We start from the raw sequence: 263,062 nt of genomic DNA on the forward strand, positions 1-263,062 counted from the left end.
TATTTGTTTACCTTTTTAACACCTTTTTTCTCAAATTTGGCAATGTTTTGATTTTTTTGTCAAAGCCTCTGTTGCGCTCTCTCTCTGTAATTAAACCTCTCTTTTAAAACCTGAACCAGTTTTGAACGAAGGTCTTGTTTGCCAAAACGTCACTTATGCAAAATTGTAAAACTAACAAAAACACAATATGGACAACTTTAAGCCAGACCCTAGGTGATATTTTCTCTCTATGTTCGTAGGTATGTGTGTGTGTGTGTGATTCGTGTGGGATCTTGTCTTATTAAAACAAAGGCAAACATCCACAATCTCTGTGAGATTAAGCAAAATAATGAAGTGATACCCTCTAAGCAGTTGATAATTGCTGCTGCTCTTCAGTCTTTCTTCAACATTTGCCGCTTTAACATCGAATATTTCGGGAGTTTCTTGTGTGTCTGCGATCGTAGCCAATAGTTGGCTTTAGCCGTGATTTTGTTGTTTTTGTTTTTTCTTAAATAACATTGACGTTATTGTTGTTAAAAAATAACACACGTACCTACCTATATAATAATGTTATTGAAACGCCTGAAATTAACAACAACCATATTTTTGTTTGTTTGCTGTGTGATTCAGTTCGAGTTTGCAGGTAACAACATTTTTGGGATTAAGATTATTGTTTAAATTGTTACTGAGAAATTCAGAAGGTAAGAAAGGCTATCTCATTGCCGCCAGGTAGCTGTTAGCAGAGATAACCTCATGACAAAGAAGATCTGGGAAATTCGGTAATTAAATCAATAAATAGGTGAGATTTGTAGGTGATCCACAGAGAGATTTAGCGACAAATGGATAAGTAGAAATCATTAAAGACAACATGTTGGAATATTTGAAAACAGCCAATGGACAAATTTTAAAACATAGACGTTTAAGAGGAACCAACATAAAGATTAGATCCTATATTAGCAACAGATTTGGGTTCTTATGATCAACATCACTGTTATTATCTCCACCGATATTTCGACATGCAATAGCATCTCCAAACAAGAGTCCACTGTAATCTCCCTCTTTAAAGAACAGCAAATGACCTGCGAGTCATTCTTATCGGTAGACAAGTTCTAATGAATTGAATATTTTAACAAGAAAGTATTTCAAATACTTTTTTCGTATAAAAAAAATAAATTGAGCTCTACTCTGTTTTTGCGAAAGTTGGTACAGTTCATTTTTCTAGAAGCCGGAAGGTTAGATGAGCTCGGTTATCATCTAGGGTATAAGAGATGAGTTCAGTAGTCATTGAGGGTAGAGAGGTGTTCTGTATGTATGTTGAACGCCTTCCAAATGAGTCTTCATATGTAAAAACCTCGAAAAGGGATCTTCTATGCGTAGAAGGCATTCTAAAGGTGTTCTCTAAAAGAAGAAGACTCCCAAAAGGGGTCTGCTTTGCTTATAAGACTTCCTTAAGTTATTTTTTATAATAGACCTCTTTGAGATGTCTTCTATACTTAGAAGACCTTCTTTACCCATAAGGGTTCTTCTAACCGGAGAATACCTCCTATGGTAGAATGCCCTCCTAAAGGGCCTTCTATACATAGAAGACCTGCTAAACGAGATTTTACGTAAAAGACCTCCTAAAAGTGTCTTTTATACGTAGAAGACTTCCTAACTGATTCTTCTATATGTAGATTACTTTCTAAAGGGTTCTTCTATAAGTAACAGACTTCCTAAAGGGTTCTTCCATGCGATGAATACTTTCTGAAAGTGTATTCTTTCAGTAGAAGACTCCTTAAAAGGGTATTTTATACGAAATAGACTTCCTAGAGGCGTCTTACATACGTAGAGGACTTCCTAAAAGAGTCTTCTATATGTACACTTTCTAAAGAGGTCTTCTATAATTAAGAGACTTCCTAAATGGATCTTCTATACGCAACAGGAATCTTCCATGCGTAGAAGACTTTCTAAAGATGTCTTCTATAAGTAGAAGACCTGTTAAATGGGTCTCCTATACGTAGAATATATCCTAAAGTGGTATTCTGTATGCATTCCTTTTATACATAGAAGACATCCGTTAGAAGACGTAGAAGACCTCCCCTATCCACAGAATACCTCCTTATGAGTTCTTCTATCCGAAAAATACCTCCTAAATTGGTCTTCTATTTACACGCAGAAGGCCTTCTAAAGAGGTTTCTATCCGTAGAGGACCTTCTAAACGAGTCTTCTATACGTTAAAGACGTCCTTAAAGGGTCTTCTATACGTTATAGACCTCCTAAAAGTTTATTTTATACGTAGAAAACTTCCTAAAGGGGTCTTCTATATATAGAGTACTTCTTAAAGGGGTATTCTATGCGTAGACTACTTTCTAAAGGTGCTTTCTATCAGTAGAAAACTCCCTAAACGGGTCTTCTATTCGTAGAAGACCCGTTTAAGGGTCTTCTATATGTTATGGACTCCCTAAAGGGGTCTTCTAATACGTAGAATACTTCTTTAAGGGGTATTCTATATATGTAAGAGACTTCCTTGTATACGTAGAAGACCTCCCCTGTCCATAGAATACCTTCTTAAGAGTTCTTCTATCCGAAGAATACCTCCTGAATTGGTGTTCTACCTAAACGCAGAGGGTCTTTTAAAGGGTTTCTACACGTAAAAACCCCCTCAAGACTTTCTAAAGGGGACATCTATTTGAATAATACTTCCTAAAGGCGTTTTCTATAAATAAGAGCCTGCCTAGAAGACCTCCCCTGTCCATAGAATACCTTTTAAAGAGTTCTTCTATCCGAAGAATGCCTCTTGAATTAGTGTTCTACCTATAAGGTCCTTTAAATTGGTTTCTACACTTAAAAACCCTCCTAAAGTGGTCTTCTATACGTAGAAGACTTCCTAAAGGGGGCTTATATTTGAAGAATACTTCTTAAAGGGATCTTCTATAAATAAGAGCCTTCCCAAATAGATCATCTATACGCAACAGACTTCCTAAAGGGGTCTTCTATGTATAGAATACTTTCTAAATGTGTCTGCTATAAGAAGAAAATTCCCCAAAAAGGGTCTCCTTTGGGTAGGAGACTTCATAAAGTTGTCTTCTATAAGTAGGACTCTTTAAAATGTCTTCTATACGTAGAAAATCTCCTCTATAAATAGAAGACCTCTTTAAGGATTCTTCTATCCGGAGAATACCTCCTAAGGTGGTCTTCTACGTATACCCAAAATATCTTCTAAAGGGTCTTCTATACCCATAAGACCTGCTAGACGAGTCTTCTATACATAAAAGACCTCCTAAAAGGGTATTTTATACGTAGAAGACTTCCCAAAGGGATCTTCTATATCTAGAGTACTTCCTAAAGGGGTCTTCTATGCGTGGAAGACTTTCTTTTATAAGTAGAATCCTCCCTGAAATGGTATTCTCTGCATAGAAGTCTTCCTAAAGGAGTCTTTTATAAGTAGAACACTTCGTAAATAGGTCTTCTATACGTAGACCGCTAAAGTAGATGAACTCAGTGTTCTTAGATTATCAAACCAACTACCTATGAAACCCACTTCACATTTGCATTTCCTTTATTCATTCCTCTTCTTCTTGATTATTTTCTTCTTCCCCTTCCAGCATCCTATAAAAGTGAGGTTGCCATAACACCAGCACCTCCCGAGGAAACCACAACAGCGAAGAGTGGAGGATTCTTTGGTTGGTTCCGTCGTGGCACCACAACCACTACCACTACACCTTTGCCAGTTTTAGAGGTCACCACAGCAAAAACCCCACAAACTGTACCAGGACCCAACAATGCTTACGCGGGACAATCTTCGGGTCCTGCCAATAGGCCACCACCATTGACCATAAACCCAGCTCCCATGGTACCGTTAGGTCCAAGGCCAGATACACCCTCAACATCACCATGGGGTGGTAATCCGCAACAACCACCTCAATTCCCAGCACCTTCAGGTCCAACAAATAGCATCAGTGGTGGTGGTGGAACCTATGTACCTGGTGGCGCCCACATGCCCGGTAGTCCAATTTTGCCAACATCAACCACAGTAAAACCTACTCAGCCTCAAAGTCCCCACAATGCAGGCAGTAATGTACCCAAACCCAGTGGCCCCACACAAAGTGGTGGTGCTTTCAATTTCCCCGCCGCACCCACGGCTCAAAGCAATCAAAACAATCTACCCAAGCCCAGTGGAGGAGTTCAAACATCAAATGTCCCCACATCACAGTCTACAACTTCCCAAAATAATTTACCCAGACCTGGAGGACAACCCAACGTCATGCCAGGATTTGGATACGGAGGACAACCCAACATTATGCCTGGATTTGGACCCTATCAACCAACCAAGAAGTCTCAACCTTCTGGTTTTGATTTAAGCTATGGCGGTGGTTCCGGTGTTAGACCAGCTCAACCAAGTGCCAGACCTGGATTTGGTCCAGTGCCCGGAACATCAAGCACCGGAGGTTTTGCAGCACAATCCACTACCACAACTACAAGCACAACCACCACCACAACTACGGCAAAACCCAAACAAATGGACTTTGATTTACGTGGAGGTGGCATGGCCGATCCCAAGAAACCCTCTACACCAACCAAAGAAGATTTCCCTGCCTTACCAGGTCCCAGAAGGCCCTCTAGTGGCGGTGTTAAAGAAGATTTCCCCGCCTTGCCAGTACCCAAATCACCTACACCAACACCAAGCTCTCCTCACAGCCCCTCATCACCATCGGCCTGGAATAAGCCATTGCCCACACCAGCAGCCGCAGCAACTAGCACGACCACAGTCAAAACTCCCACACCCAAACTGCCATCTGCACCGGGTAGTCCTGGTGGTAATGGTGTTTCTTTTGTTCCACACACAGGTGGACGTACCACAACTGTGCGTCCTGGTTTCCAAACCAGTACCGACAACAATCCCACAGCCAGTGATGCTGAAATTCAAACCCTTACCGAAACTCTCTACACCAAGGAGACTAATAGTCAGCTAAGTTTGGTGACTGTTAATCCTCAGGGTAAAACACGATCCATTGATAGCACCGATGAGGCACCACAACCGTAAGCTATGATAAATAAATATTTATTGTAAAAGTCTTAACAAAAATTGTCTATTTTAGTTTATTGGATGTCAATGCCAAGGCCTTAGAAAATCCCACTGTTGCCAAAATGCGTTTACTGTTCAATAACTATGAACAGGATACCCTGACCAATGAACATGTCACACCCAATGAACGCAAAGAGGAAAATGATTTTGTGGATGCAGTTATGGCCACCAGTGTAATGCGCCAGGCCATGTTGTTCTTGCAAAACAAAGGTAAGTCAGGCAAAGAGAAAAAGAGAGAATAAAGGCCTCGGTACATAAGCAGCATAGCATTCTTGCTAAAGTCATTTTTTGATAAAATAGTAAATAAATAAGGCAAAGGGCAACGTAGTTCGAATTTGGCTAGACCGTTCTTTATTCATTTACCAGAAATAACTTAAGCAAAAGCTAGACGATTATGTACCGAGGTCTTAAAGTCGTAAACACATGCAACGTTTCAGTAAAGTTGGACATCATTTCTGATAATAGATGAAAGAAAAATTCGATCTATGCAGAAATGTCGCCCAACTTTATTGAAACTTTGGATGTGTGTACGTACGGCTTAAGCCCACGCAGGACAAATTTACGATATTCATGCTCTACAAAATGAAATATCGGGCTTAGATTTCAAAAGACTTAACTTTTCATCCTTTGTTTTTTTCAACAGGTATTGTGGGTCCTGATCCCAAAACCCATCGCGATTTGGTCAAGGAATTGTGGTTTACTCAATATTCTCGAGGCAGTGGCAGAATTGGCAGCTCTGGTTTTGAACATGTCTTTGTCAATGAGGTTAAAAATGGTACCATTATTGGTCTCCACAATTGGGTATACTTTGCCGATGAAGAAAAGGCTGGACGTTTGGATTATAAGGGTTATCTGAATCAAATAGATTTGGGAAATGTAAGTCATACCTTCCAACGGATTAAACATTTGTGATTAATTTGCCTCTTTCACTTACAGAAAGCCAAGGTGTTGAAGGTCCGTTTCACCCATAACGGTCTGAACAAACCGGTTAATACTTTGTTTGTGGGCACATCACCCGAATTGGAATTAGCTTTGTATACTGTCTGCTTCAAGCTGCGCCCCGACAGAACCTGTCCTGTTTCCCTGGGTAATAGTAAATTTGGCATCGTTACCTATTCATGGCGTTATCGTGGAAAGAGTTTGATTGGTAGTGCATATCCTGAGATTTAAATATTTTGTAGATTTTAACTTTCGAGTTTTTTCTTATGTAATTTTCTGTAGTAGAAATAAAAAATATATTTAAAAATTATTTTTAGACTTTATTAATTGGTACTTTGAATCCTGAAATATAGTCAACTAATTCTTATGTATTTTCCATATAATTGTTCTCTTTTTACCCCCTGAAATTGTAAGAAAACGTTGCCTCCTATTGAGACCAAGAAAATGTTTTCGACAAAACTGACATCTTACGAACAAATTGTATACTAAATTCGTCAGACGGTTGTTGGACCTACTATTCATATTTGTAATAGAGTAAGAGTAAATTCACCACCCATATACATACATCATACTATCCACCACACTACAATATTTACCCAGCAAAATGTTCGATGCCAGAGATGGTTTTCAAGAATGTGTGCAAGTGATTTAGCATGTCATTTTCACATATTCTGTTTACAAGAGCTTGATCCCCAAAAGATCCAAATAATTTTCAGATCCTAAACTAGGCATATTTAGGCTGCCGATATTTGCTTAAATATCGGTTTTTTGCCAGTGTGGCCGTTTATTTACTCTCTTGAAATTTTGAATTGATCTGCGGAAATTTCACCTTCAATTGTCGCCCAAACGTACACCTGGCAATTCTATTCACATAATTTCATCGTTAGCTGTCATGAGGAGACATCCTATTACAGTTCACAGTGCGAAGGATTGACTAAATTGATTATCAATTCGTGCCTAAACTTCTCTATGAGAGGAAAGCATATGCGCGGCGGCACAGAAAATCGCAGATGGCCTAATGTCATTCCAGCTGGTCTTCATGCTTCATCTGTTCAGAAGTTAAACAACTATGGAGATATTACAGCACTTAGGGCAAGTCCTGATTTTACTCATTTGGAATTGCCTTCTATTGGCGCCCAATCTAACACCTGATGAATGTTATATATATTCTATGTTATTGTAACACAATCAAACAATGTTCTGTGAAACTGCCCAGCTTATTTAAGTCCTTGATTTATAAATACTAAATAATAGCTCCGTTCCAGTACTTTTTTAATGGTAAAATATGCAAAAGAGAGAACTGTCGAAAATGAGTCCAACATACACATATTTCAAAAATGTACGGGAACGGAAAAATTACAGAAACGTCAAAAAATCTGGAACAAATGTCAAGTCGGCGTATCCGCCAATTAGAACCCGGCAAACATGTTACACATTTTGCTCGCCCAAATTTGTCGTGTAAAAAGTTTCTAAAGAGAAAGCTATTTGGCGCCATTTCTGTTCAAAGAGAAGTGAACATTTTACAAGTTTTTTGGTGTACGGGAACGCATTTTGGGAAAAATGTGCAAAATGTTTTAAATGTGTAAAATCTTTTTAGTTCTGGAACGAAGCTAATCTCACCCGATCAGCAAATGTAACCATAATATTTGCTGCAATCTCACGGCAGCGAGTTCTTTGTACCGGATTGACCCGAAACCAAAAGGGTTTCGGCCAGCAGCTACCAAACTGCATCAAACCTATGCTGTTAAAACTACAACAACAATATATTCTGATGTAGCCAAAAGAAGCTAAAATCCACTGTGTCACGGCTTACAATATCAAACTGATTTGATAAACAATTTCCACCCAATACAGTTTTACCGAACAGCCTGTGCTGGTTAAGACCTTGCTTAACAGGTGTTGTGACAGAGGTTGAGGTACCGTCGTTAGTTTAAACAAATACATAAAAGTCTGACCTTCAGTTATAACACAAAAATCAATACTTTGCAGACTTCGAACTGAGATGAGATTGGGAATACTACACTCAGCATAACTATTCCGTTAAGACCTAACGCATAGGATAAATTGGTGTTTACTTTTTGAGAGTTTAGAGGATAGAAAATTAACCTAAGAACATTTAATACAGGTTGATTTGAGGTCTTCTATAGGAAAAAGAATAGCAATTGAAGTCTTCTACGCACCAAAAATTAAAACTTGAGGTCTTTTATTGGCAACAGAAAATATTTTAAAGTATTCTATAGGCAACAGAAGACCTCTGGATGTTTTCGACGGACAACATAAGACCTCTTCAGGGTTTCTATAGGCAAAGAACCCTTGAGGTCTACTAGAGGCAACAAAAGACCTCTTGTGGTTTTCTAGAGTTGATAAAAGAGATCTTGTATAGAAAACAGATGATCACTTGAGGTCTTCTACGCACAACAGATGACCTCTTGAGGTTTTTTATAGGCAACAGATGACCTCTTGAGGTTTTCTATAGGCAACATAAGACCTCTTGAGGTCTTCTATAGGCAACGGAAGACCTCTTCAAGGAGACCACTTGAATTCTTCTATACACAACATAAGACTTCCTGAGGTCTTCTACGCACAACCGAAGGCAACAGAAGAACTCTTGAGGCCTAGTAGTCTACAGAACACTTCTTAAGGTCTTCTACGTACAACAAAAGACGTCTTAAAGCCATGTATATACAACAATAGACTTCTGAGGTCTTCTATAGACAACAGAAAAACTCTTGAGGTCTTATATAGAAAACAGGAGACAACTTGAAGTCTTCTATACACAACATAAGACTTCCTGAGATCTTCTACACACAACCGAAGGCCCTCTTGTGGTCTTGTACAGACAACAAAAAGGCATCTTATGGCTGCTATAGAAGACCTCTTGCGGTTCTACGGACAACAGAAAACGTGTGTTATCTTTATGAACAACAGAAGACATGTTGAGGTCTCCTATAGGGAACAGAATACCCCTTGAGGTCTTCTACAGGCTACAGAAGACCTCTTGAGTTTTTCTACAGTCTACAGAAGACATATTGAGGTCTTCCGTAGGCAACAGAAGACCTATTGAGGTCTTCCGTAGGCAACAGAAGACCTCTTGAGGTCTTCCGTAGGCAACAGAAGACCTCTTGAGGTCTTCTATAGGCAACAGAAGACCTCTTGAGGTCGTCTATAGGCAACAGAAGACCTCTTTAAGTCTTCTGTAGGCAACAGAAGATCTCTTCAGTTCTTCTATAGGCAGAGCTTTTGAAGACTTCTATAGGCAACAGAAGAACTCTTGAGACTTTCTTTAGTCTACAGAACACCTCTTAAGGCCTTCTACGCCCTCTTGAAGCTTTATATACACAACAATAGACTTCTTGAGGTCTTCTAAAGCAACAGAAGACTTCCTGAAGTCTTCTACGCACAACCGAAGTCCCTCTTGTGGTCTTTGGCTTTTGCAGATAACAGAAGACCTTTTGCGGTCTTCTATAAACAACAGAAGTTCTTTTTGGTCTTCTATGGACCACTGAAGACCAGGTGAGGTCTCATATAGACAATAGAAGTTCTTGTATAGTATTCTATAGACAACAGAATACTTCTTGAGGTATTCTGAAGGCAACAGAAGACCTCTTGAGGTCTTCTATAAGCTACATAAGACCTCTTGAGGTCTTCTATAAGCTACAGAAGACGTCTTGAGGTCTTCTATAAGCTACAGAAGACCTCTTGAGGTCTTCTATAAGGTACAAGAAACCTATTGAGGTTTTCTATATGCTACAGAAGACTTCTTCTTGGGTGCCACCGTGGTGCAATGGTATGCACACCCGCCTTGCACGCTAAAGGTCTGCGGTTCGATTCCCAGGCCAGGCAACATAAATTTTTCAACGGTGGCAAAATACACTTCAGTACTGTTGGCGACATTTCCTGAGTATTTAAGCCATAAAAAACTCCTCTACAAGTGGTGTCTTAAGACACGCCGTTCGGAGTCGGCAATAAAAAGTAGGTCCCATATCATTGAGCCAATATGAATCGGGGTGCACTCATTGATGTGAGAGAAGTCTCCCTCGTCCCTTCAGGGATGTTTGTGGAACAATTATTATTACAGAAGACTTCTTGAGGTCTTCTATAAGCAACATAAGACATCTTCAGATCTTCTACGGAAATCAGAAGACCTCATAAGGTCATATATAGACAACATAAGACATCTTGAGGTTTATATAGGCAACAGAACCAATCTTGCGGTCTTCTACCGACAACAGAAGACTGTTATGGTCTTATATGGACAATAGAAGACATGTTAAGATCTCCTATAGGCAACATAATACACCTTGAGATCTCATATAGAAAACAGAATACCCCTTGAGGAGGTCTTCTACAGGCCACAGAAGACCTTTTGAGATTTTCTACAGGCTACAGAAGACGTCTTGAGGTCTTCCATAGGAAATAGACGACCTCTTGAGATATTCTATAGCAAACAGAAGACCGCTTGAGATCTCCTACGGACAACGGAAGACCTAATAAGGTTTTCTACAGACAACATAAAATATCTTAAGGTATTCTGAAGGCAACAGAAGACCTCTTGAGATCTTCTATAAGGTACAGAAGACCTATTGAGATCTTCTATAAGCTACAGAAGACCTTTTGAGGTCTTCTATAGGCAACATAAGACATCTTCAGAGCTTCTACGGACAACAGAAGACCTCACAAGGTCATAGACAACATAAGACATCTTGAGGTTTATATACGCAAAAGAACCAATCTTGCGGTCTTCTACGGACAACAGAAGACTGTTATGGTCTTCTATGGACAACAGAAGACATGTTGAGGTCTCCTATAGGCAACATTATGAGAGAAGTCTCCCTCGTCCCTTCAGGTATATTTGTGGAACAATTATTATTACAGAAGACGTCTTGAGGTCTTCCATAGGCAATAGACGACATCTTGAGGTCTTCTGTAAATAACAGAAGACCTCTTTAGGGGTTCAATAGCCAACAGCAGAAACCTTGATTTTTTGTATAGAAAACGGAAGAGCTTTTGAATGACCATTTGAGGGTTTTTATTGGCAACAGAAGACATCTTAAGGTCTTCTATAGGCAACAGAAGATCTCTTGGGGTCTTCTACGCACAACAGATGACCCCTTGTGATCTTCGATAGGCTACATAAGGCATATTGATGTCTTTTACAGGCAACAGAAGACCTCTATAGACAACATAATAACACTTGAGGTCTACTATAGTCGACAGAACACCTCTTAAGGTCTTCTACGTCCAACACATGACCCTTTTAGATATCCTACGGACAATAGAAGACCTCTTTAAGCCTTCTATGGACAACAATAGATCTATTGAGGTGTTCTATAGCCACCCAGCAAAATTTGAAGGAAGGGGTTCCATGCAAAGACGTGATTTCATGGCATCTTTTGCACTGGTTTAAACGAAGTCGTGAAAGATCCGATCTTTTCATTAGCATTTGAACCAATGCAAAGGAAGTCATGAAAAACCCGATCTTTTCATCAGCATTTGAACCCATTCCATCGATCCAATAGATATGAATTTTGTGTTTTTATTTATACACATTTTTCTAAATATATAAGATTAATTATTTACAATAGGCTTGATGTTGTCGGAGACTCGAAATCACAACCAACGTTGTTAAAACTCTCGTCGTAATGGATAATGTCTTTGCAAAGGTTTGGTGAAAATTACATGCCAAAGCATTGGTGAAAATGACATGTCAAAACATTGGTGTAAATAATAAGCTTTGGATCCAAAAATGAATAGCATCTTTTGGTGTCCAGGCTCATATAAAATTCATCGATGAAGATCCTAAAAAGATGGCATGCCAGATCACTTGCACCCATGATTGAATGGCATCTTTGGCATCGAACTTTTTGATTTCATCGAGTGGATTTCGTAAATGTAAACCCTGTCTAATTTTGACAATTTTTAATTGAGTTGGAAACGGAAACCCCACTTCTTAACAACTACTTTTACTAATAAGCTAAAAAATGACTAAACCTAGATCTATTTCCTACAAACTGCAGATTTAACTTTTTTAATTCAAACTTAACGTTTTTAAACTAATATCCACCACAAAGTACTCTATTCATGATTTAATCGATTGACTAATAATTGGTAACACTTCTCCACTACACTGAGCAACGCGTTGCCAACATATTAGTCTTCAAATGTTTTATTTGCTCTACGTTACGTTACGTTGCCCAGTGATTGGTACTGAGTCTGATACAGAGAACAATTCAGTACAATTTCAACAATTGCCGGAGACGGAGATACAGATACATGAAAACGACGGATGAACGAAACGAACGGCTTTAATTTCCTGTTCTCGGTTTACTCTTCTCCACAATACAACAAACAATAGATGGATGTGTGTATTTAACAAATAAAGTTTGTGAAAAAAACATAGCAAAAATTAATAACATAACTAAAATTGAGAGTGAATATATCAAAACAAATGAATTTAAATAGATAACTTATTAGAAATAAACAAACGAAACGAGTGGGAGTTTTAATAAAGAAAATAATAAACTAAAATTCAAGCTGTTTTTCTAAAGCAAATTAGATACGAAAAGTGAGTGAGTAATTGAAGGAAGTAGTGAATGGTGTGAGATTTGTACGAAGGAAGATGTTTTTTTTTTTTTTTGCTTTGACTTCTTGTCTTGCTTGTCCAATTCAAAAAAGAGAGTATCTCCTAACGAGTTGTGTATGCGGGTAGTAAAGGTGGTTTCTTTGTGTATCGCGGCGTGTCGTGTAAATGTAATTCGTAATGTTTTCATTCACATTAAAGGAGAGAGGAGAACACATATTCTATAGTAGAGTGGAGTATGTCTCAGATTGTGAAGTTACAACGGAGAGAAGATACAAAACAAACAACAAAAGCATAAACAGCAACAACAACTCCATACAAAACATATGCCTTGCATAGAAATAAAAAAAAAAACAACACAAAAGAAAACTGCCTGCATTCTAAAACGAATGGCCCAAAGGAAAAGGCAACAACAACAACAACAACGAGAAAAAGAAACCAAACGTAAAAGCCGACAATATTTCCAACTACATCCATACATATCCACAACAGCAATAAGACATAGCCAGAGTAAATCAACAAAGAGGGCTTACACATTCAACCAACCATTCATCCAACCCACCCACATGCAAATTAGAATGGAAAGATTCGGTTGTACCTCTTTCTAAGAAAGAAAGGAAAAAACGCCAGACAAGTTTCCGTTTTGGAGGCTTAGTAGACAATATCACAACGGTGGCATCGGTTTTGTTTGATGCTAACAAAACGTATGCTTGTCTCCATAGAAATTGTACCTATGGTGCTAATATAAAATCTAAATACTATGCTGCAAGCTGCATTTATTCGGTGGTACCCTTTTTGTTTTCCATTGAATCCTTTTACTGGAGATAAGCTATGGCTACGTCCCAAAATGGAAAATATGGATTTTTTTAATACAATAAATGAAGTCAGGCGAATTTAAATGAGGAGAATGGGCCCATTAAAGCTATTGAGGTCTTCTAAAGGATTCTAACAGAATAATTCCCTTGAGGCACTCTATAAGCAAAGGCGGGTCTTGGGTCTTCTCTAGACAGAAAAAGAACTCTTGCGGCACTAAAAGCAGACCTTAAGGTCTTCTATGACAGCAGAAGAACTGTTCAGGTCTTATATAGATAACAGAAGACCACTTGAGGTATTCAATAGACACGAGAGGACTTCTTGAGATCTTATATAGGCAACAGAAGGCCTCTTGAGGCATTTTATAGACAGCAGAAGCCAATACCTTTCGAGGTCTTCTAGAGACAACAAAAGGCGATTTGAGATCTTCTAGAGACAACAGAAGACATCTTGAGATATTCTACAGACAACAGAACACCTCTTGCGACCTTCTATAGGCAACAGAAGACCTGAGATCTTCTATAGACAACAAATATCTCTTGATGTCTTCTAGAAACAAAAAAAAAACTCTTTTGAGATCTTTTAGAAATAACAAAAGACATATTTTTTGAGCTCTTCCAGAGACAATAGAAGACATCTTGAGATCTTCTATAGACAACAGAACATCTCTTGAGGTCTTATATAGGAAACAGAAGACCTGTTGATGTTTTCTATTGAAACAAAAGACCTTCTGAGGTCTTCTAAACACAACAGAAGACTTGTTGAGATACTCTATAGACAAAAGAACAACTCTTGAGGTCTTATATAGGAAACAGAAAACCTCTTGAAGTCTTCTGGAAACAACTGAAGACATCTTGAGATCTTCTGTAGACAAAAGAAAATCTCTTGAGGTTTTCTGCAGACAACCAAAGACCTTTTGAGTCTTTTAAAGACAACCAGATCCCTTTTGAACTCTTCAATGACAACAGAAGACCTCCTGAGATATCCAATAGATAACAAAACATTTCATGAGGTCTTCTGTAGACAACAGAAGAACTCTTGAGGTCTTTTAGGGACTACGAAAGCCATTTTGAGCTCTTCTAGAGCCAAAAGAAAACCTCCTGAGATCTTCGGTAGACAACAACACATCTCTTCTGGTCTTTTAAAGACAACAGAAGACTTCTTGAAGTTTCCTAGAGACAACAAATGCCCTTTCGAGCTCTTCTAGAGACAACAGAAGATCACTTGAGGTCTTCTATTGACAACAAAAGACTTCATGAGCTTCTAAAACCAACAAAAGACATCTTGAGATCTTCCACAGACAGAGGAACATCTCCTTAGGCCTTCTTTAGCCGACAGAAAACTTCTTGAGGTCTTCTGTAGAGAACCAAGGGCCTCATGAAGTCTCCTAGAGGAAACAAAAAACGAAAACATAAAGCTTTCTGAGGACTTGTAGCGACAACAGAAGACATCTTGAGGTCTCCTATAGAGAAAAGAACAACTGTTGAAGTCTTCTACATGCAACAGAAGACCTCTTGAGGTCTTCTATAGACAACAAAGGGCCTTTTGAGGTCTTCTAGAGACAACAAGGGCACTTTTGAGCTCTTTTATAGACAACTTTCTTGAGGTCTTCTTTTGACAAAAGAAAATCTCTTGAGGTCTTCTAATAACTACGAAAGTTTTTTGAACTCTTCTAGAGACTACAGAAAACCTCCTGAGATCTTCTGTAGACAACAAAACATCTCTTGAGGTCTTTTATAGACAACAAAAGACCTCTTGAGGTTCTTAGAGGCGACAAAGGTGCTTTCGAGCTCTTCTGGAGACAACAGAAGACCTCTTGAGGTCTTCTTAAGTCTTCCATAGGCAACAGAAGACCTCTTGAGGCCTTCTACAGACAACAATAGACATCTTGAGATACTCTATAGGCAAAAGAACAACACTTGAGGTCTTATATAGGAAACAGAAAATCTCTTGAGGTCTTCTGGAAACCACAGAAGACATCTTGAGTTCCTCTATAGACAAAATAACATCTTTTGAGGTCTTCTGAAAACAACAAAAGACTTTTTGAGTCTTCTAGAGACAACCAGAGCCCTTTTGAGCTCTTCAATGACAACAGAAGACCTCCTGAGATATCCAATAGATAACAAAACATTTCATGAGGTCTTCTGTAGACAACAGAAAAACTATTGAGGTGTTTTAGGGACTACGAAAGCCTTTTTGAGCTCTTCTAGAGACAACAGAAAGCCTCCTGAGATCTTCTGTAGACAACAAAACATCTCTTGAGGTCTTTTATAGACAAGAGAAGACTTCTTGAAGTTTTCTAGAGACAACAAAAGCCATCATGAGCTTCTAAAACCAACAAAAGACATCCTGAGATTTTCCACAGACAACGGAACATATATTTAGGCCTTCTATAGGCGACAGAATACTTCTTGACGTCTTCTATAGAAAACCAAAGGCCTCCTTAGGTCTCCTAGAGAAAACAAAATGCCTCTTGAGGGTCTTTTATTGACAACAAAATACCTATAGGGGTCTTCTATTGACACCAAAAGGCCTTCTGAGGTCTTGTAGAGGCAACAGAAGACATCTTGAGATGTCCTTTAGACAAAAGAACAACCCTTGAAGTCTTCTACATGCAACAGAAGACCTTTTGAGGTCTTCTAGAGACAACAGAAGGCCTTTTGAGGTCTTCTAGACACAACAACTTTTATGCCCCTTAAAGTCTTCTGCAGACTACAAAAGGCTTTTTGAGCTCTTCAATGACAACAGAAGACATCCTGAGATCTCCAAAAGACAACAAAAAATTTCTTGAGGTCTTTTGTAGACAAAAGAAAATCTCTTGAGGTCTTCTTATAACTACGAAAGTCCTTTTGAGCTCTTCCAGAGAAAACAGAAAACCTACTGAGATTTTCTGTAGACAAAAAACATCTCTAGAGGTCTTTTATAGACAACAGAAGACCTCTTGAGGTTTTTAAGAGGCAACGAAGGTGCTTTCGAGCTCTTCTAGGGACAACAGAAGAGGTTTTAAGTCTTCCTAAGGCAACAGAAGACCTCTTGAGGTCTTCTAGAGATAACAAAAGTTCATATGAGCTTCTAAAAGCAACAAAAGACATTTTGAAAACTTCCACAGACAACGGAACATCTTTTTAGGTTTGGTATAGGCAAAAGACAAAAGAAAATATCTTTAGGTCTTCTTATAACTAGAAAGTCCTTTTGAGCTCTTCCACTACAAATGGCTTTTTGAGCTCTTCAATGACAACAGAAGACCTCCTGAGATCTCCAAAAGACAACAAAAAATTTCTTGAGGTCTTTTGTAGACAAAAGAAAATCTCTTGAGGTCTTCTAATAACTACGAAAGTCCTTTTGAGCTCTTCCAGAGAAAACAGAAAACCTCCTGAGATTTTCTGTAGACAAAAAAACATCTCTAGAGGTATTTTATAGACATTTAAGAGGCAACGAAGGTGCTTTCGAGCTCTTTTAGGGACAACAGAAGAGGTCTTAAGTCTTCCTAAGGCAACAGAAGACCTCTTGAGGTCTTCTAGAGATAACAAAATTCATATGAACTTCTAAAAGTAACAAAAGGCATTTGAAAACTTCCACAGACAACGGAACATCTCTTTAGGTTTTCTATAGGCAACCAAAGGCCTTCTGAGGTCTCCTAGAGTCAACAAAAACAACAAAATACCTCTTGAGGTCTTCTATAGGCAACAAAAGCCCTTTTGAGCTCTTTTAGAAACAACAGAAGACATGGAGATCTTCTATACACAACAGACCATATTTTGGAGCCTTCTTAAGGGAACATAAGACCTCTTTATGTCATCTGTAGACAACAAAAGCGCCTTGAGGTCTTCTAAAGACAAAAGAGCCCTTCTGAGCTCTTCTAAAGACAGTAAAAGACATCTTGAGATCTTCCATCGAAAACGGAATATAGCTTGATGTCTTTTATAGACAGCAGAAGACCTACTGAAGTCTTCTAAAGACAAAAAAGCCATTTTAGCTCTTCTGGAGACGATAGAAGGCTTCCCTAGGTCTTGTATAAACAACAGAAGACCTCTTAAGTCTTCTATGGGCAACAGAATACCTCTTGAGGTCCTCTAGAGACAAAAAAGCCTTTTTGGGTTTAATAGACAACAGAAAACTTCTTGGGGACATCTATGTACAACAGAATAGACAACAAAAGACCTCTTTAAGTCTTCTATATACAACAGAAGACCCCTTTAACACTTCTATAGACAACAGATCTGTTTTGAAGCCTTCTTATCCCAGTCTTGAAGTCTTCTATTTTAAAGCCAAATCTAAGCGATTGTGAAATCCATGTCGCTCATTTACACAAAAAGTGGCATAACTCAAAAAATGGGGTTTGGATTTGGTAATTTCTATTTTTTCTACGACTTCTACTTTATCTTGTGCCAAATTTTCAAGTTGATATCTCTAAAACTCAACGAGTTAGAGATTATTTTCTAGGAGTTTGGCATAAAGTATCAAAAAAGTTTTTCGAATTTATGAAGCACAAAAACACTTCAAATCATGATTGATCTTGAAAGTACTGATATCTGGCTAGTTCTTTACAAAAGATGGTCCAAGTAGTTATTTTATTTTTTGTGTAATAACTTTTTTAAATTGGGAAGTCAAATTTCAAACGGCAACATAAAACGAGTTTTTCTCGAAACTTTATTTTTTGAAATGTGTCACTCTTTGAGTAAATGAGTATACTTGTTCAGTCTTTTATAGAGGTACATTTTCCAAAACAAATTTAGACCCCCTCGATTCCCTCTAATGTAACTATTTGGCGCCCAATCTAAAAAAAAATATTTTCTGAAAATCTTCCATCACAGCTATCAAGATATTGTCTTTGAAAACCGATAAGATTGCCAGACAAATACACATGCCACCAATCTTTTCAATATTTACCACAGATCCTCTGATTGAACGCACATGGCAAACGTGTGCCCTTTTTGTAAAAATTGCCAATTCATTGAAAAAATGTGGATATGCGGCTTTTTTCTTTTCTGTTTTGTTTTTCGATTTTAATCAGGGCTTTGTTTTGCTCACTTTTTGAAATTTGAGTGGCACTTTGGTTCGCTTGTGATTTGCTACGGTCATCATCATTTTCTTCGTTGACGTTTGCTGAGTTGCTGCTTTGTTGCTCTTGATTTGGTTTCATATTTCTAGCCCGGGTGAAAACAAATAAATTATGGCTATGAACATAATTATTACATTTCAAAGCTTGATTATCATTCGGCAAAGTTTTATTTAACATCGATTTGTATTTTTTGCTTCTTCATAACCCAGAATTACAGTTTGCATTGGCTAATCCAGTTCGACTTTAGCTCTGTTATTTGTTTATTTGGTTTTCGATATTGAAGTGTTTGCTTGAAAACAAAACTTGTTTTGAAATACTTTTATCAATAAAAACTGAGCAGTTCTTTGTTGTTGTTGTTGTTGCTTCGTTTGTTTGTCACAGCTAGAAATTTACACACAAAAAACAAAAGCCAAACTTGGAATGCAATCTCCTCTCTATTGACAGTTGCCAGACAAAATGTGTCTATAAAATATGCAAGGCTAAGTTATGTTTTTGAAATTAGTAACGAAATTAAATACAATTTGTAGAGAGAGAGAGAGAGATGATTAAAGGGGGGAGTGGGGTCTTAACATCCATTAACTTTTGATCTTTAAATTAAGTTGGAGAATACTTAAAATTTCCAAAAAACATTGGGCGCCACATGATCAATTTGTATGAATACCGGGTGAAATCTTTAATTATCTTGAAAAATTTGGTTATTTGAATAATTGCTTAGTGGAGTAAAAATGGGAGTTGTAATTTGTACAGCTAGTAATGTGTGACTCCCAGGTCCCGTGCAACAAATCATCGTATGTCCCAGCAAAATATTCGATGTCATAGATGTTATTTCAACACGGGTGCAATTGATTTGTCGTCCTTTTAGCATCTTCACTCATTTTTTACAAGAACGTAAACCCCAAATAATTCAAATCATTTTCATATCCTATTAGTGTCATCTTCGCATCTCGTATAATATTTTCCAGCAGAATGTTGAATAGGTCATACGAAAGGCTGTTTCCTTGTCTGAAACCTGTTTTTGCACTAAACTCTTCGGAGAGGTTATTTCCCATTTTAACTGAGGACCGGGTATCATCTTACAAAGCCGAATGAGCTTTGTGGAAATAGCAAATTCAGAAATTGCTTGGAATACCATTGAGCTGGGGGCTCTACTTTATAATCGACAAAAATATTGTAAGTGTCGATCTGTATCCCTTGGATCCAAGATTTACCGCAAGGTAAATATCTGGGCAACGGTGGAGCTGTCAGTTTAAAAGCCGCATTGGTATGGTCCCATTATTTCGTTATAGGCAATACGGAGAAGACTTATACCCCCATAGTGCGAGCACACAGTTTTATATCCTTTCTTGTGGACGGGCCACAGTATGCTCAGAGTCCAATCGTTGGATACCGTTCCTCCTGCCAGTAACCAGATCGACCTTGACCTTCCCAAATTCGAATGCAAAAGCATCCGACAACTGGGTCGTCAACACGCTGCTATCTAAAAGATATATTTAACGAAAGAGTTGATGTACAATGGATGTTTTATCTATTTTGGACCTTCGTATATTTTCTTTTCATCTTATTAAATTGAAAAATTTTATTAACTGCATACCTCTTCGCATTAATTAGGCGCCGTTTTGATGGTTTCTCCTTAAAATGTCCATATTACTTTCTAGATGGTCTTCTATTTAGAATGAAGCGAACCTTGTGATCTTTTCAGATCTTACAAAAGTACTTTTTCAAAAAAGTTGGAAAATAGATTTTTAATTGGGCGCCATTTGTATATCAAACCTATACTACTAATGAATTCCTAAGATTTTTCCTCATTTCAGTAGTGTTGATATTCCCCAATCTAAAGGAATGGTGAAGTCTAAGAAAAATGTCTGCATTCATGTTCTATGAAATTTTTAAATATAAAATATTTTTAATTGGGCGCCATATTTGTACAGTTGGGGAATCCCTGAGATTTTTTATCATTTCACTAGTGTTGATATTCTCCGAGGTATAGTAGTGGCGAAAACTATGATGTATAAGACTTGTCTGCATATGTCCGGATTCCAGTTCAATGCAATTTTAAAATATTTTTTTTTTTAATTGAACGCCATTTTTGTACCAACCTAGAGGAAATTCGGCCGCTTTTTCCCCATTTTACTAGTGTTGATGTTCTTATATTTTTAGAAGGCGTGGATTTTTGTGAAAACAATTTTTAGAAGGTGTGGATTTTTGAAAAATATTTTTAGAAGGCGTGGTGTTTTAAAATATTTTTAGCAGGCGTTGACTTTTTTTTTTTTTTGAAAAATATTATTAGGACGCGTGGATTTTTTGAAAAATATTTTTAGGAGGAGTGGATTTTTTAAAAATGTTTTAAGAGGCTTGGATTTTATTAAAAAAATCAATACAACTTAGGAGGCGTGGATTTTATGCAAAAATATTTTAGGAGGCGTGGATTTTATGAAAAAATATTTTAGGAGGCGTGGGTTTTATGAAAAAAATATTTTAGGAGGCGTGGATTTTTGAAAAAAATATTTTAGGAGGAGTGGATTTTATGAAAAATATTTTAGGAGGCGTGGATTTGATGAAAAAAAATATTTTAGGCGGCGTGGATTTTTGAAAAAATATTTTAGGAGGCGTGGATTTTATGAAAAAATATTTTAGGAGGCGTGGATTTTATGAAAAATATTTTAGGAGGCGTGGATTTTATGAAAAAAATATTTTAGGAGGCGTGGGTTTTATGAAAAAAATATTTTAGGAGGTGTGGATTTTTGAAAAAAATATTTTAGGAGGCGTGGATTTTATGAAAAATATTTTAGGAGGCGTGGATTTTATGAAAAAAATATTTTAGGAGGCGTGGATTTTATGAAAAAAATATTTTAGGAGGCGTGGGTTTTATGAAAAAAATATTTTAGGAGGCGTGGATTTTTGAAAAAATATTTTAGGAGGCGTGGATTTTATGAAAAAATATTTTAGGAGGCGTGGATTTTATGAAAAAATATATTAGGAGTCGTGGATTTTTGAAAAAATATTTTAGGAGGCGTGGATTTTATGAAAAAATATTTTAGGGGGTGTGGATTTTATGAAAAAATATTTTAGGAGGCGTGGATTTTATGAAAAACTTTTTTAGGAGGCGTGGATTTTATGAAAAAATATTTTAGGAGGCGAGGATTTATGAAAAAATAGTTTTAGGAGGCGTGAATTTTATGAAAAATATTTTAGGAGGCGTGGATTTTATGAAAAAATTTTTTAGGAGGCGTGGATTTTATGAAAAAATATTTTAGGAGGCGAGGATTTATGAAAAAATAGTTTTAGGAGGCGTGGATTTTATGAAAAATATTTTAGGAGGCGTGGATTTTATGAAAAAATTTTTTAGGAGGCGTGGATTTTATGAAAAAATATTTTAGGAGGCGAGGATTTATGAAAAAATAGTTTTAGGAGGCGTGGATTTTATGAAAAATATTTTAGGAGGCGTGGATTTTATGAAAAAAATTTTTAGGAGGCGTGGATTTTATGAAAAAATATTTTAGGAGGCGAGGATTTATGAAAAAATAGTTTTAGGAGGCGTGGATTTTATGAAAAAATATTTTAGGAGGCGTGGATTTTATGAAAAAATATTTTAGGAGGCGTGGATTTTATGAAAAATATTTTAGGAGGCGTGGATTTTATGAAAAAATATTTTAGGAGGCGAGGATTTATGAAAAAATAGTTTTAGGAGGCGTGGATTTTATGAAAAAATATTTTAGGAGGCGTGGATTTTATGAAAAATATTTTAGGAGGCGTGGATTTTATGAAAAATATTTTAGGAGGCGTGGATTTTATGAAAAAAATTTTTAGGAGGCGTGGATTTTACGAAAAGATATTTTAGGAGGCGAGGATTTATGAAAAAATATTTTAGGAGGCGTGGATTTTATGAAAAAATAGTTTTAGGAGGCGTGGATTTTATGAAAAAATATTTTAGGAGGCGTGGATTTTATGAACAAATATTTTAGGAGGCGTGGATTTTATGAAAAATATTTTAGGAGGCGTGGATTTTATGAAAAAATAGTTTTAGGAGGCGTGGATTTTATGAAAAAATATTTTAGGAGGCGTGGATTTTATGAACAAATATTTTAGGAGGCGTGGATTTTATGAAAAATATTTTAGGAGGCGTGGATTTTATGAAAAAATATTTTAGGAGGCGAGGATTAATGAAAAAATAGTTTTAGGAGGCGTGGATTTTATGAAAAAATAGTTTTAGGAGGCGTGGATTTTATGAAAAAAATTTTTTAGGAGGCGTGGATTTTATGAAAAAATATTTTAGGAGGCGTGGATTTTATGAAAAAATATTTTAGGAGGCTTGGATTTTTGAAAGAATATTTTAGGAGGCGTGGATTTTATGAAAAAATATTTTAGGAGGCGTGAATTTTATGAAAAAATATTTTAGGAGGCGTGGATTTTATGAAAAAATATTTTGGGAGGCGTGGATTTTATGAAAAATTATTTTAGGAGGCGTGGATTTTATGAAAAAAGATATTTTGGGAGGCGTGGGTTTTTGAAAAAATATTTTAGGAGGCGTGGATTTTTTGAAAAAATATTTTAGGAGGCGTGGATTTTTGAAAAAATATTTTAGGAGGCGTGGATTTTATGAAAAAATATTTTAGGAGGCTTGGATTTTTGAAAAAATATTTTAGGAGGCGTGGATTTTATGAAAAAATATTTTAGGAGGCGTGGATTTTTGAAAAAATATTTTAGGAGGCGTGGATTTTATGAAAAAATATTTTAGGAGGCGTGGATTTTTGAAAAAATATTTTAGGAGGCGTGGATTTTATGAAAAAATATTTTAGGAGGCTTGGATTTTTGAAAAAATATTTTAGGAGGCGTGGATTTTATGAAAAAATATTTTAGGAGGCATGGATTTTTGAAAAAATATTTTAGGAGGCGTGGATTTTATGAAAAAATATTTTAGGAGGCGTGGATTTTATGAAAAAATATTTTAGGAGGCTTGGATTTTATGAAAAAATATTTTAGGAGGCTTGGATTTTTGAAAAAATATTTTAGGAGGCTTGGATTTTTGAAAAAATATTTTAGGAGGCTTGGATTTTATGAAAAAATATCTTAGGAGGCGTGGATTTTTGAAAAAAGATATTTTAGGAGGCGTGGGTTTTTAAAAAAAAAAAATTTAAGGAGGGGTTGATTTTATGAAAAAATATTTTAAGAGGCGTAGATTTTGTGAAAAAATATTTGAGGAGGCGTGGATCTTATGAAAAAATATTTTAGGAAGCGTGGATTTTATGAAAAAATATTTTAGGAAGCGTGGATTTTATGAAAAAAATATTTTAGGAGGTGTGGATTTTTTGAAAAATATTTTTAGGAGGCGTGGATTTTTGAAAATATTTTAAAAGGCGTGGATTTTTGAAAATATTTTAAAAGGCGTGGATATTTTGAAAAATATTTTTAAGAGGCGTGGATTTTTAAAATATATATTTTGGGAGGCGTGAATTTTTGAAAATATTTTAAAAGGCGTGGATTTTTGAAAATATTTTAAAAGGCGTGGATTTTTGAAAATATTTTAAAAGGCGTGGATTTTTAAAAATATTTTAAAAGGCGTGGATTTTTGAAAATATTTTAAAAGGCGTGGATTTTTAAAAATATTTTAAAAGGCGTGGATTTTTGAAAATATTTTAAAAGGCCTGGATTTTTGAAAATATTTTAAAAGGCGTGGATTTTTGAAACTATTTTAAAAGGCGTGGATTTTTGAAAATATATTAAAAGGCGTGGATTTTTGAAAATATTTTAAAAGGCGTGGATTTTTGAAAATATTTTAAAAGGCGTGGATTTTTGAAAATATTTTAAAAGGCGTGGATTTTTGAAAATATTTTAAAAGGCGTGGATTTTTGAAAATATTTTAAAAGGCGTGGATTTTTGAAAATATTTTAAAAGGCGTGGATTTTTGAAAATATTTTAAAAGGCGTGGATTTTTGAAAATATTTTAAAAGGCGTGGATTTTTGAAAATATTTTAAAAGGCGTGGATTTTTGAAAATATTTTAAAAGGCGTGGATTTTTGAAAATATTTTAAAAGGCGTGGATTTTTGAAAATATTTTAAAAGGCGTGGATTTTTGAAAATATTTTAAAAGGCGTGGATTTTTGAAAATATTTTAAAAGGCGTGGATTTTTGAAAATATTTTAAAAGGCGTGGATTTTTGAAAATATTTTAAAAGGCGTGGATTTTTGAAAATATTTTAAAAGGCGTGGATTTTTGAAAATATTTTTCGGAAAAATATTTTTAGGAGGCGTGGATTTTTTTAAAAATATTTTTAGGAGGCGTGGATTTTTTAAACACTTTCAGGAGGCGTGGATTTTTTAAACACTTTCAGGAGGCGTGGACTACTTAAAAATTTTTTGAGAAACGTGGAATTTTTAAATTTTAAAAATATTTTTAGGAGGCGTGGATTTTTTAAACACTTTCAGGAGGCGTGGACTACTTAAAAATTTTTTGAGAAACGTGGAATTTTTAAATTTTAAAAATATTTTAAGGAGGCTTTGTTTTTTTTTAAATATTTTTAGAAGTTGTTGATTTTTTGAAAAATATTTTTAGAAGGCGTGGACTTTTTGAAAAATATTTTTAGAAGCCGTGGATTTTTTGAGAAATATTTTTAGAAGTCGAGGCTTGGAGTTTTTGAAAAATATTGTTAAAAGGCTTGGAGTTTCTGAAAAATATTTATAGGAGGCTTGGAGTTTTTAAAAAAATATTTATAGGAGCCTTGGAGTTTTCGAGGAATACTTTTATTATATATATGACTTTCATTGGGCTCTTTCATGAAATCTAAATACCCTCAATCCACTTTGTCAAATACAGTTAATATGCATAATAACCTATAATGCAAAACATGGAAAAAGTATCTGGCGGAAATTTTATAGAGCCTCGGTTATTATTTTGTCACAAATTCCCGTGCCATAACATTTTTTATTTCCACTATTTTACATTAATCCTTTATTTCACCGTTTCTAATTGGGCGCCATTTCTCAAGTGTCGCCCTCATAAAATCTAATCTTGAGGTTTTTCATCTTTTGTCAAAACCATGAAACTAATGTGAAAAGAGGAGGGTAATTTTATTATTTAATCAGCTGTTGAGGAATTTCCCAAATTTTCCATATCGCCGGCAATACACTTATTATTAAACCTACATACAACAATAACAACAACGACTACAAAAATGTGTTTACAATTAAATTTAATGTGGGTTTTATTTTTTCTTCTATTTTTTCAGATAAGTATTTGGCAACCCAAATACTATCAATTCGCTTCAAAAAGAAAACACACACGCATTCACATCTAAAATAACATGAATTATAATTATCCTGCAAAGAGAGTGTGAAAGCAAAATACACCATGAGATGAAGGAGAGAGCAAAGTGAGTTGCTCTGTGGTGCAGAGGAAGAAAGAGGCAAGTGTGGTGAGAATAAAATGAACAGCAACCAACAACCACTCTGAAGGCAGACAGAGAGCAAGTGGGTCTTGCCCTGGTGGATTTTCAAGACTCTCTGAGAGAGAGTCCAAGTTAGGTTTCATTGTTTGGCTGCCTGTATTAATTTAGCCTGCCTGCCTGTTTAACGGTGACTAGTATCTCTGAAGTGAGAAATGTAAGCAAAACGCACGGATACGTGAAGCTAAGCACAACGTACGTTTGGTACGCTCCTCGCCAGGAATATTTAGAAAAAGGAAAAAATACAAATTTTTAAAGTGTAACCTGAATCACAAAACAAAAGTGGAAGAAGAAGCAAAAATAAAAAATTCTTTGTTTTAAATTGAAAGAAAAAGAGCAAAAAATAATTGAAAATTTATTTTAACGGAAGAATGATTGATTGATTGAAAAAATAATTGTTCCAAAAAAATAGTAAAACAAATTGTGTGTGTTCGTTCTTCATACGTGTGTGTGTGCAAAAGAAAATATAAAATATCCAAATAGTGCGTGATAAGTGTAATTTGTATAAAAATCGCCAAAGAGGGGGGACCCAGTACTCCAATTTCCTCGCCTGAGTTTTTAGGTTGTGGGATTTGTTGTTGTTGCTGCTCTTGTTGGGTGGTTTATGTTGATGTTATTCCTGCTGCTGCTACTGTATTTTGCCATAGTTGTTCTCGTCTTTGCTGTTGTTGTTGTATAAGTACATATTTTTGGGTGTGAAAACGAAAGTGAAAATTTTTGGGTGTGAAAACGAAAGTGAAAATCTAGCACAGCAGCCCAGAGTACAACGACGACAACGACAACAACGAGGCCCAACACAAAACAAACAACCTACCAACCAGCCAACATACCAACCAAGCCAGCAACCTAACGAAGGACCATTTGGTCCAACAAGGCAGTGAGCGGCGGGCATAATCCAACATCATAAGCCACTGGCATTGTTGTGTGACAATTATTCCAAAAACAGGGGGCGGCCAACAACTCCCCCTTTCATGTGCTGATTTTGTTGTTGTTGTTGCTGTTACGTTTGTTACTTAAAACGTAACGTACGTAACAACAACGTACTCCAGTTTACTCTACAACAATGATTTTTGGCACATGTTAGCAATGTTCTCGTTTTCATTTTTACAGAGGACACAGGATTGCGCCCTGATCTAATGATATCTGCTGCTACAGCTGCTGCGACAACGAATGCTGCTTCTTCTTGTTTTTACTTCAACAACATTCTTGGGTGGATTATTGTTACATAAAAAACCAAGCAAGAAGAAACAAATGAAACCTTAGTCAAAAGAAAAAGTGTAACGAAAAAGAAGAGAAACGCCATAACAATGCATAAAAAAAGAAAAGTGAAGTGAAATCCCGTTTAAACAACATAATAATAACAACAACAACAAAAATTATACAAATCCAAACGAAAAAATAAACAACCCAAAAAAAAACATCCTTGCAAAGCAGATGTGTTGGCGGTGACAACTGGACAGCAAACAGCATCCTCAACAAAATCTCGCTTGGAGAGTACATTGCCAGTGATTGACAGTTTGACTGACTGACTGCCTAGCTGTCAGCAGGCTTGGCTGACTGCATAGTAAAAGAGCGAGCAAGCGAACGGTCGTGAGTGTGTGTGACGTCAAAAAATCAAAATTCATTTGTTGTTATACATAGATATTTAAAATTTATTGTTGTTGCCAATTTACCATCTAAACAACAACAACTACATATCCTTACGGGCTTAGCTCCAAAAAAGGAAGAAGAAGGAAAACCAAAAAATAGCAAAAAAAAACTCCAAAGAGTTTAGCAAAACACAAGTGAGAGCCAGCCCGAACAGCACCGTAAGTGCGTGTGTGGTGGATTTTATTTCTTTTTTACCTCCCAACCACCCTCACATCGCAATTTTTTGTACACCTTAGCCAACCATCTGTGCATCAGTTTCACCGCCGCCATCTTCATCATCATCATGGAGCAGCCCAGCATACTTGTTAGAATTCTACACTCAATACCGCATGTGAACTATACATTTCAGCGGGTTAATGACACCTTCAATCCGGATAGCGATGTTTATCTTGAGGTGAGTTTTTATTTTTATAACATTAAAATATAATACACATACATAGATATCTATCTACATGTACGTATATAAAAGGATAATAATATCCCATTTTTGCTCTCTCTTTTTTTGTTGCTTCTACTATCTCAATTAGAAGTTTTGTTCTCAAAAGTTTAAAACTTTCTTCTTGTTGGATGGTTTGTTTGTTGAAAACCATGAAACAAAAAACCATAGTTTTGCAACATTTATCCTAACTACATAGGATTTTTTTCATGGTAAAGTATTCCCTTGAGGCTCTTGGCAATTGTCCACACTTTTGGATGACCATTTTCCTTACATTCTTTCCCGTTTTTCCTGTGATAAGAAATTTTTCAAACTTTGTTTAAGAACAACAAAAGAAAAAAAACAGAAATAGAGAAATTAAAAACATTAAGTTTTTCTGCAAGTGTTTGTATTCCCATAGACAAACAAATTTTACACACTCACACACATCTCGGTGACGATCTAAAATACTGCAAAACAAACGTTTCCAGCAGCAGCAGCATTTCTTCCACTTCAGATAAGAGCATCTACATCCACAAACAGTAACTATTTTTTTTTTTTGCTGTTTGTTGTTTTTCTTTGTTGACAATTTGATAAACAAAGAACTTTGAAGCAAAAGTTTTTTTTTCTCTACTTCTTAGAATCAAAGTGAACTTTTTGCATTTACAACAACAACAATAGCAGCTAGTATGTTGTGTTTTATGTCATGTGTAAAAATATTATCGAAATCTGCATAGTTCACTTATCTCGTAATGGGGTGAGAAGATAACAGTAAATATGTCCAAATATTAAATTATGAAATTTAAATTTCAACGTTTTTTTTTAATTCCTGAGATCAAAAATTCAAGGCAGATGATTTTTGGTATAGAAAAGTTTTTTGAAGATGAATATTCCTTTAGAAAAATTATCGAAAATGAATTTTCCTATAGAAAAGTTTATCAAAGACGAATTTTCCTATAGAAAAGTTCATCGAAGATGAATTTTCCTATAGAAAAGTTTATCGAAAAGGAATTTTCCTATAGAAAAGTTTATTGAAGATGGATTTTCCTATAGAAAAGTTCATCGAAGATGAATTTTCCTATAGAAAAGTTCATCGAAGATGAATTTTCCTATAGAAAAGTTCATCGAAGATGAATTTTCCTATAGAAAAGTTCATCGAAGTTGAATTTTCCTATAGAAAAGTTCATCGAAGATGAATTATCCTATAGAAAAGTTCAACGAAGATGAATTTTCCTATAGAAAAGTACATCGAATATGAATTTTCCTATAGAAAAGTTCATCGAATATGAATTTTCCTATAGAAAAGTTCATCGAAGATGAATTTTCCTACAGAAAAGTTCAACGAAGAAGAATTTTCCTATAGTAAAATTCATCAAAGATGAATTTTCCTATAGAAAAGTTCATCGAAGATGAATTTTCCTATAGAAAAGTTCATCGAAGATCAATTTTCCCATAGAAAAGATCATCGAAGATGAATTTTCCTATAGAAGGGTTCATCGAAGATGAATTTTCCTATAGAAAAGTTCATCGAAGATGAATTTTCCCATAGAAAAATTTATCGAAAAGGAATTTTCCTTTAGAATAGTCTATCGAAGATGAATTTTCCTATAGAAAAGTTCATCGAAGAAGAATTTTCCTATAGAAAAGTTCATCGAAGATGAGTTCATTGGCTATGACTTTCGTATAGAAAAGTTCATCGGCGATGACGTTTCGTATAGAAAAGTTCATCGGAGATTACTTTTCGTATAGAAAAGTTCATCGGAGTTGACTTTTCGGAGATGACTTTTCGTATAGAAAAGTTCATCGCAGATGACTTTTCGTATAGAAAAGTTCATCGGAGATCACTTTTCGTATAGAAAAGTTCATCGGAGATGACTTTTCGTATAGAAAAGTTCATCGGAGATGACTTTTCGTATAGAAAAGTTCATCGGAGATGACTTTTCGTATAGAAAAGTTCATCGGAGATGACTTTTCGTATAGAAATGTTCATCGGAGATGACTTTTCGTATAGAAAAGTTCATCGGAGATGACTTTTCGTATAGAAAAGTTCATCGGAGATGACTTTTCGTATAGAAAAGTTCATCGGAGATGACTTTTCGTATAGAAAAGTTCATCGGAGATGACTTTTCCTATAGAAAAGTTCATCGGAGATGACTTTTCGTATAGAAAAGTTCATCGGAGATGACTTTTCCTATAGAAAAGTTCATCGGAGATGACTTTTCCTATAGAAAAGTTCATCGGAGATGACTTTTCCTATAGAAAAGTTCATCGGAGATGACTTTTCCTATAGAAAAGTTCATCGGAGATGACTTTTCCTATAGAAAAGTTCATCGGAGATGACTTTTCCTATAGAAAAGTTCATCGGAGATGACTTTTCCTATAGAAAAGTTCATCGGAGATGACTTTTCCTATAGAAAAGTTCATCGGAGATGACTTTTCCTATAGAAAAGTTCATCGGAGATGACTTTTCCTATAGAAAAGTTCATCGGAGATGACTTTTCCTATAGAAAAGTTCATCGGAGATGACTTTTCCTATAGAAAAGTTCATCGGAGATGACTTTTCCTATAGAAAAGTTCATCGGAGATGACTTTTCCTATAGAAAAGTTCATCGGAGATGACTTTTCCTATAGAAAAGTTCATCGGATATGACTTTTCCTATAGAAAAGTTCATCGGAGATGACTTTTCCTATAGAAAAGTTCATCGGAGATGACTTTTCGTATAGAAAAATATATGTTAGAAATATGTTTGGATCCACACATATATTTATTTGGGACTCGTTGCAAACAAATATATGTTTGGATCCGAACATAATTTGTTTTGTGTCCAAACAAATATATGTTTGCAACATTTTGTAACATATCTCAATTTTATTTGTTTGGGTACCAACATATTTTTTTATGTTAGAACATATTTGTTATGGGTGGAGAGAGGATTTTTGTCAAAGAGCGTAACAACAGGGCTCTCGCTTATTTTATAATAAAGAGCGGTGAGTGTGGTGCAATAGATGACACAGAAGCGACGAGGGGAGGGTAAACTGTTTTTGCTTTGCTTTCATTTTTAAATCAGTTCAAGAAATTTTTTCTGTGTTTTTGGAAGAATAAAACTCATAGATAAGATTAGTTGAAAACTGCTTTGTCGTTATATGGCCTTCTAGTGCCTACGAGCTATTTAAAAGTTCGGACTCCAGAGTAAATCTCGGTGTCGTTATCTGGGTTTCTTCTTAAAAAGTTGGTCCTTCGAGATAAATAAAATCTCATATCTAAGAATGATTTGGGTCAGCCTTCAAATTCGGGCTCCTTCTTAAGTTAGAAAATTATCCTTAGACCTAGTTCAGGATTCGTAATGTAGATAGAATACAAATTGGACTTTTAATCAGAAATATCGGTTCTTCGACATGAGTATGAGTATAAACGTACTAACAGTTTCGGACTACATTGCCATTCGGCGACCATCTAATGCTGCAAAACGTAGTCCTTGATCCATTTAACGATTATGACTGCTGATAGAACAAAATAAAGAACAACAAGTAACAAGTCTTTAAGTTTGGCGTGCCGGAAACGTTGTTTTTTTAATTACGAACCAATGTAGCTAAGACCCTCAAAATACCGAAGATCTGGAGGTATCGTTATATGGGGTCTATACCAAAACATTGACATACATATGTGTGTTGACGATTTTTGGTGGAGAACTTTCGTGGTCACTAAGAACCTCAAATGTCAAATTACAGCTAGTTCGGTTAAAAATTTTAGTTAAAATAATCAAAATACCGAAAATCGGGAGGTAACGTTATATGGGGGCTATACAAAAACATGAACCTATGTTGACGATTTTTGGTGGAAAACTTTCGTGGCCACTAAGAACCTCAAATGTCAAATTACAGCTAGTTCGGTTAAAAATTGTAGCTAAAATCCTTAAAATACCGAAAATCGGGAGGTACCGTTATATGGGGGCTATACCAAACCATGGACATATGTTGACGATTTTCAGTGAAGGAGTTTTGTGTCCATTGCGAACCTCAATTGTCAAATTATAGCTAGTTCAGTTAAAAATAGTAGCTAAAATCCTCAATATACCGAAAATCGGAAGGTACCTTTATATGGGGGATATACCAAAACATGGGCCCATGTTGACGATTTTCGGTGAAGAAGTTTTGTGAGCACTGAGAACCTCAAATGTCAAATTACAGCTAATTCAGTTTAAAATTGCAGCTGAAATCCTCGAAAATACCGAAAATTGGGAGGTACCGTTATATGGGGGTTGTACCTAAACGTGGACATATGTCCTTAATTTTGTGGAATAAACATTTTTTGGTCGCTAAGAACCCTAAACGTCATGTTATAGCTAATTGGGTCTGAAAATGTGACTAAAAACGTCAAAATACCTGAAATCGGGCGGTACCTCCATAAGGGACTATACCAAAACGTGGTCCGATATAGCCTACATGCAAACAAAACACCCATCTTTCCAAAATTGCAGGTCCTAACTCCGTTTTTTAGTGGATACTAGAGTGATAACAACAGACGGACGGAATTTGACCCTGGTCGGTTAAAAATGAAATAAAAATCGACCTGATCGGTTAAAACTGTAGCTAAAATCCTCAAAATACTGAAAATCGGGAGGTATTGTTATATGGGGGTTATACCCAAACATGGACCTATGCCCGTAATTTTTGGAATATAAGTTTTTTGTTCACTAGGAACCCTGAATGTCATATTATAGCTAAATCGGTCTGAAAATGTGACAAAAAACGTCAAAATATCTGAAATCGGGCGGTACTGTTATACAAGGGCTATACAAAAACGTGGATCAATATAGCCCATCATCGAACTTGACCTGCCTGCAAACAAAAGGCGCGTCTTTCCAAAATTTCAGAGTCATATTTCAATTTTATTGTGGATGCTAGAGTGATTACAACAGACGGACGGACGGACATGCATAGATCGAATCAGAATTTTACCCTGATCGGTTAAAAGTCAGATAAAAAATTGACCTGATCGGTTAAAAGTCTGATAAAAAATTGACCTGATCGGTTAAAAACTGTAGCTTAAATCCTCAGAATACCGAAAATCGGGAGGTATCGTTATATGGGGGTTATACCAAAACATTAACCTAGGTCTGCAATTTTTGGAATATAAGTTAAATTGTTAATTGTTAAATTACAGCTAATTTGGTCTGAAAATGTGACTAAAAACGTCAAAATACCTGAAATCAGGCGGTACTGCTATATGGGGGATATACAAAAACGAGGACCGATATAGCCCATCATCGAATTTGACCTGCCTGCAAACAAAAGACGCGTCTTTCCAAAATTTCAGAGTCCTATTTCAATTTTATTGTGGATGCTGGAGTGATTACAACAGACGGACGGACATGCATAGATCGAATCAGAATTTTACCCTGATCGGTTAAAAATCAGATAAAAATCGACCTGATCGGTTAAAAACTGTAGCTAAAATCCTCAAAATACTGAAAATCGGGAGGTACCGTTATATGGGGGTTATACCAAAACATGGACCTATGTCCGTAATTTTTGGAATATAAGTTTTTTGGTCACTAGGAACCCTAAATGTCAAATTATAGCTAAATCGGTCTGAAAATGTGACTAAAAACTTCAAAATACCTGCAATCGGGCGGTACTTTTATATGAGGGCTATAGAAAAACGTGGACCGATATAGCCCATCATCGAACTTGACCTGCCTGCAAACAAAAGACGCATATTTCCAATTTCCCATTCCAATTTCAGCGTCCTATCTCGATTTTGTATGGATGCTAGATGGATTACAACAGACAGACGGACATGCATTGAATTTTTTTAATGCGTTACAAACGGGGAAAAACTTAATGTATCCTCCATACTGCGGTAAAGGGTATAAAAATAGGACTTTGAGCCGTAAATGACGTCCTTGGAGTTGAGGACATAAGTATCAAGAGTTTATGACTGCATTGCATTCGTCAAATTGTCGCCAAGATTAGCTTAGGACTGTATTGCCTTTCGGCGGTCTTCTAAGGCTGCAAAATATGGATAGGATAAAATGTGGGTCTCAGAATTTTTTAAAATAGAACAAAAACTGACTCTTCGAACTACTTAATGATTCTGAAAGAAGGCAAATCAATTTCATGGTACTTCGAGATGAATAGATACACCATCTACATAGAATCAACATTGGCCTGGGAATCAAACATTTTGGTCCTTCGAGCTGAATAAAAACATTTGCTTATTAGAGACAGTCTAGAGCTGTATTGCCTTTTGGTGACATTCTTCTCTGAGACTTATTAATTATTCTCATTCCAGAAAGAGTAAATAAAACTGTACAACAAAATTGAACTTTTTTAAAATTACAAGAAACCCCGTGCAGATTATGAAAGAGGACCAAAAAAAGAAGACACGTGTATCGGCGTTTTGAAAGTTTACGTCGAGAAGTAACCTAAATAGGCGTGGCAAGTTTCGCCCATTTCTACAGGTTTTGAAATATTCGTCATCAGATTCCTTGGAATCCTTGCATTTTAGGTATAAAGTGTCTTTGGCAATATTACTGGCAAGATTGCGGGGTATCTTTTTATGAAAAAATTAACCCTCATACGAGTCACTAAAGGGGTCTTTTTGGTCCCTTTTTTCAAAAACGTTTAAAAAGTCCTTTAAAATGAGATCGTATCAGATCAAAATATTCTACAAAATTATTTGTCATAAAATTTTACTATAGGTCCCCGAATACACCAAAACTCTAAATCGTACCTAAACGCCAGGAATCTGCCAAAAGTAAAATCACGTTTTAGGGTTAATGTTGTGCTTTATCTGAGTTTATTAAGTTTTGTCCCACAAAACTTCATTCTAGATAGAAGACGTCAAAAACAAAAATAATCTCCACCAAATTTCAATATAAGTCGCCGAATAAATGAAATATGTATTTACAATATATATCAAGAAAATATATACATCAAGTTTGCCAACAAAATACCCAAATATTTTTTGAATAAATTAGTTTTGTTCTTTTTCGTGTTGATGCATGAAAGTAACATGAAATTTAGTTTTAGACGAAAGTTGTTAAAAGAAGAAATATTCTACACAAAATTTCACTATAAGTCCCAAAACAAACTATATATCTGAGTAAAACACTTTGTTAAGAAAATGACGTTACAAAATTAGATATTATAGGTAGAAATTATTTGTTAAACTTTTAGACTTTTTTATAGTATTATTAGGTTACTTCTCGACGTAAACTTTCAAAACGCCGATACACGTGTCTTCTTTTTTTCGGCCCTCTTTCATAATCTGGCCGAATTATCTTGGTCCTTCGACCTGAGTTTAAATAAGCACAAAAATAAAAGTAGAAGTAGGACTTTACTTATTTATTTTATTATTCTTTTTAAGAAACAATGAACCCAGATATTTTAGTAAGTGACTGGAACTTATCTAACCCATTAGTTAAACCCTTAAAATATCAGACTACAAAGCAAAATATGTTAGCAAGTAAATAAAACAGGCAGGGTACCATAAATCCTATGAAATATTCCGAGGAAAAATAAATGTAAAGATAACATTAAAGGATCATATTTGCTATTCATCCTGTTTTCATAGCACTTAGTTCAAGTAAGTTGATATAACAATATTTTAAATCCACTTATTTGAACTAACTTCTTCTTTACTTTTATCTCCATAATAAAGATTAAACCAAAGATCTCAGGTAGTAACTAAATATAATCTCATAAAATTACGGTGTGTTTAGGTAAATATGCCAATACCTCAAGTATCTACATACATCTATATTTTCACACCTTAATACCCTCTCAACGGGATTACTTGTTATTGATCTGATAAAGAAACCAAACAAGGATCCATGTGAATATCACATGGGCTAATCCCTTGTGTATGCTCCTTAGCGCAGGGGTTTCCGTTATCACTAATATTATTAAGTCATAAATTAAAAAATATTTTTGAAAGGTTTTATGACAACCTAACCTCAAATAGGATTATGACAGCGATAACAGGTAACAAGAAATAAAAATGCAATATTATACCCTCAAGACAACACCGTGCATGTGGTGGTAGACACTCACACAACTACTTGGTGATCACTCAAGTGGATTACCGTTTCCCAACAAAAATAGACATGGATTTTGTGTTAAAAATATTCCATAAATATTGAAATCGGATGCCTCCAATGAGTCTTCATCAGAAGTTACCTCTTCCAGAAGACTAATGCATTTTTTCCTTTATGTTGTCGGAAAAAATAGTAAAAATTAGTAGATTATTGCAGTACTGGAACAGACCATAAGTTTCACTTATTTAAATTATTTTGTTTTTTTTTAAATATTATTAATTTCCTGGCATGGCAACCCAAACTCTGACATTATTTGCATTACAAAGAACCCCCAAAACAACTCCCCAAGTGGTAATTTAGCCTTGAATTTCTCAGCATATCTTGAAAGATTTGTGTATTTTACAATACATCTTAGAAAGTGTGTGTGTTGGTGTATGTTAGCATATTTATTTATTAATAATGCATTCTTTCACACTACACTGCTCTCTACAAGTATGTGTGTATTTATCTAGGCGACACCGCGCTGCAGCTTATGTTTAGTTCAACTATTTACTTGATTTTCTTATCTCTGCCAACCCCTGTGCCACCGCCGCCACCTCTAACACGGCTCATCACCATGAATGTCATAATACCTGCTGGGTTTATGAGTTTTTCTTATTTTTTTGGGAATTTGTTGTTGTTTTCAACGTCATCAGGAAGACACTTTTCCATCATGCATGCCATGCTTAATGTCGGAATGTTGAACATCTTTATTATTCTTTTATTTTTTCTTGTGTTTCTTTCTTTGTTGCTGTGTTTTAATACCAGCGGTTTTCCTGACATTTTACAGCTGCTGTCACTACTATCTACATACAACTATAAGTTTGACTTTTTTCGTACAAAAAAAGAAATATTAAATGTCATTGTTTGTCAGCCAGTGTGTGTGTGTGTGAGAGAGAGCGTGTTATTTTTATATTTACAACTAAACCACTGGGTAGCTACTCTACATGTTATGCGGCCATAGATCCGTTCGTACGTCCGTCCGTTCATTTTTTCTATTTTCTACTGTTGTCTGTTTCAAGTACATGCGATTAAGTACTCCTCAAGTACCAGATTTCCTTTTTTCTACTAGTTTTGTAGACATGTCCTCGACGTCATCATCATCAACATCAGTGTTGTTATTTGTCGTCGTCGTCGTTGTCGTGTATGTTTGTGTGTATGTATGTTGCTGGGAATAAAGACAAACGATGTTACAACACAATGACACTATGACAATTGTTTGTCATTTAAAATGTCCTTGAATTGTGTTATAAATCACACCTTAATGATGGTACCAGCACACAGACAGACACACCCACCCATTTGTACATCCGCAAATTTTTTGTATTTATTGTTTTTTTCTACCACTGCTGCTGTTGTTGCTGCAGTGCTGTTTGTCGTTCCCCGCCCCATTGTAAACAATTTACATAAAAGGACAATGTAAGGACTTTAAGGCAATATTTTAACTATATTTTATGTTGAACTGTTATCGTTGGCTGATGGTTTGTTGCGTTGGTATTTTTGGTTAGTTTGGCTATTTTATTGGCTTTAGATAAAAAAACAATGTGCGGAAATGCCATAAATTTAGCAACAAAATTGGTGGATTGGGTTTCATTAGTTATTCCCCTTGGCTTGTGGTGTGTTTGAAATATATTTTTAAATTTTAATTGGATTTTTGAAATTTTTTTGAGATTTTTCTAGAGAAAAATTGGAAATTTCTTAAATTAAATTAAAAATGAGAAAAAATAGTTATATTCTAAGCGAATTTATGAAACGAAGGACTATATCTAACGCCTTAACTTAGACTTAGTAGACTGCCTAAGCTTCATTTTTCTAGTTATGAAAATTCCTCTAAATTGCAAGGGTTGCCAAATATTTTGGTTATATAGGTCTGTCTGGTTATTTTCCGAGCAAGAATTGTCCAGCAAGATCTTTCTCGGAGAGTAAGGAGTTTTTATTCTCTTTAGCAAGAAAAATGTAAAAAGTAAACAGACACCTTTCCTGCAAACACCAGCAAGGAATCAGCTGAGTTGCCAAAACAGAACAATTTGTCCGCCATTAAAAGAACCAACGCAGCAAAATTTTTGTATTTTATTAAAAATAAAAAAAGAAAATTACCCTAATTTTTTTTCATTTTGCAACTTTGTTCTCCTAAAAAACAAATGACTTGCTTTTTTCCACAATAAAATTGTTTTCAAGTTGCACAAACATAAATTGTTTACAGGAAGAAGAAGAGTTGCAACTGCTTGCTAGAACAAATTTGCACAGCAAGAATTGCAAACTCTCAGTAAAACAACTGTCAAAATGCCTCTCTCGATTAGCTCTCTTTTGCTGAACTTTTGTGTTTACAGCGTTGGTGCTCAAAATATTTTGTGCATTAGTCTCTCTGAGCGAGCTTTTCCTTTGCTAAACCACGACAAAAGAGAACTTAGAGAACATATGTTGTTGTTGCAGTCACTTTAACGTATATGGGTGATCTTGGCTGGTTTACAGACGACTTCCAGCAACAATTGGTACAAATTGTTACAAATTTTAGAGTAACCAGACAAAGCTAATATTGTTAAAAATGAAATTATTTAATATAGATGTATGGATTTCCTTAAAGTTTTAGTCACTTTCCAAAAATACGCCTGTAGATTTTAAAACTGTATAGACTTTTTGCGGAAATTTGCGGTTTTGGCAGTTATGACTAAAAGTTAACCTCCTTTTTTATTTGCTGTATTCATATTTTATACATTTTTAAAATTATTTTTATTATCCTTTCTTATGTTTATTTTAACATGGTAACTTGGAGCCGCTCTGAAAACTCGCGATTGAAAAATAAAAGGTTTTGGGGATACGCCAGAGAAAACAGGATACAACACCCATTTGCTTTGCTATTTTGACCATTAAGAACCGTTTATACAGAGTTCGTATGCTCTAGAAAGTTGTTTATCGAGATCTAAGAAACATTTTTTTCGTTGTTTTTTTTTTTTTGCTTCAAATTTGATCGGTTTAATATCTGTAGACCAAAACCCGAGAAAAATGTAAAAATAGATTACACCTTGACGATTATGACCTAAAATATGAAGTTTGATGGAGTTTATGTGTTCACAAGTTTTGTTCTTTTTGAGATGTGCTACAACTTTGCCTCTGAGATGTATTCATATTTCCTAACGGTTTGACAGATATAGTCCTTACAAAACGACCCCTTCTGACATCAAAGCCTCAAACCTTTGGAGACCTATAACCGCAAAAGTTTATGAGGTAGGAAAAAACGACCAGACACGTGTCTTCTCATTTTTGGTCTTTTATCACGCTGCTGTGTCAGAATAGGGTTAATAATTTTTGTGTTGCATAGTGTATATTTATAGTCGTTTTATTTTCTATGATCCAATATGGTGATACAAATGGTTTCCTCTAATAAGTGAAACCGAAGGACCACTAAGTATAAAAATATTGCATTTAATCAAATATCATTAGTTCGAAGGGCCAACAATTCAATAAAAAAGTAATTTATTTTCAACCAAACTTCTGTTTTTTGAAAAAAAAATCGATTCATTTTTTTAATTAAACAGTAATTGTGTACAATAACATCACTTTGATAGTAATTCGAACGAATTTGAATTCGAATCATCTTAAAGAAACATGCCTTTAATTCGATTTTTATACCCTCCACCATATGGAGGGTATAATTAAATTTGGCATTCCGTTTGTAACACATCGAAATATTCGTCGGAGACCTATAAAGTATATATATTATTGATCAGCATAAAATTCTATGTCGATTTAACCATGTCCGTCTGTCTGTTGAAATCAAGATACAGCTTGCAATTTTAAAGATAGAGAGTCAATATTTTATACAGAAGTTTTTATTACTTGCAGGAGGTTGGTATTGAAAATGGGATATATCTGTCCACGTTTTGATATAGCCCCCATAGAACGGTACCTCCCGATTTTCGTTATTTTTAAGGATTTAGCTTCATTATCCTACCAAAATTGCTGAAATTTGGTACGTAGTCTTCTTTAGGGGTATAAAACTTTCCCCCAGAATTTTGTCGGTATCGGTCCACGCCTTCATATAGCCCCCATAGAACGGTACCTCCCGATTTTCGGAATTTTGAAGGTTTTACGTTGTGGCCTCAATATTCCACCGAAATGGCTGATATTTGGTATTTAGACTTCGTTGGGGGTGCTCAAACTTCCCCTTTAAATTTGTTGGTATAGGTTCACGCCTTAACATAGCCCCCATGGAAAGGTACCTCCCGATTTTCCGTATTTTGTTGTGGCTTCAATATTCCACCAAAATGGCTGAAATTTGGTATTTAGTCTTCAATGTGATATAAAACTGTTCGCCAGAAATTTGTCTGTACAGTTCCACGCTTTCATATTGCCCCATTTCCGACTAAAATTCGTCGGTATAGGTCCACGTTTCGATATAGGCCCCTTAGAACGGTACCTCCCGATTTTCGTAATACTGAAGATTGTGACGTCAATATACCACCGAAATGGCTGAAATTCGTTATTTAGTCTTCCAAGAGTTATAAAATATTCCAGAAGAATATTATCAGTATAGGTCCACGTCTTCCTATATCCCCATAGAAGCGTACTTCTTGATTTTCGGTATTTTTTAAGTTTTAGCCACATTCTCTTACCGAAATATAGGATATTTGGTATTTAGACTTCTTTGAGTCTAAAAACTTTCCGTAAGAAATTTGTCGGTATAGATCGGCGTTTTGAAATAGCCCCCATAGAACGGTGCCTCACATTGTTTTACCGAAATTGCTGAAATTTAGTATTAAGTCTCCTTCATACACGAAAGGAAACTAATTATTCCATTTTACTGCAATACAACTTGTGGTGGAGGGTATAACAAGCTCGGCCCGGCTGAACTTAATGCCGTTCTTACTTTTTTTTTTTGCTTTGGAAACCTCCTCGAGTGTGAAATGTAAGAAAATATTACAAATACTTTGGAATACTCTCTGAAAAATGAAATTAAACCTTCTTCATGGTACTTCAAAATGTTGGGATGCATTTTCAATAGATAAATCGGTTGAACATCAACTTTCTTGACCACCTATTACTTTTGATTCACGAAGGACCAGGACTTCAATACAAATTAAATTTTTGGTAGTTCCTTAAGATTTTTAAAATGGTATTTTTCAAAGGTCGAAGAACCATTTCCCAATACATACATACATACATATGTTCCCACAACATCCCCGAAGGGACAAGGGAGACTTCTCTCATATCAATGAGTGCACGCCGATTCATATTGCCTCAATGATATGGGACCTACTTTTTATTGCCGAGTCCGAACGGCGTGTCTTATGACACCACTTGTAGAGAAGTTTTTCATGGCTTAAATACTCAGGAAATGTCGCCAGCATTACTGAGGGGGAATTTGCCACCGTTGAAAATTTGATGTTGCTTGGCCTGGGATTCGAACCGCAGACCTTCTGAGTGCAAGGCGGACATGCTAACCATTGCACCAGGGTGGCCCCCACCATTTCCCAATAAGGATGGAAAATATAAACATCTACTTCACTTAGAGTGTGGCATTTGCAATCGCCTTTCATAGGACCAATATTACAATGAGCACCATCGAACCACACTTACTTAAATATTGCGAGCCCATGGAATCAAACTATATAACTTCATTTGCGTCCTGATAGTTTTAGCACATCACATCCAGATTGTCCTTATTTACACTAAGAATCATTCAATGTTTCTGTGTATGATCTTTCCCTGACTGACTGAATGACCTATATCAAAGGCAAGATTATATTTATTATGAGACCATAAAAATACATATGTACAGTTAGTCAACTATATTATTGCAAACGATGCATTTTTAAGAATTTAGACGTTTAATTAGGAATTACTACAAGAAATTCTTTCAATAATGTTGGGCTTTTTGTAAATATCTGTTGATTAACCTGTTAATGACAACATCAAGCCAATAAATCCAGAAATCAGTTGGACATAACAAAAACAACGGGCAAAAAGGATAGGTACCTGGTTTTTGTGGTGTCAACTAAATAATTGCAAAATTAATAAATGTGCAATAAAATCGAGGAGTTTCCCCCGCGATTTTTTGCATTTAAGGATTTTTAAGATTTTTATGGTATGTGGACATGTAGATCCATAATTTTTGATCATAAATTAATTTTTGTGTGTGTAACATAGACGGTATATTCAGAAAAAGAGAAAGTCAGGTTATCGGTTTCGGAAAATATGCTACATTTGGTCTATTCCAATTATAATAATGGTAAATCCGAAAGTTAAATCCCTAAAATCACCTCTCGTAAGCTAAGATCATATACCGCACCGAGAAAGAAGCCAGGTTCAAACTGAGGGCGATACAGGGCAGGTCCAAAATAGTAACCTCACGAAATAACAGTAGAATGATTAAAGAAATTAACGAAATAGCCCAAAGCAGCACCAGAAAATAGCTTTTTCTAATTAAAAATGCTTTTGGAGTAAGTGTGTCACATGGGAAAAGTCAGAAAAGTGGTACATAATAATAAACACTCATCACGAGAGACTAGGTAAAAACCATTGCCCTCCTATCACAATATACAGAAACTATTCCGACTTGTTATAGACAATTTTTCACGCCATCTTTAGTATTGGGATGGTTTTATATTTTCTGATGAGACTAAAATTATGTTGTCCCATCACAATGGACTTCAAAAAGTATTGGAAAAACCCTTGAAAGCCGTGGAAAACATAAATTTAGTACATACCGTAAAGTTCGGAAAACTGTCACTTATGGTATGGGGTTGTATACCAAGCAGTAAAATCCTGATTTTGGAAGAAACAATGACATAGGAGGTTTATTTAGATGCTTTAAGAAAATATTTAATCAAAAGCGTCAAGAAATTTGGGCCTGCTGACCCTGAAAATTTAAACAAATTGCAATATAAGTACTACCAAGGCAACGACCCTAAGCATAAATCTAATTTATGTAAGACTTGGTTGTTATACAACTGTACCAAAGTCATTTACATCCCGTTTCAGTGTCTAGATATTAACCCCATCGAAAATTCATAGGTACACCTGATGAAAAAGTCGGGAATAGGTCGCACACTTACCTGGGGGACTAAATAAAATTCAATAAAGAAGAATGACTTAAAAATGCCATTGGAATATGACATTCCAAAACTTATTTATTATATCCAGATACGTTTACAAGCTGTTTTTGATGCCAAATGAGGGAATACGAAATATTAGAACCAACTTTTCGAAAAATACCGTGAAAGACCGAAAAGTTGTGAATTTTGCAATTCTTTATTTGACAGTGCAAATAATGAGTTGTACTCATTTTTGTTAATTTTAAGAAAATGTTTAGTGAAATTTAGCCTATTTTTAATTTTATTATATTAATAAACATGTGTAAGAATTGCATTGTTAACAAAAATATTAATAATGATATTTATTATACCAATAAAATTATGTTTTATTTAAAATTTTGTAATAATTTTGGTTTTGCAATAATTAAGTTGACTAACTGTATATCCAGGCTATTTTGGGGACCTCAAATGTCTCTTGCTTAGAAATCAATGTCAATATATCAATCTATTTTAAAAACGATGGCTAGACAAAAAGCAGCTGAAACTGAAATAAATCTTAGTAATTGTTTGGTCCTTTGACCTTATAAAATTTTTTGTCTGAAATTATTTTAAATACATAAAAATTTGTAAATAAAAATGCTAGGTCTTTAAAAAACTATTTTTTGAAAAGTTCAGCTTTAAGCGTGGATTTAATTTTTTTTTTTTTCAAAATAACTCCACACACTTCGCCATTATTTTAAGAAGATTAAAATTTTGCACATCCACTTCCAAGGAATGTGTGCATGACCTTACGTTAGCGATACTTAAGCCAAACCACGAATAATTATGAATCTAGAAAATTAAAAATAAATATATAGCGTTCATATTATTTTGGGGACATCAAAAAGTCCCCTAATTAATCGCACAATCATGCCCCTAATCATCATCACAGTATGTGTGTGACCTTACACTACTACGAACACAGTCAGTCATATCTAAGATGCTGACCGGCCACACCTTGCCTTAAACAAATCATTCATTCATGATTTAACATTGAATACTGCAGCATAATAACAAAATTCAGAGGGTGTGTGTCCGGTTGTGCTTGATTTTCCGTTTCATTGTTGTAACACACGCTTTCCTTGATTATGACGTAAACTACGAAAAGAGTTACAGCGTCACAAAACTATGTACTAACTACAAATTTTTGTTTCAATGCCGCTGCCCTCACTTAAAGCATCAGCACTCGCGCCTTCTCTCTCTCCCTTTTCCGCCCGCACTCTGTATACCCAATTCAGTTTAAACGTCGTTGCATTAAAACGTCAGAGACATCCTTGCCATTGATTGTCCTAGTTTTTGCATTCTTCTTCGTTAATGCACGTCATTGGTTTTCACAAGTATTTCAACAACTGCCACTCTTCCCCTCTTCACTAGCAAGGAGTACTCAATTGCACCCACTCATCTACGTTGTTGCACAAAAAACTTTACAATGCCAAACTGCAACTAAATTTGCAAGTTTGCAAAAAATAACCATAGGCTACTGACCAATCTCCACAAAAAGGCACAAAAAACTCAAGCCATAGACCCATTCACTGAACTACTACTACAACTGGGCCTGTGACTAAGCTTTGTGGTTTGTTTTTTTTTTTTTTTTGCTGTTTGGAGACTTAATTCTCTCTGTAGATCCCAAATCAACTGAATTGTGTATTAAAACAAGAATCTATTATTGGCCATTGCAAAGTAATGCTTATGGTTTTGACTAATGCCGCACATATTCCTGCCTGCCTGACTGTATGCCTCAATTCAACCCTGCCACTCACTTTTGTTGTTTTGCGGTTTTAATACTTTTTTGTTTGTGTTTTTGCTGCTCTCTCTTTGCCATGTGTCCTCGGGATTGCTAGCTGGCTGCTCGTTAACTGTGTGCTCTGGTGTTTCTGTGGTCCCCCAGCGCCCCTATGTTGCTGATGCAAAAATCTACTATTTGCTGTCACTGTTAATACTGGTGCTGGTGCTCGTTTGACCTACTTACATGACCTGAATGTACCACAGCAGTAGTTTTTTTTTTGTTGTTGTTGCTGCTGTTTGTGCAACAGCAAAAACAAAAAACGCTACAAACAGAACAGAAAATAAGTTCAGTTCAGCAAAAAACCATTTATAAAGCCAACGACAATAATAACAACGACAACAACAACAGTAGCAGCAGCAACAATATTGACGAGGACAATGACAACAACTATAACTGTAATCAGGCTAGAGAGATATGCGAAAAATCTTTTCAATATGCTTCATTTTCTATTATGTCAATTTACATAATTGAAACTAAGGGATTTACAAGCACCCGATAATCGGATTTTTTTCCCCCCACCACATATTAATGCTGAGATAGAGTAAATAAAAAAACTATTTTTTTTTTTTGTTTGTGTGTATATGCTAACCAGGCCAATATCGTAGAATATTCATCACTTGTTGTCACCAAAGGCAGAGTTATTGGGAAAATAATGTACGAGGTTTAGATTTGCTAAGGACGGGGATATTAATCTGTATTAAAAAACGATGACCAGACAAAAATCAGTTGAGACAGAAATAAATCCTAGTAAATTTTTGGTCCTTCGACCTTACAAAATTGTCTGTATGAATTTATTTTAAATGAAAATTGGTAAATAATATCGCTTGGATTTTTAACAACTATTTTTCTCAAAAGGTCAGCCTAAGGAGTGGTAGTTGTGTATTTAAACAAAAAAATTCAACATATGTATAATCTGTCCAAAATTCGAAGTGTTTGTTATTGAGATTTTACTACTGTATTTGGTCCTTCGAGAAGCTCAAAATTGGCTGATTTGTATATACAATTTTCTTTTCCAAAAATTGGTCTTTGGTTTTTTCTAATCGATCGGGCGGCATAGAAGGTTTATTGTGGGTCCACGTGGCAAATGTTTATATAACTCCATATACGTTCTGATTATTTTAGGGACTTAAACATTTTCCGTACGATCTTCCAAAATTTGTTATTTCGAAGTAAATGAGAAGCGGTAATGATCACCGTCAGTTACTCAACATCTATTTTGTGCCGAAATGCTCAAGTTCTTCTTTCCTACGTAGAAAAGGTGTTAAATAAATTTTTTTTGGTCCTTCGACTATGCCAAAATTTTTTGTTTGGCTCATTTCAGGTTCTTTCTGCAAGTTAGTCCCTGTAGATCTCTTAAATCGATCGGAAGGCTTATACGATTTATTATGGGCCCATATAACAAAGGTGTACAAAATTCTATATACGCTTATGTTAATTTAGGGACATTTGCCTTATGATCTTCCCAAATTGGTTATTTCGGGTTGACTGAAAATTTACTGAAAGCTTTTTTTTCTAAAAATTGGTTTTTGGAGATTTTCAAGTTGATCGGGCGGCATATAAGGTTTGTTGTGGGGCCACGTAACATATATGTTTTGATTATTTTAGGCACTTAAACATTTTATGATCTTATAATCTTCCAAAATTGGTTATTTCGAAATAAATGAGAAGCGATAAAGATCACCATCAGTTACTCGACATCTATTTTATCTCGAAATTGTCAAATTATTGTTTCCTGCGTAGAAAAGGTGTTAAATGAAACTTTTATTTGGTCCTTCGACCATGCCAAAATTGATTGTTTCGCACATATCAGGTTTTTCTTTCCGAAAATTAGTCCCTGGAAATCTATTACATCGATCGGAAGTCATATAAGATTTATTATGGGCCGACGTAACAAAGGTGTATATAATTCTATATACGTTTTGGTTATTTCAGGGACATTTTCCATATGATCTTCTTGGTTATTTCGAACCCTCTATTGTAAATGGAAAGTGGTAAAGGTCAAACTCTGTTACTCGACATGTGTTTCCCGATAAGTGAAACCTTTATTTGGTCCTTCGAGTATACCAAATTAACTGTATATTTCACTTTTTTCTTTTTAAAAATTATCTTTGCTTGATTACATTTGAGACCTTAAAATTTCATGGATCGAATATGGAATAGGTCAAGAGTTATTTGCTTTGATTACATAAAAATTGACTTCCCTAAAGACCCTAGCGAGCCCATCAAATAGAAGTTTATATAACTCCATATAATTTCTGATTATTTTAGGGATTATTTATTGATTCTGTATTGTATTTAGGAAGTATATCGACGTCTATTTTGACCTGGAATATGTCACTTCGGGTTTCGTAGATCGAAAGTGGATAGGTCCAGTCTTTATTTGGTCCTTCGAACATTTTGCAACAAAATGGAGATGGAAGTCTGGGGCATGGAAAATTCCTCTTGGGGAAGAAAGGCCTTCGTGAGTATATTAAGACAGATCCGCTGTGAGTCGAACGTCCGCGTTATGGCGTGATGAAATTTTTTGCTAGAGACCCCTGTAAGCCATCAGGAATTAGCGTTATGCCTTTGTTCCCTGTTGCTTTAGCTTATTTTTAACCCAAGCACTCTAGCATCCACAAAAATGGAGATAGGACGCTGAAATTTTGGGAAGATGCGTCTTTTGTTTGCAGTGCTATATCGGTTCACGTTTTGGTATAGCCCCCATATAACGGTACAGCCCGATATCAGGTATTTTGACGTTTTTAGTCACATTTTCAAACCGAATTAGCTATACTTTGACATTTAGGGTTCCTAGTGATCAACAAATTTATATTCCAAAGGATAGGGACATAGGTCCATGTTTTGGTATAACCCCCATATAACGGTACCTCCCGATTTTCGGTATTTCGAGTATTTTAGCTAAAATTTTTAACCGAACTAGCTGTAATTTGACGTGTGAGGTTCCCAATGGTCATGAAACTTTTCCACCAAACATCGTCAGCATAGGTCTATGTTTGGGTGTAGTCCCCATATAACAGTACCTCCCGATTTTCGGTATTTTGGGAGTTTTAGCTACAATTTTTAACCGAACTAGCTGTAATTTGATATTTGTGGTTCTCAGTGGTCACGAAACTTCTCCACCAAACATCGTCGACATAGGTCCATATTTTGGTATAGCCCCCATATATCGGTACCTCCCGATTTTCGGTGTTTTGAGAATTTTAGCTACAAATTTTAACCGAACTAGCTGTAATTTAAAATTTGAGGTTCTCAATGGTCATGAAACTTCTCCGCCAAACATCGTCAACATAGGTCCATGTTTGGGTGTAGTCCCCATATAACGGTACCTCCCGATTTTCGGTGTTTTGAGAATTTTAGCTAAAAATTTTAACCGAACTAGCTGTAATTTAAAATTTGAGTTTCTCAATGGTCATGAAACTTCTCCACCAAACATCGTCAAAATAGGTCCATGTTTGGGTGTAGTCCCCATATAACGGTACCTCCCGATTTTCGGTATTTTGAGAATTTTAGCTACAGTTTTTGACCGAAATAGCTGCAATTTGACATTTGAGGTTCCATTTTAATTAAGACTATTTTATGGTGGAGGGTATAAAAAGTTCGGCCCGTCCGAACTTAACGACTTTTTACTTGTTTTTTTTCTATAAACTGGTCCTTACAGAGCCCTGTGAGCTAATGAATTCGAAGCGTATATAACTCTATATACGTTCTGATTATTTTAGGGATCTCAAAATATCCCTTACGAGCTTCCAATACCTGAATTTTTAAAAAGAATATGGTATATATCGTCTGATCCTCTTAAAAAAAGGTCGTTTTATCTTATATGAGAAAATTCATTTATCTTCTATCAGAAGATCCTCCGGTGTTCTATTAGAAGATCGGCCAATTGTTCAGAAAGAATAACCTGATCTTTTATGAAAATGTCGTTTATCAGAAGATCGAAGGTCTTCCATAAGAAGATCGTTGGATCTTTTATCAGAAGATCGAAGGTCTTCCATAAGAATGTCGTTTGATCTTCCATAAGAAGATCGTTTGATCTTCTATGAGAAGATCGTCTGATTTCCAATAAAAAATTCGTCTGATCTGATATTCTATATGAAGATCGTTTGGTCTTCTATGAAAAGTCAATTTGACCTTATAGCAGAAGAATGTCTGATGAAAGATCCTCTATCCTTCCATAAGAAGTTCGTTTTCACTTCTATCATTTGACCTTCTATCTGAAGATTTTCTGATTTTCTGTGAAAAGATCATCTGATTTTCTATGAAAGAGCGTGTGATTTTCTGTGAGAAGGTCGGCTGCTATTCCAAAAGAAGATCAGCTGATTTTTCTAAGGCAACAAAGTTTGATCTTTTATTAGAATAACGCTCAATCTTTTTACAATAAATCGTCTGATCTTCAATGAAAAGATCATATGATCGTCTACTTGAAGATCGTCTGATCATCTATAGGAGTATCTTCTGATCTTCTATTAAAAGGTCGTCTGGTCTTCTATAAAAAGTTTGTTTGATTCTATGAGAATACCATATGATCTTCGTCATTGAGGAAACCGTATGATCTTCGCCCTTGAAAAGATCGTCTGATCTTCTATGAGATGCTCGTTTTAGAATATATTTTGTTATTCAATCAGAAACATTTACATCGAAATTGAAATGTTACTGTTTATCAGACGAAAGATGAAATGACACGGCATAATTTGGTCCTTCGAGTATTCCAACATTGGTAATTTTAGTCCAAATGTTACTCAAAAAATACCATTTTATCTATTTTGTCCATATTTATATTAGGCAATTTTCCTTGCGGCAATTGTCAGTTTGATGGAGAGAGAGGTGAGGCATAAGGTAACCCTTTGCCTCTCAACACCCTCTCTCACCTACAAACTGACAATTGCCGCAAGGAAAATCGCCTAATGTAAATATGGACTTTTATTCGAATGGTGCCACCGTGGTGCATAAAAATTTCAACGGTTGCAAAATATTCCTCAGTGTAATGTTGTCGAAATATCCTAAATGAGGTGGACTCATTGGTATGAGGGAAGTCTCCCTTGTCCCTTCTGGGATGGTTTTTGACCCATCATAGATCCCATAAAGAAAACTCAACGTGATCGTGTTTCCATGTTTATTTTATTTGGTCCTTCGAGTATCTGAAAATTGACTGATCCAGTTTTTTGAACTGAAAGTGTTGTACGGTAAATTCCCTATAATCCTGGAATAAGTGTGAAAAGTGGAATTTTGATAAGCGTTAACATTTTTGGTCCTTCGAGTATCTAAAAGGTGGCTGTTTTAGTTCCATAAATGAATAAGATACACTAAATTGAATGTCCACATTTCCAAGTTAATATGTTAAGCGTTTATTTGGTCCTTCGAGCATCTCAAAATTGACTGTTTCAGTGTTTTAAGTGAAAATAATGTACGGTAAAGTTTACTACAAGTTAATCATTATTCACTTTAATATAGAATTCAATGTGACAGATCGAATTTAGTATCCAAAATTTGACTTTTTTAAGGTAAAGTTCACTACGAGTTTATCACTATTCACTTTAATACTGCATTTGGTGTGACAGATCGAATTTAGATTTACTTGTTTGGTCTTTAGAGTATCCCAAAATTTACGCTTTTAGTTTCTGAAGGGAAAAAGCCGCACTTTAATGTACGTTACCAATTTATCAATATTTGTCATATTTCTAAATTCGTGTCCACATTTTTAATTTCTAAAAATTATAAACGAAAACATTTTTGGTCCTTCGAGCTTACCAAATTAATGTTTTGAACTCTTACATGAAACATAGAAGGCTATGAAGACAATAAGAAAATCCAATAAAAATCCTAATGATCAAATATGTGATAGAAAAAAACTGATCTAGACTTATACTGATTGGCTAGGGTTCACTAGATAGTAGGTAGGTACAGTAGGAATCTCATTATTATTTTAATCATTTAAAGCTGTTTTTCCTTCGAGCTTACAAAGTTAATGTTTTGAGCTCTTCAATCAAGCACTGATGGCTATGAAGTCAATAAGTTAATGAAATAAAAATGGCTTATGATCAAATATGTACCACAAGCAGTGATCTTATTTTCCCTCATGATTTTGTCTTCGCTAGATAGTAGATAGGGACAGTAGGAATCTCATTAATTATTTTTTCAAATCATTCCTCGTACAAATTTCAATCATACTCACGCAATGACAGCGCCTTATTTGGTTCCAATTCTCCACATACCTGCTGTCACTTCAAATTCATATTTTGTTTTTATTTCCACTTTGACTATTGACCTCGTTAATTGAACTGTAGTTACTTGTGTAATAACTTTCAAGCATGATTTCATATCGATGATGATGATATAGTAATACTTTGTTGTTTTTGTTGTTTGGGAATCTATGTATGTCATCATAAGAATCAGCACCAACTATGGAAACAATTATTTCTTCTACTGATGCTGCTACCAGTTTACCTCCTCTATGACAATGCAATCAGATGCGAATCTCACGAAGGTTAAGTAGATGCAACGAGGCATATTGTGTGCTGATATAACAGCAACAACAACAACAGTAATACTGCTGAATAATAACTCGCTGACTATGTCACATATCTAACTTAAACTGTGCAATGTTAGTTAGTATACAAACCGACAGACAGACAGACATCTTGGCCTTTAGTGGAGCATTGTAACTAATCCTTACAAACAACACTTGAAAGCGAAGAGGGCGGCTCTAAGTGTCACATTAGCATTGTAGTTTAAAACGCTGGGCATGGTAACTTTCACTTCTCCGCCTTCCATAATGGATGCTTTAGATTACCCCACATATTGTATTGGAAACGGGAAGATTGTCGGATGTGGGGGAAAGGGCATACCACCCACTTGTTTTACCATTCATCGAACCAACCAACAATCTATCCATCCAGCCATTAATATTGATAAACACTTATGTACGCACCCCAGTAAAACCGGTATCATAATAGCTTAATGGCCCTTAACTATGCTTAACAAAATTTGTTTTTCAAATGAATACTTTGGTTGTTGTTATTTGGAAATTTTTCATAGAATCACTAGAAGACCAAGCAGCTCACTCTTCCATATGGTTTATGTGATGATGCATTTTCAAGTGGCTGTCTTAAATGTTTGCTTTCAATATTCCGCTGCTTTATGAGCGCAAGTCAGTGAGTTTTCATCTTCACACAAAAGCCGCCAGCCGCCACCACCACTATCACTGGCATCGACACTTGCCGTGGTTGGTCGGCCTGCCAATGTTCGCTGGTGTGATGCTGGTACTTTTTACGCTGCAATTTAGTTAAAGATGAGCTGTTTAGCTGGCCATCGGTCCCTTCTTAGCAAAATGATTCAATATTTCTTTTTTGTTCCGTTCTTTTTTGTGCATTTATAGTTGTTGTTTGTGGTTGAATGACTTTTATGCTGGTCACACAAGTTCAGTTCTGGAAACCGCATACCGTCATAAAGATATGTTGGCATTTTAGAAAGAACTGTTTCTCAATGGATATTCTTTGAAACAAAACTACTGGGAAACTACAAAATTCAGCATAATATGTAACGGTTAAATAAAAAATAATTTATTTGTTCGATTATTTGGAATGCCAAACTGACTCACAATTTGACTGGGTCACCACTTAGTCATTACGATTGGCATAATATGATGGAAAATATGAAATAATATGCAGTTCAAAACAATCAGAATGTGTTGAAAGTTCTTAGGAACTTGTAAAAATGAGATTAACACTTTAGAGAAATGTATGAGTTTGGTCCTTCGACCGAACAAGTCGTTTTTAAATCAAGTCGATATCTGAACTTTAGCGTAAATTACTTCGATTATTTGTTTAAGGTCATCCAGAGCAGGAAAAAAGGAGGTGGTTTAAAAATATTTGCGAAGCCTTAATAAATAATAATTAATGCGCGTAATTTCCTAATATCACAATTTAGAGGTCGAAAGACCAAATTAATTGGTCCTTCGAGCTTTTAAATTTGGCTATTTTAGTTGTGGGGTTATGCATCGTAAGCAGTGATGTTCACTGCCATTCCAGCAGCATCTTTTGCTTTATACCGAAATTAAAAATTTTGAATTTTTTATATACTTTTCGAACGAATTGTGATGCCAGTTTTTGGTCCTTCGAGCCGCCAAAAATTGTCAATTGTAGTCCCTTGTTGCGTGGTGGATGTTTGATGGAAGGTTATGCATCGGAAGCAGCGAAGTTCACTGCCATTCCAGCATCGTTTGCTTTAGAGCGAAATCAAAAATGTTGAATTTTTTATATGTTTTCCGATCGAATTGTGATGCCATTTTTGGTCCTTCGAGCCGCCAAAATTGTCAATTGTAGTCCCTTGTTGGGTGATGGATGTTTGACGGAAGAAATAAAACCCATCACCAGGGGGATTAACGTTAACCAAATTCCTGAATAGAAAGAAATACCGAATTGTCACTCCAGTTATTGGTTCTTCGATCGACTGAAATTAAATATTAGCTTTGTTGCCTTACATTTTTAATGGTAAAAGAGAAAACTGTCAAAATTACTCTCTCATGAACAGTTTTACCAGAAAAGTAAAGGAATGAAAAAATGGTAGATCTGGTAGCAATGTCAAAATGGAAACATAAAAATTCAATTTTCTTCTTTTATTACACACCGTTTTTAATTTTGATTTGTCAGCGTTCGCCTTTTTCTTCTGTTTTTGTTCATTTTTTTTCTTCACTGCCACAGTTCTACCATTTTTTACCTGAAGAAATTAGTCTGGTAACCTGTGCCTGTACTCTTTAGAGTCGAGCTTAAAAAAGGAAAGCCAAAGAATCGTTCATTTTTTTAACGGGAAATATCAAGTTTGGATCTCAGAAAGTGGTACTTAAATGGTAGTGGCATATCTGCCCATCAATTTATAATCTAGAAATTAAATATTAAATTTTTAATTAATTTTTCATTAGAGTCTAGCTCAATGACCGATGATTTTTTGCAAGTGAAATAGGAACCCACTTAACCACCATTATGTGAAATGTTTCGCTGTTGGTAGCAGCTCATCAGACATATTGGCAGTGGAGTGGCTTCCCTAATAGGCAACATTTCAAATAAAAAAAGATTTTCACTGAAAATAAACAACTTGAGAATGTTCGATGACAGAGAAGCCACTCCACAACCGATATGTTTGATGAGCTGCTACCAACAGCGAAACATGTCACATAATGGTGGTTGTGTGAGTTCCTTTTTCACTTGCAAAAAATCATCGCTCATTAAATATTTAATTTCTAATAAATTATGGGACTCTGAGATCCAATATTTTCCCGTCAAAAAAACGAACACCCAAATTGCCACTGCATCTTTGGTCCTTCGAGCTTTTGATATTGACTAATTTACTCCCTAGATTATAAATTAAAGATGATACTGAACGAAAAAATTAAAACAAAAATTAAATTGATTATTTAGTTTCCGTTGATCGGGGCAAAGTTCGTTACCATTTAAATAGCGGTTTCTGAGATCCAGTTTTTATCCATTTGTAACACATCGAAATATTCGTCGGAGACCCTATAAAGTATATATTATTGATCAGCATAAAATTCTATGTCGATTTGACCATGTCCGTCTGTCCGTCCGTCCGTCTGTCTGTTGAAATCAAGATACAGCTCGCAATTTTAAAGGTAGAGAGTCAATATTTGGTACAGAAATTTTTATTACTTGCAGGATGGTTGGTATTGAAAATGGGCTATATCGGTCCATGTTTTGATATAGCCCCATAGAACGGTACGACCCGATTTTCGGTATTTTGAAGGTACTAGCTTCATTATTACACCGAAATGGCTGAAATTTGGCACTTAGTCTTCTTTAAGGGTATAAAACTTTCCCCCAGAATTTTGTCGGTACCGGTCCACGTCTTCATATAGCCCCCATAGAACGGTACCTCCCGATTTTCGGTATTTTGAAGGTTTTAGTTTCATTATCACACCGATATGGCTGAAATTTGGTACTTAGTCTACGTTGGGGATAAAAACCTTCCCCCTGAATTTTGTCGGTATGGGTCCATGCCTTCATATAGCCCCCATAGAACGGTACCTCCCGATTTTCGGTATTTTGAAGGTTTTAGCTTCATTATCCTACCGAAATGGCTGAAATTTGGTACGTAGTCTTCTTTAAGGGTATACAACTTTCCCCAAAATGTTGTCGGTATCGGTCCACACCTTCATATAGCCCCCATAGAACGGTACCTCCCGATTTTCGGTATTTTGAAGGTTTTAGCTTCATTATCACACCGAAATGGCTGAAATTTGGTACTTAGTCTACGTTGGTGGTATAAAACTTTCCCCCAGAATTTTGTCGGTATCGGTCCACACCTTCATATAGCCCCCATAGAACGGTACCTCCCGATTTTCGGTATTTTGAAGATTTTAGCTTCATTATCACACCGAAATGGCTGAAATTTGGTACTTAGTCTACGTTTGTTGGTATAAAACTTTCCCCCAGAACTTTGTCGGTATCGGTCCGTGCCTTCATATAGCCCCCATGGAAAGGTACCTCCCGATTTTTCGTATTTTGAAGGTTGTGTCTTCAATATTCCACCAAAATGGCTGAAATTTTGTATTTAGTCTTTAATGTGATATAAAACTGTTCGCCAGAAATTTGTCTGTACAGGTCCACGCTTTCATATTGCCCCATTTCCGACTAAAATTCGCCGGTATAGGTCCACGTTTCGATACAGCCCCCTTAGAACGGTACCTCCCGGTTTTCGTAATACTGAAGATTATGACGTCAATATTCCACCGAAATGGCTGAAATTCTTTATTTAGTCTTTCAAGAGTTATAAAATATTCCAGAAGAGTATTATCTGTATATGTCCACGTCTTCCTATATCCCCATAGAAGCGTACTGTTTTTCTTTATTTTTAAAGTTTTAGCCACATTCTCTTACCGAAATATAGAAAATTTGGTATTTAGTCTTCTTTGAGTCTAAATACTTTCCATCAGAAATTTGTCGGTATAGATCGATGTTTTGAAATAGCCCCCATAGAACGGCGCCTCACATTGTTTTACCGAACGAAAAAATTAGAACACTATTATTTGGTCTTTCGATCGTCTGAAATTGACTTTTTAAGATCATGTATTATAAATTGTTGGCGGAAAACTTTTCTACAATATAAATAGTTTTTTTTCTGAGATCCGGACTTTGTATCATCCTTAAACAGATTGAAAGACCAACTTGCCAATACATTTTTGGTCCTTCAAGCATTCGAAATTGCCTGTTTTACTCCCTTGATTAAAAATTGCGGGCGACAAAGTTCAAAACCAAAAAACATTGTTGACTGACATTCAATATTAAACCGTTCTGGTTTCATTGGTAAAATATAGTAAAAAAAATTATTTGGTCCTTCGAGCTACCCAAATTGGTCGCTTTTGTTCTAGAAGTTTTACAAGTTTTCCTTTTTATTAATTTTCTCGTTTAGAGTTAAGCTTGATGATCGGAAATTATTTGCAAGTGAAAAAGGAAAGCCAAGGACTCGAACCCACATAGTCACCAAATTACGTTGATGGTAAAGCAAATCTTCGGACGTATCGACTATGTAATGGCTTCTCTGTCCTAGAACTTATCGATTTTCAAATGCAAATGTGTTTTGTACATTTACGCGGATACTTGGCCACAGAAATGTATTTTCTTCACGACAAACGTTTTTTTTTTGCGCTGCCTTTGAAGTTATGAGTTTTGGCTTTGAACGCTAACACGCCATGACAACATTTTTTTGATATGTTTTCAAGGACGTGGGTTCAAATCCCAGCCGGGCTCAGCCTGTTTTTTTTTTATTTTTTGAAATTTTGCCTGTTAGGGCGAAGATCATTTTAATGATTTTTTTATTAATTTTCTCGTTTAGAGTTAAGCTTGATGATCGGAAATTCTTCTTCCATATTTTCAAGGTTGAAAGAACAATATTTGATGCTTTTGAAGCATCCAAAATTTCCAATTTTGGTCCCAGTATTAGAAATGGAATGAATTTCAACATTCTTCTGTAGTTCTTCGAGTTCCCGATATTGGCTATTTATTGCCAATTATTTGATACTTCGACCTAGAGTGCAGTTGATGTTTTACTACTTCCTGACTTTCTAAGTTCACTACCACATTTCCACCTCTTTAGTTGGTCTTTCGAGCACCCGGTTGAAGCTGCTTCAGTTTTAGATTTAAACATTCAGATTTTTTTAAACCCTCTGTTTTGGCCCTTCACCCTTCGGTTGTTTGATTTTAGTATTATTTGATTATGTAAATACTATACCATTCGAGTTACCCAAATTAGCCGCTTCTGTTCTGGAAGTTTACATTTCCATATTTTCAAGATTGAAAGACCAAAATTAGCTCCTCTTGAAGCATTTGAAATTTTCAATTTTGGCCCCAATATTCGAAATGGAATGCAAGTGTGACGTTCAACCCACATTTCAACTTCTTTGTGTGGTTCTTCGAGCTCCCGATATTGGCTTTTTTCAATTATTTGATACTTCGACCTAGAGTTGATTTTTACTTCTTCCTGACTTCCTAAGTTCACTACCACATTTCCACATTTTTACTCTTCCAGCACTGGATTAAAACTATTTTTTTAGATGTAAACATTCCGAAAAGTTTTTCACCACTCTGTTTTGGCTCTTCAAGCATCGCCTGTTTAATGTTGGTATTATTTAATTTACCCATTTATTGGTCCTTCGATCTACCACAGGCGATATACATACATATGTATATGTTATTTATTCACGGTATTATTATTTATTTTTTTTTATTTTCTTCCCTCTATTTAATTTTCCCATACTGTCAAAAAACAAATTCTCATTCTATGTTCTTGAAATTTAAATCGCCAGCAATTTGTCCGCTTAGTTACTTAGTGATATCAATTTCACATGTCATCACCTTAAGCGACAAGTCGGCGAAAAATGACAACATTTCATTTATTTCAAATCGACAAAACAAAAAAATTGTCATTTTGCAAATTGGTTTCAAATTTCAACAGCCATCAGCTACCACATTCTAAGAAGCTAATAGAAGACAGCAAAAAGAAAAGAAAGAAACAAGTGGACAAACTAAGCCGATTAGCTTAAATGTGAACTTTTATGAGCAAAGTATGTGTAATTTACCAAAGGCAAGGAGCATGTAAAACTCGGGCTAAGTTGACACCCTAACGCCTTGGCATTTGCAAGGTTTCCCTGCCATTTAATGTTGTTGCGATTTAAATTATGTTTAAGGATTTTCGTATAAAGTAAAAAAATTACTCACGAAATGGAGAAATTCAATATTTCAACAATTTCCAGAAAGGTATAATTGTTATTGAATTTCTCTTTTGTTTTCGATTTTCATCAGACAATTGTCATGTGTTATTTGTTTCGGTGTCTGTTCCAAAAATAAACTAAACTACCTACCTTTTTGCAGTAATTACTGTACAGGACAGCCAGCTGCAACTGATCTTGGGCGCCTGCGCACAGCATGCCACAATGACAGATGCTATTTCTTCTCTCGCCCATGAAACATATGCTTCCTCGGCTTAGTTTTTTTCTTTTATTTTTAAAAACCAGAAACAATTAGAGCTACAAAAGATAGTCATCCAAATTTCCCTTTGGATTCCGTCACATTTTTTATTTGACGCCGACTCATATCTATTGATTCTCTTAGCTGTTGTTTTTTTTTTCAATATTTCTTTGAGATATGACGCCCTGCCATGCCATAAGTGTTACATGTATTTCCTATTATCATCAAATAACAATTATTACAATTATTATTTAACTGCATTTTCTACGATATGGTGATATCTTTTCATTCTTGTATTTATTCTTCGTTTTGAATGTTGCTGGTGCTGGTGTGACCCACTACTACAACGACTTTGCTTGTTGAGGTTCGTCGTCATTAATTGATAAACTCTTTTTGCTTTGTTTTTTTTTTTTTTTTTTTTTTTGTTTTACCCGGCCTTTGTTTGACTTATGTTTGACTGATTACATGTAACGCTTTTTGAGCATGCAACAAAAGAAGCAATAACAGCAGCAACAACCATAAATAATTTTTAGAAGCGGGGTTAAAAATGTTATGAGTATTTTAAAATTTTACTGTTAAATTGAATAGACTTTTGAAAGATTAAACATTGCATAGAAATTAAAAGTTGACTCATAATTTAAAGAAAATGATAATAACAATTAAATTTAAATTAAATTTGAAATTGTTGGTCCTCCGAACGTTTGCTAAACATAACCTTAAATACCAAACATAACCCTTTAATACCACTTATTGTATATTTTTCGAACAGATTAGATGGTTGAAAAATAACTTCATTTTTTTAGAAAAGGATAGAGTCAGCGTTCCTTTATGGGTCCGGTATATCTAACAGTCTAACCGAGAAAGACGACTGAAGGAATCTTAAATTGGGCGCCACAAATTAATTCCATCAGAATCATATCGAGAAAGAAAGCAATAAAAGTTTCCTCCGCAGAGAAGTCTTAAATTGAAATGTTAATTCAAATTGGGCGCCACTGAATTGACGAATGACTAGTGTCAGGACCAGATTAAACAAGAGAGCAAGTAAGCTATAAAAATAGCTTATTTTTTGGTTAGAATATTTATATTCAGGACTCACAAAACAGTTACATATTAAGTGGCGCCCAATGTTGGCAGTACATTTAGTATGGATCTTCTTCAATGAAGAAGGCAATGCCTAATTCTAGACGGAAATTTAAATCTAGCCCAAGCTGAGCTAATGTATCAGGTCCTTCGACCCAGCGTGTTCATAGCTATTTTTTTAAATTTTCCGACTTTTTTGGATTTTTAAATAAAAAGAGTTTTGCTTTGACGGATATTTTAAGCCGTAAAGTAGCACAGCCTTATTTTAGCCAAGGAAAAATGAAGAAGTTTATAATAGCCCATCATAAAAGACTGAAAGCTAAAAGGCATCCTAGTTCGAATTAGACTTGCCCGCTCTTTACCATTTAAATATCGATTTCTGACATTCAATATTTTTATTTTGCCCGTCAAATAGATCAAAAGACCAATTTAAAATCGCCTATTTGGTCCTTCGAACTTTCGCAATTGTTTTTTTTTTACTCCCCGGATTATACATTTATTGCGTCTAGTTTTTATTACCATAATTCGGTATTAAATTATTTAGTCCATCGACCGTCTGAAATTAACTACTTTAGTCCATGTGTTATACAGTGGTGCTGGCAAACTTGTCTAGCATTTAAATAACATTTTGTGAGATCCAAATTGCCACAACATTTATGGTCCTTCGAGGTCATAACGACGCGTTAGCGTTATTTTTCAATTTGTGACATCTCCGCGGAGGATAACTTGAATTGCTCTCGTATTCAATCTGATCCTTATACAATTCATTCGTCAACACAGTGGCGCCCAATTAAAAAAGCCTTGAGTCACATTTCTACGTTCAGACCGTTAGATATTCGGGTCACATAAAGACGCCTTGGCGGTATTTTTTCAATTTGGGACCACTCTGAGAAGAAAAACTTGAATTCTGTTTAATATGATGCTGATAGAATTCATTTGTAAAATCAGTAATACCTAGTATCCATTTGAGTTGTTGGACCGTACGTAAGGTAATCGGATTTCATAAAGGCGCGTTGGCACTACGTTTCAATTTCAGACTTCTCGGCGATGGAACGCTTAAATTGCTCTCTTGTTTAATCTGGTCCTGACACTAGTCATTATTCGTCAACTCAGTGGCGCCCAATTTAAGATGCCTACGCCACTTTTCTCTTTGAATTAACATTTTCATTTCAGACTTCACTGCGGAGGAAACTTTAATTGCTTTCTTTCTAGATATGATTCTGATAAAATTAATTTGTGGCGCCCAATTTAAGATTCTTTCAGTCGCCTTTCTCGGTTAGACTGTTAGATATACCGGACCCATAAAGGAACGTTGACTCTATTTTTCAATTTCAGACTTTTCTGATATGATTTCTTTTTCAATTTGATCCCAAAGGAATTCCTTTCTGAAATTAGCGGCGCCCAATTCAATGCCCTTAGTCTCTTTTTTCATTTAGGCCGTTAGATATTCGGTTCCCATAAATCCGCGTTGTTTAAATTTAAGGTTAAATTGTTGTTGTTTTAATCTGATCCTGACAAAATCAATATCCATTCGAAAAATTAATGGCGCCCAATGTCAGATGTCTTATATATCAGTTATTAAGCAAGGCCTAAAGGCCTGCGTACATAAGCTGCTCTGCCTGATTGCCTTGTTTTTCTGCTTCATTTTTGACATAATAAACATAAAAGAATAAAAAAGGCCGAGGAAATTTCGAACTGGGTTGCCCTTTTCTTTTTTATTCTTTTATCAGAAGTAAGCAAGGTAAGCAGGCAAGGCAGCTTATGTACGCAGGCCTTAACTTTGGCAGTACTTTAAAATTAGGGAATTGTAGTCTCTTTCTATACCCCTAGCTTTTAGGCTTTGATACGATGAAAATGTGGCTCATCGTAATAATGGCCAAGTATGTTTGGACAAACTTCGTTTCAGACAATTTGGAGTCGATTTAGCCATGGCAATGGCTGGCTGGAGCGCACTATAACTCACGAACGGATTAACTGATTTGGTCCAAAATTTAGTCCTCGGAATATCTTGTACATATTTAGATCAAGTTCGAAGATGGGCCATATCGGCCAAGTACTTTGGGTACCACCCCCACAAAAGTTAAAATTTTTCACTAAAATGGTGCTCAAGATAACTCTCGAAGGGATCATTTGGTCCAACATTTGTTTATCGTAATATTACATCGAACCATAGGACAGCTTCGAATATGTTGCACTCGAAAAGCTGTGTAAAGTAGTGAAACACCCAACGTAAAATATTCTAACCATATAATGAAATGGCGCCCAACGTGGAATTTCCTTCTCCATACGTTCTTTGCAACAAATGGCGCCCAATGTTCGTTTTCAGATTTTTACAAAGCAATGATGTTTCAAGTTGCTTTCTGAGACAGTTTTCCTGAAATGGGGACCAGCATCTGTATTTGAACCTGATGGGAATGCTGCATATCGGTCCCATCTTTCGGGTAGATCTCACACAAATTTCAACATTTTTGACACAAGTACATTTAAAGGACACATCTCCGATCGTCCGATTTCTAAGACAGTATTTTTGAAATGGGGACCAGCATCTGCATTTGAACCTGATGGGAATACTGCATATCGGTCCCATCTTTCGGGTAGATCTCACACAAATTTCAACATTTTTGACACATGTGCAGTTAAAGGACACATCTCGGATCGTCATGAAATTTTTGCAGCAGATTGTGCTCACGGCCCCTCTTCCTACGGTTCAAATCCATACTACATGAGATAATGTCCCAAAAGCGCTAAATAACTCTAAATCAAATGACTGCTGAGTACGAAAACGTACGAATTCTTTCCGATTTTGCCGAAACATTGCACATCTTAACATTTCTTCCTAACGCACATCGAGTTCTAAGAAGATACATATTGAAAAAACATACTCAGGTGTTTTCTTCACGGCCACCAACTATAGGTCTTAAAGGCAGTCCTCAATTCTGTCCAATCTTTGCACATCGTAGTAATTGACCTTCGACATTTTATTTTCTCAAAGCAAAAATTTATCTTCTGTTCTCTTCTCATCGCACCTCATGGGTGCCACCGTGGTGCAATGGTATGCACGACCGCCTTGCACGCAGAAGGTCGGTGGTTCGATTCCCCGGCCAGGCAACATCAAACATTTTTCAACGGTGGCAAAATACCCCTCAGTAATGTTGGCGACATTTCCTGAGTATTTTAGCCTTGAAAAACTTCTCCACAAGTGGTGTCTTAAGACAAGCCGTTCGGACTCGGCAATAGACAGTAGGTCCCATATCATTGAGCTAAATATGAATCGGGGTGCACTGACTGATATGAGAGAAGTCTCCCTTGTCCCGTATGGGATGTTGTGGAACAATGTTTTTTTTTTGTTTGTTTTTAAACGGGGCCTAACTTTGGCAGTACTTTAAAATTAGGGAATTGTAGTTTCTTTCTATACCCTAAGCCTTTAAGCTTTGATGCGATGAAAATGAGGCTCATCGAAATAATGGCCAAGTATGTTTGGACGAAATCCGTTTCGGACAATTTGGAGTCGATTTAGCTATGGCCGTCTCTCTGTCTGGCTGGCTGGAGCGCACTATAACTCACGAACGGATTAACTGATTTGGTCCAAAATTTCGTTTTCGGAATATCTTATACATATTTAGATCAAGTTCGAAGATGGGCCATATCGGTCCACTCCTCTGGTTACCTCCCCCACAAAAGTTCAAAAGTGTTCACTAAAATGGTGCTCAAGATAACTACCGAAGTGATCATTTGGTCCAACATTTGATTATCGTAATATTACGTCGAACCATAGGACAGCTTCAAATATGTTGCACTCGAAAAGCTGTGTAAAGTAATGAAACACCCAACGTAAAATATTCTAACCATGTAATGAAATGGCGCCCAACGTGGGATTTGCTTCTTCATACGTTCTTTGCAACAAATGGCGCCAAATGTTCGTTTTCAGATTTTTACAAAGCAATGATGTTTGAAGTAGATTTCTAAGACAGTATTTCTGAAATGGGGACCAGCATCTACATTTGAACCTGATGGGAATGCTGCATATCGGTCCCATCTTTCGGGTAGATCTCACACAAATTTCAACATTTTTGACACATGTGCAGTTAAATGACACATCTCATCGTCATAAAATTTTTGCGGCAGATTGTGCTCACGGTCCCTCTTCCTACGGTTCAAATCCATACTACATGAAATAATGTCCCAAAAGCACTAAATAACTCTAAATCAAATGACTGCTGAGCACGCAAACGTACGAATTCTTTCCGATTTTGCCGAAATTTTGAACATCGTAACATTTCTTCCTAACGCACATCGAGTTCTAAGAAAGTCCATGTTGGAAAAACATACTCAGGTGCATTCTTCACGGCCACCAACTATAGGTTTTAAAGGCAGTCCTCAATTCGGTCCATTATTTCCACATCGTAGTACGAGTAATTGACCTTCGACATTTTTTTCTAAAAGCAAAAATTCATCTTCTGTTCTCTTCTCATCGCTGTACGTTTTCTAGTTTGCATTTTTAGATAAGAAAAATTAGTAAATGTTGAACTCGAAAGACTGTATAAAGTAATAAAACATCCAACGTAAAATATTCTACCCTTATAAAAAAGTGGCGCCCGTTTTCAGATTTTTACAAAGCAATGATGTCGAAAGTCGATTTCTGTGACAGTATTTCTGAAATGGGGACCAGCATCTGTAACTGAACTTGGTGGGAAATGCTAAATATAGTATTCACTTTTTATTTTCCAGCATATTGGTTTAGAGATGCTTAGTATGGGCGCCCAAATTTAAGGAGCTGTGTAAAGTAATAAAACATCCAAGGTAAAATATTCTACCCTTATAATAAAGTGGCGCCCAACGTGGGATTTCCTTGATCCTGGGAAAATCTTCATACGTTCTTTGCAGCAAATGGCGCCCAATGTTCGTTTCAGATTTGTACAAAGCAATGATGTCTGAAGTTGATTCTGGGACAGTATTTCTGAAATGGGGACCAGCATCTGTAACTAAACTTGATGGGAATGCTAAATATAGTCGTCACTTTTTATTTTCCAGCATATTGGTTTAGAGACGCTTAGTATTGGCGCCCAAATTGAGTCACCGTTTTATTTATTTTTATTATTCACTTTCACATAGAAGATCTTCTATTCAAAACTCCGACAGGACCACATCACATTATCATTGTTTGTTAGACCTCTCAGAGTAATGTTAACTACACTTCCTGAGTACAACAGTTATTCAATCATTATTCTTTGATATGACAAAAGTCTTTCCTTGTCCCTTCTCAAAAGGCCATGTGGAATTTTGGACTTTATTTTTGTTTGCACAAATGGCGCCCAACGTAGAGAACCCATCAAACAACGATGCTGCTTGGTATAACAGTTATTATTTCTGAGTATAACAGTTATTCGATCATTATTCTTTGATATGGCAAAAGTCTTTCCTTGTCCCTTATGGAAAGGCCATGTGGAATTTTGGCTTTCCTTTTTTTGTTTGCACAAATGGCGCCCAACGTAGAGAACGCATCAAACAACGATGCTGCTTAGAATTTTATTTTGCTAAATTGCTGTTTATCTACAATTGTAATATCCTCTCTCAATTTCTGTCCTTCTCCCTTCCTCCCTCCCTTTTACCCACATGTAAATTGTTACCTGAAATTTAGGCTAAACCTAAACTAGGTCCCCCTAAGTGTGTGTGCGAAATTAAATCTCTGCAGAATAGTGTAATGAATTTCCGCTGGCAGCTGGATTGAGGCAACCTACACCATGGCAATTGAATGTCAGTAGCAGCAGAAAAACCAACGCACATTTTAGATGTGCCCGTGTGTGTGTGAGTTTTTCTATTTAGATTTGCAATTAAACACACACAAAATACCCTTACATGAAAAATTTTCATGTAGGGTTTTTGCGTGGTCACCTAAAACAGCCACACTGCAATGGTTATAATTTTCATAATTGTTGCTGTACTTTAGCCTGAAGTGCGTAACAAGCGGCTTATATGGATTGTTGTTTTTTTGTTTTTCGCCAGGCAGTCAGCCAATCAAGCCAAACCAACGGATGAACACTGTCTGTATGGACGGACGTACGTACATTTATGGCAAATATTTCACAATTATGAATGAGTAAATGGATACATGTGTGGCTGACTGGCCGGTTGGGAGGTTGTTTGTTGGCTTGTCTAACCCGCATTACTTGAATTTGAATATCTAAATTGGCTAGAACTGAAATAGATGAGCATTAGAGAAGAAGAGCAGCCAGTAATGACCTGTGGCCGCTTAGTAATCTAATTAAATTTGATTTAACTTGTCATGACAGAGTGAGTGCTGGGGAAATCATAAAACAAATCTCTCGCTGGCCATTTAAATTAATTCGATCAAAAATAATAGAATAATTGAGAACAAATTTATGACCAACCAAACGAAAAAAAAACTTGGTTGTTGACATTTATTCAGCCACTAAATGGAAATACGTATGGATGTGTTTATTTAATTCCAGCAAAATCTGTTATACACAAAACCTGCCACTCACTCAATTTTGAGTGGCGAAATTAAATAACGATTGTTAATCAATTCATGGTGAATTTATACCAAATTGTTTAAACAAATACTAAATAAATAAATAGTTCTATGGCCAAATTTAGCACATTTACCCCAAATGTGTGTAAACATCTACGCCCACCAACAAAAAACACAATTTTGGCCAGAAACCATAAATCTTACAAAAGAAAAAAAAATACCGTTTTATGAACTTGAATATTTTGCTTTAAAATAAAAAATATAAAGAACACGTGGTGCGTCGTTCGCTTCTTGCCTCATTTGTCACAAGTCACACAAAAGATTGTTTTTTTGTTTTTTTTTTTTTTTTTGGGTATCTTCTCTTTTGGAAGGTGTCAAGGAACTAAAAACACCAAACAACCACCTAAATATAGTTGAACACCGTCTCATAAATAATGTCCAAAATCACTTAACAGCATTATTGGAATCCATATGGAAGGGAAGAACCTAGTATTATGGTAGGGAATGACAGCAAACGAATGCCCAAACATGTCATTAGGAGTTCTAATTTTTGATTCCATAGTTTTGAGATTATATTTTATGGAATGTAAACTAAGAAATTTGTAGTTAATTGGGATCAAAAGTCATAAATAAAATTACGAATTATTTTAAATTATTACACAATTCATTTGAAAAGGAAAAAAATAGAAAAGAAATCACTTCAAGCGACATAAATAAGATAACAAAATAATTTAAAATTATTAGACAAATGCTTTCCTGGAAGATATCATTATTGGAATTTACTAAATTTAGATTTCTTAATATAAATTGTTAAGGATTTTTTTATTAGTAATAGTAATAATGATGGCATGGAAGCTGGGGTTTATACAGACGGCATGTTTTTGACATTTGACCTCAACCGTGTGAGGCAAATACACATCTTTCAGTCTAATAGTGCTAGGGAAAATATTTATACTACTAAAGAGATACATATTTATCTTATTGACCTTTGCCTGCTTTTTGTCAAAGGTTAAACAACTAATTTAGAAAAGATTGTCCTGCTGGGCAAATTTGCCTGAAAGATAAGTCAACCAATTGATAACTATATGAATTCCACTTACTCAGAACCTAAAAAACGTAAATATTCTAACCATATAATGAAATGGCGCCCAACGTGGGATTTCTTTCTTCATACGTTCTTTGCAACAAATGGCGCCCAATGTTCGTTTGCAGATTTTTACAAAGCAATGATGTTTCAAGTTTATTTCTGAGACAGTATTTCTGAAATGGAGACCAGCATCTGTATTTGAACCTGATGGGAATGCTACATACCGGTCCCATCTTTCGGGTAGATCTCACACAAATTTCAACATTTTAGACACATGTGCAGTTAAAGGACACATCTCGGGTTGTCGTGAAATTTTTGAGCAGATTGTGCTTACGGACCCTCTTCCTACGGTTCAAATCCATACTACATGAGATAATGTCCCAAAAGCACTAAATAACACTAAATCAAATGACTGCTGAGTACGAAAACTTACGAATTCTTTCCGATTTTGCCGAAACTTTGCACATCGTAACATTTCTTCCTAACGCACATTGAGTTCTAAGAAGGTCCATATTCGAAAAACATACTCAGGTGCATTCTTCACGGCCACCAACTATAGATTTTAAAGGCAGTCCTCAATTCGGTCCAATCTTTGCACATCGTAGTAATTGACCTTCGACATTTTTTTCTCAAAGCAAAAAATCATCTTCTGTTCTACTACGTTTTCTAGTTTGCATTTTTAGATAAGAAAAGTTAGTAAATGTTTCACTCGAAAGACTGTATAAAGTAATCAAACATCCAAAGAAAAATATTCTACCCTTATAAAAAAGTGGCGCCCAATGTGAGATTTCCTTGATCCTGGGAAAGTCTTCATATGTTCTGTGCAACATATGACACCCAATTTTCGCTTTCAGATTTCTACAAAGCAGTGATGTCTTAAGTTGATTTCTGAAATGGGGACCAGCATCTGTAACTGAACTTGGTGGGAATGCCAAATATAGTTTTTACTTTTTATTTTCAAGCATATTGGTTTAGAGACGCCTAGTATTGGCGCCCAAATTTAAGGAGCTGTGTAAAGTAATAAAACATCCAAGGTAAAATATTCTACCCTTATAATAAAGTGGCGCCCTACGTGGAATTTCCTTGACCCTGGGAAAATCTTCATACGTTCTTTGCAGCAAATGGCGCCCAATGTTCGTTTCAGATTTTTACAAAGCAATGATGTCTGAAGTTGATTTCTGGGACAGTTTTCTGAAATGGGGACCAGCATCTGTAACTGAACTTGAACCTAAAAAAATGTAATATAAATTTGTCGATCGTTCTTTGCAAAAAGTGGCGCCCAACATTAGATCAGTTTTAAATGACGTCCAAAGCTATCAGAAGTTTTCATTTTGAGACTTATCTGTGAAGGCTTGTATTCCTCCTGAAAATTTATTAAAATTTAACTCGGAATTTCAATAAATAAATTTGTCTATTGCCCTTTGTATAAATCAGTTTTAAATTACGGCCAAAGTTGAAACATCTCTGTGAAAACTTGTATTCCCTTTGAAAGTTGAGTGAACTGTACACTCGGAATTTCTAAAAATAAATTTGTCAGTCATCCTTTGCAAAAAATGTTACCCTACCTTATATATTCTGTGCTTCTAAATCGATTTTAAACTACGTCCAAAGTAGCCAGAAATTTACATTTTGGGACTACTCTGTGAAAACTTGTATTCCCTCAGAAAATTGAGTAAAATTTACACTCGGAATTTCTATAAATATATTTGTCAAAATATGGCGCCCAACGTTGGATGTTCGGTGCTTATAAATCAGTTTTACAATACGGCCAATGTTAGCAGAAATTAGCATTTTGTCGTTCGCCCTTTGTAAAAAGTGGCGCCCAACATAACATGTTTGGTGCTTTTAAATCAGTTTTAAATTACGTCCATAGTAAGCTGAAATTTATATTTTGAGGCCTGTATTTCCTGTGAAAGTTCAGTAAAATTTACACTCGAATTTTCTATAAATACACTTTTTCAATTGTCCTTTGCAAAAAGTGGTGCCCAACGTTGGATGTTCGGTGCTTATAAATCAGTCTTAAATTACGTACAAAGTTAGCAGAAATTTTCTCTCTGTGCAGACTTGTATTCCCTCCAAAAGTTGAATAAAATTTATGCACAGAATTGTTCAGCAAAGTTTTCACAATAATACCGTTAAGTTAGATCCCTGAGATTTGATTCAAAGATACTTCAAAATTTGTCATAAAAAAATCCAACGTTGGGCGCCATATTTTACAAAATCATTCCTTAACCCTTCTTCGCAAAACGCGTGTCTCTTTTGATAAGAGATTTGGATGTCATAATTACCACAACGAATCATCGGCTGTCTTGATGTGGTCCTGACAGACCTTTTTTCTTCTATATTTTTAAGAATGTCGATGACTTACGTGAAAAAGTGATCCTAGGTGGCTTAAACTTTATGTCCAAATAAATGTTTCTTTTTTGAACGTTGGGCGCCATAGTCTCGTAATTTGTTGTTTAAATTGTGTTCCGGATGTTGGGCCATGCGATTTTTTTCTTAGGATCAGGGCAAAATCTATTCTAAGGAAGAAAACTTCGACGATTGGGCGCCATATTTTGCAAAATTGTTACTTGCCCCTTTATGATTAGAGTAACTGGAACACTATCTCGCGGAAGTCTTCGCCTGGCTCAAGTCTCAGCCTTAAATTGAAGGCCGCATCACTTTGTTATGCTGAAAACATAATCTTAAAAGAACCATAAATTCGAAATTTATTAATTCTATGTCCAGATTAAGATCAGAGAAAAACCTATACTATGGAAGAAAGATTCGAACGTTGGGCGCCACTTAGAAACACTTTCTCACTGATGTCATTGGCTGGCTCAAGTCTCAGCCTTAAATCCCTTTCTTGTACGGAAAAAATATTCCTTTGGGTACTACAGACACGGAAGTTTTTTAATTCGATGTTCAGGAAAAGAAAAAGATGCAACAGTTTCTAAATAAATTACTGACCCGTTCATGTTTCAGCCTTTAGATCCATAGACAAATCTCTCCCTTTTCTCCCATGAAATGTTTCTTTTTAGAACATTGGGCGCCATAGATTCATTTAATTTTGTCTTGAACCGCAGGATTCTTTCCTTAGGATTATGGCAAAATCTATACTCAGGAAGAAAAATTCGACCATTGGGCGCCATATTTTACAAAATAGTTACTAAAAAGCCTTTAAGATAAGAAAATATGCAAAAAGTTCTCTTTAAATTATCGGCCCTTGCAAATCTCAGCCTTTAGATCCATAGACAAATCTCTCACTTTTCTCCCAAGAAATGTTATTTTTTTGAACGTTGGGCGCCATATATTCAGATTTTTTTTTTAATTTTTTGTTCTGGATGTTGAACCACAGGATTTCTTCCTTAGGATCAAGCAAAATCTATACTAAGAACGAAAAATTTAACCATTGGGCGCCATATTTTACAAAATTGTTACTTAACCCTTTTTTATTAGAGTAGCTGGAGCAATTTTTCGCTGATATAATCGAAGGCTACATCACTTTCTTGTGCTGAAAAAAATCTTTTAAGAGCCATAAATTCGGAAATGTTGAATTCAATGTACAGTAAAAGATGTCTACCTTAAGATCAGGGCAAAACCTATGCTAGGAAAAAATATTCGAAGTTGGGCGCCATATTTTACAAAATTGTTACTAAACGCTTTATGGTCAGAAGAGATGCAACAGTTTCTCGCTAAATTATCAGCCAGTGGAAGCCTAGAATCCTAGAAGTGACAAAAGAGATTTCTTAATCAATTCGTTAAAAAGATAAATCAATTATAGAGATGTTCGTTATAGAGTAGTTCGACTGTAATGCCAAAAATTAAAAGCCAACATAAAGAACCGACCGACACATCTGCTTCCAAAAAAAAATTAATGCTTTTATTGCTTATTGACCAAAAATCATTTTCAAACTCCCTCCCTACCTACCTCAAACCAAACCACATCACATCCAAACATATACGAAGTTTTATTTTATTAACAATTTAATAATTAATGAAATTGTGTGTACATTCTTAATCAACACGCCGGCTAAAATGATAACATCAGAGAGCTCCGCATATAAATGTGAATTGTTTGTCACTACCATTCACCATTCTCACGCAGACACACCTTGCCTTGTCGACCAAAAAAGGAAATCATCCATAAAAATGCATCGAATTTAAATTGAACAGGAAATGTGAAACATAAAAATCCATGTATTCTTTTTTTTAACACGTGAACTTTGTGAGCAAATATCGAAAACAGAAATTACATTTAGTAGTATTTTTTTCGTTTTTAATATTTTATTCAATTTTATATACATAAAAAAATAAATAAAAAATAATACCTGACCATAGAAGAAGAATGAATGGTCGTAAAATAATTGAAAAGCTATGATTATTTCAAGGACAAAGCAACAAATTTCGTATTCTTAGTGGCTGTGTTTCCCTCTGGGACTGGAAAATTTGCCAAGATAATAGTCATTGATAAAAAAACATTTGTCCATTCTTTAGACGTGACCATTTAAGCGTAAATAAATATATTAATTCAAGAGGACCTACGTTGGGCGCCAATTTGTAAAATAATGTTCGGGAAAAGGTATGGATTTCCAACGAATATTTTTCGAGCCTTCAAACGACCTTTAGGCGTTGATTTCCAAAGAATATTTTTCAAGCCTTTAAAAGGCCTATAGGCGTGGACTTACAACAAATATTTTTCGACCCTTCCAAAGATCTCTAGGCGTGGATTTACAAAAAATATTTTCGAGCCTTCCAAAGACCTCTAGGCGTGTATTTTCAAAAAATATTTTTGAACCTTCTCAAGACCCCTAGGTGTAGACTTCCAAAAAATATTTTTCGAGCCTTCAATATACCTATAGGCGTGAGTTTCCAAGGAATATTTTTCGCGCCTTCAAAACACCTATAGGGAAGATTTGCAAAGAATATTTTTCAAGCCTTCAAAAGATCTTTAGGGGTGAATTTTCAAAGAATAATTTTTAAGCCTTCAAAACACCTCTAGGCGTGGATTTCCAAAAAATATTTGTCGAGCCTTCCAAAGACCTCTAGGCTTGGATTTCCCAAAAATATTTTTCGATTTTCCAAAGACCTTTAGGCGTGGATTTCCAAAGAATATTTTTCAAGCCTCCAAAAGACCTCTAAGCGTAGATTTCCAAAGAATATTTTTCAAGCCTTCAAAAGACCTCTAGGCTTGGATTTTCAAAGAATATTTTTCGAGCATTCAAAAGAGTTTTAGGCTTGGATATCCAAAGAATATTTTTGGAGCCATCAAAAGTCCTTTAGGCAGGGATTTCCAACGAATATTTTTAGAGCCCTCAGAAGACCTTTAGGCTTGGATTTCCATAGAATAATTTTCAAGCCTTCAAAAGACTTTTAGGCGTGGATTTAGAAAGAATATTTTTCGAGCCTTCGAAACATCTTTAGTGGAAATTTTCCCTTAAGACGGAGATTCATATGCTGCATGGCATATTTCTAACATAACGCATGGCTCAACGCTGTTTTTCCATTTTAAGAATATTTCCCTTTCAACTTTGGTAGGTTTTTTATTTTAATTTTTGACTTCGTGATGAATATTTTTGTAGATTACTGTACACACTCATACGTATGTATGTTCTCCGCTTTGTTTACACAAACAAATTCACAATTCTTTGGCTTGTCTTTACTTTACTTTTATATTATTTTCATTAAAAAGGCAAATATTCCAGAAAATGGGACACAAAAGGATTGTTGTCGATTGTTGCTCATTGTTACAACCAAACAAAAGGGAGGGAGGTAGTTATGATATAATGGGGTGGAATGGTATATATAATTTTGATATACTATTAATGATCATTTAGTTAAAAATATATGAATTATATTTCGCAATTATATAAAGTTCAATAACACAGAAGCTACTCCACAGCCGATATGTCTAATGATCCGCTACCAATGGCGAAACCGGTCACATAATGGTGGTTGTGTGAGTTCGAATATTTGGCTTTCCTTTTTCACTTGTAAAAATCATCGGTCTTTGAGCTGAACTCCAACGAAAACTTAATTAATATATAAATTATATTTTTAGAAAATATGGCGCCCAACGTTAAGGTTTAAATAAGAGGTAGAGATTTTTTTGTTTAAAGGAAAAGCTTTCCATTGCCTTTCTTTAAAAAGAAAATTTGCCCTATTCATTCTGTAAGTTGAAATTTAGTTTCATAACCTAAGATAAAGAAATTTCGAATTTTTGGCGCCCAAATTTCCACAAACATGCGTTTCATTCGTAACAAGATATATTTATAATTGTATATTCGATACTGGTACCACCGTGATGCAATGCTAAGTATACCCACAATGCACACTGAATAACCAGGCCAGACAACGTCACGTATGTATAATTCCAATTAACGTTATTTTTGCTTTTTGTTGCAAATGGCGCCCAACGTTGAAACTTCAATTAGAGACAGTGACGTTTACTCTTAACAGGGATCTTTCATTTGTCTTTCTCTATGAAGGCATTTTGTACTGAAGTTGGTGATTTTTAAATTCCGGATTTCCGGCGTCCAAAGATTTTTATTGATTCCTTCCAAGCGATATTCTTAACATATTTTTCATATATGCCCAATTTATGCCCTAAAAATTGTCTTGGTATATGGCGCCCAACGTCAAAGCCTTAATTAGAGACAAGAATGTTTTCTCTTTAAACGATGACCATTCTCAAAGTAGAAATATTTTCCTGAACCATAATATTCTCGACAATCTATCTTTAAGTATGACAATCACACCCCTAAAATTTGCTTTTTTTCTTAATTCTGTTTGCTTTATTTTAATAAAATATGGCGCCCAACGTTTCAATTAGAGACCACATGCAGTCCTATTTTTTGATGAGCAAATATGCCCTCAATTTTGTCTTTATCATTCCCTAAAAGGGATTTTGTGAGTGAATCTTCCGATTCTAAATTTTTAAATTTGTGGCGCCCAATGTTCTATTATCAACCCTTCGTAACTTTAAGTGACATCCATTCAAATATTTTAGATTTTTTGTCCTTAGCACAATGTAGAATCGCCTCCCCTAAGATTTTGTATCAAATGTCAAAAGATTATTGCCCAATTGGCATAGGAAATGGCGCCCAACGTTTCAGCTTCCATTGATGTCGTCCTCCATACAGGCCCCTTTTTACTATGAGCGGAAATTAATCCTCAATCCTAGATATATCATTCAATAACAAGTGTTTTAAGAAAACTCGAATCTCGGACACTCACATTTCTTGTAAGGAAGGGGTTTCTTCCTTACAAGAAATATTTACAAAATATTTTAGATTCTTATTTGTTCAAATTAGTCTTGCACTTAAAGGCTCAGACTTCAACCGGCCGATGATTTTAACGAGAAAGTATTGCATCTCCTCTTTTCAAAAGGGTTTAGTAAGAATATTTTAAAATATGGCGCCCAACGGTCGAGACTTGCTTTCGTATAGGTTTGGCCCTTATCTTAAGGAACACATCGTTTGCTGAACACAGAACTAAAAATTTCCGAATCTACCAAGGGCACCCAAAAAATATGTTTCTTACATATGAAAGTGATCTAGTCTTGGGTCCAAGGCGGCTGAGACGTGATCCAACTAGAAATTGTTCCAGCTACTCTAACAAAAAGGGGTTAAGTAAATATTTTGTAAAATATTTATCTTCCTTAGTAGATATTTTACCCTGATCATAAATAAGAAATCCTGTGGCGTCCAACGTTCAAAAAAGAAACATTTTTTTGGGAGAAAGGAGATAAATTTTTCTATGGATCTAAAGGCTGAGACTTGATCGGGCCGATAATTTAGCGAGAAACTGTTGCTTCTCTTCCATACTATAGGTTTCGTCTTGGTCTTAAGGGAGAGATCTTTCCTTGGACACAAAATTAAACATTTACGAATCTATGGATACCAAAGCAACCTATGGCGCCCAACGTTCAAAAAAGAAACATTTCTTGGGAGAAAGGAGAGAAATGTTTCTATGGATCTAAAGGCTAAGACTTTAACGGGCCAATAATATAGCGAGAAACTATTGCATCTCTTCTTAAAAGGTTTAGTAACAATTTTATAAAACATGGCGCCCAACATTCGAATCTTTCTCCCATATTATAGGTTTTGCGCTGATCTTAAGAGAGATCTTTTCTTAATTAATTAAAAATTTACTAATCTATGGCTCCCAAAAAATATGTTTTCCGCACAAGAAAGTGATTTAGTTTAGCTCAGAGGCTGAGACTTGAGCCAACCGATGAGATCAGCGAGAAATTGTTCCAGCTACTTTAATAAAAAATAATTAAGTAAATAATTTGTAAAATATGGTGTCCAATGGTCGAATTTCTCTTCCTAAGTAACGGCTTTGGCCTGCTCTTAAATAAGAAATCCTGTGGCTCCATTCCAAATCTATGGCGCCCAACGTTCAAAAAAGAAACATTTCTTGGGAGAAAGGAGAGAAATGGTTCTATAGATCTAAAGGCTGAGACTTGAACGGGCCAATAATTTAGAGAGAAACTGTTGCATCTCTTCTTAAAAGGTTAAGTAACAATTTTGTAAAATATGGCGCCCAACATTCGAATCATTCTTCCACACTATAGGTTTTGTCCTGACCTTAAGGGAGAGATCTTTTCTTAAACACAGAATTAAACATTTACGAATCTATGGCTCCCAAAAAATATTTTTTTCCGCACAAGAAAGTGATGTAGCCTTCGATCTAAGGCTTAGACTTGAGCCAACCGATGATATCAGCGAGAAATTGTTCCAGCTACTTTAATAAAAAAAAGAGTTAAGTAAATATTTTGTAAAATATGGTGTCCAATTTTCGAATTTCTCTTCCTTAATAACGGGTATGGCCTGCTCTTAAATAAGAAATCCTGTGTCTCCACATCCTCAACACAAAATTAAACCAAATACCTAATCTATGGCGCCCAACGTTAAAAAAGAAACATTTCTTGGTAGAAAGGAGAGACATTTTTCTATGGATCTAAAGGCTGAGACTTGATCGGACCGATAATTTAGCGAGGAACTGTTGTTTCTCTTCTTAAAAGGTTTAGTAACAATTTTGTAAAATATGGCGCCCAACATTCGAATCTTTCTTCCACACTATAAGTTTTGCCCTGATCTTAAGGGAGAGATCTTTTCTTAAACACAGAATTGTTTTTTTGGCTCCCAAAAAAATTTTTTTTTTTGCGCACAAGAAAGGCTGAGACTTGAGCCAACCGATGATATCAGCGAGAAATTGTTCCAGCTACACTAAAGGGGTTTAAATGGTTAAGTAAATATGTTTTAAAATATGGTCGAATTTATCTTCCTTATTAAATATTTTGGCCTGCTCTTAGATAAGAAATCCTGTGGCTCTACATCCTTGCCACACAATTAAAAAATCCCAACGTTCCAAACAGAAACATTTCTTGGGAGAAGGGAGAGAAACGTTTCTATGGATCTAAAGGCTGAGACTGGAACGGACCAATAATTTAGAGAGAAACTGTTGCATCTCTTCTTAAAAGGTTTAGTAACAATTTTATAAAACATGGCGCCCAATAGTCAAATTATTCTTCCATAGTATAGATTTTTCCCTGATTCTAAGGAAGAAATCGATTTGGCGCCCAACGTTAAAAAAATAAACATTTCTTGGGAGAAAAGAGGGAGATTTTTCTATGGGTCTAAAGGCAGAGACTTAAACGGGCCGATAATTCAACGAGAAACTGTTGAATCTCTTCTTATCTTAAAGGATTTAGTAACAATTTTGTAAAATATTGCGCCCAACGTTGAAACGGTTCTTCCATAGTATCAGTTTGGCTTGATATTAAGGTAGAGATCTTTTGCTGAACATATAAAGACAAATGTCCGAAAATTTTTCCGCACAAGAAAACGGACTTCAGCAAGAAAGTGTTCCAGCTACTCTAATATAAAAGAGTTAAGTAACAGTTTTGTCAAGTATGGCGCCCAATGGTTTAATTTTTCGATCTTAGTTTAGATTTTGCCCTGATCCTAAGGAAGAAATCTTGGGGCTCAACATCCTGAACATAAAATTAAAAATTTGCATATTTATGGTACCCGAACTTTAAGTCTATTTTTCATAGATGAGATTTTTGACCTCATCCTAAAGATTGGTGATTCCGAATCTTCGAAAAGAATTTATTATAAAACATTTATATAATCTGAGGACCAATATTCGTATTGGCGCCCAACGTTGATGTGTGGACCAACATCAAAATTTGCCACTATGCCACGATGTATGTTCAAAAATGTACCATTTGGTAGATACATGTTGGTCCCCAATATTAGGACCTCATATATGGACAAAATTAACATTAATTGTACGGGGGTATTGGCCACCAAGATGAAAATAAGTCACCTAGCATTTTTTTTTAATAATTTAATTTTTTATTTTTTATTATTATTATATAAAAATTATTCATCCGCTCCACCCCAAGATCATGACGCATAATAATTCTCCCCCTGTTCATTTGCATTATTTTATATTTACAATAAGCAAATGTGAAAAAATAAAACAAAAAAAATATTTATCTCAATAAAAATAACTGAAGGGAAACAAGAAAACCACTTCAGTGGAAGCATGATTGCAATTCTTTGATGAATTGCCCGGTTGGTTCTGCTGTTGTTTTCTTTTCTTAGGGAAACATTGTGAAATTCTCGTACGCACGCACATATGGTATGCACGTGTGTGCCTGCCATAAACCAAATTATAGACGCCAAATAGGCTCAATCAGACGTCCAGACCACAGCCGACCATTTTATGGGCAACATGGACACATGATGCTATTTGACTTGAAATGTTGAATGATATGGAAAATAAACACACACACACATACGCCAAACAAAAAACATAATTCAATGGCCATTGTTTGATTGAAAGCGGATGAAGTATGGCCAGCATAAAGACCAACTATTACAACATGAAATTTTCAATTACAACAAAATGTTTCAATATTCGGGATTTTAATTAATGCTATGGATTTCAAAATTTCTTACAAATTCCGCCCCAAAACTCCAGGTATCCCATGAAATTCTTTTTCAAGTGGAATTCCATTAGAAAACAAATGAAATCGGAAGCAAACATAAAAAATTGCACATTACCTTAATGAAGTGAAGTGCGTGGTGCGTGTCTGTGCGCCTGACCAATGGTCATAACAGATTAAGTAAATTGCATCATTCGGCAACATTTCATTAATTAATTTTATGGCGCACACGGTAAATTTTTTATGTGCAATCTTTTTAAGAATTTATTATTAAAATACAAAATTATAATGCAAATCACGTAAACAAAAATTAAAAACAAAAAACAAACTCAACAACAAATGATATGAAAATTGTAAATTGAAATGAAAATCTATAACAGCAGCGTAGCTAGAAGTGGGGGTAAAAATTAGACAAATTAAATAATTACAAGGGAAGCTTGGTTGTATAAGCTTCGTCTTTTTTCTACGTCCCTGCTTTTGGAGTGTGACTAAGCCATTGTCAAACAAAGCCTTCAATACTATATATAAAATTGTTATTACTAATATGGTCAAGTTAAACGCACCCATGTCATTAGCATAAATGCATTTTTAGTTATTTTGTGTATCAGTTTGTGTGTTTTGAAGTTCCATGTAATTTATTTTCTATGATATCATATTTATAAACACTATTTTAGAATATAAATTATGTCCCAGGGGAGGAATGAACGTGTAAGCAGGAGAATAAAAACTAATTTTGTTTATGGCATTTACCAAAATGCAGTATAAACAAATTACAAAATGACAACTTAGCTTAAAAAGGGGGACTGTAATTGGCATGTCAGTAATGCCGTATCCTACTTTTGTAATGGGTCCAAGAGAAATGAGATTTTAGTTTTGAGGTTAATCAGTAAGTGTGCACCAGGCACATTATTGGGTCCATGATACAATAGAGTTCATAGAAATTTGAAACCCAATGGCTCAATTCGAACTTGTCAAAAACGAAAGTCCCAATAACTAATAATTACCTATAAAGGATTGGATTATGGACTAAAAATTAGAATTTGAAACCAAATAGTTTGTTTCAACGAAGTTGATGTGACTGACAAATCAAAGTTGGATCATTGCATAGGTTATAGCATATGGCGCCCAATGTTTAAGCTTCCAAATTCAACGTTTATGATATCTGAAGCCTCATATTTACTTTAAAATATGGCGCCCAAGGTCGAGTCCTTCTTCCGTATTGGTTTTGCCCTTATCTTAAGGAAGACATCTTATCCTGAACATAGAATTAAACATTCACAAATATATGGCTCGCAAAGAAATATTTTTCTCACACAAGAAAGAGATTTAACCTTAGATCTAAGGCTGAGACTTGAGCCTGCCGATGATATTAGCGAGAATTTATCTTCCTTAGTAAATATTTTGGCCTGCTCTGCTAGATAAGAAATCCTGTGGTTTCACATCCTTGCCACAAAATTAAAAAATTTCTAATCTATGGCGCCCAACTTTCAAAAAAATAACTATTTCTTAAGAGAAAGGAGAGAAATGTTTCTATGGATCTAAAGGCTGAGACTTGAACGGGCCAATAATTTAGAGAGAAACTGTTGCATCTCTTCTTAAAAGGTTTAGTAACAATTTTATAAAACATGGCGCCCAACATTGGAATCTTTTTTCCACACTATGGGTTTTCCAGATCTTAAGAGAGATCTTTTCTTAAACACAAAATTAAACATTTACGAATCTATTGCTCCCAAATCAAAGTTGGACAGTTGCATTGGTTATAGCATGTGGCGCCCAATGTTTAAGCTTCCAAATTCAACGTTTATGATATCTGAAGCCTCATATTTATTTTGAGGCGAACTAAAATCTCAAATATTTCATAAATTCTGAACATCTGGAGGATAAAGTTTGAAAATTATTATTTTTTTTCTTTTCTAAACCTACTTAGCCTAGAAATCGATGATTTTGGAAACTTTGGTAATAAAAGGTTAATAACCCTTTTGGAAAATTAATCCTCATAGATTTCTTATGAGGACTTGCCATCAATTTCGAATTAATAAAATTATAGTATGTGGTCCCAGAAGGAAATCTCCTCGGATACTCTTCACTTTTGTATTGGTGCCCAAAATTTGTTAATAATATTTTAATATGCTATTGAAAAATATGGCGCCCAACGTTCAATGTATTTTTTTAATATTAATCAACTAGCCATTTTGTATGCCCTTCCGTTAACCTTTCTGCGGTTTATTAATTCCATATTCTATCAAACTGGTTGACATCTCCAGCCAGGATGAGTTAATTGGCAAGAGTTTTCATAAGAGCTCCGAAGTTGATCCTTATGGGTTTCTTATGAGGCACTCGACTATTATTTCATAAAAAAATTAAAAGTGTATGTTCGGAGAATAAACACTTCTCCGATACTCTTCATTTTTGTATTGGCGCCCAAAATGTTTTAAAAAAATGTTAATAGCCTTTTGAAAAATATGGCGCCCAACGTTCAAAATTTTCTTATTATTAATCAACAGGCCTTGTTGTCTTACGGTGTCCAACGTGTACGTTTTTTTATTTAAATTTTATTCAACTTGACTCTAACCTTCTGAACCCAACCTTTTGAACACAATGGACCATAAGGTCTCCGAGTGGAGTGGCTGTCCAACACGACAGCTGCGCGTCCCTTAACCTAACCTAACTTTCTGATAACCTTACTGCGTTTCGCTAGTTCCATATTCCATCAAACTGGTATTTTAATGAACAAGACTGTACATAATTACACCGATGTTGATCCTTTTAGGTTTCTCTTGAAACACTTGGCTATTATCCCAAAAAGAATTTTTGGAAATATGCAGCGATCTGAGAACGACACTACATCGATACTCTTCGTTTCCCTATTGGCTCAAAAAATTGGATAATTTTGGATAAAAAAAGATTTTCAATTGTTAATTGGCGGACATTATGGTAAAGTCCATAAAACAACCGCCCTATATATAACGCATTGAGTCGAAATTAAATCTGCATTCCGATTTTGCTCCGAACCTTTAGATTCGTAAACTACGAATCCAAGTCACTAAATGAAGAAGTTGTTAAGGAAAAATTTGTTTTAAGAAGTGAAATATTTTGTTCTGAGCCAGTACCACAAAGAGTAAATTTCTAAAGGTCCTCGAAGAGCCCTTAAAGTGCACTTAAACAAAGATATTGAACTTATGTGAAGAAGACACCCTAAGGAGTGGACCGATATGGTTTATTTTCGAACTCAATCTTAGTTTGGACAAAATATTACAAGATCCAATGTTTAGATCAAATCGGTTGCCCCCATTCAATAGTAAAGGCCTGCGTACATAAGCTGCCTTGCCTGATTGCCTTGCTTTCCTGCTTCATTTCTGACATAATAAAAATAAAAGAATAAAGAAGGCCGAGCAAATTTCGAACTGGGTTGCCCTTTTCTTTTTTATTGTTTTATCAGAAGCAAGCAAGGTAAGCAGGCAAGGCCGCTTATGTACTCACCCCTTTATTCCGCATACACATTTAATGACATTTCTTTATCTTCTGGGAGTGTCATCTTCGAACTTTATCTAAGATTCGCTGAAATATAGCAATCTCCAAAGTTTGGACCAACGCATTATCCGATTTGAAAGTAGTCGAGCGCAACAGCCGCTACACATGGTGGTCGTACTAGCTTTTTCACAGCCTTCGGGTCATTTTCTGAGGAAGTAGGGACTTGCCCCTGAAAAAAAAGCTTGAATCGTCATAATAAGAGCTCCTAGTACAGCCATTTGCTGGTAGGAGGTACACAGAGGAGTGGACTGATATCGACTATATTCGAACCTGATCTATGTCTGGAAGAAATAAAGTATGGTCCTAATGGGTCAATCCCTCTAGAGTTATCGTGCGCATGTTAAACTTTTGCGGGGGATATACCAGTGGCTATGGAACTTGATCTAAGTTTCCACAATATATTACGAAGACCAAATTTTAGACCGAATCGATTAATCTGTTCATGCGCACCAGCCAGTCGGACAGGCAGACGGACGGATATGGCTAAATGGATTCCAAATTTTCAAACATACTTTGGGTCTAAAACCATTATTTCGATGAGGCACATTTTTGCCATATGAAATTGTATACTGCCTCTTTAGCCTAAAGGCTGAGGGTATGATTAGGTAAAAATATGGCTCCTAACTTTAGATTTCTTTTATTTTAAAGGCAATAATATCTTTGGACAAAAAAATATTCCAATGGTGGTTATTCTGAGTTTTTACCACCAAAAAGTCCTATAAAGAAGACTGTTTTAAGAGATTTCCTAATTCCTGAGGCTTTATAACTGTTGGTAGAAAAATATGGCGCCCAATGAGGAATGAAAAAGAAACACTAATCAATACTTGGTGTTAGCGTCTACCAAACTTGCATGTTCCCTAAAAAATTATGGAAAATATTACTTACTTACTTAGTTGGCCCATTACAGAACATTTGTTCCATAGACCGAACTAAGAAAAGATCTCCATTCCTCTCTGTTTTTCGCTTGACTTTTTGGAATACCGCGCCTTTCCATTTCTTCATCCACTTGTGTGCTCCATCGAAGCTTAGGCCTGCCGATTCTGCGTGCACCGCCATGTGACATGTATTCATAAGCCTTTTTAGCGGGTTCATCATCGCTCATTCTCATGATATGGCCTAGCCAACGCAATCGTTGCATCTCGATACGTTTAGCTATATTCATGTCTTTGTATAGCTGATATAGCTCGTGGTTCATACGACGTCGATATTCACCGTCAACGCAAATCGGCCCGAAAATCTTTCGAAGAATTTTCCTCTCAAACACACCAAGCACTGCCTTATCTGCTTGCGCAAGTACCCATGCTTCGGAGCCATACATTAGCACGGGTAGTATCAGCGTTTTGTATAGTGTTATTTTTGTTTGATGAGATGTGGCTTTGTTTTTAAATTGCTTACTTAGACCATAGTAGCATCTGTTGGCCAATACAATTCTTCTTCTTATTTCACAACTGATGTTGTTTGTTGTGTTTATGGCAGTGCCGAGGTAGACGAAGTCTTTTACTACCTCAAAATTATAGGAACCAACTTCAACAGTTGGTCTGATCTCAATGGACGCATTGCGCGTCGACACCATCAACTTGGTCTTCTCGCCGTTTACCGCCAGACCCACTTTAGCAGATTCTCCTTCGACCTTCATAAAGGTATCGGTTACTTCTTTTACTGATCGTCCCATCATGTCTATATTATCAGCATAAGCAAGTAACATGTGGCTATTTTTGTAGATTGTGCCGCTTCTTTTGACGTTTGCCTCTCGTATAACCTTTTCTAGCGGGATGTTGAGAAGATCACACGAAAGGCTGTCTCCTTGCCTGAAACCTCTTTTGGTACAAAACTCTTCGGAGAGGTTCTTTCCTATTTTAACTGAAGATCTTGTGTCAGTTAGAGTAATTTTACAAAGCCGAATTCAGACATTGCTTGGAATACCTTTGAACGTAGCGGGCTGTCGAAGGCTGCTTTATAATGGACAAAAAGGTGGTAGTTGTCGATCTGCATCTCTTGGGTCTTCTCCAGGATTTGCCGCAGGGTAAATATGTGGTCAATGGTGGACTTGCCAGGTCTAAAGCCGCATTGGTATGGTCCAATTATCTCGTTGACCATAGGCTTTAGTCGTTCGCACAATATCCCTGACACGATCTTGTAGGCAATAGGGAGTAGACTTATGCCCCTATAGTTAGAGCATACAGTCTTATCTCCCTTCTTGTGGACGGGGCACAGGATACTCAGGTTCCAATCGTCGGGTACTCGTTCTTCCTGCCAGATGGTGCTAACTAGCTGATGAATACACCTTATCAGCGTGTCGCCTCCGGTTTTGAACAGCTCGGCTGGTAAGCCATCGGCCCCTGCTGCCTTATTATTCTTCAGCCGATTTATTGCTGTCTTTACCTCATCTTGGCTGGGCGGTATACATTCAATAACATCTTCTGGGATTGGGACTGTGGTATCTTCGTCGTCTTCGCTGCTATTGGATACCAACAGTTTTGAAAAATGTTCTTTCCATATCCTGAGTACACTATCTGTATCAGTTCCCAAATTACCTTGCTGGTCTCTACGGGAGGATGCGCCTGTACCAAAGCCATCAGTTTGATGCCTGACTCTTTTGTAGAATTTTCGGACTTCATTCTGGCTCCTGTACATCTCGATTTGTTCACACTCCCGCTTTTCCATCTCTCTCTTTTTCCTACGGAAAAGACGTTTCTCCTCTCTCCTTTTCTCCCGATACCTCTCTCGTGAGCTACGCGTTGCTACTGATTGTAAAGTAGCTCTATATGCCGCATTCTTCTCTTCGGTAGCAGCACGACACTCCTGTCATACCATAGATTTCTTGGTGGAGGTCTCTGGTATCCAAGTATGGATTTTGCTGCTGTTTGCATGGAGTGGGCAATGCTTTGGCATTGCGCTGATATGTTATCGGGATGAGGAGTGCTTTGATTAACCAATTGGGCTAGTTGAGTGGAATATGCTGTGGCTATCTGTTGTGATTGCAGCTTACCGATGTCTAACTTTCGTGTTGTGTCTGTTCGTACTTTGTTTGCTACGTTTAAGCCGGTGCGAACCTTTGCCGCAACAAGGTAGTGGTTCGAATCACTGTTTGCACCTCGGAACGATCGTACATCCAACACGCTTGATGCATGTCTTCCATCTATCACAACGTGATCAATTTGATTTCTTGTTTTCTGATCTGGAGACAGCCATGTGCCCTTATGAATATCGAGATGATTAAATCTGGTACTGCTAACTACCATGTTTTTTGCTGCTGCAAAGTCTATCAGCCTCATTCCATTGTCAGATGTTTCACTGTGGAGACTGAATTTCCCGACTGTTGGGCCAAAGATATTCTCCTTTCCAATTTTGGCATTAAAATCGCCTAGAATGATTTTAATGTCATGGGCAGGACAACGGTCATATGTTTCTTCTAAGCGCTCGTAAAATATATCTTTGGTCTGTTCGTCCTTTTCTTCAGTGGGAGCATGAGCGCAAATAAAGCTGATGTTGAAGAATTTAGCTTTTATTCGATGCAGCAAGTCTTTCATTCACTGGGGTGAAGCTGGATACCAGATGTTTTAGTCTCCGACTAACCACGAATCCGCAACCAGCATGAGTTTGGTTGCGGATTCGTGGTTAGTCGTCATGGCAGCTATAATACAGTGCGTCACCTTTAGGTGTTGTTGTGACGCCTTTCCCAATCCATCGTATTTCCTGTATGGCAGTAATATCGGCCTTGTACTTTTCAAGTACGTCTGCCAATGCGAAGACTGCACCTTCTCTATAAAGAGTGCGAACATTCCAGGTGCAGATTCGCAAATCATGGTCTTTATAACGTTTGCGGGGTTCGTCAACTTTAGAGGGTTTTGTTTTTCTTTTCTTTCGCTTTTTCATAGTAGGCAGTTTTTTCTAGAGGAGGGTTACTAACCCGATGCCCAAAGCCAAGTTTTTAACGTTCTTATGGGTGAACGCGCGGCACATTTTAGCTCACTACCTTTAACGGGTGTTAAAGGCAGTTCCCCAGGTGACACCACGGGGAGGTCAGTGTCCACTTGGGATGAAAGAGGGGCCAAGATAAATCCTGGGCTTTGTCATGTTAAAACCGGTCAGGACCGTTGCTTGGTATCTTCCATTCCCTACGTCACCCTTAATTTGGCTTTCCTTTATATTGAACTATGTTCATGCTGTTGTTCTTGTTGCAGCGAATGTGAGGAAATTTTCATTTCTGTCTAAATCAGGTTCTTGTTTGAGGTTAGCTACTCTAAGGATGGATCCCTCACTTTCTCCCTAATATATCATGAATATGCTACCTTTCCAGAGCATGTTTTTTTTTTTTTTTGCTGACATAGGGAAAGATCCTTCAGCTTGTCATATTGATAGATCCATGTCAATGGATCAGCTTTTTATCTCTCTTATTTGACACAGCAAGTTTTCGAGATGATCCTTTGTATTCACATATGTAAATTTATCTGGCCCCCAAAGCTAGTTACTGTCTGTGGTTTATTTAAATTTTCTCGGTTAGTTAGGCAACTGTAATACAACACAAGGACTTCCGGTGGTACAGATGATGATAATAGTAAGGATGTTTTCAAACAAAACATTTCGGTTTTATCTCTTATTTCTCCTTTCTCTTTCTCTCTCTATCTCTACATGTTGGGGCTGCTGTGTGGTTTTCTTTTTTTTATTTCTATTGTCTTCGCTTTTTGGTTTTGTAATCTTTTGGGTTTATTTGAATTTTATTCCTGTTTCCGGTTTCCCATGATATACCACTAACAGAGAAAGAAGACCTCAAACCTTTAGTTTTTTGTTTTATGAGGTCAAAAAGGAAAAGAAGAACATTCGATGACTATGATGATGACGACGATGTTGGTAGCTTGTGGAAACATGTCATTCACATAAAGGTACAAATGTATGTATGTATGTATGTAGGTCTGTCTGTATGTTTGTGTGTTCTTAAATGAATCAGGCCCCAAAGCCATGCCAACCAACAAACCCACCAGGTAGCTACCGTTCACAATTTTGAATAGTTTTATTCGTTTGACATGTGAATCTCCTCACCACAATGTACCGAAAGAAGTTGACAGTTCGTATATTTGTGTGGCTGTGTGAATGTGTTTCCCATATGTAGTATATTTAATACAATTTTAATGTTGTCGTTTAACAACGTCTTATTTTTCTCTCTCTCCTTCGTCGTCTCTGTCATGTCAGTCATATAAAACGACAAAACCAAAAAAACAATTTCTGTTTCAAATTATATGACAGACGTTTCAAGAAGCATAGCTAATGGCTTATCCATCATAAATTTCTGTTGTTGGAAGGTGTGAGCTTATTGCTTGCTCACCAGCACAAATCATCTGGTCTAAGTTGCTGCTAGCAAAAAAAAAAAACGGTAAAAAGCTGAGATTTTTCTTGTTCGAGTTGTTTTTATAATCCAAGTAACAAAAAACAGCACACAAAAAAATTTTTGGTAACACTATAAGTCTTTGCATCAAAGTTTGGCCCAACTGGGAGAACTTGCCAAACAAGTCTGCATAGATTTTTGTCGTTTTCCTGTTTTTCATTCTTCTACGGCGCATAACCCTACACATAGTTTGTTGAGTGTAACAACAAGCTGACTAGCTGGCTCAAATGTAAACAACGAGCAAAGATATAATCGTGTTTTACACTACAACCAGCTAAGCTTGTGGTAATGCCATTGTAAAAGTTTGGAAGCGTTCGGTAATTGGTGTGGGGAATTTTTCTTTATTAGAAAATCAGGAAATAGGATTTAAATTAACCGGTTAATAGTTGTTTTTGTTCTATCCAGAAGAACATAATATTTTCGGAGAAGAAACGTTATCCGTTTGAAAATCTATATCCGGACTCGCTTATTTTATAGGTTATTTTATAGCTACAGTTATACGGATAGGGTTTTCTTATAGAAAATGTTAGCCGGCTAATTTTTTCTTATAGAAAAAGTTAACGGATAAGTTTTTCTCATCAAATACGTTATCCGAAGAAAGTTTTCTTCTGGTAAATTTTATCCCGATAAGGCTTTCTTATAGAAAATGTTATCCGGATAAGTGTTTCTTATAGAAAATTTTATCCGGATAATGTTTTCCTATAGAAAATCTTATCCGAGTAAGGTTTTCTTATAGAAAATGTTATCCGGATAATGCTTTCTTATAGAAAATGTTATCCGGATAAGCTTTTCTTATAGAAAATGTTATCCGGATAGTGCTTTCTTATAGAAAATGTTATCCGGATAAGGTTTTTTATAGAAAATGTTATCCGGATAAGGTTTTCTTATAAAAAAAGTTATCCGGATAAGGTTTTCTTATAGAAAATGTTATCAAAATAATGTTTTCTTATAGAAAATGTTATCCGGATAAGGTGTTCTTATAGAAAATGTTATCCGGATAAGGATTTCGTATAGAAAATGTTATCCGGATAAGGTTTTCTTATAGAAAATGTTATCCGGATAAGGTTTTCTTATAGAAAATGTTATCCGGATAAGGTTTTCTTATAGAAAATGTTATCCGGATAAGGTTTTCTTATAGAAAATGTTATCCGGATAAGGTTTTCTTATAGAAAATGTTATCCGGATAAGGTCTTCTTATAGAAAATGTTATCCGGATAAGGTCTTCTTATAGAAAATGTTATCCGGATAAGGTTTTCTTATAGAAAATTTTATCAGGATAAGGTTTTCTTATAGAAAAAGTTAACGGATAAGTTTTTCTCATCAAATACGTTATCCGGATAAGGTCTTCTTATAGAAAATGTTATCCGGATAAGGTTTTCTTATAGAAAATGTTATCCAGATAAGGTTTTCTTATAGAAAATGTTATCCGGATAAGGTGTTCTTATAGAAAATGTTATCCGGATAAGGTTTACTTATAAAAAATGTTATCCGCATAATGTTTTCTTATAGAAAATGTTATCCGGATAATGTTTTCTTATGGAAAATGTTATCCGGATAATGTTTTCTTATAGAAAATGTTATCCGTAGAAGGTTTTCTTATAGAAAATGTTATCCGTATAAGGTTTTCTATAGCAAATGTTGTCCGGGTAAGGGTTTCTTATAGAGAATGTTATCCGGATAAGGGTTTCTTATAGAAAATGTTATTCGAATAAGGCTTTATTATAGGGAATGTTATCCGGATAAGGCTTTCTTATAGAAAATGTTATCCGGATATTGTTTTCTTATAGAAAATTTTATCTGGATAAAGTTTTCTTATAGCAAATATAATTGGATAACGTTTTCTAATAGGGATAAGGGTTTCTTATAGAAAACGTTATCCGGATAATGTTTTCTTGTCGGAAAGGTTATCTTATAGAAAATATTATCCGGATAAGGTTTTCTAATAGAAAATATTATCCGGATAAGGTTTTCTAATAGAAAATATTATCCGGATAAGGTTTTCCTTTAGAAAATACTTTCCGGATAAGGTTTTCTTATAGAAAATATTCTCCGGATAAGGTTTTCTTAACAAAATATTCTCCGGATAAGTTTTTCTTAACATAATATTCTCCGGATAAGGTTTCCTTAAAGAAAATGTTATCCTGATAAGGTTTTCTTATAGAAAAGGTTATCCGGATAAGGTTTTCTTATAGAAATGTTATCGGGATAAAGGTTTCTTATAGAAACTGTTATCCGGATAGGGTTTTCTTATAGAATATGTTATCCTGATGAGGTTTTCCTCTGGTAAATTTTATCCCGATAAGGCTTTCTTATAGAAAATGTTATCCGGATAAGTGTTTCTTATAGAAAATTTTATCCGGATAATGTTTTCCTGTAGAAAATGTTTTCCGAGTAAGGTTTTCTTATAGAAAATGTAATCCGGATAAGGTTTTCTTATAGAAAATGTTATCCGGATAAGGTTTTCTTATAGAAAATGTTATCAAAATAATGTTTTCTTATAGAAAACGTTATCCGGATAATGTTTTCTTATAGAAAATGTTATCCGTAGAAGGTTTTCTTATAGAAAATGTTATCCGGATAAGGTTTTCTTATAGAAAATGTTGTCCGGATAAGGGTTTCTTATAGAGAATGTTATCCGGATAAGGGTTTCTTATAGAAAATGTTATCCGGATAAGGTTTTCTTACAGAAAATGTTATCCGGATAAGGTTTTATAGAAAATGTTCTACGGATAAGGCTTTCTTATAGAAAATGTTATCCGAAGAAGGTTTTCTTATAGAAAATGTTATCCGGATAAGGTTTTCTTATAGAAAATGTTGTCCGGATAAGGTTTTCTTATAGAAAATGTTGTCCGGATAAGGGTTTCTTATAGAGAATGTTATCCGGATAAGGGTTTCTTATAGAAAATGTTATCCGGATAAGGTTTTATAGAAAATGTTCTACGGATAAGGCTTTCTTATAGAAAATGTTATCCGGATAAGGTTTTCTTATAGAAAATTTTATCCGTATAAGGTTTTCTTATAAAAATATTAACTGGATAATGTTTTCTTATCGAAAATGTTATCCGGATACGGGTTTCTTATAGAAAATGTTATCCGAATAAGGTTTTCTTATAGGAAATGTTATCCATATAAGATTTTCTTATAGAAAATGTTAGCCGCATAAGGTGTTTTTTATATAAAATGTTATCCGGATAAGGTTTTCTTATAGAACATTTTATCCGCATAAGGGTTTGTCATAGAAAAAATTATCCGGATAAGGTTTTCTTATAGAAAATGTTATCCGGATAAGGTTTTCTTATATAAAATGTTATCCCGAAAAGGTTTTCTTATAGAAAATGTTATCCGGATAAGGTTTTCTTATAGAAAATGTTATCCCGATAAGGTTTTCTTATAGAAAACGTTATCCGGATAAGGTTTTTTACAGAAAATGTTAACCGGATAAGATTTTCTTATAGAAGATGTTATCCGGATAAGGTTTTCTTATATAAAATATTATCCGGATAAGGTTTTCTTATAGAAAATGTTAGCCGGATAAGGTTTTCATATAGAAAACGTTATCCGGATAAGGTTTTTTACAGAAAATGTTAACCGGATAAGATTTTCTTATAGAAGATGTTATCCGGATAAGGTTTTCTTATATAAAATATTATCCGGATAAGGTTTTCTTATAGAAAATGTTAGCCGGATAAGATTTTCTTATAGAAAATGTTATCCGGATAAGGTTTTCTTATAGAAAATGTTATCCGGATGAATTTTGCTTATGAAAAATGTTACCCACATACGCCTTTCTTATAGAAAATGCTATCCACATAAAGATTTTTACCGAAAATGTTGTCTGGATAACGGTTACTCATACACAATGCTATCATATTAATGCATTTTATTATCCGGTTGATGTTTTCCTTTTTCCAATGTGTTTCAAAGTGCCTTTAATAGAAATAGGAATGCGGAAAAAGTTGCACTGATGCCGTAAATTTGGCATTTGACATCGTCATTGATTCTCTCAACCCAAAATCACCGTATAAATGAAATTAGGAGCACTTCGCTTTTCATGCTGCATCATGATAGAGTGTATTGCAAACAAAATTTCAATTCACTTTCAAGTACAGAGTAAATTTTTTCGGAGCATTTTTGCCCCAGAATTCACTGGGATTTGAAGTGACCCAATAGTTCTTTCTTTGTAAATGCAATGCAAACCAAGTGTTGGCATGAGTGTTTGTTGTATGCGGTTTTTTTTACTTCCCGTTCTTTTTTGTTACGAATCTGAACACACAAAAAAATGGGGAATGGGAAAATGGAAAATCATGATGCTGCTGCTGATGGAGGTTAAGTAGGTTTATGTTTGCCATACCACTTTCTAGAGTATCGAGTCTATTACAACATACATACCAACAACAACAACAATAATAAAAAATAACTAAGTGTTGCTTTGGCTGGGAATAACTCGAGTAGCTCTAGCTAACTATTGGCCTGTATGTTCATTGGCCCCCAAACCCCAAAACAGCAGAAAACCAACACACCGCCGAACAAACTTCATTGCATCTAATCCAATTTGAGGCTTTGAACTGCTTACAAAAGCAGATTGTGGTGCTAAATGCGAATAAAGCTAAAATTTCAACTCAGCATTTACTGACCAAAGGAGAGGAAGAACTTAAACTGGGTGTTAGACTCGTAGTAGGAAACAAACACACAAAAACGGAATGCCAATAAAAGAGATGCAAAAAACGAACTTAACACAATCTAAAAAGCATTGTTAAAAAATTAGCTGAACATATTGAAAGGATAAAAATCTAGGTAGCAACAAAGCAAACTGGCACAAATATTCATTCTCTCATTCTTTGTTAGCCTGAATTTTGCTGCAAACTGTTTTCTAATTGAATTTTCATTGCATTCCAGTTAACTCAACCTGACTAAATGAATCAAACTCCAAAGCCTAACAGGTCTTTTCAATTTAATTATCAATGGATTGTCTCCTTTCTCTTCATTCAAAAACGGCCACTGTGTATGTGTCAGTCTACCCGTCTGGTCTGTCCATGTATCTGTCCATCTATCCACCTGTCAATAACAATTTATTACTTGTTTGCTCTATAAATGAAATGACAAAAGAAACAAAAACAAAAGAGAAAGAATTAATTTAAATATTTTTAGCAACATATCGTCCAACTCAACAACAAAATATTATCTATGCTCTAAAACCGCTTTAATGTCATTCCGTAGAGTGAGAGAGAAGGAAAGGGATGCATGCAGATGAGAGAAGGGGAAATCACGCTTTATGGAGAAATTTAATCTCAGTCATTTATTTGTGACATGTTTTTATAGTTGATGGTTCATTTCTACTTTCCCTCCATGTTCTCCCCTCTCTTTCGCCACGCTGTCTCTTAATAATTGTTGTTGGCTGCCGTTCATTACTCTCGTTTTTCGCCTATCATGAAAAAGTTGTAGTTTTTCACAAATACAAAAAAGAATGTTAAGGTAGGTCGCAAGAGCACAATTTTTAATTAGAAAACAAAGTATACCTATAGAAAATTATGACATACGTCATCCGGATAATGGTTTCTTAAAGAAACTGTTATCCGGATAAGGTTTCTTATAGAAAATGTTATCCGGATAAGGTTTTCTTATAGAAAATGTTACCCGGACAAGGATTTGATATAAAAAATTTTGTGCTGATAAGGTTTTCTTATAGAAAATGTTATCCGAATAAGATTTTCTTATAGCAAATGTTATCCGGATAAGGTTTTCTCACAGCAAGTTTTATCCGGATAAGGTTTGTTTATAGCAAATGTTATCCGGATAAGGTTTTCTTATAGAAAATATTATCCGTATAAAGTATTTTTATAGAAAATTTTATCTGGATAAGGCTTTCTTATAGAAAATGTTATTCGGCTTTCTTATAGAAAATTTTATCCGGATAATGTTTTCTTATAGAAAATGTCATCTGGATAAGGTTTTCTTATAGAAAATGTTATCCGGATAAGGTTTCCTTATAGAAAATTTTATCCGGATAAGGTTTTGTTATATAAAATGTTATCCGGAAAAGGTTTTCTTATAGAAAGGATTTGATATAAAAAATTTTGTGTCGATAAGGTTTTCTTATAGAAAATGTTATCCGGATAAGGTTTTCTTATAGAAAATGTTATATCCGGTTTTCTTAGAAAATATGATATCCCGATAAGTTTTACTTATAGAAAATGTTATCTGGATAAGGTTTTTTTATAGAAAATATTATCCGATAAAGTTTTTTTCCCAAATGTTATCCGGATAAGGTTTTCTTATAGAAAATATTAACCGTATAAAGTTTTGTTATAGAAAATGTTATCCGAACAAGGTTTTGTTATAGAAAATATTATCCGTATAAAGTTTTCTTATAGAAAATATTATTCGCATAAGGGTTTTTTTATAGTAACTGTTATCCGGATAATATTTTCTTATTGAAAATGGTATCCGTATAAAGTTTTCTTATAGAACATGTTATCCGGACAAGGTGATTTTATAGAACATGTTACCGGGATAAGGATTTCTTATGGAAAATGTTTTCTGGATAATGTTTTTTTTATAGAAAATGTTATCCGAATAAGATCTTCTTTTGGAATATGTTATCTGGATAAGGCTTTTTATAGAAGATGTCATCCGGATAAGGGTTTCTTATAGAAAATGTTATCCGGATAAGGTTTTCTTATAGAAAATGTTATCCGGATATGGTTTTCTTATGGATTATGTTATCCGGATAAGATTTTCTTATGGAATATGTTACCCGGATAAGGGTTTCTTATAGAAAATGTTCTACGGATAAGGTTTTCTTATGGGAAATATTGTCCGGATAAAGTTTTCTTATAGAACATGTTATCCGTGTTAGGTTTTCTTATAGAAAATGTTATCCGTATAATGTTTTCTTATAAAAAATGTTATCCGGATAATGTTTTCTTATAGAAAATGTTATCCGGATAATGTTTTCTTATAGAAAATGTTATCCGGATAATGTTTTCTTATAGAAAATGTTATCCGGATAATGTTTTCTTATAGAAAATGTTATCCGGATAATGTTTTCTTATAGAAAATGTTATCCGGATAATGTTTTCTTATAGAAAATGTTATCCGGATAATATTTTCTTAATGAAAATGTTATCCGTATAAAGTTTTCTTATAGAACATGTTATCCGGACAAGGTGTTTTTATAGAACATGTTACCGAGATAAAGTTTTCTTATGGAAAATGTTATCCGGATAATGTTTTCTTATAGAAAATGTTACCCGAATAAGGTTTTCTTATGGAATAGGTTATCCGGATAAGGTTTTTTATAGAAAATGTTATCCGAATAAGGTTTCTTATGGAATATGTTATCCGGATAAGGGTTTCTTATAGAAAATGTTATCGGGATAAGGCTTTCTTATAGAAAATGTTATCTGGATAAGGTTTTCTTATAGAAAATGTTATCCTGGTAAGTTTTTCTTATAGAACATGTTATCCGAATAAGGTTTTCTTATGGAATATGTTATCCGGACAAGGGTTTCTTATAGAAAATGTTCTACGGATAAGGTTTTCTTATAGAAAATGTTATCCAGATAAGGTTTTCTTATAGAATAATATTTTCTATATGTTCTACTGATAAGTATAAAGTATTCGCATAGAAATGTTATCTGGATAAGGCTTTCTTATAGAAAATGTATTCGGATAAGGCTTTATTGTAGATAATGTTATCCGGACAAGGATTTGATATAAAAAATTTTTGTGAGGATAAGGTTTTCTTAAAGAAAATGTTATCCGTATAAGATTTGCTTATAGCAAATGTTATCCGGATAAGGTTTTCTTATAGCAAATGTTATCCGGATAAGGTTTTATTATATCAAATGTTATCCGAATAAGGTGTTCTTATAGCAAATATTATCCGTATAAAGTATTCTTATAGAAAATTTTATCCGGGTAAGGTTCTTTTTATAGAAAATGCTATCCGGATAAGGTTTTGTTATAGAATATGTTATTCGGGTATAGTTTTCTTATAGAAAATGTTGTCCGGATAAGGGTTTCTTAAAGAAAATGTTGTGCGGATAAGGTTTTCTTATAGAAAATGTTGTCCGGATAAGGTTTTCTTATAGAAAATGTTATCCGGATAATTTTTCTTATAGAGATGTTTTTTCTTATGAAAAATGTTATCCGGTTAAGGTTTTCATATAGAAAATGTTATCCGGATAAAGTTTTTTTTTATAGAAAATGTTATGCGGATACGGTTTTCTCAAAGAAAATGTTATCCGGATAAGTTTTTGTTATAGAAAATGTTATCCGGTTAAGGTTTTATTAAAGAAAATTTATCCGGATAATGTTTTCTTATAAAAATTTTATCCGTATAAGGTTTTCTTATAGAAAATGTTATCCGGATAAGGTTTTCTTATAGATAATGTTATCCGGATAGGGTTTTCTTATAGCAAATGTTATCCGGATACGGTTATTTTATATAAAATGTTATCCGGATAAGATTTCCTTATAGAAAATGTTATTCGGATAAGGTTTTTTATAGAAAATGTTATCCGGATAAGGTTTTCTTATAGAAAATGTTACACGGATGATGTTTTCTTATAGCGATCGTAATGCGGATAATGTTATCTTATAGAAAATTTTATCCGGACAATGTTTTCTTATTGAAAATGTTATGCGGATAAGGTTTTTTGATAGAAAATACTATCTGAATAAGGGTTTTCTTATAGAAGGTGTTATCCGGATAAGGTTTTCTTATAGAAAATCTTATTCGGATAAGGGTTTCTTATAGATAATATTAAGCGGCTAACATTTTCCTATAGAAAAATTTATCCGGCTAAGAAAAATATTATCTTAAAAAAAATTTCCGCCAAATATTTTCCATGAAAAAATTTTCCCATCACCATTTTCCATTTTTTACAATTCCAACCTAATATTTAGCCATTAAATATTCATAAAAAATAAAAGCTACATTTGCGTATGTACAGTACAGAGAGTATGTTTAAACATGTTTTGTTTAGTTAAATTAAAGTGGTATATATATAGTATGTGGACATTATCCTACACAGAAAACATTTTTAAAAACATTTACACAAATATATGTATGTATATACATAAATAAGTATGTAAATATTATATATAGGCTCATATCACATTCGTACATACTCGTATATATACATTTATTCAATAATACATACTATTTTGATGACATACATTTCAATATATGTACATATATGTTCGCTCGAATTAAAGTTAGTTTTCCACATACGCACACTCTTTTGAATATATACATATGTATATAATTTTCACACACACACACAAACTCAGAATAGTGATGACGACGTTTTTGGGTGATGATGCTTTTGCCTAGAGTTCAAGGCACGAACCAGGCACAAAACCCAAGAGGTAATCAATTTGTATAAATATTTTAGTAGAGAGAACACACAAACACACACACTCAAACATAGTCGTTATGCAAAAATATCCTTCGACAATGAGCAATGCTTGCTCGCTGCTACTACTTCCAGTTAGGCATTTCAGTTTTTTTGGGGCACAAAAGGAAACACTAGACTAACTAAATATGAATGACTCTAATGAGATGTTTGACATCAATTAGGGAGGGAGAACAAATTTTTCATCAACTGCAAGGCAAGGAACAAAAAGGAGGAAACGAGAGGAAAATAAATGAAACATTTACTTGTTGACTTGACTTGTAAATAGATTTCCCATTTTTCTGCGGGGTTCTAATGTGCATGTTGACCTTTAGAGAGAGAGTTAGGCTTTTGGATTTAATTTTTAATTGAAAATGAAGTGAAATTTGTTAAATATTTAAATTGCATTTCGCTGGGGAGCCTTTAAGATTTACATAAATGATGTAATGTGTTCCGAAGTGCTATAAGGTCAGAGCTGTTGTTACCCTATAAAACGTTTCGTCATGGGCCTTGCTGGTTGTCTAAAAAGATTTCGCTTAGTTTTAAATAGATCCATATTGGGCGCCATGGTTATCTTTAACATCCCCTGATGTGTATTTTAGGTTCTATTGCTGATCTTTGGATTCTTTGCAATATTTATTCCATAGTTTTTATACTATACTTTACTACCCACCCTATTATACCCACAACCATAGCTCGATGCTGATGATGGTATAAATGCTAATTAAATCTAATAAATTATTTTGGTTTTCAATATTCAAAGTCAATTGATAGATAAGTCAATTAAACTGACATTCCTAGACGAGACCTCAAAGCCATTTGCATTTCCCCAAAGATGTGAGACGTTGTTGTAAATCAGACAAGACAATCTGTTATCAGCTCAGCATTTCTAATGTTTGAAATGACTGCTTGGACGACGTCACACAATTAGACAAAGTACGCAATTATCGATGGCAGAGCTTAGCTGTGACTTAAGTGGATTCTTACACTTAAACCACAAATGAAAAATTCCCACACTGGGATTTGGTTGAAAGGAATTTTTCTTTCTTTTGAAATGTGGCAAAATAATCAATCGATATTTAAAGAAAGCGGCCAATGACCTTTTAGTTGAAATTCTAGTATATTTGGTAATTGAATCCATGATTCTATAGTTAGTCCCATGAAGTAAAACCCAACAACATGCCACCCACATATTGTGTGTATTTGCTTTCGTTTTGTGTTTTGATTTTATGCTAGCCGAACCGAAACGTAACGAAGAACCTCTCATTCCTTAACCACCACCAACAACAACATCAACATAATTGGATGAGACGATATGGCATGGTATTGAGTTGCAGTATAATGAATGTTTTGTTGGCTGACTAACTGGCTGCTTTTGTGCCAGCACCATTCCAATCCTCACCATCCATCCCCATGCCAACCATCATCATTTATGGCTCTTTAAGACATTTTCACAATTTTTACATTGTTTCCAAAGTAAACGTCATAAATTCAGACATGTCAGATGTCTGCTCCGGTTACACATATTGAAAAGCCATTGCAACAAATTTTTGACATTTGATAAATGACTGCACACACAGGGCAAAAAATAAAACTTCAATTGTGTTGTTGCCGGCCAGAGCCTAATGGCTGAAGTGTAAGTGTTGTTGATGTCTTCAATATGACTTGGCCGATGGGCGACCACCTAGTTTTTCTTTTTCTGCCTTACAATTGCAACAATTTTTATCCTTTTTTTGCAAAACAAACTATATATTATTACAGACCAATAACAAGCTTGGCAAACTTTAACAAATGTTTGGAATAAAGCCATGCCGAAAAGAGGGGGCCATAAGTCGTCTACTGCCCTGCAATAACTTACATTTTAAGAATGGAGAAAAACTTGTGGATGTTACATACATACATATGTACATGAAAACATACGGGTTAGTAGTGTAAAGAATTGAATTTTGAAGACGAATTTTGTGAAGCGGCACGTTGGATAATATAAAGAATTGCAAGAGTTTTCAAATGTTAAGGCCACATTGGGCGCCACTATTAAAATGGAAATTTAAAGAAGAGTAAATGGTTTGCATTTTTAAGACAAATTTTGTGGAGCCCCGTATTGGATTAAAACGAACTGAGAGACTTTAAAAATGTTAGCCCTACATTGGGCGCCATTATCAAAAAGTGAACCTTAAAGAAGAGTAAATGGTTTTGTGGCCCCACATTGGGCGCCATTATCAAATGGAACTTAAAAGAAGAGTAAATGCTTTGCATTTTTAAGACAAATTTTGTGGAGCCTCGTATTGGGTTATAACGAATTGAGAGACTTTAAAAATTTTAGGCCCTACTTTGGGCGCCATTATCAAAAAGTGAACTTTAAAGAAGAGTATATGGTTTGAAATTTAAAGATACATTTTGTGTAGCCTCACATAGGGTGTTATAAAGAATTGAGAGATTTTAAAAATGTTATGCCTCACATTGGGGGCCAATACAATAATATAATTTTAAAAAAGAGTAGTTTGAATTTTTAAAACGAATTTTGTGAAGCCACACATTGGGTGTAATAAACAATTGAACGAGTTTTAATGTCATAGGGCCACATTGGGTCTTTATATGTATGACACATCATGGAACTCCCTGAAATTTGTTTTAAAATTCAAACCATTTACTGTTCTTTAAAACTCAATTTAAATTTAATTGAATTGAAGAAATTTAAAAAAATCTCAGGCCCCATATTTCGCGCCATTACTAATGGAATTGTAAAGAAGAGTATATGGTTTGAATTTTTAAACAAATTTTATGGAGCTCTACGTTGGGTGTTATAAAGAATACAAAAAATTTTAAAATCGTAGACTCCACATTGGGCGCCAATATGAAAATAGAATTTTAAAGAGGAGTAAAAGGAAAAGTAAATGGCGCCATTGCCATCACGTTCAGTATCATTTTATTATGGAGATCCACATTGGGCGCCATTTTCATCACTTGCAGTATTTTCTACGCATTGCATTGTGGAGGTCCACGTTGGGCGCCACTGTTGTCGCCATTTGTATTACATACATGTTTTGTCGATCTCCATGTGGATAAGTTGGCTTTGTTATAACCTCCATAATTAAATTTGTCATACCGTTTGTAACACATCGAAATATTCGTCGGAGACCCTTATAGAGTATATATATTATTGATCAGCATAAAATTCTATGTCGATTTGACCATGTCCGTCTGTCCGTCCGTCCGTCCGTCTGTTGAAATCAAGATACATCTCGCAATTTTAAAGATAGAGAGTCAAAATTTGGTACAGAAGTTTTGGTTACTTGCAGGATGGTTGGTATTGAAAATGGGATATATCGGTCCACGTTTTGATATAGCCCCCATAGGACGGTACCTCCCGATTTTCGGCATTTTTAAGGTTTTAGCTTCATTATCCTACCAAAATGGCTGAAATTTGGTACGTAGTCTTCTTTAGGGTTATAAAACTTTCCCCAAGAATTTTGACGGTATCGGTCCACAACTTCATATATCCCCCATAGAACGGCACCTCCCGATTTCCGGTATTTTGAAGGTTTTAGCTTCATTATCCTACCAAAATGGCTGAAATTTGGTACGTAGTCTTCTTTAGGGGTGTAAAACTTTCCCCCAGAATTTTGTCGGTATCGGTCCACACCTTCATATAGTCCCCATAGAACGGTACCTCCCGATTTTTGGTATTTTGAAGGTTTTAGCTTCATTATCCTACCAAAATGGCTGAAATTTGGTACTTAGTCTACGTTGGTGGTATAAAACTTTCCCCCAGAACTTTGTCGCTATCGGTCCATGCCTTCATATAGCCCCCATAGAACGGTACCCCGATTTTCGGTATTTTGAACGTTGTGGCCTCAATTTTCCACCGAAATGGCTGAAATTTGGTATTTAGACTTCGTTTGGGGGTACTCAAACTTCCCCTTTAAATTTGTCGGTATAGGTCCACGCCTTCATATAGCCCCCATGGAAAGGTACCTCCCGTTTTTTCGTATTTTGAAGGTTGTGTCTTCAATATTCCACCAAAATAGCTGAAATTTGGTATTTAGTCTTCAATGTGATATAAAACTGTCCGCCAGAAATATGTCTGTACAGGTCCACGCTTTCATATTGTCCCATTTCTGACTAAAATTCGTCGGTATAGGTCCACGTTTCGATATAGCCACCATAGAACGGTACCTCCCGATTTTCGTAATACTGAAGATTGTGACGTCAATATCCAACCGAAATGGATGAAATTCGTTGTTTCGTCTTCCAAGAGTTATAAAATATTCCAGAAGAGTATTATCAGTATAGGTCCACGTCTTCCTATATCCCCATAGAAGCGTACTTCTTGATTTTCGGTATTTTTTTAAGTTTTAGCCACATTTTCTTACCGAAATATAGGGAATTTGGTATTTAGTCTTCTTTGAGCCTAAAAACTATCCGTCAGAAATTTGTCGGTATAGATCGACGTTTTGAAATAGCTCCCATAGAATGGTGTCTCACATTGTTTTACCGAAATTGCTGAAATTTAGTATTAAGTCTTCTTCTTCGGCCCGGCCGAACTTAACGCTGTTCTTACTTGTTTTTAACTTCACATTGAATCCCAAAGAGCTCAAAGAACTCAAAGAGTTGTTTTATGATCAAGTTGGACAGTGTCTTTGAAGGCGACCTGTGGGAATTCTTAATAAAGAAGCTTAAAGAAGTCGTTATAGGCGATCTGTAGGGAGTCTTTATAGACGAGATGAAGGTCGTCTATATAGACGTGTCAGAAGCTCGTCTTTATAGACGAAACTGAAGTCCTTCGTCGTTCGAAGTAAGAAGGAAGTTTGCTTCGTCTTACAGACAGAGTTGAGGGAAGTTGAAAGAAGTCTTACAGATTTGTCGATAGGAGTCTTACACATCGTCTTTATGGACGTGCCTGAATGTCGTCTTTATAGACGTAGACGAGCTGAAGGGAGTTATTATAGATGAGCAAACCAAATGTTGGATGTCCGACACATCTGAACAACTTCGGAAGCAAAATCGTTCAGATTTCGTTCCGATTTCTATACGATTTTTCGTAGGGGATTTCGTTCAGATTTCGCTCCGATTGCGGAGAAAATGTCGGAAATAAATTTCCCTTCGAATATACCAATGTTTTTCTTTCGATTTCAGTACGAATTCGGATCGATATGTCGGAAACAAATTTAACTTCGCGCAACAACCACCTTTTGTATATATCTAACATCAAGGAGGTGGTTGGTTTCATTTTAGTTTGTTGTCGAAAAACAAAATGGTTGGTTATAAAATTCGCATATACAATTTTGAAATATTTTAAATATAAATGCAACATATAATAATTGAAGCTAAAACCGAAATCATTCATCTGTACGAGAATTCGGTAGAAAATATTCGCCTTCCGAATTACCCTAGGATTTTCTTCCGATTTCGTGCCGAATTCTGACCGAAATCTATGCGATTTCGATCCGACATTTCGTTGGGAATTATGTCAACCACTTCATACAACTTTTGTTAAGATATCGGATCCGACATCGATCGTAGCATTCGAATTTTGTTCCGATTTCGTTACGATGTCGGTAAGATTGGTTTGCTGGGGAAGGTCGACTTTATAGACGAGCTGAAGGTCATCTTTATAGGCGAGCTGAAGGTCGTCTTTTTTTGTCATTGAAAATCTGAAAAGGCCCTCAGGAATTACGAAACTAATTTTATTTCTGACCAGTTTACTTCAGTTGTCTTGTTTTTGTCTGTCATTCAGGAAGTGTTTTCCTGTTTCGGTAAGATCAAAGGCAGTCTTTTCAAGAAACCTATCAAATGGTTTGCCATAATATTTTTTCATTATAATTTCAGAATTTAAAACTCATTTGGAATAACAATTTCATTCTAAACTCTTTAATTTTTCATATGCTGAAATGGGGAGGGGGAAGAAAAGTGAAATTATTGTTTTTGTTGTTTTTGGAGGGCCTCACTTTAAACACTTTCGACTTTTGGCTCGTGTTGTTCCTCTGAACTGAACAGCGAACACCGACTGAACACTAACGATTATAGATCATTAACAACTTCATTTAACGAAATCATTAGGGACAAATTACAGACATTCATAATGACAATAATAGTCGCTGTTTGCTGGCTGGCTGGTTGGTTGGTTGGTATTGTTGTAGTTCATGCCCATGCCACGTTTATGTGCGTTGCTAGCTCACTGTAATAGGAATCATTATTCTGTGCTATTTCCGTTGCATGTCACTTTGAAAATGCACCATGCCACCACCAGCACCGCCATCAGTCTGTCTTTTTTTTTTACAAATGATTTGACATTTTAAGCATACATTTCCTTTACCACTACTTCAACACCATCATTCGTATAGAAGTTTTCCCGGTAAAAGATGGTCGTTTTTGGGTTCTAACAAAGTGTGGACTAAACTAACCGGCATTTGCTTGCTTAATATGGTCACTTAAGGTACATAGATTCATGAAAAAAAATACAAATCTATGTATCATAAACTTTTCCATTCCAGAAGAGAACAAAGTGAAAAAATCTTTGGGTATCATAAACAGAGTTATACATAGTCTATGGGGGCGTTAGGGACTATATTATACTACTCTGCTTTTTTTTTGCTTTTGCCATAGAATTTTACACAATTGAACTAAATGCCATTTTTTGCTGCTACTCTTTTGCTTTCATTTCACATTTTTTTATTTCTGTGTTAAGTAAACAAAATGCAGACGAGTTTTTTTCTCATCCATTTTTTCTTTGTGTTGGGAATATTTGAATTGTGAATCTATGCTGTGGCTATGACTATATCATGCTGCATACATATGTCTCACTTGATTATGTTTGCAGATACTGTGATTGTAAATGCCCCCCACCACACACACACACACATCAGTATGGAATACCACCAGCAACTTGAAATTTACATTTAAACTTTTGCACTCCATCTAGATGAGAATACATAAATTTCCTAGTACGTGATTAGGTTCCTGGTCGTCGACTGTGGCTGGTTGGTCATCATGCCAACAAGCATTCATAATAGTCACACAAACGGATATGCAGACCTAGCTATGCCACCTTCATGCTGATCATCATCAACATGGGAAGTTGTGTTTAGAGTTAATACTGAAGTAAAAGTTCCCTTTTAGTTATTGTTTCTTTTTCTATGGGATATTAAAGAGGTTTTTTGGATTGGAAATTCACATTGGGCGCCACAAAGGGTATTGTTTACAATTAAAATATTATTGAAGACCTCTAATACCTTTACATAGACGAGAGGAAGGCGTTATCAATAAAAATGGTAGCAAAGTGTAGTAAAATCATAGTTTCTCAGGTCCCACATTGGGCGCCATAGTAGTTAGTTGTTATAACTAAATATTATATAGATCCCCCTTTAACTAAATGGGGTACAATTTATCGCTGAAATTGGAAGAAAAATCGCAGTATGATAAAATCATATTTTCAGAGCCCTACATTGGGCGCCACTGTTTTTTTTTTGTGATAATTAAAATATTATATACTCAGATTGACTTTACTAACCGTAGTGTATAAAATATTATTCTTTAATAAGACTAAATGCGGAAGAATTTATCGCTAAAATTGGTTGAAGAATTGCAGTATGACAAAATCATATTTTCAGAATTCTACATTGAAACTTTATATGGTTCCGTTTAAATACTCAAAAAAATTAAAACGATTTTTAATATTAAACGTGGGCCTGTACTGACAAAAGACGAAATACTAAATTTCAGCCATTTCCGTAGAATAGTGCGGCTAAAACCCTGAAAAACCCTAAAACCGGCAGGTACCGAGGTACGGATGCTATGTAAAACGTGGACCTGCACTGACAAATTTCTGGACCCAAAGAAGACTAAATATGTATCAAAACCCCGATAATCGTGCGGTGCCGTTCTATGGGGAGTAATCCAAAACGTGGACCAGTGCTGACACATTTCGGGGAAAAGTTTTGTAGGCCCAAAGAAGACTCAATACCACTCTTTAATTATTTTTCATACAAAAATTATTAAATAAATGAAGTAGCAAATAAATCAAATTTTTTACTTCTGTGTTCAAAATTTCGAACACTATTTTCCGGGAAAACTAAAAATCGGAAATTTTTTTGAGTAGGTTTTTGACATTACTTACTTACTTAGCTGGTCCATTACAGAACATTTGTTCCATAGACCGAACTAAAAAAAGATCTCCAATCCTCTCTGCTTTTTCGCTTCGCTTTTTGGAATACCGCGCCTTTTCATTTCTTCATCCACTTGTATGCTCCATCGAAGCTTAGGCCTGCCGATTCTGCGTGCACCGCCATGTGGCATGTATTCATACGCCTTTTAAGCGGGTTCATCATCGCTCATTCTTATGAAATGGCCTAGCCAACGCAATTGTTGCATCTCGATACGTTTACCTATATTCATGTCTTTGTATAGCTGATATAGCTCGTGGTTCATACGTACGGTGACCAATATATTTGGATGAAAATAGAGTACACATACGAGGGCTACAACATAAGTTTCTGGGCTAGGCAACAATGCTAGGCGCCACTTCCATTGAAAAGCTTAACATTTTCATTTCTTAACATAAGAGTACTCAGTACGGTTTGACGTACCACGTATTGCGTTTCTACTGGGCTTGAAGAATTAATTTCCAAAAAAATATGGAATTTACTTGTAAACGTTTTCGTCCGACCATTTTTCACAATATTCTATGTGATGACGACGCGATGAAACAACATCCTATAGTCAGTAGTCACCAGTGGGCCTATTCTTTAACTTTTTAACGACAGTCTTTGTTGTTATTTTTTCGAGAAACTCATTTTAGCAACATAGTTAACAACCTTGATATTCTGTAAACAAATTTTAACAACTTTAGTTAAAAATGTCGTTATAGAAACAACACCAAAATTGTTGTAGTTTAAAAATCGACAAAAATGTTCAATATTGGATTTGCCTTTGGTTTGTTTATATGTTTTGTTTTGGAATACATTCAAAATTGAAAGCTTTTGAAAGTTTATCGTCAACTTGTCTACATTTTTACAGAATAACACAATCGTTACTGCAAACAACTTTTAGTGTCGACAACGTTGTCGATTGTCGGATTGTTAAAAATTTACAGAATAGGCTTACAGGTTTTCGTAGTCTGAGTTGGAGTCGAGCAATTAAGCTGTAGTCGGAGACTGAGTCGAAAAAATTACTTGGCTCCAACTCTGGCAAATTTGTTTTTCTACATTTATCAAAAATTAAATTTCAAGAACTTTTTGAGTTTCAACTTTAGCGAGAATTTGGTATCTGGGTCGATTTCTTAATATACGATAAGAAATGTATAATATTTTAGAATATTTTTTAGATCCCACACATCCTTGATCTCGAATATGATAAATGATATTACAAGAAGATAATGATCTCAAATTGCTCATATTCCTTTGCGAAAGCCTGCCCACTTCAGAACCTCTTAAACAGAGTTTCAAATTTCGGTGATCTTATATTTTTATTAGAATTGAAGAAGTTTTAAACAAAGAAGTTTTGTAGTTGTGTATTATATTCGACAAATGTTCTTTTCAAAGAACACCTCAGAAAAAGGCCAATATATAGGGAACAAGTGAGCCAAGGCTACAGTCGGGTCGGGGCCGACTATGTGATACCCTACACCACTACCCCTGTTCATAAGCTTTTGACTAATAAAATTCAAAATATTAAAATTGGGATAGCCAAGCGCCTTTGCTCTGAATTTCTTCATTAACACAGGTCAATTTTTTTGAAACGCATTTAAGTGCATCGACAGTACAACCCAAATAAAAAATGGAAAAGTGGGATGTATGCCAACCATCAATAGGCTTCTTTCTGTGTTAGACCCCCATCAACCCCCAAAATTTCGTGAGGATCCGATCAACATTTCGTAGTGTGATTGCACAAAAATGGAAAAAGGGATGCATTACCGACTATTGCGATATCTCTGTTGTTTGACCACCTATGACATCCTACTTCACATCGTTGCAAAGGTGATATTTTCTACTTTCATCAGCAGGTTTTGCTTTTGATATACCCCTTTTAGAAGCAGAGATATTCGCTTTGAAATAAAACGTTGACTTTTTCTCCAAATAAGTTTTTTGCCCATTCCAACCTCTGAATATTTTCCGACCATCACCAAAATCAATAGGCTTCTTTCTCTGTAGGATCCCCATTAGCCCCCAAAATTTCGTGATGATCCGATTAAAATTGCGACCTGTAGCGTGATTACAAAAAAAAATGAAAAAATGGGATGTATTGCCGACTATTGTGATATCTCCGTTATTTGGTCACCTACGCCGACCTAGTTTACATCATTGTAAAGATGGGATCTTCTACTTTCGCAGCCAGGCTTTGCTTTTGGAAAGTCCCAACCAAAGCTATGATATTCGTCATTATAATTAAAATTGCAAAAATGAAAATTTGGGTTTTATTTGCGACTATTGTGATATCTTCGTTGTTTGATCACCTACGAGAACCTACTTTACATCATTAGAAAGGCGATATTTTCTACTTTTATTGTCAGGTTTTGCTTTTGGTATACCCCGTATAGAAGCTGAGATATTCGCTTTGGAAAAAACGTTGTCTTTTTATCCACATAAGTTTTTTGCCCATTCCGACCCCTAAATATTACCCGACCATCACCAAAATTAATAGGCTTCTTCCCCTCCGGGACCCCCACCAACATCCAAAATTTCGTGACGATCCGATCAAAATTGCGACCTGTAGCGTGATTACAAGGTTTAGATGGACAGACGGACGGACGGACACGCATATCCAGATCGACTCAGCTCGTCGAGACATTAATTTTGGTATATATAAGTATGGGTCTACGACCATCATTTCGATGCGTTACAAACTTTTTGGCCAAAACCAACTTATAATACCCTCCCCACATAGTGGTGTAGGGTATAAAAATGGAAACTTGTGTATATTTTATTCATATTGAGTGCTATTAGGAATTACCCTCGAAGTCGACTCCGGAGTCGGCTCGATTCTGAAACCTTGGTAGTCGCACATAAAAAGTAATTTGAGTTTATGTGAAATTGATTGTAGAGGATCTCTATTCTTTCCACTCTCTACCAAACACTCAATATATTTTAGCAAACTTTGTACGTCCAAGAGAAACGACATCATTTGGCCTACCAGGTGACACGGTGGTTATGTCTGTTACACTTGCCGCTAATTCTGGTAGAGGCGTCCTCATTGACCGAGCTCTATCCCAAAATTTGCTTTACCGAAAAATTTGTACGTGTGACTACGGACATATGTAGCTCTGTGAAAAACTGGTTTAATGAATTCAATCATAGTGTGTGACAGAAAATATTGATTCCGTGAGTAAAATGATAAGGCAAGATCACCTTGATAGAGGCATCCTTGGACATTTCTTTCACCGGTTTCAATTCCATACTGCATGAAAACCTGTCCGTAAAAAAGGTTTCCTATCGATAGATTCCGTACCGATTGGTAGAAGAAATTCCAAAAAATACGATCGCTATATAAGCCTTATACGATGCGTATAAGCCCGACACAAAACAGCAATCGACAGAACATGCTGTTGACACATTCAAAAACAACGTTTTGGAGGTGTTCAATAGGAGTGGAAAAAGTGCTTCAACAATTGGTTTGAGCGCGTGCAGAAGTGTTTAAATCAGTGATTTGGAACAACTGATTTCATTTAAGCAACGACAATATTTGGTTAAATGTCTGATTTCATTGTATTACCTTACTAGCTAAACCCGGTGCGCTTCGCTACCCCGACAAAGAAAAAATATAGTGGAATGCTATAATTATATTAACTTTTTTATATTTTAGCATATAAATATAGGAGAGCCCATTCATGGCTGTCATGGAGCTACTATGGTATTTTTATATGTTTCAGTGGGTAACACTCCTTCTAAAGCCTTATAATCTTACACTATTAATTTCTCTTTATTTCTACTGATTGGATTTAGATCTACCTGACTGAATTAATTTAAGAATAGAACCAGGTTTGAAAATAGTTTTAGTTTCTTTTATATGTACAGGGGACTTATTTTATCCAGGTCATATACATATTAACATATTGTGATATCTTAAATTACACTTAGGATAAATCCCACTTTTATTTATAATTTTTACTCAAATAATGATTTAGATATATCATAGTAAAAAATTATTCTTAAGAAGTATCTCAAATATATGATATTTAATAGCTGTAGATTTGGTCTATTCCTTCCCAGCTATATGTACTTCTGTATATAATGATGACTTCTGAGTTTCTTCAAAATTTCGCTGAAATTGGACATACGTATAAAAACATGAAATCGACCGAAAATGTACACTCCGGTTCATCTGAATAGAACCAACCAATATCTGCCTACAAATACCGTTATATTTGACGATAGGAGAGGGATTGTAAATTATATTTTTGTGGACATGAAGAGTATATAGTATCCGATATTTTCAATACCTAACATGATTCACATATGCGTTATAACGGTACGTTTTACTCTCTTTGTTAAAAATATCAAAATATTAGCATTTTAATGGTTCGCCAGGATAGAACCACCCTAAGAATTTACACAAATCCTTTGTCAGATGTGGTAAACTTTTACAAAAAACTATTAATAATTATAAATAAAAGCCGTGAGTGTTGATTGCCAACAAATATTGCCCAATTTATAAAGTAAAAACTTTATACTGAATTATGTTCAAAAATGTTAAGACTACAATAAAATTATAAAAAATCACATTTGATAGGTTTATAAGTCCGATAACTCAAATGCCTACCTTTCCAATCCAAGAATTGACATTGCTGTGGACATCTACATGTCCAAAAAATAAAGAAATTCCCACCACCGAACGCTCCATAAAAGCGTGAATACAGGAAATTGACCGAACATATATATGGGAGCTATATCCAAATCACATTTATTTCTAGACCAAGTTCTGTAGCACATTCCAATTTTCAGTGAATTTGGACATATATAGTGTGTTTGGTGCACCAAATACATGAAATCGGCAGAAAATATATATAGGAGCTTTATCCAAATCTGAACCGATTTCGATATAACTCGGCACATTTATGTCTAGACCAAATTCCGTTACACATTCCAAATTTCAGTGAAATTGGACATATGTAGCGTGTTTGGTGCATCATATGTGGAAAATCGGCAGAAAATATATATTGGAGCTATATCCAAATCTGAACCGATTTCGATATAACTCGGCACATTTATGTCTCGACCAAATTCTGTAGCACACTCCAATTTTCAGCGAATTTGGACATATATAGCGTGTTTGGTGTATCAAATGCGGAAAATCGGCCGAAAATATATATGGGAGCTCTATCTAAATCTGAACCGATTTCGATATAATTTGGCACATTTATTTCTAGACCAAGTTCTGTAGCACATTTCAATTTTCAGCGAATTTGGACATATATAGTGTGTTTGGTGCATGAAATATATGAAATCGGCAGAAAATATATATAGGAGCTATATCCAAATCTGAACCGATTTCAAAATAAATTGGCACATATATTTCTAGGCCAATATCCATCACACATTCTAAATTTCAGCGAAATTGGACATATATAGCGTGCTTGGTGCATAGAATAAGGAAATCGGCCGAAAATATATGTAGATGGGAGCTATATCCAAATCTGAACCAAACTCGATATAATTTGGCACATTTATTTCTAAAACAAATTCCGCCACACATTCCAAATTTCATTGAAAATGGGCATAATTAGCATGTTTGGTACATAAAATAAAGAAATCGGCCGAAAATATATGTATGTGGGAGCTATATCCAAATCTGAACCGATTTGAATATAATGTAGTAAATTTATTTCTACGTCAAATTCCGTCACACATACAAAATTTGGAGATTGTATCTGTAATAGTTCTACAGATATTTGCATACAAAATCTAAATTTTTTGGAGGTACCTCCGGTTTTGATGCTATATCTCCAGATCAACGCGAAATTTTAAAAAATTATATAGCCCATTTTCATTCCAGGCCATGTAGCAATGTACCCTAAACATTTCAGTAAGATCTGTTCAGCGGTTTTCGAGTCTATAAGGCACAAACAAACAAACCAACAGACAAACAAATTTCAATTTTATATATAGATTCACATGTATTTGTAAAATAAATCAAAAATAGATTACATAGAGTACACGTGATGAAAATAGAGGACAAATAGAGTACGCTGAAAAAATAGAGTACGGACACCTAAAATAGAGTACTGTCCTCTATAATAGAGTACGGTTGGTCACCGTATTCATACGACGTCGATATTCACCGTCAACGCAAATCGGCCCGTAAATCTTTCGAAGAATTTTCCTTTCAAACACACCAAGCACTGCCTTATCTGCTTGCGCAAGTGCCCATGTTTCGGAGCCATACATTAGCACGGGTAGTATCAGCGGTTTGTATAGTGTTATTTTTGTTTGACGAGATGTGGCTTTGTTTTTAAATTGCTTACTTAAACCATAGTAGCATCTGTTGGCCAATACAATTCTTCGTTTTATTTCACAACTGATTTTGTTTGTTGTGTTTATGACGGTGCTGAGGTACACAAAGTCGGTTACTACCTCAAAATTATAGGTACCAACTTCCACAGTTGGATCGAGCTCTATGGACGCTTTGCGCGTCGACACCATCAATTTGGTCTTTTCGCCGTTTACCGCCTGACCCATATTCGCTGATTCTGCTCCGATCTTCCTAAAGGTATCAGTTACTTCCTTTACTGATCGCCCCATGATGTCTATGTCATCAGCATAAGCAAGTAACATGTGGGTATTGGTGTAAATTGTGCCATTTCTTTTGACATTTGCATCTCGTATTACCTTTTCCAGCAAAATGTTGAATAGGTCACACGAAAGGCTGTACCCTTGTCTGAAACCTCTTTTGGTACTGAATTGTTCGGAGAGGTTTTTTTCCAATTTTAACTGAGGACCTAGTATCAGTTAAAGTCGTCTTACAAAGCCGGATGAGCTTTGCGGGTATATCAAATTCAGACATGGCTTGGAATACCTTTGAACGTAGCGGGCTGTCGAAGGCTGCTTTATAATGTACAAAACGGTGGCAGGAGCCGATCTGCATATCATGGGTTTTCTCCAGGATTTGCCCCAGGGTAAATATCTGGTCAATGGTGGACTTGCCAGGTCTAAAGTCACATTGGTATGGCCCAATTATTTCGTTGACCATTGGCTTTAGTCGTTCGCACAATATCCCTGACAATATCTTATACGCACTAGGGAGGAGCATACAGTCTTATCTCCTTTCTTGTGGACGGGACACAGGATGCTCATGTTCCAATCGTCGGGTACGCGTTTTTCCTGCCAGATGGTGCTAACTAGCTGATGCATACACCTTATCAGCGCGTCGCCTCCGGTTTTAAACAGCTCGGCTGGTAAGCCATCGGCTCCTGCTGCTTTATTATTCTTCAGCCGGTTGATTGCTGTTTTTACCTCATCTTGGCCGGGCGGTATACATTATGTACTATCTTCTGGGATTGGATCTGTGGTATCATCGTCTTCGCTACTATTGGATACCAGCAGATTGGAGAAATGTTCCTTCCATATCCTGAGCACGCTATCTGTATCTGTTACCAGATTACCTTGCTGGTCTCTACAGGAGGATGTGCCTGTACCAAAGCCATCTGTTTGATGTTTCACCCTTTGGTAGAATTTTCGGACTTCGTTCTGGCTCCTGTACATCTCGATTTTTTCACACTCCCGCTTTTCCATTTCTCTCTTTTTCTTGCGGAAAAGACGTTTCTCTTCTCTCCTTTTCTCCCGATATCTCTCTCGTGCGCTACGCGTTGCTACTGTTTGTAAAGTAGCCATATATGCCGCATTTTTCTCTTCGGTAGCAGCACGACACTCCTGGTCATACCATAAATTCCTTTGTGGAGATCTCTAGAATCCAAGTATAGATTTTGCGGCTGTTTTCATGGAGTGGGCAATATTTTGCCATTGTGTTGTTATGTTATCGGGACAAGGAGTGCTCGCATTAAGCAATTGGGCTAGTTGAGTGGAATATGATGTGGCTATCTGTTGTGTTTGCAGCCTATTGATGTCCAACTTCTGCGTTGTGTCTGTTCGTGCTTTATTTGCAAAGTTTAGACGGGTACGTACCTTTGCTGCAACTAGGTAGTGGTCCGAATCAATGTTTGCGTCTCGGAACGATCGTACATCCAACACGCTCGATGAATGTCTTTCATCTATCACAACATGATCAATTTGATTACTTGTTCTTTGATCTGGAGACAGCCAGGTGACCTTATGAATATCAAGATGATTAAATCTGGTACTGCTAACTACCATGTTTCTTGCAGCTGCTGTTTCTATCAGCCTCATACCATTGTCAGATGTTTCACTGTGGAGACTGAATTTCCCGACTGTTGGGCCAAAGATATTCTCCTTTCCAATTTTGGCATTAAAATCGCCTAGAATGATTTTAATGTCATGGACAGGGCAACGGTCATATGTTTCTTCTAAGCGCTCGTAAAATATATCTTTGGTCTCGTCGTCCTTTTCTTCAGTGGGAGCATGAGCGCAAATAAAGCTGATGTTGAAGAATTTAGCTTTTATTCGAATTGCAGCAAGTCTTTTATTCACTGGGGTGAAGTTGGATACCAGATGTTTTAGTCTCCGACTAACTACGAATCCGCAACCAAACTCATGCTTTACGTCATGGCAGCTACAATACAGTGCGTCACCTTTAGGTGTTGTGGTGACGCCTTTCCCAATCCATCGTATTTCCTGTATGGCAGTAATATCGGCCTTGTACTTTTCAAGTACGTCTGCCAATGCGAAGATTGCACCTTCTCTATAGAGAGTGCGAACATTCCCGGTGCAGATCATGGTCCTTAAAACGTTTGCGGGGTTCGTCAACTTTAAAGGGGTTTGTTTTTTCTTTTCTTTCGTTTTTTCATAGTAGGCTGTTTTTTCTAGGGCACTGTTACAAACCCGACGCCCAAACCCAAATTTTTAAAGTTCTTATGGGTGAACGCGCGGCACATGTTAGCTCACTAACTTTAACGGGTGTTAAAGGCAGTTCCCCAAGTGACACCACGGGGAGGTCAGTGTCCACTTGAGATGAAAGAGGGGCGAAGATAAATCCTGGGCTTTGCCATGTTAAAACCGGTCAAGACCGTTCCTTGGTATCTTCCATCCCCTACGTCAACCGTAATTACCATAAAAAGGTATTTTTTTTTCTTAAAAAAATAAAAATTGGCCCACCTCGGGCGCCATTTTACAAAAAATCTCAATTCTATTTCCACAAATTTAACTTCATATCCTTTCCAACGATATACCGATTTTTCGCAATGGAACGAACTTTTGTATCAATTGACGATGCCAAAATGGAAATTAAAGTGTTTTAAGGTAGCCTAATTATGTATCGACTTATTTGGTGCTCTTGAATTATCAGAGTACGAATTATAAAAATTCTAGGCAACTCGCATTGCTTGGTGTGTGTGGCCCTGAACTATAAAATCAATTAATAAGTGCATTCTTAGCACATATTTTTATGGGTCCACTTGGGCGCCACTTAATTACAAATCCCATAATTAAATTCACCTCAAATACTCGATTGCATACTTTAGGGAGTTGTTATTTTGTGAATGCATGGTTGAGTCAATTAGTTGAATTGTGTGTATGTGGAAATTGAAACTTTCTTATCGCTGCTCTAAAGGAACCTCTAATTGTATGTTATATATACGACTGAATCATCAAATTGAACCCCTTATTATGTTTTCTATTTCTTCCCCTCATTTCCGCTCAAAATTTTGGAATTTTTCAACAATGCTCAGGCTTACATATACAACTACAAATCGCTATTTATCACATCTAGACACAAGTATGTTTGTTTGACAATTGCTATTGTACTCCAACAATACCTCCCTTTAATCTTTCTCTATTTTCCAAATCACTTTAAATGCGGGTAATTTTCAAATTAAATGTCCGCCGCATATGCATGTAGGATGGTGATATTACTGCTGTTTGTTGTTGCCTACACGTTCATGCTTTAAGAGTTGGTCATATCGGCGAGCATGTTTACAGTTTGCCAATTATGTGGGCAATGCTAGACGACGCAACGACAACACGACGTCAACATAATGATGAATTCCACATAATTATGGGAAATCACGAACGTAAACTATGCAACCAGTTAGCGGAAGTAATGATTTGTGACATTTTTAATTAAAAGAAAATAATATTTTAGAAAGGAAGTTGAAGGTCTTTGTTGAAGGTTCTTTGAACTTTTCAGAGGTTGATTTTGAAAAAAGTGGATATAGTGGCGTTCAACAAATAGCCCGTATAGCGGGACCCTGCTATATGTAATTTGTTGTAAAAAGTACATTCAGTAACATTGGCGCATAATTTCGTACCAATTTTACACTTATCTAATGAATTTTAAAAAAGTCGCCTAATGATATGCTACAAATATTATAGCTTATTCAAAAATTGACCAAATCTGTCAAGTATAGGTGGCGTTAGTATATTATCAAAGATATTTTTAAATTTTTCTAACATTTTAGGATGAATTTTCAAAAAGACCATCGTATCTCGTATCCTCATAAAAATTGAGAACATTCAGACAAAGTTCTTCAACCTTTTAGACTGGACATTGAGAATCATCCAGTGACTCATATCAAAACTTGTAAAGCGCTAAAGGAAACCTTGTAGCCTCCCGCCATTCTTTTTTGGTGAACAAAAATAAAAACAATATCCAAGGGAGAGCCAAGGATATTTAAAGGTCGATAGGCTACTAGAAGTTAGATAAACTAGACTAACAATAGGGAACTATTATGTTTGAACTTGCACGACAGGAAAATTTCATAGCTCAGTAAAATTGAGTCCTGATAAACAACAAAAAAATGCTCTTTACAAAAGAGCGGAAGGCATCTCCTACCCCCTATAAATGAGCTGAAGGGAGGCATTTTAACAACTGGTATGAAGTCGAGGGAAATTTAGTATTCATAGACGACACCTATAGGATCTTGATAGATAACTAATAGATAATCTTCATACACGAACATTGACTGACTTACCTGCTAGTTGGTCATTAAGAACAAGGGGAAACATCAGGATATAGAATTTTTGTGAAAGGTCCATTGAGGATACCAAGTAACAGAAGATGAGTCTCGGTTTTTCATCTCCCTTTTTGGATTTTAAGAACTTCAACCAAATACGATTTCCGAAAAATTCCAAATGATTTTGTGTAGATAAGGATTGAAGAAGCAGGCAAAAAAACCATTAAAATAGTAAAGACCATTTCCGTCAGATGTAACCACAATCGTTATCCTATACATCCACCGCATACTGTATGTTAATTAACATAGTTACCAAATAACAATCGACTGCCGGTGTCTAGGATTAAGGAACAGCATTATCGACGATCGTGTCTAGGATAATGAGAACAGTCATCATAGATTACGATATAGTACCCTAGACAGACGGTAGAATTAATTTGCATTAAGATCTGCATTTAATTTTACCCTGACAGACGACATTAAAATAGTAAAAACCATTAAAATAGTAAAGACCATTTCCGTCAGATGTAACCGCAATCGTTATCCTGTACATCCACCGCATACTGTATGTTAATTCACATATTTACCAACTAACAATCAACGACCGGTGTCTAGGATTAAGGAACAGCATTATCGACGTTCGTGTCTAGGATAATAAGAACAGTCATCGTAGGTATGCGATATAGTACCCTAGCCAAACGGCAGAGTTAATTTGCATTAAGATCTGCATTTAATTTTACCCTGACAGACGACAGTTTCTGCATTTATGAATCAGCTGATTGTCGGTTAACATGTATTTTGTTGTTGTTTGCAATGCAAATTTTTGTTTACACTGCTTTATCTTTTTGCACTGCATTATCCTTTCCTTGTTACTCAGTGCAAATCAATAGAATGTGGCTACAGTATTGCCATATTAAAATTAGTAAATGCAGTTTAAATTCAGTTCGATTTTGTGAATTAAGAATGTAGATAATGCACACATTAATTTGAATCAAGGCAGTTAATGCAAATTAACGCTGCCGTCTGTCTAAGTTATAAGCTTGTTATACTAGCATATTGTCAGAATCTACCCTCAATGGAAGGAACTTTCACTAGGTGGTGAGGAAGACTAGTCGCAAGGAAATACTCCCATCTAGGAATCCCAACGAAAGTGTTTTTGTTAATAACTCATTTTTTTTACATAACAATTCAAAATTCAAAAGAATTATTACCCTGTTCAATTTATGTTCGAGTATCTAATTTCTACTTACTTCAGATTAAGCAGACTAAGAAAATAAGTATTCAACATGTTAATAAATTTTTCAATTTTTCTTGTTTTTTCTTTACAGAGTCTGGGCATATTAGCTTCAATACCCGCCGGCCTGCTGATATTATCACTTTTTGGTTTACTACTATATCTGCTGACACGTTGCTGTGATCGCAAACCACGAAAACCCAGTGCTCAACGCTGTCAAAGTTGTACACTGGTGATAATTACATTAATGACATGCGCTTCAATAGGTTTAGGTAAGTAGCCTTATTCTGTTTCTGTTTTTTTATATTTGCAAAACAATAAATAAGGATAAAGGAAGTACATTTTTTATCTGCAGTTATTGTTGTTCTTGACAACTAAAGTGAGCGTAGAAGTTGTAGAAAAAACTATGCCCTTTTGTAAAACCTTATCCATGGCTATTATTTTACCTTCTCTCTTTCCATCTCTTTTCCTTGTCTATTGAAGTTTGTTTTACAACACTAATTAGATAAATTGTCCGTATTTGCTCATCCTACAATGTGTGTGTCTGTCTCGCTTTGTGTACCTCAAAGTTCAAGAGTTCATAAAAGTCGATGACATGCATTGAACAATGAAAAAAGAATATATTTTTTGCTGCCAATGTTATCCTTCCTGTTTGTCACAAGACTTATTATAACCTGCGGCATATAGAAAGACATCCATTGTCTTGGTTGTATTTTTTGTTCCCTTGTTCCTCTTTATCAGTTATCTTTAAGTTATTTTTGGGATTTGTTTTTTCCCTTTTGTCTTTCTTTCCTATTTGGGGTAATTTTATTATTTGTAAAATACAATTATTTTTAAGGATTAAGGGCTGTTTGGCATTTCATTTCTTGCTGGCTCTAAAGCAAGCAATGTAAGTAAGTAAAAAAAGCAAATGCCAAACGTTTAGTTAGGCAAATCTGGTCACCAAAAATTCCTTTCCCATTTCTCTCTCCGAACATAAATCGTAAAAGAAAAAAATACAATTCTAAGGAGCTTCTTGTTGGCAGTTTAACAGACAGCCTGGCTGTCTACCATCACTAGTCGTGGTGAAGTGATGTTTGTTTGGTTGTGCTTGGGTTTCTTGCCTTTAGTTCGGTTCAACAATCGCAGTTATATGGCCAAAATAATTCAATTTCAAGTTTTTTTTAGTTTTATTCTTCATCTTTTCGCTTCATTTCAATTTGTATTAATTTTTTCATTTTTGTTTTGTAATAATGCTGCCAGTAAAATAAAATGAGAGCGCGAACAAGATGAACTGAACATTCATAGGAAAAAGATATGACCTGTTTTAGGCTGGTTTGTTTCATACATATCTACCATTCGATTGAAGAAAATAGCTATGCTGTTCGGAAGGACTTTAAGGCCCCTTTTTCAATGAATTTTGAGAAATAATTCTGATTTTCAAAAACATGTCATTTCTCAGAAATTCTAATCGATTTTAAGTAGGTAGTGTCTGAAGCAGCAAGCAAAAACCCATTAAAATAGTAATAACTCTATCCGTTAATTGTCGCTGAAGTATATCCACTACCTGTTGTCTGTTTATGAACATAGCGGCAAAATCACAAACAAAGGTTGGTGTCTAGGATTATGAGCAGCATTATCGACATTCGTGTGTAGGATAATATGAACAGCCATCACTGAAGAACAATGTTATGTTGATTTTGAGTAGGTATTGAATGAAGGAGCAGGCAAAACCCCATTTAAATATTAAATTTAATTTCCATCAGATGTCACCTTTATCGTTATCAAATAAGTACACCGCATACTGCATGTTTATGAACATAGTTTCTAACCAACAATCAACGTCAGGTGTCTAGGATATATGAACAGCATTTTCGATGTTTGTGGCTAGAGTAAGAAGAACATCCGTCATTCATGTACATTATTAGCCTTTTTATTAGGGTATTGCCGAAAGCCACTAGCAACGGAAAGTCAAAGTGTTGTTACTACATCATAACTGTGGCTTTACTCACTTTAAAGAAATTTATTTTCCCTTTCTTTCCCCATGGGAAGCGGTATTGTTTCTAATTTGTCTTTGGATGGTTTTTCGGAAATACTTTGAGGCATAGTAATGACTCTCCCAACGTCCCTTAGTTTCTTTTTGGGTCGTGGGTTATATTCCTTGCTTACACCTGCCTATGCTGTTAAACTCTCCGTGATAACATTTTTATCAAGAAGCTCCTAGGAGAACAGTTGCGGCATTCTGTTTATATTCAGGTTTGCTGCTGGAGTTACTATCATGGGTTCTCGAACAAGCGGGTTTCTTGGGTCTCGCATATTGACTTGTCTCTTTCTTGTGTGTTGCTCGGAGGTTTAGTCTCCTGGCTGTTCTTTTCCATCGTCTTCCTCACCGATCCTCGGCCTTCCATTTAAGAAGTGGGCTGCGTTTAAGACATATTGCGCCATGCTCTTTGTCTTTAGCCAGCGAGTATCATCAAATTCCGCCACAAGGAGAGCACCATCCTCTTTCTCCCCCATGTGGAAGGCATTCAAATTTATTAATTTCCAAAGTCTCATTTAGTTTTCCAAAGACCTCGAGCATGCGTTCCGTCTCGAGCTTGCCGACGTTTACCGCCGCTTTGGTCAGGTGAGAGATTTAATCCTACCTCACCAGCTTCAATTTTCTATCTTGCCAAGGATTTGCTGACTACCTTCCCGAGAGCTGCAGAGTTTGCGTGTTGGAAAGCTGCAATTTTTAATCTTCCCAAGAAGTTGCTATGTTGCTGACTACCTCCATGAAAACTGCAGAGTTTGCGTGAGGCTTCAAGCATCGTGAGGATTCAATTGGTACATTAGAAGGGCCACATTAAGCTCATTGATTATTATTTTTATTGGTCCCCACCAAAAATTTGTTGTTTACCATCTTCTTAATGGCATCCTAAGGATCTTTGTGAAGCCTAGCAGACCCTCTATTGGAGTCGATCACATTATAAAACAGCTGTAATATTTTTTTTTTGCTACCTTGGGGTAAGTAGATGGCGGCTCCGTTCCTTTCCCACGGGAATTTTTCTCTTCTGGAAGATCCAGGATTTCCTTTCGGGGTCTCCAATAAATTCATAAGATCGAGCTTACTTCCTTCGTGTCCGAGCTCACTTTGTCGCCCTCCGCCAAAGGGTACTCTGGACAGTCTCCTCTGTTTGGGTATTTTTCTCGAGTCATTTCAAAATGCGAAGCTCTTTTTCTTCTTGAAAGGACGTGTCATAGGAGGAGATACTCCGGACAGTCTCCTCATCGCCGCTTCTTAAGAAGTGTAAGGATTATTATTGATCTCCTTTGGATCATCCGCAATTTTTATTTAGTTGCGCCTGATTTTTCTTAACCTTTCGTCGTTGAGCCCCTGACCACGGCACCCTTTTACCATCTTGTGGACATCCTCTTTTGTTTGGTTTTCGTTTCATGCATCGTGAGGATTCAATTGGTACATTAGAAGGTCCACGTTAAGCTCACTGATTATTATTTTTATTGGTCCACACCACAAATTTGTTGTTTACAATCTTCTTAATGGCTTTCTAAGGATATTTGTGAAGCCTAGCAGACCCTCTACTGGAGTCGATCACATCATAACACAGCTGTAATATTTGTTTGCTACCTTAAGTAGATGGCGGCTCCGTTCCTTTCCCACGGCCATCTTTCTCTTTTGGAAGATCCGGGATTTCCTTTCGGAGTCTCCAGTAAATTCATAAGATCGAGCTTACCTCCTTCGTGTCCGAGCTCACTTTGTCGCCCTCTGCCACAGGGTTCTCTGGACAATCACCTCTGCTTGGGTCTTGACGAGATTTACTCGAGCCATTTTAAAATGCGAAGGTCTTTTTCTTCTTGAAAGGACGTGTCAGAGGATACTCTGGACAGTGTCCTCATCATTTATTTGTCTTTTATTGATCTTTTTTGGATCATACCGCTATTTTTATTTAGTTGCTCCTGATTTTACTTAACCTTCCGTCGTTGAGCCCCTGACCACTGCACCCATTTACCATATTGTGGACATCCTCTTTTCTGATTTTCGGCAACTGTGGTGTTTATTTTTCTGCTGTTATCCTATTTGGAGTCATTGTTGCTCCCAGTCTCTGATGGTTGGGTCAAGTTTAGTCTCTTCCTAAAGTTACCACTATCCTCCACCCTTTTCCTTTAGATTGTGTACTTGTAACAGTTCCCTTCGACCACAGATGCAAAGGCACTCACATCTGTGGGAGATAGAGGTCTTCTATTCTACGGAAGACCCATATAGAGGTCTTTTATTCTACGGAAGACCCATATAGAGGTTTTCTATTCCATAAGAAAACCTCTGTAAGAGGTTTCGTATTCTAAAGAAGACCGCTAATAAAGACTTCTATTCTATAAAAGACCCATAAAACGGTCGTTTGGGGACATATATTCTACACGAGTTTCGTATGCTAAAGATGGCCCCTAATAAAGGCTTCTATTGTATAAAGGACCCATAAAATGGTCGTTTGAGGGCTTATATAGTACAGAAGACCCCTATAGAGGGATTCTATTCCATAATAAACCCTTAAAGAGGTTTTGTATTCTACATGAAGGCTTCTGTTCTATAAAAGGTGTTTAAAAAAGGTATCTTGTTCTACATAAGACCATACAGAAGACCCATATAGAGGCCTTCTATTCCATAAAAAACCTCTTTAAGGGGTTTCGTATTCTAAAGAACACCCCTAATAAAGACTTATATTCTATAAAAGACCCATAAAACGGTAGTTGAGGTCTTATATTCTACAAAAGACCCCTATAGAGGGCTTCTTTTCCATAATAGGACCTTGAAGAGGCCTTTAAAAAGGTCTTTTGTTCTAAATAAGACCCTTTTAGAGGTCTTTTGTTCAATAAGAGACCTTCAAAGAGGTTTTGCATTCCACAAAAGACCCCTAATTAAGACTTCTATTCTATAAAGGACCGCTATTATGTTGATGTTGATGACCCCTATTGAGGTCTTCTATTCCATAAGAGGCCCTTAAGGAGGTTTTGTTTTTGCATTTGTTGAAGACTTCTATAAAAGACCCCCAAAGTGGTATTTTATTCTACAGAAGACCCCTATAGAAGTCTTCTATTTTACAGAAGACCGCTATAAAGGTCATTTATTCTATAAGATAAGAAGGTTTTGTATTCTAAAACAGATTTCTGGTCTTCGCCGGTACTGGGTACTTATTATTTCAATATTCCGCCTAAAAGTATGCTCATAAATTTATTTTTATTTTGAAGTAGAGATGGCATTATATTTCTTATTAATTTTAACTTGAAACTGACAAACACCCTCCGGTCCGTAACTCGGAACTTTTCATTTATATATTCCGCCTAAAAGTATACTTATCAATTGGTTTATCTCTTTATCAATTTATTTTTATTTCGAAGTAGAGATGGCGTTATATTTCAAAATGTCCCATTGCATTAAGTATTCAATAATTAGCCTCCAAACTTAATTTTTTTTAAATTAAAACATAAATACTTCCTAGTAAAGCTCTTGCTCTGCTCTTTAACATTTTAATCCACTTAGTTAAGAGCTCAACTTCACAACCAGCAATGCATAACTAACGGGTTAGAAATAGTAGAGCTGCCATATTTTTTTTTTCGCCCGCTCTCTGTCTTCTTGTTGGGAATTGATGTTATCTGCTAAAATCCATAAATCAAAATATGTACCTAGGATTTCGAACATATTTTGTGGATGAAACAACAATATTTTCATTCGGCTTTCACTTCTTAATGCTGATGCAGGAAGTTGTCGAATTTTTGTTGTTGGCATTTTTTTAAATGCCCGCTTTGATTATGATTTCCGTTTTTTTCTTTGCCAGATGCAATGGCGGCAATGCCGAAAAAGAACACCCACCACATATTCGCTGTGCTATGGTCAACCATAACCTAACCAATTATTCGAAAACAAAACATAATGGAAAAAAAGAACAGAGGTAGAGATAACCAGTAAAGTCAGAAAAGTGGCAATTGGTCGCTTATTTGGTTGCACCCATGGCCCAAGAGCTGAATGGCTGGTGGCTAGGCTGACTGGTTGCAGCATCAGCTGAATTGTGAGCATAATTTCCAATTTAAATATTGATTGCATTCGCTACAGAATTTTTAAGATCATTGACTTTTTCCCCAAACGAATTCAATTAATAATGGGGTCAATTGATATTGCCATGGCGGTATTATGACAGCGCAGTACTTTGTAGTTATTGAATGTGCCAGGCATGGCTGGCTTGCTTGCTTTATGAATATGCTGGATTTAATGCAAAGATCTGAGGGTGTGGGTGTGTTTTGTTCGATTCTGTTCCTTCCATCATAACATGTCCCAGTGATTATTTTATTTCCATTTTTTGTTAATTCTTCCCTGTCTCTCTCTCTCCTTTCATTACAGGTCTCTATGGTAATGATGATTTTCACAACGGTTTGCTACAAGCATTCAGTTCCGGCAAGCAAGTGGAAGGACTTGTATTAAGTTTGAAACGACAGGTAAGTTAAATATAAAAAAAAATGGTGTGAGTTTACCATGGAAATCTTCATATACATATGATGGCTATGGATAACCGAAAACTATTCATTTCAACTCTCTATACGCTACTTATTTCCCTTTCATAATCATTAAACGGTAGACTTGCTAACTAATGCAATATTTATGGCAAAACAAAAAAAGTGACAAACAAATGAAGCCTCCCTCTCGTTTAGTCTATGAGGATAAACAGCAGGATGTGTGTATTAACACTCACTTTTCTTTACATAGATAAACATCCTAAGTTTACTATTTCCGCAAAAATTTTCTGGGTTATATGAGTTTCTTCTTCCTCTATTTGGATACCGACAATGATGATGATGATGCTGCTGCTGCTGAAGATGAAGAAAAAGAAGGAAAAGGAAAAGAAGTTTCTCCTATAATGAATTCTAAACTTTAGTAGAAAAGGATGTTTGGTTATTATGGTGATTACTAAAAATAAAACGACAACTGTTTGTTTACAGTGGAGTACAGAAGTTCGTAGCACATGGTCATAACGATTATCTGGGGAACCAAAATAAGAAGTTGAACAAGTTTTTGTTTTAGAAAAAAATCCCCATGAGAAGTTTAAAATTCGAACATAAGGTAGTGTTTACCTAGAGTTGCTAAACTATCGATAATTTGATAGATGCCGTCGAAAAGCTTTGCGATATAAATAAGTCACGGCAGATAACCTACAAAACCTGTTTAGGTGGTAGACAACAATTAAATTACTATCAAATATATGTTCCCACAACATCCCCCGAAGGGACAATGGAAACTTCTCTCATGAGTGCACGCCGCTTCATATCGGCTCAATTATATGGGAACTACTTTCCATCGCCGATCCCGAAAGGCGTGTCTTACGACACCACTTTTAGAGAAGTTTTTCATGGCTGAAATACTCAGGAAATGTAAGCCAACATTACACTGAGGGATTTGTCACCGACGAAAATATTGATGTTTCGTTCAGTGATTCAACCGTAGACCTTCTGAAAGGAAGGCAGACATCCCAGCCAGCAATTGGGAGTGAGTGAGTCACTTCCTCTATCAGAAGTAATCGCATTCTGAACTTCTATTCTAGAAAATAGCGATCCTTTATCATTTTACAATAACAATTGCATTGCTGTCCCTTTTTGAACTTCTTGAATAACTACCTAGTGTCAGAAAAGGAGATCGAAATTCTATTATTGCTTTTTTACACTAACAATGCTACTACTTACGACTATCGCATGGGCAGACACTTTATCTGGTCAATGCAGACACTTCGATTGTTTACGTTCATTTGAGGCGTGTACAACCTTAAACTAATATAAGACTTTAGCCTATCTGGTGTTTATAAGGTACGGTGGTGCAGTGGTAAGCATGTTCGCTTTGCATACTTAAGGTCAGGGGTTTGATTCCCAGGCCAGGCAACATAACATTTTTAGAAGTACAAAAATTAATGAAGATGGCAATTTCATCTAAGGATAGTTCTTTAAAAACGTATGTAATTTGGAACATTAATTAGAATAGTAAAAAATAAAAATTAAACGAATAACAACAGATAAAATGAAAAACGAAAAAAAATGTTTTTTTTTCGTCACAACCAATTTTATCGCTAAAAGTACTTCTAGGAAGTCTCGAAAGCGGCATTCACAAGTAGTGTCGTGGACGTGGTTCATTTCTTCCCGAACGGTGTGCCTACTTCAATTAGAATGCGAGATCGCGGATGTGTATTTCTATCGCCTGGGAGTGACTGCTTCGGGTAATGGGCGATAAAAAATGCTTGCTGGGATGCATAACATAATAACATATGTATGATATTTTCGGAAGTTTGATAGGGAGCTGACACTGGAAGTTAACTGGTTGGTCGGTAATCAATAAGCGGAACAAGTGGCTTAGTGGATCCGGAATTAGTTAATTGTGGGCAACGGTGAGGTAACTTTCGAACCCTGGTTATTTTAAGCGACAATTTGTCAAACACCGCGGATGTAACAGGGCGAAGAGAGGAACCACCTTAATTTACAATAGATGAGCATCTTACCAAAGTTCTCAACCTGTCGCAAGCCACCCACATTGTGTCCGAAGTTTGGTAAAACAAGGTAAGAATGCCAGCAAAAATTAATCGTACAAACCGATTTTGCTTTTGCAAATACTCTTGTGGCTCCAGTTAGCGATCATCAGCATGGTTTCCATAAGCAGCACAGCACTACAACAGTCCTGTACGCCCTGTCCACACATATTAGCCGAGGACTCAACCAGAATAAAACGTTCGATAGGACAGCGTTGGTGGCGCTCGACTTATTTGATACTGCCAAGCACACCACGCTGTTTGGGAACATCGAGCAGGCTATCTTCCGGCCAAGTTTGAAACGTTGAATAACAAATTATATGTGTGGACGCCACTTGTACGTGAAATACAAAAACAAGAAGTCGAAGCCTCGCAAAGTGAAACAGGAAGTTCCCCAAGGTAGGTTTATATCTCTGAAACTGTTTTACATCTGGCTTTCCTGTATTCCACGCCCTTTAAGATGGCATGAGATCATTACATATGCCGATGATTGCCGTTTGTGAAAGGCTGAACTCTTATTTCATCGATCTTACCACATTTTTCCGCACGAGGAGGAAACTTCTCTATAGAAGACACCCAAAGAAGTGTTCCTAGGTATCGAATAAATATTTTATTCTACAAAGACCTCCAAAGAGTTCCTCTATTATATAGAAGGCACCTGGAGAGGCACTATGGTCTACAAAGTCCCCTAAAAAGAGAGAGAGAGAGATCTTTTTAATATATAAGGCACCTAAAGAGGTGTTTTGTCCTACAGAAGACCCTTGAAGAAGAATTCAATTCTAAAAGGGACTCTTAAAGAGGTTTTAAATTCTATAAAATAATCCTAAAGTGGTATTTTAATCTATTGAAGGCCCCCTATAGAGGTCTTCTAATCTACAGAAGATCCCTATAGATACCTCTATTCTATAAGAGGCCCTTCAAAAGGTTTTGTATTCTATAGAAAACCCCTAAAGAAGACTTTTACTGTAGAAGCGACCCCTAAAAAGATATTTTTGTTCTACAGAAGACCACTATAGAGGTCTCATATTCCACAGAAGACCACTATCGAGGTCTTCTATTCCATAAGGGTCCTTTAAAGAGGTTTTGTATTCTATAGAAGACCACTGCGAAAGATCCATAGAAAGGTATATTGTTCTGCAGAAGTATCCTATAGAGGTCTCCTATTCTACCGAAGACCCTTGAAGAAGACTTCTGTTCTAAAAGAGACTCCTAAAGGGGTTTTGTATTCTATAGACGTCCCCTATACAAGACTTCTATTCTATAAAAGGTTTTGTGTTCTATAGAAGACGACCAAAGAAAACTTATATTCTGCGAAAGACCCATAGAAAGGTATTTTGTTCTGCAGAAGGATCCTATAGAGGTCTCCTATTCTACAGAAGACCCTTGAAGAAGACTTCTGTTCTAACAGAGACTCTTAAAGGGGTTTTGTATTCTTAGAAGTCCCCTATACAAGACTTCTATTCTATAAAAGACGAGTAAAGTTGTATTTTGTTCTACAGAAGACCCTCTATAGAGGTCTTCTATTCTATAAGAGACTCTTCAAGAGGCTTTGTTTATTCTATAGAAATCCCCTAAAGAAGACTTCAATTCTATAAAAGACCCTTAAAGTGGTATTTAGTTCTAAAGAAGACCCCTATAGGGGTCACCTATTCTACATAAGACTTTTGAAAATGACTTCTATTCTAAAATGTTTTGAGAGAGATTTTGTATCCAATAGAAGTCCCCTAAAGAAGACTTCAATTCTAAAAAAACCCCTACAGAGGTATTTATTTCTCCAGAAGACCCCCCAATGGAGGTCTTCTATTCTACAAAAGACCCCTATAGAGTTCGTCTATTCTATAGAGACCCTTTGGTATTCTACCTAAGACCCCTATCTTCTGTTCCATTCCTATATGCTATTCCATAAGAGATCCCTAATGAAGACTTTTATTGTATATGCCCTCCGCCTCTAAGTCTACCGCCACCGTGACCGTGGTGCAATGGTATGCGCACTAGCCTTGCACGAAAGTCGTGGGTTTTATTCCCCGGCCAGGCAACATCAAAAATTTCAACGGTGGCAAAATACCCCTCAGCATTGTTGGCGACATTTCCTGAGTATTTCAGCCATGTAAAACTTCTCTACAAGTGGTGTGTTCAGACATGCCGTTCGGACTCGGCGATAAACTGTAGGTCCCATATCATTGCCCTAATAAGAATTGGGGTGTACTCATTGATATGAGAGAAGTCTCCCTTGTCCCCTGTGGGATGTTTGGGGAACTATTATTATTATTTTAAGCCTATCGCCACTCTGTCCGACTACTAATTACCCCCAATCCCACGGCAGCGGGTTCTTTCGTACCGGTTGGACCCGGAACCATAGTGTTTCGGCCATCGGCTGCCAACCCAGCATTAAACTTATGCTTCTACGTAGGTTTAAATATTGCTACAACAACAACAACTAATTATGCCAAGATTCTAGGGATCACATTCAACAGCATGTTCACGTCATCTGCGCATATCACAGATATCTGCGACAAGCTGAAATGTAGAAGTAGGGTCCTCAAGTCCTTAACATTGGGTGCAGACAAAGAAATCTTGAATATAAGTTGAACTCAATGGAAAAATATTCAAACCTGTCAACATGCCGCACTGAGAACTGCAAATAGGGTGCCTCGTTATGTCTTCAGTGGACCATCTGCATGAGGAGACGAAGATTTTTTCAGTACAGCAACACAATGCCATGCCCTCGTTGCAGGACTTTCTCAGATGTTACCGTCAGAGTCATCAGCATTATCGTACAGTGGTTGAAAGTCCTCCTCCCTGGCATGTCAAAGGGGATCATAATCGGAAATGTCAAGTTGGTGGTTTCCCGCTATCTGTGGCGATGTTTGACGAACAAAAAACACTGTTTAAGCAGGAATGTCAACTGTTTTAGGGTAAAAATCGCTAAAGACCTATGGTGCGTATGTGGCTGTAGCGATTTTTACTTGGGAACAGTTGGCATCCCTGATCATAATGATCTGGAGGGAGAGAGGTCCAACGATATATGAGATATCCTATAGAATGCTGTCTTCGGAGAGCATCCCATATCTATCGCAGCTGAGTGGCGCTATCTGCCACTACGAACCAGAGTAGTTTTGACTGAACTCGGGACAGTGCAGCTGGCTTAATTCTTACATAGCAAGGATTGATGACGCCATGCAAAACATTTGCCCAGCATGAGGCACAGGCCCACGCTAGACACGGCACCTTTTCTACTGCCCGGCAAACATACTCAATTAACTCCAGTAGCTTTGTGGCTACAACTCATCGAAGCAGTCACATTCCTAGAACTGGAGATAGACCCAGAGCCAGAGTAAGCAGAAAAATTGACTTACAAACATTACAACAACAACCGATTGTGTACGTGAGGCGATTGAATTAGTTCAGTACCATAGTTCATTTGCGTGGTGTCCGTGACTGATATATGTATATGCTCTGCAACGGCTGCGTCGGTATTCAGGCCTGAGATCTCCTCTTGTATTATTGGCAGATCAGGTGAATGAATTGATAGGTACCATTTTTCTATATAGAACATGGTAAACATGATTGTTCTTTTGATCTGATGGATGTTGGGTAATGCCAATAAAGCTCTTTTTCGACAATCTTATCTCCAGACTTTTCCTCCTTACTGTTCGAAGGTGTAAATCATTCGCTTCTTACATTTACATTCATTCATATTTGTGTGAGGCGAACTTTTTTACATGCACAATGCCAAAATGGAGGATTTATGGTACTAGCGCGATTCAAGGCATATGCAAGGCAAACAACTTTACACACATACACAAATTTACATCACCTACACATATGCTCACAGTAAACAACGAAAATGTAACACATAATAGAATGGGGAGTAGAAGGAGGAGATGGTGAAAACAAAAATCTATATCCTATGTCTTTTCATAACGATGTTCATACATGCACACATACCTAACTACATATGTTTCAATGTAACAGGACCCTTTGGTATGGAGGAGCCTTTCTTTCATTTGCTGTTGTTGTTGTTGTACCCCTTTCACAGTCTTTATGTGTGGCACATATTTTGCTTTTAGCTTTCAATTTTCATGTTGACGCTTTGCCATTCTTAAGCGAACACAAGGCGAGGAGGTGTCTGACTATTCACTGTTCGAATTCGTGCATAAACAAGACATGGCAATTTTTACTAAGCTGAGAAAAAGGGCGGGTATTGGGCCAGGGATGGTCATAAAGGTGGAATTCGAAACTTTGGACAAAAAATATGGAAGAAAAAAGGAAACAAAATATCCCACAAAATGATGCCGGTATAGTGTGTGTTAAACTCAATGAAAATGAATGCTCCATAAAGTCCTGAAGTAACACAAACACACACACACCTGTACATATGTATATAGCCACATAGCGAAACATAAAACGGCATTGCAACTCTTACAAATGCCTTACGAAATCAGGCAACGGCAGCAGCCTTCTGGGCCATATTCTTAATCTGGACCTACATACATGCATGTGTGTAGCATAGTGTGTGTGTGTTTGTAGTGAAGAAATAAAAAAACCAAGAAAAAGCAAAAGTCCTGGAAAAAAACTTTGAAGAGAGGATTAAAAAAAACTCTGGAAAAATTTGTGCCAACGACCAGTAGTAACACGAAATATGCAATAAATGTAAATATTAAAATCGCATACACACGTTCACACTCACACACATACACAGGGAAAACTCAAAGAAAACAACAAGAAGCTACATAAGCTGTAATCACAAAAAATGAAAAGTGCAACTAGGAAGTTTAATTTTTTGTTTTATGACATCATAAATACATTGCCAGCCTTTCAAGCCGGCCGGCCGACTGGCAGTCAGTCATTTAGTCACAGAGTCAACCATTCAGCATTTCTGACAACTTAAGACACACTGACAGGATGAAAGCAACGAAGAAGAAGAAAATGAAAAGAAAAACTATTCCAAAGAAAGAGAAAATCTTATGTTTATTTAACAAAGTAGAGCTACTCTCTTTTCTTTCCCTACTTCCTTCTGTGTAAAGGATAAGGGGGAATGAATGAATGATTGCAAGTTATAAGCCTGTCCTATATTTCTGCATCTTCCTTTTTGTTTCATTTGATGAACTTTATAAGCTTTATGATTTTGAATTAACGTATTTCCTATGATGTTTTTGTTGTTGTTTTTTCTTGTTTCTTTATATTCACTTCACCTACATCCTTTGAGGATGTTTAAGATTTTTGTGTTTGTTTGGGTGTGTGCATAAGAGTCCTGTGGGAAAAATTGCATGCAGGTTGTACAGTGGTGAAGACCAGGTGGCAGGAAGAAACTTGAAGGCTAGGGCAATAAAAAAATAAATAAATAAAAAAATATTTTAGGTTGTAGGGGATTTCTTCTGAAATTTCTAGGACCTTTCTAAGTAAATACTAAACCAAACCTGTTTGCTAGGCTTGCTGATCTAGGGGTTCTCTCTTATATCGTTGGACCTCTCTCTCTCTACTTCTTTCTTTACCATGAAGATCCCTCCTAACCACGGTACTCCAAGTCGAGCAGGCCATTATGTTGCCGTACTGCAAGATCCGTCGTATCCTTACGTAGATGGTCCACTGATGACACGAGATGACGCCCTGTTGCCGTTCTCAGAGCGGCGTTCTGACTGGTTTAAACACTAAGCCATCGCCTTGATCTTATGTTCGCGGACCACATTGGCGCCGCATCGCTTACCACAGACTGACCTATAGCGTCGTAAGTGGTCAACAAGATTTCTTTCCCGGCACCCCAAGTGTTGCCGTTTAGGGAATTGAAAACTTTGCCCCTACATATCAGCTTGTCGCAAAAAGCTGTGGCATGCGCGGACGATGTGAACATGCTGTCGAATGTGAACATGGTGAATCACGGGGAAGTTGGGGTCGACATTTTGTTACTCTTCGTTGGCGGATATTTGCATATTCCCATAGAATAAGTCTTCCATTAGGGGTTTTCTATAGAACACAAAACCTCTTTAAATGTTTCGTATAGGAAAGAATTCCTCAATACAGATCTTCTAAAGAAAAGCAGATTTCTATAGGGGTCTTTTATAGAATAGAAGTCTCTTTTAGAAAAGAAGTCTTTTTCTTTTTTAAGGATCTCTTATAGAATAGAAGACCTCTATAGTTGCCATTCGCAGAACGAACGACCTTTTAACGGGTCTTCTATAAAATAGAAGTCATCTTAATGGGATTTCCTTTAGAATATATATAGAATAGAATATATGGAAAAGAAGTACCCTTTTAGAAGACTTTTATACAATATAAGTCTTCTTTGGAAGTCCTCTATAGGGGCCTATAGGGGTCTTCTGTAGTATAAAAGACCTGTACTTTAAGGTATTTCATAGAAAAGAAGGCTTCTTTAGAGGTCTTCTGTATAACAACAGACCTCTATCTAGGTTTCTGTAGACCAAAGTATCTTTTTAGGGTCTTTTATAGAAAAGAAATCTTCTTTAGAGTGTTCTATAGAATACAAAACCTCTTTAAGGTTCTTTTATAGAATAGAAGACCTCTATAGGGGTCTTCTGTAAAGTCAAAGACTTCCATATAGATCTTCAGTAGAATAGAAAACCTTTTTAGGGGACTTCTGTAGAATAGAAGCCCTATTTGCGGCCTTCTGTATACCCTATATAGTGGTTCTCTGTAGAATAGAAAACTTCTAAAGGGGCCTTCTGTAGAATAGAAGACCTCTATAGGGGTTTTAAGTAAAGTCAAAGACTTGCATAGATATTTTCTGCAGAATAGAAGACCTTTTTAGGGGCCTTCTGTAGAATAGAAGCCCTTTTTGCGGTCTTCTGTATACCCTATATAGAGGTTTTCTGTAGAATAGAAAACTTATAAAGGAGCCTTCTGTAGAATAGAAGACCTCTATAGGGGTTTTCTGTAGAACAGAAGAACAAAATACCACAAAGGTATTTTATATAAAGGTCTTCTATAGAATACAAAACCTTTTTAAATGCTTGTGATAGAACAGAAGTCTTCTATAGGACAAAAGAAGTATTTAGGTGTCTTCTATAAAATAGAAAACATCTTGAGGGGTCTTTTGTAGAATAGAAGTCCTCATTAGGGGTCTTCTATAGAATACAATCCTCTTTAAGGGTTTAGTATGGAATAGAAGACCTCTATAGAGGTTTTCTGTAAAGTAGACGATTTCTATAGAGATCTTCTATATAACAGAAGACCTTTTTATGGACCTTCTGTAGAATAGAAGATCTGTAAGACCTCTATAGAGGTCTTCTGTAAAGTAGAAGACTTATATAGAGATCTTCTGTAGAATAGAAGACTTCTATAGGTGTCTTCAGCAGAACAGAATGCCTCTATAGGGATCATCTGTAGAACAAAGTACCACTTTAAGGTATTTTATATAAAGGGAGGCCTGTTTAAAAGTCTTCAATATAATACAGAGGCCCTTAAAAAGTGTTTGTTAGAATAAAAGTTGTCTATCAAACAAAAGTCGTGCTTACGGACGGATAGAAGAACTCTTTACAGGTCTTTGTACACTAAAATTCCTTTTTAGACGTATTCGATGCCTTGGAACACTTTTTCAGGTGTCTTCTATAGAACAAAAGGCCTCTTTAGGAGTCTTCTATAGAATACAAAACCTCTTTAAGGGTCTCTTATAGAATAGAAGACCTCTATAGAGTAAAGTAGGAGACTTCTATAGAAATCTTGTGTAGAATAGAAGAACTTTTTAAAGGGCCTTCTATAGAATAGAAGAAATTTTTAAAGGGCCTTCTGTAGAATAGAAGACCTACATAGGGGTCTTCTGTAGAATAAAAAACCTCTTTAAGGGTCTCTTTTGGAATAGAAGACCTCCATAGAGGTCTTTTATAGAGATCATCTGTGGAATAGAAGACCTTTTTAGGGTCTTCTGTTGAATAGAAGACCTGTATAATTGGTTTATGTAGAATAGAAGACCTCTATAGGAGCCTTCTGTAGAAAAGAAGACCTCTACAGTGGTTTTCTGCAGAATAGAATACTTCTATAGAGGTCTTCTGTAGAACAAAATACACTTTAAGGTATTTTATAGAAAGGAAGGCTTCTTTAGAGGTTTTCTATAAAATACAAAACATTTTTAAGGGTCTCTGATAGAATCGAAGTCTTCTATAGAACAAAAGACGTATCCTATTCTATAGAATGGAAGACATCTTTAGATGTCTTTGTAGAATAAATACCTCTTTAGACGTATCCGATACTTTGGAACATTAAGGTGTCTTCTATTGAACAAAAGACCTCTATAGGAGTGTTCTATAGAACAGAAAACCTCTTTAGGGGTCTTTTATATAATAGAAGTATTATTTAGAAGCCTTCTATGGAATACAAAACCTGTTTAAGGGAGGGTCTCTTATGGAATATAATATACATAGAGAGGTCTTCTGTAAAATAGAAGAATTTTTAGTGGTCCTCTGTAGAATAGAATACCTCTATTGGGGACCTCTGTTAAATAGAAGACTTCTATAGAGGTCTTATGAATAATAGAAGACCTTTATAGGAGTCTTATATAGAATAGAAGATCTTTTTAGGGGTCTTTGTAGAATAAAATACCTCTTTAGACGTGTTAGATACCTTGGAACACTTCTTTAGGTGTTTTCTATAGACTAGGTATCTTCGTTAGGGGTTTCGGTATTATTCCAAATTATTCCTGTACGTCCTCCCCCAAATGGCAATCATCGGTATACGAAACGTTGTGAAGGTCGTTTGTATGTGTTGAAGTACAGAAAAGGTAGAGGTTAAACAGTTTCGAAGACATCACCCCACCTTCGGAAACTCCCTGTTTTACTCCACAGGGCTTGGATTTCTTGTTGCGGAATTCCATGTACAACTGGCGTTCACACAGCTCATTGATTATAGGTTAGTCTGCTCGATGGTCCTCAAACAGCGTGGAGTGCTTGACAGTATCAAACAGCATGGAGTGCTTGATAAGTCGAGCGCCATTAATCATACGGCTAGTTCTGGTTGAGTCCTCCGCTAATATGTGTGGAGATGGCGTGCAGCGCTGTTGTAGTGCTGTGCTGCCTACGAAACCGGTACCTATGATTTACAATGATATGCTGGGGTGGAATAAAGCCCCTAGAGTTTTTGCTACAGGCGACAAAAGCGAAATTGGCCGATACGATTCACCTTTGATGGCATCCTTGCTTGGCTTCAGTGCCTGGATGACCCGGCCTATTTTCCTGACTTCGAGCTCAATGTGATTGGTTTGCTACAGGTAAAGAACTTTCGTAAGATACTCAACTTCCAGCTCATCCAACTGTTTCAGCATTACTGTATCTTCAGGTACCGTCAGGGCCTAACGCTTTGTCTGATTTAGCGTTTCGAAGATATCCCGCACCTTCGGGACCTCCCTGTTTCATTCCAAGTACGACTGACTTTCAGTATCACTTATAATTGATTATCCAACGAGGCCTGAGGATAGTCTGTTCGATGTACTCCAACAGCAAAGTTTTTTTATAAGTCGAGCGCCACAAACACTGTCTGGTTGAGCCCTCGGCTAATATGTGTGGACATGGATGGCGGGCAGCGCTGTTGTAGAGCTATGCTGCTTACGAAACCGGTACTAATGTTTGGCAACTGATATGCTGGGGAGGAATAAAGCCCCTAGAGTTTTTGCTACTGGCGACAAAAGCGAAATTGGCCGGTACTCTTCACCTTTGATGGCATCTTTGCTTGGCTTCAATGCCTGAATCACACGGCCTATTTTCCAGACCTCGAGCTCAATGTGATAGGTTTGCTACATGTTGAGAACTTTCGTAAGATACTCAACTTTCAGCTCATCCAACTGTTTCAGCATTACTGTATCTTCAGGTACCGTCAGGGCCTAACGCTTTGTATGATTTATTGTTCCTACAGAACTAATGCTGATGATCGGCAACTACTATTTCTGATGATCGGAAAGAGTAAAGTCTCAAGAGCCTTTACAATGGGCTTAAAAGGCGAAATTGGTCAGTACGATTTACCTTTGCTGACATCCTTGGTTGGCTTCAGGGCTATCCTGCCAGATTTCGGCCACGATGTTGGTGGCTAGCAAAACAGGTTGAGATCTTTGGTAAGATACTAAACTTCCGGCTCATTCAGCTATTTCAGCAATATCATGGAGATAGGCTTTGGATGACTTAGCGTTCCTAATGGCATTCACAACATCATCCATTGTCAACTGGGGGAATTCCTATTTTCCTGACTTCGAGCTCTATGTGTGTGATTAGTCACAGGTTGAGAACTTTCGTTAGATACTCAACTTCCAGCTCATCCAACTGTTTCAGCATTACTGTATCTTCAGGTATCGTCAGGGGCTAACGCTTTGTATGATTTGGCGTTTCTACTAAACCCATGCTGATGATCGGCAACTGATATTTTTTATGCTCGAAAAGAGTAAAGTGTAGACTAAAATAACTTGCGCACCTATTCGTATCAGTCAGCGTGACGTTGCCAAACGTGACTGGGGTCCAATTTTCCTTTTTTCCGAGGTTCGGGAGAGACTTAACTCTTGCCTACAATTCAATAATTCCGGCTGCAATGTTGCAACTCTTTCGATGATCTAGCCACTTGCTCCGCTTGTTCTCAGCGACCAACCTATTAACTTCCAGTGTCTGCTCCCAAACTCTGGAGTCACTATGATTGGCTGGACGAAGCTTATCACACTCATTTACTAGTCCCACCGCCTCTGCTGGAAAATTTGAACTCACTTCAGGTATTCGACCAGCATTTATATACCGGGTGGCTGCAGCTGTGTTGATGTCTTGGAACATACTTTCTGCTAGCCGAATATCAGAATGGTTAGACAGTTCTCTGAAGCATTGATTGGTGAACTCTCTGAAACTATGTAGAAGACCTCTATAGAGATCATCTGTGGAATAGAAGACCTTTTTAGGGTCTTCTGTTGAATAGAAGACCTGTATAAGGGGTTTATGTAGAATAGAAGACCTCTATAGGAGCCTTCTGTAGAAAAGAAGATCTCTACAGTGGTTTTCTGCAGAATAGAAGACTTCTATAGAGGTCTTCTGTAGAACAAAATACCACTTTAAGGTATTTTATAGAAAGGAAGGCTTCTTTAGAGGTTTTCTATAAAATACGAAACATTTTTAAGGGTCTCTGATAGAATAGAAGTCTTCTATAGAACAAAAGACGTATCCTATTCTATAGAATGGAAGACATCTTTAGATGTCTTTGTAGAATAAATACCTCTTTAGACGTATCCGATACTTTGGAACATTAAGGTGTCTTCTATTGAACAAAAGACCTCTATAGGAGTGTTCTATAGAACAGAAAACCTCTTTAGGGGTCTTTTATATAATAGAAGTATTATTTAGAAGCCTTCTATGGAATACAAAACCACGATTGATTAAAGTGCGGCGTTGAGAGGTACTGAAGTCTGATGGGATCAATTATAGGGAGATTGTATGGCCCAAGAAAAACGATGGGTTACCTGGTGACGTCATTTGCCAGTCCAGATGAAGCGATTGTTATGTCTGGTGAACTGTGAACTGTGTGTTGGGTGCCACCGTGGTGCAATGGTATGCACGCCCGCCTTGCACGCAGAAGGTCGGGGGTTCGATTCCCCGGCCAAGCAACATCAAACATTTTTCAACGGTGGCAAAATACCCCTCAGTAATGTTGGCGACATTTCCTGAGTATTTCAGCCTTGAAAAACTTCTCCATAAGTGGTGTCTTAAGACACGCCGTTCGGACTCAGCGATAAACAGTAGGTCCCATATCATTGAGCTAAATATGAATCGGGGTGCACTCATGGATATGAGAGAAGTCTCCCTTGTCCCGTATAGGATGTTGTGGAACAATGTTTTTTGTTTGAACTGTGGCAACCTCCGATCATTTTGCTAGGGATGTCCTCATTGACTGTGCGAAACCTAGAGCTATTAAAACGGCGCAGCCAACGCTATGCCCGTTTAATCATTACCTACGACAAATGCCACAGTTCATGAGTGGGCCTTCCAAAAGTGGGCTAAATGCCTCGGAACATGCTATAGTTCTGGCAGCCTTGCTTACGTCGCTTCTGGCAAAAGAATAAAAAACGACTGAGCCAAATTCGAACTATGTTGCCTTTACTTTCTAGTCTTATACCAGAAATGACTTAAGTCCATATGAACATCCCCTAAGACCGGCCGGTTTTGACCTTCCAAAAGTGGGCTAAATGCCTCGAAACATGCCATGGTTCTGGCAGCCTTGCTTAAGTCGCTTCTGGCAAAAGAATAAAAAACGGCCGATCCAAATTCGAACTATGTTGCCTTTACTTTCTAGTCTTATACCAGAAATGACTTAAGTCTATATGTCCATATTTATATTAGACAATTTTCCTTGCGACAATTGTCAGTTTGATGGGGGAGAGAGGTGAGGCATTTGGTAACCCTTTGCCTCTCAACATCCTTTCTCACCAACAAACTGACAATTGCCTCAAGGAAAATTGCCTAATGTAGATATGGACTAATAGTACGTTTATTTATAACCGGATTTAAAAATTCACTGTTTTTCAAATGTCAATTCCATTGGTTATATTTAAAATAAATCCTCATAAACAAGGTTAACCCTGCAAAAGGCAATAATATAAACATGTTGAACCTATAACCTGGAAATAACCTAAGTGTAACTAATTTTGACGTTTGTTTGAATTTGAGCATTGTTGTCAATAGCGGGCGTCATTTAAAGATGTCTTCTGTGAAAAATCGTTGCTAGGAAAATCGAAAATACCATCTTCGAAAATTTGCCATGAATCAAGCTTTTTTCTAATCGAAGGATGATCTTCAAGAGATCCAAGTTTTTCCAAATCCTCTATAATAGCATATACTGCAGGATGGTATTATCCTTCAACTTGAAGAAGCTCCTTCGACTCTCCATTCCTATGACAAAAATTATTTCTACTTTTCAATTTCTTTGTAGTACCTCTTCTAAGCTACTATCCTGGCAAACTATGCTGGATTGGCGGATGTTCTAGTAAAGGAAAAATTTTTTTTTTATCTTTTGTACAATTTTCACTGCATATGGACATATGAATGTATGTATGTTTGTGTGTATTTTGGAGTAGGTGAATAGAATATGCAAAAAAATGTTTGTTTCGTAATGTATGTATGTATGTGTGAATGTGTGTTTTGTGAATTTCTGGATTTCTTTTGGAATACTTTATTCAGTATTCATGGAGAGTGTTTGCTCACAGCATACTTTTGGGCTTGGTTGTCACACTTTTTTACACATGCCCGCGATTATTTTTTTTTCTTTTGCATAGAAACGTTTCTAAGAATCCCCGGGGAAAAGGTGAGCAAGCCAGCACATACCATGCATTCATAGATGTGTCACGACGTGTGCAATTGCAAAAGTTGTGATTGTGGCTTGAAGCATCACCAACCAACAACTGAATGCATGTGCGTGTGTGTGTATTCCCTACACTCCTTTCGTGCTTTATGTGGAATTTTGATGCATTTAGTTTTGAATTATCCTTTTCTTCTTCGTCAGGATGAAAGTTGTTAGCAAAGAAAATGACAGCAGCTCACAATTTGTCCTTTGCTTAAATATTTCAAAATTGCTTTGAAAAGGTAAAACGATAAAACTACAATTTAAACATGAAAGAAGAAGAAGAAGCAACGTACAATGACAAGGAAGACGATTGACGATGATGAATATGTTGACAGCAAATAGTTTGCAAATTGATTGGCTCTCAAGGGTATTAGGGTTCCGAAGGGAACAGAAATGTTGTAGCTGCTTAAGGATTTTTTTAGGGGACCCCAAAGGGGCAAAAGTCGGAACTTTTTTAAAGGATTTTAGGAGGCCTTAGGTATTATTAGGAGACCTCTTTAACACCCTACAAAAATTTGGGAGCTTAAACTGAATATTTCAAAGATTTTTAAGAGATCCCAAAAACCTCAACAAATCTGGATTTTTAAACATTTTGGGTAACTAAAGCAGTACAAGAACTGAGTATTTTGTTTGCAGATTTTCATCGAAGGACTTTAGGGTCTTCAGGACTCTCCATTAATGTTTTAACTCTAAAGGAAAAACTCAAACCTCTCCTTCCACAATTAATGCTTTACGAAACCTTCTTGAAGAAAGCTTTTAGTCTAACCTTCTTTTGTAACTTCTAAAGAAATTGTAGGATTTTGGGTATTACATATGTATGTATTGCAATATTGGCTTAACGTATATACATTCACATACATACATATATACTCGTTTGCGGGTCTCTTGATCCCAGCAGATGGCAACACCCCGGCAAGCAAGTAAATTCGTAAACAGTTTTTTTTGTTTGTGAATGAACCATTGAATGGCTATGGCAATGATGCTGATGAAGATGAAGAAGCACCAGTAGAATAATAATCCAACGAAGTCTTTCTTATATGGCTCAGAGGAGTAATCACTGGCAGTCGTCAGTCTATCTTGTATTCTGGTGAAGTGTAAATCTTTAGAGTAGAAATGAAATATATTTTGATCACACACTGGTGGTGGTGGCGCGGTGCCGCTGCAATGCAAGGAGCCAACCAGGTTGCATGCAAAGAACAGGATTCAGGGAGCAGATAAAATATTTAATGGTGAACAAAAACTAAAAAAAAAATGCAACAATCATTCACTCTTTCATATACACCATTTAAAGAAGCAGCAAACAGAGAAATAAATGAAAAACGAATGCGAATGAAGGGAATCACTTAAATTTGAACGTTCAACACTTGAGATTTTTAACGAGGTGTGGCAAAGGTTTTGTGAAGGGAAGAGCTTTGTTTTGTGTGGTATCTTTTTGTTGTTGCAACATTACAAGTCAATCATTGTGTCAGCAAGAAACCATGCAAAAGAGGGTTGTCAGGACATGGATAACAAATGATGAACATGGCCAAAATTGCTCGATATTCGCTTCTTCTTCTTTTTTTCGTGTGGAAAAGTGATTATATAAAAGCACACAATCAGCCAAGGAAGAGAGTTATACAATGAGAAACTAATGTTTGTTCACTCAGCATCGTCATAAGCAGCCCTTTTTTTTGATTTGGCCACAGTATCCTTGGCATAAATGACAAAGCCTACATAACATGTTACTTATGATGATTACAGAAAGAGTGGCTTCTATTGGTAGGTTAGATAAGCGTTTATAGTGGAGATGGACTTTGGGAAGAGTTTGTGGGTTTACACCACGAAGTGTGATCAATGTCGTAAAGGTTATGATATAATTCGTATCAGAAGTAATTCGTATCAAATTTTAGGCAACGATTCTATGCAGAATCTAAAGCATAGGTGACGAAGAAGAGAACGAATAAAATGAGAATGTATTGTAGATAAGGCAACTATTGCAAATGTATTAGTAAATTGGTAAGTCAAACAAGCTCTTTAACAACAACAACAAATCAAAACATTTGTTCTCTTTGTTACGCTCCTTCTTGGCAATCGTGTCGTATGTAAATTGCCGAAAAACATCGCCAACGCCATGCCAAGCGTGGACGCAATAGATCTAAATCCTCTATTTAGAGATCAGAGGAAGCCACACTTTGGGGAATAACTAAAGGTCATCTTTATAGAGGGTCCAAAGGCCTCTTTATAGAGAAGCATAAGTCTAACTTTTATGAGGAGGGCAGTTCCTCTTTACAGATCAGCTGAATCCCCTCTTTATAGAGGAGCTAAAGCCTCTCGTTACAGAGGAGCTGAAACCCCTCTTTATAGCAGAGTCCAACCCATCTTTGTATGGGAACTGAAGCCCGTCTTAAGGCATAAGCTGAAGCCCCTCTTACTAAGGAGCTGAAAACCATCCTTATAGAGCAACTAAATCCCCTCTTAACGGAGTAGATGGGCAAAGAGAGGCTTCAGGCTATTTACGGAGGAGCTGAAATCCCTCTTTACAATGGAGTAAAAGAGCCTCTTTATAGAGAAGCATAAGCCTCTATGTATGGATGAGCCGAACCTCTTCTTTAAAGAGGAGCCGAAGTCTGCCTTATAAATTTGTAAAAATGGCGCCCAACGTTACTGGGATTAGAAGACCTCAAAAGAAGACATACTTATAGAGGTCTTTTGTTGTAAATACAAGACCTAAGACGGTCTTCTGTTGTAGATAAAAAATTCTCAACAGATGTTCTCTAGTCTATTGAAAATCTCACGATATCTTTTGTTGTCCCTAGAAGAGTTCAAAAGGATGGAAGTTGGCTCTTTTGTCTATAAAGAAAAGTAGGTCTTTGTTGCCCATAGAAAAGCGCATCGAGAGGTCTTCGTTTGCCTGTAGAAGATCTCAAGTGGCCTTTTGTTGTCTATAGACGATTTCAATAGGTCGTCTGTTGCCGATATAAGACCTTAAAAAGTTTTGTGTTGTTTATCGTAGGAATCTCAAGAGGATTTCTGTAGACTAAAAAAGACCTCAAGAGGTCTTCGGTCGACCATAGAAGATACCAAGAGATGTTCTGTTGTCTCCAGATGAGCTCAAAAAGTCTTCTGTAGCCTATAAAAAACTTAAAGAGATTTTCTGTTGCTTGTAAAAGTTCTCAAGAGGTATTTTGTTGAAGGCCACAGGAGGTCTCCTATTGTTCATAAAATACCTCAAGAGATTTTCTGATGTGCCTCTAAGACCTTAAAAAGTTTTCTGTAGTCTAAAGAAGACATCAACAGTACTACTTTCTTAGCGTTTGTTTATAGGGTCTTCTGACTCTAGAGAGCATAGAGAAAACTTCTGTTGTCTATTGAAGTCCTCAACAGATTTGTTTGGTGTTTAATAGAGGGTCTTCTGCCTTTCGAGGCCATCAAAAGTACTTCTTTCTTTGCGTCTATAGGGTCTTCTGACGCTAGGGAGCATAAAGAATACTTCTATTCTCTATAGAAGTTCTCAACAGTTTTTGTTTTGTGTTAAATAGAGGATCTTCTGCCTTTCGAGGCCTGGTGTTTATGGAAGACGCCAAAAAGGTATTCTGTTGTCTAGAGAAGATCTCAGCAAGTCTTCTATAGAAGACCTTCAAATGTTTTGTGTCGTTTATCGAAGGCCTCAAGATGATTTATGTAGCCTAAAGAAGACCTCAACAGGACTTCAGAGGTCTCCTGTTGTTCACAAACAGCCTGTAGAGATTTTCTGAAGAGTGTAGAAGATCTTAAGAAATTTTTTGTAGTTTAAAGAAGACCTCAGGAGTACTTATTTCTTTGAGTCTGTAGGGTCTTCTGACTCTAGAGAGCATAAAGAAAACTTCTGTTGTCCATAGAAGACCTCAAGAGATTTTTTTTTCGTATCTATAGATTAACTCAAAAGTCTTCTATTGTCTTTATAAGATCTGAAGAGGTCTTCCCTTGCCTTTAAAATACCTGTTGTCTTTAAAATATATTACTTCTGTTGACTATGAAAAACTTCACGAAGTCCTCTTTTGTCTATAAATGCCCTCAATAGTAGTTCTTCTGTATTAATAGAGGGTCTTCTGCTTTCGGAGCCTGCAATACATCGAAGACATCAAAAGATCTTCTGTTGTCTATAAAAGATTTATCGAAGACTTCAAGAGGACTTCTGTAGTCTAAAGAAGGCATCAAAAAGTTGTCTGTTGTCCATAGAAGATCTGAAGAGATCTTCTGTTGTCTACAGAAGATCTAAATAGACCGTATTTTGCCTATGGAAGGCCTTAATAAGTTTTGTGTTGTTTTTCGAAGACTACAAGAGGATTTCTGCAGTCTCAAGAAGACATCAAGAGGTCTTCTGTTACTTCTTCTTCTGTTAGATGTTATTTTATGTATAGAAGATCTCAAGAATCTTCTGTTGTCTCTAGAAGAGCTCAAAAGGTTTTTTTTGTGTGTCTATAGAAGAAGTCAAGTGGTCTTCTGTTGCCTATAGTAGACCTCAAGAGGACTTATGTTGTATATAGAAGACCTTAGGAGGTTTTCTGATATTCGTAGAAGTCCTCAATAGCTGTAGTCTATAATTTTATATAGAAGACCTGAAGGGGTCTTCTGTTGTCTATAAAGGCCCCCAAGATTACTTTTCCCTTTTGCGTCTATTGGGCCTTCTGTCTTCAGAGAGCATAAAGAAGTATCCTGTTTTCTATAGAAGACCTCATGATGTCTTATTTTCTTAATATGATACCTCAAGAGATGTCCTGTTGTCTATAAAAGGCCTCAAAGTTCTGTTGTGTACGGAAATCCTCAAGATGTCTTATTGTGACTATAAAGATCCTCAAGAGTGGTTCCTGAACTCCTCTATATGGAGCAGTTGAAGTTCCTATTTACGGAGGAGCAGAAGACTCTGAACTGAACTGAAGCCCATCTCCTCTCTTCACGGTGGATATGAAGTTAATTTTTTGGAGTGGAGAAGCTCCTCTTTATAGCAGAGATTAAGCCCCTCTTATGAAGCCCTACTTATAGAGGAACTGAAGCCCCTCTTTATAGAGGAGCCGAAGATGAGCCGAATCCCATTATATAGGGGAACCCCCCTTTTTAATGGATGGGCTAAAGCCCCTCTTTATAGGTGTGCTGAAGCACCTCTCTACAGCAGTGGAGAAGCTCCTCTTTATAGCAGAGATGAAGCCCCTCTTTATAGAGGCGCTGAAAACCCTTTTTATAGAGGAGCTGAAGCCCCTAATTATAGAGGAAATGAAGCCCCTCTTTATAGGGGAGCTGAAGAGGAGCCAAATCCCATTATATAGGGGAACCCCCTTTTTAATGGAGGGGCTAAAGCCCCTCTTTGTAGGTGTGCTGAAAATCTTTATAGAGGAGCTGAAGAGGAGCCGAATCCCATTATATGGGGAAACCCCTTTTTAATGGAGGGGCTAAAGCCCCTCTTTATAGGTGTGCTGAAGCCCCTCTTTATAGTGGTGCTGAAGGCAACCTTTACAGAGGAGCTGAATCCACTCTTTATAAATGAGTTGAAGACCCTCTATTTAGAGGAGTTGAAGCCTCTCTTTATAGAGGAGCTGAAGACTTTTCTCATAGAGCAGCTAAAGAGGAGCCGAAACCCATTATATAGAAGAGCTGAAGACCCTCTTTATAGAAGAGCAACCGAAGTGGACACCGTCATTATTGATGAGCTACAAATTCTGAATCCACCTTTAACTGAATGCGACCTCAGAAAACGTTCTGATGACCGTTTTTAGTGAAAGACGACCTCTAAAGCCCGTGTAAAGATGAAGTGCCAGCTCTGCAACCAATTTTTGGCTGAAGACGAACTCTTAAGCCCGCCATCGGTTGAAAAATTAAATCTATACTTAGACAGTCCTTAGAACAAGTCCCAAATTCCGTATTTAATCAAAGATGAGCTTTGATATCCCTCTCTAGTTGAAGACTGGCATGCTGAGACCTTGTCTTAATTCCCGAGAGAAAGATCCTGCCTTTATAAATGGGCTGCGAACGGTGTACCCAATCTTTACCTAAATGCGAGCTCTGAGGGTCGTCTATAATTGAAACCACTCTTTATAAAGCAGCTGAAGCCCCTCTTTATAGAGAAGCTGAAGCCAATCTTTATGGAGGAGCTGAAGCCAATCTATATAGAGGAGCTTTACTCTCTGTTTAGAGGAGCTGAAGTCACTCTTTATAGTGGAGCTGAAGCCACTCTTTACAGAGGAGCTGAAGCCACTCTTTATTAGAGGAGCTGAAGGCCATCTTTATAGAGAATCTAAAGCCACTCATTATAGAGGAGCTGAAGACCTTTCTCATAGAGAAGCTAAAGAGAAGCTGAATCTCATTATATAAAGGAGAAGCCGAACTGGACACCGTCATTATTGATGAGCTGCGAATTCTGAATCCACCTTTAACTGAATGCCACCTCAGAAAACGTTCTGATTTCCGTCTTTAGTGAAAGACGACCTGTAAAGCCCGTGTAAAGATGAAGTGAGAGCTCTGCAACCCATTTTGGTTGAAGACGAACTCTTAAGCCCGCCATCGGTTGAAAAATTAAATCTATACTTAGCCAGTCCTTAGAACAAGTCCCGAATTCCGTATTTAATCAAAGATGAGCTTTGATATCCCTCTCTAGTTGAAGACTGGCATGCTGAGACCTTGTCTTAGTTCCCGAGAGAAAGAGCCTGCCTTTATAAATGAACTGCAAACTGTGTACCCCAACTTTAACTAAATGCGAGCTCCGAAGGTCGTCTTTAACTGAATCCACTTTTTAGAAAGGAGCTGAAGCCCCTCTTTATGAAGATGATGCAGAGGCTGACACCGTCTTTATTGATGAGCTGCAAGATCTAAACCTGCATTTAACTAAATTCGACCTCAGAAACCCGTCTTTGACTGAAGACAAGCTCTGGGACAGGCATTTAACTGAAGTCTAATTCCGATACCTTCTTTAGCCGAAGATGAGCTTTTTAAAAGCTACAGCCCTGTCTTTGCATATGAGTGGAGGAGTCCGGCATGGTAGATGGACTATTAGCTCTAAAACAGTATTCAGCGGAAGATGTTCTGATGCCCATTTTTAGTCAAAGGCGATCTGTAAAGCCCATGTAGAGATGAATTGCGAGTTCTGCAATCCATTTTGGCTGAAGACGGGCTCTTAAGCCAGCCCTCGGTTGAAAATGAAATCTATACTTAGCGAGTCCTTAGAAGAAGTCCCGAATTCCCTATTTAATCAAAGATGAGCAAGTTGAGACATTGTCTTAGTTCACAAGTGGAAGGTGACCCTTTAATTGATGAGCTGTGAACTCTGTAACCCATTTTTACATGAAGGCGGCTTCCAGGCCATATTTAAGTAAATATGAACTTTGAAGCCAACAGCTATAGGCAAGCTGAGACCCTGTCTTAATAAACGAGTGGAATAGTCCGTCTTTGTAGATAATCCTTGAGCTGTGAAGTCCGCCTTATAGACGATTTTTTAAATAAATTTTTCCAAGGACCTCTTGCAATATACGTTTTATACGTTATATACGTCATATATTTCAGGCAGCTATGCCAACTCTGCTCCCCAGTACAAGAGTGAAAGAGGTCTCCTTTATAGATGAACTGTGAACTCTTACCCGTTTTTACCTGAAGGCGGACTCCAAGCCATCTTTAACTGAATATGAACTCTGAAGCCAACAGCTATAGGCAAGCTGAGACCCTGTCATAATAAATGGGAGAAGTGCCGGCCTTTATAGATGAACCGTGAGCTGTGAAGTCCGCCTTGTAGACGATTTTTTAAAAATATTTTTCCAGGAACTTTTTGCAACATACGTTTTTGCCGCCATGTATTACACGTCATATACTTAAGGCAGCTATGCCAACTCTGCTCCCCCATTAACAGTTCTCTGTGACACACTTATGTTTGATGCAGTGTTGCTGGCTTCGTAATTTTTTTGGCCCAGAAGAGATAATTTCCATTTCTGCGATACTCCAAAGGGTCAAGCAGCAGCAGGCTGGCTGACCAAGCAAACCTCAGCAGCAAATTAAAATATACCCTCAAATTCGTGACGAACATGCCAAAAAGAGTCAATGGCCTCTGGATGTGCCTGCCGCCATTGTAGTTGGTGTCATTTCTGTTGACTCTTGTTTTTTGTGTGTGATGATGTTTCCAGATGGGTTCATTTTTTGAAATTGTAACCGCACAACACCAACAAAAAAGAACTACAACACACACACACGTTTATGTTGAACTACAAAAGTGTAACCAGGTTAGCTGGGAAAAAGGCAACAATAACAGCAAACGGCAAATGCTATCATGTTTTAACTCTGTACAAACATTCTAATTCTTTTTTTTTGTGTTCAGAGATGAGTCTCAATGTGGTGGGTTGACTTTTTTCGGGTGGGACAAATGAGATGCACACACACACAGAAAAGATCAGAGTTGGCTTACAATTTACATACACTTGTAAAGGCGTTTTTGTCCCTATGTCCGTCCGTCCGCATGTCACTAGATCCTTGCTAACATTTGTATAACTTTTTTGTTTAGCTTGTAACCATCATCCGGGAGTGCGGGAATGCTGATGTGTATGCGTGTGCATTTTGACACCATTACCCTTTGAGCCAGTAGCTTTGTTTTGTTAGTTTTTTCCGATTTTTTTGGGGACATCTCTTGATGTTGCAAAACCAAATCCAACAAAAATGTGCTGCTTTTTTGTTTGCTGTTGTGTATTCAAGATAAATTCCAATTGGAACATTAAATGTTTTACACACACATACCCCTTTCGTCGGTGGCATTCATTGCCGCTCTTGGCTCTAAATAGGAAGCTCTTCAATTCAATTAACAAAAACAGTGGCATTGTGTTTAGGTCTCATCAAATTACTTGCCATGGCGTATGAGATTTGAATTTTGGTTCTTCGGTGTTTTTTTATGTGCTCATGTTAACAACAATTTTGTGGGTGTTTATGAGTTGAAAGTGATATTTGCTGGGATATAAGGACTCAAGGGATTAAATAAAGTTTAAATAAAAATTGAAGATGAAAAAAATCGGGCAGAATTTTTTAAAATATTACATTTTTAATGATTGACAATGTCACATTTTAGAAACTTCAAAATTTTCACATTAAGTGGTTGACCCCCACTTGTAAATATCAGAAAATCGAGAAATTTTTTACTGGCTTATTTGAAAGTAGAAGCAGCATTGAATATGTGGTGAAATTTTCAAGTCGATCACAACAATATTAGCTGAGATATGAGCTTTGGAAAGGAAAAATTAAAGAAAAGAAAAGTTATAAGTTATAAAACAGTGTTCTTTTCTATAGAAAATTTGTCAATAGTAATATTTTTCAAGAGAAAAATTATAAGCAGTGATATTTTTCTATAGAAAAATTACAGCAGTAATATTTTTCTATAGAAAAATTATAAGCAGTGAGTTGCAATCAGTGATATTTTTCTATAGGCCGATTACCACTGAGATTTTTCTATAGAAAAATGTCACTGATGACAACTTTTCTATAGAAAAATGTCACTGATGACAACTTTTCTATAGAAAAATGTCACTGATGACAACTTTTCTATAGAAAAATGTCACTGATGACAACTTTTCTATAGAAAAATGTCACTGATGACAACTTTTCTATAGAAAAATGTCACTGATGACAACTTTTCTATAGAAAAATGTCACTGATGACAACTTTTCTATAGAAAAATGTCACTGATGACAACTTTTCTATAGAAAAATGTCACTGATGACAACTTTTCTATAGAAAAATGTCACTGATGACAACTTTTCTATAGAAAAATGTCACTGATGACAACTTTTCTATAGAAAAACGGCCTTGATGACAACTTTTCTATAGAAAAACGTCATTGATGACAACTTTTCTATGGAAAAATGTCACTGATGACAACTTTTCTATGGAAAAATGTCACTGATGACAACTTTTCTATGGAAAAATGTCACTGATGACAACTTTTCTATACAAAAATGTCACTGATGACAACTTTTCTATACAAAAATGTCACTGATGACAACTTTTCTATGGAAAAATGTCACTGATGACAACTTTTCTATACAAAAATGTCACTGATGACAACTTTTCTATGGAAAAATGTCACTGATGACAATTTTTCTATAGGAAAATGTCACTGAAGACAATTTTTCTATAGAAAAATGTCACTGATGACAATTTTTCTATAGAAAAATGTCACTGATGACAATTTTTCTATAGAAAAATGTCACTGATGACAATTTTTCTATAGAAAAATGTCACTGATGACAATTTTTCTATAGAAAAATGTCACTGATGACAACTTTTCTATACAAAAATGTCACTGATGACAACTTTTCTATACAAAAATGTCACTGATGACAACTTTTCTATGGAAAAATGTCACTGATGACAACTTTTCTATACAAAAATGTCACTGATGACAACTTTTCTATGGAAAAATGTCACTGATGACAATTTTTCTATAGGAAAATGTCACTGAAGACAATTTTTCTATAGAAAAATGTCACTGATGACAATTTTTCTATAGAAAAATGTCACTGATGACAATTTTTCTATAGAAAAATGTCACTGATGACAATTTTTCTATAGAAAAATGTCACTGATGACAATTTTTCTATAGAAAAATGTCACTGATGACAATTTTTCTATAGAAAAATGTCACTGATGACAATTTTTCTATAGAAAAATGTCACTGATGACAATTTTTCTATAGAAAAATGTCACTGATGACAATTTTTCTATAGAAAAATGTCACTGATGACAATTTTTCTATAGAAAAATGTCACTGATGACAATTTTTCTATAGAAAAATGTCACTGATGACAATTTTTCTATAGAAAAATGTCACTGATGACAATTTTTCTATAGAAAAATGTCACTGATGACAATTTTTCTATAGAAAAATGTCACTGATGACAATTTTTCTATAGAAAAATGTCACTGATGACAATTTTTCTATAGAAAAATGTCACTGATGACAATTTTTCTATAGAAAAATGTCACTGATGACAATTTTTCTATAGAAAAATGTCACTGATGACAATTTTTCTATAGAAAAATGTCACTGATGACAATTTTTCTATAGAAAAATTTCACTGATGACAATTTTTCTATAGAAAAATGTCACTGATGACAATTTTTCTATAGAAAAATTTCACTGCTGACAATTTTTCTATAGAAAAATTTCACTGCTGACAATTTTTCTGAAGAAAAATATCAATGATGACAAAATATTTGGCGATCGGTTAAATAGTTTTCGAGCTATAGTTGGCACCGCAAAACGCTTTTACGAAAAAGCGTTTCGTGGACGGTTATTTGCCACAAAACCACCTAATATTTTTCAACACTAGACTAGGATGTGCACTTTCAGATGAAAAAAAAAAAATACTATAAAAGTTTGGTAGTTTTCTTGGAAAAAATCATGAAAAATGTCTTTTTAGGCTTTACAAGTGACGGTCATCACTTAAAGCTAACGTTCTTAAAGTCTTTTCGGACATTTTCCATTTAGCAGCATGTCCTTCAAATTAATTAAATTGTTAATTACCATTCAATACCGCATAAATATCTAAATAGCCTCGTTGTATTAATAAAATAAACTTTTTGTCTTTCGGTGACCTCCTAAAAAGGAACTTCCTACCTCAATGGAAACTTCAACTTTCTACATTAAAGTTTCTTTTTATTGTATCAAATAAAAATATCCTTATTACAGGGATTATACTTGGCAATTTTTATTATCTAAACTTTGCAAAGATATCCAATTCCTGTGGATTGGTGGTTATGGTGGTGGTGGTCTGTTTGTTTGGCTGGTTGGATTTCGTTTCCCCAATAACTTTATATTACTGTTACTTTAATGACTTTTAAGCAGAGTTTTAGTTTTCTTTGGTGGCTCCCTACGTTCTCACAGGGTACTTAATCTCCCCCAATCTTTAATTAACAAAGGCGCTGTCACAATGCCGCGCTATTTAAGAACATGAGCAGGCAACATTATAACAAATATGATGAGTATGACAACAACAAAAAAACAAACACACATACATACATACATTGTGGGGATACCAAAAGAACACTTGCAGAGAAAAGTATGCATGCATCGTAAGGGGATAAGTGGAAGACAAGAACCCTACTTAAGAAAACTTAAATTTTTTTAAAAAAGGGGGAGATTATTTTAAATCTATTCCTAAGTTTCCACATTGTGTTTCAAAAACTATTCTCCTCTCCTCTTTGTCACACACTTCTATTATAAACTGTATGTACTCTTAATATTATGTATCCTACCTATATGAAACAACATTTAATAATGCCTTAACTGTTGTGCTATTAAAACTTTGGATAATTATTTGGGCACACACACTCACACCCACACTTATGCTCGGCGGAAACAATTCATTCTCACATGAATATCAAAAAATTTTAATATTAAAGTTGTTTGTTTATGAAACTTTCCGCCAACTACTACAACGACAATATTTATTAAAACTAATTAAACTAAGGCAAAAGCATGTTAATGAATTTCTTGGCATAATCTTCTATCTCCCTCTTCTTCTCTTTTTCTGTTGCAGACTGAAGCCATTAAAAATGATCTCGAAACGAAAATGCTTCAACATCGTCTTGAGGCACAAATCGAAAAAGTCCAATACAATCAAACAGCCGTAATGTTGTTGATTGAAACATGCGGTCTGGTACGTGAGAATACCTCACGTGCGGTTACCAGCCTCGATAATATGGTGCTGTATTTTATGAAAACCAAAGGCAGTGAAAATGATACATCACTAATGGGTCTATTACATGTAAGTATGAGGAATTTACAATTGCAATTGAATTTGAATTTAATTTCCAATTATTTTTTTTTTTTATCTTTTTTGTAGTTGGGTGAACTTTATGAATCGATACGATGGCCCGCCACACTGGGTTTCCTCACAATTTTACTATTGTTGTGTACAGTTTTGGTTATTGGCGTGGCCCGACGTTCCCGCTGTGCTTTAATATTCTTTAGTGTAGCTGGTTTATTCTGCATTATTTTGTGTTGGCTATTGGCGGGAGTTTATTTGGCCTCATCGGTGGCAGCTGGTGATTTCTGTATGCGACCCCATGAGTACATGTGTCGGCAGGTTGGAATGGTAAGCAAAAACAATGTTTGATATTTTTAAATACAAAATTGTCTTATGGGAAATTATTATGAGTGATATGTTCTACAGAAAACTTATTTTTTCTATAGAAAAATTGTCAAAAGTGATATTTTTCTATAGAAAAATTGTCAAAAGTGATATTTTTCTATAGAAAAATTGTCAACAGTGATATTTTTCTATAGAAAATTTGTCAACAGTGATATTTTTCTATAGAAAATTTCTCAACAGTGATATTTTTCTATAGAAAAATTGTCGACAGGGACGTTTTTCTATAGAAAAATTGTCGACAGTGACGTTTTTCTATAGAAAAATTGTCGACAGTGACGTTTTTCTATAGAAAAATTGTCGACAGTGACGTTTTTCTATAGAAAAATTTTCGACAGTGACGTTTTTCTATAGAAAAATTGTCGACAGTGACGTTTTTCTATAGAAAAATTGTCAACAGTAACGTTTTTCTATAGAAAAATTGCCATCAGTGACGTTTTTCTATAGAAAAATTGTCAACAGTGACGTTTTTCTATAGAAATATTGTCAACAGTGACGTTTTTCTATAGAAATATTGTCAACAGTAACGTTTTTCTATAGAAAAATTGTCAACAGTGACGTTTTTCTATAGAAAAATTGTCAACAGTGACGTTTTTCTATAGAAAAATTGTCAACAGTGACGTTTTTCTATAGAAAAATTGTCAACAGTGACGTTTTTCTATAGAAAAATTGTCAACAGTGACGTTTTTCTATAGAAAAATTGTCAACAGTGACGTTTTTCTATAGAAAAATTGTCAACAGTGACGTTTTTCTATAGAAAAATTGTCAACAGTGACGTTTTTCTATAGAAAAATTGTCAACAGTGACGTTTTTCTATAGAAAAATTGTCAACAGTGACGTTTTTCTATAGAAAAATTGTCAACAGTGACGTTTTTCTATAGAAAAAAACTGTGATCAGTGACATTTTTCTGTAGAAAAACTGTGATCAGTGACATTTTTCTGTAGAAAAACTGTGATCAGTGACATTTTTCTATAGAAAAACTGTGATCAGTGACATTTTTCTATAGAAAAATTGTCATCAGTGACGTTTTTCTATAGAAATATTGTCAACAGTGACGTTTTTCTATAGAAATATTGTCAACAGTGACGTTTTTCTATAGAAATATTGTCAACAGTGACGTTTTTCTATAGAAAAATTGTCAACAGTGACGTTTTTCTATAGAAAAATTGTCAACAGTGACGTTTTTCTATAGAAAAATTGTCAACAGTGACGTTTTTCTATAGAAAAATTGTCAACAGTGACGTTTTTCTATAGAAAAATTGTCAACAGTGACGTTTTTCTATAGAAAAATTGTCAACAGTGACGTTTTTCTATAGAAAAATTGTCAACAGTGACGTTTTTCTATAGAAAAATTGTCAACAGTGACGTTTTTCTATAGAAAAAAACTGTGATCAGTGACATTTTTCTGTAGAAAAACTGTGATCAGTGACATTTTTCTGTAGAAAAACTGTGATCAGTGACATTTTTCTTTAGAAAAACTGTGATCAGTGACATTTTTCTATAGAAAAACTGTGATCAGTGACATTTTTCTATAGAAAAACTGTGATCAGTGGCATTTTTCTATAGAAAAACTGTGAACAGTGACATTTTTCTAAAGAAAAACTGTGATCAGTGACATTTTTCTATAGAAAAATTGTCATCAGTGACGTTTTTTCTATAGAAAAATTGTCTTCAGTGACGTTTTTCTATAGAAAAATTGTCATCAGTGACGTTTTTCTTTAGAAAAATTGTCATCAGTGACGTTTATCTATAGAAAAATTGTCATCAGTGACGTTTTTCTATAGAAAAACTGTGATCAGTGACATTTTTCTATAGAAAAACAGTGATCAGTGACATTTTTCTATAGAAAAATTGTCATCAGTGACGTTTTTCTATAGAAAAATTGTCATCAGTGACGTTTTTCTATAGAAAAATTGTCATCAGTGACGTTTTTCTATAGAAAAATTGTCATCAGTGACGTTTTTCTATAGAAAAATTGTCATCAGTGACGTTTTTCTATAGAAAAATTGTCATCAGTGACGTTTTTCTATAGAAAAATTGTCATCAGTGACGTTTTTCTATAGAAAAATTGTCATCAGTGACGTTTTTCTATAGAAAAATTGTCATCAGTGACGTTTTTCTATAGAAAAATTGTCATCAGTGACGTTTTTCTATAGAAAAATTGTCATCAGTGACGTTTTTCTATAGAAAAATTGTCATCAGTGACGTTTTTCTATAGAAAAATTGTCATCAGTGACGTTTTTCTATAGAAAAATTGTCATCAGTGACGTTTTTCTATAGAAAAATTGTCATCAGTGACGTTTTTCTATAGAAAAATTGTCATCAGTGACGTTTTTCTATAGAAAAATTGTCATCAGTGACGTTTTTCTATAGAAAAATTGTCATCAGTGACGTTTTTCTATAGAAAAATTGTCATCAGTGACGTTTTTCTATAGAAAAATTGTCATCAGTGACGTTTTTCTATAGAAAAATTGTCATCAGTGACGTTTTTCTATAGAAAAATTGTCATCAGTGACGTTTTTCTATAGAAAAATTGTCATCAGTGACGTTTTTCTATAGAAAAATTGTCATCAGTGACGTTTTTCTATAGAAAAATTGTCATCAGTGACGTTTTTCTATAGAAAAATTGTCATCAGTGACGTTTTTCTATAGAAAAATTGTCATCAGTGACGTTTTTCTATAGAAAAACTGTCATCAGTGACATTTTTCTATAGAAAAACTGTCATCAGTGACATTTTTCTATAGAAAAACTGTCATCAGTGACATTTTTCTATAGAAAAATTATCATTAGCAATATTTTTCTCTCTCATAAAATTACTTCCCGGTGTTGTTTTTTTTTTCATCTAGAAAAGCTTAATTTAATCTCCATGATCTCTCGGGCTTTCTTATTAACAAAAACTTTTCAATTTTCAAAAACTCGCAACACAACTCCTTCTTGACCATTTTAAACCCACCACCGGAGTGGGGTTTCCCTCATTTCCCTAATGGAATCAACCAAAACATCGACGTTAAAAAGAACAATCAACCACACAATTTTTTGGTTAGGTTATGTTTCAAATGGAATTTGTCGTCCTCCTAGATGCTCTGCATCTCACCGACTAGTTAGTTGGCCAGCTAGCTTGCCGGCTGCCTGGCTGGCTTATGGCCAATAAACATAACCAACATGCTGTAAATTGCACAAAACTTTGGCGTTAGGGGTTTACAATTTTGTTTGAAACAAAACTGTGAAACTCCCATCCATTTGTCCAAGTGTGTGCAGTGGAGAACGACTGCAAGTTATTTGTGTGTGACCATTTCATAGACAAGTTAGTTGGTTGGTTGGTGATAATGTGCATTTTGTCCCTTTGCAGTTTAATATGCCAGTGGCTGGCCAGCAAACCAGCCTTACCAAAAAAAAGAAACATTTGGCAAATGGTTGTTAAAACTTTTTGCAAACAAATCTTCTAAGACTTAAACGAAATATTGAATTTTTTATTATTTTTTTGTTTTCTTTTTGTTTCTATTTTACAGCGAAGTCCTTATGTCTATTTCCTGAACTGTGGAACTTTGCGTAATCGTTTTATTTTACGCTTAAATGAATCTCGAGATTTAGTGGAAAGGGCCAGGGAATCTGTCTCTTTAATACAAAGGTAAGCAAAGAAGATTTTCTTTGTCTTCGTCTTTTTAAAATTTGATATACCATTTTATAGAATGAGCCAAGAAACCTATCCCCGCATCGATATACACAAAACCCTGCAAGCCATGGACAATGATTTGGAAGAAACAAAACGTAATCTCACCGTGTTATCAGCCACCTTGGATAGGCGTGCCATTGATCGCCATTACTCAGAGGCCCTAAAGGGATTGTGTGGTGGTGGCCTATTAGGCCTTAGCCTGATGATGGTGGCCGGTCTGCTTACCTCATTTTTATTCACCATATTGGTGTATGCCGATTCACATGCTTGGATTTATTTAAGCAAGAGGAGGTATGTCAAACATTTGCACCTTTCTTGACATTTGTTGTTAATTTGTTTTGTTTTTTTTTTCTCTCCCTTTCAGGCCCTCTTTGGATGCTGATAAATCAGAAACCGCTCCCCTATTCCCCTCAAATGCACCAAGTGCCAATATTTCACCCACTGCACCAGCCCATCACACAGGAACTCTCAACCGTACCCTGCTACATCATCAACAAGCCCATGGCCTGGGTGTGGGTTCCAGTGGTACACTGGGTGTGGGTCCACGCAGCAATGGCACCGCCAATGGATTGAGATCAGGGTTCGCATCATACAACAATCATCATCCTCATCATAAAACTAACACTATACAGGGTGGCGGAGTGGGCAGTGGTGGCAAATCATCGCCCTCACCGCCGCCACACTATGATGTTGTGGTGCATGGCACAAGGCATGGCTTTTATTAAGTTTTTTTTATTTCATTTAATTTTAATTTTTTAGTTTTTATTTTTTCGCCACTTTGTATGGATTATATCAAGAGAGAGAGAGAGAGAATTGTTGTTTAATAGCTCATAGGCAGGCAATGAGTACTTATGGGGTAGGAGACTACCAGTAAAAATATTATTATATAATCCTTTAGTTATAATAGACAGGCTTATGGACTTATTGGTTATGTAGAGGGTTTTTATAGGTGCATTACAGAGCTTTTTATAGATGCATTACAAAATGAGGTTATTTTAAGTCTTCCAAATGCAATTAATGTTTGTCGGGGTGGCTAAGTAGTAAATTATATAGGAGGACAGGTTTTAACATAGAACCCTGTGAGGAATGGTCAAAATAGGTCTGTTCGAACAGAATTTTGTAAAAGTTTGTACGAATCTGTCCAAATTGTTGGGTTATCGAACAGACCTTATATCTATACATACCAAGTAAATTCAAGATTCCAACCCATTTCTAACCGATTTTTTTAGCTACTGTTGTTGTTTAGAGCTCCATTTTGCCTGATGAATTCTAGTGAAAGCAGATGTAGGTCATTTCTTCCTTTGGAAGCAACTCTCTAATATGAAAATATGTTGAATAAATTTGTATCCCTTTGAAAAGCGCATAAAAATTATAACCTCAAATTTTATATTTGGAGATACAATTTTAGGGCGATATTTTGGTTACTTGTATGATGCCTAAAGGTTTCTTTTGTTAGGAAACACTTAATAAAATTTAATCTAGAAGACTTCTTTCTTTGATACTAATTCTCTACTGCAAAGTTTTGTAAGGGAAAAGAAAAACGTACTCTGTTTGTAGATCCAATTTATTTGTTTCCATGGTATATATGATACCTAGACGTTAGCTCTGTTCAGAGATCTCTGGTGAAATATAATGTAGAATATCTTTTCCTTTAGAACCATCTTGGTAGCATGAGGTTGTGTAGGATAAATTAACACAGAATTGAAAAGAGATGGGAAATTATAAGCCTGTAAATATTATATTTGGGGACCCAAATTAATGTCGATATTTGGGATATTTATATGATGCCTAGAGCTTTCTTTTCTTGGTAAACCATTGAAATTTGATGTAGAGGACTTATTCCTTTAGAACTATTTACTTATAACAACGTTTTTGTGTGCAAAAATGCCAAATAGAAAGAGGTGCTCACATTGTCTCAAGAAAAAATACTCTGTTTGTAGATCCAATTTGTTTGTGGTTATTTCCATGATTATTGTCGTACTTGGATAGTTAATTTGTTCAGAGACCCCTAGTTAAATTTTATGTACAATATTTTTTCCTTTGGGATCAAGTCTATAATAGGAAAATTTGTGGGTAAAAATGCCAAATAGAAAAAGGTGCTCACAATGTCTCAACAAAAATATTATGTTTGTAGGTCCAATTTGTTTGTGGTTATTTCCATGATTCTTATCATACCTGGAGAGTTAATTTGTTCAGAGACTCCTAGTTAAAATGAAAAAATGCCAAATAGAACAAGGTGCTCACATTATCTCAAGAAAAAATATTCTGTTTGTAGATCCAATTTGTTTGTTGTTATTTCCATGATTCTTATCATACTTGGAGGGTTAATTTGTTCAGAGACCCCTAGTTAAATTTGATGTAGAATATTTTTTCCTTTGGGATCAAGTCTCTAACAGGAAAATTTGTGAAAGAAAATGCCAAATAAAACAAAGTGCTCACATTATCTGAAGAAAAAATGTTCTGTTTGTAGATCCAATTTGTTTGTGGTTATTTCCGTGATTCTTTTCATACTTGGAGAGTTAATTTGTTTAGAGACCCCTAGTTAAATTTGTCATAGAATATTTTTTCCTTTGGGATCAAGGCTCTAACAGGAAAATTTGTCGGGGAAAAATGCCAAATAGAACGAAGTGCTCACATTATCTCAAGAAAAAATTTTCTTGTGGTTATTTCCACGATTCTTATCATACTTGGAGAGTTAATTTGTTCAGAGACCCCTAGTTAAATTTTATGTAGAATATTTTTTCCTTAAGGATCAAGTCTCTAACAGGACATTTTGTGGGTAAAAATGCAAAATAGAACGAAGTGCTCACATTATCTTAAGAAAAAATATTCTGCTTGTAGATCCAATTTGTTTGTGGTTATTTCCATGATTCTTATCATACTTGGAGAGTTAATTTGTTTAGAGACCCCTAGTTAAATCTAATGTAGAATATTTTTTCCTTTGGGATCAAGTCTCTAACAGGACATTTTGTGGGGAAAATGCCAAATAGAACGAGGTCCTCACATTATCTCAAGAAAAAATATTCTGTTTGTAGGTCCAATTTGTTTGTGGTTATTTCCATGATTCTTGTCATACTTGGAGAGTTAATTTGTTTAGAGACCCCTAGTTAAATTTGATGTAGAATATGTTTTCCTTTGGGATCAAGTCTCCAACAGGAAAGTTTGTGGGAAAAATGCCAAATAGAACAAGGTGCTCACATTATCTCAAGAAAAAATATTCTGTTTGTAGATCCAATTTGTTTGTGGTTATTTCCATGATTCTTGTCATACTTAGAGAGTTAATTTGTTGAGAGACCCCTAGTTAAATTCGATGTAGAATATTTTTTCCTTTGGAATCAAGTCTCTAACAGGAAAAATGTGGGGAAAAATGCCAAATAGAACGAAGTGCTCACATTATCTCAAGAAAAATATTCTGTTTGTAGATCCAATTTGTTTGTGGTTATTTCCATGATTCTTATCATACCTGGAGAGTTAATTTGTTCAGAGACCCCTAGTTAAATTTGATGTAGAATATTTTTTCCTTTGGGATCAAGTCTCAAACAGGACATTTTGTGGCCAAAAATGCCAAATAGAACAAGGTGCTCACGTTATCTCAAGAAAAAATATTCTGTTTGTAGATTCAATTTCTATGTGGTTATTTCCATGATTCTCACCATACCTGGAGAGTTAATTTGTTTAGAGACCCCTAGTTAAATCTGATGTAGAATATTTTTTCCTTTGAGATCAAGTCTTTAACAAGAAGATTTGTGGGCAAAAATGCCAAATAGAACGAGGTGCTCACATTATCTCAAGAAAAATATTCTGTTTGTAGATTCAATTTGTATGTGGTTATTTTCATGATTCTTATCATACCTGGAGGGTATGGCAGCCGCTGGCCGAAACACTTTTAGTTTCGGGTCAATCCGGTACGTAGGAACCCGCTGCCGTGGAAGACCTCTAATGAAATGTGGTGAAGATTATTTTTGCCTTGGGGACCAAGTCTTTAACATTAAGTTTTCTAGGATATACTGGTACCAAACAAAAAGTATTGCTAAAATGCATTTAGCATTTTATGTATTTTGAGGATTTTAGCTAAATTTTTTCAGCGAGCCCAGTGGTCAAAAGACTTCTTCACAAACAATTTTAAACGTTTTGACAGGACCCCCATATAACAGTGTCTCCCGTTTTTAGGTATTTTGAGGATTTCAGCTATATGTTGTAACGAACTAGTTCTCAATGGTGACAAAAAATCTTTCCTAGAAATTATAAACATAGGTCCATATTTTGGCGTAGCCCCCAAATAATCATACCTCCCAATTTTAGGTATTTTAAGAATGTTTTGCTACTTTTTTACCGAACTACCTATGATTTGGCATTTGAAGTTCCCAGTGGTCACAAAACTCGTCCACATAAAATTATTAACATAGGTCGATGTTTTGGGTATAGCCCCCAAAGAATGGTACTTCCCGATAATAGGTATTTTGAGGATTCTACCTATTTTTTATACCCTCCACCTTATGGAGGGTATAATTAAATTTGTCATTCCGTTTGTAACACATCGAAATATTCGTCGGAGACCCTATAAAGTATATATATTATTGATCAGCATAAAATTCTATGCCAAGTCCGTCTGTCCATCCGTCCGTCTGTCTGCTGAAATCAGCTCGCAATTTTAAAGATAGAGAGTCAATATTTGCTACAGAAGTTTTTATTACTTGCAGAATGGTTGGTATTGAAAATGGGCTATATCGGTCTATGTTTTGATATAGCCCCCATAGAACGGTACCACCCGATTTTCGGTATTTTGAAAGTACTAGCTTCATTATTACACCGAAATTGCTGAAATTTGGTACTTAGTCTACGTTAGAGGTATAAAACCTTCCCCCCTGTATTTTGTCGGTATGGGTCCATGCCTTCATATAGCCCCCATAGAACGGTACCTCCCGATTTTCGGTATTTTGAAGGTTTTAGTTTCATTATCACACCGATATGGCTGAAATTTGGTACTTAGTCTACGTTGGGGGTATAAAACCTTCTCTCTGAATTTTTTCGGTATCGGTCCACGCCTTCATATAGCTCCCATGGAAAGGTACCTCCCGATTTTCGGTATTTTGAAGATTGCGGCCTAAATTTTTATCCGAAATGGCTGAAATTTGGTATTTAGACTTGGTTGGGGATATTCAAACTTTCCCTTTAAATTTGCCGGTATAGGTCCACGCCTTCATATAGCCCCCATGGAAAGGTACCTCCCGATTTTCGGTATTTTGAAGATTGTGGCTTCAATATTCCACCAAAATGGCTGAAATTTGGTACTGAATTTTCTTTGAGTCTAAAAACTTTCCATCGGATATTTGTCGGTATAGATCGACGTTTTCAAATACTCCCGATAGAACGGTGCCTCACATTGTTTTCCCGAAATTGCTGAAATTTTGTATTAAGTCCTCTTCATACACGAATTGAAACTATTTTTTCCATTTTACTTCAATACAACTCATGGTGGAGGGTATAACAAGTTCGGCCCGGCCGATCTTAACGCCGTTCTTACTTGTTTTTTTTTTTTTTTTTTTTTTGAGGAAGCTAAGATTTGGTCGCAACACTTCTCCCCCTAAAAATTGTTAAATCGAAATATTGGTTTTATATCCTAAGTATGTTTGGACGAAATCCGTTTCAGATAATTTAAAGTCGATTTAGCCATGTCCGTACGTCTGTCTGGCTGACTGGAGCCCACGATAACTCTGGAAAAGATCAACCTATTTGGTCCAAAATTTGGTTCTCAATGGACCATATTGGCCCTCCCCACAAAAGTTTAAAATTTTTCAGTATTAGGTTGCGCTTATAAGTCTAGAAGGAAAAATCCGATTTCTCATCCGGTTCTCTCCTTCGGGTACCTTCCACCCAAAATTTCAATATTATTGGCACAAGTGCAGTTTAGGAAATCTTCTCAGAACGTCATGATTTTTTGCAGCAGTTTGTGCTCGCGGCCCCTTTTACGACGATACATTTTTTGTCGGGTGCAAGTCCATATTTCCTGTGATAATGTCCCAAAAGCATTAAGTAACCCTGCACCATAACTGGTGAGCACGAATATTTACGAATTTGGTATTGGATTTAGCCGAAACTTTGCACATCGTAAAATTTCTTCCAACCGTACATCAAGCTCCAAGATTGTCTATATTGGAAAACATCTTCGGGTACATCACTCAAAAATGTTTGCTTAAGTACAGTTTAAGGTCTGTTCGAGGATCCTTTGGAAACTTTTACCGAGGGTACTCCTTATTGTAATGTTTACAGCGATATTATGTTTCTCGTGGACAAGTCCATGCTACTTGGCATAATTGTCCAGAAGCTGTAAGTCCTATCCGTGGGCATGATTTCTATCGAAAGAAATTACTCTCAAAATAAAGCATGAAATTACTCAAAATGTATTATGTCCATTCATTCATTCTTGTACCTCTTTCGCAAAATTGTTGCGCTTTAATACCAATCAAATTTATTGGAAAACCCGGATCTGTCTCGTAAAGATAAGTACCCGAAATGTTCGACATTTTTGGCCGACAAGTTCATATGTCCAAAAAATTCTAGAAACCCCCTAAATAAATATTTTTTTGGAAAAGGGATTTCGGTTGTGTACCCGGTATTCGATCTGTTCATAGATGAAAGTTTCAAATCACACAAATGAGGGTATATCTCTGTCGACAAAGCCGTCTGATACTTTTTTACTTCTGAATTTTGAGAATTTTATAATTTTTTTTTTCGAAGTCTATGCTGATTATGCTAACGATTTACATCCTTTCTTCTAAATATTTCCCTAAGAAAACTTTCATAAAAACAGATTTCCACAGAAAATATTAAATAATTTCAATAAATCATCCTTTAAACGTTAGCCTTTAGAGATAAATATCCAAAAAACTTTTTTGTTTCAATACTTGTTATTAATGCTCAATTAATTCTGTTTTTATTTCTTGATTATTTATACAAAAAATTATATATTTCATTTTACAATAAAACTGCAGTCCTCTTACACACATACACATGTATGGCTATATGTGTATGTATGCGATTCCTTTTGTACAATAACAAAATATTGCTATGCAAATACACAACTTTTTTGTTCAAGTTGATAAATATTTATTTAACCACCAGTAGGCACACTTTCATTTGTAACCTCATACCCCCAAAGCAACAGCAGTAGTAGCATCAGCCAAAAAGCCCACCGCCATTCATTCAGTCATTCATTATTCACACGCACACAAAACACCTTCTACACCAACACCATAACCTCCATTACCGCCACCTCTTATAATGAATAAAAAAAGAATAAAAAGTGCAAAAAATAAAAAAAACAATATTGAGGTGGCAACAAATACATATTGCATTACAAATGTTTATACACACATACATATGTATGTATACTTTTTTTATAATGAAGATAAACCTGAAATCCAATCCATTCAACCAAACACCCACCCGCCCTGTCACAGGCCATCACATGATTCATAAGCACCATTTAATCCAGGCCCTTTACGCACAAGTTTACATACACTCGTGACCCATAAAAATACATACATATTTGCACCTAGTGATGTTTTTTTTTTAAGAAAAACGTTAACATTTTAATTGTTCATTTATGGTTTTTTCATATTTTTTTGTTTTACACATAACCTCAAATACTTATATAGAGAGAATAAACACTGCTTTTTGTGGTACTTAACTTTATCATTTTGTTTTTATTTTGGTTTTTAGTTCATTTTGCTTTATATCACATACATAGTAGTAGGGATTGAGCTACATATCTTCATATTTTAGCATTAATTGTTAAGTTACTCCAAAGTCACATACTATAGGTCTGAGTTTAAGAGGGCTTAATGGCCAGAAAATATTTTTCTTTGTCTCTCCTCACAAAGAAAAACTCAAACTCTCTAAAACCGCAGGGTTCTATGTCGCCGTTTTTCGTGATAACAAACCACGGCATTATCTATTCCTTCATGTGAACCGTTGTTTGCAAAGAAAAGTGACTCTCCCAAACATTCAATCAACAATTTTATTGACATACATAATTGGAAGAGACTGTTTAGCTCCTCAAAAAAACTGTCAATAAAATAAAAAGAGAAAGAAATCTACGATTTCCTATCACCAAACCAGCCATGGGCGCCACATTTACAACAGACAACTTCTAGTATCTGACTTTGGAGTTAGCAAACAATCCATAACCAAAGGCATATCTCCATTATACAAAATTTCTTCTCAAGTCATGTTTACATCTAACGGGTTTTAATAAACCACGACTTTTCAATTCCATTGAGGGGTTTTATTAAAACCAGCTTCATGTAAACATGCCCTTAGTAAAATAAAAAATAAAAATCTAACTCTCTTTTTCTCTTCTTCCCCCCCTACAGATCATCATCAGGACATCACACACTGGGTCGTTTACCCTCCCACCAGCAATCCAATTATCTTGCGGGGCCAAACAATGGCAAATACGCCACCCTTAGCAAACAATGTAAGACTTTGGAAGCCAACGATTTTTACTGAGATTCGCTTGCCTGCAATTCAAATGCAGGCAGTAGCAGTATTCGACTTAACAGCATCACCACATCCACCATTAATGGGTTGGGAAGAAATTCCATCAAGAGTATGTTTGCCTCAGCCACTTTACCACGGTCGGCAGGCTCTTCGTTGCGTTCGGTGTTATCGGCCCAGACCACAAACACCGTGTGTCGTTCGACTGGCAATGGTCTCGATTTGGACGATGACAAAGACCCTCGGGATGTTACGAATAATAGTTTTAATCGTTTCGATCCCAAGTATATAAGTATTGGTCCCAAGGCGGTCAGGGGCAATAATAATTTGAATGTTTTGGCAGCGGCCACAGCAAATAAGTGTGCCACGTTGGGTAGGCCACATGGGGTGCGTTATGGTGGTTCCCTAAGGGGTACCAGTCCATCGCCAAATTTGCGCAGTGCCAAGACCCCATCGATTGCTACGGTCTCAAAAGATTATTGTCCCCAACCGGATTGTATACCCCAGACTTATAATGTCAATGCCACAGATTGCATTGTGCCTCCATCACAAACCGCACAACCACCACCACCGCCGTTGCCTCCTCCAAAGCCGAAGAATACGTTTACGGAAATACCAGGTACAACCGGGGTGGGTAGTATTTATGCCAAAGAACAACAGCTACAACAGCAACAACAGATGCAAATGCAACAGCAACAACAACAGCAGCAATATCAATTGCAGGAAATCCAACCAGTACCGGCAACACCCACAGTCCAACAAAGACCATTGCCAGTGCAACACCATCCACCGACAACACACATTTTGCCACCGTCTGCGGTTTACAGCATCGAAAGCTCTACTTATCAACAGCAACAACAACAACAACAGCAGCAGCAACAACAACAGCAACTTCAGCAACAACAACAACAACTCCAGCAACAACAACAACTTCAGCAGCAGCAACAAAAGCAATTACAACAGCAGTTACAATTACAACAAGAAGCTGCACCACCTCCTCCTCCTCCCACACAAACCATACCCTCCCGGCCTCTGCCACCCCAACCAAGTTCAGCAACAAGCAATTCAGCATCCACACCTATTTTACCCTTACCCAGATCACTTAATCCCAATTCCATTGTAAATCAACCTCTACCCGATATACCCACTCAGACACCCCAACCTCCCTCAAAAATTTCTCCCCAGCCATTATGTGCAGCCAATCTAAATCAATATCGCTCCCTGCAAAGGCCCCAACAAAACAAGCTACAACTACAACCACCCTCTCAACAACAGCAACAGCAGCAACTTCAACCGCCTAGTTTGCCACCCAAAAATCGCCATAAATCCCGTGAACACTCCACCAACACCAATCAAATGCAAACCTTGCCTCCCAAATCGAGTAGCCTAAGGCAGCAACAAAGTGCCCCCATTATTTCTTATGAAGCCGAACGGGATCGAGATCGCGAGCGAGAACGTCGCGATCGTGAGAGGGAGAAGCACGAACGCATTAGACGTTCAGAAACTTTAGACAATGCCCGCACAAATGCAGGCTACATGGATTCCCATGGCAAAAAGCAACATTCTTATGATAGTGGCCAAGCTCCACCCAGCTATAGGCACACGACGGCGACGGCAGCCACCACACCCAATAATAATTTCCATCACAGTGGTCTAACCTCTAAGCAACAACAACAACTGCAACAGCAACAATTACTTGTTGAGGCCCAACACCAACAACAGCTGTATTATCGCTCCCTTAAACGTGGTGGCTCCCAGGCCAACAATGACATGTATTCCGTTACCGAATTGTAGGAATGCGCCTGCTGCGGCGGAGGTGTAGATGTTGTGAGGCGCTCAAAGTGCACCACAACATCCAACACCTCTGCCGTAGCGTTGGCAAATAGTCCCTGTGCAGCCCCCATACCCTTACCGCCCAAAAAGCATCAACGTTCCTCTTCAAGTGGGCGAGAGCCCCGTGAATCAACGGTAACGGCGCTTGCCTATAATGCCAATAAATGTGATGATCATGAATACGATGAGTATTGTCCGGGTGCCTATGAGCCACAACATCATCAGCCGCCACCACAACCTCAATCTGTCACCTCTAGACCCACACATATATCCACCACCTCCTCTAGTTCAACAACCAAATATCAACAAAGATCGGCCACATTTGATGTGGCTGATGCCCGAGACTATGAACTAAAAAGGCTGGGAAATCGACGTTCACAATCACAACAAGCCACTAATTTGAAATTGAATCGAAATGGTGGTATGTTGGCGGGGGAGCATCACCGTGGCGAGCGTAGCCATGATCGTGAAAGAAGCCGTAGTGATCATCGTATTGCCTCATATGCGTGTGATGATCATGGTGGCTATCCACCCGGTATGGGCAATGGTGGTGGTAGTCATCATCATCACCATCAACAGCAGCAGCTACAACAACACCAGCGTCAACAGCAACGTCGTGAAAAAACGTTTAAAGTATGATTTTTAGAGACGTCATAAAAATTTAGCCCCACTACCGAGGGGTCACCAAGCGATACGGCGAAGCGAGTCCAAACCATTTATGTGGCCACCTGGTAAATCATCCACAGGGAGGCATCACCGGCCGGTCGGTCATGGTAAATGAATGGTTCCAAAAAAACTTGCTAAACTTGATTTTGGTGACTTGGAAAAGGTAACCAAAGTGGTGGTGGCAAATAGGAGCGGTTTCCTCATAATAATAATAATGATGATGATGATAATTGAAAACAAATCCTTAATTAGTTGAAAACAATTGAACTGAGCTTTAAAATAAGGGCTATTTTTTATTTGAAATCGAAAAAAAAATCACAACAAAAAAGATTGGCTGTCAAGGAAAAGGGTGCAAAAAGGTTTTGCATAAGTGATACGGATATCTCTTGGCGAGGAGGTCAATAGTGACTCTCTTTGGGTAAAAAAGGTAATTACAAGAGCGGAACATGCCTGCGAAACATGTTGATTTGTCCCCTAAGTACTTGTTGCCTCTTATTCATCCTTAACCTCAAAAACTTACCGAAAAAGTTTGGCTGTCAAAAATGGAGCTAAATGCATTAATAACACTCTCTCTTTCTCCTGGAAAAGTAAACAAATGATGGAGAAAACGGCCTTTTTTACCCCCCACCTGTTATGATATTTTGTTAACTCTAGTCCTCCTCATCCTCATCCTGTATAAACCTATCAAACTTTATTGAAAATTGTTATCTAGCTGCTGCTGAATGTTGTTTTGTGTTTTGCTGCCAGAGAGCTGTGAAATCAAGAAAACGTAATTAGTGTAATTTTAGAGTGTATTTTGTTTTAAACTTCTCTCTTACTATCTCCTCTCTTTATGTGTTATGAAATAAGAATATTTAACTGCAATTAGAAAAAGAAAATGTAGTGGAGTTACAATTGTGACAACAACAGTCATTCATTCATTATGCATTAAGCTGGGGGGTTAGAACAATTGTCACATGTGAAACAGGCCCTTAATGTAGTACACACCTTCACACAGCTTGAATAAGCAAGCACATGCATTTGTGCAAGGCTGTCATTAAAGTTTGTTGATCTTTATAGTACATTTACATTTATTAAACCGAGTGGATTTCAACTGTTAATTCCTTTGTGCGTACGTCAAATGAAAGTCAATCGATTTCTGAGGAGTTTTCATTTGACGTATACGCAAAGGAATTGACAGTTGAAATCGAGTCGATTTCGTAAATGTAAACCAAACATAACTCTCTTTAAAATACATTGGTAATATGACAGGAAGGCATTCTCTGCCTGACTTCCGTTATAACCAACTAATTTGTTATGTGGCCTGGTTGCTTAAGAAAATTATGGTCACATCATTAATGACAATTGTCAAACTCCAGCTTAAAATCTACAAATTTCTAACCTAACAACACACTCAATACACAAAATATACTTCTAAAACACGTAACAACAACAACAAAATCGCCAATATATACAAGAGATATTAAACAAAAGGCAAACCGCCGCCACTCTTTATTGTATTCTCTCTCGTTGAATGAAAGATGACGTTTTCGTTTTCACTTTTATCTCTGGTTATCACTACTCTCATCTTTTTGTGTGCAATAAATGCTGTAATAATTTCTTCCCCATCTCTCTCTCAAAACAACAACTGTCACTCACAAAAACAACACATTAACCCATGTATTTTTATATTCTGATGGATTTGATGTTACTATTAAGTTAAATGTTGCCATTTGCTTATAAACAAAATACTATGTTTTTTGTAATTTTTTTAAGTATTGTTTTAATTTATGATCTTTTTTTAATTTTTATTTACATGTGAAATGAGAAGTTATATTTTAAGGTAATACATTTTGTAGAGAAGGCATAAGTAGAAAAAGAATTCATGCTCTCATCTCATTGTAACAAACAATGGGAGGTGAGAATGACATGATTTTTTTTGCCCTCATCCCTTTTGCAATAGACAAAACTCTAAAGGTATGTGGCCACACGTCAAACTTAACAAGCAAATTTGCCCTTTAAAGCAATTTTCTACACTTTACAATATAAAATCTTATTTCACATCATTTATTTTTTTATTTAATTATTGTTATACGATATTTAAACATAGAAAAAATCACAAAAAAATCTAATTTAGCAAGAATCAAAAAAACAACACCACACCAAAAAAGGAAATTTGAAGCATTTATCAAAAAAAAATAAGAAAACCAAACTAAATTCAAAAAATTATTATTATGAATACCGTTGCGAAATGTCAAAGTGGAATAAAAATTTTTGTGACGTCTATAAACAAAACAACAGTAAATAAACAACAACAGAAACAAATTACTAAACAAATAAACACCATCAAACAAACAAAAAAAATATATTCGAACATTACCAACAAATTATGACGAGCTAAAAAATTGATTTTTACTCGTTAAACAAAAATCAAAAAAGTTCAATTTAAGTTTTTTTATATATAAATGCATAAGACTGTAAATAATATTAATAATAACATTGTAATAATATAATTTGTAAGTAAATAATTGTGTAAATATTTCTAAATATAAACCAATATAATAATAATAATGATGATTTAAAACAAAACAATTGAAATTTTAAATATTTTGAAAGAATTTTTAAGCCATTTGACAAATTATAATGGGAAAAGTATTGTAATTATTTTAAAATAATTTCTGAGACATTTGGCAGTTTGCATTCGGGAAATTATTCGAGCCAAGGTCTTTATAAGGTCGACCAAAAAGACCACCTAATGTAAAATATGTTATGTTTATTGTCAAAAGGTGTCACAAGTAGTCTAACTGGCCAACCTTGCTGTATAGCATGGTACAAATACACAGGTAGCCGCATCGGCAATTGTTGGTAACATAAGATGTCAAAATTTGACATCAATTGAATGCAATTGACACATTATGTTACCATCAGCTGGCATGATAATGCTACCTGTATTATTGTACCATGCTGTATAGGCCTTGATTACAACATTAAACCATTTTCTATCACCTGTAGTTGGATTCTCTAACTCATTTTTTGGGTTACCGACAAAAATCGGTAAAATTAAAATGTTTATAAATTCGGTAATTAAAGATATTTTCGGTAAGTTAGCGACCAAAAGCAAGTAGTCGTAAAGTTCTACCGATAGCACCTGTGTTGTCAACTTTTATTTGAACTTTTCATTCATAATTTTGCGTTTTATTTTTATCGACATTTGTCGGTAACTCAAAAAATGACTTAGAGAATCGCACTACTGATCAATAGTTGTAGAACGTGGCTTAACGAGAATTGTTCAATATCCATTCAAACGTATACATTTTGACGAAAAGTATACGCACGTTGGGCTATGCTCAATATAACGATGAAATTAAATATTTTCCCATTCATTTAAGGAAATTTAAATCAACCAATATGTTTTTTCAAATGAGCGGCGGAAAACGGTTGTATAAACATGTCAACCAAATCTAGACGTATAAATGACTGCCGACAAATACTATTTCATTTTCTTTATTACATGTCAGTGACAAAAAAATCAGTGATGTTTTTCTATAGTAAAATTACAATCAAAGCTGTTTTTCCAAAAAAAAATGCCACCAGCCACGTTTTCCTATGTTTTTTCTATAGAAAAAATTTCAATTAATGCTGTTTTATATAGAAAAATTGCCAACAGTGAAGTTTTTCTATATTATCATTGTTTTTCTGTAGAAAAATTATCATTGTTTTTCTATAGCAAAATTTCATCTGTGACATTTTTCCTATAAAAAAATTGTCATCAGTGACGTTTTTCCTATAGAAAAATTGTCATCAGTGACGTTTTTTTATAAAAAAATTGTCATCAGTGACGTTTTTCTATAGAAAAATTGTCATCAGTGACGTTTTTCTATAGAAAAATTGTCATCAGTGACGTTTTTCTATAGAAAAATTGTCATCAGTGACGTTTTTCTATAGAAAAATTGTCATCAGTGACGTTTTTCTATAGAAAAATTGTCATCAGTGACGTTTTTCTATAGAAAAATTGTCATCAGTGACGTTTTTCTATAGAAAAATTGTCATCAGTGACGTTTTTCTATAGAAAAATTGTCATCAGTGACGTTTTTCTATAGAAAAATTGTCATCAGTGACGTTTTTCTATAGAAAAGTTGTCATCAGTGACGTTTTTCTATAGAAAAATTACAATCAGTAATGTTTTTCTATAGAAAAATTTCAATCAGTGATGTTTTTCTATAGAAAAATTTCAATCAGCGATGTTTTTATATAGAAAAATGCCAACAGTGAGGTTTTTCTACAGAAAAATTATCATCAGTTAACTTTTCTATAGAAAAATTGCCATCAGCGACGTTTCTCTATAGAAAAATTTTTATCAGCGACGTTTTTCTATAGAAAAATTTGTCTTCAGTGACGTTTTTCTAAAGAAAAATTGTCAGAAAAATTGTAAGAAAAATGCCACTGATGACAATTTTTCTATAGAAAAATGCCACAGATGACAACTTTTCTATAGAAAAATGCCTCTAATGAAAATTTTTCTATAGAAAAATGCCACTGATGAAAATTTTTCTATAGAAAAATGCCACTGATGACAATTTTTCTATAGCAAAATGCCACTGATGTAAATTTTTCTATAGAAATATGTCACTGATGTAAATTTTTATATAGAAAAAAGTCACTGATAACAAGTTTTCTATAGAAAAAATGTCATTGATGACAAGTTTTCTATAGAAAAATGTCACTTCATTGATGACAATTTTTCTATAGAAAAATGCCACTGATGACAATTTTTCTATAGAAAAATGCCACTGATTACAATTTTTCTATAGAAAAATGCCATTGATGACAATTTGTCTGTAGAAAAATACCACTGATGACAATTTTTCTATAGAAAAATGCCACTGATGACAATTTTTCTATAGAAAAATGCCACTGATGACAATTTTTCTATAGAAAAATGCCACTGATGACAATTTTTCTATAGAAAAATGCCACTGATGACAATTTTTCTATAGAAAAATGCCACTGATGACAATTTTTCTATAGAAAAATGCCACTGATGACAATTTTTCTATAAAAAAATGCCACTGATGACAATTTTTCTATAGAAAAATGCCACTGATGACAATTTTTCTATAGAAAAATGCCACTGATGACAATTTTTCTATAGAAAAATGCCACTGATGACAATTTTTCTATAGAAAAATGCCACTGATGACAATTTTTCTATAGAAAAATGCCACTGATGACAATTTTTCTATAGAAAAATGCCACTGATGACAATTTTTCTATAGAAAAATGCCACTGATGACAATTTTTCTATAGAAAAATGCCACTGATGACAATTTTTCTATAGAAAAATGCCACTGATGACAATTGTTCTATAGAAAAATGCCACTGATGACAATTTTTCTATAGAAAAATGTGACTGATGACATTTTTTCTATAGAAAAATGCCACTGCTGACAATTTTTCTATAGAAAAATGCCACTGCTGACAATTTTTCTATAGAAAAATGCCACTGCTGACAATTTTTCTATAGAAAAATGCCAATAATCAAAATTTTTCAATAGAAAAATGCCACTGATGACAATTGTTCTATAGAAAAATGCCACTGATGACAATTTTTCTATAGAAAAATGTGACTGATGACATTTTTTCTATAGAAAAATGCCACTGCTGACAATTTTTCTATAGAAAAATGCCACTGCTGACATTTTTTTTTAGGAAAATGCCAATAATCAAAATTTTTCAATAGAAAAATACCACTGATGACAATTTTGCTATAGAAAAGGCCTCTAATGAAAATTTTTCTATAGAAAAATGCCACTGACGACAATTTTTCTATAGGAAAAATGCCACTGATGACAATTTTTCTATAGAAAAATGCCACTGATAAAAAATTTTCTATAGAAAAAGGCCTCTAATGAAAATTTTTCTATAGAAAGATGCCACTGATGACAATTTTTCTATAGAAAAATGCCACTGATGACAATTTTTCTGTAGAAAAATGCCACTGATGACAATTTTTCTATAGAAAAATGCCACTGATGACAATTTTTCTATAGAAAAATGCCACTGATGACAATTTTTCTGTAGAAAAATGCCACTGATGACAATTTTTCTATAGAAAAATGCCATTGATGACAATTTTTCTATAGAAAAATGCAATTGATGACAATTTTTCTCTAGAAAAATTCCATTGATGACAATTTTTCTATAGAAAAATGCCACTGATGAAAATTTTTTTATAGAAAAATGCCACTGATGACAATTTTTCTATAGAAAAATGCCACTGATGACAATTTGTCTGTAGAAAAATACCACTGATGACTATTTTTCTATAAGAAAAATGTCACTGATGACAATTTTTCTATAAGAAAAATGTCACTGATGACAATTTTTCTATAAGAAAAATGCCACTGATGACAATTTTTCTATAAGAAAAATGTCACTGATGACAATTTTTCTATAGAAAAACGTCATTGATGGCAATTTTTCTATAGAAAAATTTCATTGACGGCAATTTTTCTATAGAAAAATGGGACTGATGACAATTATTCGATAGAAAAATTTCATTGGTGGAAATTTTTCTATAGAAAAATGCGACTGATGGCAATTTTTCTGTAGAAAAATGCGGCTGATGACAATTTTTCTTTAGAAAAATGCCACTGATGACAATTTTTCTGTAGAAAAATGCCTATAGAAAGACGCGACTGATAAAACATTTTCTATAGAAAAATGTCCCTGATGACAAAAAATGAATATGTTTGCAAACACGTACTCCTCTTATACTTTGTCGAATTCTCTGGAAATTTGTGTGTGTTTGGCACATTGGGTTCATTTTGTTCACTAATAGGTTTTCCTTTTTTTACATCTTACAGTTATATGCATTTGTATATGGAAAAGCTTTATATAAATACGTATTTATTACTATACATATATACATAAACAACATACATCCATATAAATATATACATTTATGCTTTACAAAAAAACATTCTATATACAAAACAAAGTATATAACAAATTGTACCCCGAAAAAAAAATTCCCAAAATATAATGCCTGCAGCATTTCCCAACACAATGAACTAAAGACATACGTATACATAAACAATTTGCATATAAACAATTGAACAAAACCAAATAACAAACAAAAGTACATAATACAGCAAAACATAAAATCAAACAGATTACAACAACAAATGAAAATGATGATATTTCAGGTATGTTAATGCATTTATTAAAATCTAAGAATACTTTATGATCTTAGATTCCATCTCAAAGTGTTTACAAATGAAGAAAATACCCCCCTCTCTCTGTCTCTGTATCAGTATTTTTCTCTACACCACACTATTCTATTAATGTTATTTGTTAAATACCTATATTTTTTTACAACTGTAAATATGAAATGTTTCCCAAGTTTTCTTTTTGTAATGAAGACGAAGAAGAATATGAAACAAATAGCACAAATGTTTTTACACAAAAATAGTTAAACAAAAACATGAAACTAAACTGTCTCTCTCTTGTTCCCATCGCCGTTATTAACAAAATGTAAAAGAATTCCTTCCTCTCTCTCAACTAACTCTCTCAATTAAATTCCCTTAAATTATTCTAATAATATACTCTTGTATTAGCTGTACTCTATACAACAACAATCATCAACAACAAACAAGAAGTAACAAATAAACAAATTTGCAAAAAATACTTTATGTCTACACCTACGAGGGTGGTTATATAATGCATCTGATGTGGGTGTGTTCCGACATCAATTGCATAATATAAACATCTCATAACCTCAATCATGTTAACTCATTCAAAGCTCTACTCTCTCTTACACACTTTCTAACTCTCTCTTTCTCATTAAAGAAAAGTCACAATTCTGTAGATTAAAATAGAAAAACAAAATCCACTGCGTTAACATTTAATAGAAGAAAGAAAAATCAAATGAAAATAATTAGAAGAAAACACAACAACAATAGTACATAATTACAATATGTAATATACATATAAATTTATATAAAAAAGAAACCCATGTAATATTTGTTAGTAAAACATTTTTTCTGCTGTGCAGATGCAAATAATTGTGTAAAACGTAAACATTACAAGAACAAACAATACTAAAAACAAAAAAGGAAAACAATTCTAATAGAAGAAATTATTATTAAAAAAATCACACTTTTTGTAACGGAAAAATAAAGAAAGACACAGATGAGGCGAGATTTTGTTGTTAATCTGATTTTTAAAAGTCGAACTCTTTATTGCTCCAATTTCTGTTCAATAATTTCTAAAAAAGTAACCACAAAAAGAAAGCAAAGCAACGAATCTAACTACACCGCAATTGTATTTATTAGCAATTACAAGAAAGCCAACAACAACAACAAAAAGAAATAATCTATGGTAAAAATAAACATAAACATTCCATATCATTTAATATTATGTTGAGGAAATATTTTCAGAAGAGAAAATTTAATGTAACGAGAAATGAAATAACACCACTCAACGGACCATTGTGATTGGCCCTATAGGAAAAATGTCAGAAAAAGTGACATGGCGGCGTATGTTGAATGTACACATATGTTACTCATACGACCACATAGACGCGGTGAACAACTACAGACATCACTCAAGAACTGAACATAATCTCTTTATGGATCATCATCAGTGATTTTCTTGATTTCATTTTCTTTCGAAAAATGTCACGGACCGAAAATTTTCTATTGAAAAATGTCACGTATGCAAATTTTTCTATTGAAAAATGTCACTTATGCAAATTTTTCTACAGAAAAATGTCACGGACCCAAATTTTTCTATAGAAAAATATCACAGACGCAAATTTTTCTATAGAATAATGCCACGGACGCAAATTTTTCTATAGAAAAACTTCACGGACCCAAAATTTTCTATTGAAAAATGTCACATATGCAAATTTTTCTATTGAAAAATGTCACGTATGCAAATTTTTCTACAGAAAAATGTCACTGACGCAAATGTTTTTATAGAAAAATGTCACCGAGGCAAATTTTTTTATAGAAAAATGTCACCGAGGCAAATTTTTCTGTAAAAAAATGTCACTGAAGCAAATTTTTCTATAGAAAAATGTCACGGACGGAAATTTTTCTATAGAAAAATTTCACGGACGGAAATTTCTCAATAGAAAAATGTCACGGACCGAAAATTTTCTATAGAAAAATGTCACAGACGCAAATACTTCTATTGAAAAAATGTCACGAACGAAATTTTACTATTGAAAAATGTCACGGACGCAAATTTTTCTATAGAAAAATGTCAATGAGGCAAATTTTTCTATAGAAAAATGTCACTGAGGCAAATTTTTTATAGAAAAATATCACGGACGCAAATTTTTTATAGAAAAATGTCACGGACGCATTTTTTTTATAGAAAAATGTCACGGACGCAAATTTTTCTAAAGAAAAATGTCAGTGAAATTTTTCTATAGAAAAATCTCACTGACGCAAATTTTTCTATAGAAAAATCTCACTGACGCAAATTTTTCTATAGAAAAATCTCACTGACGCAAATTTTTCTATAAAAAAATCTCACTGACGCAAATTTTTCTATAGAAAAATCTCACTGACGCAAATTTTTCTATAGAAAAATCTCACTGACGCAAATTTTTCTATAGAAAAATCTCACTGACGCAAATTTTTCTATAGAAAAATCTCACTGACGCAAATTTTTCTATAGAAAAATCTCACTGACGCAAATTTTTCTATAGAAAAATCTCACTGACGCAAATTTTTCTATAGAAAAATCTCACTGACGCAAATTTTTCTATAGAAAAATCTCACTGACGCAAATTTTTCTATAGAAAAATCTCACTGACGCAAATTTTTCTATAGAAAAATCTCACTGACGCAAATTTTTCTATAGAAAAATCTCACTGACGCAAATTTTTCTATAGAAAAATCTCACTGACGCAAATTTTTCTATAGAAAAATTTCACTGACGCAAATTTTTCTATAGAAAAATCTCACTAACGCAAATTTTTCTATAGAAAAATCTCACTAACGCAAATTTTTCTATAGAAAAATCTCACTAACGCAAATTTTTCTATAGAAAATCTCACTAACGCAAATTTTTCTATAGAAAAATCTCACTAACGCAAATTTTTCTATAGAAAAATCTCACTAACGCAAATTTTTCTATAGAAAAATCTCACTAACGCAAATTTTTCTATAGAAAAATCTCACTAACGCAAATTTTTCTATAGAAAAATCTCACTAACGCAAATTTTTCTATAGAAAAATCTCACTAACGCAAATTTTTCTATAGAAAAATCTCACTAACGCAAATTTTTCTATAGAAAAATCTCACTAACGCAAATTTTTCTAACGCAAATTTTTCTATAGAAAAATCTCACTAACGCAAATTTTTCTATAGAAAAATCTCACTAACGCAAATTTTTCTATAGAAAAATCTCACTAACGCAAATTTTTCTATAGAAAAATCTCACTGACGCAAATTTTTCTATAGAAAAATGTCACAGACGCACAAAAATGTCACAGACGCAAATTTTTCTATAGAAAAATGTCACGGACGCAAACTTTTCTATTGAAAAATGTCACTGACGCAATTTTTCTATAGACGCACTGACGCAAATTTTTCTATAGAAAAATGTCACTGACGCAAATTTTTCTCTTTGGTATGCCAACACCCCTCTTTACAATTATTCAATCAGTTTTCTCTTTTGAATATAATTCCTATTACCCAATAGAAATTATGCTGCTCAACTTCAGTTGTTCCCGTTCTTAATTGCTTACCCTACATCCTTCAATACGAGTATTCAATAATAATTCATTTGGTTTTATATGACAAAACATAACAAAAAATAAATAAATTTCCTATTGTTTTTTGCTGAATTAAACAAAAAAAAAAGAATGAAAAACGCCAACTCACAAACAAAACAATTTTTTGTACATTGTTATTTATCCATAGTTAGATAGTACATACAATTTAGTTAATGATTTTAAGAAAATACACAATTTTGTAAATAGTTAGAAATTTAAAATAAGTTAATAAAAATAAATAAAACAATCATATAGTCATACAAACAAATATTTGTTGTAAAATATATTTAAAAATAAATCCGAAAGGTAACAGGAAAATGAAAGAAAATTATGGTAAATAACAGGAATGTCAGTCCCCCTTCCCTTAAAGAAATCCCCCAAAATAACAATGCAGACAATGATCATGTGGAACCTGATATCAAAGGTTTGTTTTTCAAAACGTACATACATACAGACATGCCACAACAGCAAATAGCCTTAAGTCGAATTTAAGACCCTCTATGTCCCCCAACCAAAAAAGGAAAAGGTAAAAGAAATAAACTAGAATTTGAAATTGCCCACACACCAAGACTCCACAATGGTTATATGGTGTTTTAAACTCGAAAGAAAAACCAAAAACTGAACGTTAAATTTAAATATTTACGATTCTGATATTAAATGAAAAAATAATTATAGATTAGTTGTTAAATACACAAGAAAAATGAAAATAAACGATAAATACGATTCAATGATTAACATTTTAGATCAAAATAATTATTAACAATTTAGTGAAATAATACAAAAATTATATATAATTAAAAAAAACTCAACATTCATAATACACCCAAACACATTATATACAAACTTGTAGCTGATTTATAATATAGGTTTAAATAATAAAAAAACATATATGATAAGTATAAAAAAACACGAAATAAAAACAATGTTTATAAAACTCCAATTCTTGTTAGTGATTCAATTTTGATTATACAAAAACAATGATAAATAAAAAAAACAGAACAAAACTTTTAAAACACAATGATGATGGATAATTACTTTAACAAAACAAAAATAACAACAACAATATACAAAAACATTTCATACATTATCGACGTACATACATACATATATATAGCAACAAGAAAGAAAAATACCAAAACAAATCCCCTCCATTAAATCCTCATCCACACAACCTTACACAGATTGGGTAGTTAAATTAACAAAACAGTTTGAAAACAGTAAAAAACACTTTCAAAATGTAATGTAACAATTTTTAAATAAACCAAAAACCGCAAAGAAAAATCCATACAACAAACAAATACTATTTAAACTGTTAGTCTTATATGAAAAAAGAAATTGTAAATTTGTTAAATTTATTTTCAAATTAAATTTTCAAAAAAAATAATAAAATAAAACTAAAACACAAGTCAATGCACAATTTAACAAAAAAAAACCCAACTGTAGTTATTTTACAAAAACAAACAAATAAACAATATTTGAAATTATGTATGCAGTTTTTGTAAAGGTATTTTTTTAATTATTATGTTTTTGTATTATTTTTTAACATTAAAACAAGTTGCATTTTTTTAACGAAACCGAAGGCATTATGCTGCAAATAGTTTTTAAGTTTCCCAAGGAAGACAAAACAACCGTCAACTTCTATGCATAAAAGTAAACAACTAACAACAGCAACAACAAATATTTTAAATTACAAAACATAGAAGCAAAAAACAAAACCAACAACAAACAAACATACATACATGTTTATCTGAAATTATAAGAAATTAATTATGTTAAAATTAAAAACAAAAACCCGAGAAAATAAAAAAACTACGAAGAAATGAAAAAAAAATGAAAGAAGAAAATAAAAAAGAAATTCAATGATAAAAAATTTGAAAAGAGATGTCTTTTATTTTGATTTTCGGGCGTGGTGATATATATATGTCCTTTATTTATTTATGTATAATTTTTGCTAATACAATTGTTATATACACAAACAAAACGTTCACGCACGAAGAACATAGGGCATTAACAAAATCTCTCCATCTCTCTCTATCTCTTGCTAGCATCTTGACTTGGTTCCATGAAAGTTGAGCTGCTTCATATTCTTGTTTCACACATCGTATCCATGTATTACGTGGGCGCCCTTGGCTGCGGTGCCCTTGAGGATTCCATTCAAATGATGATCTTGATATTTCTGATGGTGGTCGTCTAAGCGTGTGACCAATCCATGTCCACTTTCTCTTCCTTATTTCAACGAGTAATGGACTGCAGTTTGCCATTTGCCATAAAGCTTCGTTTGAGATCCAGTTGGGCCAATAAATGCGTAATATTTGCCTCAGACAGCTGTTCACAAATGATTGCAATTTCTGTTGCGTTGCTTTTGTAAAGCTCCATGTTGTACATCCATATAGCAAAACAGACTTGACGCTGCTGTTGAATATTTTAAGTTTAGTTTTCTTGGATATGGTGTTGGATCTCCATATTTTATATAATTTCATAAATGCAGATCGCGCTTTATTGATACGATCATTTATGTCTTTCGCTGAACCGCCATCTCTAGATATTGTACATCCTAGGTAATTGAATGAAGACACATCTTCAATAGTTGTACCATTGATTGTCATTGGGGTTGAGTTTTCGGAACATATACGCATTAATTTGGTTTTGGTGAAATTTATCCGTAATCCGACCTTATTCGCGTTTTCGGATAATTTCTTAAGTTTTGCTTCCATAACAGAGTGTTTATGAGTCATCAGACAGATGTCGTCTGCGTAGTCAATATCACCAAGAAAACTGTTTAAATTCCATCTTATACCCTCAGGAACTTGTGAATTTGTTTCCTCCATTGCCCAGTCCAAAAGTATGAGGAATAATGTGGGGGATAGTACACATCCTTGCCTCACTCCAGCTGAGGTACTAAAAGGGTTGCTCTCCTTACCATTAAAATGTACTTTATATTCTGCTCCGTTGTATAGTTCTTGTATTAGAGCAACTATTTTTTTGGTATACCCTTATTTAACAGTGTTAACCAGATATCATCACGGGAAACGGTGTCGAATGCACGTTCAAAATCAATAAAAAGCAGGTAAAGGGGGGAGTTGTACTCTACCGATTGTTCGATTATAATACGCAAGGTGTTAACATGATCTACACATGATCGCCCCGGCCTAAACCCTGCTTGCTCTTTACGCAACGTCTCATCAATTACAGGTTGAATTCTTTGTAGAATTAGTGTAGCTATAATTTTGCCGATCGAGTTCAGCAATGTTATACCTCTCCAGTTTTTGCAGAGTGTTAAATCACCTTTTTTGGGAATAGTAATAACAGTACCCTCTTTCCAGTCATTTGGAATGTTGTTGTTGACCCAAGCATTGTGAATAAGAGGAGTTAAGTATTCCGCTATCGTATTGGACCCATACTTCAAAAGCTCTGCCGCAATGTTATCTGGGCCTGCCGACTTACAATTTTTCATATTGTCCAATATAGCTATAATTTCCGTTGTTGTTGGGGGATCCGTTGAAATAGCTCTTCTCGGGTTGCTTCTGGTAATTAGTATATCAGTTTCAGATACGATCCTGTTAGTTGTCTGTGATTGTGATGTGAAATAATCACACCACCGGACTAATTGTTCTTCGGTGGTCGTTAGGTCTGAACCATCATTAGCCTTCAAGATTGCCGTGCCTCTGATATTATTACCGCACAGCTCTTTAATGGCAGTGTACACCCCCCTTAGGTTGCCGGTGTTCGAAGCTTGTTCAGCTTCGTTTGCTATTTCGTTTAAATATCTCTCACGGTCAATACGGATCATATACGTTACTTTGCGCGCTGATTCACGGTATGCAATTCGCGCTTGAGTTTTGGTGGCTGGACATTTAGAACGAAAAATAGCGTTGTGGAGCTTTTTGCGGTTTTGTATTTCATTCCACGTTTCTGGCCCAATCCAAGGTTTTATATTTTTGGGCTTAGTACCGAGAACCGTTTTCGCTGATGTTTTACATGCTTGCTTTATGTGTTGCCAACTGTTCTGGGAGTTTTCATTGAGGCGTAGATGTAGGTTTTGCTTGTATGATGTCACTATTGCAGGATTCTTGAGCCGAGCTGTATTATAACTCTCAAGGGTTGTGATCACTGTCAATATCGGTCCCTCGCCTGGACCTGACATCCATTAAAGAACCCAAAAACAGTTTGCTCACCAAGAAGTGGTCTATTTGATTTCTTATATAATGTCCCGGCGATTCCCACGTTTATTTATGGATATTTTTGTGCGGGAATTTTGTCCCACCGATAAAGAGCCGATGGCGTGCGCAAAAGTCGACCTGTCTTTCTCCATTATTGTTTCCAACGTCTCCAAGGCCATGTTTCCCGATGACCGATTGCAGATTCTCGTTATCCGTCCCGACTTTGGCATTGAAATCGCCCATGCAAATTTTTATATAACCGACGTGTTGGGAATTCGTTATTGCATCGAGTTGGTTGTAAAAATCATCTTTAATCTCGTTTTCATCCGGTTCTGTCGGGGCGTAACACTGCACGATGCAAATATTTCTAAATTTGCATTTGAATCTTGCTGTAATGATTCTGTCTGATACAGTTTTATGTTCAATCATCGCACTCCGAGCTTTAGGGGAAATAATTAATCCTACGCCTCTTATTTTGTAGTTTGGGTTGCAGGAGTAAATAAAGGAGTAACCGTTCTGTAATTTTACAGGTTCTGCTGAACTACCTGTCCATCGCACTTCGCTATACGAGGCCATCTCTTTTCGGACTTGCTCAAGTCTTGCTGGTTCGGAGAGAGTTCTTACGTTCCAGGTGCCAATCATAAACCGTTTTTTAAAGCCAAAAGTCGTCATCATAGGGTTGCTGTTGTTTGAATTTGTTAATGTTTCTGTAATCGGATTAATTTAAGACGTGCGGCTGATTGGGCCACAGCGTCCGATCCTAGTGTTGGGACTGCCAACGAACCCTCTAGGCTGGGTCGCCTTCTCACTCTAGCTATCAACAAACGGTTGTCTGTTTGATATTACCAGGGAATACTTGATATAATATCGGAAGTAGTGAGCTGCTTGGAAAATTCGACAAATGAATCATCTCTGGACACTCCCAAGTGAGTGACGGTCAGAGACTTTCCGTACCGAAGTACACATCTGAGAAGATCCCCAATAGGTTATGGGACATGTTAAAGCAAGGAAATGTGGAAATATCTACCTTTTATACTTAAGGTTATACGAGGGTCACTAAAAAACCTTCTGGCCTAGGCAACACGCAGTGTCTCCAGGCGTCATTTGACATTTTTTTTGGAAAGTTTGACCCTTTTTAGCCCAAGCTTACTCAGTGGCTTGATTAAGACACCTCCAAAACATAGTTTTTGAAAGTTTTTACAACATCTTCTGGCGATTGCTGCTATTTTTAACTAAGTTACACCAAATTATTATTGCATACTTTAGGGAGCTGTAATTTTGTTTTATAATAAAAATGCATATTTGCATTATCAATATTATGAAAAACAAAAACATTCGATTTATAGAATTGTTAATATATCAGGCGTTTACACAAGACAACAGCTCTGTTCCAGAACTAAAAAGTTTTACAATTTTTACGACTTTTACACATTTTGCGTTCCCGTACACAAAATTTATATGAAAATCGTTTACGACTTTTACAATTTTTACGACTTTTACAACTTTTTAAAGTACGGGCCAACAGTGGATTTCGTTTGACGTATCCTTTTCTAATTTTTACTTTTTTTACTAATAGATTAGCGATATCTTCGCAAGTAAAAAGTATTTGGAAGTTCTTACAAGTATTTGCAACTGCTTCTGATTTCTCTTTCAAGTTTGTTATCGAACAGCATTTTGTAAAAATTTATACAAATTTGTACAAACTTTTGAGTTGTCAAACAGACCTAATATTGCAGTTCTGGAACAGGGATTTTGTTTGCTTTGACATCCGCGTATAACCAAAGCGAAAAAAGTAGTACACATGTATTCTTTGATATACAATGTTTTGTATGTATTTGGTGGCCTGTTCCCGTACATTATAAAGTGGTAAAACTTGTAAAAGTCGTAAAAGTGGTAAACGACTCCCATATAAATTGTGTTGTGTTTTTGTGTACGGGAACGCAAAACTGGTAAAAGTCGTAAAATGTGTAAAAACTTTTGAGTTCTGGAACACTGCTTGGGTAACATTCATTCATCGGCGATGTTGAACGCAAACAGACTCTGGTTTTTAGTGTAGTCAATTAATGTGAATTGCTTCCATGGTCTGTAGTTGTCTCTTTTTGTCGCATGTGTTTGTCTATGTTCTAATAGAACGTATAGATGAAAGAAACAAGTGGAAACCATTTGAGAGAATTTGCAACAGTGTTGAAATTAATGCAAAGAAGAAGAAATTCAAAAAAAAGACTCTTTGCCCGATATTTTTTCTGGTTATATTTGTGGAATTATCAGGATTATTTATATCAGGATTATTTATATCAGGATTATTTATATCAGGATTGCGTTCTGCAGCGGATCGTCAACTGACTAAGTATCTCCAACGTATTTGTTGTCTCTTTCGATTTTAAAAATATTTGTGGAAGTGGTAAGATGTTTTTCATAGATTTAAAACAGCATTGAAGTAAATATGTGTTCTTTGTTAAAAATTTATTTAAGACCAAACGAAAACCTAATCACTATTCGTTGAGGATTGCCAGTGGAACAACCTTTTTTAAAACAAACTTTTGAAACAATAAAAGTTGAGATGAGTTCACAAGCAAAGAAAAAACAGGTTAGTGTTAACGTTTTTCCATATCTACATTCCTAATCAACATGGAACTGGAACGTTGTTACAACGAATCATTTTATAAAAAATAAATACCAAAGAAGTTTGATTATATATGTCGGAAAACTCCTTATTGAACCTCAGTTTAAGGGCTATTCGAGCGTATATACTTCATCTGGTCCTGTTTACGAACAGTGGTCCTGTTTACGATTTTTAGTAGATTTGTCTTGAAAATTTCTTAATTTTCATTATTAGTAATAAGTAGTACAGTTTTTTTAGTTTTTCATTCATAATTTTATTAAATAATTTACTTACAGTGAGTGTCAAAAATATTCGGTTTTAAATTTCACCAACAATAACACCTCAGTATTTTAGAAGCCCATACCCAATATTCAAAAAACCAAATACTTAAAAAAATGTTGGTCCTGTGGTAATTAAAAAATGTATTTAACATGGATCTATGGCAACCCTATAAGCGAGAATAACAAAGAAGAAGTTGTTAACCCTGTTTTCAATGCGTCAAAAATATTCGGTTTTTGTAACTTTTGTTACATATTTTGGCAAAAAACGGTCAATATCAAACTTTTTCTGCAATATTAGTATATATTTCAATAATTGCGAACAGAATCTTTGTTCCTGTGTGCAAAAATATCATATTTCATAGCAAATTATCAAAATTTAGGGCTAAGGAAAAACGCTATCCTAAAATAGAGAAAACTGTTTATATTTTATTATAAAAACGTCAGAAATAAAGGGAATTTTTGCTTATTTTTGAATATTTAGTCGAATATAGTTTAAATAATTTGCAAAAGTCACGAAAACACAGAAATAATCGATTTCGTGAAACACATAAACCAGCCAAACCAAGGTCTGGGAGGGAAGGTAGAGGAATCTCCTGAAAAATTAGGGCTAAACCGCCCTTAATTTTCTTGAAATTAGTCACCGAGCCCTAAATGACTTTCAGAAGATAGAAAATATGTACTTACTTTCCAAAAAAATCGTAAGGATAAAGCCTTTCATGGCCTTGTAACACATCATAAGTCATTGATAAATACATGCCTCCTAGAAGCTCCTTCGTACTTTTTGTGTTGGAGTACACAGAAAGGCCGGAAACTTGGTAATATACAGATTTTCCTGCTTAGACATTCAAAACTAACCCCTTTTCACCAAGTTTCTGATGTACATCAAGTTTTGAAGGTACATCAAGGCGAAATTTATACTAGATAATTGGTTATGTAAGTAAGCCGATGGTGTGTGATCTGTTACAAGGCCATGAAAGGCTTTATCCTTACGATTTTTTTGGAAAGTAAGTACATATTTTCTATCTTCTGAAAGTCATTTAGGGCTCGGTGACTAATTTCAAGAAAATTAAGGGCGGTTTAGCCCTAATTTTTCAGGAGATTCCTCTACCTTCCCTCCCAGACCTTTGTTTGGCTGGCTTATGTGTTCCACGAAATCGATTATTTCTGTGTTTTCGTGACTTTTGCAAATTATTTGAACTATATTCGACTAAATATTCAAAAATAAGCAAAAAATCCCTTTATTTCTGCCGTTTTTATAATAAAATATAAACAGTTTTCTCTTTTCTATGATAGCGTTTTTCCTTAGCCCTAAATTTTGATAATTTGCTATGAAATATGATATTTTTGCACACAGGAACAAAGATTCTGTTCGCAATTATTAAAATGTATACTAATATTGCAGAAAAAGTTCGATAATGACCTGTTTTTTGGCAAAATATTTAACAAAAGTTACAAAAACTGAATATTTTTGACGCATAGAAAACAGGGTTAACAACGTTTTCTTTGTTATTCTCGCTTATAGGGTTGCCATGGATCCATGTTACATACACTTTTTAATTGCCACAGGACCAACATATTTTTAAGTATTTGGTTTTTTGGATATTGGGCATGGGATTCTAAAATACTGAGGTGTTATTATTGGTGAAATTTAAAACCGAATATTTTTGACACTCACTGTATATTTTTCTTCGCTAACTTTTTTTGTCAGCAGTGTTGAAAAAATAGTATTAAATGTGAATTTTGGACGTTCTGGGATTTTCGATAACAATGTGTCATCGAAGTTAGCGTCGTCGCTAACTTCACGCAGGTTCATTTTTAGATGAAAACCGTATAATCGTAAAACCGATTATTGAATTTCACTACGTATCCCTAAAGTGGGGTTCAGACGATCAGTTTTGACTGACAGCTTTGCTCAAATAATCGGTTGCTTGCCAGTGTGGTCGTTCATTTTTGTCAGTCATCAGGCAACCACAAAATTTTTTGTGGATGTTGGACAGTCAGCTGTTGCTTGTTTGTTTGTTTGACCGTGTGAACGAAACAACGTCAGTCAAGGAATAAATTAGCAGAGTAAATATCAAATAAAAGTTAAAAAAGTCGTGTGTTTTTATTAATTTGATTGATTATTATTGCAAATAAGAGATAAAAATAGCAGACAAAAATCTTTTCCTTCATTTTAATATCGGCCAAGCAAAAAATTGCAAACAAAACGACAAACATGGACAACGAAAATGAATTTTTAAAGGAATTTTTATGTTGCTACGAAATGCAAAGATGCCTCTGGGACATAACCAGTCCAGAATATATGATGCGCGACATTAAAACAAAAGCATATGGAGAACTACTAAATGTTATGAAGAAATACAAGAAGGATTGTTCTATTGACGACGTCAAGAAGAAAATAAACGTAATCCGCTCATCGTACAGAAGGGAATTGAAAAAAATAAAGCAATCTGAATCTTCTGGAGCTGGAGTGGACAGCGTTTACCAACCAAAGATTTGGTGGTTTGATGCCTGCAAATTTCTGCAGAGTTATGAGAAGCCAACAGGAAGCATATCGACATTATCCGAAGATGACCTGGTAAGTATTTTTGGCTTATCTTTCCTTTACCGACAGTATGAAATAATTACCGCAGATAGAGCTTTTTGTGCTGATTCTAACGCTGTATAATTTTTGTTGGGGAAATGTACAGAAAGAAAGTGTGGTTCCCATTCCCGAGATTTGCTCCTGTCCATAGGAGAAAGTGTTAAATTCCCGGCCGAAGGCCGGCTATTAAGAGAAACTTACAATTTAGAAAAAAATTGTTGCGAACTGTCGGTAAAGGAAATTTGTTCCGTATTTTTAATGAAATTCAATAAATTATTTTTCCTATTGATTCAATCAATCTAGTCGGAATCTGCAAAAATGTTTAACATGGACAACATTGGTACCAACCACATAAAATTTTTCACACAAGTGCAGTTAAGGGAAAGGTCTCGGTTCGTTTTGCGAGTTTTTGGATTCCATGGCCCGAATGTCCTAAAAATCTAAGAGTACTACGCAAAATTAAAATCAAAATTGTGTATTTACACTGACGAAGCAACTATCTTTGTATATCTACCTTGCTTCAACGTGTTTCCATAAGTTTCGAATATAGGAACGAACTGTCTCTTTACAAGAGGTTATTATACCCTCCACCATAGTATGGAGGGTATAATTAAATTTGTCATTCCGTTTGTAACACATCCAAATATTCGTCGGAGACCCTATAATGTATATATATTCTTGATCATGGTACAATTCTAAGTCGATCTGACCATGTCCGTCTGTCCGTCCGTCTGTCTGTTGAAATCAAGATACAGCTCGCAATTTTAAAGATAGGGAGTCAATACTTGGTACAGAAGTTTTTATTACTTGCAGGATGGTTGGTATTGAAAATGGGATATATCGGTCCACGTTTTGATATAGCCCCAATAGAACGGTACCTCCCGATATTCGGTATTTTGGAGGTTTTAGCTTCATTATTCCACCAAAATGGTTGAAATTTGGTATTTAGTCATTGTTACATGTATAGAACTTCCCACCTGAAATTTGTTGGTATTGGTTTACGTATTCATATAGCTCCCATAGAACGTTACCTCCCGATATTCGGTATTTTGGAGGTTTTAGCTTATCCCACCAACTGAAATTTGGCATCTAGTATTCGGCGGGGTCATAAAACATTTCGCCTGGAATTCGCCGGAATAGATCTTCGGCTGTTTCCTTAAATGGCTGATATTTAGTATTTAGTCTCCCATAGAATGGTACCTCCCGATTTCGGCATTTCGAAGGTTGTGGCCACAACAACCCACCGAAATGTATTTAGTCTACATTGGAGGTAAAAACCTTGCTGACTGAAATTCATCGGGATAGTTTCACGTTTCGATACAGTCTGAAGGTTGTCACGTCACTATTCCACGGAATGACGGAAATTTGTTACTTAGTCTATAAATATTCCAAAAGAGAATTACCAGTGTAGGTGCACGTCTTCCCATATCCCCCATAGAAGCGTACCTCTTGATGTTCTGTGTTTGAGTCTAAAAACCTTCCACCCGAAATTTGTCGGTATAGATTGATGTTTTGATATAGCTCCCAAAAAACGGTACTCCCGATGTTTTGTATTTTGAGGGTTAGGTACATTGTTTTACTGAAATTTCTGTCATTTGGTATTAAGTCTTCTTCATATCTGAAAAGAAACTAATGGTTCCGTTTTACTTCAATACAACTCGTGGTGGAGGGTATTACAAGTTCAGTCCGGCCGAACTTAACGCCGTTCTTACTTGTTATACCCTACACCACACAGTGGTAAGGGGTATTATGTCTTTGTGCATTTGTATGTAACATACAAAAGGAAACGAAATAGACCCATAGTTCCTTTTGGGGATATACATATAATCACTTTCTGAGTCGATTTATGCATGTCCGTCCGTCTGTCTGTCCGTCTGTCCATGTATTTTTGTTCGCAACGTACAGGTCGCATTTTTTGTCCGATTCAGCTGAAAATTGGGGACTACAACTTTTTTAGCCATAGGAAGAACGCTATTGCTTTTGGTGAAAATCGGTTCAGATTTGGATATAGCTCCCATATATATTTTCGCCCGATTTCGCGTATTTGCTGCACCAAACACGCTATATACGTCCAATTTTGATGAAATTTTGAATGTGTGACTGAATTGGGTCTACAAATAAGTGTGCCAAACTATATAGAAATCGGGTCAGATTTGGATATAGCTCCCATATATATTTTCGGCCGATTTCACGTATTTTCTGTACCACACACGCTATATATGTCCGATTTCGATGAAATTTGGAATGTGTGACTGAATTTGGTCTAAAAATAAATGTGCCAAATTATATCGAAATCGGTTCAGATTTGGATATAGCTTCCATATATATGTTCGCCCGATTTCACGTATGTGCTGCACCAATCACGCTATATACGTCCGATTTTAATGAAATTTGGAATGTGTGACTGAATTCGGTCTGGAAATACATGTGCCAAATTATATCAAAATCGGTTTAGAACTGGATATAGCTCCGATTTATATTTTACATATTCACAGTGGTGTAGGGTATCATATATTCGGCCCCGCCCGACTTTGATCCTTTACTTACTGGTTTTTAAGTACCTTTTACCTTTAATCAGTCATAAAAAAGACAAAAATAAAATACAAATATTTTATTAAGCTTTATAAATGTACATTTTTAATAAGTTTTGTGTTATCAACACAGAAAATTAATTTTTCACATGGTTTAGAATTCATATAAGAGAGTAATACTATATTAATTAAAACAATAGTAGTAAATAATTCAATTAACAATATTCCATTGCCATGGAACTTGGCCTTCATTATTAAAATAGCGACAAATGTATCTCGAACATTTTTTGCTTCTTGGTAAGAAGTGTTCGCTTTTGATAGTTGCAGCGGCATAAAGTGAGAGTCATTAAAATTTTGGCCACGCTGTACACTTCCAGTTCCCACATTCTCATACTCCATTATTGATCGTGAAGCATATTCTTTTTTGTTGTGCTTTATTAAGAAGTTATGTAGGTGACAGCATGTCAACGTAATGATTGCGGCTTTATTTGGATCCAGAAGAATGGGTTTTTGAAATACGCCAAAGCGTGCGGACAGAATACCAAAAGCGTTCTCCACAACTCTTCTTGCGCGGCTTAGCCTGTAATTGAAAATTCTTTGCTCTTTTGTCAAATTTGTGGATGAATATGGCTTCATTAAGTTCGTTGATAAGGGAAATGCATCATCAGCTATAAAAACATATGGAAATTGAGTTTTCACACCCGGGAGTGTTTGTGGACCTGGCAAATTGAGCTGTCCATTTAAGAATCTCTGCCAAAATGTGGTATAAAACATTACACCAGAATCTGATACACGTCCATTAGCTCCAACATCCACCATTACAAATTCGTAGTTGCTATTTACAACAGCCATTAAAACAATGCTAAAAAAATTCTTGTAATTGTAGTACATTGATCCAGAATTTGCTGGTTTCCGTATTGCAACGTGTTTCCCGTCAATGGCTCCTAGGCAGTTGAAAAAATTCCACTTCTTCCCAAAATTTATTGCCACGTTTCTCCAATCGTCTGCTGATGTCGGCATCTGAAAATATATTTGTACATAACGAACAAGTAAGAACAGACTATAGTCGGACGGGGCCGACCATGTGATACCCTATACCACTATCCCTGTGCACTAGCTTTCCGGGCTAGCTGTTATAAGATGTGCATTAGAAATTTTACCAATTTTCACACAAAAGTTTTGATCAATTTAACCCGCTAAATATTATCCGATCATACCGTTGACTTGCACGCTACTTCTTCATCTCAAACCAAAACTACGTTTAAAATTTCGCGCCGATCGGACTATTATTGCGACCTACAGAGCGGCTACAAAATCGAGCAAAAATTTTGTTTTTGGTCCATTTCATCCCTTTAACATTTCACGATCATCGCCAAAAACTAATCAGTTCTATTCTGGTCCAAACCCGACCTCCATACTAAATTTCGTGACAATCGGTCCATAATTGCGGCCTCTAGCTTGATTACAATTTTTAATGGACGGACAGACGGACGGACGGACGGACGGACACACATCGCTAAATCGCTTTATCTCGTCGAGATATGAAGTTTGGTATGCCACATGAGGGGTCTACGACGAATATTTCGCGGCGTTACATGAATTTTTGGGAAAACAAACTTATTATACCCTTTTCCACATTGTGGTATAGGGTATAATTACATATTAAATATAAGAATATAGTTTGTTTATTCACAGTTGTTTGTTCGACCTTTTTGTATTTGTTTTCGAAGTAAACAATTGTTTTTCATGCTTCCCTGAAGATGCAATTTAAAGGAATTTCGAAATATTGGAAACAATTGTTTACTATAAAAAAAGAATATAGTTTGTTTATATAAAATGTTAATTATATAATTTTCCATTGCAGTTGAAAGATAGTCCTGATGATATTGTGTGCGAACCATCAATCAAAACTAAAAGATCAATCAAGCAAAATAGTGCTTTGGATGCGGCTTTGTCATACTTGCAGAAGGAAAGTGATAGCTTTGATCTGGCAGGAAAAACGTGGGCTTCCAGACTCCGAAAAATGGATTCAACACAAAGCAAGCTTGCGGACAGACTCATCAATGAAATTATTTTTCAAGGCAAGTTAAAAATGCTTACAATGGACAGTAGTGTACAAATCAGAAAGGCACTTTCCACAATTGGTTCCACGCAAAGTGAAATTTACCGAAATACTAATCATTTTTCAAACTCGAAAGAACATCAATCTGAACTATGCTCCACATCAAAAGAAAATCGATCAAATAACTCTTTCAGAAATATTAATCGTTACACAAACACGCATGATGACGAGTCTCTCCTAAGCTCAACGCCAAAAAAAAATCGACCAAATGCTTCTTTCCGAAATATTAATCATCGCCCAAATACGCCTGTTGACGAATCTCTAAATTCGCCCGATGACGAATCTTTTATATTACCATGTGATACAATGTTTACTTCATCTTTAAGTGAACCAGTTAGTAGTATTGACGGATACGAGGAGTTCGAAAATAATAGCAATATGAATCTTAAAAAATTTTTTTATTCTTTTAAATAATAAAGTTAAACATACTTGGGGTCTGTTTCACTATATCCAAAGAAGCGAGCGAATTTTATTTCGAATCCTTGATAAACAAACCATTAAAAATAAATAACAGAGTAATAAACGATTTAGTAGTTTTGCTTTAATTTTCAGCGGATATTGTGAAACAGACTATTATTATACTACTTTAAAAATTTCAAGTTACCTTATTGATCTCCGATGTTCCTATGATTACTCAAGTACCTACATATATTAACGTTAAATAAATACGAACGGAATTGCTCTTTTTACGTTAAGTTTAAACATTGAAATAATCAAATAATTTATTTTTCCTTTGTTTTTTATTTAGTTATTGTTAGAAATGACTATTAAATATATAATATAATATATAATATACATGTACTATTATTTTTTAAACTTAATAAAATTTACCCCCATATTACAAGTGTGAAAATCATGTTTTTAATGCCTCCAAATTGGCTTAATTCACGTTTTCAAATCCATCCGATAGTAAAAGGGCACATGTAATAATGACCCTTATGCTAAGTTTACATTTACGAAATCCACTCGATTTCAACTGTCACTTCCATAGCTCAAACGTCAAATGAAATCTCATCTGGATTTCATTTGACGTTTAACCTATGGATTTGACTGTTGAAATCGAGTGGATTTCGTAAATGTAAACCAAGCATTAGTATCACAATTTTTTTTTGGGACTGCTATTATTTTTTCGGGAAATGCCCCATACAAAATGTTCTAATAAGTTCAATTTAGTCATTCGTTAAAGTTATAACAAAAACGAAGACAGAACTAGACCTATCACTGGATCTCAAGTCGCTTATGGGGAGGCACAAGGAGTGGACCAATATGTCCTACAGGCAGATCAAACATCGTTTCGGCAATTAATATCTAATAAGTCCCGTTCCACACTAGTTCGATTTAATTGAAATTTTTGATTGAAATTATGTGTTCTTGGATCGAGTTCCATACTAGAGTAATCTTATGAAATTGCCGTAGTGAGGAACCTGATTTCATTAAATTTTTTCACTGAAATCACTCTAATGTGGATCGGGACCTATCTGGTGGCACATTTACTCTCATTAAAATTGCCGTTCCTATAAACAAACGGCAAACGTCTTCGGATCAGTCGGCATATGGTTATAAGATGTACTATGATCATTTGTCCCAACTTGTTAAAATTTTACAAGTTCCGGCACCGCTTTGCGACACTTCGTTTTAAAGAATTTTTCCCAAATCTAAATGTTTTGATTTGTGTGCAAAAGCTCCAGCAGTAAACATGTTAATATTCCACAACATCTTTAAGAACAATGTAGAAGTCGTAAAGTTTTTCAAAACTAAAAGAAATAAAGATAACGATGATGAAAAATACACCATGATTGTAAGAAAAGCGTAAGTACTTATTTCGTGGACAGCAACTTCGATTTTCTCCCACACTATGCGATCATTTTACTTATAAGTGGAATAATTTTATAAGCAACCTCTGTTTCGATTGGAATTAAATGTTTGCATTGAGTGCTTGTAAACATCATTTTCAAATTTTTGACCCGTACCTGTGCGCCTTCAGCCATTTTCGATGTAACTTGGGTGGAGAACATTGCCATTGGGACGTATTAAACTTATGCCAATCATGATAATGTACATGATGAACAAATTCATGGGTATCTGTAAAAGGGGGAAATTTATTAAATTGTATACGAAATATTAAAGAATAAAATTAACATTTGGCATACCTGTATCAATAGTCCCAATTAATTGTCGATCTCTAACAACTTGACCATTGCTGGTAAATCATTCGATTTGCTAAAATAGAAAATAGTTTTGTTAAATGTGTTTCCTTTAAATATTTCAATCATTCTTACTTGTTTTTAAGGTCAAAGAACCATTTACTTTTCCATATGATTCAATTTCAATCGGATATATTTTTTGGATACAGATGTTGAATTGTAGAAAAAGAGTTTGACAGAACATTTGTCATCAAAACAAAACAATGACGGCTGTATTTACATAGGGTGTGTTCCAGACCGCAATATACGGATCAAAATTAATTAGAATAACGGGTCTGTTCCAGAACTCAAAGAATCTACTACTCCGATAACATAAAGGAAAAATTGATATCGCAGTAAAAATTAGTAGATTATTGCAGGTTCTGGAACAGACGAAACATTTGATAGCCCAATATTTCGTTTATATGTATCTATATACGAAATCGAGTGGATTTCAACTGTCGATTCCATTGCTTATACATCAAATGAAATCCAATGGACCTGAAATCCATTCGGATTAATTTTCATTTGACAAATTCGATGTGGTATTTAAAACACCTACGGATATGTGAAACGTAATTGGGACAAGTTTATGTGTACTCTTTTGCCCGAATTATAAAAATATAAAGTTCTTTGGGAGAAATCCATACTTCACGAGATATTGGCCCCCGTTTCGAAAATTTCCGTTTTTTAAGGCTGCTTACTTGGAAAAAAATTACAATTTAAAAGAAATGTTTGTTTTTAGAAGGCTAGCTACATTGTATTGTATATGATATTGCATTCCGTAAGCTTTACAGTGGTATCCATATTATTAGTATCTCCTCAAAAATCGTAAGTTATAAACAAGGGCCTTTTCGCAACTTTAAATGGCCATATCTCTAGACTTCCCCAGAAAAATTTTATATATTTGTAATCAGGACAAAAAACATGCCTGTCACAAATATTTCTGAGTGAGTTTTCAATTCGTTCCCATATTTATTTGTACATGTATGATCAAAACTCCTATATTCTTTAAGTCCCAGTCCACACTAGAGTAATTTCATAGAAAAATTCATGAAATTATACGTCTGTAGACCGGGTTCCATTGTAGAGCATAATCATGAAATTGCTGTATCAGCGGGCCACAACAGGTAAATTCACATTTTATGAATAAAAAACATGGAAGATGGGACTCAACATTGAACGGGATTTCCCGACTTGTTTATGTCTCATACATTATGGACCTTGTAGGGTATACAAGAAAACTTACCTTTATGAAATCTTTTAGTACAATGTTCAAAGCCTGACAGGTCTCCAAAACAATTTCACTGACAGTGCTGCTTCCCATTACACAAGTGTAACTCAAATCCTTAAAATTGCGCCCTGTTGCCAAAAAACGCAGAGTCAGTGCTAATCTTTCGTGCACATTTATGGCTTCTCTCATTATTGTATCCTCCTTTTTAATAAGCGGAGTCACTAATCTGAGCAAATAGTTAAAATTCTCATCTGACATTCTAAAATAGTTTTTGAAGTCCATTGGCTCACAATCTCGAATTTCTTTTAAAATATTCACATGTGAATATTGTTTTCGGGAGGCTATCCATTTTTTTACCCATTTCCTTCTTCTTGTCACTTTATTTTCTTCCTCTAAAAGCGAAATGATCAAAAATGCACATCCAATCTTTTTGTCATCCATATTTATTAATACAAGTTGTTATTTATATGATTTTATAGCTATGTGAACACAGTAATTTTTCAACTTGACTGTTGGTTTGTCATCCAACTTGAATGACTGTTTGAAGCAATCGATATTTGACGAAAAGCTGTCAGTCAAAACTGATCGTCTGAACCCCACTTAAAGTATAACGACAAACAATGGCTACAGTCAACAATAACTAACAAAAATCAAAAATATGTTATTATTTGAAACTATTTCTTTCTTTCAACAGCCAATCCGGCACTGTTGCATACCAAATTGCCCATCCATGGACCCAATGGTAAATGGAAGTATGCATTCCGTAAATGACAAATGGAAGCCATTGTTATTGGCAAAGTACGGCACCGTACGACAGGCAAATCAATTGAATCATATTTGCTCTAGACATTTTCGAAGTTGTGATATTTCAGTATCCAAAAGGTTTTTTGGACACACTATACCTATCTATTTGCCCGATTTTGTTGCGTACAGAGCCGATGTAGGACAGAATAATGTTGAAATCTCAGTTGGCAATCCAGACCATAATGTTTTACAACAAAATCATCAACAAATTCCTATCATTGAAAACGATGCAATGGATTCTGATTCTGAGAATTCAGACTTTCTTGGATTCGAGGAAGAGGTCAATAATGTTTATCCTCAAGTAATAATAAATAACTTACACAATTAGTTGCCTGCACTAGCAGAAGCTGCACCTGAAGATGTAGAAGTTCCACCTGAGGATGGGGAACTTCCACCTGAGGTTGTAGATGCTGCACCTGAGGATGTGGAAGTTCCACCTGAGGATGGGGAACTTCCACCTGAGGTTGTAGATGCAGTAGATGTAGATGCACTGTCTTATTGGAAAAAAATTTTCCAAGACATTAAAGATGGGAACATTTGTCCGCCTTATACTGATGAACAAATGAAAGCTATAAAGATAGCACTATTATTTTCGATAAGACAATACACATGTGCACAGAGACGCCGCGAATTGCAACTTCCATCTCTTGAAAGTTTGATAGCGTTGCGTCCACAGTGTCCAATGCTGTTTAACGATAGAATAACCCGCATTATTAACGGCATTTTAACCCTAAAACCTGAAAATGAAAGATTGTGCGTACTTTCCTTTGATGGATTCGCCTTTACGGCAATTGGCAAATTTGGATTGGTGTAGACTATGCCCGAAGATTTAATGCAGGCAATCTTAAAAACATGTTGACAACAATTTTTAATGGAGTGACAAATATAAATGCAAACATCGTACTAACGGTATGTGATGAACATGCTTCACATGCAGATTTATTGGCACCTGTAATTGATGGTGCAGAAACTTATGAGGCAGTACCAGGTTACCCAATGGTGTGGGCATTCGACTTGTTCCATTTGTTCCACAATTTTACAAAGAACTTGCTGAAAACGAAAATGCATTATTCCTATCAATTGGCTAATACAGATTACATTAATGATGATTGCGTTACATTTAGGTGCTTATATAACGATTATTCATACTATCAAATTTCTGAGACATATTACAAACAAGTTTTCAATAATGATGTTCTTGATCACTTAGAAACAATAAATATAAACAATAGTCCATCATTAAATGCTACAATAACAATTATTACAGAAACAATACCTTTTATGAATCTGATTTTCAATGAAACCCAGCATTTATTTGAAGATAAATTAGTGATTTTAGACAATTTTCTTACTTTTTTGCGACAAACAACCTATGCAGGAAAATATTCCTTTGTTGCAACCCTAGTATCATTGTTGAACATTATGAGAAATAAGGTGTATACGATAACCCAATAATTTGTACAAATTCGTACAAATTTTTGCTGAATGCTGTTCGATAACAAAGAGAGAGAGATTTTTGGAGAGTTTTGTGACTGAGAACTTGCAAATTTTTGCTGGGAAAATTTGTCCCGCAAAAATTTGCAAGTCTGATCAGCTGACATTTAGTCACCTGTTCAATGTAAACAACTCGAAATGTTAACAATTTTGACCAAGAAAATTTCACAATTGCACATATTTTTAGATTCTAAAGCGTTGTGGATATGATTAAAGCATTAAATAAATAAACTGCAATTTTAAAATTTACGTTTTTGTTCCGTTTGCTTTAAAATATCAAAAGAAACAAAAACAAATTTCATACATTTTCGGAAACAGCTGACTTTCTTGCAAGTTTTTGCAAAATGCTGTTCGATAACTTTCTGCAATTTTTCTTGCTTGAGAGAGTAAAATTCACTGAGAGAAGTTGCTGGAACTGACTGAGTAATTATTGCTGGGAAAGTTATCGTACACACCTATAATCAAAATATTAGTATTGCAAGTTGCTGTACTCATGAAACTATCGAGCGTTTTGGACATAACGTTACAGCTCGTTTGAAACCAAATGTGACGTATCAAAAGATTTTGCAGGCGAAGTCGAGATATGACGCAGCAGTGGAATATACGGAATCCTTAGATCTAACTCTTTTCTTTGCAGAGGATTTATTCCCAACTTAAATAAATACTCTGCATAATACACATGTTTCTAAGGATTCTACTATTTGCCTACAAAATACACCAAACGTCATGTTTGTTTCTCACAGCTCAATAGTATAGACATGAGAAAACAATTTGAGCAAACGCAATTTTTCGTGCTTTCCCATTTAGAAATCACCATTTACCTTCGAATACTTATATTTTCATTTCATTGAATAACAATTTCAGAAAAGTTCTTGCGTGTGAAATAAATTCAATTTGTACATTTTTTGATGTATATCTTTAGATTATTTATTGTTATTAAGAATAATATTGCTATTTACATTTCTTTGCATATTCTTTAAGAAACATTGAAATTTAATTCATCAATACGTATATTGTCTGGTTGTAACATAATCTATATTTTCTGTATTGCCTGGTATCTAGAAATGGTGAATTTCATAAATAGCTTTACAAAATTGTGTTACAAATGCGGTAACCTTTTTAAGCCTCATAATATACCTCACCTTCAATTAAGATATCAATATCATTTGATTTTTCATATATTCAGTTAATGGTAATTACTTTTGTTTTTATATTTGCACACGTACATTGTGATGTATTATGTCCATTTTCGAATCTATACAAAGTTTTCACTGAATAGACACGAAATTTTTACAATTGCAAAGAAGTTAGTAGAAATGGATAGACAAATTCTGAATTTCACATCGTCAATACTACTATGCACGAATAAACAATGTTTTGAGTGGCGAGTCCATCCTAACAATCTCACAATATGTTATGGGACATGTTAAAGCAAGGAAATGTGGAAATATCTAGCTTTTATACTTAAGGTTATACGAGGGTCGCTAAAAAAACCTTCTGACCTAGGCAACACGCAGTGTCTCCAGGCGTTATTTGACAATTTTTTGGAAAGTTTGACAGTTTTTAGCCTAAGCTTACTCAGGACAGTTTGACATACGACCATGTGTTGGGTTGTTTACAGTGACTTTGAAAGTTTTTATAGCATCTTCTGGCGATTGCTGCTATTTTTCGGGTTCATACGCATAGTTCCATGATTCGTCACCTGGATCCATCTTATAAACGTCTTTTGAAGCGCAGTGATCGTATTTTTTCGAAATTCCCTGCACCGATCGACACGGGATTCAACGAGAAAACCCCTATTTTTACCGCCAAGTGTTCATGCAATATCAAATGTTAGTTGGTGGAATAAATGTCCAAGGATGCATCTATCTCACGGTGTATAGCACTGCTTTCTTGCATTATCCGTTCAGGCACGGCTTAATTTTTTCTGGCACAACGGCCGTTTTTGGACGTCCTTCACGAACTTCGTTTTTGACGAGTGTCGGCCACGATTGAATCCATTAAACCAGTTTTTCATCATGCTATAGGATGGTCCTTCATCGACATACTAAGATGTAATTTGATCGATGCACTGTTGCGTGATTATTCACTTCGGAGTTATGAAAAAATATAGGACGAAAATGTTCACAAGTAAATTTCATTTTTTTTGCAAAGTGTTTTTTTTCAAGTCACTGTAAACAACTCAACACATGGTCGTATGTCAAACTAATAGGTCGTTTACATATAACCGGGTTAACCCAGTGGGTCTGGGTTTCAAATGCCATTTCCATTGTGTATACTTCAAATAAATCCTCATAAAGAAGGTTAACCCTGCAAAAAACTATAATATAAACGCCGTATAAGTACGCTTAGGCTAAAAACTGTCAAACCTTGCAAAAAATGTCCAATGACGCTTAGTGACACTGCGTGTTGCCTAGGCCAGGTTTTTTAGTGACCCTCGTAGGATGCGCAGCAACTTGTGTTGTTCTTGCAGCGGTACTGTTGTTATAGAGAGGGTTAATATTTGTAAAAGCTACTCCACACTAGATGTTCGCCAGACCATTGTGTCCATTGTTTTTAAATTTTGATGGTTTAAGATGTTATTCTGGAGTGTTATGTACATAGATGGCGTTTAGTTTGTCTCTACAAAATATGGGAATTGGATGCTCCAGTTAGGATACGCATGTGTAATGAAATGAGGGCACTAAACCAGTGATGGCCACCAACAACAACTTTCCTATGCCCGCGGGCATACGACACACACGTACACTGTAAACTCATTAGTTCGGTTAATGCATTGTTTACGTTTCCACTCACACTAGCGCAAGTCATAATCTGCAAATGTGTGTTTTTGGCCAACACTGCACTAAACCGACGCGCTCTATACATAGAGAACATCAACTGAGGTTTCGTATATGGAACGAACGACTTCAACTGAGGTCTTCTCTATAAAGAAGGACCATAACCAAGGTCTTCTTTATACACAAAGGCCTCAACTGAGGTCTTCATTATATAGAAAAGGCTCAAATGAGGTCTTCTTAATATAGAAGGACCTCAACTAAAGTCCTATCTATATAAAAGGATCTCAACTTACGTCTTCTCTATATAGAAGGATATCAACTGAAGTCTTCTCTATTAAACACCTGCATGGATACAACTGAATATATCAGTTCCGACATTTTTCAACATTGAGTGAGTATGGATATGTAGAATGTAGTTTCAGTTACAAGTTGATACTGATACTTTTTCAAACAGGTATGATATGAGTTGGTATAGACAGAAAAAAGGAACATATTTGTTTATATCTGGTTTGTACAAACTGATATAAATGGATATTGGTGTGATACAATAAGTATTTATTGTATGTAGCCCAAACAAAATAGGAATTGAAATAGAAAAATTTCCACAGAGCTGAATTTTGGTGGAAATGTAGGATTTGTCATTACAAATGAGGTCCTAAAAATCTCTGTTGATTCCATGCGTGCAAAGAAACTTACTCATGGTCATAGGTCATATTTTTTGGTTTTTTTATATATCTCAAAAACTGTGAGCCTTACCAAAAAGTGACTAAAGCAAAAGACAACGACCGTAAACTTCTCTATAAGATATCGCGTTCCTAAAAGTCACATAATAATGATGTGCACATATAAAGCACCTATAACTTATTTGACCCGAAAGTCAGGATAGAAAATCTGGTTAGACATGGTGCTACTGGACCGAGTACTACAAACCAAATTAAAAATGTGAATTTCGAATTTCTTCAGAATCATTCCATGGACCAATAACAAATTCTGCATTATGAAAACCATTAGGAATAACAAAATCGTTTAATTTATTATGGAGGGTATATTATGTTTGTCATTCTGATTGTAACTCCTCGAAATAATAATTTAAGATCATATAAAGTGTATATGTTCTTTATCAGCCTGCTTCTATACCGATATAGCCCCATGACTGTACTTCTGTGGAAATGACTTTAATGTCCGAAGTAAATAGGTGGATAATACTTCGGTAAATGTACTTTAGGTCTATTCAGCTTGGAACAACCCCTACCTTACAAAGTGACGCGTCGTTTTAAGGGCTTTTGAAGGTATTATTCTCTTAATGTCAATCCTCGACCAGAACAACAACATTTTCGGCGGTGGTGGCCTGAGTATTTTAGCTATGAAAACTTATTTACAAGTTGTGTAGTAAGATACTCCGTTCGGGCTCGGACTTGATATGGAAGAAGTATCCCTTTTCCCTTCCATGAAAACTTATTTACAAGTTGTGTCGTAAGATACTCCGTTCGGACTCGGCGATAAAAGTAAGTCCCATATCATTGTGCCAATATGAATCGCTGTGCACTTATTGATATGGAAGAAGTATGCCTTCTCCCTTCCGGGATGTTGTAGGAACATATAATATGTAAGTATTTGTTTAAACTAACTATAGGAAAGCAAATATGTTACTCTCGCTATCTCCCTCTATTTTTAATCAGTACCACAACAATTTAAAAATGTAACAAGCTAACACTTGCCTTCGGGAAATAAATTGGTTTGAAGGTATTTTAAATTTAAACCTAGTTTTGAAATCACCACAAAAAACGCTTCAATATATCAAAACTATTTGCAATAAATATTTGGAATATAATAAAACTATTTTTGATAAATATTCGCGTTTTCATTATTAGGTCGGAAACTTTTCTTGTAGCCCTCGTACATTCCACTCACTGAACGCAGAAACACATTCGAATTTATGCGTTCAGTTATAACAGTTCATGTCTTTAATATTTATTTATCCCCTAAATAATAAAAATGTTCAAAAATTTTATTTTTTATGAAATTTTGCTTAGAAGTTATTCACACAAGCCTGTTACACCTATAGTATCTGTTGGTATCTGTAGTATTTGAAAAATATCTGTTGTACAACAGATACTTGAGAACGAAAAAACAAATAAAGTTCTCACTCGTTCATATACAACACAGAACTGTTTCCAACAGTTATGTTATTGTGAGTATACACAACCCAAACAATATCATAACTGTTACACTCATTCCCACATTTATATCATATTATATCTGTTATGTATATGATATATCTGTTTTGTTGATATAAACAGTTATACCATTGCACGTGTTTATTCTCTATATAGAAGGGCCTCAACTGAGGTCTTCCTCATTTCTCTATATAGAAGCACCTTAACTGAGGTCTTCTCTATATAGAAGGTTCTCATCTGAGTTCAGTTGAGGTTGATAGAAAAGACTAGACTACGTGGTCTTTTGGGGTCAGATGAGGTTGATAGAAAAAACTATGTGATATTTTTGTCTTCTTGGTAGTAACATTTTTTATTTACTTATTACTTTCCTATTCAACATATCACGGTTTCAGACAGATGGTATAGTTTGTTGAATTCAATTAGTAGTCGGCGTAGTGGATGTTTATTGGCATAGTTTTGCTTGAGAAGACCAACTGGTCCTTTGCATTCACACTGACTGTTATGATAATACCGATTGGCTTTCTGCGGAAATATCAGCTGATCTTATGTCGGCCGGTTCGCCGTTTTTCTATAAGATCAACCATATGATCTTTCAATGAAAGAACAGCTAGTCTTCTATTGGCAAATCTTCTGGTGGTATCTCGTTTATGTGCGAACATCTGTGAATGAGAAGAACAAATGGTGTTTTAACTATCATTTAGGATTTCTATTGAAAAACCAATGGTCTTCTATGGAAATCTTCTCTGGTCTTCTAGATACAACGTTGCGGTCTTCTATGAAAATACCTTCTGGTTTTCTATGAGGCGACATAAAACCTTTGTAAGAGCAATTTTTCACAAATCTTGATACAGTTTCAGTTCCTTATCCTGGTTACCAAGTGCACGACACCTTGTTCCTACCACGCATCCTACACAAACAAAGGGCTAACTCTCTCCTTCTTTATATCAAAGAGTACGGACGACCAAGAACGGACTTTATGACCTAATATAAACAGGAAAACAAGTCCTATCCCTTCAAAAATTTCATAGCAATCCGAAAGTTGCCCCCAAAACGAAGCCACACGAGACTAATACTCATTTTATTTATGTTTCCAGTTTTTAAACACCGCACTCACCTATGATACACTTTTTTAAATAAATTTGCTTTCCAAAATGTTTTTCTAATGTTAATATTATTCTCTCCAATTATCAACATCCTTAAAACTACTTGTGCCAGCACCACTTCCGCTATTAAGTTTTTCACTTGCTCCAGCATCTAAATATTTACGCTGAATATCTTCGTAGGTGCTAAAGAAGAAATTATGATTATCCTGCGACACTTTAGTCAACCAATCAAACCAGAGTTCTTCATTCAGTTCTCCCAAATACATGGGATTTCTTGGTGTTGTAAATACTTGAGTACGAAATTTCTTAACAATATCGCTAATTGAATCATGATACGTAGTAGCCGATGCCGATGATACTTCAGGAAATAGGAAACTGTTTACTTCCCAATCCATTTCGTTTGAACGATTCTTTCGGTTGGACTTTTGTCCAGTTGTCTGTTGTTGGGCGCTGGGCAATTGATAAGCATCACTAATTTCACCTCTTAATATTCGCAATTTGGAATCTTTAAAAAAGGCTTTTAGCATTTGATCTAAACACGCTTTGCTGGCAGGGGCAAAATCTAAACGTTTAGCACGATTTTTAACAAACAAAATATTGGGAAAATATTCGGGTAGAAATGAGGGTTTAATGTCTGGTGCCGAGGGTTTCATTAGTTCTGCTAATCGTAGCAAATTTAAAAAACTCAAATTGAAGTAGTCGTCTTGTACAACGATTAACAGGTGGCAAACAGACATAAGCGTTATTATGCTATCCAAGTCCTCCAATTCATTGTTGATTAAATCTTTCTTATAGGCATTTGACATTACGGGTGGAGTATCCAAGAGGATCATACGGTCTGATGTGATGAATAAATGTGTGGATTCTGTGCGTGAACGAGCCGAACACTTATTTGCCTTCAGTTTGGTGGGAAAAATGCAATCTTCTTCAACAAACACCTTGCGATAATAATCGAAATCCTGTTGCTCATTAGCCAAAAGATTTAATATTGATGATTTGCCAACTCCTTGAGTACCCACAACGCCAACCACCAAAAAATCAGTATTGGTTTTCATTAGTAATTTTTTCGTGCCCACATTTATTGTGCCCGTCGAGGATATCACTGTGGCCGGTCGACTCATTTGATACACAGGCTCAACAATGTTTTGGGTTTCCGTTGTGGAAATCGGTTGCTGTTGTGCTGTTATATTAGGGCTTATGTTGGGACTTTGTGCTGAGGATTTCTGAAATATTATTGTTTTATGTGGTATTTGGGCGGTGGATGTTGATTGCTCCGAAACTTTTCCATAGGAGCTAGTAGAAGCGCTGTCCGCAGTGTCATTCTTCTGCTCTGTTTTAGATTTCAGCAAGATTTTTGGTTGTACCTCTATACGTTTCTCTTCCTGTGAAACAAAAGAAATGAAAGAATGGCATCTAATGAAAAGGTACAAAAGATACAAAAGACTTGCGGCTTATATCTCCTTTAGGTCACCTGGCGCAAAAATTCGGCATTTACAGGTAGTAGTTTACGGTGTATAACTTTTGTCCCGGAAATGTATACTACCCGAGATATAGGCATAAGTTAGACGTATATACTGAACTCATATCGTGTCAAAATTTGGAGCTGGTTTTTAATCTAAATTTTTCTAAGTTGTCGATCTTCAGCCGGGGAGGGGATGGGATCAAAACACTTCCTGGACAAAACTTATACACCATAATGAAGTGCACCTAAAGGAAATAAAAGCCAATACTTGCCTTGGGTTTTCTGTAACGTCGCCTTCTGTTGTCCGACATTTTAATTAAATTGCTTTTCAATAGGCTTCGAAATTAATTGGTCTGTTCCTTTACTTTTAAAGATGGTAACAGTGGCAGAAAATGGTAAAAGTGGTAAACTGCTCTCATATAAATTGTATGTTATTAAAAGTAAGGGAACACTTTACAGGTTAAAAATGGTAAGAAATGGTAACCTCAGACACGTAAAGGAACAGAGCAAATTATAATTCAGAATTTATAATTCAGTATGTCTCTTCTACGGTTTCTTTGGTGAATAAGAGTTCAATGAATATACGAATAAGATAAAAGAGAATAACTGATGAAAATGGGTAGCCAAAACAAAAACAAACGTACTCGTATTACGAATGAGGCATGAGAAAATTGATAATCATGGACTAGCTGTCAAAATACATTTTTGCGAAGACCATTTTTTTGAAGAGGTGTTGTGGTGGTGTCTAGGAAATAAGGACACACAATAGTTAATAAATAAAATCTTAAATAATATAAATAAGATAATATGCCATTGATTGTAATTTCCGGGTTCCCTGCCAGTGGCAAGACAAAACGCGCGCTGGAATTGAAGAAGTACTTCGAGGGCAGAGGAAAACGTGTCCATCATATATGTGAAAATAAGGCGATTCCCAAAGCAGGTTTCCACAAAAATGTTTACTTTGGAGACTCGCAGAAGGAAAAGATGGTCAGAAGTGACTTGAAATCGGAGGCTCTCCGTATGCTGGACAAGGAAAGTGTGGTGATATTAGATGCTGGGAACTATATTAAAGGTTTGTAATAATTAACACTTGTCTCTTCGTCTTGAGTAATATTGCTTACGTTTTAAAGGCTATCGTTACGAGTTATTCTGTGCCACTAAAGCAGCCAGAAGCACACAGTGTACTTTGTTTTGTGGCATACAAAATGATCGAGCATGGGAATTCAATTGTAACCGTTGTGGTGTGGAGCCAGATGATCTTAGCACAGTGGAAGATGAATCATTGCTGGATAATTCAAATATTGCCTATAGTAAAGAGATTTTCGAGGGTTTATGTATGAGATTTGAAGAGCCTCATGGCAATTGTCGTTGGGATAGTCCTCTTTTTGTGTCATTTCCAGACGATGAATTGGAGTTTGAAAATATTTACAGTGCTTTATTCGAATCCAAGCCATTGCCACCAAATCAGTCAACACAAAATGTAATCAACATTTATTACCTATATTAAATTCATTCTAGAGTTTCCTTTTTACAGCCTCCATTAAGTTCCACCAATTATGTCTTTGAGTTGGATAGACTAACCCAAGAAATAGTAGCTGATGTTTTGGCAGCAAGAAAAATTGGTGTGCTTGGAGCAGTTCCCATCAAAAATAGCCAAATAAAAGTTGAAATACCTAGTAACATGACGGCCATTCAACTTAACCGTTTAAGAAGACAATTTTTAAACTATAGTAAAATGCATCATGCCACCACCAGTACTCTAGACAAAGTTCCTCAATTATTTGTGCAATTTTTGAACTCTAATTGTGGGAGTGGCTCTTAATAAAAAGACAACTCAAAAAATTGCATGGTCGTTTTACGATTTATATGTATTTTTAACTCCATCTTTTGGAAGCCTTTATAGATTTGTTTTACAAAAAATATTTTGTATTTTAATGAAAATAAAGAAAAAAATAATTCATTTAAAAATATTTTTGTAAATTCACAAAAATTCGTGATTCGTGTCCAGGTCAATTATTTTTCTAAACATAATCAGTGCAATTATCACAAAAAGATAATTCACTCTGTCATTCAGTTCATGGCCTTTAAGCCATACCATCATTATCGCTTTGATTTTCTGTCATATCTTCAGCGCCATCACCAGTACTGTTGAGAGGCTTGCGACAAATCCAAAACAGGCTTTCATATTCGCTTTTCAACATTGAATTTGGATTTTGAGCATATTTTGTACGTACACCAGTCTTTGAGGTTAATACTTCAAAGCCTACATTGTCAATGACATGCATTATGTCCTCAAATGTAGGTTCAATGCTATCCTCATTGTGGATATCACTGAAATGATATAGTAATGGGCCCAAATTTACCCAAATTCCTCCAGGAACTAAAATACGATAAATAGTTTCTATGAAATCTATCACATTATTTGCACAGTCAATGAAGAAACACGTGGCCACACAATCGTAGACATCTGGGGTGGTGTAAACCTTTAAAAAAGTGGAAACAAATTACAACGCTTGGCATAACATAACCTCAATAAGTATAACTTACCTCTAAGAAGTCTCCTGCCACAACTGAGAGTTTACCAGTTGGCTTATTTTTAGCTGGACTAACATCGGGAAAGCGTACAGCAGCTACTTGATCGGCTCTACGCAAATTATTTACAGTGTGATGGACCCAAGGATACAGTGAGTACATATTCTCATCGGTGCAAAAATTCAAAACAAAATTCGAGGCAATTAGCATAAAGTATGAGAATTCGTTGCCCTCACATTCATAGCCTCTACAGGCAAGTTCATATGTTAATCTCCCCAATCCACAGCCAGGAACGAGAATTTTGACCTCATTCTCGTTACTGTTCAAAAAGAAAAACATACATTAGTTACACTTTGAGTGATATTTTTGTCCTCATACTTACTATTCTTTGGGATTGAAGTATTGTTCGATGGCTTCAATTATTGGTTTATAGGATTGATTGCGCTCTTCGACACATTCAGGACTCCAGTCCCTTGCAATAGCTTTTAATGTCGATTGGGCCTTTAAAATGTGAAAAGGTTCAACATGCTCTTCAGACTGAATCAAAGTAGTTTTGTTTTAAGTGTAGAAGAGTAAGGAAGGAAACACATTTTGTTTCCTCACAGGAGAAGGAGGAATGGAACAAAAATATTACAACAGATCAATTTTAATTATCTACTCCACAGCCAACAACATCATCAACAAATTCACACAAACACACAGTGAACTACTACATCAAAGGACATCAGTACCTAGAACTCAAAAGTCAGAACAAAACTTACATGTTCCATTTCTTGATGGCGTATTTTTGCCACATGTCCATCCAAATCTCGCTGGCTCACGGTTGAGCTATCACACAAAGGATTATCCACTAACATTTTCTTAATGACTACTTGATTCTTGTCAATACAATCTCTTACAATACTTAAATGGTGTCTATATTTTTCCAGCATTTTTTGATGTCTTTTTGGAAGAGAGTTGAGATAACTCTCCGTTTTATTGACCTTTGCCAGGGAATATTTGCTGCAATCATAATAATTATCAAATTCGGTCTCTGAACTGGAAGACTTCATTAACCTACCGATAGAACTTTAATGCTGATATTATCTTCTGTAAATGTTGCTTTTCCTCCTCTTCCTCTTCAGGTGTTAATAATGATGGACATTCCGCGGACATATTGCTAAGGGAAATCAAAGATGATGATGAGTGTTTCCTATTCATGTTGTTGTGGCCACTAGTTGCAATATCCGCGAGCACGTTTAAAAATGATGTGCAATATGGAATTGTTGGAATTGTTTTTAATATTTTCCCGTTAGATTGCGTTGGATGGTTGTGTGAATTGTTTACCAAAAATGACAGCTGGCATGGCACAATAATGAAGGTAGATGAATACGCAAATGGCTGCAACATAAATCATCAAGGTACATTGAAAAAGGTAGTCGATTCCCAAAAATTGAAAAAATAAATAAATTATATTATTTTTTCCCAAAATAGTCTGGCTCAATCCCATTGTGGTTGTTATAATATTTTAAAACAACTTAAGCTGGGCACTCACCTATCAGTCATGCTGTCGGGCCGATGAACCCTTTTTGTATGTGTGTGCATGACAAGTTTGTAGCCGAGCCTTCAGTCAATTCTCGAAATTTTCCTCCAAAAATGAATTAGTTTTAAATTCTTCTTTGTTCCTTCACAAACACTATTATTTGCTTTTAAAAAATTGTATATTGACAATTTGAAAATAAACACAATTCACCCAGACTGATGGGGGCTAATTTTGAAATAAAAACTGTTTTGATTTTTATTATTCTTCAAAAACTCACACATACATTCTCAAATATTCGAAAATTTACACATAAGCTCTGTTCCAGAACTAAAAAGTTTTTACAATTTTTACTACTTTTACACATTTTGCGTTCCCGTACACAATATTTATATGAAAATCGATTACGACTTTTACAACTTTTACGACTTTTACCACTTTATAAAGTACGGGAACAGGCCAATACTATCACAAATGCTATCGGGCAAACTGATAGGAATTGTTCGCCAAGAGGTAAGGCAGAGTGGATTTTTGTGGATATTCTCCACCGAAGTTATTTTTCAACAACTTCTTCAACAAAAAAATTTATTAATTTAATACCCCGGTTACACTTAACTCTAATGTAACCGTACCATAAAGCTTTGACTTTTTAGGGCTAAGTCCATTATAGGAGATTCTGTTAAAAACAAGTAAAAAAGCATCAGTCGGCTATGCCGACAGAACTATACCCTCAGCCTGTGTATATTGAAACATTTTTTTCCAAAAAAACGTATGTACATGCCCCTGAAAAAAATTGTACCATCGTAATTGAGGCAGCGAATGCAAGTTGCTTCAACAAAAATCAAAGTGATTCTACATCAGGGGCTGGATTCTTGTTCTATGAAAATTTGAAATGAAAAATATTTTCTTTATAATTTTTTTCATTTGACATTTATTTCCTTTATAAAATTTTTCATTTCACATTTTCATAGAAACAGAATTGAGCCTCTGGTCTTAAAGTGAACTTACCTGAAATTTTGTGTGGGAGGTACCGGATGGAGTGGACAAATATAGTCCATATATGAACCTGATCTATACCTGGTAGGTATATTAGGATGTGTAAAATATAGACCAATTCGGCCACTCCCTTCAAGAGTTATCGTACGAACAATTTTTCCGAACATTTTTGAACTTTTGTGGGGGAGGTACCTGGAAGAGTGGACCGATATGGCTTATCTTCGAACTTAAAATATGTTTGGACAAAATATTACTAAGGCTGAATGTTGGACCGAATCGGCAGATCCGTTCTAGAGTTATCTTGCGCTCCAACCTCCTCACACGGTGTCATAGAGGTTTTTTGCAACTTTCAGGCTATTTTCTCAGGAAGTATGGACTTGCCCCTGATGAAACTTATAACGTCGTATGGAGGGCAGTGAATACAAGTTGCTAAAGCAAAAATCAAAGCGATTCGAAAGATGGTCCTAAACTGAACGTTTCCAAATTTTTGTGTGGGAGGTACCCGACGGAGTGGACCGATTGAGTCCATATTAAAGCCTGATCTAAGTCGGGTGCACGCTCCATAATGGGCAAAGTATGGACCAAATCGGTTACTCCCTTCAAGAGTTATCGTGCGCACAAATTTTCCGAACATTTTCGAACTTTTGTTGGGGAGGTACCGGAAAGAGTGGACCGATATAGCTCATCTTCGAACTTAAACTAAGTTTGGGCAAAATATTACGAAAGCCAAAATTTGAAACGAATTGGTTCATCCGTTCGAGAGTTATCGTGCGCTCCAGCCAGACAGACAGACGGACGAACATTGCTCAATCGACTTCAAATTGTCTGAAACACATTTCGTCCAAACATACTTGGGGTCTAAAACCATTATTTCGATGAGGCACATTTTGCCCGTATGAAAGTGTATATACCCTCGTTAGCATAAATGCTGAGGGTATAAAAACGATATTTAGCGATTTTTTGCGCTATGCGACGATCGTTTCGTTAACTGGTTATGTTTACATCATCAGGGGCTGGATTCTTGTCCCATGAAAATTTGAAATGACAAATATTTCTTTTTTTTTTCAAAATAGTCTGGCTTAATCCCATTGTTGTTGTTTAATTATTTTAAAACAACTAATTTATTAGTGGAAAAGTTTGGCATTGTTCGCCAAGGGATAAGACAGGGAAGACTAGTTTTGATCCACGCCACTGGATCTCATCAGTTCCCTTGTTTCTTGTTTGTGGATATTCTCCACCGAAGTTATTTTTCAATAACTTCTTCAACAAGGATTTTGGATTATTGTTGAAGAAGTTATTGAAAAATAACTTCTTTCCACTAATAAATTAGCTGACGATTGATGTTTGGGTATAAAAAGTATCTTGTTGAAGAAGTTATTGAAAAAAAAACCTTGGGGGCGGAGGAATATCCACAAACAAGAAACAAGGGAACTGATGAGATCCAGTGGCGTGGATCGAAACTAGTCTTCCCTGCCTTACCCCTTGGCGAACAATGCCAAACTTTTTCCACTAATAAATTAGTAGTTTTGAAATAATAAAACAACAACAATGGGATTAAGCCAGACTATTTTGAAAAAAAAAAACAAAATTGTATTAGCTATCCCAATAAAAAACGACGCAACCAATGTTCGAAAAGTATTTCCTTTGTAATTGTTTTCATTTATTTATTCATATTTGTATAACATAAATCCATGGTATAAGTAAAGAGATAGATTTAAATGAAAAAAATCTATAGAACCCTTGTTTTTCTTGAATTCCTAAAACTTCAAAATAAAAGCAACAAGTGGGTTTGTTTACAATCCATTTTTTGAGCATTTTATAAAAAACGCGAAAAATGAATGAAGAGTTAAGTTTTCTCCACATAATCGAGTTGTGAATATGATAAACTGATTGTTTCAATGCAAATCTCACCAATTTCTTCCATACAAATGGTCTAAAAACAATTTTAAAAATCATTGAATTCGATTGTTTTTAAAATTGTTTGGCATATTATTCAAACACCACACACACATACACAGTTTGGTTATATTGTTTTGAAGTTTCAGGCATACTCGAATGAAAAAAATTAAATTGACATAAAGCTTTGGCTAACCTTTCTTATTAAACCATGCATGAAGCCTTTATAAAAGTTTTCATTTCATATTTTCATAGAAACATAATTGAGCCCCAGGCATATTGTTGTTGCTAGACAATTTTTGCCATTTGTCCTACCCGCGTTTACACATGACAGTACTGTTGAGTTCATGCATTGTCAAAAAGACATTACAATTTTTAGGTCTGTCCGATAACTTCGCAAGTAATAAGTATTGGCAAGGTCTTGCAACTATGTACTTGTATAGCCCCGGGCCACACTACAGTAATTTCACTGAAATTTTGATATGAAATTATGCGTCTCTAGATCGACGTCCATAGTAGAGTAAAATCATAGAATTGCTGTAGTGGGGAATTCGATTTAAGAACACCTAATTTCATGAAATTCTTTAATGAAATTCACGCTAGTGTGGACCGGGACATAGCAACTACTTGCAAGTACTTCTTAAGGCATGGGTACATAAGCTGGCTCGCCTGGTTGCCTTGCTTTCCTGCTTCATTTCTGACACAACATAAAATAAAAGAATAGAGAAGGCTGAGTCAATTTCGAACTAGGTTGCCCTTTACTTTTTTATTCTTTTATCAGAAGCAAAGAAGAGCTGTGTTCCTTTACTTACCCGAGGTTACCATTTGTTACCATTTTTAACCTGCAAAGCGTTCCTTAACACCGAAAAGTGGCAAAACTGGAAGCAATTTTTAAGAGAGTGAGAGAGGAGAGAGAGCGAAGATGACTTTCTCTTCTACCACAGGCTACCAGACAAATTTCTGAGGTAAAAAATGGCAGAATTGATTTTTTGACTTTTGTTTGACGATTATTTCACAAACGCTGACAGAACTAAATTAAAAACTGTGAAATAAAAGACGAAAATTGATTTTTTATGTTTCTTTTTGACATTACTGCCAGATCTACAATTTTTCCGTTCCTTTACTGTTCTGGTAAAAATGTTCATGAGAGAGCAATTTTGAGCAATTTTGACACTTTTCTCTTTTACCACTCTTACCATTAAAAAAGTAAAGGAACAAAGCTAAGGCAAGCAGGCAAGGCAGCATGGTACAATAATACAGGTAGCATTATCATGCCAGCTGTTGGTAACATAATTGGTCTGTTCCTTTACTTTAAAAATGGTAACAGTGGCAAAAAAAATGGTAAAAGTGGTGAACTGGTCTCATATAAATTGTACGCTTGTTAAAGTAAAGGAACGCTTTGCAGGCTAAAAATGGTAAGAAATGGTAACCTCAGGCAGGTAAAGGAACAGAGCATGTGTCAATTGCATTGAATTGATGTCAAATTTTGACATCTTATGTTGCCGACAATTGCCGATGCGGCTACCTGTGTATTTGTACCATGCGAGGCAGCTTATGTACCAAGGCCTTCAGTTCTCTTACAAATTAGTACGAGTACAGACCTAATGTGCAAGGACTGTGTTTAGTAGGTATACGTCAACTATGATGTGAACCCTCCTAAAAACCACCCTTAAAAATAAAACTGTGTTGTGTTCAGTAAACATTAATGGAGGCATATTTATTTTTTTAAAGGGGCAGATGTTGTATGTTTCTTTAAATTAATTACTATCAACGAAAAGAATAAGATTAATTTCCTCCAAAGTTAACATAAATTAACTTGTGTAATGATTGCTGAATTGAATTCACCAATGGATCAAAACATAACTCCATCAAGAAAACGGAAACGTCAACAGCAGACAATAAAAGAAGAAATTACAACCAATAATACAGGATTTACGAATGAAGCGTTCAGTTCTACACCCAAAAAAATATTAGCCAAAAGGAGGTTGAACAAAGAAAATGCAGCCTTTGAATTTGCTTCAAAAGCTGGTTTGGAAATAAAACCTATTGCTGCCAAGGATGTTAAGGATACAGGTGAGAATTTAGTTCCAGCAAATCCATTTGAAGTGCTACGCAAGCCGCCGAAAAAGAAAAAACGTCCTGTGGAGGTTGCCTGTTTTGAAAACCCAGCTCTAAATATAAATGTTCCGGAGAAACAGTTTAATCCATACGAGGTAAGTAACTACAAGGAAAATAAGGACTCAGGTTTTAAAAATGTGTTTTGTGTTTAAGGTTGTTCGTGAAAGTGTTCCATTAGCTTTAGCTAATTCCAACTGTTTCGTTAATCCGGCATTGAACTTAAAGACACAAGATGATGCTCCAGCCAGCAAAAATCCTTTTGAGATACAAAGAGATACATCCACCAAGGATGCAATGCCTTGCAAATTAAAGATTGGATTGCCCTTTGTGCCCAATGTAGGATGTCGCATAGATTTTAAAGATATGTCCATGTCTCAGTTAACACCCACAAAATTATTGGCAGAAAAACTAGTTTTTTCACCAGTTGTAATGAAACCAAATAAAGTATCCTTAGGTTCAATTGGTGAAGAGGAAACTATGGATATTGGTAAAGAATTAGATTGCTACCAATTGGAGTTGGAAAATAGCATTAATGAGGCCAAGTTGCGTAAAAATGGCATAAATGAACACTTACCATTGTCACCTATCGAAGAAAGTGTTAAAGTTGAAATAGAAGAAACCATCGAAAAGCATACACATTTACAGATGCAAATAAAAGAGGGCATTGTAACAAAGTCAACAGAAGAAAGCACTGAGACAACAGCAATAAAACTCACAGAGGAACCCTCCAACCCGGTAGAATCAAAGGCAGTCAATACAAATCCATTTGAGCAAAGCAATTTGCCTGAAGTTTCTGTACCCAAATTGGAATTGGGTAATAATCCCTTTGCATTGGATGATGAAAATGATATTGCAGTTAATCCGGAAGATTTGGAGGAGCTATATGGTCCTGATAGTGATATTGAAGGTGCAAATGAATCATTTGACTTCAAGACTCCAGCTCCATTTGTTAGAGCATATACCAAGGCAGGATCAACATTAAAGGTTAGCAAGGAATCTTTGGAAAAATCTGAAGACAATAATAACGACAAGGATGGTAATGTAAAGAAGTCAATGAATGTTAAAAATATGATACGTAAATCAATACGTAAGCTAATGCATCCAAGTCAGCAAACAACAAAAGCTTCGGAGGCATGTGAGGGTGGTGAAACGGATGAAGCCCACGAAAAACATTCACATGGTGGCATATTGAATAGTATACGTCATAGTTTGCGACGCAAACCAAACCGTGTACCCTTAGAAGAGGAACATTCACATGTCACTGAATTGTCCATTATTGATGGTAGTGAAAGAACAATGAAACTCAAATCAGATTTGGTACAAACCGAATATGTTAAAATTGAAGATTTGACAAATGAAAAGAAACACACGTTGCGCAATAGCATAAGGCGTTCAACCCGAGAGATGGGCCACCAATTGATGAAATCAGTTTTTCACAAAAAACATGAGGAATATGACTTCAAGTAAAATATAAATTTCTATAAAAATTCGTTTATATTTTAAGTTCCAAAGATTTATTACAATAATTTATTTTTTCTGCTTACATTATGCCTAAGTATGTTTTCAAGATTTTTATTATTATTGCACTTTTACATATTTTTAAGTATGTATGTTAATACAACAAAAAAAAGTTATTGCACAAATTTATTGAATAAAAATAATTTTCATTATGAACATTTTCCGTATTTTCATTTGTAAACTGTTTGTATGAGGGGTTTGCGACGACTCTGAATGGGCTTGTAGGCCTGTTGATAGACGCTTGTCAGACGCCAATGTTCGGGATAACCACCTTCTCCAGCTCCACCGGCATAACTCTTAAATGGTGGAACAAGTGTATCAATGTCATAGTTCTTTTTGTTATAGGGGTTTCGGGGTTTTGGCACTACCAATACACGTTGTGCTGGATGTCCATGATGATGATGACTACCCATGCTGCAACCACTATCTGAGCTAACAAAGTGTCCGGCGGCATTAAATCTTGGTAAACCAGCGCGAAATGCTGCTTTACAGGGCAGTCTTTTCTCCGGCAAATGTCGATGGCAATTGGGTTCGGGTCCCACTTTGTGGCAAACACGAGAACGTGCTCTTCTAAAGAAACTAGGACGTTTACAGCCTCCAGGATCAAGTGATGAATCAAAATCACAACCCGGCCCTAAATATTTTTCACGCAAGGCTTTATAGTCTTGATCGGATATATCAGGATTGGATTGAAATTGCTTCGTAAGTCTTTGTATTCTATTGCAGGCACTGTTTTCACGTGAAACACTGCGTGCTCTTGGCATGGGACGACAAAGATCCAAATCCTCGTCACTTTGTATACGTTTACCACCAAAATCAGTCTTACGCCTTAAAATGTCTTTATCAAAAAAATCAGTTTCTCCAAGTGTATTGGTAAACACCCCTGCTGAACGTCCAGTATTCAAGGGAGGTTCTTCACGAGGACTTTTTACGAAGTTGAATACCGCAGGACCAGCAGAATCATTAGAACCATCAATGTGTCTTGGCCGGGGAGGTTCTTGTCCCGCCTTTAAATCCCAACAAATAGCCAAATCCATGGCACCAATTTTTTTATCGGAAAATGCAGCAGCAGAGTAGGATCTAAAATTGTCGCTACTGTTATTGTATGCTCTGGGGACAACTCCTGATGTTTGAGGGCGATATACCTTCATTTTGGTACAATGGGTAGGACCGGCGTTATGTGTCTTAACTCCAACACCACTAGCAATCGGGTCTATATCCAATGCCAGACCTGGATTTTCACCTGTTATTTGTAGCCGTCTGAAAGCAAGATCCGCAACACAATCTGGCAAAGGATTATGCATTAAATTTGTTTGATGCATCCTACGGGCCAATTCGAAATTTGTATGAGCCGGAACGACTGGCGAGGGGCAACGTTCATTTGGTTTCCCCGTTATCGTTTGTGAGGCATTCATTTTATTATCGCTGTCGAAAACATTTGAAAATTGTGTATCATTATATTTCGTAGTGGTTGAGTTATTAAGTAAATCCAAATCTCGTATTCGTGGTGATAGATTTGAATCAATCAAAGCTGAAGTTTGTGGCAAAATCGGTGTTAGTTTCAATGGTGGTGGTTCACAGTTATCTGGTGGCGGCTTACATTCGTGATCACCCAAGAGATTTTGATCTAACTTTAGAGTGGGTTCTATATTGTAATCACGATTATATTTATTTTCCAGCAAAGATTCTCGGGTGGGATGTTGGTCTTTATATGCGGTAAAGTCACCCGGTACATATTCCAAATCTAAGGACTAAGAGTAATAGAAACACATGATGAATGGGACATGTTGTTTGATTTTATTCAAGATAATCATTTTTAGATTTTATTTCAAGATAAGAATACACTATCTGCATGAATGTACTACTACTGTGTAATTAAACAATGAAAATATGTGCGATATATAGCTTTGTTCCTTTACTTTTTTAATGGTAAGGGTGGTAAAAGAGAAAAGTGTCAAAATTGCTCAAAATTGCTCTCTCATGAACATTTTTACCAGAAAAGTAAAGGTACGGAAAATGGTAGATCTGGCAGCAATGTCAAAAAGAAACATAAAAAATCAATTATCGTCTTTTATTTCACAGTTTTTAATTTAGTTTTGTCAGCGTTCGACTTTTTCTTCTGTTTTTCGTCAATTTTCTTTTTCATTGTGAAATAATCTTCAAACAAAAGTCGAAAAATCAGTTCTGCCATTTTTTACCTGCAGAAATTTTGCTGGTAGCCTGTGGTAGAAGAGAAAGCCATTTTCGCTATCTCTCCACTCTCACTCTCTTAAAAATTGCTTCCAGTTTCTCCACTTTTCGGTGTTAAGGAACGCTTTGCAGGTTAAAAATGGTAACAAATGGTAAAAATGGTAACCTCAGGTAAGCTTATATGTACATACACGGAGAAAAAATGCAACAAACAAATAATCACCACTATTCTGAACGCATGGGAGTTGGGATTTTTTCCAATCCCACATTTTCGTATTCTCAATAAAATTTTGTGGGAAAAATCCCATTTCCCTTCATTCTGAATGAAGTTCGAATTGGGAATTTGTCGGAGTTTGAAAAAAAGTTTTAAGAAATTGCGTATTCTTATAAAAAGTAGGTGGAGGTATTGCTTTTAAGACATCTACATGACAAAATTATTGCAAATATTTATAAACTGCATGTGTTTGCTTAATAAAAACATACCAAATGTACTGTAAAATATGTCATTAGTAGACTTCGGATTTTGCATATTATTACAATAGTAATAATTGTTCCACAAACATCCCAGGCGGGACAGGGGAGACTTCTCTCATATCAATGAGTGCACCCCAATTCATATTAGCTCAATGATATGGGAACTACTGTTTATCGCCGAGTCCGAACGGCGTGTCTATGACACCACTTGTGGAGAAGTTGTCCAAGGCTGAAATACTCAGAAAATGTCGCCAACATTACTGAGGGGTATTTTGCCACCGTTGAAAAGAGTTTGATGTTGACCGGCCGGGGAATCGAACCCACGACCTTTAGCGTGCAATGCGGGTGTGCACACCATTGCACCACGGTGGCACCCAATATTCTTATATGATGGAAAATTATATACTACTACAATTGTTGTAATTTTTAACGTCTTAAATCCATAAAATATCGAAAGAAACAACTTCATCATTACTAGGACGGATTTCTTGGGTTAAAAAGAACATTTATTTTTTGATACGACAAATCGATATGTATTGAAATACAAGAAAAAGAGTCATTGGTTTATTCTATTAACGCATAATAACTATATTATATACCATCTTTACAACTTTGATTTATTTTCGTAATAAACCTTCGAGTTTTAATTAGATGATTGTAAAAACATGGGGTTGGCTTTTCTTTTTTACACATGACAGGACAGTTGAGTTCATATATTGATTGTCAAAAACCCAAAACTTGCCTGTGTGACGTAGACGTCAAGACAACTCCAAAAGCAGTTGCAAAATTATGAAAGAAAATTATCGATTTCTTGTCGTTTTCCGTTCACTTATTTTGTTTTTGTACATATTCTTTTGTTTGCAGCACATTTGAATTATCATCTCACTTCTTTTTCACAAACATGTCAAAAATTTGTTAACCCGACTGTCTTTGAAAAATGATGGACAGCTGGGAGACAAACGACAAATATATGTATGTGTTTGTGAATCAGAGTTGTATTTGAAGACAAACTGTCCAGTGTAAACGCCTAGTTACCTTGCGTTTACAAATGATAGGACAGCTGAGTTCATGTATTGATTGCGCGCGTGTGACGTAGGCGTCCCGACAACTGCAAAAACAGTTGTAAAATTATGAATGAAAATCTTCGATTTCTTTTTGTTTTCCGTTCACATATTTTGTTTTTTTTTTAATGTTCTTTTGTTTTCAACACATTTCAATTATTTGCTCTGCTCCGGAACCTGCAAGAGGCTACTACTTTTTACTACGATGACATTTTTTCCTTTATGTTATCAAAGAAAATATTAAAATTTAGTCGATTCTTGCAGTTCGGGAAGTGAGATAATTCACTTATTTTTATGGACAGCTGGGAGACAGTCGACAAATGTATGTATGTTTTAGTAAATCAGAGTTGTATAAAGTGGTAAAATGTCGTAAAAGTTGTAAAAGTCGTAAACGATTTTCATACAAATTTTGTGTACGGGAACGCAAAATGTGTAAAAGTGTTAAAAATTGTAAAAACTTTTTAGTTCTGGAACAGAGCTGTTGTCTTGTGTAAACGCCTGATATATTAACAATTCTATAAATCGAATGTTTTTGTTTTTCATAATATTGATAATGCAAATATGCATTTTTATTATAAAACAAAATTACAGCTCCCTAAAGTATGCAATAATAATTTGGTGTAACTTATTTCGGCATTTCTTTTCCCCTTTCTTGCTACTCCCACGTCGTTGAGAATATGGAAAGCATGGGAATGGGAATATGAATATTGAATATGTTTGGATCCAAACATATTATTCGTTTGCAACAGTCCCTAACAAAACATATGTTTAGATCCAAACATATGTTATGTTAGGAAATGTTGACAAAAATTAATATGTTTGAATCCTAAACATATTATTTGTTTACAGCATTTAGTTTTCTGTGTGTATATATAGCACATACATATGCATATACAGTGGCGCAGATAAGTATACGTGCCCCTTACAAAAATGAAGTTTAGACTAAATCGTTGTGTTTTTTTATAGCAACAACTGCACTGTGTGGCTCCTTGCAGACAAAATAACCATAATTACACAAATTTATTCTTTAGTACGTATTAAACGTATTACAAGTATTGGCTTGATTCCGATCATGGCACAATAATACAGGTACAACGGGAAAAACAGCTGATTATCACACTAGTTGTCAAAATGCATTATTGTGAATAAAATCACATACAAAAGGTAAACAAGCAATTCACAGCAATGCGTTATTGTGAACAATTTTGACGTTTGGTATGATTTGATGTAATGCTAAGTTTACATTTACGAAATCCACTCGATTTCATTGCATCGGCAATGAATGGACTTAGCAGTAAGGTAGTGTCCTTTAGTATACAGCGATCTTTGTTTGAAGAAAAACTTTTCTACAAACTATAAATTAATACGATTTTTGACGCCATCCGGCAAGTATATGTAGAAAGGAAACATATGAATCCTTTAAATAGGAACTTTCCTTGAAGATCTATAGTTAGTAGCCTTGAAAAAAAGAAAATCGCTTTCAAACGGGCCTGAGCGGGGAAATGTCTTCCCCTGCCATGTAAAATACGTATAAAATTGTCTAATCGGTGACAAATTTATTAAATGGGCCTACAACAAAACAAATTAACATATCCCAATGAGTTTCCTTTAGTGTAACTAAAATGCAAATAGTTTTAAGGCGTACGTATACTTTTCTGTGTTGTGAAAATTGAATTTCTTTAATTGTAATAAATATACGTATTATATTAAAATAAATTTCTGTAATTATGGTTATTTTGTCTCCAAGGAACCACACAGTGCAGTTGTTGATATAAAAAAACCCAACGATTTAGCCTAAACTTCATTTTTGTAAGGGGTGCGTATTCGTATCTGTGCCACTGTACATTTTAGGTGAGATTCTCATTCGTATTTACTTTGTTTTGGCAATTAAATAGTGTGGGCCTAAATTTGCTCAAATCATCTTATTTCTAAATACATACATGAATATGCGAATATTCAAATAAATAAATGAAATACTTTTGTTAACGAATTTATATTAAATTGAATTAAAACTGCGTGCTTTTTAAATTTTCTACATGTTTGGGGTGGAGAGGTGCAAATATGTTCTCAAGTTCTTATCTTACATCCTTTTTCTCACATGAATGTAATGACCTATGCGGTTGTGCCACTCTTGATATGGTCTCACATTTGGTCGGATATGATAAACGGGTTCCTGAGACACCTAAATCGCCAAAGTCTTTGGAAAGACTTGTTGATGTCAAATATTTATGATAGTCTTCACCAAATTTACGTGTTAATTTATCTGGCAATTGATAGGTACCGGAAAAATTACCCCAAGGATTTTGATTTAACCTTTAAACAGATAGGAACATGTAATTTTTTTCAAATTTGTAACAACAATAACAAAATTAATACCTTTTGGAACTGTCCAACAGATGACCTCTTTCATTGGCTATGAACTGGGTAGAACCTTTACGTTGACGTGGTCTTGGTGGATCTCTGGTTTGCCATTTTGGCAATTCCCAGTTGCCTAAGCGGCGAGATGCATAGGCTGGTTCAAACTGAAACAAAGAATAAAATATTTTTTTTTAGAAAACAAACAACAACCTGTTTTAAACGTTACTCTAATATCCTGTAATTCCATAATTTATATCATTATAATCCTCCAAGTAAACAAAACAAAATGTTTAACATAAAAAAACATGAAACGGAGATAACAAAACACCCCCTTTTCTGGTTAAAAAAAAAACAAGCCCAACATATTGCATAGTAAAGATGAGTTGACTTCATCCCCTGACTTCATATTAGAGGGCAATTACATGCTTATAGACAAATGTTTTTTAAGGACATGTGTAAAAACTATTCCCTTTTTAATACCACTTAAGCTTTTGTTTGTTTTTCTTCAATAGGTAGGAAAAAGAATGAATGAACAATTGAATTCTGCTGGTTAATATCAATTTTTCTTTGCTGCACTTAATCCCGCCGTATCATTTATCACTTTCAAACCTAACCTCATCACTTAGGGAGGGAGAAAATTGCAACAGACAATTCGAAGGCAAAGTTTTAGTGATAAAGTTACTTGGATTAAAATACATCTGTTGTTTTAAAACAAATAGGGAGGAGGGGAAGAACAAGTCAGGTGGCCGTCGGTATTTTGTTTATTCAAAAAAGAAAAGTAAAAAATATGTTCAATTTGTGAAACAAGGCCCAGCATTTCTTCTCTGGCACACTTTATAAGAAGTCTTCTATTCTATAGATGTATTCCTCTGATGACCTTTGCCCTTAGTTAGCTAAATTGAATTTTTCTATAGAAACGTTTGCTGAATTAAATTAACCTAATGAAAAATTCGGTGGATTGACTTTTTCTTTGACTTCTTCTATAGATTAAGTTCGCTGAATTGACTTTTTTTAAAAAAGTTACCTGAATTGACTTTTTCTATAGAAAAAGTTCGCTGAATTGACTTTTTCTATAGAAAAAGTTCGCTGAATTGACTTTTTCTATAGAAAAAGTTCGCTGAATTGACTTTTTCTATAGAAAAAGCTCGCTGAATTGACTTTTTCTATAGAAAAAGCTCGCTGAATTGACTTTTTCTATAGAAAAAGCTCGCTGAATTGACTTTTTCTATAGAAAAAGTTCGCTGAATTGACTTTTTCTATAGAAATAGTTCGCTGAATTGACTTTTTCTATAGAAAAAGCTCGCTGAATTGACTTGTTCTATAGAAAAAGCTCGCTGAATTGACTTTTTCTATAGAAAAAGTTCGCTGTATTGACTTTTTCTATAGAAAAAGTTCGCTGAATTGACTTTTTCTATAGAAAAAGTTCGCTGAATTTACATTTTTCTATAGAAAAAGTTCGCTGAATTGACATTTTTCTATAGAAAAAGTACGCTGAATTGACATTTTTCTATAGAAAAAGTTCGCTGAATTGACATTTTTCTATAGAAAAAGTTCGCTGAATTGACATTTTTCTCTAGAAAAAGTTCGCTGAATTGACATTTTTCTATAGAAAAAGTTCGCTGAATTGACATTTTTCTATAGAAAAAGTTCGCTGAATTGACATTTTTCTATAGAAAAAGTTCGCTGAATTGACATTTTTCTATAGAAAAAGTTCGCTGAATTGACATTTTTCTATAGAAAAAGTTCGCTGAATTGACATTTTTCTATAGAAAAAGTTCGCTGAATTGACATTTTTCTATAGAAAAAGTTCGCTGAATTGACATTTTTCTATAGAAAAAGTTCGCTGAATTGACATTTTTCTATAGAAAAAGTTCGCTGAATTGACATTTTTCTATAGAAAAAGTTCGCTGAATTGACATTTTTCTATAGAAAAAGTTCGCTGAATTGTCTATTTCGGTACAAAAAATTCTCAGAATTGACTTTGTCTCTAGAAAAAGTTCGCGGAATTGACTTCTTCTATAGAAAATATTTGCTGAATTGAGTTTTACTATAGAAAAAGTTCGCTGAATTGACTTTAACTTAAGAAAAAGCTCATTGAATTGAATTTTTCTATATAAAGGGTTTGTTGTATTGACTTTAACTATAGAAAAAGTTAGCTGAATTGACTTTTTCTACAGAAAAAGATCACTAAATTGACTTTTTCTATAGAAAAAGTTCGCAGAATTGATTTTTTCTATAGAAAAAGTTCGCAGAATTAATTTTTTTATAAAAAAAGTTCGCAGAATTGAATTTTTTTACAGAAAAAGTTCGCTGATTTGACTCTTTCTATAGAAAAAGTCCGCTGAATTGAATTCTTTTATAGAAAAGTTCGCTGATTGACTTTTTCTATAGAAAAAGTTTGCTGAATTGAATTCTTTTATAGAAAAAGTTCGCTGAATTGACTTTTTCTATAGAAAAAGATCGCTGTATTGACTTTCTCTACAGAAAAAGTTCGCTGAATTGACTTTTTCTATAGAAAAAGATCGCTGTATTAACTTTCTCTACAGAAAAAGTTAGCTGAATTGATATTTTCTATAGAAAAAGTTCGCTGAATTGACTTTTTCTATAGAAAGTTTCGCTGAATTGACTTTTTCTATAGAAAATTTCGCTGAATTGACTTTTTCTATAAAAAAAAGTTCGCTGAATTGACTTTTTCTATAGAAAAAGTTCGATGAGATTTCATTTGATATGACAGGAAATGACAGTTGAAATCCTCTCGTAAATTTCGTAAATGTACAATAAGAATCCCTAATTTAAAGCAATTTGGTTCACGAAAAAATTCTTTTGTATAGGGTTTCATTTCTTTAGAAGACGAGGTCTTATATAGTATAGAAGACGAGGTCTCTTGTTTTATAGATGACGACAAAGTCTTCTAATCTATAGAAGATGAGTGTATAGTGAGAGGATCTACCGATTTGGTTCATAATTTGGCTCCGGTAATATTTTCTCCAAACTTAGATGGGTGATATCGGTCCACTTCTTTCTCACAAAAGTTCAAAATTTTTTTCGCAAAAAATATGCGCACGAAACTTTCGAAGGTACGAACCGATTTGGTCCATACTTTGCACATCGTAATGTTTCTACCAGACATATGTAGACCAAGTTCGAATATGGACTAAATCGGGTACCTCCTACACAATTTTTTGCTTTCGAATAGTTTTGATGTTTCAAATTTTGTCAGGGACAAGTCCACACTTCCTGAGAAAACGGCACGAAAGCTGTATAATGCTCTATGACCACCATATATGTATAGTGGCTGGTGCGCAGAACAACATTCGAACAGGATACTGCATTGGTCCAAATTTGGATCGGTCCACTCACAAAAGTTCACAAATTTTCTTTATACGGTGACTAACAGAAATGACTGGAGGGCGCGATATCTATCAAAAGGAATGTCTCTCAAAACCAGAAACACTTCCAAAATGGACTGCGTCGCGTAGGTACATTCCTACAGGTACCTCCTCTGCAAAACTTTAGAGTTTTAATCCAAATCCACACAGGTTGAGGATATATCTCTGTCGGCAAAGCCGACTATTTGTAATTTGTTAAATTCATGATTTTATAAGAAAAAATCTTTCGAAAAACCTTACCTTACCTCCCTTATTGAAGTTCTCTACGCTATAGGTAGATCCTTGCCAAGGTCTGCTACTCTATAGAAGAGGGGGCCTTGTAGAAGTTTTACACTTGATAAGACCCTTATCGAGATCGAGGTTTCTACAAAGAAAGATGTCTTCTAGAATTGTGTAAATAAACAATACGCCAATAATACGATGTCCTTTCTTGACGAAATATCCTATCCTTCTTACCCCTGCCTTCTATTCTGTAGTGCCTCGGTTATCTATTTTGTGAAAGACTTTTACGGATGCATCCTGTTTTTGAAAAGATCTGTACCGTAATATATTTGAAACATTTTTACCAAGGTCTTTTGTCTTAAAGAATATCTACCATTTAAAAAGCTTTTGCTCTATTTGCAGTATTTTCGTAGATTATACATATATTCTGAAAACTTTACCTCCTAAATGAAGTCCATTGAGTTTTTTATAGAAGTGTTATATTCTGTATATATTATATACTGACTTTATACAGAAGAAGTCATTTCCAGTGCATTTTTATGATGACTTATAACGTTCCTCTTTCCCATAAGCGCGGTCATATAAATCTAATAGAAACATTTTCTTCGTGAGAACCACTGGTCCATTATTCTCTCCATTGTCCTTCTTTTTTGTAATTTTAATATGTAAATTACAACGAAATTTGATATCTTCATCTGTGGCCAAAAAATTATAGGTTGACTTCTTCTATGTTATTGTGTTTTTCCGTCAACACTTGTCATGATGACATTTAGCGAAAAATTATTTGATTGAAAACCACAATGGCACGCGTACCGACACGAGCCTGTGGCATAACACCACAGTCATCCTTCCCCTTCCTCACCAAGCACACAGCCAAGCATCCCCTTATGGAAATGATGTGAACAATTTCAATCAACACCACATAATCAACAACCAACGGCTTACAAATTCACACATACAAAATTAGTGAAAAATTAAATTTAACCGTTAAGAGGCGTTAAATTTGATACTTCGAATGAGATAAGTTTTAGATGCTCGTAATACCTACAAGTATGCATTTCAAATTGATTTTAAACTCAATTAGCAAATTGTTAACACTGAGAATTTGTCTCCAATAGATAAGGAGGAGGTCATCTTCTAGTTTTTGTTTGCAACAAAACGTTCAACCATCCATCAAATAGCCAACTGTTTTGTCCCTGACAATGATTATAATGTCAAATCTCTGGGGTAACATTTATCAAGAGTGTTACAAGCCTAGCGACAGACATGCATACACGTACGCACAGACAATAACCCCCCATTCCACAATCAACAAACACCTTACAGCATACGATGTTCACATAGAACACCCGAGCACGCACCCTTTCGCCTTTTTTTCCTTCCACCATCCAACCCTCTTTAGCTGTGGGCTGCCTGGTATTTGTTGGTTAACACGTGTATCAATAGATTTGAAGTTTTTGTTTGGGATTCTATTGATATCTGCTTCGAGTTGAAGGAGGAGGAGGACGAAAAAAGCATAAAAACACTTGTTACGATAATCCTCGTTTTATGACACTCAAAGCTTAAATACAATAATACTTAGCCACTGCTGTAATTTAACGCTTCTCTACCAACCAGACAATGAACGAACGGTTAGTTGGATGGACCCCTGCCGAATTCTTTGATTTTGCTGAAACAGATGTCGAATCAATTGTTTTGAAATTAACTTAATGTTATCCTTGCTTGTATCACTTTGAACGATAGGTAATTGCCAGCAATAAACGTAGGTGTTCAAGCGAAGCGATAACTAATATAAACGCGTTCTGTATCCCGGCAAATACTGACTGAATGCCCAGGAAATAGTTTGGCAAAACAAAGTAATAAGAAGAAAGCCTGTCACATTTGACCCAAAAATAGTTTTGTCAAAATAAAATGTTCCTTGTACCAGGATATTCTTTCTATGTTGCTTGTTTACACCAGACATACAAATGTTTGCATGTGTATAAAAAACGGATACATATTCATCCATACCTGTGATATAAACAAACACGGTAATAAACAAGAATAATACGAGGCTCATTTTTTTATTTTTACCATTTATTGTAATAGTTGTGCTTTTATCCCCCATCATTATAAGTATGTAATAAAACATGTAATAATGACCCTATATGTAGTATACTTTGAAGTATTTCACAACCTATATATAGAAATTGATTGTGTAATTCACCAACGATCTTCCTTGGCGTGTCTCCGGAGTGACTTCCTGGGCAAGGGAGTGAGAAACTCACTGGCAGAGATTAGACAAACATGGTTGCACATACATACACAGACGATTATTCTATATATGTAAGTATACTGAATATATTCAGTATACTACAGAAAATCTTTACTCCGATATTCTCTTCAATGTGTAGAAGGCATCATCCATACAATGCCAACCTCTTTTAGTTTGTTTCAGATCTTGACAACGGATTTTTATTACACAGAAGACTGCTGCGAAGGTTTGCTTTTCGACCAAAAGATCTTTATTGAGGTCTTATACCATGTTTATATTATAGCCTTTTCCCGGGGTAACCTTCTTAATGAGGATTTATTTCACATATACGCAAAGGAATTGACACTTAAAATCCAGTCGGTTTCAAATGTCAATTCCTTTGCGTATACGTCAAATAAATCCTCATTAAGAAGCTTAACCCTGCATCTCAAGTGGACACTGACCTCCCCTTGGTGTCACCTGGGGAACTGCCTTTAACACCCGTTAAAGGTAGTGAGCTAACATGTGCCGCACGTTCACCCATAAGAACGTTAAAAACTTGGGTTTGGGCGTCGGGTTAGTAACCCTCCCCTAGAAAAAACATCCTACTATGAAAAAACGAAAGAAAAGAAAAACAAACCCCTTTAAAGTTGACGAACCCCGCAAACGTTTTAAGGACCATGATCTGCGAATCTGCACCTGGAATGTTCGCACTCTCTATAGAGAAGGTGCAGTCTTCGCATTGGCAGACGTACTTGAAAAGTACAAGGCCGATATTACTGCCATACAGGAAATACGTTGGATTGGGAAAGGCGTCACAACAACACCTAAAGGTGACGCACTGTATTATAGCTGCCATGACGTAAAGCATGAGTTTGGTTGCGGATTCGTAGTTAGTCGGAGACTAAAACATCTGGTATCCAGCTTCACCCCAGTGAATGAAAGACTTGCTGCAATTCGAATAAAAGCTAAATTCTTCAATATCAGCTTTATTTGCGCTCATGCTCCCACTGAAGAAAAGGACGAAAAGACCAAAGATATATTTTACGAGCGCTTAGAATAAACATGTGACCGTTGCCCTGCCCATGACATTAAAATTATTTTAGGCGATTTTAATGCCAAAATTGGATAGGAGAATATCTTTGGCCCAACAGTCGGGAATGTCGGTCTTCACAGTGAAACATCTGACAATGGTATGAGGCTGATATACTTTGCAGCTGCAAAAAACATGGAGTTAGCAGTACCAGCATATCGATATTCATAAGGGCACCTGGCTGTCTCTAGATCAAAGAACAAGTAATCAAATTGATCATGTTGTGATAGGTGGAAGGCATTCCTCGAACGTGTTGGATGTACGATCGTTCCGAGGCGCAAACATTGATTCGGACCACTACCTTGTTGCAGCAAAGGTACGTACCCGTCTAAACGTTGCAAATAAAGCACGAACAGACACAATGCGGAAGTTGGACATCGATAGGCTGCAAACACAACAGATAGCCACCGCATATTCCACTCAACTAGCCCAATTGCTTAATGAGAGTACTCCTTGTCCCGATAACATAACAACACAATGGCAAAATATTGCCCACTCCATGCAAACAGCCGCAAAATCCATACTTGGATACAGGGACCTCCACAAAGGAATTCATGGTATGACCAGGAGTGTCGTGCTGCTACCGAAGAGAAAAATGCGGCATATAGAGCTACTTTGCAATCAGTAGCAACGCTTGGCGCACGAGAAAGATATCGGGAGAAAAGGAACGTCTTTTCCGCAAGAAAAAGAGAGAAATAGAAAAGCGAGAAATAGAAAAGTGTGAAAAAATCGAGATGTACAGGAGCCAGATTGAAGTCCGAAAATTCTACCAAAAAGTGAGACATCAAACAGATGGCTTTGGTACAGGCACATCCTCCTGTAGAGACCAGCAAGGTAATCTGGTAACAGATACAGATAGCGTGCTCAGGATATAGAAGAAACATTTCTCCAATCCGCTGGTATCCAATAGTAGCGAAGACGATGATACCACCGATTCAATCCCAGAAGATGGTATAGAATGTATACCGCCCGGCCAAGATGAGGTAAAAGCAGCAATCAACCGGTTGAAGAATAATAAAGCAGCAGGAGCCGATGGCTTACCAGCCGAGCTGTTTAAAACCGGAGGCGACGCGCTGATAAGGTGTATGCATCAGCTAGTTAGCACCATCTGGCAGAAAGAACGCGTACCCGACGATAGGAACCTGAGCATTCTGTGTCCCGTCCACAAGAAAGGAGATAAGACTGTATGCTCCAACTATAGGGGCATAAGTCCCTATTGCCTATAAGATAGTGTCAGGGATATTGTGCGAACGACTAAAGCCAATGGTCAACGAAATAATTGGACCCTACCAATGTGGCTTTAGACCTGGCAAGTCCACCATTGACCAGATATTTACCCTGCGACAAATCCTGCAGAAGACCCAATGATGCAGATCGACACATTTCACATTTTTGTCGATTATAAAGCAGCATTCGACAGTCCCCTCCGATCAAAGGTATTCCATGCAATGTCTGAATTTGGTATTCCCGCAAAGCTCATCCGGCTTTGTAAGATGACTCTAACTGATACTAGGTCCTCAGTTAAAATTGGAAAGAACCTCTCCGAAGAATTTTGTACCAAAAGAGGTTTCAGACAAGGAGACAGCCTTTCGTGTGACCTATTCAACATTTTGCTGGAAAAGGTAATACGAGATGCCAATGTCAAAAGAAATGGAATTTACACCAATAGCCACATGTTACTTGCTTATGCTGATGACATAGACATCATGGGACGATCAGTAAAGGAAGTAACTGATACCTTTAGGAAGGCTGAAGCAGAATCTGCGAAAGTGGGTCTGGCGATAAACGGCGAAAAGACCAAATTGATGGTGTCGACGCGCAAAGCGTCCATAGAGCTCGGACCAACTGTGGAAGTTGGTACCTATAATTTTGAGGTAGTTAAAGACTTCGTCTACCTCGGCACTGTCATAAACACAACAAACAACATCAGTTGTGAAATAAAAAGAAGAACTGTTTTGGCCAACAGATGCTACTTTGGCTTAAGTTAGTACTTTAAAAACAAAGCCACAACTCGTTAAACAAAAATAACGCTTTACAAAACACTGATACTACCCGTGCTCATGTATGGCTCCGAAGCATGGGTACTTGCGCAAGCAGATAAGCCAGTGCTTGGTGTGTTTGAGAGGAAAATTCTTCGAAAGATCTACTGACCAGTCTGCGTTAACGGTGAATATCGACGTCGCATGAACCACGAGCTGTATCAGGAATACAATGACATCAGTATAGATAAACGTATCGAGATGCAGCGATTGCGTTGGCTAGGCCATATCATAAGGCCCTGAAAAGGCGTATAAATACATGCCACATGGCGGATGCACACAAGCCGAAGAAAAGATGGCGCAAGCAAGTGGATGAAAAGATGACAAGGCGCGGTATTCCAGAAAGCAAAGCAGTAGACAGAGAGAAGTAGAGATCTTTTCTTAGTTCGGTCTATGAAACAAATGTTCTGTAATGGGCCAGCTAAGTAAGAAAAAAATATAAAGAAAATATTTTTCATTTCAAATTTTCATAGAACAAGAATCCAGCCCCAGATCAGTAAATTTTATTGAACCTCTATAAAAAAAAGCTGTGATAAAGCATTTTATCGACATTTTCGGGGTGGCCTTTTTCTGTGTACGAATCACAACAAATTTTTCCTTTCTAACCCTCATATCTCCCCTAATTTTTGTCCGATCGACAACATGTTCTTTTGTAACTGTACTTTAAAATAAAAAAAAATCAATTTTATAATGCGTCTGTTCCAGTACTGCAAGAATCTACTAATTTTTACTATTTTTTTTTTTTCGATAACTTAAAGGATAAATTGTTATTGTAGTAAAAAGTAGTAGCTTCTTGCAGGTTCTGGAACAGAGCAAAAATTTGCAAGTGGCCATAAACCATTAATGCCCGTAATTTCTACGCGTAGTTATCTATGAGTTCATAGATATCCCCCGTGTAAGCAAAATTTCATAATTTCAATCCATAGGTAACGTTACCGGGTCGAAAACGGCCGTGTTACTTACACCAAGGATTTTGCCTGGTTGATTGTTGCCAATGTGTTAAAATTTTTAAAACACTTATATGTGGCAATGTTTTTACGAAATCATGAAAGAAAATCACAAATGTTACCACATGTTTTGAAAATTTACAAGCCTCGGTAAATGGCACGTAGAAATATAACTAATAGGTAGCTACCTACACGGTTACCTAGGGCTAGAAATTACGGGCATAAGTAAGATTTTCATACATATGTAAGTATGTTATATACAGACGGCTACAAAATTGAAGGTAGTGCTTCTGAGGCTCTCCATGAGGGAAGAACAGCATTGGAAATTAATGCTATCTGACTATGCGACATTTCGATCCGAAATTATGTCAACCACTTCATACAACTTTCGTTAATGTCATGTTCACAAGAGCGTTTCAATTACGTTGTTCGCCTGTCGAACGACGTACACGAATTAACCCGTTTCCACGACACCATTCGTAATTAGCAGAAACATAAACAAAATTTCCTCCATTTTAGTTTCCTTGTTTTCACGAAAATTTGAACCGAAAACACATAAAATATATGTACATTAAATGAATAGGAAAAGCAATAGACTTTCCTTCAAATGTATCTTCTATATTTAACTACACACATTTCATTCATTTTTTCCATAAATTCTGAATAATTTTGTATTTTTAATATATTTTTATATGTTTCTATTTTCAAAATTAAAGAGAGAGAGAGACATGTCAAAACAATGTTTGTGAATACAGACTTTCAGTTATTTGTTTCTTTTTTGTTTTCGATTTTTTACGCGATTTTGAACTAATGGACAAGAAATGTGTGTGGAATTAAGAAGGAAACACAACCATCTTCCTTCTGCATCTATATAAAATGTTTAATTTATTCATTTTCATTCATCTTTTTCCTTTTTTCTAAAAATTTTTGTGTTTTCAACAAATTTTTCAATTTTGAATTTATACATGTCATAATTAATTTTTTCGATAAATTCTTTCATTTGTTAGGGATGGGACATACTTATTTGTCGTTCAGAGAGTATTTCTAATCGAACAACGTATAAAAATCGTCGTTCGTTCATAGAATTTTGTGTGGGGAAATAAGTAATTTATTCGTAGTTATGGGTCGAACAACGAATAGAGAACGAACGACGTACCGTGGAAACGGGCTATTAGATAACGTTACGATTTCGGATCCGATGGCGGACATAGCGTCCGAATTTTATTCCGATATCGTTACGATTGGTTTGCTGGGACCTTACAAAACACTGATACTACCCGTGCTAATGTATGGCCCAAAGCCTGGATATTTCCGCAAGCACTAAAGCACTAAGCAAAATTGTTCGAAGGATCTACGCTATTCACCGTCAACTTCAAGGCTTCGATGGACTAAACAAGGGAGAGGAATGGAAGTCCTTTCCTAGTTCGGATTATAGGACAAATCTTCTAAAGAGTGCCAACTAAGTAAATAAAGGAAGAAGGATATAATATTGTGCACCACCTTCTTTTTTTATCTGGTATAGCATATACCAATACTTCTTTACAACGACCCTCGTATATTGATGAAAACTATTTCTTTTTAATTTGAATAACGTGCGTGAATTTCATTTATGCGGTTGCTATGCAAGGAATTTTTGTTTATCAACAGATTTCAGGACAAAAGAAGACAGGCAGCAGACAATTTTTTGTGGCAAATACTCACAAACTTATAGACATGATTATATGTATGTTTGTATGTAGTTTGCAAAATAAAATGATGAGTATAATGAAAAGGCGAAATATGTATATTGAAAATCACCAACGAATTCACAGCAAATAACAGTCTTTATAAAACTTTCATCAGATATACACTACAAATCTCTTCATTTTTAACACATTCATCAATATTCTTATTTTTAATGTTTTTTTAATCCGGTTTAGTTTTCTGTTTTTTTTACCTGATTTGCACTAAAATGTGTAGCCATTTCTTAGAATTTCTTTTTTTCACAAAACTTTTGATTTTAGTTAAAATTTTATTTAATTTATTATTTGATAAGTATTGCAAAACAATTTTTTTTTTTGAATTTTTATATTTTTATTTTATTTTAATTAGAAACACCAGATTGCGTGTTAAGGCGTCTAAGTTCAAATTCCCAACTAAATGCCACAACAAATCGAAGGAAGTTTCGAGGGAAATGCAGTTATTTTTTTGTAAAATACGCATTCCTATAAAATGTTGCCAAAGGTTACCAATGTCTTTGGTTGAGTTTATTGGAATTTTTGTTTAGAACTTGGACAACAAAACAAACATTAATTACCTTGGTTATAAGGACATATTCTATTTCAAAATATACGAGGTTGCATTAAAAATGCACAAAAGTGTAGGTACAACATTTAGGTTAAAATTGGGAATACGAAGAAATACCTCTGTATCAATTGATAACTGCTTCAAATCAATTGATAATTGTTTCAAATCAATTGATAATTGCTTCAAATATGTATGTTTAAACTATCGGACATAGAATTCAACTATTTCCATAGGGCCTTATTTTGATAATTTAAGATAATTACAAACGAAAAGTCACACAAAGCATAACCTCCATTATATGGTGGGATTAGGAAATGGAGGCGTGTCTTTTTTGGGGGGAATTTGTTATTGACTACTGCGCATGTTTTTCTCATCCCCAATCTGCCCACAGCATCCACAGAAGGTGGCAGAGATTGGACACATATGTTTTCAATTTAATGTATCAACTTTTTATGGATGTAGTCAGCTATGCCAAATGGGACTTTTTCCTATTGGAAAAAAGCAATATCTTTAAGGAGCCTGTTAAAGTTTAATTTAAGAGTTTTGGTAATGAAAATATTTTCCCTATCAAATAGAAGGTTTCGTTAATGTGCTAGTTAAAAAAGTTAAAATAAACCCACTGCTTCATATAAAACTTTCTCTGTCTGACCTATAGAGTTTTCAAGCATTTAATCTTGTTAACCGAAATCGGTCCTCTGTGAAGTCTTTGGGTTTTGCTAAAACATACTAATGTTAGTCCCTGTCCACTCTATAGTAATTTCAATGAAATTTTTAATTTTTTGGGCAATTTTGCTTTGTTGCAATATTCGTATGAAACAATCGGACCATTTTCTTTTACTTCCATGTCAAAATTTCAGTGAAATTACTCGTAGTGTGGACCGGGACTTACCATATACTTACCAAACTAGAACGAGACTTGTATTGATAGATCAGATTTAAATTAAATGATGTGCGGTATTCGTCTGGATAGATACCTTCATATAATCTGGCCTCTTATTACAATTTTTTACAGTTTCTAAGTCCTGTTCTAGATATATAATATGCTTATGATAATCATTAATCAAACACTTGTTATCCCATTTCAAATATTAATAAAAATAGCATAACATATTTTGTTACAAAAATTAAAATTCTATTTTTTATTCATTATAATTTAATAAGAATTATTTGTTGTTTAGTATTTCTTAAATGAATTTGTGTTTGCGGGACAATAAAATTCTCAATACTTATTTCAAAATGAGTAATATTTACATAAAAACGTATATCACATAACAGGAATTGACAAAAAGAAATTTCCATAAAAATAAAAAGGTATTAAAACTACATAGTACATCTCTAACTTAACCTAACTTTAATATACGTTCTCCAACTCATGGCGTTTCCAGGACATGATTTAGATAAGCAATATAACATATAGCCAATTTGAGGATTTCAATTTTCGATAACTTCTTATCCGGTGGCAAAGTTGGTAGTAATTTTCTTAACTCTGCAAACGATACATTGAATGCTTCCACTCGTATACGTTCTCGGGTTGCATGGGCTGTGCGATATTTCAAGGTAGCTCTACGTCTTCGCCTCCTTTCTTCCCTAGAAAGACCCACCAACTCCGCTGGATCCAAATGTGTTATTGGAGTTGTACGTCTACGTGGAGCTGGTGTTGGTGGAGGTTGGGGTAAGGATTGAGATAATGATGATGCTGATGATTGTGGTGGTGGCGGTGTTTCACAAACCATCCGTGCCTGATATCTTTTATCAAAATCGAAGGCGGCATAATCTTGATTCTCCACATTATGTATATCCTGCAAATAATAACGGCCCACAGCAATATTTTGTGGCGGCACCAAATGATTTTGGGTCATATCATAAACCATAGCTTTCAGTTTTAGAAATCTGCAAATAAATAGAAGAAATGCATATTGACATTAGTTTTCAACATTAAACACCCACAAGTTGTTATTTTAATAATCAAAATCCTTTGTGTTTATTGTTATCTAGGCAACACACATGCCAAAGGACGAACTAATTGTATTATTTATGGTTTTCATTGTTTGATAAAGCCTTATTTGCTCACTCCCTTAGGGGAAAATTCAAAGGGTTATTATTTGTGCATCGATTATGTGCCTAAGTATAGTGCAAACCACTCAACCCCTTTGTTTGTCCATAAGGAAAGTATTAAATAAACATTGCTGACAAACATCAATATTTACAATCACGTTCACCAATTTGCAGCAAAACGTTGTTATATTTACCCAAGGGTCATATAACTCCAATATGGTTTTCATAACTTACCCAATATGTGTGGTTTTCTGGTTTTCTATTAGAATATCCAATGAAGAAATACCGCTTGCTCCTTGCTTTTGCAATTCTAATTGGAAACTGTAATCATTTAGAAGATTTGCAGCATCTTATATAGGACACACACCCAATGGTTTCATCCCTTATAACTGGAATAAATTTTGTATGTTCTATTGACCAATCAAATTCCAAACGGCATAAAGAAAAATGGCGCTTTAGCTCCGCCCATCACCATCAATTTTGTTCAACATGTTTTTTAACGTTATTGTTAAACATGTATGTTTTTATTAAAAGAAAATATTTTAAATGGAGATTTTTATAAATTTAATTAATTTAATTTAATTTTTTTATTAAATATAAAATAGTAATGCTTTCCTTAATTATATTTTTAATATTTTTGCAAAACTTCTGTCGGGCGCTATAAACTTGTGTATTTGAAACGTACATAATGAACACAGCTCCTAAGGGCAAGTACAACCCTACTGAACACAGCCACTTCAATCCATTCACTCACAGCTGTTGTCAAGGCACAATTATAAGGTAGATGCATGAATTACATCAACTAACAAATTTACAAAAACAACTTTTGGTATGTTCAGGTACTGCAAGAAGCTACTAATTTCTACTATTTTTTCGATAACATAAAGGAGAAAATGTTATCGTAGTAAAAAGTAGTAGCTTCTTGCAGGTTCTGGAACAGAACAATTGTTGTTATCAAGGCACATTTATAGAAGCTGTGTTTTTACTTTTTTGTAAATTTGGTTTTCAAAATGATAGGGTCTACTCATGAAATTTGAAGCTTCGAAATTTAATACCATAAAATTCATCTTTTCATCGTAAACGTGTAATAACATTGACCTACGACATTTCTGTATGCTTTATATTTACATTTTGATTCAAATTTGTTCTACTTTAAAGGATTTTCAAAACGTTTTTATGTTTTTCCTAGAAAATTTTTAGAACGACCCCAATATTCAATATTTTCTAATTAATTTCTCGTTAGAGACGAGCTTACTGACCAAGATGCTTTTTGAAAAAGGAAAGCCGACGATACGAACCCACACAATCACCACTGTGTGACATGCATGTTTCGCCTTTGGTTTAGGAAGGCTCCTCAGACACATCGACTGTGGGGCGGCTTCGCTATCCTCTAACTTATTTCCTCTTTCAAATGCAAGTTGTTTTTTTTACAAAGTTGAATTTTTTGTTCAAATCTTTGTATGGCTTTCATGACAAACGCTTAGCGTAGCCTTTGAAAGTTATGAGTTTGGTTCTGAACACTAACACGCCATGACAACACTTTTTTCCATGTGTTTTTCAAGGACGTGGGTTCGAACCCCAGCCTGGCTCAAGCTGATTTTTATTTGAAAATTTTGCCTATTGGGCGAAGGTAATTTTTTTATTAATTTTTTAATTAATTTCTCGTTAGAGACGAGCTTACTGACCAAGATGCTTTTTGAAAAAGGAAAGCCGACGATACGAACCCACACAATCACCACTGTGTGACATGCATGTTTCGCCTTTGGTTTAGGAAGGCTCCTCAGACACATCGACTGTGGGGCGGCTTCGCTATCCTCTAACTTATTTCCTCTTTCAAATGCAAGTTGTTTTTTTACAAAGTTGAATTTTTTGTTCAAATCTTTGTATGGCTTTCATGACAAACGCTTAGCGTAGCCTTTGAAAGTTATGAGTTTGGTTCTGAACACTAACACGCCATGACAACACTTTTTTCCATGTGTTTTTCAAGGACGTGGGTTCGAACCCCAGCCTGGCTCAAGCTGATTTTTATTTGAAAATTTTGCCTATTGGGCGAAGGTAATTTTTTTATTAATTTTTTAATTAATTTCTCGTTAGAGACGAGCTTACTGACCAAGATGCTTTTTGAAAAAGGAAAGCCGACGATACGAACCCACACAATCACCACTGTGTGACATGCATGTTTCGCCTTTGGTTTAGGAAGGCTCCTCAGACACATCGACTGTGGGGCGGCTTCGCTATCCTCTAACTTATTTCCTCTTTCAAATGCAAGTTGTTTTTTTACAAAGTTGAATTTTTTGTTCAAATCTTTGTATGGCTTTCATGACAAACGCTTAGCGTAGCCTTTGAAAGTTATGAGTTTGGTTCTGAACACTAACACGCCATGACAACACTTTTTTCCATGTGTTTTTCAAGGACGTGGGTTCGAACCCCAGCCTGGCTCAAGCTGATTTTTATTTGAAAATTTTGCCTATTGGGCGAAGGTAATTTTTTTATTAATTTTTTAATTATTTTCTTTGACATTAAATTTTCAATAACAGCAATGTTGTTTTTGTAAATTTGTTAGTTGTTGTAATTCATGCATTTACCTTATATAAATTTGCCTTGGTTGTTATCATGGCACAATTAGCCAGGTAAACGTTTTATAATTGTCTGAAAGCAAATAGCAAGTGTAGCCATATTATTAGGATCGATAAATTAGAAAGGTCATTGAAAATAGTTGGTATTTTAGTTCGAGTTTCATTTTTTTAACTATCCTTGCAGTACAAATTTATGTATTATCATGCTCACAAATCCACCATAGTTGCCCACATGTATCATAAATGTTCGAAAATTGGTATGGAAGAATGTTTCTTCGACGACAAGAAAGTAGAAAATTCAAATTTAACTCAAAGGGGCATGATATCACCGACTTTTATAGTGCTTTATATATAAAAAGGGGTATTAGACCAGAATTTTTTTATTATTAAAAAATGTTGAAAATACAGAGTTAATTTGTTATGTAACTAAGTCGGAGTGTAATGGGGAATGAGGCATACCAAGATGTCGCTGGTATACAACTGCCATTGGAGGAATTCGGTCTAGCTCAGTGGCCACTCCAGACCAGCCATAAACAAAATTGATTCATTTTCACTTACAAAACCACAAAAGGAACGCTTCGCTTTAAATCCACATTATTTGAATTGTTGTTGTTGATATGGGTACCCAAGGTGTTTGTTGGGATACCATGCCCTCCCAATGGATTTTCTACAAAATCCCCAATGAGTCTCATCGATGATGATGACTCCCAAAAACTTCCATTGACTGACCCCTTCCCTTCTACATTACCTCATCACGAATTATTTACACATATTTACGAATAGGGTTTCATATAACAATGACAATTCAGGTTTTATTTGGATACCCATATGGTCCAAAACTATTTACATATTCATTAGTTTCCAAGGCATAAGCATATACGGAACACTTATTAATAACATACGATATGCAGACGATACAACACTATTAGCTGGTAGCATATCTGGACTTCAGAAATTAATCGACAAACTTACACATGTAAGTGAAACGTATGGACTTAAAATCAACACTAGGAAGACTAAATACATGGTAATAAGTCGAAATAACTTACCTAGCAATTTCAATTTAAAGATTAACAACTCCGAAATTGAAAAAGTCAATACCTTTAAATATCTGGGAATCAATATAAACGACAAATGGAATATATCCAATGAAATAAAGTGCCGTATAGAGATGGCTAGAGACGCCTTCTATAAATACTACAAAGTACTAACGAGTCACGACATTGGTATCCAAACAAAACACAGATTTATAAAATGTTACGTGTGGTCTGTTCTTTTATATGGCGCAGAAACTTGGACGCTAAAAACAAGCGACATGAAAAGACTAGAATCCTTTGAGATATGGATATACCGAAAAGTTCTAAAAATACGGTGGACAGACCGAATGAATAATAACGAAGTTCTTAGGAAAATGAATGCGAATAGGGAGCTAATAAGAACTATCAAAAGCCGAAAAGTGTCATATCTGGGACACATCATGAGAAATAACAAATACAAAATACTGCAAAACATTATCAAAGGAGTGATTGAAGGAAGACGAACCAGGGGCAGAAAAGAACTCTCCTGGCTGAAAAATATCCAAACCTGGACCGGACTCCAAGACGAAAGAAGCCTTCTAAATGCTGCGAGAAATAGAGATCTTCAATTAATATGAAATGTTCTAAAATATTCACTTTATCACTTAAAATTGTAAAAATATTGTATAATCGCATATATCCGAACATCGGATGTGCAAATAAAGAAGAAGAAGAAGTTTCCAAGGAAACATTTATAAAGACTCTACAAATTATAATTAAAAAAAAATGATCAAAAGCAGATGAATTGGTTGTCAACCACAATGCCAGTGCTAATATGCACTTGTACTATGATATCAAAAGAAATCACTAACCCTATTGAGCTCAATTGGAATGATTCAAGATCATCAAAAATGATGATAAATTTCAGTAATAATTGATTGGGATCGACATCCTTAAATAATTGACATTGGTTTAAAACCAATGAGAGAGTCAATTAAGGTCTAAACCAATAATTAAAATAATTAATTATTAATTAAAATAATTAAAAAGATAAATATATGTATATAAATTTAGGCTTGATTCTTGACTACGTCTTAAAATTCTAAACTATATAATTATAAATGTATATGTATAAATACAAATGATTATATACATATATACACCATGTACATACATATATATAGGAAGGATAAAAGTCCAAGTCTAAATCATTGCGGTTTTACTAAGAAAGAATTTGTTAGTAGCCAAAATTGAATACTAGACAAGACCAAAGTTATTAAGAGACAACGCAGTAACACTTCTCAGCACATAATTCACGTATACCGATTTGGTCAATTTTAAAAGAAAGAAATTGCTGAATGTCTGAAAGAGAAAATCAAGATTCTTAACGCCTTATTTCATAAAAGCAATGATTAGTGCTCAGAGGCACACTATGAGAATAATGAAAGTATATGGCGCCAAAATGAGAGCCGAATGCAAAACTCTCACATTTTATTATTGGTGGCTAAAAATCTTCTCTTCTCTCTTTCAACTTCTTTTCCTCTGTTCTTTTATAAACTACTCTTCGGCACTTGTGACTAATGCACGTGGCAGTACACCGTTATGGTCAACAAAAAAAATTCACCGCTATAAAAAGTTGATTTACATATGTACATACGTGTATATATGTATTACACACATGTTCAGTTTAACAAATAACCAGATTCACTAAATTCAACAAAGTTTTGAAACTTCGAGAAAAAAAATCCATTTACGTTAATTAATTTCAAGTCATGATCGGCTGGCCGTCGATTGTAAAATGTAAAAATGTAGTTCCTTATTCCCCTGCCTGTGGCGGAGAAATAAGGATACCACTTTAAATGCAAATAAACAAACAGATTACACTTGTGGTGTACGCGTAAATAGGTTAGGGACAGATTTCACAGGCACTACACTTATTTCTACTTATCTGCATAACCCAGTGGGAGGCCTGTACAGGTTGATGGGACAGCCAATTGTAGTTGGTAGCCAGGTCAGCAAAATCCACTGCAGCAAGATCTTGATTTCTCACCAGGATGATGATGCACAGTACTGGGAGTGAAGTGGTGGCCTTCGAAGATAGTGTTTGCCGCCTTTTGATGTGTTTGATTTGCCGTTCAACTGCACGAGTGGGCGAATTGCACTATTAAATTCTTTTAGCACAAATTATGGTGACTTCTCCGTTGGGACGTTGACGACAATTTCGGCAAAAAAAATGCAGTACCCCGATTTCGTTTGGTTTGGCTACAGCCGATTTAAAAAACTGGCGGTGACGGGCAATTATTCTGGTGGATTTTATCCAATACCACTAATGAATGGTTGTTGAAAAGGTACCAAGCGTTTCTTCCTCTTCCACTAGAGAGTATGAACAACTTTTTATTTCCAAATTATTTGCAGTCGTGAATGATGGTATAATGCACTACTGTGGTGGCTGTTAGGCTTGATATCGAATCACCACACGTTTCATAAAAATTTATGTAACCAGCACAATTAGCGTTTTCGCCAAACCTTAAGGAAAATAAAACACACGCTTCAGTAAAACAATCATGTTTTCTTTAAAGTACTGTTGTACTAAAAGCTTACCTTCTGTTAAACAGAACAAAAGAAGTGAGAAATTGTTATTGGAACAATGTTCCAAATTTCCACGCCACAATGCTTGTAAAAAAGGAAGAAAATGTGCTTGAGTACAGCCACACAAGTATCACAATTGTTTTCTTGAAGTGCTGATGACGATGTTAACACGGTCGTGGTTTTCAATGCAAATAAAAAAATTGCATTCTTAAGTTGACTCCACGGGACGAAAGAATTTGCAAATGAAATGGAAGAAAAATGCCGCCATTTGCATGCCGGGTTGCCACCGTTCAAAATTCTGACTGTCAAAAGTTTGGTTGTCCAATTTGTATTAAATGGCGTTCCTTACGCCGTCGCCAATTAGCGTCCGTTTACATTTACGAAATTCACTCGGTTTCGATGTAAACGGTTAACATAACAAACCCGAACACGTTGGCATAGGCCTGCCGAAGCCATACTGATTCGGGAAGTTAACCGATGTATGCTAAGGGTGGGGAAGAACCGCGACCCTGATATTAAGAGTACAAAAAAAATCATAAGAAGGTAAAAGCCGGGCTAATTATTTTGTTGGCACCATGTGCTGTAAATCTTTGCAATGGTATACGCCTATCTTCCTACCACGTAAGTCCTCAATCTCATATAGGGATGTTCCAACCTGTCTGGCAACTCTGCACTTTACGAACTTTTGACACAATTTTGAGTTAAGATGGCGCGAAGCGTCACTTAAAACAAAATTGCGCCTAAGTATTTCCTGCCCCGGTTTGAAACTGACGTCTCGAGTTCTAGTGTTATACCTATCCGCAGATTTTTCAAAAGAATCGTGAATTTTCGTTTTAATCTTTTCGCGAACTAAATTCAAAATATCGTGTTTCGGTACTACCTCAACCAAACCATCTTCCAAAACGCCTAGTCTGTGTGCTAAACCATAAGTGCTCGCGTGTGTAACCATATGGGTGCCGAATAACGCAAAATATGGAGAACAACCAACTGACGTGTGAAAAGTGGACCTCAAAGAACATTCTATGGACGATATATTTCGGTCCCAATCGCGTTGGTCTTCCGAAACATAAGTCCGAATCGCCGCAATTATAGTTCTATTTACGCGCTCCGATGCATTCGCCTGTGGTGAATACACGGCATTTCTAATCGGTCGGCATCCATATTTATTTAAAAAGGAAGAAAATTCGGTTGACGTGAACTGTTTCCCGTTGTCGGAATGTACAATCTGTGGCACACCGAATTTATGAAATACCTCGGATTCCAAAAATTTTATAACGTTTTTCGAGTTAGCCTTAGCAAGTGGCTTCAGCAAAACAAATTTAGTTAAGTGATCTAACACAATAAAAACATATGTGTTTCCCAACGTTGACCTGGGAAAAGGTCCAATAAAATCTATAAAAATTTTTTGAAAAGGCCTATCGGTTACGGTTTCGGTTCCCATCTTGGGTCTTAAAATATGATTTGGGGCTTTCGATTGTCTACAAACAATACAGTGATTAATAAAGTTTCGGACTTGTTGAGCCATCTTAGGCCAATAAAAATATTGCCTCAGTGCAGCGATCGTGCGTCCGATTCCGCAATGACAATTCAATGACGAAGTGTGTGTTTTTTCGATAAGTGAATCGGTTAAAGAACTCGGAACCCATAACTTCCAAATGAAATTTTCATGTACCGGAGTACCATCTGACGGGAGTGTCTTTTTGTAAACAAACGAATCGCTAACTTTCAAATCCGGTAAACTTTCTTGGTTCTCGAGGACCATGCTAATCAATTGAGAATATTCTTCACCTTTAAATTCCGGTGAATCAAGATCAACAAGAGGCCTTTCGTCAACAAACATATTGACTTCGTCCAGGTGAACGCGAGAAAGAGTATCGGCTACGACATTTTGTGATCCCTTGCGGTGCTGGATTTCAAAATTAAAGGCTTGGAGTTTTAAACTCCATCTTGCCAACCGACCACTGAGGTCCTTCTGTCCCATCAGCCATTTCAGCGCGCTGTGATCCGTCACGACAGTGAATGGCATCATTTCGATAAACGGGCGAAATTTCTTTATCGCACTAATGACTGCCAAACACTCCCGCTCCGTCACACTATAGTTCTGCTCAGCCTTGGAGAGCTGCGCAGAATGAAAGGCGATGGGACGTTCCAGACCAACAGCGTCCAGTTGGTACAAGACCGCACCTAGGCCAAGGTTCGAAGCGTCACACTGCACGTAGAACCTTTTGTCAAACACCGGATGGTGAAGAACCGGACTAGTAGTCAATGCTACTTTCAATTTATTAAAAGCTTCTATCGCCTGATCATCAAAGGAGAATGGTTTACCTTTCTTTAAAGTCCTAGTGAGAGGTGCTGTAATTTCGGCATAGTTCTGAATGAACCGCCTGAACCATGAAGCCATTCCTAAAAATCGTCTAACTTCCCGAGCTGTCTTGGGGATTGGTATGTCGGTGATCGAATCTATTTTGGACGGATCCGGCTTAAGTTTTCCTTCACCCACTATATATCCGAGGTACCTTAACTGACGCCTGCAGAATTTTGACTTTTTCAAGTTGATCGTGAGATTTGCCCTAGACAGCATTTCCCCTACTTGACGAAGCAGTACCACATGAGATTCAAAGTCGGGTGAGACTACCAAAAGATCGTCAAGATAAACGAAGACTTTGTTTTTCAGGTCCGGTGAGATCACACTATCCATTAACCGACATAACCGTTGGGCTGCATTGCACAACCCGAACGGCATGACAGTAAATTGATAGTGTGGTCTCCCCGGCACTGTAAACGCGGTCTTCGGACGACTGTCTACTGATAAGGGCACCTGCCAAAAGGCGTCTTTAAGATCAATACTCGAAATAAAATAGGTGTCTTGGAGACGACCCAATAATGCGTCTATAAACGGCAGAGGATACGCGTCTTTGATGGTGACCTCATTCAACTTGCGTGCATCTAGGCACAACCTATTCTTTTCACCCCTACGGACCAAGGTGACTGGAGAGTTCCACGGTGACGTACTGGGCTCAATAACCCCCAAACTCAGCATGCGATCGAGTTCTTTATAGATGAGAGATTCTATGGCGGGAGACACGGGATAATGACGCTGTTTAATCGGGACCGCATCCCCGGTATCAATCACGTGCTCCTCTAGATGCGTCTTCCCAAGACCATGCTTCTCGAAATCCATAAAACTCTCTTTAGCTTTCTCAAGCTGGACTAACTGATCATCCGATAAAATGTGCATATCAGAATCTTCACCTATAGAACCGATCTCGAGACTGCTTATGAGTTTGGGTGCTACGCTAAACTCTTTCCAAAAATCGACGCCGCAGTACATCAAATTTTCAAGGCCCGGAATCAAGTAAACCTCCATGGATCTAGTTAAACCATTAAAACTAAGCTGAACTTTAACTTTGCCTGCACAAGATACACGCTGTCCGCTGGCAGTACCAACGGTGCACTTAAAAACCGGAATAATTTTCAAATTCAATTTGTCAACAAAGGATAAACAATCTTTGCCTAAGCACGTCACCGTTGCTCCACTATCAAACAAGGCTAATACAGACATACCATTCACTAAGACTTCTCGAAAAGGACGAGGGTCTTTTGATCTAAAATCCGAAAAAGTACAAGAAGAAACAGAAAGTCTATTAAGGCGTCTCAATTTATAACGTTCACGAGCTTTAAGGATTCGTTTGGAAACAAAAACATCAGATTTACAAGAAATTTCAGAGTTGAAAATACGCTCCCTAGTCTTCAGATAATTTGCCATGCGGATATGAAAAGGCAAAGTCAAATCAGGTTTGGTTTTGACAATGTTGTCGGAAGCTCTGGGTAATACACTACATTGATCAGAAAGGATCGGATCTGTAGAAGTGGAAATATCAGATGAGCCTAGTCAGTCCACAGTCTGCGTAGCTATGGATTCTGTTTTGGAAACATTAGAAGGACGACTAATTTGCTTGCATTGATTGCATTGTGGAGTAGTAACCCCTGGTGATCCACAGCGGAAACAAAATACTGAACGATGAGAACTAGTGCAATTCTTAAAAATGTGGCCATTGCTACCGCAATTCCAACATCTTGAAGTCTCATTTTTGGAAACACCAGGTGCCTTCGGCCGAAAACGCAACTCCTCAACATCATGGACTAAATCATCAAAATCAGAATCGTTAATTTCATTTATCATTCGAGGGGGTTGGTTGGTCCTAAATCTCAGTGATGATTCCCTTTCCAGAAATTCCTCAGCTTTCCTAACTTCATTTCGGAATTGTTCCACCGAATAAAAAGTGCCACTAAATGTTAAATGGGCAAGTTTGGGTTTCAATCCAGCTTTGAGGATGTCTATAACTTCAAAATCTTTCAAAGGTTCCCTTAATTGAGTACGCAGATTATTTATAGCGTCTATATATTGTGTAGCAGACTCATCTCTACCCTGCTTCCTGTCCATAATCTGCCTCATCACATCAAGATTTGATTGAAAACGCTGGAATTCCCTAACTATACACAGCTTTAACATTTCCCAGTTCAAATTTGGATATTGACGGATCAAACCCCAGTACCATTGACAAGGACGACCTTCCAATAAATGATGAAATTCATCAACCAATTCTTGTTCTGGGCAGCCATAACTATTCCGAAGTCGTTCTACTCGAAAGATAAAATCTTCAACATTTGGTGTCTTTGGGGTAGCATCAAACTTAATGCCCCACTTACTAAGATATGGATACCTGGGCCTGCTAAAATCTTCCCTATTTCGATTTGGAACTTCCTGGTTTCTACTACCCGATCCTGCATGTCTGGTATCGGTTTGTAGTGGTGGCAAATCATGAGGCCAATCAATGCTTTGAGAATGTGGTTCTTGTCTGTTAATAGGATTAGCTGGAGGAACGGAAGATTGAGAAAAAGCAGCTTGAACTGCAGCAGCAACCGCTTTCTGCATTTCCTTTTTCATGGTTTCAACCATTGATGCTTGGGTGGCCTCTAAGGCGGACTGAACTACCTCAAGAACTCCTGTGCTACTAAGTCTATCAATTTGCTCATCATCATTGCCTCGAATAGTCAAAGGGCTAAAAGAAGGTCTAGTAATTGTGCTTGGTTGCTCATTTACTTGCGAAAGAGTAGGTGGACTTGCAAATTCGTTTGGTGTAGGCGGATCATTGCCATCAGCGCTAGCAGGGATGCCCGATTCGGTACCTGGTTCTGTTCCAGCAGCTTCTCCCACTGCCTGACTTGTCGACCTTGTAATAATGCCGTAAGTTTTTGGCTTAGCACCCGTAGCAGGCTGCATGATGTCCAAATCAAAACGAAATCTCCAAAAAAAAAAACAATAAACTTTCCGAAAAAATGTTATTGTACTAACCAGCCCGAATAAAAATCTCAATAAAAGTTCAAGAAATCAAAATTCAATAATATGTCTTCTCCAATGATCAACAGGTTATATAACGGTAGGTATGATACCATAAATTCAACAAAATTCCAGAAATATATATAGCCGAAATAGTCAAAGTCCAATATTGAAATTCTCATACGCAACAAAACTCAATCTGAATACTGAATGGTTACAACAGGTCAAGTATTCCGAGAAAAAAAAATCGAATCAAAAATCAATAAGTCTTCCAAAGTTCCTCAAAAGCAGAAAAAACTCAAAAATCCTGTAAAACAGAATAAATTGAGACAATAGATTATCTAGGCTGTGGTAGATCAGGGTAAAAGTTTGTAAGTCCGGGTAAAATTAGTTCGAATAATATTCGAATCAGAAAAGAAAGGTCTTAGCTGGTGAAGAAAAAAAAAATAGGACTTCGATAGGCTCTTCAGTCCTCTTCGCCTACCCCTATTGTTCTATGAGGTAAACTGTTCAAAACGTAGGAGTGATTGTTGCCGGTTAGAATTTCCTCAAAGAGTTTCTCGAGGTCTCTTCAGTGTATCTTTAGTTAAGCATAGAACGGCTTTCTAAAGATACGCTGGGAAATCGACAACCAGACAACAACCAGTCCTACGGAAAATGCTCCAACTCAAGGTTGAGCGCTGCCGTCCGAAGGCTCTCCAGACTAACCGCCCCTACAACCTTAAGGTACTTCAGTAGACCTCGAGCCTAACTGAAGACCAGTCTTCGGAAACAATTAGTCCAGTTCTGTGTACACCCTGTGTGTACGTGAAAACAAACAGAAATATACTACTACTTAAAGCCTGTATATATTTTAAAAGTAAGAACTAGCAATCAGTAGTTTGAGCCTATCAAACCCCTCCTGCCGTCTTTTAATAGAAATAAAAAAACAACAAATGTCTTGAGGGCGACGACCCTATGCCTCACGCAATCGGAAATAGAATGGTAACTAACACGGAAAATGTAAGCAAAGTGAATAGTAATTAACTATCACAAAGTTTCGAAAAAAAAACTGACTAAAACTGATGAACCACAGATCCAAACTAACGATCGGAAAAAAAATTTCAAAACATCCCACGACGAAACTCTATAATCAAATCTCAAACCAGAAACAGGAAAAAAAAAATTGCCAAAAGATCTTATCAGTGCAGGTGCCAGAAAAAAAAAAGAAAACTAATATGTCTTAAATGCGCCAACAATCGAACAAAAATCAATAATTTAATTTCCAAAAAAAATTCCAGAAAAATTTCCAATAATCTCGGGTCAAAATTATTTCATAAAATGTATAAGGTAATTGGTAGAAGGTTAAGGTATCAGCCAGGATAAAAAAAGAATAATCAACAACAACAAACTATCTTCATTATCTTTGAAAAGCGCAGTCAAAATTTTTCCCCAAAAATTTCAATTCTAATAAATCAATATATTAAAGCATCTATAATATCGCAAATCATGCAAATGATCATAAATAATCAACTGCAGATGACAATATATTATAAAGCTTTAAAGGAAATCGAAGTATGAACTTAATAACATCGAAGTTTTGTCACAAAATTGCAACTTGACATAAACTCAGGCTTGCAAGACGACTAAAAACTCTTTTTCTTTAAGATGAAATTCAAGAAATGATGTTAAAATTTAATTGACCTTAAGTCGCAATTGGTATGTTGTAATATAACAACAACTCAAGACATACTGAAAACCAATCAAACAAAAATTCATACACCTAATGTACAGGAACAATTCCCATTGATGGGAATTGAACCCAAGACATTGGCTTATACGTTGGGCGCCATTGTTATGTAACTATGTCGGAGTGTAATGGGGAATGAGGCATACCAAGATGTCGCTGGTATACAACTGCCATTGGAGGAATTCGGTCTAGCTCAGTGGCCACTCCAGACCAGCCATAAACAAAATTGATTCATTTTCACTTACAAAACCACAAAAGGAACGCTTCGCTTTAAATCCACATTATTTGAATTGTTGTTGTTGATATGGGTACCCAAGGTGTTTGTTGGGATACCATGCCCTCCCAATGGATTTTCTACAAAATCCCCAATGAGTCTCATCGATGATGATGACTCCCATAAACTTCCATTGACTGACCCCTTCCCTTCTACATTACCTCATCACGAATTATTTACACATATTTACGAATAGGGTTTCATATAACAATGACAATTCAGGTTTTATTTGGATACCCATATGGTCCAAAACTATTTACATATTCATTAGTTTCCAAGGCATAAGCATATACGGAACACTTATTAATAACATACGATATGCAGACGATACAACACTATTAGCTGGTAGCATATCTGGACTTCAGAAATTAATCGACAAACTTACACATGTAAGTGAAACGTATGGACTTAAAATCAACACTAGGAAGACTAAATACATGGTAATAAGTCGAAATAACTTACCTAGCAATTTCAATTTAAAGATTAACAACTCCGAAATTGAAAAAGTCAATACCTTTAAATATCTGGGAATCAATATAAACGACAAATGGAATATATCCAATGAAATAAAGTGCCGTATAGAGATGGCTAGAGACGCCTTCTATAAATACTACAAAGTACTAACGAGTCACGACATTGGTATCCAAACAAAACACAGATTTATAAAATGTTACGTGTGGTCTGTTCTTTTATATGGCGCAGAAACTTGGACGCTAAAAACAAGCGACATGAAAAGACTAGAATCCTTTGAGATATGGATATACCGAAAAGTTCTAAAAATACGGTGGACAGACCGAATGAATAATAACGAAGTTCTTAGGAAAATGAATGCGAATAGGGAGCTAATAAGAACTATCAAAAGCCGAAAAGTGTCATATCTGGGACACATCATGAGAAATAACAAATACAAAATACTGCAAAACATTATCAAAGGAGTGATTGAAGGAAGACGAACCAGGGGCAGAAAAGAACTCTCCTGGCTGAAAAATATCCAAACCTGGACCGGACTCCAAGACGAAAGAAGCCTTCTAAATGCTGCGAGAAATAGAGATCTTCAATTAATATGAAATGTTTTAAAATATTCACTTTATCACTTAAAATTGTAAAAATATTGTATAATCGCATATATCCGAACATCGGATGTGCAAATAAAGAAGAAGAAGAAGTTTCCAAGGAAACATTTATAAAGACTCTACAAATTATAATTAAAAAAAAATGATCAAAAGCAGATGAATTGGTTGTCAACCACAATGCCAGTGCTAATATGCACTTGTACTATGATATCAAAAGAAATCACTAACCCTATTGAGCTCAATTGGAATGATTCAAGATCATCAAAAATGATGATAAATTTCAGTAATAATTGATTGGGATCGACATCCTTAAATAATTGACATTGGTTTAAAACCAATGAGAGAGTCAATTAAGGTCTAAACCAATAATTAAAATAATTAATTATTAATTAAAATAATTAAAAAGATAAATATATGTATATAAATTTAGGCTTGATTCTTGACTACGTCTTAAAATTCTAAACTATATAATTATAAATGTATATGTATAAATACAAATGATTATATACATATATACACCATGTACATACATATATATAGGAAGGATAAAAGTCCAAGTCTAAATCATTGCGGTTTTACTAAGAAAGAATTTGTTAGTAGCCAAAATTGAATACTAGACAAGACCAAAGTTATTAAGAGACAACGCAGTAACACTTCTCAGCACATAATTCACGTATACCGATTTGGTCAATTTTAAAAGAAAGAAATTGCTGAATGTCTGAAAGAGAAAATCAAGATTCTTAACGCCTTATTTCATAAAAGCAATGATTAGTGCTCAGAGGCACACTATGAGAATAATGAAAGTATATGGCGCCAAAATGAGAGCCGAATGCAAAACTCTCACATTTTATTATTGGTGGCTAAAAATCTTCTCTTCTCTCTTTCAACTTCTTTTCCTCTGTTCTTTTATAAACTACTCTTCGGCACTTGTGACTAATGCACGTGGCAGTACACCGTTATGGTCAACAAAAAAAATTCACCGCTATAAAAAGTTGATTTACATATGTACATACGTGTATATATGTATTACACACATGTTCAGTTTAACAAATAACCAGATTCACTAAATTCAACAAAGTTTTGAAACTTCGAGAAAAAAAATCCATTTACGTTAATTAATTTCAAGTCATGATCGGCTGGCCGTCGATTGTAAAATGTAAAAATGTAGTTCCTTATTCCCCTGCCTGTGGCGGAGAAATAAGGATACCACTTTAAATGCAAATAAACAAACAGATTACACTTGTGGTGTACGCGTAAATAGGTTAGGGACAGATTTCACAGGCACTACACTTATTTCTACTTATCTGCATAACCCAGTGGGAGGCCTGTACAGGTTGATGGGACAGCCAATTGTAGTTGGTAGCCAGGTCAGCAAAATCCACTGCAGCAAGATCTTGATTTCTCACCAGGATGATGATGCACAGTACTGGGAGTGAAGTGGTGGCCTTCGAAGATAGTGTTTGCCGCCTTTTGATGTGTTTGATTTGCCGTTCAACTGCACGAGTGGGCGAATTGCACTATTAAATTCTTTTAGCACAAATTATGGTGACTTCTCCGTTGGGACGTTGACGACAATTTCGGCAAAAAAAATGCAGTACCCCGATTTCGTTTGGTTTGGCTACAGCCGATTTAAAAAACTGGCGGTGACGGGCAATTATTCTGGTGGATTTTATCCAATACCACTAATGAATGGTTGTTGAAAAGGTACCAAGCGTTTCTTCCTCTTCCACTAGAGAGTATGAACAACTTTTTATTTCCAAATTATTTGCAGTCGTGAATGATGGTATAATGCACTACTGTGGTGGCTGTTAGGCTTGATATCGAATCACCACACGTTTCATAAAAATTTATGTAACCAGCACAATTAGCGTTTTCGCCAAACCTTAAGGAAAATAAAACACACGCTTCAGTAAAACAATCATGTTTTCTTTAAAGTACTGTTGTACTAAAAGCTTACCTTCTGTTAAACAGAACAAAAGAAGTGAGAAATTGTTATTGGAACAATGTTCCAAATTTCCACGCCGCAATGCTTGTAAAAAAGGAAGAAAATGTGCTTGAGTACAGCCACACAAGTATCACAATTGTTTTCTTGAAGTGCTGATGACGATGTTAACACGGTCGTGGTTTTCAATGCAAATAAAAAAATTGCATTCTTAAGTTGACTCCACGGGACGAAAGAATTTGCAAATGAAATGGAAGAAAAATGCCGCCATTTGCATGCCGGGTTGCCACCGTTCAAAATTCTGACTGTCAAAAGTTTGGTTGTCCAATTTGTATTAAATGGCGTTCCTTACGCCGTCGCCAATTAGCGTCCGTTTACATTTACGAAATTCACTCGGTTTCGATGTAAACGGTTAACATAACAAATTCATGAAATATCCAAATCCTATAATGCTTAGTTTACATTTGGCGTCGTTTCGTGATTTCGAGGGCGTTTCGTGATTTCGCGCGAAATCAAGCAAAATTTATCATGATTTCGCATACAAAAATGAAATCCTCTCATTTCGTGATTTCAGCGAAATCAACATCGAAATCACAGTACACATGATATACAACCCTGCTTTTGCCTAAAAAAGTACCAAAAGTTGCAACACTTTTCACGTATCACAATAAACAAGGTAGATGGTCAATTGCTGCAACTAAAAATTTTAGTATCAAAATTTGTAAACAATGTGAAAAAATATTAAATTACTTTGTTACAATGATATTTTTTATTGTGTTCCCGTACTTTTTAATGGTAATGTTAGAAAAAAGTGCGAATTGTCAAAACTTGCTTTCCCATACAAATTTCATAAAAAATAAGGGAACGGAAAAATGACGGAAATTGCAAAAACTCCAGCATAAATATCAAAATCGGCTATAATATTAGATGCCAATGAACATGCTTGCTGCTAGTTTTCTACTAGGCCAAAATTGTATGGCAGAAAACAGAAGAAGAGGGTGTTATTCGGCGCTATTTTTGTTTAAAGAGAAGTGCAAGTCTTGCTAGATTTCGGAGTATGGGAACGCATTTTTAGCACTAAACGGGAAAACTACTGCAAGTACTAATTTTGTGCAGGTTCTGAGCACAATTTTTATCTATCGAATGGCCTGTTCCCGTACTTTATAAAGTGGTAAAAGTTGTAACAGTCGTAAACGATTTTCATATACATTTTGCGTAAGGGAACGAAAATGTGTAAAAGTGGTAAAACTTGTAAAAACTTTTTAGTTCTGGAACAGAGCTAAAATTTATTATAACGGAGTCTCAACGATAAAATCATTTTTTGATATTTTCATTTGTTAGTACTATACGCAATTAATACGATATATAGGTCATTTTACGATAATTTTCAATATAAAGTTTTAATGTTCTATATTGTCGTATATTTTTGATGCTTAATTCAATTTACAACAACTTGTTTTGGAAATTCATGTTCGATCAGCTGCGCATATGCATCCACCTTGATCATTGTGATATGTTTGAAATCAACAAAAAAATAAGTGTAAACACCGGGGTGTATTTCAGGATTTCGTGAAATCCAGTGGATTTTGGAGCGCAAGTATAAACTTGGCATAAGTTTATCTACTACAAACATATTAAAGGTTTTAATATCATCTTATGCTGTGTTAAATGCGCGACTTGGTGGAAAAACAAATTCGTCAACACGATCTGTGAAATATGTAAAACAATTGTTATTAATATATGAAAAAATACATGCCTGTTAAGAAACTTAACTTTGGCCATATACAAATATAAAACATATGACTTTCCACGGTATAGTGTTGAAGTTTGACGAAGAAAATCTTTAGTTTCATTAACTTCATAAAAATAAAGAAATTTGTATGCAACCGATCACTATGAATAACATTTAAACACTATCTTGCATCAACACGCATTACAAAAATAAACCAAATTTGTTCTCCGATACAGAAATTAAAACCCGAGCACTCAATTTTTCGTTCGTACTGCATCAACGTCGGCACATCAACAATTACACATTTACAATGTGCGAGCGAAGCATGTACAATTCTTTTCTCTCTGCTTATTTACACTTAATAAAAAACTTCGTCAGACTAGCCGGACAGAGTTCGGACCGAAGTCGGTAAGACGCGACGGAAAAAACTTCCGACTTTGAGCAGACGCGTCGAACGTCCGACATTGTGTTTGCTGGGAAGTTAAATCATGGCACAATTACCAAGGTAGTGGTATCGTAAAATTTTGAATATGTTATGTCAAAAGTTTTATGTAAACCAAGCATAATGTAAATTGGGACTAATTAGGCCTCATATTAAAGAAGCTCTGTTCATTTACGTCGAAGAATCTTCAGGTTTTACCACTTTTTATTTTTACTTACTTCTGACATCATACACTTTTTTACTTCTGACACCACACACGGGTGCCACCATGGTGCAATGGTATGCACGCCCGCCTTGCACGCAGAAGGTCGGGGGTTCGATTCCCCGGCCAGGCAACATCAAACATTTTTCAACGGTGGCAAAATACCACTCAATAATGTTGGCGACATTTCCTGAGTATTTCAGCCTCAATTCTGTTTCTATGAAAACGTGAAATAAAAACTTTTATAAAGGAAAAAGCTGTCAAATGAAAAGAATTATAAAGGAAATATTTTTTATTTCAAATTTTCATAGAACAAGAATCCAGCCCCTGGTCATATTACATGTAAACAGGGTCCTATAGGTCTTAAACCGCAAAATCTAAAAACTATGTCGTTTTATAAGTTTTTTATTTAATCAGGATGGACTATCATCAAATACAATAAATATTACCTCCAGCATAATTAGATCAGGAAGGTTGCCAGATCGACTAAAAAGGTACCAGATTATATAAACAGTAACCGAGACCACCTGTGATTCAAAAAAGGGCACCGAAGTTTGTTGTTTCACTTAAAATTAATTCAGAGCTAATAAAATTTCACGAAACTATCGGAAATATCGCAGTAAGAGACTAATATTGCTTAGAAATGTATGGGGTACAGATCTCGACAATGTTCAGAAATGCTTACTACGACCCATTGGACTCACTTCGTGTACTCTAAAGTACTACTGTTGCATATTTTTTAAGGGGAAAAAATGCTGACGGCACAATAATGCTTCAGTGTTACCATGGAAGCCAAAAAACTTAGAGAATTCCTCTGAACTGGCTCTAAACAGTTGAAATCGGATGTACATTATAAAATTAGTATAGACTGACAATATCTTGCATACATATGTATTTTTTAGCGATTTTTGTACTTTTATGTCATATTTTGGTTTGTTTTAGAGAATTGCCTTATTCTTTAATTCAATTTGAGTTAAATAAACAAATCTTTAGCCCTGGTTATGGATTCAGGTGGTCTCCTTTACTGTTTATATAACCTGGTGCCTTTTTCGTACATCCGACAACCCTCCTGATTTTATTATTCTGAAGGTAATATTTATTTTAGTTGATGGCAATCCATCCTAGTGAACTAAAGAAACTCGTAAAACGTCTTAGTTTTCAGTTATTCCCGGTTTAAAACCTATAGGACCCTGTTTACATGTCATATGACCTGGTACTCCCCTGGTCCATGTGGTAACCCTCCTAGTAGGCATATTCTATGCCTAATATTGTTGATACTTGTTAGTAGTTACTCCCTTTTAAGATTAAAATTCATAAAATGTTATGATTTTCAAGTATTTACCGAAAATATGGGGTATTTTGGAACTTCACTACATTTCGAAAACATTTATTTGACAACTTGCATTACATGTAGTTATTGGTTTTCGTTATTCTTTATTGGGCTACCTGGGCTAATTTTTTATTTATACATCTTATCTTGTCTTAAATAAGTCGTTCAAATAATTTTTGCAAAAAAAAACCCGACATTTTTATCACAATTATCAGTAATTTTTTTTATAAATTAGTAGAGAAAAATGTTAGTTATCTTGGTTCGAAAACAATTACTTGACAAACTGTATGTACATAGGTACGTTCTGCCAAAGTTGTTTTCATAATTTGAAATCAGCTGATTTCATTTCTCATTAGTTGTGTCTTTTTACTTTTTCAGTAATAATTATTCAGTAACTTCCTTTTAGAGAGTAATGCCAAGTTTACACTTGCGCTCCAAAATCCACTGGATTTCACGAAATCCTGAAATACACCCCGGTGTTTACACTTATTTTTTGTTGATTTCAAACATATCACAATGATCAAGGTAGACGCATATGCGCAGCTGATCGAACATGAATTTTCAAATCAAGTTTTTGCAAATTGAATTAATCATCAAAAATATACGACAATATAGAATTTTACAACTTTCTTTGGAAAATTATAGCAAATTATCTATATATCGTATTATTTGTGTATAGTACTAACAAATGAAAAAATAAAAAAAATGATTTTATCGTTGAGACATCGTTATAATAAATTTTGATAGATAAAAGTTGTGCTCAGATCCTGCACAATATTAATACTTGCAGTAGTTTTTCCGTTTAGTGCTAAAAATGCGTTCCCGTAATCCGAAATCTAGTAATACTTGCACTTCTCTTCAAACAAAAATCGCGCCGAATAACACCCTCTTCTCCTGTTTTCTGCCATACACTGTTCATTGGTATATATGATAGCTGATACGTTGATTTTGACATTTATTCTGGAGTTTTTGCAATTTCCGTCATTTTTACGTCTTATGTTACACGCTGAAACTTTCATACGAAACTTTCCCATTATTTTGGCGTTCTTAGGTCGAGTTCCCCATTATAGTAATTTCATAAAATTACTTTTGCATGGAACTCGATCTATGAACGCCAAAATAATGGGAAAGTTTCACATGAAAGTTTTAACGTGTAACATAAGAGTACGTTTCCGTATTTTTTAAGAAATTTGTATGGGGAAGCAATTTTTGACAATTCGCTCTTTTTTCTAACATTACCATTAAAAAAGTACGGGAGCACAATGAAAAATAGCATTGCAACAAAGTAATTTAATATTTTTTCACATTGTTTACAAATTTTGATACTAAAATTTTTTGTTGCAGCAATTGACCATCTACCTTATTTATTCTGATACGTGAAAAGTGTTGCAACTTTTGGTACTTTTTTATGCAAATACAGGGTTGTATATCATGTGTACTGTGATTTCGATGTTGATTTTGCTGAAATCACGAAATGAGATGATTTCATTTTTGTATGCGAAATCATGATAAATTTTGTTTGATTCCGCGCGAAATCACGAAACGCCTTCGAAATCACGAAACGACGCCAAATGTAAACTAAGCATAAGAGAGATTTTACTCTTTGATACGAAAATAGAGAAAAAAGTAAAAAGACAGCATTTAGTAAACTTTAGCAAGATAATAGTTGATAACCAAAACAAAAAAAAAACTTTGGATTAAATCGTATCTGTCATATAGAACTTATATGGTGTCTATTGATGGTATAAATTCAGAACCTTATGTTGCCAATTCTGGGGTACCTCAAGGTAGTATCCTTGGCCCCCTCTTATTTAATCTTTTCATAAATGACATATCCAAATGTGTTTCACATTCTCACTGCCTATTATATGCAGATGATATAAAACTCTTTAAGTCCGTTAGAAGTCTTTTAGATGCTACGCTGTTACAGTGTGATTTAACAGCAATTAATAATTGGTGCCAAAACAATCTTTTAAAGTTGAATTATGATAAATGTTATTACGTGTGTTTTAGTCGACTGCGTTCACCAATAGTCATGGAATACTACATTGCAGACAAACATATATCTCAAGTGTCAGAAATTTTAGATCTAGGGGTTTATTATGACTCGAAATTAAATTTTAATGCTCATATTGATTACATCATGCCTAAAGCGTATGCCCTTCTTGCTTTTATTAAGCGACAATGTACTGATTTTGTTGATCCTTATATTCGTAAGCTGATATACACTACACTCGTTAGGCCTAAGTTAGAGTATGCTTTGATTGTTTGGAATCCCACATCAATTACTCAAATTAATCGTATAGAAAAGCTCCAAAAGAAATTTATAAAATTTGCTCTTTTTTCTTTAAACTTTACAAACCCTGTGCCATCTTATGAATCACGTTGCACTTTAATTCATTTACCGTTGCTATACAATCGTAGATGTTTACAAACTATTATGTTTCTATTTAAACTTATTAACGGATCTATAGACTGTCCATATCTTTTAGAACTAATATGTCTTCATGTGCCTAATCGATCTTTAAGGAATACTGAGTACTTTTATATACCTTTCCATAGAACTATGTACGCTATGAATGAACCAATATTAAAAGCCCTTAGAGAATTCAACAGAATTAATATGCGATTTAATTTAGATTTCTCATATAAATACCTGAAATTTAAACAATTGTTAGAAAATATATATTATTAAGCATTAGTCTGTAAGGAACATATATCTTCCATAGACGAAATAAATAAATAAATAAAATAAAAACATTGGCGCCAATGCATAAACGAACAAATAAGTCCAAAGCAATGAAAAAGTTCTTCAATTTTAAGCAAAATAAATAGAAAATAATTAATATATTAATAAAATAATCAATAAATAAACCTGTAGTGCGATTCTCTAACTCATTTTTTGAGTTACCGACAATTGTCGGTAAAATTGAAATGCTTATAATTTCGGCAATTACCGATGTTTTTCGGTAAGTTAGCGACGAATAAAAAGCAGTCGTAAAGTTCTACCGATAGCAAGAGTGTCATCAACTTTTATTTGAACTTTTTATTCATGATTTTGCATTTTAATTTTACCGATTTTTGTCGGTAACACAAAAAATGTGTTAGAGAATCCCACTACTGAGCCGTAATATTTATAGTTTTTTTTCCACAAAAAATAAGATAAACATTGAGCAGCTGACCATTTGCAGATGATTAAAAAACAGCTGATCGAACTTGCTATAGGTTGCTGGGAAAAATTCTTTCAGCAACTTCATGGCACAATTAGGAAGGTAGATGCATCAGCCCAGCTGATCGAATCTAAAACGTCAAAAAACTAGGAATTCGCCATGAAAAATCAAAACAAATAACCATATGATTGGGTAAGTAAGAGATAGCATGTCATCACTTTAAAGACAAACACAAGCGATAAAAAGAGACAACAAGAGACCATTCGGCGAAAATTTTGACAGTTTACATTACAAAAAAGTTGCTTTGTTGTAGCAATTCGCCGATGCATCTACCTTCCTAATTGTATCATGAGCAACTTTTAGCAATTTCTCAGCAAACAACTGTCAAACTTGTTCTCTCACTTCGCTCTCTTTTACTGAACTTTTGTGTAAAAAGACAGCATTTAGTAACATTTCGTAATAATTATTACCAATTTTCACGTAAAAAGACACATCTATTATCAACCAATCAGTTTTGTTTTGCTATCGACCTTTATCGGCTATTCTCTTTAATCTTCCTACTTGTATTGTTCAATCCATGGTACAATTAGAAAGGTAGATGCCTCAGCCCAGCTGATCGAATCAATAACGTCAAAAAACTATGAATTCGCCATGAAAAATCAAAACAAAAAACCATATGATTCGGTAAGTAAGAGATAGCATGTCTACACTTTATAGACAAACACAAGCGATGAAAAGAGACAACAAGAGACCATTTGGCAAAAATTTTGACAGTTTACATTACAAAAAAAGTTGCTTTGTTGTAGCATTTCGCCGATGCATCTACCTTTCCATGGTACAATTAAGAAGGTAGATGCCTCAGCCCAGCTGATCGAATCTAAAACGTCTAAAAACTAGGAATTCGCCATGAAAAATCAAAACAAAAAACCATATGATTCGGTAAGTAAGAGATAGCAAGTGTTCACTTTATAGACAAACACAAGCGATAAAAAGAGACAACAAGAGATCATTTGGCGAAAATTTTGACATTTTACATAACAAAAAAAGTTGCTTTGTTGTAGCAATTCGCCGTTGTTTCTACCTTTTTAATTGTACCATGTACCTTTCTTATTGTACCATGGTTCAATCTTATTCACAAAAATAAACCCTAAGAGTGAAAACAAGCAAAATTAAAGCGATTGAAGGGGACAATTGGAGGACTGGATAATAATATAGAATATAAAATGTTGAAAACCTTGTTAAGAAACACGGGTGTTGGGAAAATTTCAATTTTTAAAGCGAACATTTAATCCATCTGTGAAAGTCTCTTGATCTCTCTTACAAGTTGCAATAACAGAGCGACAAAATTCACGGGGAGTTTACATACATATGTATGTATTATGGGACTGATAATTTGTATACTATATATGTACATACATATAGCAAATCATCATTCAATTATTTGAACGAATACATTTTGTAAGACACAGTTAGAAAAGAACAGATATTACGACGCATGAAAACACTTCACAGCCTTTCACATTTTACTTAGTAGTTTAATTAACAATAAATTATTAATCTATACAAAATTTACACATCGGGGGAAACAGCTTCAACGGCCACCTTTTTACCCATTTTTTTGCAACCAGCTGTGACAAACATACCATGGACTCTATCATAGGTGATGTAGTCGTTTAAAAGACGCCTGTAATAGAAGATATGAATAAGATAAGTGTATTTGTATACGAATATATAGCAAAACAATTACTCCACAATTTCATCTTTAGGTTTTTTGCCCCATAATTGGAATTCCGCCTGTGCACATTTATGAACATGCGATTTTTCTAATGGCAAGAAAGGTATAAAGTGATCTATTAAATGTAATTCTATAAGACTAGTTTTCTTCAAGCCGCCCTCAAGGTTATAGGCTCCCTTTTCTAGAATTTTTTCAAAATCACTTAGGCGAGTTCTTTCGCGTAATGTCCCGCTCTTCATAAGCTTGCCCAGTTTGTCTGAAATATTTACGCCAGCAGTATTTGAAAGGAAAATAAATATAGCCTGGGTACTATCCACACCATTAAAAATGGCATTAAAATTAATTAAAGATGTTAAGGATTCAAATACCTTTGGAGGCATTCGTTCAACTTCATCGAATATAAACAAGGAACGTGGACAGTCACCAATGGCTTCGCGAGCCTCCTTAAGTATGCGGGCACTATACAGTTGGGCATCAGATTCCAAGGGGAAATCACTACGACCGTAGTACTTACGCACATATTTACTCTTATAGCCCTTTTCGTATATTCTTTGGGCAATTTTGTCTGCAACAAAATTCTTACCCGTTCCTTGAGTTCCATGAAAACTAATGACTAGTGGTTTTTTGGAATTCTTCTTTTCCTTGAAATGTGCTTCTATTGCCCGTATCAATTGTTGCTTAGTTATATGTTGGCCAAATAAATGTTTATTCAAATCCTCTTGCAAACCCCTTATATCGGCTGTAATGTAACGTTCATTGCAACATTCCGTAATTTGGCAATATGTCTTATTTTTCAAAGTATCAAACAGGGGATCGAAAAAAGCCACGACTTCAGTATTTATGCAGTGGGCAATTACCACGGATATAATTAACAAACACTTTAATAACATTGCCTAGTGAAATTTTCTTGAATAAAAAACAAAAAATAGGAGTGTTCGTTTGCTCAGTAACTTGTACAGATTGTTACTGGATGTTGTTCTTTTACATGGTTATTGAATAATCATTTTTAATACGAACGACATACTGAAAATGTTTGATGTGGTGGGGGATTTCCCATATTATGATTTTATGCCGGGCATACACTATGGGCATGCAGGACAGCATTTGTAATAGTATTAGTAAATTTTGAAGTTTTTGTCAATGTATTTGGGAGTAGTTTTGGCAGGATTGAAATCAAAATAATTTTGTAAATGAACCCCTTTCAATCCGATGAATTTTGTTTATTTTCCAATTTATTTTTGAAAACAACAAATATTATTTGTGAGGAAATTAAAAATTTGGGAAACTTCAACCCAAAATCGAGTTCTGGAGGAAAATTCATCATTTTTGCAATATGGATTGAAGGAATGCCACACACTTACACAAGGGTTCATCGGTTGCGGTCCTGCATGCCCATAGTGTATGCCCGGCATTATCAAGATATATTGAATAGCATGGTACAATAATACAGGTAGCATTATCATGCCAGCTGTGCCAGCTGTTGGTAACATAATGTGTCAATTGCATTGAATTGATGTCAAATTTTGACATCTTATGTTGCCGACAATTGCCGATGCGGCTACCTGTGTATTTGTAGGTAGCAAGGTATATTTATATAAGGTAGATTCATGAATTACAACAACTAACAAATTTAATCTTAATTTATTTATTTCCATAAGTGGAAAACTACACCAAAGCCATGAACGGCTCCAGAAACCGCAACAAAATTGTTGTTATTGAAAATTAAAGTCAAAGAAAATATTAAATAATAGGGTCGTTCGAAAAATTTTCTTACGAAAAACATAAATACATTTTGAAAATCCTCTAAAATGGAACAAATTTGAATCAAAATGAAAATATAAAGCATTCAGAACTGTCATAGGTCATTTTTATAACACGTTTAGGATGAAAAGAAGTATTTTATGGCAGCAAATTTCGAAGTTTCAAATATCCTGAGTAGACCCTATTAAATTTAGAAAACCAAATTTACAAAAAAGTAATGGGTCGATTCCGTATTGCGACACGAGACGCTGGCGCCGTCAATTTTTTTCGCCATAACGTTCATTTTTCGACGACAACAAATTAGCTGTCGCCGTGCATTTTTTCAAATGAATAAAAACGTTGGAGTCAGTTTTAAAAACAAATCGCTCCAAACGAGTATTTATTTTTGTATGGTAAATCCGGTAGATTTTGAACGGATTTGGGAATAACAGTACGGTTATAGTATCCTATGGACAGGGTCAAAAGTGGGCTACGCGATCAAAACTCTCTTTTAAATTGAAAGTGTATTTAAGTAGCCGGCCTTCGGCCGGGGATTTAAGACTTTCTCCTATGGACAGGGTCAAAAGTGGGCTACGCGATCAAGTAGCCGGCCTTCGGCCGCGGATTTAAAACTTTCTCCGATAGACAGGGTCAAAAGTGGGCTACGCGATCAAAAATCTCTTTTAAATTGAAAGTGTATTTAAGTAGCCGGCCTTCGGCGGGGATTTAAGACTTTCTCCTATGGACAGGGTCAAAAGTGGGGTACGCGATCAAAACGCGTGCATA

General features: G+C 35.5%; 10 protein-coding genes and 1 long non-coding RNA gene across 15 annotated transcripts; 5 read left to right on the forward strand and 6 right to left on the reverse strand.

Annotated features, from left to right (window-relative positions):
- Nucleotides 1-215: 215 nt before the first annotated feature.
- Nucleotides 216-6,293, forward strand: LOC141398661 (endoribonuclease Arlr). Its single transcript, XM_073976183.1, has 5 exons — nt 216-622; nt 3,564-4,998; nt 5,058-5,254; nt 5,688-5,920; nt 5,981-6,293. The coding sequence occupies exons 1-5, from the start codon at nt 547-549 to the stop codon at nt 6,212-6,214; spliced, it is 2,175 nt and encodes a 724-aa protein (XP_073832284.1). The 5' UTR covers nt 216-546; the 3' UTR covers nt 6,215-6,293.
- Nucleotides 6,294-12,214: 5,921 nt separating this feature from the next.
- LOC141398662 (uncharacterized) lies at nt 12,215-168,513 on the forward strand. Its single transcript, XM_073976184.1, is given in 11 exon segments — nt 12,215-12,548; nt 25,661-25,837; nt 26,987-27,920; nt 116,620-116,797; nt 122,896-122,990; nt 150,886-151,113; nt 151,192-151,443; nt 155,009-155,127; nt 155,188-155,463; nt 155,537-155,752; nt 163,548-168,513. Coding segments are annotated over 9 exon segments (3,393 nt in total). The 5' UTR covers nt 12,215-12,548; nt 25,661-25,837; nt 26,987-27,809; the 3' UTR covers nt 165,466-168,513.
- Nucleotides 168,514-185,917: 17,404 nt separating this feature from the next.
- On the forward strand, nt 185,918-191,815 carry LOC141397682 (uncharacterized). The gene is made up of 3 exons (XM_073974302.1): nt 185,918-186,052; nt 186,123-186,563; nt 190,965-191,815. Exons 2-3 carry the CDS (start codon nt 186,201-186,203, stop codon nt 191,634-191,636), a joined length of 1,035 nt encoding a protein of 344 aa, XP_073830403.1. The 5' UTR covers nt 185,918-186,052; nt 186,123-186,200; the 3' UTR covers nt 191,637-191,815.
- Nucleotides 191,816-191,943: 128 nt separating this feature from the next.
- On the reverse strand, nt 191,944-193,624 carry LOC141397683 (uncharacterized). The gene is made up of 4 exons (XR_012411477.1): nt 193,502-193,624; nt 193,373-193,442; nt 193,040-193,304; nt 191,944-192,976 (listed from the first exon to the last, which is right to left on the reverse strand). It is a non-coding gene; the product is annotated as an uncharacterized lncRNA (long non-coding RNA).
- A 4,402-nt stretch (nt 193,625-198,026) lies between these two features.
- LOC141397142 (protein KTI12 homolog) lies at nt 198,027-206,449 on the forward strand. Of its 2 annotated transcripts, XM_073973080.1 has the most exons (4): nt 198,027-198,129; nt 205,302-205,531; nt 205,590-205,939; nt 205,994-206,449. In XM_073973080.1, exons 2-4 carry the CDS (start codon nt 205,444-205,446, stop codon nt 206,279-206,281), a joined length of 726 nt encoding a protein of 241 aa, XP_073829181.1. In that variant the 5' UTR covers nt 198,027-198,129; nt 205,302-205,443; the 3' UTR covers nt 206,282-206,449. The 2 variants fall into 2 exon arrangements, with proteins under 2 accessions (XP_073829181.1, XP_073829180.1); XM_073973079.1 differs by lacking the exon at nt 198,027-198,129 and having other exon boundaries at nt 205,242-205,531.
- LOC141397140 (protein SMG9) lies at nt 203,047-204,870 on the reverse strand. The gene is made up of 2 exons (XM_073973076.1): nt 204,732-204,870; nt 203,047-204,379 (listed from the first exon to the last, which is right to left on the reverse strand). The coding sequence occupies exons 1-2, from the start codon at nt 204,768-204,770 to the stop codon at nt 203,066-203,068; spliced, it is 1,353 nt and encodes a 450-aa protein (XP_073829177.1). The 5' UTR covers nt 204,771-204,870; the 3' UTR covers nt 203,047-203,065.
- Nucleotides 206,302-208,802, reverse strand: LOC141397141 (carnosine N-methyltransferase unmet). Of its 2 annotated transcripts, XM_073973077.1 has the most exons (6): nt 208,526-208,802; nt 208,052-208,371; nt 207,753-207,993; nt 207,374-207,528; nt 207,007-207,310; nt 206,302-206,942 (listed from the first exon to the last, which is right to left on the reverse strand). In XM_073973077.1, the coding sequence occupies exons 2-6, from the start codon at nt 208,189-208,191 to the stop codon at nt 206,544-206,546; spliced, it is 1,239 nt and encodes a 412-aa protein (XP_073829178.1). In that variant the 5' UTR covers nt 208,192-208,371; nt 208,526-208,802; the 3' UTR covers nt 206,302-206,543. The 2 variants fall into 2 exon arrangements, with proteins under 2 accessions (XP_073829178.1, XP_073829179.1); XM_073973078.1 differs by lacking the exon at nt 208,526-208,802 and having other exon boundaries at nt 207,374-207,492; nt 208,052-208,336.
- Nucleotides 208,803-213,091: 4,289 nt separating this feature from the next.
- Nucleotides 213,092-215,194, forward strand: pon (partner of numb). Its single transcript, XM_073974300.1, has 2 exons — nt 213,092-213,615; nt 213,674-215,194. Exons 1-2 carry the CDS (start codon nt 213,226-213,228, stop codon nt 214,985-214,987), a joined length of 1,704 nt encoding a protein of 567 aa, XP_073830401.1. The 5' UTR covers nt 213,092-213,225; the 3' UTR covers nt 214,988-215,194.
- LOC141397680 (uncharacterized) lies at nt 214,975-233,146 on the reverse strand. 3 transcript variants are annotated; one of them, XM_073974297.1, is made up of 4 exons: nt 232,981-233,146; nt 221,140-221,285; nt 220,848-221,076; nt 214,975-216,789 (listed from the first exon to the last, which is right to left on the reverse strand). In XM_073974297.1, exons 1-4 carry the CDS (start codon nt 233,005-233,007, stop codon nt 215,209-215,211), a joined length of 1,983 nt encoding a protein of 660 aa, XP_073830398.1. In that variant the 5' UTR covers nt 233,008-233,146; the 3' UTR covers nt 214,975-215,208. The 3 variants fall into 3 exon arrangements, with proteins under 3 accessions (XP_073830398.1, XP_073830399.1, XP_073830400.1); XM_073974298.1 differs by lacking the exon at nt 232,981-233,146 and adding an exon at nt 226,347-226,526; XM_073974299.1 differs by lacking the exons at nt 221,140-221,285; nt 232,981-233,146 and having other exon boundaries at nt 220,862-220,869.
- A 1,425-nt stretch (nt 233,147-234,571) lies between these two features.
- On the reverse strand, nt 234,572-235,864 carry HLH4C (Helix loop helix protein 4C). The gene is made up of 2 exons (XM_073974576.1): nt 235,620-235,864; nt 234,572-235,220 (listed from the first exon to the last, which is right to left on the reverse strand). Exon 2 carries the CDS (start codon nt 235,199-235,201, stop codon nt 234,701-234,703), a length of 501 nt encoding a protein of 166 aa, XP_073830677.1. The 5' UTR covers nt 235,202-235,220; nt 235,620-235,864; the 3' UTR covers nt 234,572-234,700.
- Nucleotides 235,865-260,303: 24,439 nt separating this feature from the next.
- On the reverse strand, nt 260,304-261,585 carry LOC141397596 (torsin-like protein). Its single transcript, XM_073974055.1, has 2 exons — nt 260,549-261,585; nt 260,304-260,485 (listed from the first exon to the last, which is right to left on the reverse strand). Exons 1-2 carry the CDS (start codon nt 261,424-261,426, stop codon nt 260,371-260,373), a joined length of 993 nt encoding a protein of 330 aa, XP_073830156.1. The 5' UTR covers nt 261,427-261,585; the 3' UTR covers nt 260,304-260,370.
- Between the last annotated feature and the right edge of the window lie 1,477 nt (nt 261,586-263,062).

Source organism: Musca autumnalis, unplaced genomic scaffold, assembly GCF_047663935.1.
Source record: "Musca autumnalis isolate F117 unplaced genomic scaffold, ASM4766393v1 scaffold_3, whole genome shotgun sequence".
Lineage (NCBI taxonomy): Eukaryota > Metazoa > Arthropoda > Insecta > Diptera > Muscidae > Musca > Musca autumnalis.

Bases quoted from the DNA above. Each gene is read 5' to 3' on its own strand.
- LOC141398661 (XM_073976183.1), top strand. From the start codon at position 547: ATGTTATTGAAACGCCTGAAATTAACAACAACCATATTTTTGTTTGTT. The intron at 4,999-5,057 runs GTAAGCTATGAT...TGTCTATTTTAG, and splicing joins ACCGATGAGGCACCACAACC to TTTATTGGATGTCAATGCCA. The intron at 5,921-5,980 runs GTAAGTCATACC...TTTCACTTACAG, and splicing joins ATCAAATAGATTTGGGAAAT to AAAGCCAAGGTGTTGAAGGT.
- LOC141397682 (XM_073974302.1), top strand. From the start codon at position 186,201: ATGGACAACGAAAATGAATTTTTAAAGGAATTTTTATGTTGCTACGAA. The intron at 186,564-190,964 runs GTAAGTATTTTT...TTTCCATTGCAG, and splicing joins CATTATCCGAAGATGACCTG to TTGAAAGATAGTCCTGATGA.
- LOC141397140 (XM_073973076.1), bottom strand. From the start codon at position 204,770: ATGTCGGACAACAGAAGGCGACGTTACAGAAAACCCAAG. The intron at 204,380-204,731 runs GCAAGTATTGGC...TTTGTTTCACAG, and splicing joins GACGTTACAGAAAACCCAAG to GAAGAGAAACGTATAGAGGT.
- LOC141397142 (XM_073973079.1), top strand. From the start codon at position 205,267: ATGCCATTGATTGTAATTTCCGGGTTCCCTGCCAGTGGCAAGACAAAA. The intron at 205,532-205,589 runs GTTTGTAATAAT...TACGTTTTAAAG, and splicing joins TGCTGGGAACTATATTAAAG to GCTATCGTTACGAGTTATTC. The intron at 205,940-205,993 runs GTAATCAACATT...TCCTTTTTACAG, and splicing joins CAAATCAGTCAACACAAAAT to CCTCCATTAAGTTCCACCAA.
- LOC141397141 (XM_073973077.1), bottom strand. From the start codon at position 208,191: ATGAATAGGAAACACTCATCATCATCTTTGATTTCCCTTAGCAATATG. The intron at 207,994-208,051 runs GTAGGTTAATGA...TTATGATTGCAG, and splicing joins TCAGCATTAAAGTTCTATCG to CAAATATTCCCTGGCAAAGG. The intron at 206,943-207,006 runs GTAAGTTATACT...ACTTTTTTAAAG, and splicing joins TGGCAGGAGACTTCTTAGAG to GTTTACACCACCCCAGATGT.
- pon (XM_073974300.1), top strand. From the start codon at position 213,226: ATGATTGCTGAATTGAATTCACCAATGGATCAAAACATAACTCCATCA. The intron at 213,616-213,673 runs GTAAGTAACTAC...TTTGTGTTTAAG, and splicing joins AACAGTTTAATCCATACGAG to GTTGTTCGTGAAAGTGTTCC.
- LOC141397680 (XM_073974297.1), bottom strand. From the start codon at position 233,007: ATGGCTACACATTTTAGTGCAAATCAG. The intron at 221,286-232,980 runs GTAAAAAAAACA...TCTTTGTTTCAG, and splicing joins CACATTTTAGTGCAAATCAG to TTTGAACCAGCCTATGCATC. The intron at 221,077-221,139 runs GTATTAATTTTG...ATCTGTTTAAAG, and splicing joins CTGTTGGACAGTTCCAAAAG to GTTAAATCAAAATCCTTGGG.
- HLH4C (XM_073974576.1), bottom strand. From the start codon at position 235,201: ATGGTTTATGATATGACCCAAAATCATTTGGTGCCGCCACAAAATATT.
- LOC141397596 (XM_073974055.1), bottom strand. From the start codon at position 261,426: ATGTTATTAAAGTGTTTGTTAATTATATCCGTGGTAATTGCCCACTGC. The intron at 260,486-260,548 runs GTAATTGTTTTG...CTTCTATTACAG, and splicing joins CCTAAAGATGAAATTGTGGA to GCGTCTTTTAAACGACTACA.